At 38.8% G+C, this 243,793-nt stretch overlaps 1 protein-coding gene and 1 long non-coding RNA gene across 2 annotated transcripts; one reads left to right on the top strand and one right to left on the bottom strand.

Moving 5' to 3' along the window:
- Nucleotides 1-1,327: 1,327 nt before the first annotated feature.
- On the bottom strand, nucleotides 1,328-224,162 carry LOC135261286 (uncharacterized). Its single transcript, XR_010331863.1, has 3 exons — nucleotides 223,976-224,162; nucleotides 182,588-182,641; nucleotides 1,328-1,943 (listed from the first exon to the last, which is right to left on the bottom strand). It is a non-coding gene; the product is annotated as an uncharacterized LOC135261286 (long non-coding RNA).
- LOC135261285 (GDNF family receptor alpha-2-like) lies at nucleotides 35,734-108,863 on the top strand. The gene is made up of 9 exons (XM_064347424.1): nucleotides 35,734-37,061; nucleotides 39,664-39,978; nucleotides 58,478-58,561; nucleotides 78,338-78,722; nucleotides 93,812-93,921; nucleotides 94,251-94,391; nucleotides 96,787-96,974; nucleotides 103,085-103,129; nucleotides 103,909-108,863. Exons 1-9 carry the CDS (start codon nucleotides 37,022-37,024, stop codon nucleotides 104,026-104,028), a joined length of 1,428 nt encoding a protein of 475 aa, XP_064203494.1. The 5' UTR covers nucleotides 35,734-37,021; the 3' UTR covers nucleotides 104,029-108,863.
- Nucleotides 224,163-243,793: the final 19,631 nt, after the last annotated feature.

Below are 243,793 nucleotides of genomic sequence, written 5' to 3'. Positions count from 1 at the left end.
TCTGCTTATTGAGTACTTAAACATAACAACGTGTCCACTCCAGTGGAGCGCATTGATTCACTGCTGTGCCGGTGCAAAGCCTTCCACAGCCAGGATGTAACCTGTCTGTATTGACCTGTCTCCACGTGGAAGGGTCTTTTCAGAATACAGAACCAGTAGCAATTGAATCATCAAAGAGTGACTGCCCTCAGAACAATGCAGAGGCTTCAGTACACGCTGCTCTATTCGCAGCCTCTCTGGAACCCATAATGTACCATGTCAACTTTATATACCATGTGAACACAAAGCTAATTTCACTATTCCTCTGTAGCTGAAAATTTAATATTTCCGTCCTGCACTGTAGAGTTCAAAAAATTAAATTCGGGAATGAGGAAAAGCAAGGTCTCACTTTGATAATGCGTGCAATGTTTTATATTGCTGTAAGTTTATGTTAAGTTTGTTTTCCCTCTGCAACAATGGCAATATGTATGGCTCAGCGCTACCTTGAAGTCAATGTGGGAATTACCCTCAAGGTTAGCATGTTTGCATTAATGTGTACATATTCATATTTGGCTTGCTGCTCGTAAAGCCGAAGAGGGCTGCTCACCATGGCTACAGCTTGACTTGCCATTTTTATCATTGCAATATATGCCCAAGAATTCACTTTTTAAAGATAGGAGATTCAATTTTTATTGCCAAAAATGTTGAAATGCCTTGGAGAGACCTGCCTCCCTCTGTAAGTGAAAGCAGTGTGATCACAACAGATAGAAGAAGAGAAATGGCGAAGGGAGAATGAAATGCAGTGGGAAGAAACACTTCCTGCGGTCCTGGGACCCACATCCTGTCAGTGCTGTTGCACATATCCTATTCCACGCTTCACATTTCATTAGGAATTCCTCCTAGAGATCAATGTAAAAGCTTTTTACGGGAAAAAAATAAAATAAAATACTTCATTGAAAGTATGAGAAAAAAGTAAATTCTGGGAATATCACAGTCTGTAAATAACTAATTCCTTTTCATGATGTCTTTTGATGCTGTCAAACTCGTGTTACTGACTGCGTTGTGCTTTGGTAGTGTTTTGGCTCCCTGGTGGTTAAATGAGCTTCCCACTGCAGTCAGAACCGCAGAAACCCTGCCCATATTCTGACACAAACTGAAAACTCACCTCTTTAGATTGCACCATGGCTCCTCTGACAACCTTTAGATAACCTTTCTTTTTCTCTTCCTTTGGATTTCCTTTTGAATAATGTTATAGTTATAGCTGTGTAAATATAGGCTATCGGACGTAACATGAAGCTAACTCAACAATAACCACAAACGAAGACCCAGCTGAGCACAAAGTGATATATAAAAGGCAAGAAGGTGTTTATTATACAGCAAAGCAAATATACAGCAAATTCGATTTATGTGTCCTAAAGGTGTTCTAAGCATGTATACAGGTTCAGCGCAGGTTTTGGGATCTCACCGGCAGGTATATATGACCCACGCCAGAGTTGAAGATCTTCTTTTCTAGAAGTCCGTCCTCCAATTCCTTACAGATTTTTCGAGTTAGAAACTGGGGTAAGCGCTAACTATCCTTACAATCTGCACTCTTATCTAAAATAACTTTCTATAACTAAAAGGTAACACGAAGGCTACTATTAGCGACTTAACACATTGTAGAAAAAGTTTGTAAGCAAAGATGGTATTGTCAAGATGAGCTGAATGCAGACAACAGACAATCTGGACTGTAGGCAGTAGGCAACTCTGAGGTGTAGACCAAGACTAACATAAAAACAATCACATAATCAATATATAGTCAAGCATCTTTCTAATAATGTTGCTCTGCGATGGTCCCGGCATCCTCGCAACAGGCATCCTTTAGTCTGGTTGCCAAGCGATGGCGTGCGTCCTCTCTCAGGCCTTCTCCAGCCTATCTTCAGATCCGTTTCTTCGCTACAGCACCGTGACGTCATTATCTCCGTCTATAGGGGAGACAGAAACAAACACGGCAACAACAAAACACAAAAAACACTGGGATGTAAAAATGATTAATGGGCCTCTGTGCCTTTTTGTATTCCTGAGAGTTACACTGATGTTCTGCACTTTTCTACATTGCTCTGGATAAGAGTGTCTGCTTGGTGATTGTAATGTAATGTAATGCAATAAGTATCTGTTAAACTGATGTCAGGGGTGTGGCAGATGGGCTGGCCAATTATGTAAGGGTAGATTAAAAACTGAAACGTTTGGCAGCTCCACACTACGCAGCCAGGACCAGGCCATGCCCAGAAACTGAGGGAGTAGAGCTGGAAAGTCATTTACCACACAGGACGTTCAGTTAATTGCATAATTGGCTTGCGGTCTGAAGAAAAACAAAAGACCCAACCTTGGAGGGCAGTAACCACTGTACTTAGATTCTATTTAGAATGACTAATGACACACATAAATCACAGGTTAAAGACCCTTCGACTCCTGTGACTAAGAGCAATGAAGACTCACTTCGTATTGAGTCATATTGAGACACTAATGGCAAGTTCATGTGATGACAAAGCCTTTGATGTAAAGACAGCAACTGGCAGCAGGGGGGAGTGAGGGGAGGGGTGGGGGTGGAGGGGAATTATGTGAGGGCATGAGTCATACAGCCGTTCACAGGGAATTGAGACACTGAGGACTGGAACCAAAATTGACAAATTTGACACATTCCAGAACTTTTATCACCTTCTCAAATGACATTGCTTGCTCCCCATCCACCCTCAGCTTTTGGAACATCTCCTAGTCTGGTTAACTAACCATGTGAGAAGTGCTTCACTTACAAAACCATGACATCCTCTGACATCATTGCTGGACCATCCAATAAGCAACTCTAGGTGAAAGCCTAGGCTGGCAAAAGGTGTGGGGCAGTAAATTGGCACTAGCCTACTATGTGTGTGCATCTTATTAAATTTAATTTTTTGGAAATCCCAAAAGTCTTGAATTTTCTTATCCCAATCCACAGTTGCCCCATAGTGGTGGGACATCAACGTTCTATTTTTTAAATGGTATTCATATTTCTTTGAAATGATAAATTAGACCTTTAAGAAAACCCCCAAATTCCAATGCAGAGTTGTTAAAAAGGGTCCGTGCTAGCAAAAACATTTGTTCATATCCTTATCAGCCTCTCAGTTGCACTACAGGGCAATAAAACAGGAGGCTAAAACCCCAAACCAGTGATTACAACCTTCAACTCGCCACAGTTATGGAGTTCTATTATCTAGTATAATATTTTTAGTTTGGAGCAAACACATAGTTTGGAGAAAGAGATTGTATAATTGTTTTCTCATAAAGAGATATGATTTTTTATGGGAAATCCAATTGTTTCAAATTACATCAGTCCAGACCATAGACTGTAGAACAAATCTGGACAAAGTCACTGTGACGTCACCCAATGACTCTCCATTGGTGTGAAAAGCATTTTGAAGTCCAGTCGTCTGCTAAGTGGGTGAGATACAATGACTCCACAAAATATTACAGTCTTGTTCAAATAACACATCAACTTAACCAATCGGCACACAGGGAGATATTAGACAGAGAAAAAACACCTACTACAACTACATTTTCTTGTGGGAGAAAATTATTGACTTCGTATTTTGGCTGTATTGTTACCATTGACTTATATTGAAACAGGGGGGTCAACCACCCATACTGGATCTAACCGCACTGGTGCTAGAGAGCAACGTCTCCCAGGCCTGACAACCAGGCCCTTTTTATTAGGCCCAATAATTAGGTAATGGACTGCAGCTGTAGTGATTACGATGTCTCACAGCTGCGGTCATACCTGAAAGTAGGGTCGGTGCTGCCCTCCAGTGGACAGCACCCCAATTTCCTTCCTGGAGCCACCGATGGTATTTGTAGCTACACAAATGTAGCTGATGATAGCAATGATTATTAGTGTAGATAATTTTTTTGTTTTATCGTAGTTTCGGGGCAGCATTACTTCACCTCGCCTAGGGCGGCAAAATGATTAGATCTGGGCCTGCCTAACATCTGCACTGTGCTTTATTATTGAGCATGATTAAATTCAACAGTTGGGGAACTGCAGGAGATAGAGGTGATCTCCATTATGCATGGACTCCTGCTGCGTCCTGGAAGTAGAGGTATTAATTCGAATAAAAGCTGTAAGCAATTAAAGACAATCCACAGCTCTGCATGCCTCTTTCAACTGCTCAATCAGACTTGAATGACTTCCTTAAGGTACATTAAGGGCTGAAGTCATGAAAGAAAGCTTTTTTCTCTTTCAACTTCACAGTAAATACAGTATATAATAATCACACATAAAGGCTAGCTGTGTGTTTCTCACTGCATAGGTCAATTTAGTTGGTGTATTGTGCATTTGACAGTGGATGTAGCACCATGGCAACAAATGGCTTATCAAAGCTAGCTGACACAAAGATTGATACTGGAGTTTAGTGCTGAACAGCTGGGAGCTAAAAAAGGTTTTTATGACAATGGCAATCAAAAAGTAATGGCAATCTTACCTTATTGATGTCAAAGTTGAGCAATGTGGCTATATGACAGACAAATTGAACCATGCCAAATTTTTTGTGCATGTCAGTATGGCTGTATGGAATACTGAGATCTGTATGGCAGACACTTATTATAAAGTGTAATAACTTATGAGTCAAAGTTTTTCTTTTTTAAAATGTTATTTTTTTAAATCTGGGCACCAGAAAGCCAATTGAAAATGAGTTTCACATGTTTAAAAAAATCAAAAATGTAGTACAAAACTACCATATCAAAATTTTGCAAGATCTTCAGAAAAATAGTATGTTTTAAATTCCTAATTCTAGTAACTGAATTAAAGAGCTCTAGCCCATAATGTAGATAACTATGAGTTCAGGGGGTCAGAGAGGCTAATTTGTTTTAAAATATATATATTTGGTACTTGCAAGAAATATGGCAAAGAAGAAGGAGTTAGGTCACATGTGCAGGGCCAAGTAAACATTGTGGCAAGAAGGTTATTTGCTGTGAGAAATTGGAAAGAAGCTCGAGATTTCCAGGTGCAGTGTTCAGTACACATTCAGAAGGTTCCAACTGATGGACGGTAATGTTAACAGGAGAAGACCAGAAAGATCAAGAGTCATGAGACAAATATCTTGTGTTGTCTAGCAAGAGAAACTATCATAAAACTGCACCACAACTACAGGAAGAACTCAATGCAACCAGAAAGAAACCAGTTCTCCTGGCTACAGTGTAACATCAACTGCAATCAGCTGGTCTAAAAGGATGTGTATCTATATATCTATCTTGCTATGTGCTGTTAACAAGAAGAAAAGATAGCAGTGGGCAAGGCACCATTAACACTGTACCGAAAAGACTGGGAAAAGGCAGATGCATATCCTTTCAGACCATGTATGTATGGGTGCTTTTCACATACATCACACAGTTCATGAAATCACAAGTGAATATCTTAGATCTGTCAATTGAAATACCGTAAGCACCCCTGGAAGCAATTCTCTTTCATTGGTACCACTATTACAAACTACAAAACAATACTGTGTTTGTTTATGCATTTCTACTGCTTAGAACGCTGGTGGATGGTGGACATTGAGGGAAAATATAGCTCCTGTTCCTGAGGAGATTTGTACAAATACAATAGCCAGTGGTAAGAAAGGGTGGAGTTAAAAGGGGCGGGGATCTAGTGCAGGAGCACTGGGTAAAACTGATTTTGTCTCAGTACCAAACCTTTATGTTCCTTCATGAGTGAACCTTACTTTTTTATTACCTGGATGAAGCATGACTTTCAAAAAATAATAAAATTAAAAAAATTCTGCTGTCTTGGATTTACTGAGAGGTTAAAAGACGTCTTACTCTCCAGTTTGGAGCCTGTTGGAAGATAGCGACTGTGTTATTTCGATAGCTGGCGAGCAGCGACATAAATATTTTTGACACGGCAATTATTAAAAATGTTTATTTGCTAAAATGTGCTCAGGCTGTTTTACTGGAAGGTTTTATGATATATTTTTTAAATAACACTGGACTTTACTGGGTGGGTCTGGGATAAATCCTGGCCACCCACTGGCTACGCCCCTGCTCTCCACTTCCTTTAGGTATCATTGCTCATTGCAGAACATGCAACAGCACACGGTTCTGTGCCCTATAAAACAGATGCCAGCTCTCCTTTTTATCTTCTCAGCCATTCTTTGTTCAGCCCTTTCTGTAATTCTGTAGGATGCTGGGTATGTGCAGTTGCAAATGGAAAAAGTTATTTAAAAGAGTCTCCATGTGATGTGCACACACACACACACACACACACACACACATGCAAATGTGTTCATACACACACATGCACACCTGTACATACTTGCACAAATGCACCCATAAACACGCTTGTGCACATACGGTATAGAGGTCCTGGGCTTGTCATTGAAGATCAGACTTTGGAGTGCCTTAAGTAATCTAAATGAAGGAAACCAAACCAAGAGCCACAAGCTGGCATAGAAAAGACTAATGGATGTGAAACGTGAAACACTTGCATGATTTCAGGCACTCACTGCATGGTCCAAAGGTTTTTCAGTGTAAACAAGCTTGATTGAAATGGCTAAGGGTAGACATTTTTAAAATAAGAAGAATGAATTTGTCACATTTAGACAAGAAAATATTCAGTTTAACATTCACCTGGTCATAGTGAATTCTTTAAAAACAGTGCCCTGTTGTTTCTCTACTTAGCACTTCGCATTTTGAAAATGGACTAGGTTAATGGCTCCGTGGCTTTTATGACTTTGTAAATTCTTTATGAGGAAATTGTGAAGTTGTAATATTTCTTACATAAGCATAAGTACTTATGATTTCGTATGTGGCTTACAGTAGAAAAAAAATCTGAATTTGAATGTCATAACTCATTGTGACTTAGTAAATAACGGGCTATGGACAAGAGAGATAATCTTGTCACTGTAACACAACCGGCAGCTACCATTCCTGCTAAATCAATAGCATGCTGACAGTTAAATGGGCTGCTCATGTATGTAACCTCTTCTGAGATTGAATGTTTCAGAGTTAAATGTGATTGAGATAGCCCCAAGTCAGCCTACAGACTTTTGTGAACGATGCTGTCAGGAAGCCTCTCACTGGTTTGAACAACTAAACCGATAACTGACATCAGAGCAACGCTACAATTACCAACCGAGGCTGTTCATGTTATAACACTGTCCCGACGATATGAAAGCTAACAATCAAACACGTAAAATCACAATTGTTTCCAATGAGCTGGATATAAGATCCAGCTTCCAGCTGAATTACTTTGAAGAAATGCTGATCCACTGCTCCATTGATGAGAAGTAAAATGTATGGGCAAAAATAAACAGACAGAAAGGCTCTCACTGAAGAATAACACAAATAGGGGCTCCCAGCATGCTGGACACAACCAGAACACTTTGGCAGCACTGTGACACATTCTGGGCTGTTTCTCAGAACCCACCTTATGAGTGACAGCTGAGAAAGCTATCGTTCACTGTTAAACTTCTCTCGGTGGCTGAGAACACCCCAATGTCTGGTCATGAGGATACCCATATCATGACCCATTCATTCGATGGCACAGTGGCTGGCATGTGTGTAGTCTCTGTCATCCACTCAGCCAGAGCACAATACTGTCATTCGGTAATAATTAATCATTCAGATTATCACTCGCCACAAAAAGCCTATAATGATGTGATGTATGCGTTCAGTTTTGCATAAATGTTGTAAAACTGATTGCATACTGATTGCAATGTTGTATATGAAATAGGTGTAATAAAGTGTGTGCAAAAGAATTCATGAGATTGCACTACACCATATTTTTTCAAAAATAAATGTTTAAAAAAACATTGTCTTTTTCTAATGCTTTGAGAAAATAGTTGGCAAGGACCACCTAGCAGAGGTGGTGCGTGCTGTGTTTCCTTGAATTCTTGGTTTACTTTTAAATAATAGAGAAAAGGCTCAAATTGCATTGTTAATGGGGCAATTATGTTGTCAAGGCAAGAAAACTTTGGGGCTAAAAGGGTTTAAATTTGATTTATCCGTTTGGAAAAACAAAGGCTCTCGGACAACCAAATCCATTATGCAGCAATCAAACAAAACACCAAGGATTACAGTTTCCCATCGTTTTAAAGCAAGCATGAAGTAATGGGGCACTTAGCACACATCTCTCTCAGGCACTGAAGACATCTAATGTTGTATGATGTGTCCTATTACACTCAGGATGACTGGCCATTTTCTCTGGAAAACGAAACGTCCTAACTTTCGGTGACAAACGTTCTCTAACAAACAGATGCTGATGACAAGTCTTTTGCCGTCAGAGGTGTTGGAAACGAACAAGGAGAATTCTGCCTTTCTCTTTTTTCCTGTTTAAACTGAGGGCATCTGGAGAGGGGAAATGAGGATTCACAGGTTACACCATGAGATCATCCTGATAAGGACCTAGAGACACATCATTTATCTTGAGGAGCACTAGGGATTGGATTAAACTATAATGTGTCCGCTGCAGAAATGGATATTTTTTTATCAGGGATTTGAGCAGAAATGGAACGATAAATGAAGGAGCTGAGAGGGAAGTTTCTGACAAAATTAATTTGATGTTCTTCAGTGCGATAAAAGGCGTAAGTCACTTCTGGCACAACTTAAATGGCACTAAATACTACTCTTTTGTCCTACTGTCACCTGTTCCTAAGAGTCGTCATTTGTCCACTATTTTTGTGTATGCCTTGGGCAGGAGGGGGGGTTGGTTGAAAATGTGACCTTGACATCCTGAACTACAAAGCACAATGAATTTTAAAAAAAATCACACACAGGCATCAATCAATCAATCAAATTTTATTTATATAGCATATTTCACAGGAATTGTCACAATATGCTTCACAGACAACCCTGGCCTAGACCCCCACAGGAGCAAGCCTAAAGCAACAGCGGCAAGGAAAAACTCCCTCTGGCAGATGGGAAGAAACCTCGGAAGGACCCAGGCTCAAGGCATATGCAGGAACGCAGACATGCGCGCGCGCACACACACGCACATATGCATACTCACAAAGTGAAACAGTGATCTGGGTGACTTACCCCAAAGAAGAACCCAAGAACATGTGTCACCAATGGAAATATATTCTGCATAAAATGTTCCCAAACATATACTGTGTTACAGCTCCACAATCCAATTGCTCAAAAATAAAAAAACAAGCTAATGGTGACTGAGCAGTTCAATTGCAAGGGCTTTATACACCTGCGCAACAATATTGCCTGTTGAAGACCCAGCAGCTGACAAAGTGCGATAATTGTAGTCCTGATTAAAAGCAATTGCGAAGTACCAACACCAGTGGTGTATCTGAAGGGTCTACAGATGTGATGCAATTAGTTTCTAACTGGACTGAATACTCTCTCTAGTGACTAAATGAGCACATTCAGTCTTACTGTAACTGGGGGGCAGAGAGAACCTGAGTTCACAAACACCCAGAGCCGTAGAGGCTCTCTGGACCATCAAAGGATACACTCAACAACAGCTCATTACCTGCTCATTTTACTGTACAAACTTCTTTACTGCATTTGACAACAATAAAGAAAAATCCAATAGATATAATCTGTGGTTAATTCTGCCTTGGCTACAAGTATCTCCAGAAATGACAACTTAAAGTTTACAAGGTTTAAAGTACATAGTCTTTTCCTGAGATTTAGCACTGCTGCTTTGATTTTCGGCCAAAAAAATTGGACTCCATCTTAAGCTGTATATATCGCATTGGTAAACTGGTAGCATACATGGCCTATATATTTCTCTTTGAAAGTGCATTCCAGCTGAGAGTTTCACACAATTTCTTGGGCCAGAGATAAAGGTCTAAGAGCTTAAACCAACCGTTATCAGTCATGCTTCACTTAGAAAATCAGAAGAGCCTAACAACCCAATGAGACAGCAGTGAACAATCATTCACGGGACATAAATCAAATGAAACAGTATCACAACAACCTTTACCCATAGGATTTGGTAACAGATAAGGACACTTCTGAACCCACTTCCTCACCACATGAGGTATATACTGTATGTAACAAATGAACAGCACCACCTCTTCTTTTATAAAAAGGAAATACAAATATGGCCATTCCAATGGTATTTCTGCGTGATCACAAATAAGTATGCTATTCGATTACTTCAATTGGTAAATATTCACATCTCCAAGGATGGATTTCCTTTCAATAGAATAAAATTCAAAAACATTCATTTAGAACAGATAATTCTAACTATTCATGAAGTGACATGAAGATATTCTGTTCACAGAAATATTCAGCATGATAATATAATCAAATGCTCAACGCTGTGTGAATGTTTAGTGCTCACACTCATTGAAAAATGTTTTAGTGTTCTTCACCACGATGATCTCTTTTTGTAAAACTCAAACGTTCTTTACAAAACATCAAGTAGCCTGGGGGGGTTTGCATTCAGAGAAAGGAAGATTCATAAAATATATTTTATTGGATGCACTTTGCATAAAAAAGGAGTCCATGGACCTTTATTGAAAAGTTACACTGCAGGAACAAGATTTAATAGTTTGAGGGTAATGAAATTGACTTACATCCCACTTAAGATGCTTACACAACCATAGTGTAAGAGCAGCAAAAACATGTATAAAGCATAATATAACATGGTTTAAAGGGTAATAAAACAGAAAAACAAGATTATTCATATGATGAAGCTGTTTGGATTCTAACACAATTAGTGTGATAGAATCCAAACACATGCACACGTGCGCGTGCACACACACGCACATGCAGTCAAATGCAAAAGTACACACGCGCACGCACACACACACACACACGCATGCGCACACACAGTCAAGCAGACTATCAGCTTTAATTTGATGGTATTGTATGAACTCTGTAGGCCTTTTATGCATACTTCCCTATTACTTCCCCATTTCAGGGGACCAAAAGTAATTAGACCAATGAACATAATCCTAAATAAAGTTGTCATATTTCAAATACAATGTGCTGCAGTACATAGCCAAAACAACAAAATATGTGTCACTCTCCAAATACTTCCAGATTGCTCTATATATACTTCAGTAGACTGCAAGTAACTCCAAAGCAGCCTTTACCAAAACGGTATGCCACCAGTTTGTTTGTATATATTACCTGATTCTTCTAAACATATGTATGTTTAATGCTATTTTTGATTTCCATGTTGTGATTTCAGTTGTGCTTGGCGACAAAATAAATGAATTCCCTGCCCAATCTGTGCAGTAAGAAATGTACTGTTTTATAGGAATTATTAGCTCTTGAGAGAGGTTGGGCCTGACTCAGCAGTACAAAATACATCACTCTGACAGAATTCTCGGGGATGGAAGATGGTTATCTTGAAGATTGTGTAGTAAATGTTGAAATTGTTACCATATTATCAGTATTCAGACTAATTTACAATAAAACTTAGGGTTTCGTTCCCCGTTAATCCATTTCTTTCCTGTGGCGAGGAAGGCTTTGAGGGTGACAATGCTCAAATCCACAGTGCATGAAGAGGTGGCCAATGCTTTGAGAAGTGATACTGTTGTCATCAATAGCTCATGGCCTTCCCAGTAAAAGATCAGGCACAACTGAAAATTTGTGGGATATTCTGGAAGGATATCTAAGACAATGTTTTTCACTTTCATCAGCTGAATGCAAACTAGTTAACTTCCTAGTGGAATAGTTCTGTATTCCTCTAGCTGAATTCCAGGTGCTCATAGACTGTGTTTCATGGTGAGCGGAGGCTGTACTGACCATACGTGGTAAACCAACAAACTAAACAAGTGACGTTGCCTGCCGACTGACTCATTTTGCATGTACTACACAGTGCCTTTCACAATTTAAAAGTCCATTACAGTGAAAGTGAAGGGGGATTCTCCATTCCTGTACATTGCTCGGCATAAGAGCATCTGCTAAGTGATTATAATATATGTAATGTAAATGGGAACCTGCCCTCTGTCATCACCAATGCACTGCACCCAGTTGGGAAATGCACAACATACATATCAGAATGCTAACCACATACTGCATGAACTCAATGGTTGCAAATGAGCTGACTGTTATATCTGTTGTCACAATGAAAAACCTCTTATGCAAATTTGCTGAGTGAAGTTGAATAAAATGTTAAGTCTTCAAAGTCAATATGGAGCCAGTTTCAGCAAAGTGACCTGTTTGATCATGGGCAACGTGCTTGGAGGACTGAAGGATTTGAAAGATGTTTTATGGGTCTTGCTCCTGAATGTAATTCATTGGTTGAGCCATATGCACATCACTTGTTAGTGATAGCTTGGTGCATATTTTTGGAACCCACAAGCTGATCACAACATTAAAAAATGTTCAGACACAACCTGAGCAGTCAGCTTAAAGAACACCAGAGGGAGGGATTTATAGGGAACATAAACAGATTTGAGGCACTCTCTTGCTGGATGCTATTTCAGGGACTGAAGTTAAATGTAAGATGGAACAGTAGTTTTTCTTTCATTTCATAAAATATCCTCCCACTTCTTCACAAAAAAATATTTTATGGCAGTTAGCAAATTGGTTTACCAGGCTAATCAAATAGTAATGCTTCAATCTAATAGCTGCCTTTGTCCTAGTGACATGTCATTCACAAATTTGTCACAGATTATGTAAGTTATTATATATCATATCATCATCTGATCATATTTTTATTTATTCTTCTCTGATAACTGTCAGTCTCATATTTTACATTTTTGCAATAGCTGTATTTTTCTTTATTGACAACTAGTTCATAAATCATAATTTCTTTATTTGCATTTATTCAGTCAGTATGTAAAAACATATGGATTCAACAATTTCTTTTGGTTATAAATCATTTATATTTAAGTTGTGCAATATTGTATATAGAAGTAGGCTATTCCATGTTTTCATTGTTGTTCTACCATGGTAGACAGAATTGGTCTATCCAGTGATTTGTCTATACAGTTATGCCTATGCACCTGAAAGATTTTTACAGCTTCTGTTGTTGAGTTCTCATGAACTCAGTTCACCCAGAGATGTTTTTTCTTGTTCTGTTGAGGCAGGAACTTTGTGGGAGAAAGCCTGGCCTCTGTATCTCCCCAATGATCCATGACCTGATCCATGGCCATGCAGGCCATGACAGGACTACCCTGTGATGGAATACAGAGAAAACACCAGCAGTAGTCACATCTGAAATTGTCAGGCTTGCTTCACCCCTCTCCTTCCTCCGCTCTCTCATTTGCCCCTTTCTGTCTGTGTTGCTCTGTTTCATTTTCTTTTTGTCAGTCTCATTTTCTCTTGTACGCTTGTGCTTTTTCTTTCCGTCTCCCCCTCACTCACTGGCTCGCTCTCTTTTTCTCTCTAATTGTCGCTTCAGATGCATATGCATTTCAGTAATTTGTATGATTTACCATTTACCAAAAATATATTAGATATTTTTAGAGTTCACTGCAAACAAAAGCACAATGGTACTTCAGTTACATAACTGACATATTCAGTAGCTGGGCACTGTAAGTATCTCTCTATTTATCAAGCATAATATCTATGCACTCTGTAAGTAGTGTTGTGGGTTGATGAAAAGTCAAAAGAAATGATTTATTCATAGCACTAATTACTAAGTTTCAAATCAGAGAGTCCTCCAGTTGGTGACGGAATGTAATGTCTGCTCTTGGAGCTTATGATGACTTCTGTGTGCTGGTTTTTCATCTACAACAAGGAGACATTGACATGTCCTCCTAACATCTGACAATTCAATTTTGTCTCCTGTAGGGGACATGAGTCTCTGGTTTTAATCTCAAGAACAATAAATAATATTTTTGAGAACATTTTCACATTGACACTTGTATTATGTCAAAAAAATTAAAATACATACATTTTTTTCCTGCCAGGTCTCAGGAAAATATGGTAAATTGTGGAATTATTTTCTTTCTTCAGACATAAGTCCTGGTTGAGGTTTAAATTCTAAACTAGATATGGTTTCCCGTCATCTGCTCTGGCATGCCAAGATAACTGAATGCACGTAATTCCCATTTACTGTAAAAAAAATTGGCTTGCATGTCTCTCTGGGTCTGTGCGTCTGTCAAATACAAAATGGTGTATGTCTTCATAGTCCCGTTGGCTAAAACTGTGCTCAATGTTTACATTTCAGTCCTCCTGGCACACATACTAGCCATACTTATTTCTGCAGTGAAATACTCTGTCAAGGTTAATGGTTCCCCTGACTACACAAGTTTACACAGCATGAAATGCATATTGAATATACATATATATATAGATAGATAGATAGATAGATAGATAGATAGATAGACAAACAGACAGACAGACAGTTAGATATACTTATAGGGTTACCTATGTACCTCCTGTGTGACATTGTTCATTTGCAAGCAATTACAGCATTATCTATGGAAGGCAGTGGAATCAATGTGTCCTTATTGTCAAAATAATAATTATGATAGTTATGGGACTATGTCCTCTTCAAGCCTCTCATTTTGATAAATATTTGAAAGTGTTCGAACAGCCAATTCTCAGGTTAATCTCAAACTAAAATGCCATATTACCTGGTCTTGTCCATCTGTTGCTTGTCTATAGAAACATAAAACGAGTTAAAAGCTCCTTTTTTTACATCACACACAGGAAACCCCTTATCACAGGCTCAAATCCCATCAGGTCAGTGGATCCAGCCCTGAAGTCTTACCTTGCTGTCATAAATCACAGTGAAATTTCACAGGAGCTCATTATTTACACAGCCATCAGAAGCATTGATCTGCCCTTTATCTATGATAAATTAGCAGGAGGTCAATCTGCATCACGTTCGTCTGCATGTGACTTCCAAGACCCATCAATACCATCCCTTAGTGACGCTGTCTCCAAGCTACATTTTTAAAAAGCTATTTGCGAGGGTAGCTTTCAAAGCCAACTCATCTGCAATTAAGAGCGTTGTTAGTATATTAGATAAAGTAAACTTGCTCTGTTAAGCAGCCAGATTGATACTTCAGAATTCAATCAGCATTTGTCCTTTGACATTGTGTTGTATATTCCACTGAGGAATAAATGCAATGCAATTGGTAGTTTTTATCTCCACAAAAACAGGTGATTGGTGATTTCCGAACTTTCAAAACGATGTTTGCAAAGAAATAACAATTGCAATTCATTGTATGCTGACGTTAATGACAGTGCTAGTGCCCTCAGATTTCACAGAACTTGATTCCTTGTAATAATGTGGACCCCAGAATTACTTGGTGGTTAAAGAGACTGATTGCATCTTGTCTTGTTGGTCAAAGACAATTAGTCATTTCCGAATGTTGAAGAAAGCCTATTCACAGTTCATTAACTTTTAAGTTAAATTCTCTTTTTAACAGTGTTATGTAACTGACTCAGTTCCTGAGTCTAACTGAGCTAATGATTTGGTGAGCATCTGAAAAACAGTCGAATGTATCTGAAGAGGTCACATTAGGAAAATAAATTACTTTGGCTGCCTATTACAGAGCCCCATCAATTAATCAATTAGAATTAGCATAGAAATCAAACTGTCAGAGAGAAACACAAAAGATGAGGACCTGTCATAAACAAGTAAATATGCCCCAGTAATAACTTCATTTACATGGGAGTGTATATGGTAGCTATTATGAAAAGAAAATTATACAAATACAAATAAGCTGAACATAAAGGTTGTGTGTTTTATTCTCAGGGAGAACAGCTACCAAATGCTGTAATGTAGACAAAGAATGAAATGAAAACAATAAAAGCTAGCAGTAAGAATTGTTGTGGAAATTTTGCATGAAATCAATGGCTTACACTGGCACATAAAAGACATGTTTTTTTAAAAGCATTAACTCAACACTCCTGAAAGAGACTGCAGAAACTGGTCTGATGACTGAAAATACATGACTGTAATGAAAGTGCAGCAGGTCATCAATCAAAAGCCATTGATTCTCAAAGTGTGTTTTAATGCCTGGTCTATAGCCCTCTGTCCTGATGAAGACATTTCTCCTACAGAGAAACTTTGATATGATGTCATTGAAATATTACTGATGTGATAATCATGAACTTATCATTACCACAAGGTGAAGGCCCTGCATTGCAAGAGGATAGAACTTGGTCGTCTGGTTCTGGATCGATCCCATTGCTGAGAAAGAGACCAGCAGCCTAGCAGTGGGGATCAAGGGAATTAAACGCCAAAGGAACATGCTGGGAAGTGTAATAGGTCTGCGGGTCTTCCTTTATGATGCGTAATGCCAACCATGCAATGCATTAGTCTGACAATTTGAAAGGCTCTGATGGATGGAACGCGATTCTTCATCAAAGTTAAACACATCTGAGTCTTAACATAATCCATTACTGGGATGGATTGTGATTCTATGCCACACTTTAGGTATTTTTCATGCCATTTAATTCTTCTTGACTGGCAGGCCTGAAAACACAGAAAATGGAGAAGATTAACTTTCAATACATTACAGCTTTGTTTATAAATATGCAGTATGTATGTAGCAGTTAAAATGTCATGGGCATATTATTTTGTCATCAGTTAGAACATATCAATAAAACAATGGGACATGTTATTGTGAGGTTATCTCTGACATCATCAGTGGTAGATAACATGTATGAATTATGAATGTCTTGCTGTGGGCCATTTATTCACAAACATGGATATGTATTTTGAAGAATAAATTTTCATGTATTTACAAGTCAGAGGATTGCATTTTTCTTTACCCTTGCAGAGGGAGACATGATTTACATTTATATTATCTATTCATACGACTGGGTAATGAAGCAATTCTAGCTAGCTTCCTTGCTTAAGTGTGCATCAACAGTTACTTTGTCAGGATTTGAACCTGCAAACTTCAGGTCAAAAGCCCAGTTACTGTTCAAGTCTCAGCACTATGCCACTCCGAGATAGTCCGAGATATATAGCTCAAATAGCTCAAAGATAGCCTCAAATAGTTGGGCTAGGAATATGCATGCTAGTTTACAGATACTGAACTCATCACTGTATATAATCAAGTTTGTCAGAGGACATTGTGTAGACCCAGTGTTTTTAGCATTGTCTATTTTCATAAATGTGTGGAATGGAACTACGATCTATTTCATTGGGCACATCTATTTTTTGATGGATAGGTGCTATTCTTTCTCTCCTAAGCTGTGACTTTCTTTTTTTCTCTTCTTTTTTCTGTCATCCTCCAGGACCCGCTGCCACACATTGGGATCTCATTTGCATTTGCCTGAAGACACCCACAAATGCAGCCTGTCATCCTCGATGATGACAGAGGAACGAAGGAGGAAGACGATTTCCTGTCCTCAGTAGCAGGCAAACGGAAAGTGTTTCCGTGTGGGTGGAGGGGGCGGAGCTAGTTGACGGGGAGCGAGATGGTGTTGCGCAGGGTGAAGAGAACCTGCCCACGTGCCAACGTGAGAGTGAAGTGTGGAAGAACAGTTCAGGACCTGCCGTATCTGGGTCAAAACCGAGGAGAAACACAGGGGGCACACAAGCTCTCAGGTGGCACCCACAGATCATTCATCTGGAAGTGTGAGCTTGAGCAGACTTTTTATGAGTGACAGAAAGAGTGGAGTACACATAAAGTACAGCCTGTCAAAAGAACCTGTGTGGATGCCTCTCAAACACACATAAACTATGAATGGCGGAAATGTGTGGTAAAGGCACAGGTTTGAGAGCTGGACTTTCAAATAGAGGACTGCAGTAAAAATCCAGCTTTATAATTTCATCACCTTCATCACTGCTATCATCATCATCATCATCGGGACAATAATCATAATCACAATAAATGACACATCAAAACATTCCTTTCTAAATGGTCCACTACTCAGCCTCAAGCAGTCTGTTCTAGTTTCAAAGCGCAATCAACATCTGAAGTGTGGTGGCAAGATGGCACACCAGTTGTCTGGCTTTGTGCAATTTCACTCCCATATGCTCAGAGTAGCTAAAAAGGAAGATGTGACACTTCTTAAAAAGAAAACAAAATTAGTTTTAATAATAAAAAACCATGACATTTGGCTAACCTGGCCTGTATCAAACAATGTTATCTTAAGGCCAGCTTGAACAAAGTGACATGTTTTAATAGTGACAACTTAGAACATGTCTGTTTACATTGGAGAGGTGCAAACGTATGGCATTTGGTGACTGTTAATTGTTGTGGAGGTGAAACTTCCACTCATTTGAACCAATCAGAAGACTCCCTGTAGCAAAACACTGGCATGCCTAAATCTGTGAATTGCTGATAACACATGGCAGCGTTGCCCATTTTGGGGCTTATAGAACATCCCAACAATATGATTTGTTTTTGCATAAAGAGGAATAATGTCAGCTTTCCCACATCAAGGAAGAACAATAACTACAGCGAAAAACAAGGTAATGTGATCTTCTAATGCTAATAGCATTTCCATAACATTCAATAACTTTCACACAACACGATAAAGCAGGTTCTATAGGCATTGTGTGTAACAGGGTATGGGGGAAGGCCAAGTGCTCCTGCCACAATTCATCTCAGAAATTCCTTGTGGTCTATATTCCTTGTGGTCAGATGTACTCTGCTGTTTTAATTCTTTTCCTTTTTAAATTTGTAAGAGATTGTTTCAAGCAAGGCACTTGATGTGAATACCCCCAGTAAAATAATTAAATACATAATATGAATATATTTAAAAACGTGTAACGTGTAAATTGGACTGGCAGTGCAAGTTATACTACTGTAGGTATTTAGAGTTGAGTTGAGTAAAACTTCAAATATAGAAATAAATAATACTTAAACGGTTTTGTGGATATTTGTCTTTGTAGCATTACAGGAAACATTAAGTGTGTATCATTTCTTTAATATATTTACTTTTTTGTTTTTTTTTTGGACATTTTTTCATAATCAAGAATTGAAAAAAAAAACACTTCCTTCCAATTATAAATAATAAAAAAGAGGCAAATTATTTGTAAATGAAAAAATAAGAAAACAGAAAGAACAACACACAGAACAGTGCTAATTTAACCTTTATGAAACACACCTTAGAATAGACTCTTTCTAATGTGAGAAATCAAATAACGGTACATTAAATATTGTTCTCTAAGCATAGTTTGCAGTGAAAGACAAAATGAAAACTATTAACAGAAAATATGCCTCTTGAGACTGATAATGTACATTCCAGTCATATGGCCAAATAATGGCTTCCCAGCACAAAAAATAAATAAATAAATAAAAACTGAAAATAATTACACCACTTATTAGTTTTCCTTTTTACCTAATAGGAAAATAATTACACATCCTGTCAAGGGAATTTTCCAATAATTGCAGGAAAGTTCTGTCATTGGCTCCATTACCAAGGCATGTTCACTGATTAACGGGTGCCTGAGAAGCAGAGCCCATTCAGCTGAACTGGGTCAGGGTAGTTTCAGCCAAAATATTCTCAAATCAGTGGCATCCAGTCACGACTCTTCTGTACAGAAGACGCACAATTCTGTTCCGCAAAAGGTACAGCCAAACAGCAACGCTCACTAACCAAGAAAAAGCACCACTGTCGTTGCATTATCCTCCTTACGCACAATAAAAATAATGAAACTTTTGGAAAAGGCACGCGCTCAAATAGCCCAGTCTAAACAGGGAAAAGACAGATACCCCACGAGTGCGAACGAACACAGAAAGGCAATATTATGTGGTTGACTCACAGAGACAGATGTCTATAGCTATAAATAACCTGTGCAATGAAGTGTCTCAGAAAGGTGATGCTGCTGCTCTGTGCTGCTCTACGGCACAGTGCCTGGGGGCACACAGGGCCTGACACAGCTGGAGGAATGTTAAGAAGCTGGGAGTGATTAGCAAGACTCTGGAGGGCACAGTAATACTGTTTTATTTTATCAACTACGGAGATGATTCCATTGTGAAAAAGGGAGTTAGCGTGATTTCATAGTAACAGGCTTCATTCAGATGATTGAGACTCAGAAGAACCCATGGCTCCTACGGCCACGTGCTATTAGTTTGACAATAAATACTGCGGTCCTCGAAGCTGATGGAAATGAGAGCTCCTGGAAGCAAACAAGCAGTTCTCCCACACTTGATAATCTGTAATAACAGTACCTGTTATTTCCAGGACAGTCCATTTGAAAATGTCAGAGCATTGAGAGAAATGGGGCTGGCTGTAAGCTCCTGCTTGCACCTGTAATATATGACACTGCACATAGGCCATGCCATCTGTGGAGTTTTCCATTTCCTTCGTATTGCGCTCTGCTGGAAAACATCCCATCATTTCAACCAAACAACCTATTTAAAGTGACAAGTAATTCGGCTATGAGGATGGCTAAGAGAAATGAAATTTTGTTCTCTAGCTCACAGACCTCAAAGCAAGTAAGCCTTTTTCACCTCATTGTGGAAGATGAATGTCTTTTATTTATTTACCTGTCTGGGTTTTGAAGAAACAGCCTTGCTTACAGGAGCGGTTGCCTAGTTAGGTTACACTGTCTATTGTTCCCAGTCCTGTAATAAACTCTAATCATTGATTGTGTCTCTGGAACTTGTATTAAGACTTTGCAGATGCACTGAAGATCCACTGAAAGAGCGCCTTTGTGTTTTCAGTGTGTTTCAGAAATGCACAGAACACAGTTAAGCACTGTGTTTAACCTTCAATATATTTATTCATTAATAAATTCACACTGAAGTCACATTGAACTAATATGACATGTTAATGGAAACTGGGGAAGGATAACAATACACTGATAGGAGGAAGAAGATTCTACTGAAAACACAAAGCCAGTCAGTTTAAAATCAGAGGTTTAAAAATCATGACCATGCCGCTTCTCTGACATACTATTAAGTGTTGTTCTGTATTGAGAGTTTAGAAAGAAATGAGCATTACAAAAGCATTATAGCAATTTGCTTTTTAAGTTGCTCTATTTAAGATAATGATTTTGCAATTTAAGTATACTTGCCATGCAAATAAAGCAAATATGACTTTGAATTTGTGAAAGGGAAAGAGAGAGAGAGACATAGAGAGAGAGAGAGAGAGAGAGAGAGAGAGAGAGAGTGAGAGAGTGAAAGACAGAGAGAAAAAGAGAGAGATTTTGTTATGCACGTGTCCAGCAGATGAACAGGAGGAAAAATAAGCATTAGGCAAATCATTGCTGGGGTGGATACTGCTCTCAACAAATGTGTGGCACTTTGATAAATCTAAGTCTCCTCATCTAACCTAAATAAGAAGGAGGTGAAGAGGAGAACAGGAAACAAAATCCTCTTGATTACAGCAAAAGTGAAAACCATGAGCGCTTCCATACATCTTCTCAGGTTCCATCACAAAATTAATTCGTTTTAATGCTTTACTGCCAACAGCCCGATACATAATAAATATTTTAACACTGAACACATTTCAAAATTAAAGTAAAGCCTGAAATTACTGCCTAGGTTTATGCTTACTCATTTTTTTGCTAAAGACATGACCATTTTTTTACAACTTTTATGGACTGCAGTAATGGCCCAAATGTATCAGGAGTCAACAAATGAACAAAATCACCTCGGGTTCAAAGCATGAACCAATGATGCAGTTCAGACTGTTCGCGGAATACTTACAGGTCTTGTCTGTCAAGTTTGTAGGGCACAACAAATTACCATATATTACCATATAATCTTTTAAACCAAAATTGTTTCTGACATTTCAGTGTGTTGAGACCTTCCCTCCCATCATTCAATGCGACTAAATATAGACTTAAAATCAAACAAAAGACGAGCTGGAATAAATTAAACGCAAACCAATAAACTTTAATTGCTTTCACAGGAGCCTTGTCTGACAAAAAACAATAACAAAAGATCTCTGATTATGTATGTTTGGACTAATCTGTGACAGAATCAAACACAGTCTGATTCACCAGTGGGCTCAGATGAATGTGTGTGGCCCATTGGAATGTTAATCCTAAATTACTGCAGGCTGTAGTATTGGGGAAGGACACGTATCCTATAGGAAGAGGTAAAGGTGCGTGTAAGTGCTGAGAAACATGTGTGCGTTAACTTAAAGAACTTAGAACACAAACTTATTTACACGTACACATATACTTTTCTGCCAAAGAAATGTAATTCCAATGCTGCATTTGGATTATAGGTGTCCAGTAGGAACGGCTTGTCCTGTCACACAGGCAAGAGGTTCAGGAACTGTAAGTGAACAGTTCAATGACCCATCAGTTATAAAATCATGAACAGTTCAATGACTTCTCGGTTATAAAATCCTGGAACACTTTGGAGCAATCTGGTAAACAGAAAACTCCACGTATTTATGCAATGTGATCTTCCATCCCAAACAAATGGTTTCCTGTGAGAATCTGCTACTCTTTATCTAAATGTACTGTGATCTTACTGGTCAATATGGTAGAGGAAATATAGCATATTTTTGTGCAAGCCATCCTGTACAATTTAGAAGGAATAAATGCAAAAAATACATTATGCAGATGGTACTTCACGGACTTATCAATTCAGTCCTCCTCAGAGGCAACTATGTATGCGGTTAAAGTGAAAATGCTTTGAGCAGTTAAAAATAAATGTTTAACCATCACTTACCAGTGAATATAACAAAAGAAGAAAATCATTTAGCATAATAGTAATTTATATTGTGTTCCCTTTTACATGGAACGTCATAAATCTTGAAATGTTATACAAAGTACATTTTTTGTCAGGTTGCTTTTTACAATCGCTTTTTAACATGTTGAAGTTTTTATCCAGCTCTATGTACACAACTGTACAGCTTGGAAGTATAACATTATGTTGGTAAATGGCAAAATAAGCAGTTTCTGTGTTTCCTGAGAATTGTTTAATTTGGTGATAAAACATTGTTGTTTGACACATATGATGCATCCGGTACTATTTTGTTCCAAGTGCATGAACGCTACAGGAGTTCAGTAATATAGCATATTTGTTCCAATTACGACACAATTCTATCTACAGGAAGTGACAGGACAGCAAAAAAGTGTGAGAACAGACACATTGATTCATTACGGCTAAATATCTTTTTAATGGCTGAATAACATTTAAATTCATGGCTTCTGAAGTCCTCGAGGGCCGCCACCCTGAGAGCTCCCCTGCTCTCTTTAAACTACTAACTCTCGGCAGTAGTGAGCTGTGCAGAGTTTGAATAATGGAGAACAATGATTGGTTGAAACCGGTGCTTACCCAGCTGTACTGACATGCTGCATCCCCGCCGACCAAGGCTGAGTAGATGTGTTATAATTGGGTTATATTTAGAGAAAGAGGGAAGGTGTCTAGAGTGTTTTGCAGATTTCTGAATCCCTTTTCAATTAGTAAGTGTTCGACACCTGAAATATCAAGTGATTAGACTTCATAATCATCATAATCACGTCAATTGGATTATTTAGCAGCTGAGCCAGTGTGGTAGTCAGAAGACACTACAGTCTTTGAAGATAGCAAGTGATGTTTGAAGAAAAAAGCTTGTTCAAAAGCATAAAATATACAAATATCATAACATGAATACATTTTGAGTGAAAACTCATTATTCTCAAAACACAACAGGATTATAGTCTATTTTCAATTCAACAGGAGACAATGGGCCTCATTCACAAAACAAGTGCATGATCACATTTGATCGTAAACTGCATGTAAGAACGTTTCCAAGAACATTTTGGCATTCATCATTTTTTTCTTATCTGTATTTGTTTATGGCTGTTTCCTTATGCAAATCACATGAGCAGGATTGTGCATAAAATTTACTAACAGCCAGCATTCATCATCTCATACACCTGGGATACACACAAAAGCAAAGGTCTGACATGTGTCAAGAATCTCATATTGTTTTCTCATAGGAACATTTTACTGAACAAAAGTAAGAATAATTTAAGAAGTTTTGTGAATAGGGCCCAATGTGTCCAAAGAGACGGGGGAATGCTGGAGAAGGGAAGATGAAGTCTTGCTGGCACTCGACATCTAAACTTGAGTTTCTCTATTCTGGGCTGAATTGTCAGTTATACCTGGCAAGGGAACCCTTGGCCCTCATCTGACTGCCTAGGGGGAATAATTATGTGCATGGTGGCTCGCACTGGGGAAGGTGCAGCACAAGGGTCTTGTCAAGAAGGCAGGGGCTCTTTGCAGGCAGTTTGCCTTGGGGCTGGATTTCAGATTCCTACCCAGAGCTTTAGTGTGGCAGTTGTTGCCCTCTGGCAGAGAACAATGCAACACTCAGAAGCTTTTTAAGCCACTCGCTGACAGATGTTGAAGAGAGGGGAGGTAGTGCCGAATCTTTTTGCCCATTGTGCACACAAAGAAGCATAAAACAGTACACACAGCTTTTTTTTTTTTACATCCCAATGTCACATATGATCACTTCATGCATATAAATAGTTTAATTGTGACCAGGGTGAACTGCAGGCAATGATGTGTTCAACAAAATTCAGATTGGTATAAGAGTAAAATGCATTGCGGGGGTGGCTATGGCTGATTTCATCTGCATGAAAAAAGCAAAAACAGCATTTTTTCGGACATCAGAATGGTTTCTCTGTGGTTGTCTTTAGAACAAATGAAGTCATGTCAAGAAAGTATTTGCCAGTCTTTGGCAGAATCAAACTGCTTTTGCTGATTATCTGACAGCCTTATTTCCTCTCAGTAGTTTGTCACCCTTCAGATCTCTTTATTCACTGTCTCTGAACTAGCAGCCCGGGCTTCCATATGAACCCCCTCCATTCATCACGATTAAAGCTCACAGGGGAAACATGCCAGAGGCAGTGTGGGATGCCCTGGTGGCACACACACACACACACACACACACACACATGCGTACTCACAAACTCAGATGGCGAGGTGCATGTGCATGAGAGGAAAATATTGGCAGAAATATCCATCTAGAAGATGTCTGACCGCATTCATGGTGTAGAAAACCGTACTGCATACTCTAGTAGTACTGATTAGAGCAACACTCTGCATGACATGAAAATCATACACCCCACACGCTCATTAAGAATCGTGCGTTGCCTGACCATGACCTCATCAGATATTGCGCGGTTACATGTATAGACCTCCACAATGTACTAATGCACTATCCCCAAACAAGCCTTAACCTTCCCTGACATAATCTCATAACCAGAAGGTCCAATAATTATTCTCTCTCTCACAGTCCCACCCTCGCTCTGTGTGTGTGTGTGTGTGTGTGTGAGTGTGTGTGCATGTGCGTATGTGTGTGGCTGAAGAAGTTGAAGGACTGAACCGTGAAAATAAGTCAATAGGTTGTGAAAGTTGTGCTCTGCTGCCCGGTTCGCCAACATACCACACTGAAATACTCAGGAGATGCAGCCTACTGTTCTATGCTTTGGATCGAAAGAAATGCATTGCCTGCGTAGGTCCAGAATACCAGTGACCTTGATGCTACATATTCCGTTTCATGTCTATCAAATGAAGAACAGCTCCATTACATATTACTTAATTGTTGCATTGAATGTCTAGCCTATACGTAACATTCAATGCGACAGACGAGTAACGGAATTCCGTCTTACAACAGGTTAGCATGCAGACGTCCATTTCCTCTGATAGGGCTAATGAGTATTAACTAAATGTTGAATTCAATTCTAAACTGAATTCACGCACATACACACATGTACACACACACACACACAGCTGCAGAGGGAAAGAAAGAGCTGATCATGGGCCTAACAGACAAGATACACCACATGTTCGGTGCCCTAGTGGCGCACACACACACACACACACACTCACACACACACACACACACACTCACATGCAGCTGCAGGGAGAAAGAGCTGATCACGGGCCTCTCAGACAAAATACACCAGCTGTCAATCTCACCCGCTGGCTGTACTTATCATCCCGCCCACTTCCAAAGCCCCTCCTCTGCCTCTACCCAGCGCATGCCTCCCAGGGGCCCATCCCGAGTAGAGAGCGCCGCTCATCTCAACGAGGCCTGGGAATGCGCGCACTGGCTGGCGGGCGGACACGTCGCTCGAGTGAAGCACTCCAGCAGCATATAATGATTCTGCAGCCTACTGTGTCTGTGAGTTGATTGCACCAAAGTGGCGGTTTCCTCTGCTGGATGGCCACTATTGCAAGAAAAAAAGAAAATGCTATTCAAGGAAACTTCACTGCTGTTCTGCACTCCACAGCTGAACGAGGCAAGGCTTCTGCACCCTCAAATCAAACACTTATCCCATTGGATGCGAACGGAGATGCCAGGAAGGAGCTTAGTGAATAATGAATGTAGGTGGTCATTTTTGAAGGACAGAGACCTCAGAACCACATTGGCTCCTAAGAGGTGCACTAAAGCAACATTAGAACAGCAAACTGGAAAAGAATTGTTCATACTCTACTCAATTGCATCAATTGATCTATGACTATAAGGATATGTGCACTGAATGGTCTATGAATGAAACTTTATTATTGAAGAAAAAAAAAAAAAAAAACACCTCTCTGACACCAACCATTCTTTTTGTCCATTAAGGACATTGTCTGACTGCGAGGATAACATATCAAAATGTTTATATCATTTAATGTTTTTTTATACAAATATTTTTTCATGAGGTCAGAACTCTATATTTAGAATTCATGAGCGTTTCACGGGGTGACAGATGGCAGCCATAGAATCTCGACATGTAGAAATATGCTTTGCAAGCTGCGTTCCCCAAATGACCTTGTCACTCAGGATTTGGGAGGCGTTGTCTTCTTAAATGACGACAAACAGACAGGAGGCGCGTGGCACTGCTCATCTCTGCCTATGTGTGGGGGGGAGGGTTATTTTATTTGAGGAGAAATGCGGCCGCTTAGAGATGAGTCTAAAAGGAGCCTCCGGCATCGAGCAGCAAAGAAGCTTCAGAAAGGCATTATCCCAGATTTGAGGTAAACCGAGGTGATCGGTGCCCAAGCAGTACTCCAATCTCAGCCGGGCCAATTCAACATCTGGCACACAGATCCAGCTCATCTCCGAGCGACGCACCTGCTTTTAAAGCAGGGCGCACAGATAATCTGGGTAACAGAAGGCGTAGACCTGCGCTTATGCCACCGACTCATATCGAAGCATCACTGACTCACTGTTCCTTATGGGGCCATCAAGATTGGACCAAATGGACTTCCAAATGTGTCGAGGAGGCATTCTATATATTATCTCGATAACATATTAACAAAAAGGGCATTGAACGGCTGATTATGAAGGAAGTATGCCTTCCACTGGATGATCAACTTTGTGAAATGTGCAGACATATTGTATTAAAAATGTGGAATGTGTTAAAAAAAAGTCTCTGATATTATGAAAGGAATTACACGAAGCGTCCTGCATTTAATTTAAAGCGCTAGCCATTCATTTCCTTTTTCTTTCCAAGCACAAATGTTACATTTTTTTCACATTTAAGTGTCAAATATATTTTCTCACACATTAAAACATGGTTCTGTGAATGGCTACTCCCCACCATTCCCTTATGTTCTATGCTTTCATGCTTCAGTATCTTTCCAAATGAAAGATATTATTCTCTTTCAGTCATATCTCTTTTTTCCAATCCACCAATTGTCATACATATACAACACACACACACACACACACACACACAATGGACTTCCCAGATGTCCCCTTAAGCTTTTTCCTAATTTCCGAGAAGTCACTTCATTTTCTAGTGTGTGCTTTATTCTCACAAGAGCTGCAATCTGGAATGAAATTTTAATGATATAAAAGGTACTGTTCAAGTCTGTCATGAATTTCAGATAAAAAGAATCCACGGCATAATGTAAAGTACAAATGGGGAGTACTTTCCGAAGTGCATTTCCAATATGAACACCTTGTTTATTCCAAACGTATTTTCCACATGCACTGACAAATGGGAAATCAATCCAAAAAATCATGTTTTCATACAAGAACGTAATGTCTTCTGAATGGAAGCCAGCGTTGCAAATAAAGCTGGGGTAAATGCAGTTGCTTTGCTTTGGTTAAGCATTAATAATAAGGACAGGGAACAGTGCGTTTTGTTTTGTATTGGTGCAGTTGAGTCAAATGGACTTCAAGAGTGACATGTCTTGTCATGACAGTCCTGTCTAAGAAATTATTTATGAAAAAAAAGAAAAACATTAATCCAACAATATAAATAATAATGGACCTACAAAATATTTTCAACTGCATGTTTATCGTTTATAATTTCCCTGTATGAATGTCAACCAACATCACCTTATATACAACAGTTCCTCTCAGCATTTTAAAACCGAAAACCTCAGTCCATGCTAACGGTTTGGTTCCCTTGCAGATGCTTGTTTTGTGATCCTCAATATCTGCAGCAGTCAGTGGATCACCCACATTATTACTAGTCCCAAGATTATTTATGCCATCGATAATAATCACAGGCTCTTCCAGCAAACTTGTGCGGAGTCATCGCTGCATGCAAAAGCAGGATACCTCTTTTTTGTTCCAGCACTGCCTTGGAACATGATAAATGTTAGCAATTTCAGCTGGCCAACATGGTATAATATATGAACTCCTCCACTTGTCATGTGGTTTGCTGGTTTAATTGAATTCCCCCCGTGCGCATGTGATGGTTTCTGGGATTATAAAATTGCGTGATGATTATCATTGGTCTGGGGCCTGGACGGGTACAGATAACCCTCCTCTCTTGCGGACATGCCGCAAATGAATGCTGCCTACGGGACTACTGCTGTTTTCTAAAAAAAAAACTGTGATTGCAAGCGGGTCAGCACATGGTGACAGATAAGAATTTGGAAGAGGAGATAGAAAGAAAATTTTGAAGGACAAGGAGATGTTTTCTGCTGAAATCTTTTCTCATCTCATTTTTGTCTAAATAAAATTTTTTCATAACTGTCCAAATCTTGGGGTTAAAGTCAGCCTTCTCTTCTACTTGATATCCAGTTTTGATGTACTTTTGATTTGACCAATTGAGGCAACCAGATAGAATTATAAATAAACAAAATACAGACATGCACATAACTCAAACCCAAATTATGCAACAATACAGATTTTGCACCTTTCTATAGTCCTATTTGACACAATCAATAAAACAGAGGTTTGAATTCTTGATATACAGAATGCAGTTTTAGTGACTATTGAACTTGAGCTGTGATTGTAGAAAAAAAATAATTCTATTTGTTTTTTCAACCTTAAGGATACATATTGATTGAATCGTAGCCAATGTAATGCTACACTGAAGACATAACGTAAAAACCGTGAGATCTCTAATACAGCATAGTACTTCATTCTACATGCATTTTTATGCCACTATTACTCTCAGCATTACAGCAGGGCCACACCAAATAAACACTGAATGACTCTGTTTGGCAGGGATGCCGAATTCAAGTGACCTGATTAATATTTAGGGTGGCAGCTGGGCATTTAATCTTCTGTGTTAAAATCATCTTGAATATGAGCTGATTACTGTGGTTGGAGCAGCAGAAAGCTTCACTTGGATTGTGTCCAATAACCCATTTTGGATTTTCACACCTCTCTATGCATGCATACCTTTCAGCCAATAAGAATACTCAACATGATATGAAATAAATTCCTACTAGCATGAAATTTTCCCATAGCCAGTCACATTCTGTTTTGAAATGACACTTCTTATGGCATTATATGATGTGGACACAATATATTAAACTATATTTCCATAGCTGTAAATTCTCCTGAATATTTCAGATATACCACTACCCAAGAGCCAACCATTCCAATTTAAACAAAACGGTTTAACACGACAAAAGCAATAAAATGTTGCATTTAAATAAATGTATATTTAATCTGACATAAACAATATTTTGATATAGCTGTAACATTTTTAGCTGTTCGCAGATGGATACATTTTGGAATTTTACTTTTCTGTAAGGTCTGTAAACACAGAGATTCCCAGATTTTAGTGAGTGGATATTTACTACACATGTAGTATGCTTTAAAACAATGGAGGAGAGTGAATTTTTCCCCATGCACCAACATTCCAAACTAGATAGTTATGAGTGTTTTAATTAATTCCTTTTTTTCTTGTTATTTATTTAAAATATGAATTAATTCATGCAAATAATAATAAAAATAATAAATAATTTTTCTTGTGACCTTCCTCTAGTCATTATTTTGGTATTGTTTGCATGCTTCTGGTTTGTGTCAATCATACTCAATATGACTGATCCTGCCCCTTCATCACAAACATATTTTCAGCAAAACAGAGCACCGAGACCATATTTTTTGCAGCTGTTATTTTCCTCTGGGTTCAATAAGTATCACATTTAAAAAAGGAATGTTGAAGTTAAAGTATAAAACCAGAAAAATCACAGAGAAAGTGTGACCTTCCTGGAGCTTACTCTCTGCCAACTCTAAGGGGCCATCAACCAAATGCCAACTGCTCTGGGTTAAACAGCCCTGGCGCTCACATATTATTGGAACCAGATGTGCGTTTCACCTTTCATTATCTGACCACAATCAATAAAGCGTATAAACAAGGATCTAACTAAAAAAAAAAAATAATTCTGCTCAAAGGACTTTGACATTTCCTACCTCAATTTACATATCACAAAAAGTCTAATTAGAGCTCATATCAATGTTCGCCTGATTGTGATTAATCAAAAGTGCATCTGTTGGGCCAGTAATTCACAAAGGTGTCTCTTCTACAATGTCCCTGTGATTACTATGTGTCCACATGTCTCAGGCGAGTCAGAGCCATGCTTTGAAAACCTTCTCGGCATAGTAATCGCATTTCCAAGGCTGTGTTTTTGTGCCTTGAGCAAAAAAGGCTCTTCATGACAGTCTGGCATTTTTGTGTCACGGACTAATTGAGAAGTGGTCAGAAGCCAAGCGCGTCTCATGAATGGATTTCATGTATTGTTGTTAAAAATATGACAATATGACGACAGTTTGTTGAGAATTTTGACCCCAGGTCAATCACTGTTTTTTAGGGTAACAAAGATATAGATTTGATTCATCACCCAGTTCCTGTGTTATGGTTGAAAAACAAAAAAAAAACGCAGTGATAAGGCATGCAGTACAGTTTCTGGCACTCTAGTTAATAAAGAACATATAGTTCTATATATTTATAGAAGGAGTTTAACTTGCATTACCACCTAAATCCCAATGAGGCACTGTAGCCACTGGGTTGTTGTAATTTCCTGACTAATTATACAACGTGTGATAAATTAGGCTTAATTGACCTAATGCACCAGGTGAGAGGAAGGAATGTGACATGGAATATCAAACACATACAACTCTCTGAAGGACCAGGTGCAACAGTATCCTCCTAGTACACTGCACACTGACTTGAATCAATTTATTTTGTACAGTTTGTAACAAATCTACACGGGCACAAACGATAGACAGGCATTTATAGACAAGAAACATCAGTCACAGTATAAAAATATACCTGCAAGCAGCAATACACAGGGTTCAAGCAAAAGGCTATAATTTGGAAAGAATAATCATGTTAAGTAATGTGCTCTTGTGCTCTTGATGGGAATGCCAATATAGCTACCAGGTTTCATCAATTTATGTCAAACTGCTTGGTCTGTCATAAGCCACACCAACATTGGAAAGATTGAAAGATTATCAACTTTCTTAGCATAACTTTTTAGCAGACCAGATATAAACACATTTTCCAGAGTATTCAAAATGATTTTCACTGCATTGTTCAAGCAGAAAGTTGCTCTACAAGGTGATTCTAAGGTGCGCGATAAAGCAAAGTTCAGACTTGACCATAAAACCATGCAAAACAAGACGGGGCAGTTTGTAATATGCTGTACTGTATCATTCTCTGTATTTCACTTTCTACTCCAGATTTTCTGGACCTTGAAATGGACATCACACCAAATACTGCTGTGCTGGCACAGCTGTGGGAGTCGCTGCGTGACTAGAGTCTAGAGGCACCACTCAAGCTGTTCGCAGAACATGGCAAAAGTCTGGTTGCAATGATCTGCTGAATTCAGAGTAAAGAGATCAGAATGCATGAAACATACAATAAGGTCAAGTAACTGAAGAATAAGTATAAAACACGGCACAACAGACAAACATATTAACAGACACCCATTGCATCGAAACATGCACAGACATTGCTGAGACACTGACATGCACTTCAAAAGACCAAAACTAATTGGCAGACGAACAAGGCACTCCACAGATACTCGAGGAGTCCTGAAGCGGAAGTGAAAAACGTTCGACTTGTGCAGAGGGCAAACTGATACTTTTCTGTTTCAACCAACTCCGCTGATCCAGAAAGATTCGCCTCTTCACATAGACAAGTTTTCACAAAGCAAATAATCCATTATTTATTTCATTTCAGTTCAACTGTCATAGCCTTCCATTTTTTATAGCCTATGCCACTGCAAACTATTTTATTGTTAATGATGATTATTCTTATTTAACATTTTCAACTGTTTATATGTAGACCTTCATCCCACTAATAAGGAAGAAAGAAGTTAACACCCAAAATTAAAATAGTCTGCCGTGTGTCTGCGGTTTCCATGTGCTGTAAGCAACACAAGACAGGGCGGAAAAAACGTCTGTCAGTCATCATTTGTGCTTAATTAGGGGCAATGGATGTAGATTGCTGGGGAGGGAAAATGTGATAATTGACTGACAAGAAGGCTCAACCTCTTGCAGATGGATGACTGAATTACATGACAGAAAACCGCCATTGAAAATCTAGTGTCCCTACTGATTGTGCACCAGTAACCCCCTGTGGTCAGTCAGGCACCTACAGTCCACCTGAACAACCTAAAAAGAAAACTGCAGATTGACATGTGTTTCAGAGGAAAGTGTATGCTTATCTGTGTTCTCCATAATTGACGGAGGAGGTTGCAGCAATGAGCGTGACCAGGTTCAGCTTTCACATTGAGAATCAAAAGAAAATAGGAGAAGAAATAAACAGTTAAAATTGTTATCACCGGCTAATGGGCTATTATCCTTCAACACTTGACTTTATATCAAGAACTGATTTCTAGCTACGCCACCAAAGACAAACAAGTTATGCTGAATGTCAGCTTATCAAGCTGCAGACCATTGTCTCTCATTCCATAAACAGCCCTGGGGCTCATTCATAACATGGCAAGAATGATTACAATTTATCTGAGGGAATATCAGACACACCTTTTTACTATATCAGATTAGATGAAGTATCTCAAAATACATAAAACAAAAAACCTTATTAATTTACATTCCAGATCTATTTATGTACAGCTTTCGGCAGTGAGACCTAAGATTTGCAACGGCACCTTGGACTCAAAATTCTTATCATCAGACTCATTTAAGACCAGGGTGTGTTAGACCCTAATTTTGGCATTCGTAGACTAAACACAGATTGTTTATGGTCTTAGAGTAGCTCAACAAGCACAGACAACGATGCAGGCAAGAATAAATTTTGACTAGGGACATTATGCTGGCTTGACAAAAGACGAGATGAATAGAAGTAATGTAATTGACATTAACATTAAAAAATAATCAAATGGAGATTGAAGAATGGTAGCTGACTGGTAATGCAGAGGTTAATGCTTTTACACAGCTTAGCTGTATCCTCTCATAATTCATATCAAATGGAAATGATACTCTGGGGTGACATCAGTCTTGACTACCAGGCAGAAAGAGCCTGCTTCTCTGACCGCACACCCGCGTACGTTTCCTATTGGACAAAAGGCCTGACGTTACATTCCCTCATCACTTCACAATTGGCAAGCAGTTTGTCAGCGTTGCCTGTCACTCAAGAAAGATTCCGTTTCAGAGATTTATATGAGGCCAGCATGCATCAAGGCAATGATGTAAAACCGGGCCATTTCAATAATGTGCAAGCCGTGCATAAATTTGCAAAATAGGATGCATTTGAAAGCCGTTTTTTATTCTTTATGCTCTGAGATCATTGACACCTAATCCTGTGCCCTGTCATTTGTAACTTGAAATGGAAAATGCATACAGATCAATTATGTATACATTCAAGTTATTATCAAGGGCAGATGCTTCTAAGTTCTCCAAATTAGGCATGCATCTTGAAATAAATACAATAAATTAATAAATATTACCATTATTTAAAAGCAAATATATAACGAAAAGCAAAGTGGGAATTAACTGCTAATGCTTATATTGCAATGTAATTAATAGAATTCACAGATTTAGCCTACACCTTACACAAACTATGCAAGACAAATGAAATATGGGGAAATATGTGGGAATATGTGTCTTTACATGTGTATTACAATTCTGACAAATATACAACACATCTAGGTACTGTACCTTCTTCATACATTAGGTTAAAAAGGTAAATTATATTATTTACAAATAATGAAGCATATTGTTGGAAAATTACCTGCAAATTGCACATATGACAAGTTCCACAGCTGGATCAACCTTGAGCAAGACTTAGGTCACATACTTATTTCAACAATCTAAACAATCAGTTGACAATCTTACAGAGCCCAGTGAATTTTCAATATTAATAACCAAAACATGCAAAAAACGAAGGAAACCCCTTGGTCTGAATATTGCTGAAAATATTTTGCTGATTTTACGGATTCAAGTATTTGACCTTGGTCCGCCTTTGAGGCGGTTTTAAACATGTGCAACAATTTCAATATATGCAAAATAGAGTTGATTTTCAACCATGACCTAGGACACATTTGTAAAAGCAGAATTTATCAATGCACTGCAGTGATATCTCACTGTACTCTATTAGAACAGCCCAGATGCTTAGTCCTGGCTCCGTATGCAGTGTCAAATATAATGACCAGGGCGTATTTTTATAAAGGTTATTATTCTGACTTCCCCATTTTTATGAACCAATTCATCTTTCAGCACTGAAACCCTGAAAAACAACATACTAAGGAAATTGCCAAATAAGCCTGTAGAATTGCGCAAGGACATAATAATGGGCATGTTAAAACATTTCACCGGTACTTATTTGATAAATATACAGTGATGAAAATGGGCGACATTTCGAGTTATTATTTCTAATTTAACAAACTAAATGTCAATATGAATTTAATTTGCAGGAGCATGGCAATGAAAAGGGAGGTGGGGGGCTGAGTCTTAGGCACGTGGCCAAGTCCTGCTTTCAGCGTGATACCGCCAGGGCAGCCTGGTCCCAGCTAAATGCGAGCAAGCGTGGCAAGTGCAAGCATGACAGACCTCGTCGTTTATACCAAAAAGTCTAAGCAAGCTCAGTGAGCCCTGTGTACCTCCGGCCATCTTCATCCAATTCCGTTCTGGCGATGACAAATCACAAGAATGTGCGTTGATGTACACGGTGCAGATACTGTAGCTTGTGGCAAGGCATTTTCCACATCAGCGTTGAAAGCCACAATCCACTGTAGCTGACAGTGGTGTGAGAATAGTGCTAGCACAAGTCCGGGAGACACAATCGAACCTAATTTATTAGGATGCCGAATTTTTAATTCTCTTAAAGTCATATCTGATTTCAACATTTTTTGCACTTTAGGGGTTCACCAGTAGTGTTTCTATTGTTGCGGTAGCCTGGTATTGGAAAGCCAGCGTTAATTCGCTGTGTATTCGCTATAATTATAATGTTTAAACAAACGCATTAAAGACAATAGTTATTTATGTATGTATCTGTGCGTTACTTGGAAAACCGTGTCATCGAAGCCAATCATGTGTGTCAAAATGTTCCCAAACTAGTCTGAAATCCAAGGTTGCTCTCGTAGCCTACTACAGGGACACCACACAAAATGGAATAGAACCTGTTTTGTGTCATAATTCATTGTGCTTGAAAAATGAAGCTATTATAAACTATAGTATAGTTGGACTATAGCAAAGCATTGTGTCAAGCATATGATATATTCCATCCCTCTTTATGCACGAATGACTTTAAGTCCGAAAAACAACACGCCATAACTGTCACGATTCTGTGGCTAACGTAAAAATTACCTTGTGTACAGTACGCACCTCCTCTTTTTCAGTGGAGCCCTCGCCTTCGAGAAAGGTTTTGTTTTAGGCATAGCTGAAAGACCGTTTCTGATCTCGCGGGGCATCAGGCGGTTATTACGCACGTTTGCGTTGCAGTTCTGTCGATAATTTGTTTCAGGAGAGGTGTCTGTGCTCTAGCATTCAAGAAAAGAGGTCCGTAAAGTTCATCTCGTTACCGGCTGCTAAAGTAAAGCTCAGCACTTCTGATTGTGCGCGGTCTGACGTGCGGAGCTCATTTGAGGGGGCAGGAGCACAAGGCTCAACCAAAGGAAAAGGCGTACGAATTAATTTGCAAGAGGAATCTGGAAGAGACGCAACATTTGGTGGAAGACGTTTCGAAACGGCTGTTTCCTCCCTCAAGTTCGCACAACTGATTGTTTCCTTGAACCTTTTAAAACAACTCTTCGCACTGGAGACAAACACATGAAAGAATAAGCTTGTTCCTCTCGTTTGTATTGGGTTACCAGTGGGTATGCGAAAAATAATGGCTCTAAGTTCATCTAATTTGTCAGCGTTTGCTATGGAATTATCCTAGTTTTGCTGATGACAAGGACGCGTCCACACTGTCTCGGTTAGGTTGTTAATGATTAAATTCACTAATTTGCTGCCCTGGCATTTAAAATGTGTCTCCAAAACATTGCGAGGGCAGACCAATCATTCTTTTCTGGCTAGATACAGAAGAACGGAAATAACGAAGAAAAATAACTCCTTTTTCGATTTCTGTGTTGTGTGCATCTTGTGCGTTTTTCCCGCCGTGCAAAGTTGGTGACTATCAGGATCTTGGTTGAGGGGATCCTCCTTTTAGAGGAAATCGGTGGATGACAAGCAAGAGAAATCTGGACCTACAGAGCAGAACAGGCTTGACAAGCGTAGTATTTGAACGCAGCGTTTATTTGTCTTTTTGTCGTTTGGAACGCCGCGTTAATACCTGCATTCGAAGGGATATTACTGTTTACATAATAAACCCCGAATAAGAGTTCTGTGGGAATCTCTGGATTGAATTGCTTCATTTGAAGTTTCCCCCCCGAATTGGATTATTTAGAGGTTGTAGTTGTTTGCACAGGGACTGCACAGATATCGAAAAATACTGAAGACATGCTCGGATATTCAGATTTACGCACCGTTGGAACCACACCGGAGTGCTAACGAGCAGTGAAGGAAATTATCATAAATTTATCAGGAGCAAGAAAATTGGATAGGGGCTTCGCTGTTACCAGCTCCCTGAGTCGGAGTTCCCTTTGGATTTATCATGATGTTCATGCATATTTTCAGTGTTCTGTTTTTCTTAGGTGAGTGAAGTTGCATTCGTTGATCAACCCCCCTCATTTACACTCTAAAAGTAATTCTACACGAATTATAAGTAATGAACTTTATTACGAAACATGCATTGATAGGAATTTCCAAGATTGTGCACTCTAGGGACGCCGTAATCAATCGACATCTTTGAAAGTAGCCTAATTTTCGAAACATTACAGGTTCAGTGCCTTGCTATAAATTGAATGTAGATTATCCACCAAATAAATTTTAGTGTGGGCTACGTTGTTACTGAAAAGTGTATCGAGTGTATGGATAATATAATCATGAACTGAATTAACAGAATTTACAAGTCATTCACATCCCGTCAGAAAGTAAGCTGCAGGTTTAGTATGCGTAGGCCTATATTTGTGTGTGTGTGCGTTCGTGTATGCGTACGTGAGTGTGTGAACTCAGTTTTGTAGTTAAAAATAATTAGCCCTATCAGTAGAAATGCACGTTTGTATGCTAACCTGTTGTAAAACGTAATTTCTTAACTCGTCTATCGCATTCAATATTGCGTATAGGCTAGAAGTTCAGTGCAACAATTAAATTATATGTAATGGAGCTGTTATTCATTTGGTGGACGTGAAACGGATTATGTAGCATCAAGGTCACAGAAATTACGGACCAACACAGACAATGTGTTGGTCCGTAATTTCATAGCATAGACTGCATCTCCTGAGTATTTCAATGTGTGGTATGTTGGCGTACCGGGCACCAGAGCATAACTTTCACAACCTATTGACTTATTGTCGCGGTTCAGTTCTTCAACTTTTTCAGCCACACGCACACACACGCACACACACACACACGCGCGCGCACAGAGAGAAAGAGAGAGAGAGAGAGAGAGAGAGAGAGAGAGAGAGAGAGAGAGAGAGATGGGGGGGCACAATTTTTGGACCTTCTAGTTATGGGATTATGTCAGGGAAGGTTAAGGCTTGTTTGGGGATAGTGCATTAGTACATTGTGGAGGTTTATACATGTAATCGCACAATATCCGATGAGGACATAGTCAGTCAACACACGATTCTTGATGAGAGTGTGGAGTGCATGATTTTGATGTCATGTGGAGTGCTGCTCTAATCAGTACTACTACAATACGCAGTGTGGTTTTCTACGCGATGAATGCGGTCAGGCATCTTCTAAATTGATATTTCCGCCAACATTTTCCTCATGTAATTCTGCCCAGTTATGAGTGCGGGACATCGCTATGCTTATTATGTTCGTCAGTTTAGGTTCATCCTGAAGGTGGCGCTCGTGTCCAGCATTTTATCGACGGTACTAAGATGATTTCAGGAAATACGATGCAATTGATGTATTGGCCATACATCGATATATTCTCCATAAGCCAGCACAAGTAAATTATTTTGAGGTGTAACTAACATTCTGATATAGACTAAATGTATGCAGTCAATTCACAACTGCGTGCTCTCTCTCTCTCTCTCTCTCTCTCAAATCTAACCTGTGCGTGTGTTTAAATGAATGAAATGAAACATTTTGCATTGTATTTGCATTGTATTTCACTAACCTGTGTTGGGTTATGAGGCACAGCTATAGGACACCACATATAATTCAAAATGCACTATATTTACGACAATGGTCCTTTCTTTTCAAACTTTATTGGGCTGCAGGGCAAATGTCTATGCTCATCTAACTTCAATTAAACACCCAGGGCTGCCTAGTTCAATAATAAAATCACCGGCAATTGCTGTAGTCTGTGTGCATATTGTTTTGTCATGTTTAACGTCTATCTCTGACCTTGCAGATACAGTGAAATATTTCAACAGTACCCAATAGATGCATTGCCTAAAGAACATTTGTATGCTGTACAGATGTCCAAAGGACATCAAAGATGAACACCGATTGAAAAATTTCCCTTTCCCTTATCTTTCAAATTAACAAATGCACAGCCTTGACTACTGCTGTGAATCTCTCATGGTTCATCATTACATATAGTATAGAGGATGTAGCTCACCAACTGCTTATAATAAAAAAATATCATACTTATTTCCAGTTAGCTTGCATATACAAATTGATGAATGATGTTAAAATGATTATAAATCCTAAAAGTGTAAATGAGGTATATATATATATATATATATATATTATATGTGTGTGTGTGTGTGTGTGCGTGTGTATATATGACCTAGAATGTTGACTGAAGATATGGCTATGGTAAGATATAGGTATGACTTTGTGTATTTATTATTGTAGAAACATATTGCATGGAAACAGGTCTCACCCAGTCCCAAGCATGCCAGCACTGTTTTTGTGCCCTAAACACGTGGACCTTCATTAAAAATGACCCATTATTGACAAATATGTGAAAATTAGACAGCGTTCGCCTTACACGAATAAAACTGTTGTTGCTTGGTCATGAGTAGGGCGAAATATACAAAAAAATATTTTCAAATTTATTACCAATTATGCATTGTGTTATACAGGTTTGGCAGAAGCCATTTCAGTCAGGCCTGAAAAGAGCATTGGCACCTTTGTGGGTTTCTGCTCGCATGCAGCTATGTGAGTGTCATAACTGAAAGGTGATGCGTCCGCGATCTTCCGTAACTAACGGGCCAGGGCCTCCCTCTCCCGTAGATGAAGTGGTTTGCTCCTTGGCCAGCGTCTCCGCGGTGTCCGGGGCGGGGACCCACGGCTGGAGGACCCCGGTGGACTGCGTGAGGGCCAGCGACATGTGCAACCAGAACTCTCAGTGCAGCTCCCGCTACCGCATCATGCGCCAGTGTCTGGCGGGAAAGGACAGCAACACCATGCTGGCCAACAAGGAGTGCCAGGCGGCGCTGGAGGTGCTGCAGGAGAGCCCCCTGTACGACTGCCGCTGCAAGCGGGGCATGAAGAAGGAGCTACAGTGCCTGCAGAACTACTGGAGCATTCACATGGGCCTGACCGAAGGTAGGGGCCGCCGCGGGCTAACGCTTTCCCATGTGACCGGCTGTCTCTTTGGAGCATTTGTGGAGTCAGCAGCCTCAGACTGCAATAGATAGCACATGTATTGCATATAAAGACATACGTATGTGCGTGCATACGTGTGTGCATATACACGTAAGAGTGAAGATGGAGGATTTAACTCACAGACATGCGTGGTTTGAATGGCCTGTCCTCATGATCAGTCATTCTTCTATTTTTATTTAATTACACAGAAAAGTGCTACTGCCCCATTGAAAGTTGCACCGTCATTGGCCCTCTCCACGGTGGCACTGCAGATTCTGATGCGTAAGAATGCTTGGGCTGTCTCGTTCTATCAGGTCTGTCCGTCACCTAGCACTAATGGCTCTGAAAGAGCGGTAATCATTTGCCTTTAGTGGTGTTAGGCATACATTATGAGTTTCAGACGGCATCACAATGCGGGTTGATTTATAAGCGTGGGCCCCGGCAGTTGTTGGGAACCACAACAAAAGGTGCTATTGATACAGCTAATCAGAGAGAGCTTTTAGAGCGAATGCTCCACTTTAACTTGGCATTTCAATGAGGCACAGAGGTGTGTGGTGGCATACTTAAGAGCCCGCCGCAACAGTCAAAATGGAAGAAGGGCCTTTTCATAGCGGGCAGAGCGTGTGCAGATTAATGGCGTTTTCAGCCTCGTCCAGATATTAGTCCCATCGCCCAGCTGCTACGCGTAAGGAAAAAGAAACTACACTGCGTACGTGTGACTCTGATGCTCCCAATTTGGCACCATTTCCTCTGGCCAGAGGACCCAGTTTCCCTGCCCTACTTTGGACGTCAAACAGCAGCAACCTCATTAAAGCGTTTTACTCACAATTCTTTCTTCTTTCTGCTAAGGCTATTTGTTGTGCCAGAAAAACGTGGGCAGGGTTCACTGCAATAATTACGTGAATCAAATGCAGAGAAGTCTGTAAAACTCGTACCTAGGTGACGTTTTTGTTTGAATAATTTCCTGATACCTGATCAGACAAGCAAGAAATTGATTTAATTTGTGTGGACAGCAGCTAAAGTTAAGCAAAATCAGAACATAGTATCACACAGTTGTTTTCCTCCCTTCCTGTTGCAATTGAGTATGAGCTGAAATGGAATAGGCAGTATGGGCAGTTTCACTGAGAGGGAAATAATGACTCAAGGTCGTGTTTTCAAACACCAACACTATACTGATCCTGACACCAGTGCAATGCTGATCCTGGGCTGGGAGCTGTCTGCTTCCTTGTGGTGCTGAAATCTGAAATGGCGCTTCACAATTTGGCGGGGGAGGGGAGGGGGGGAGTGAGAGGGCATTCTTTCCTCCTTAGTGTCAACAGTTCAGAATGTAAAGAAAACAAAGATCTCTGTTCCAGCCACCTGAACTGCTGCAGTCTAAAGAATGAAAAATAAGCCTATTTGCTCTGACGGAGGACCTACTATGTTATTTACAAGACACCAAAGCCTTGTCTGTGCCGGCGTCATTTACGGCAAATCCATTGTGCCCACAACAAGGGTTTGCCGAAAGGGGAACCATTTAAATTAGCAGACCAACTAGCTCTTTCAGTTTCTCATAAGCCACACGCAAGAAAGGTGATCCCTGTGCCTACTCTGATTGTCAGCATCCACTTAAGAAGCCGTTCGGCGCGCGACTGGAAGCTCGGACTGTCTTAGGCACAGCGTCGGCTCTGAAAGGTTTTCCCAGCAGGTAGCGGGGACATTTTAACACGGCGCTCCCCCCGGCTAACTGCCTGCGACGGCGTGTGGACAATGCTAAATAGAGTGTCGCGAGGCCGGGGAAGGAGGCCCCAGATGGAACGCGGCTGTCTTTTGGGATTCTCTGCGAAGCTCCGTGTCATTGGCACTCACGCGCATGACTGATCTGTATGTGTTTGCACGCGGGGCGAAAATAAATCACGGTCCCCGTCCCGACACCGGCGCGGGGAAGCGCTTGACAAATGCCGGCTGGGAGTTGCAAGGGCTAGTGTCTCCATGACCTTGTGCCCCAGGTTGACCTTGGTTCCCCACGAGTGACTGATTAAAGAAGCAGACACACTCTTCAATTAGCTAACAGTAGCGGGGTACAAGAACAGTTGGAATAAAAGGCTCCGGGCTCTATTCATTTGCTTAATATTGTGAAAGGTAAACTGAATAGAATAGAGCATTGGGATTTGAATTCATTTGCATATCCGAGATGTATTCCTTATTTTGTAGATTCCACAGCTAATTAAAGAACTCGCAGAAGAAAATAAAAGGAAGAATGAAAGGCATGACACATGGTGAAAGCTTTTGTTGTTTCTAGGAATTCTTGTCCTCTGAAGGTCACTGGCAGATAGGTGGGGGGAAGGTGGAGGGGAGGGGGAGGGGCTGGGGGGGGGGGAGTGCATCGAGGGAGCCTGAGCCCGCCCAGAAGAGGTGCTAATGCCTTACACAGAGCCTCCCGTGATGCAGCCATTAGCACTGTGAGCAATGGCAGCAGTCAGAGACCATTACCCCAACCATCCACACTCATAAAGAGGGCCCGCAGACCAAAAGGCAATGAGAGCTCACCATTGTGTGCGTAACTCCTCCATGAGACACTCATTCCCGTGCCTGTGTCAAGCTCTAAATCATGCCAGTAAGAACGGGTCACGATTTCCGCATGAGTTCCAGAGTGCCCGCGCCGAAGAGCTCAACAAACTTTGAGACCATTGTGAGGACAGGGTTGGCATTGCGTCTTCAGTTAAATCGCTTAAAAAAGAACATTTGTTGCCTTTAATGCAATTTGAGGCAATGGCAAAGGATGGCTGTTGCAATGTAAATATGGCTGCTGCAAGAATCAGAATCTCTCAACATCCACCACAGTAAGGACTTTCTGAAATGGGCTTCACCATACAGAAACCGCCATGTGTTACCATGCTTACCTGTGTGCTTGAGTAAGTTCTGTGAGTGAGAGAGCTAAGTAGGCCCTAAAAGATGAGTCCACTTGGGCCACTGGGAGTGAGTGACAGGCAAAGTCACCTGTTTAGCATGTGCCGCGATGTTCCCAGTGCATCATTCAGTTCCCCTTTACTTTGCATTCAGAGGTTTGTTCGAATCCACCCTGCATTTCAAACCTCTATGGGCACATTTGACGTGAAAACCTCTTTCGTAATTCTCTGTCGGTATCATTCTTAATACAAGTTGGATTTCAAATAATTTGAAATTCTAAAATAAGGATGACAAAAGGAGTGGAAGATCAATCTGTGTCTTTCCAGGAAACATTTCACGGTGTTGGATTTCCTTTTACAGCACTAAGGAAGGTGCACTTGTAGCATCCTTTTGGCATATTGTGACACTTGACATTACATCCTCTGATGGTCCTATTCTTTTATATTTTGTCATAGAGAGGGGTGCCTTTGACTTTGGCCTGTGATATGGGCTAGCTCTTAGGTAACAATTATAGAAACAAGAACACTGTCAAAAATACATGTTGTTTAATTATTTATTGGCCTTGTGGGGACAGGAAAACAGAGTAGGTAAGCTCTTTATGAGTGTTTTCTCCTTCAGGCCTGTAAAATGTTCAAAGTATTATTTCCCCCTGAAGAGCTAAGTAAATTTTCAGAAGATCCTTCCCGCATATGCTTCCCAGAGAATCTGTCATGGTTTCTCCTCTTGAATTCTCAGGTACAGTGCCAGAAAGTTCTGCCCTACTTTTTCTTGCTCTTTCTCCTTTATTCAGACACACACAGCCACCGTATTACAATGCCACAGTTTATAGATGAGCCGGCTGTAGGCTGTATAAAACAATACAGGTAATTTGTTTTATTGTATCTTCCGAAAACGGGGGAAATTATATTCTTTTATATTAAAATATTTTCTCAGAGTAAGACTTCCAGTTTCACTGGGGTACAAAAAATGAGTGAAGCAGATGCTACTTTTGTTTTGGAACTAAACTTAATTTGAGAAGATTTTTGGTTAAATATAACAAAGTTAAGTATAATATTTATTAAATTTATTTTATTCAGTTGTAACAAGGGAATAATTATGGATGACACTGCATGACTGTAATTTTTTATGTAACACCTTTTACAATAGCAAATATGCATTAATAACTTTTGGCATTTGGCAATAACAGCTTTTGGCATTTGATTCCCTGGAGAGTGTATTATCATTGCCCTCTTGTAATTGTAAAATGTGAATATAAATTAAGCAAATTTCAGCATATTCTCTAGGGCTCAAAATTCTCAAGTCTAATAAACATAATGCTTTTACATTATTGCCAATACTCTTGTGGTAATCTCATAAAAAATGATGCAACGTTAATGGAATCACTTAATTAAATCAAGATATCAGTCCTGGAGAAGCTGGGTTTAGTATGCAGTACACAATACTGTTGAAAAGTTTCCTTAGGTGCATTAAATCAGACCTGATTCTCCTGGAGAATATATTAATACAAAAAGAGGGTTTAATGAGGTCAAGCGATTATTTTGCGATATGCAAGGGACTGCTTTGCATTTCACACATCTTGCTATCTTACTGTAAGGAGAGCCATTCGGAAGTGATTTGACTTGAATTGACCTGATTTGACAGATATGCAAAACAGAGGAGGAAATACAATATCTGTGGGTATTTCTGTCCTCAATATCATAACCTTCTGCTATCTTGCAGCTGCTACTGAATGTGTGAGAAGATTGAAATACTGCTCCTTATTCATTCATGCTTTCATTCTAATCTATCTACTATCAAATTTATTTCCATACCAACAATTACAGTTAAGGGCCAACAGATTTCTTTGCTTGCTGATACTTTCAGTGTGACTAGCATTTCTTTCCCCCCTTCCGACTTCAGTTGTACATGTTTATATAGATTTCAGAAGGAAGCTGGATTATTGTCAGAATGATGACCCAATTGAGCAATGGCATTGAGGTAAACTCTTAACAAAAATGAGAGAATTCCTAAGTGCATGTGCTTTCCTCCGGCGTCTGACCGTACCCGGGAAAGAAATGATTCACTAGCGTGTGCTGGTCCCCAAGGACTAGAACACTCTCTTGCATTTGCTTTCCTATTACAATTGCACTCAGTGGGCCATTCCATTACCAAAGATACTCCTCTGCTCATTTCATCCAGGGGAAATCAATGATCGAGATTCCTGCAATTAGTCTGTTGCGCCTTAAAACAAATCAAATGAGAGACAGCTGTAAAAATTGACTTTGCCTGCAGGCAGGGGCTCTTTTCTTAGGTGGTGGAAATCCATTCAGCGTTTTTTCCTAAAATGAATTGAGCCACCATCGGAGGAACTTGTTCCCATCCACGAACTCAAGAGTGTTCCATGTGCTCGGAGGTGGTCAATAACCATGATGCCAGCTTTGCTCCCACCGCCAAAGGCGTATGGTTTTGAACCTGCAGTTTAAGGATGGAGCGCAGTCATCGCTGCTGAGGACAAGCAGAAGGCAAGTCAGTGGAAATGAAGTCAAATGGCATCTTAATTATGGGGATTAGCTTTTTACCCTCAGGCAAATCATCTTGCACAAAAAACGAACAGGAGGAGATTTATTAAATTAATGTGTAATAGCTGGAGACCTGTCAAATAGCAGGACTGGAATGGGGAAAGTGTAATGATGGTTTGTGGGCAATAGGATTTCTCTCAAGGATACTACCTGAGGGAGAAGATGACTTTTCACTTTTAACAGTCACACAGTTTAGGTTCTATACCATCCTTATCGGTAACACAGAATCTACTTCTTATTGAATTGTCTGTAGGGCTGTGGGATGTGGGATTCATTGCATACTTCTTTACATGTAATTTTTTTATATGTGTATGAGCACGTGGTAATGAAGACATTAGGCTGTGCTGGCTCCTAGATGTAAAAGAAATAACTGTGATTAAAGATACTCCCATGGTCCTTTCCTTGTTAAATATCGTAGTTTGAATTTCATTTTGCCACATATTATCCTTCAGCGGCTTCCCAAATCACTTAATTTCAGTAAGGCAATATAAACTATTACAATGGCTATTGTCAGTTCTGGGTTTACAGTAGATTAGTTTGAACTGTTGATCCAACCAAGGCCAAGACTATATTTCTCTCTTGATACTGAGCATTAGTTTTATTTAGTGTGGCTTTTATCTGGAGCGTTCAAAGGGCAGGTATTGTGCGGGTTCCTAATTGAACCAATACTAATATTTCCTCTTGCTATTATCATTTACAGGGCAATGTGAAATTCATCTGCATGTAAAATGACACGTTCACAGTTTTTATGTTAGCCCTATTTTCTCCTAATGTAGAATGCCTGCTTTGTTTGTGCTTATGATGACTGCAACCTCTTCTACAAATTCGGGAGACTGCCAAAAATAAATGCCAGAGACAAAGAGTTGGAGGAGAACACATTGTGTGTGGCTTGTGCAGGCAGACTGCAGGCACCCAACTGGCCAGAGGGGGCGCCGGTGCTGGTGCCCCCTCATGGGCAGTTGTGTGCTACACTGTGGGGCTGCTGATTGCATCAGCCTCAGGCATGGTCTGGATTCCATAACGCATCAGGGTCAATAAAAAAAAAAACACTACAGCACTCCCATTAGAGTACATTTATTTGTGGTCATTACCAGTTCCTTCTGTAATCCCAAGTAATGTTAATTTAAAAATCCATGAGAAAAACCTTAACTATCTGTACTACGAGAATTATGTTGGTCTGGTTAAATCTCTTAAAGCTAAATGTCTTTACTGGAATTTAGCAGATGGGAATGGGAAGTCAGTTACATAGCCTAAGAGTATTTGTGAAATTATATGTTCAGCTATGTAATTCATCTGATTTATTGTATTATTTCTTACCAGTGTGAATTGTACAACAATCTTATTCCCTGTACATTATGTTTGTTTCTTCTTAAAAATGTATTCTAAATGACATGTATTGCACAGGATTTACTCATTTATTTTTGAAATGGTGATTTCAGAAGCATACATTTTCACCAGCAAGTTAAATTTCTTAAAACTTGCAATGAGAGCTGGTTGTGTACTGCTTATATTTATGAGTGTTTTTGAAGGTGGCATTAAAAAAAATATAGTTATGAAAAAATGTGTGTAGCTGTGATTGTCCGTAGAATGAAAAATGTAATGTGTTTTTGCATGCTGTTATCTGCATGCAAAGGAATGCCTACCCTTACGTGCTAGCGAGAAATTCAATCAGATTACAGGCTGTGCTTACATGTAACCAGTGACTCCCCAGTCTGATTATATTCAGTGCCCTGAAACAGCCTGGGTAACGAATTGGTCTCATTCCTGCAGGAGGGAATTGAGTAGCAGCCCAGTAAAATTAAATTAACTCGAATGCGTTGAGCGTAGAAAGACTGATTAACGATATAGCTCACTCTTCTCACCAATCTTTCCTGCATTCCAATTAGCCCTGAATGGGAAAAAAAGACAAGTAATTGTGATTTTAATTAAATTTATATCTCTTTAAAAACAGGCCAGGGCAAAGAAACGATTGGCAAATCCATATGGCGTAATTACACAATATGTACTCATATCAATACTTATTAATTTTACATTGAAAACGCAGCTGCAGTGCTGGACTCGGTCAGAAATTATTTCACTGTTAGTGGCAGTTAAGGCAGGGATGAGGCAGCGAACTGCTCGTGTTCTGAACAGAAACGCGCAGAAAAATGGCGTTTATATTGTGAAGAGGATATACGAGTGAAATATTACCCTAGATAGCACAAATTAAATCAGGACGGAGAAGACTAAGTACTGACTAAAAATGACTGAAAATAAGAGTCTCCTTTAAATGCTTTTTTATGTAAATGCCTTCTCTGGTTTTTATTTTACTTAACACGTTTTATTAACACAATGTCAGATTGAGAAAATTCCACATGAGGTTCCAATATGCACAGTTGAGAGAGGAATCTGTATGACATACTGCAGCAACAACACTGATTGTAAGCTGGCATGGAATTCTGGAAACCCTTTCGTGTTTACGTTGAATATAAAATCCAATGCATATGTTTTTAAATATAGTGACATTATTAAACTATTATTATTCTGAAGTGTTACTTCACTTGTGTATGTGACTGTGTGGCACCGAGGTATCATAAAGACATTACAGATTCTGAAGTGAGTGACACACATTTGGCAAACAAAACACATCTCAATCTGATTTGAAATATATAAAAAAAGAATTAAAAAAAAAGAAATGTAGCATTGAATTGGTATGCATTAAGCAGGCTGTGTTTAGCTGCTGTGCGTTCTGGTGTTTGTATTAATGAGGCGTTCTGGATTCGTAACGTCTTCCCTCAGATTCTTCTCTAGAAACAGTGGCGTGTGACTTCTCCACCTACAGTCTTTTTGTTTCCCCTTGGAGGGCTCAATCTCTGCTGTTGTTTGTCTCTCCCAGCCCTTAGACTGCACTTTTGTGTGCTGTTTGCCTGAATGTTATTCTACCAGTTTGTGCACTGGGTGTCTCCTTGAAAACAGTGACAAGAATAAGGTGCTGCTTTTTTTCAAAGCTAACACAGAGCGTGTGCTTGTACCAGGATCAAAGTTGACTCCACATCTGGAAGGTGCAGAATGTTCTGTTGAATAACATTTTTGCTGCATTTTTGGCTGACCTGGCATTCAAATATAGACCACACAACTCAACTGACGGTTGTTCTTACAGATTGCTTGCAAGTGTTTTTTTTTCTTTTTCTTGGCAAACAGTGCATGGTGATCACTGATCTTGCAAAATGGTGGTGGTAATGAAAAGAACTTCACTTGCATTTAATTGTCATTCACATTTAGGAACATGCGTTGACTGAATTGTGCCCATCCCCAAATCATCAGCACCACCCCCACCCTTCTCCATTTGTGACAGAGCACACCTTAAAGCTGGAGTCAGTATTAGCCAGCTCTTTATAAGCCAGGGGTGATTGCACACAGGGGCAGTTTAGAGGATGCGTTATATAACATTTTAAAAGTCATTCCCAAAAGTTGCTCTGTTGGGGGGCAGGGGGACACTGGGTTGGGTTGTTGCCATGACAATGCAGGGTGCTTAAAATGTTCACTTCACTTGGGAGAGTTTGCAATTTACCAAATATTTTGCCCAGCACTTGGTGCGGCTGCCTACAGAGGGATACTCATTGAACCATTCATAAGTATATTCATAAAATGAAGTGTTTTCTTTTTGATTTCATTCTTTTTCACTGGCTGATGGCATGCTGTGCTGTTATGTATTTCGTCTGTAAAATAATGCAAGGAGAAGAGAGGGACAAAGAACAGTACGAATATGAGTATAACACCACAGTCTGTAGACCCCACAGACTCCCAGATAAAAAAATACATTAAAAATGTTTGCCAGAATGTTTGGGATGATTCCATTTAGATTACTATGCGTTTGCCAGATAACATTATGATGGGAACAAACCACAAACAGTCTTAAAACTGTTCTGAGAAGCAGAAATTGTTATCTGGATTCGTGTTGTGTTCCTAACATGGAAGGTTCTGTCTTTCATTAATGCTCAAACATTCCATTCCAAAGTCTTCTGAAAATTTGGGACCAAGACCAGCACATTTTTTTAGTAGATGCTAAAAATTATTGTAAACTCTGTTTGCTAATGGGAGCCTGCTGTAGTTAAGAAGGGAGGATGGAAGGAATGTACTGTAGGAACTCACCATCTGGTTAGTGTATAGTGATGATAGTGTCTCCCCAATATTGAACCCAGCGCATCCCAAGTTAATACACTTTCTGAAAATTCATTAAAGGGCATGTCCTAGAACAATATTATTGAACTATTTGCACTATAAAATAACGCCAGCAACTCCTGTTACCTGTTCCTGTTTAAGAATCTGGAAGGAACACAGGAATTTTATGATTCTAATCTATGCAAACAGGCAGAAGCTGAAAAGGGCAAGGGAGTCATGTTCTGTTGTTTTTTGGAAACGAAATTCTCTTGATTGGGTTTATTTGTATGAACATTTTTACACGAGTACATCAGTCAGCATTCTATTTTTAAAAAGGCCATTGAAATAGGAACTGATCATCCTACTTAGCCTACATCCTACTTTCATTTTTCAAATGTATAGGCTAAATTTTAGCAAGTGAGGTGCATTAGACTGGTTTTTCATTTGAGACGTTTCATCATGCCCTTTAGTTTGAAAAGGATTCACATGGAGCGCAGCCAAAACTAAAGCTGAAGACAGAGCAGCAGGTACATGTTGAAGAGAAATAAAGGAAAAGGTACAAATAGGTGATGTAGCAGTACTAGTGGGGATGTGGGAGTATAAATGCAAAGAGGCTATTCTTGGGCCTTGTCTTATATTAGTGAATGAGCGTACTGAACGATATAGGATGTATGTATGAATCTTTAGCAAAATGTTTAAAACACAAATGACAAAAAACTATCCGTACTCCTTCCTATAGCTATAAATGTAAAAGGTTTATGCACATGGTTTGTGGATGTTTATTCATAAGAAAACGTTTCTTATTTGTTTTAATGAAAAAGCACTGAGTTTGGTGGAAAGATGCTCATATCCTTTTCCAGTTAGTATGGAAAACAAATCATGCGATCAAATCAGTGTTAAAGTGAGCGGTAATAAAGTGATTAACATGAAGGTTCAACATAAAGCACAGGATCTTCCAGCTCCAGAATTGAACTGATATACTGATTTACAGTAGCATGATGAATTAAACCATGGTTCAGCCGAAGATGCTGGCTACAGAATGACTACATTACACCTGGCAAGAAAAATTATTTCAGAGTGTACTGCGTGCTTTTGTTCATTGTTTCCATTGAAGGTGATAATGTGTATTCATCTGGCTCCAAACCTTTCCTTCTGTATCATCCTTTTCCAAAATATATCCTAATTTTTTCTCCAATAGGTTTCATTGCTCGATCCCACTGATTTTTAATCTAGTCCGCAGAATCTGCCCGCTGCTTCTCGACAATGGTGCGATGCATTATTGATGTGCGCCACAGTGCTCGCGCTTTCATGGAAGTCATACTTTTTTTGTGACTCAAAGTATTGGTTTTAACCCGCTCAATGAACCGGCAAATTGAGCCAACAGACGCAGGCTTCCATGGCGCGCGTCACGGCAAACTTTTGGCAGATTGCGTGCTATTGAACTCTTTGAGTATGTCTGGGGCCGGGACAGGCAGGAACGTGTAGTCTATTGTGCGTCTGTCGTGGGGGTTTTTGACGAATGTGGACAGAAATACTGGCTGCTCTCGAAAAAATCTTGGCACCGGCAAAGTTGATTAGCATTCGCAGATCTAATAAATTACACAGAGGCTCTACGGTGAGGAAAGCTATGATTAACTTTTCCCGCTGAGGCACTGCATCAGGCAGTCGGTCTGTTTCCCGTAATTATATTGTCGCAAACAAAGCAACAAGCAAATTAAACTGATGTCTATCACTGGGGGTGGAGAGAACAGCAGTGCCTTGTGACAAACTTACCTGCGGCAAACACATTAATGGCCTGAGAAGGAATCAGAGTCCATCCGCCATTCCCTAAAGCGGCCCCCACTACAGTATGGGCCCTAATTGAACATTTGCATTCCAGTTATTTGTAATACCTACAGTTATTTCCCCCCTGCATTGAATAATGCCTTTTTCAATAGAAGGAGTAAAAAAAAGAATTGCATTTTTAATGACTGGAAACACACTAAGTATACTATAGCACATTTAGCGGTCATAAAATGTTCGACAAAATAGACGTAACTGCACGGTGTGGGCGATGTTAGTGGTGTCACTGTTCTGTCCCAGGTGGAGCTCCTGTAATGTGCTTAGCTGATTTTGGACCCTAGGGGGCATTGCAGAGATTAGCAAGATGTGTGTGAAGCTTCTTCGGCAGTGTGGAGAATGTGTTTACACCTGGTCTCCAACCCTCCAGTACATTGTCAAGAGGTGCTCAAGATGAGGAGTTGTTTTTGTGAAAGCTGGTCTGATTGTTTTGACAGGCTTCCAAAAATTAATCAAAGAATATTATAAACTCCTCTCCTGAATGTACTTTTTAAAGTCCAGTGAGCAAGCCAACATAGTAATCACACCCACATTGCACGCAGGCCACAACATTAATAATCAGGAATTGAACTTTAAAAGGTTTTGCATTGCATTAACTTAATTGCTGAAGGAAATGCAAAACAGCATAATGCATATTTCCTGAGATGAGTAAGCTGAAAAGCACTGCCAAACTGTCAAAAACGTGATTTAAACTTGATATCCATCAGTAAGAGCCAATATTTGCTGTAAAACTTCATCAGCAAATTTCGATGTAAATTATTTGAAGTACCTTGGGAAAAAAGGGGTATCCGATAGCTGCTTTTAACTCTATTTGATTAAATGATTATATTTGCAATAAATTAATCACCCGGACCTTGCGGTTTCATACTTGCTTTGCATATATATTTCTCCCATTACTTCGGACCTGCTGAATCAAAGAAGTCCGAGAGAATAGCGCTGGAAAGCATCCGTTCCTCTGGATGCCGGCTTCCTCCAGCTCTGTTGGAAGCGGCTTGTCTTGTCTATAAAGTGATTAAATCTTCAGTAACAACACAATTTACATGCCAGAGCAGTAAGTGGATGTGGATGCAGTGGAAACTCAGTGGAGCCTTTGTCTAAACAGCTGTCAACAAAGCCGAAATGAACTGCTAATGACCCACTGCCAGAGCAGATTTCAAATGGGAAGCCCTCGCCCGTGGGTCCCTGACTCCCGTCACGAGATGGCGTCCGCAGGAAACAAAAGGGGGGGGGCCACGGCTATTCGGTTTTAGAGGTAATCAAGGATTAATATCCATCAAAGTGATTCCTGGACACCGGCTTCGCAGCTGTTGCTCGTCCCTGTTTTCGCCAGCGCATCCACGCTGAGTTTCGAGCGCACGTCCACGAGTCTGCGAAGAGGCAGAGCCACAGGCCAGGGCCTGGCTGTTGTTGCCTGGGCTCCCGCAGTGCGCTCACAGAGGGGGGAGAGCGGCCTTCACTGGCTCCCTTCCTCCTGCTGGGGGCTGGGAGGTGGCTCGTACCCGCAACCCCAGCCTGCTGGAGGACAAGATGAGCACCATCTGCATGCTGGGGATAGTCTGGCGATAACAAACACAGCAGGCACACTCAGACCTTGGACACCTTTTCTCAGCAAGTCTACCTATATCGTGTCACTGCTGTTTTCAAAGCAATGTGAGTTGTATGAAGCCATGCTATTGTTATTGTTATTATTATTATTATTATTATTATTATTATTGTGTATTCACCAGAAAGGCTTTTCCAGGGTGACTAAAATAGCAAACAATATTAAATAGTCTGTTATTCAGATGGATATTTTCTTCACGCAATTCAGATTGAATTACCTGCTTCAGGGATACACCAGCAGCACACCATCTGGGTTTTAAGCTTACAAGCACACCTGGGTGTGAGCCAGTTACCCAGGCCATTACTCCACGGCGATACCCGTCGCTGCGCATCTGCGCCTGATGTTCCGTAGTGAAAGGTGATCCAATTCAGGCCTCTGCTGGAATCCCCAGTATGTATTTTTGCATTTGTTTAATTTGACGTACTGTCCGCATATGAAAAACAAAAAAAACAAAGACGTATTAATATCTTTCCGGCTGCAGAGCGAACGCATCTAAAACGTGGTGGGATATGCAATGTGCAGCGTCTGCTATTTTATCAGCAGCAACAGCACCGCATTCAACCATGTAAACAGCTACTGGAAAAAACTACACTATTGTTCCCATCATCAGTCAATGTCAGCAGTTTTCCTCGCGTGTATGTTAGTTATTCTACTTGTGTCATCCTGTACTTTTTTTTCACATTTTTTTAAGTTACTAAAATAAAAGAACAAAGACAGTCAAATGCACATTCTTGTCTAAAGTTTTTTTAGACTTTGCATAAATGGCAGACTTCTCCCCCTCAAAACAAAAACAAACAAATAACAAAAAAAATAAAATTCAGTCTTAGGACAGTCTTCCTTGGTTTGTTTCTACAAATAAATAAATCATGAATAAGAAGTAAGGATTTCTTAAATAACTCCAGCTAGTTTGACAAGGTTTCAGTCTAGTTTCATGCATTCTCTAATTATTTTAGATCTGCTATTTTTGTCAAGCAATGAAATGGCTGTCCATGAACTAAAAAGGTAAAATGGGGCAACAGATAATTCATTCTTTATCTATTCATTGTAGAGAAGTAATTCACACAATTGTCTATGTTGTGCATTGATTTTTCCATCTTTATCATCTTTTTATTGCATCTACAATGCAAGCTATTGGTTTATTTTAAATTAAAGGACATTTTCTCATAAACACCAACAGCCTGACCTGCCAGCGTCAGTAAGATACTTACGGCCAACCGTAAGCCCGTGGCAACACAAAGAAAATAACCTGCACATTTCTTTTTCTTTTTTCTTTTTTGATCTCAAAGCAGAGATAAAATGTCATCCTTCATCATCTTCAAACTACAGTGTCATGAAAAACGATCACTCTTTACTTTTATGGCAAAACGAACAATTCCGAGGGCTCGATATCTGACGGGCAGTTTCCAGATTCATCGCGGATTGTATGCCCTGGCAGAATGTCATATCTGCAGTTTAGATGAGCTTAGCCTTTTGGGTCCCTGAAGCCTTTGAACGGCCCTCGGACTCCGAGTCTGACAGGAAGCTGTAATTGCTGTGTTTCGGCACAGTGGCGGACTGTAGTTTTCTCTCTGAAAGTTTCCATGCCATTGGTATGTGGAGGCGGACATAGGCTGTCGAGAATGTGGAACAAACAGAGGCTTCTATCTCAAAGCCAGACTCCCTGTGGCTCAGGAAAACAGTCCCTTTCAGCACTGGTCCATCACTGCTGCTGCCTGTCATGAAGATTGTTGGTGCCACGATAAAGCCGGGGAGAGACCAGAAAATAAGAATCGTGATTGAATAAGACGTAGTTATTGTCGAGTCAGTGAAAGCAGTAGTACCGTGGCAACAGTCATTAAAAAGTGCTGGAGGTCCCTTGCCAGAAGACCACGTTAGGTGCTGCTATCCTTCGGCAACTGTGTGCTTGTCAATCGCAGTTTTGATTTTACGCAAATTATTAACTGTGTATGATTTCAGCAGCACCAGACCTCAGCCTTGATTATCCACAGTTTGACATGCATTTAATTGGTTCGAAGTCTGCATGCTAATTTTCCAAGCATCTCAAACATCCATTAACCTGGTTTACTCAGATTGCACATGCATTTTGGTGTGTGGAAGTAACTGTAATGTAAATGCTGTGAACAAATTAAAATTTTAAAAGGGCTTATAAGAAATTTATTAAGGACTGAGCCACAGAGCTGCCAGTAGTACAAGAGGAACCCAGAGAAAGAGTGGTTATACAATACCATATTAGCCAACCGTCCATATTTTGTGGATACCACCCGCATGTGTTCCACAAATCTCAACATCTCTATGAAGAATTGGAATACAGGGGCAGGTAGGAATTCAAACCATAAAGTCAAGAAGGTCCACTTGTGAACAGGGTTGTACATATCATAGCTGTTGACCTGGAAATGAACTGACTCAAAGGGATCTACAGTTAATCTCCATTTCATAGCCTAGACAACACTGTAGCTGTTGTAGCCCACCAGGGAATGTAGCTCAGGAAGCAAACTGTGGGATCAAGGGAATTGGACAACAAAAAGCGGAGGCATGTGTCAAAAACATCACGCTTCTGCAAACCTCCCTCTGAGAATCTGACCAATCTGATGTCTACTCCATCCGTTCATGTGGTGATGGCTGGTGCTAAAAGTGCTTTTCCCAGATGGTAGGTCAAGAGTCACTTGAGATCTCCAGAGACCACTGACCTCCAGCTAACCATCTGGGGTCTTATAGCACCAAACGTAGCTTACTAAACTGTTTTAGTGAAAAAAAAACAAGAAAAAAAAACGAATATTTGTGTTGGAAATGTTAAGGAAAACGTTGATTGGATACATGCCTATGTGACAGTGTGTCAAGGGTAGTCACTGACATCAACAGAGTCAGTTCTTCCATGATGAACTTCACCAGATTGCACCCTTCTTGTCAAAGCTGGGTTTTTTTTATTGCTAACTACTGGGTTTGTAGCATTGCTAGCCACTGTACAGTAATTGTTGACAATTTTTGTGTTGCTGTTGCTGTTGCTTTACACAGCACAGTTCTATACAACCTTTTACTATCATTGAATTTTATATATTACTAATACATTTTCTCATTTTTTACATATGTTTTTGGCCATGTTAATAATAGGAATGTAGTTCTGAATGATCCCAGTCCAAAACATTAAGATACAAACCCTGTGCGTATCCCACAGATACAGTACAAACTCTCACTGAGCAGAGGTCTGATAACCATAACCATACAGATATTACCATATACCAGTACTTTTTTATAGCCTGCTGTATGAATTTCTAATTTAGCAAACTTCAACGTCCCTGATGCTTCTCCCAGAGCTGATCCACCACAGACATTAACTACATAAATTATGCCATTTCCCAGTTTCCATTCATGTCCTACCACAGAGAATGCAAAGACATTTTCTTTTAAAAACCACTGTGCTGCACAGCTTATTCGGGAGTGTAGTCGCTGAAGGACGCCCTTTTGGTGAATTGGCTCATCAACATGTGTCTGACCTATCAGAAAATTTTGCTAACACAAGCTGATGAAGGCACGCAGGCAGCGGGCCAAGTCCTCTTTAATGAGGCGAGAGTGGGCGTTGCAGGGAATGAAGCCAGTGAGGAGTGATTAAGTGTACTGCATATGCTGGGTGACTGGCCCACTCAAAATACATCTCCGCCAGAATGTCCTGAGACATAATTCACGGAGAGTCCGTGAGGGTAGCCACACGGATGTCATCCACCATCAGATCTCATGGTCGCCCACATTTCTCTGGAATTAAGTGACAAAGCTTTATGGGTGTTGATTCAACCAGACCGCACAGAACGCCATGCTATTCTTTGTGTTAGGAAGAAACACTGATTGCAGCGCTGACCAATCTGCAAACTAAGACTAGTGGGCTAAGAAGCTGTGAGAAGAAACTACAGGGAACAGTTGCATCTTTGATTTCAAGAACAGAGTACTTTTTATTCTTTTTTTTTTGACCAGATTTAGAAGTAAACAATCTGTAGGATGCAAGAAGCCTTCCTAACTGGATTAAGTCACAGTTTTTTTTAGAAAAACTGATAGTGATGATTCTTCTGCAGCTCAGGCATAGATTGTGATATTGTATTATCATATCTGCATATCTTTGATGCATAATAATACCTAGATATGAGATATAGTATGTAAGGTTCTGGATGTGTTTGACAATGCTAATGAAAAAGACTTTGAAGAAAGATACAGTGTTTACCTTGCTGATCCCTTAACTCTTTACTGATGATAAAATCAAATCTAGCTAAACCTTTTTTCAATTCCTTATGCAGATAAGCATAGATTTTTTTTTTCAAATTACTGAAATCAAGAATGTGAAATGTAGTTAATTTCCATGATTTGGAGATTTCCTTTCATACGTTCTTTGTATAACAATAAAACTATATCCACAATCGGCACATGTACACTGCATGCAATTAACTGATGTTTGAAAGTTTAGTTATTTCAGGTAGACAGATTACAATAATGGCATGGCATGTATGGGATGTTTAGGTGTAATAATGCACTTGAGTTTTAACCAGGACAACAGAAATTTTGATATTAATTTACTTGAACATTTTGCTAAAATTATGTAAATCAGTAACAGTAATCAAGAATTGAAAATTATGATTATGATTATGCATTATGAGTGCCCTCTCTGGTTTAATGCTGAAAATATGAATACAGATAATACCATATACCAGTACTTTTTTATACCATGCTGTGTGAATTTCTAATTTAGCAAACTTCAACATCCCTGATGCTCTGTGTAGCTAATTCTCTCAGAGCTGATCCACCACAGCCATAAGCTACATAAACTATGCCATTTCCCCAGTTCCCATTCATGTCCTACCATAGAGAATGCAAAGACATTTTCTTTTTAAAAACCACTGTGCTGCAAAATTTTGATCTCCGCTGATAAATGGCCATCATGCTACAATTCCCCTAGCTGTGGCTCCCTGGAGTGTTCAGGCCAGCAACAATCTCCAAGTAACAGTGGTGGGACTTGGACTCGCTCCTGAACCGGCTATGTTTTTGTTTTTTAGGCTCAAAATGCAAAGCAATTATGCACCAGAGGGTTTTGTCTGAATCAAACAGAATGGCTGTGAATTTTAAATGCTGGATTAGGAAGCCTGAGAGAGGGAGACACAGGGGTATGATGCAGTCAGTTGAGTTCTAATTTGTGATTTTCCTCAAACACTTCAGATTCAGGGTTTGCTTCTCCCAAATCACAGCGAGAACGAAATGTTCTCTCTGAAGCAAATGATCTGACCGTGGCACTTTTAGACGCTGCGTGGTAAAATACATGCAATTACATGTTTACAAAACCAGCTGTGTATTCATATAATACCAAACACGGCGAGGATAGACAAGGATCAAGGGTGATGCAAAGTGGGTGCGCACACTTGTGCATTTTTAACCCCTGTCTTTTCATTGTTTACAGGTGTGGAATTCTATGAAACATCCCCATACGAGCCTGTGACTGTTCGCCTGTCTGATGTTGTTCGTCTGGCTTCAATTATCTCAGGTAAGAGCTGATAAAAATGTGCTTTCTTTACCGTATGTTATGAAAACCCACTTTAATGATGGGCGCAGACACACACACACACACACACACACACACTCACAAACGCACATATACGAACAATAGAAAGCCAAGCATTATTAAGCTTTAGTTTGTCCACAAAGGTATTCACAGTTTAATTGGATACATAGTTATGTTAATAAAAACAAACCTATAACCTTTAACTTTTTATATCTTAATATAATTATTGTGGATTAGTTTAATTAGTTATTGTGGATTCTCAACAAACAAAATTAGAAAAAGCAACACATTACCAAACATCATTACCAAATTCAGTAGAGCAGAGCCATTGCATTGTATATAAAATTATTCTTTGCCCTTTTCCATAAATAAAGCTAATTCAAGTTATACAAAATATTTATGAGGACACTTCACTCAGTGTTTTCCATTTTACTGCAAGGAAAATATTTTTGCACATATTTTAAATTAACAAAAATGTTTTGCAATATAGTACAGTATTGATGGCCTGATGGTCAAATACAACACTTGGATCACTACAGTATAGAGAAAGTGTCACAGTGAGTTCTTTGTAAAATTACTTTCCTTCCTTAATAATCCTTATTTATTGATTTTTTTTCTCGAGTTATATTTTCTATTTTGGTGGTTAATGAACCTTTTTTCTCAGGGGGGGTCAAACTGTATTATAACTTTTGACATTTAATTTCCTGGTTATTACAGAAAACACATTGCTAATTGATGTGGATCTGTTTAATATACACGGCACTGGGGCATTAATGTCACCAAAGCATCAATTAAGCCCCCCTGTGGTTAATGCAGTGAGAGAGAAGGGATCGTAAAATAGGTGAGCTTCGAAGACTATTGACTGGAGAGCCATTAACAGAGTACAGTCACTTGAAATTTCAATCACTTATACACATTCAGTGCTGACATGATTGCCAGAGGATGATATACTTTGATGTTGCTTTGCCCAGAGCTGTATATAGAAGAGATGCCATCTTTGTTCTCAATTGATGCACGGTGCTTTATTCCATATCTTGGGGACAGAACAGTGACTGGGTGCTTTCATCACAATTTTGCATAATCCGTCCTGCCCCGAGTCAAACAGCCTCGCTAGTCTGTGAGTCTGCTAGGTGAATGCAATCCATGAGAGAAGCAGAAATAGCAGACGATGATCCTTCCTGTTTGTTTTGCTGCATGAGTCTGCAGTGTGTCAGACGAGATTTAAAATTTGCTGCAAAAAAAAAAAAAGGCTAGAATGAATTTAAAAATTCACATTCCCCTATCTGCGAGCGCTCTGCAAGGCCGGCCTGCTGAACAGGACAAATCAATTTGGCCACGGAGAGAGAGGAGACGCTCGATGGCGTGCAGCTGTTGAGGTAGCGGGACGCTAACACTGCAGCAGGCGCGCAGCACCGGGGACTGCTCAGCACCGTCAGCAGATAGGACAGGAGTGAAGTGGGGAAGCTGGAGGTTGGGGTAAAGGTGAAGAACACCGGAGCGCATACTTCTCAGATCAGAGGCTCCAGCTGAAAGGGACAACAGGGCACCGGCAGACATGGCTTGGACCTGGGGGGCGCGAGGGGAGGGCGGGTGGGGGTGGGAACGGGACACTGCAGATGCTGTGTGAAATTATATTGGCAGAACAAATTTTTCTACCCTTGGGGGAAAGCTCTGCCAGAGCCCAGACAGCAGGGAATTGTGGGTGCTGTTATTCAGGGCTGGCGGAGCTGGATGTTGCGCTATTCTTTGCTCTGAGGTTCTGTGCCTTGGCATGGCTAGACGAGCAAAAAACGAAAGTCTGTTTTGCAAGAGGTTTTCTTTCCTGTTCTCACACAAGAGGTTGTACAGTATGTTCGCAGGTTGCGGAATGAAGCATTAAGCTCACAGATGAAAGAAGTCGACTGCTCTGTCTTCCTTTAGCTGCTTTGGTCCTGGAATAGAATGTTTTCTCTGACAGAGAAACGGTATCACAGAGGGGGCACATGATATTTTCTGAGCATGAAATATCAATGGCAATGCAAATAAACACAGCCTTCCAGGTGGAATAAGGGCATATATAATGCATATCTGAAAAAGAAAATGTGGGCACTGCTTCTACAATTTGACTGGAAGCTATCTGGCAACACGGAAAGCTATTTTCTTTCCAATTTTCTTACGCACCGTCTCCCCTTTCTTATTATTTAAGACTCTCAATTGGTAATCTGTAGCCTTATATAAGGAAGACAAGGATGAAGCGGAAGGGAATAATTTCACTTCTGACTTTGTTTGTCGTCAATTGCAAATGATTTGCACTGTCTTTTCCAGTGAGGCGTAAATCCTGACACGCACTCCATGAAACGGAAATAGTTCGGCTGGCCTGTACAATTCCAGACAGTAAAATATGTGTTTGCCTGCAAGCAGATGAGACTTTTATTACACGACACAATATTCATTTCATGGGTCATTTCAATAGGCCAGAAAGTTATGATTTCTATGCAAGATTCCAATATTGGGACAATCCTCTGGATATTTGTTTTTTTTCCTCAATGTAATTTTTCTTTCTTTTTTCATTTCACTGTGCTGAGAGGACAAATAATGGTTCAATGATATCTGAAAAGACAACTCTACAGAAATAGACATGGGTTTCAGAGAAATTGTTAAAGACAGCGAAAATATGCCTGGTTTATTTCCAAACTTAAAACATTACATGCGGGCAAGCTCCCACTAAACAGTACCCTCAGAGGTCACAGGATCAAAGATGGAGCTCTCCATCCAATACCGACAAAATGTAGTGCACGTAACAGGGTAAGTACTGTGAAAAACTACCCAGTTTGAGCCTGAAAGCCTTAAATGCCATCTTTTTCTGAATCACCAATTTAGTTTTCTTCTGTGGATTTAATGGAGGATCACAAATCTAACACTGCTACCTATTGTGAGAAGGGTCCATTACATCCTTCCAAAAGTGTGCTTGCTATAGAATATTTCTTTTTTTTTTTGTAAATACACTTCCTGAAGACAGGGCTTTAAATCGAATGCCCCTGATTCGCTCCCATTTCGGCCTATCTCCCGTATTCATATCTGGAGAAAAAGAAAAAAAACAGGCGCACTTGATTTTGATGTGTAAGAAAGTGCCCACAATGACATCATCAAGAAGAGCTGAGAGCATCATATGCCTTCAGCATCCATGGATCTGAGGATGTAATGTGAGGATGTAAAAACTGCGAAGGAAGCTGGAAATCCCATAGAGAGAGGATCGTGGGAAGGCCTCCAAATTGCCTCCTAATTATAATTTAGTTAGTATGATTCAAAAGGGTATGTTCAGTCCAGTGCATTTTCCCTGGCAGACCCCTGCATTTCAATGGCCCTTTTTCTGGCTGCACCTACAGACTGTAACACTAACGGAAAGGATCTGACACACTCTACAAGCGAGTGAAATCTGATGACTGTAAATGATCTTAGAGGGTAGGATAATGGATCTTATGATAATTTGCTTGGCTTTGCAGAGAGAGTGTTTTGTTTACAACACATTCTGAGATGGATAGTCATTCCAGGAAGCTGACCACTACCATCTTCCTTAACATTCTGTAGACCTTAACCCGAAAGAGAATAACACTTTTGTTCTTATTGCGAGCTCTGCCAGAAAACATGAAAGCCCGCTGCCTTCCTGTAACATAGAATCTCATGCAATATTGATGGGGATGCTTAATCAGATTCCACATGGTGTTCTACGGTTACAGACCTGTCTCCAGGAAATATGTGAAAAATGGCTGAGCAGGTTAGCATGTGACCTAGAACGCATGACCTTTCCATAATTACAAGCCCCATTACTTAAGCATTTCTCCGCTTATTTATTTATCGACGGAGGGTATTTGTGTTGTCTCAGTTAAAGCGGGATTAAGAGGGCTGAGAGCAGGATGGGGCGCGGGGTGCCGAACTGAACCCAGGGAGCCGTCCAGCCTCTCATTATTAGCATGTCTGCTCACAGCTCGGAACGTCAGATGCAATTAGACGCACCTGCTTGACGAGACGAGGAGACGGTGAGCCGCCGGTCTGTGACGCGCGCTCGCCACGCTGAGGGCGCTTCGTCGCCGGTCGCGGGGGGGGGGGGGGAGGGGGGGGGGGGGTGGGCCGCGGCGCAAACGAGGGCAATCGTGCAGCAATTCCCTGGGTTTACTCCTCGGAAAATCTGCCTGACCGCCATGCTGGTCGAAGGGCAGGAACCGCCCCGGCAGCATATTGGGCGCTACAGAGGAGGCACGTCGCCATTTATGCCAATGTCACCCTCGCGTTGAATTTGTGCCAGTTCGTCCGTGACGCCAGTTGCCTTCACCGGAGATTTCACCAGCCTCACACGCCCCTGAATTAACCTAAAAATATGATGACCTTGTTTAACGCGGGACACGATATAAGCAGCATTGCTGGTCAGATTGTGAACTTTGAAAACAGGGCAATTTACAGGGCAGGGCTGTTTGCCCCTGGCCTTCAATGGTATTTAGTATTTAGGCTGAACCACTTTGGTACCCCTCTCCCAGGAAGGTGTTAGTGGCTTTGACAAAGCAGTAAAACCTCTGAGATCAGAACTGAGCAACCCTACTATGACTGCAAATGAACCTTTGTCATTTCTTCCTGCTCTCTTGTCTGCAGCAAGTTCGTGCCCTCAATTACATTGAAAGCAAAGCATACACATTAACAAAACACGGTACATAGCTGTCAAAGATTTGTTATAAGATTTCAAAATTGAATGGCAAATATATGTTTTTCATTATTTTTCATTGCTGCATAATCTGTTATCAAGAAGGTGAAAAACAAGAACAAATGGTTGAATTCAGTCCAATGTCATATAATTGTATTGAGGTTTCCCTGAGGAGTTAAAAAATAAAAGCGATTGGGATAAATGCCCATCTCAACTGATTTTGGTATGAATATCTTTTTAAAACTTATAATTCACTGGCCTGTTTCAGCAGCAAATCACTTTCTATTATACCACAGCGGTGATTCTGTTTTATTAGAAGGTCACACCCAGTCAAACAGTGCACAGCTGAAATAGGCCTGTTGTATTCATAATACTTAAAGTCATGGAAGCCTCGTTTTGGCTTCGTAGAGACTCATTAATGCCATGAAGAAGTAATTAACGAGCTAATTCTTTGGGTGTGACCTCAATTTGTGTTACATAATTGAATGTGAGGTACAAAATGTACTCATTTAAAGTCTTTTCCTCATATTTGAATAAGCATGGCATTTTTAAACCCTGTTTCAGACAATAATTATAGCTTGGGAGAAAATTAAACCTTAATGGCTGTTGTAAATGAGAAATAATGCATTATCAGTTTAAATGTTTCCTCCAAAATGATGTTTGTTACATAAAAGAGTTTGCATTAAGCAAAGTGAAATTATGAACACTATGTTGTAAAAAGAATATTTTTTAGACATTACTTTTCTGCAAAGTTTTAAACTATGCTTTTTTAGGCTGTCTAACTATTTTAACATGGTTAGTGTTTAAATGCATAGGAATAGTCAGTTCTGTTTCAGACATGTTACATCACAGATACCCTGAGCTTGTCATAAACAGCAAAACTACTATTGTAATTTAGACAAATATCACCATGTATCTAGTAGTGAAGCAAATGGCATGCATTTCTTTCTCTGGTGCTACTAGACAGTTCTTGATTTTAGTCCTGATTATTAATGTAGTTACATTCAAACTGCCAATATTTATGTATGTAAGGTTTTACAATGCATACTGTAAGACATTATTAATGATAGCAGCAGGAAAATCTCACCTTATATTCTTATACCATATTTTTGCCTATACCTTATATCCTTTTAACAATAAGTAGTGATGACGAGTACTTGGGAAGCTCCAAACAATATTTTCTTATTTAATGGAATCATTTACACTATCTGCCGTTCTAGTTTGCCAGACACATTAACAGGGTGGCTAGATTAATATCCAGATGGTCCAGCATAAGTAATCAATGGACTTCCTTTTCTCCTCTGTCATTTGTATCTTGCTGGTTATGACATGATCTATGCTCTTTTGATCTTTTCTCACTGCTCGAAATGTATTCTTCCCTGTGAATCCTTCGTACTGTATGAGGGGTGTGTTCAATCGGAACGCCATTGTGCTTTCCTTTAACTGAATAACAGATTTACGTTGTTCCTACATTCCTAATAGTTCGCCATTCATTTTACTCCCTACCAATCGCCAAAGTATGGGTAAGAACAAGAAAAAAAACATGTCCATACATTAGATGACATTAATGGCAGAGCTGCACAGTGTTTAGATTGAATCTGGGCCTCAGTGTACTTGTAGTTTATGTGCAGTCTGCTCAGACTGCTTATTCAGAGAGAAATGAAAAGTAAGTGGATAATACATTGACTGTTAAATGGAAATGGAACATGACAAAGAAATGAAGCTCTGTGGCACGTGGCGGTCCCTGAGAACCTGAGAAATAGTTTATAATCGATTAAAAAGAGACTAAAGACAGAGTGTAAAAAGATCAATGACGTGGCGCAGACTCTGTGAATGCTTTTGCGCCATGTAATTTTACTTTAAACACAGCTGAATTAAAAAAAAATAATAATAATTTTCCTGCTGTGTCCCAGAGCTCGTAGTGTTTCACAGGTTGAATACCTGATTGGAGTGCCAAAGCTTTATTAGCACTCTGTTTCAAGAGTCAGAATAATTGATAGTGTTTGTGAGAAAATGCCTACAGGCAAACAGGTGAAGTAATTCTGCAGCTGCTTTCTAAAATATCCTGGTCCTTCAGTTTCGTGGAGAGCAAAATTTATGAATGTCTGCCCTTTATCCTGATACCATAGCATTTCCAGAATGTTCCATCTCCTGTGTTGGATGACAAGAGTTGAGCACACTTTGTCTGAGGAGAGCAGGGAAATGAAAAGTTGCAGAATCTCTGTAAATTTAACAACTGTATGTTTGCTTGTGGGAGATAAGGATAAAACTGAGGGGGGGCACATAAATCTCTAAAAGCACTGTAGTATGACAAAACAATTGTATTTCTGAAGAGCTTTAGAAATACAAGGATGGCTCCTGAGCGCTAACAAATAAATGAAAAACAATCTCCAAGCCCAGCAGATTAATTCCCTTCCATTTACTTTCTTTCAGTCACATCGCACACACCCCCCCACCCCCCACCCTACTCCCCCACCCCCTTAAAGAAAGCACCTTTTTTTCAAACAATTGATGGGGCAAATCCTGATGTCACAGGTGGAATCCCATTGGGCTCAGGCAGTGTTAATAAGCTTGGGTGAGTCTACTGTAGTTGTGAAAAGGGGTCAATGTAAGTGTCAGAACAGAGGTCTTTGTGTTGCTTTATCAGTTAGAGCTCGAGCCCCTCTCCCCCCTCTCCCCCCCCCCCCTTTCAAATCCCCTACCTATCAGATCTGTTGGCATGTACATTCCAATTAATTTTCCAGAACACTCTCTACCAGGTTGGAAAAAAGGAACTGGCCATGTTCAGTATGGGCCATATGTTTTAATTAATGAACTAACCTCCATAGCCCATAGTATGCAGTATATAAAAGAACATAAAAATAATATGTATAGTGTTTGTGCATGAGTTTATGAGTTCCTTGTTTACTGTGCTTTAGTCAGTGTTACACTTGTGGTTATTTAACCTGGAACTGTATGGCCATTCTGTGTCCTCCTGGGACTCTTAATGAGACTCGGTTCCCTCAAGCAGCTTCTCAAATTGCTGTTTCCTTCTTTTTTAATAACACCCTCCCTTTATGCAGTCAGCAATTTTGGGCGCCGCAATATTCATAAGATATTTTGATGATACGGTCATAATTTATTCATGCATTCAGAATGAAATGAGGTATCTCTGATGTACAGCAAGCTGAATTTATAGGCTTGATCAAAACTATCTGTTGGGAAGACCTGACTTACACTAGTCGGCAGTCTCTCTGTCTCATTACAAGAAAGAAATTGAGTTATGCCGCATAAACATTCAAATTTAGATTTTCGTCATTGTGGAAGTCAGGAATAGTAAAATAAACCAAGCCACTGTGACCAATGTATTCCAAATAGATGAATAAATAAATATGCTGATATTCTGTGCTCGATAAAAATGATATGCAAACACACTGCATACCAATTTAATAAGGACTGTGAGCACAGAGTGTAGCGGAATCCCTGTTGCTGCATCGAGGTCCATCCTGCTCGTGTTAGCTACTGAGCGCACTATTTATTTATTTATTTATTTTATTTTATTCTCCTCTTGTGGGATTTGGTATATCCCAGGTGGCACTCTTAATCTCTGCCTCTGGCTTCATTACTTCTTCTGCTTTCTCTGCCCTCTTCTCATTGGCTCTCTAAAAGTCTGTCCTTCTGTACATACTGTTATGGCAGTGTATCACTGAAAGGGCTTCCTAATGCTATGAAGGCATTTGCCAGTTTTGGGGATTGCAAAATCTTTCTGACAAATGGAAGTAGTTTCCACTGGTCCAGCTCTTGCCATAGCACTGTACTGCCAAGAAAGAGTGAAATTTGCATCAGTTTTCTTCCATCCAAAGATAAAACAAAGCACGCCTGTACAAGTAACACAGCCATTCAGACACAAAAATAAATTCCCATGAGAAACCTTGATCTTTTCCACAAGTGTTTTCTGTTTTGCCTAAGACTGCAAAAGGTAGCATGCACATACACCGATCAGCCACAACATTAAAACCCCCGAGGTCATGCCATAGCTACCTAGCTATATAGTTAGTACAGTTGCGCCGTGGGTCTGGACAGTTTCGTGCTTGTTTTTTGCTTGGTTGCCATAATGATTCCATGAATGAGTGGATTTCTAGCTTTGTTTTACTGTGTGTAAGACAAAGTTCTGAATTAACTGTATACTTTGTTTTTCATTCCTCTGAATACCTTTGTTTATCTGAATGTCCTTTTGAATGAGAATAGAAATTGCATATGAAACTGTGAATCGGATGCCTATACAAGCTGTTTCAAATCCTCAAAGACAAGGTCAAGTATTATTATGTGTGATCAAACACAACACTTATTATAAAAACCTATTTTGCATCACAGATACACAATTTTAAATATAGTATCTATCATAGGTTACAACTTCCATGTGGTGCTGCAAAGTAGCAGTACATGAATGCCTTGTTCACAGTGCAACATTCCACTAAGAAGCTATTCTCGTAGGTATGAAACAAGCCATTTTTGGTTGCATTTCTTTTCTCAGTATGTATTAACTGAAAAGAGTACAGGGGGTTAGATGTAATTAGAACACTGCCGCAGCTGATACATGAGGCCGTGTGACGTGATTGCTGGAAGATGGAGCTATATGCACTCTACCAATCCCTGCAATAATTGCAGTATCTTGCAATTTTATAAAGCCACTATATTTCTGCATATAATGATCAAATCAGAAGAATGTTTTCAAATAAACCTAATCACAATTCTTGCATGAAATGGTCCAATTCATAGTCATTATTGTTGACCGCTGTCCAGTGAAATCGTACATGGACAAACGCACTTCCTTTCAGGAAAAACGTTCACTATCACACTGACCACGCTGGCATGAAGAACGCAAACTGTTCTCACTTGCCAACCAAAATTACATGTAAGGGTCTTGCAAAACAGTGCCCCAATATTTTGCATTATGGTGGGGGTACATTATATTGTACTCTGAGCAGTACTCTATGAATATGAATGCAAGTCTTCACTCAACTACCAATTTGCCACTGCGAAACACAAAGAATGGCTGTGGATTCTCACTCAAACAGCTCAAGAAGACAAAAGGCTGCAGCATAAAAATCAAAGGCAATTGCTAAAAGATTAAGTGCATGCTGAAATAATCAGTCTTTGGGTATTTAAGTGCAGTATAAAAACCCAACATTAAAAGAACAGATGAGAGATATGGAGGTGTGTCAAGGTATCACACATTTTTTTAAATGCCACTGTAAATTCAGTCATTTTGGGCTGCAATAATCACATAAATCCTTGCAAAATCCTGGTGGAAATGCTTTCATGTATACATGCAGACCTGTAATGAAAGTACTCACACAAGATGTAAAAATGATAAAGCAGATACGGTGAATCTCTATCCAGACATAACAATGCACTAATTGGATATTTATTAAATATTGAATATAGGTATTTAACAGGATGTCTTTCTTTGTTTTTCCATAAGAAAGCAGACACTAGGTAATGAAGAAGGAAAATGTCGAGGAAATGCTGGAGATGTGCCTTGAGATACAGTCTGTTTAACAAGCGGTCTCATCACAGGCCAGATTCAATCATAACTTGGCACACTCGCTGATTGCGCATAACACGCTAAGCCAAAGCTGCCTCATGACTTTGGCGTGATACATGAAAGGTAAATGGGTATAAAGTGAAAATGTGGCTACAGAGAGGGTCCTAATCCTGATTCAGCCTTAGCCAGAAGCACCTAAATCCACAATGTGTGTGGATTCTTAGTGCCTGAATCCGTGTCCTTGGGCTATGCAACAAAAGAAGCACATGAAAGTTTTAAGGGGATGTCTTATTACTGTGTAAAATATTTCTGCAATTGTAAAAAATAAAGAATTGCAATAAAAAAATCTTTATATTAACCCAGGAAAGCCACCAATGAGACGCTATGAGATTTCCAAATTAGATTGAATAAGTAACCAGAAAACCATTGTCATCGTAATGAATTTTTGCACATTAGATGCTGCATGTGTTTTCCAGCATGCTGTATGCAGTAGGCTCCCATTATGAATTTGAATTTGGAATCGCTATCACAGCAATATTAATTGAGAACATCAAAAAATAATTGACACATAGCTCTCGGCAGGCAGTCTCCCTTCATTACAAGTCTCATTAGATCTCCCAGTGAAATTTCCAGTTCTGGTTTTAAGCAGTAAAATGTACCTGTAAGTATGTTGTTTATCTTATTTTTAGATAAATATTGTCCACATTTACTTGCAGGAGCGGTTTTGTTCATGATGGAGTGATTTTGGATTGGCTAAGACAACTAATTGTCCATGCATGCACGCTTTAATCATCTATGACCCTGGCGTACAGCCAAAAACATGAACACTGCTTGCTCCCTAATCCTTTCTAAGTGTTCTCCTATATGCCTGTAACTTGCCAATCTGGAAATGTATTTGCGATGCATACTAAATTAGCATCATCGGTCAGCTCGGATGTATAATTTCCTTGGACGTGCTATATAGGGGCAAATTCAAAATGACTGCTTGCTAGAATTTACTCTTCCAAGCATTAGTTAGTCCCCGAAGAACTATTAAGTCAGTGTCCTCCTAAAAGTCCTATTCAAGATTCCTATTTGAATAAGAATGTATAACAATAGCGTGACTTCAAAATTACTTCTACATTGTATTTGATTACAATGCACTGTGGCAGCTCACTGCTTTCAGCTTTATCTCTTGGATATGGAAATTAGATTTTTAAACAGCTGATATGATTTTTTTCCTCCCTATTTTCGTAGGTCATTCCAGACACTTCAAAACATGTAAAACAACTGGCATTTTTCTGCCCTTTCCTTTTACATGTCTATGATAAAGCTGTTTGAGACATTGCTTCCATAAATACAAATAATGTGCTACGTGATTATTATTATTATTATTATTATGGCGCTTCTGATTTTGGAACAAAAACATATTGCAAGTAATTTTTGTTACTGTGCAAATGATTTTTGTTCGAAACTTTTGACACAAATCTGATTCTATAGCAGAGCAGCGGTAAGCAATTTATCCATGACTTCTTCTCAATGGTCAAACTACCTCACTTTGATGTAACGACTATCCCCAACTGACTGAAAGTGACATAGTGCTGACGTCAGCCCTATGTAGCTGTTCTCAGTGTGCTCTCTGGGAAGGCTTACTGTACATGTTTTACAGTAAAGCAATGTGTGGCTTTTGACTATTCCACCATCACTAAAAAGAGAGTGGGTGGCGGATCCTTCTCAATTACAGCCCCCACATGTGGAATAGTCTACCTACTGATGTCTGGGAATCAGAAACAGTCCCAATTTAGTCTGTACTCATAACACAACTATGCAGCCCGCCCTACACTTAAATAACCATGGTGGTCTTAATAAATCTGGGGAATAGAGTGAACTGTTCTCTTTTAAATACTCTCAGTACTTTGTATTTGATTATGATTTTTATTTGCTTGTTTGTTCTACATTATGTTCTTAGTCCTTTTCATAATTGCTTATTCATGTCTGTTTTTACCCGTTACGTTGTAAAGTGTGTTGAAACCTTGTTGTGAAAGGCACTTTTAACTGAAATAAATGTGAACCTTAGAACTTGGCTACCAGTACCTGTGCATGCAGTACTTATGAACAGACAGTGTTTTGGCAGCAGAGGGAAAAAAGTGAGGTACTTCAATTTGAAGCACACGTTTAACTAGGTCACCTGCTGAGTGGATTTACTGTATGTTTAAGGTTGATGGAGGTATGCGCTCCTCTAGTTCATAATGCATTGTGTCACAGGGCGAAAAGGAGAAGAGGTTTTAGAGTAACAGCAACAGACATAACCTACCCCTTTTCATTTCATTCCAAACATCATGAGAATCCGTCTTATGTTTCCTTGCACATAAATTGCCAGCTCATCAGAAGGGCTTAGTGAGTTCCAAGGTATTTTTTTTCTGCTTTGACCAACAATAGCACAGCCCTCAGAGAATAGTTTTTTTTTTACTTGCTTGCTTGCTTGCTTATTTTCTTTTCATTTTGAACCCCTGGTGCCTGTAATTGGCGGCATGAGCCCCCTGGAGTGATTATGGATCTGTTCTTCATCACTTTGAGCTCAGGGGATTCGGGACTACTGCCCATGCTCAGAACTGTCCCTGTTTTTCTTGGGGGGAGGGGGGTGGTGTCAATGCTTACACAAAGCCCCAAAGCTGTCTACATAGTCGTGCCTCCTACCTGTTTGATGTCCTTCATTCTCTGTGTGTGTCTATGTATCTCTGCGGGGTTCAACAGCAGTCTTTAGGAATGCCCCATTCACAAAACGGCCATCTTTTTTCTTTACTTTATTTCTCTGCATAAATAGCCCTCTCACTGGAGTACAGGTGCAAAGGGAATCCTAAACTCAAATCCAAAAACCACTTAGTTCTTCAAGCGCATTTCTCCCTCAGCACAGACCCTCAGTTCTCCAGCAAAAAAAAAAAAAGTCAACAGTAAAGTGTTGGGAGTGTTTACTCTTTAGTTCTCCTGGGCCTACCCTGAGTCTAATTTTGTGGACTGTCCACTGCATTGCATTGTATTTAGACTTAAACAATGGCCACTGTGTGATGATCCTCTACAAACCTTGTGGTTCCACTTCTCTGTGAGTAAAGAGAAATATTCCAGAAGCTTCATACTCATCTATGGGATCAACTGGGATCAGATGTGTTAAAAAGTGATTAAAAGTGGCTTTGCAATATAAAATATTCTACTAAAACTGCGTTCAGCCCCTACCTGTCGAACTTACCAGAATGTGTTTTGCTAAAAATAAACAAAAAAAACAATTGTACCAAAGCTACTACTTCTAATCAGTCATGATTTTGCATATGTGAGGCTCCAATTAGAGATGGCAAATATTAGAGATACTCAACTATTATCGTAGTATAACACAACCAATAACAATCTGCCTCTCCTCTCTTCCTCTTCTGTACATGCACTGGGTTTGCAAAGCGTAATGGCCTAATGGACCGAACACATTTTATTTCCAACCCACACTTAATATTTCACTTCACCCCAATTAACACTGGTTAAAAGTAAGCAGTACTAATAAGAGTGATTGACACTTCTATGCAGGGCAGCATAACATGGCAGTGTTTCCCACAGGTTGAGAATTTATTTGTGGCGGTCGACTTCGTGTACGTGGGGCGTTGTTTGTAGTCTACTGTTTAAATTTGAATTGTACTGTAACTATTAAGAGGTTATTAAATTTTGCTGCGCAGACAGAGTTCACATTTTGTATTTGGGAACTTTATTTATTTATTTATTTATTTATATTTTGCATCAGGGCAATTTTTTTTAATGAATTTATTTTTACTTTGGCCATGTCTCCAGATGGAAATGAAGTCTGTGATAACTTTGCAGTCTTGTTTAGGGATGAGGACATATTCTTTTGAAGAAACAATGCATAACAACGGCTAAATTTTACCGATTTTGTAAAAACGTAAAATATTTTGTTACCTGGCACAAATACGGTCGTACAACTGTCCTTCTAATTATGTTCGCGTTCAAGTACTGTCCTCCCCACTGTCCTTCTCTACATACACTGGCTACGAGAGGGAGGGGGGAGGGCCAGCTCACGTACCGAAATGAGGGTCGGCTGTATGTCAGTTTGACATTTAAAAGAAAAAAGAAACAAGACCAGGTTAAAACCTAGTATATGGCTGGACCAAACAGGCCGACGTCACAGACATGTGCGGTGTAACTTTATCACTCAGTCAGTCAGTCAGTCAGTCAGTCATGGGTCATGGGTCATGGATCAGATGCAATGGTATTTGTGGACAGTGGCATGCTAAGAAGCAGAAAGGCGTTACTTTCAGCACATTTTAAACATTATTGTGTACAAAGCTTCTGAGCAATTAGCAGGCCGTTGAGATTTTGCTGTCGGTATTCGTAGACACTTACACTGCAGCTTCATTTCATTGGAAAAAGATTCATTGCTACAATATGCAGTGATAAGGCACACAAGGGACTAATCCATGTGGGCAGCAGCTTCATCTAATCACACTCCAAGTTTGATTAAAAAAGGAAAAGAACATTAGCCTGTGCACTTATCTAGTGCATCAATATCTAAACACTTTTAATGGTCACAGACTTCAGCGTGTGCATCCATCTTGTAGCTGATATTTGGCACAGAAGATCTGCTTATGCATCATTTTCTATGGTCAGGATAATGTTCTTTCCTGCTAGCGAACACTCTTGACACCTTGTTAGATGGCTAGTAATCTGACAAGCTTATCTTCGGGACAAAGTTGCTAGTGAATTTACTTTGAAATGTTTGTGATTCTTCTGCACACAATGTAAACACCATGTACATTTACTGCACTAAAAAATGAGGATACTGATAGCCTTTTAGAAAATTGAGTTAAATAATTTGGTTCAAGTAAAGACTATTCAAATATTACATTAATGATACCTTCTTCATTGATGGCAAAATTCAAAATAAATGAGTTTAATTTTTGTTCAGCAAATTTAAATTTTACATTGATATTCTACATTCACTGATATTAATGTCTTCCATTTTGTGAATATATAACCAAGTCCTTCCCAGCCAGTAAGTGTTTGACCCAACACAGAATGTTTTCTTGTAAGTTTAAATAAGGTTTTTTTGATTGGCAGCACTAACCCACATCAGGTTGTATAAGTTGAGCACCTCTCCATCACATGAACAAACCTACTCATTAATCCCTTTCATTGAAAACCCATAAATAATACATCTAGCAATACCCAACCAGCATGCCACATGGGTGAATTTAGTATACAGTGCTATCATCATTTTCATATTGAATTAACCTACAGCAAGTTAATTTTGTAAATTGAAGAAAGCAAATTTGGGCAGCTTAAACAGTTCAAGTCAAAGCCACCTAATTAAAAATATAAAAAAAGAAGGCTAACTTACTGTAAGAAATTATGACTTAAATTTGATGAGTATGTTTACTTTTTCACCTTAAACAATACAGAGCACTGAACTAAAATGAGTGAGATGAACAAATTGTTTAAAATTGTTTATTATATGTTATATATATTTTTTTAAGTCAGGTCAGTTTTTTTTTAGATGTACAGTGCTGATGGATGAGACCTGTCACAGAGAGATTAATAAATTCCAATGACAGGGATGAAGTATTCTAAACTGTTATTGCTTTTGGTGTCGCGTTTTTGCATTGCATTTAAAATAAGTATCTGCTAGCGAGAAAGGTTAATACTTTGAATATTCCTAGTTTTTCACAAAAGGCTGGACGACATATGATACTATTATTGTCGCAATCCACTCTCCCTGAAATATAATTATATTCACACAAAGACCCATTCAGTTTCACATAAAATGGTCCAGTTATGCTATTTTTGGACAAATGAAAATATAATTTTCTTCATTCTTGAACTTTATTAATCATCTCCTGGCATACCAGGGCTTACTGGTGTTATTTATACTGTCCCCTTGACATATATTTCCCTTAAGTTGTTGTTTATGTATTCAAATCACACCCACACTATTACAAGTCCCTTTGACCTCCAGACGGCGGGTGGTGTTTTATGTACATACTTAACAACCAATTTCACACCTCATTTACGACCTCTGCTGCTCTCGTGGTGAACACGAGGCTGAGAAGATAGCAGCCCACAAACAGAAACCTGCTTTATTTTGGAATAGTAGGATGTAATTCCTGAACATTATGCAACACTTTACTCGGCGTGGATATTCTCAAAACTATGACTTCGATATGCGTTGATGCCACTGTTTAATATAACTACCGCAGTGGCCAATCATATTTCCAGTGTAAGCATTTTTTTTAACCAGTCGGTGAGTTGGTTATATTCTGCATGAATGATGAAGACCTTGTCATTATTGTAGCATTTAATGCACAGGACAATTCAACAGACATGTCTTAAGTTATGGCCATGCCGCAGATGAGGTATTACCAGGTACTGTACTTCCACTAACCGGGGAGTGTACATTGAAAGGCAATATGCTTCATGCACTAAGGGTAGTAAAATACATTTCTGTGGAAGTAAATCAATAACTCCAGGTAGTTGCTTTTGCTTATGCTGCATTACATAAAGGCAGATCCACTTACTCAATGGCAGAAACATAAGCTGTGAAACGGGCTATAAACCGACATGGCCAAGAAAGCAACTCCAACCCTCCAACCCATTGTGTGGTGTACTACGGTAATTCTTCTCTAAATGTATTGTCCGGTTATCAGCAAAGCTGTTCCTTTGAATTGGATCCAAATCGCATGCCTGCCACATTTACAGTATATGTAGTCTTGGAAGTATGACTTAAGTATTCAGGTTGGATGTTGCATTGCCATAGATACTGCCATGGCACTTTCCCTAATGCATTACCAATTAAGGCAAACGACTGAGTGACTCATTGCAGTGCAGTGCAGATGTATTCACTGGACACAATTTCATTTGAATATTACCACACCAAGTTTCAGAAGCATATTTCATAATTACAGAGTTTGAATGCATGCTGAGCTGACATACTGTGAGACTGCAAGACATTTTCATTGACTAAATTCATTGCATGGTTTTGTCAAAGTCATTACAAACTAGAAGGGTTGATGCAAACTTTGCATCTTCAAGTTAATTATATAAAACTACAACTTATGTCAGAGACTTCTTTTTCATTAATTAACATTTGAGTTTTCTGAAAGAAAGAGAACTTTTTTGCAGAAGACTTAATTATTCAACCTTTCGAGTAATCATGTTGCTAATCATTGTACCTTAAATGTATGTTTTCAGCATTCAGCTCTTTGTCAGATTCCTGATGTACATTAGCTACAAAGGCTTGAAGTTTTAAACAGCGTAGTTGTCGTTAAAATGATATTAGACTTTATTCCATTTTTCCAAGTACAAAGCACCAATTAGTACCCGACAGCTGCTAATGAACATGAAACTCATAAAAAGTACAATTTCCACAAGCTTAATCAACTATATAAACATAGTTTAATTACACTCGTAAAATACGGAATGGAGTTGAATGAGCATAAAATGTCTAAAATCCTCTTATTAGATTATAATACATGTTTACAAGATCATTGATTACATAATTGTCTGCAATGCCAGATGGTTTCTCAGACAGTACAGCAACGCAATGATGACAGAAGAAGTCTTCTGCTGGTTTGTACACCTGTATGGGATTCACTAAGAATGAAACTAAGAATGAGACTGCATATTACCTTAACTGACATTTCTTAACTTCACAAGCAGACAGTTCCATCCAATTCCTTGAATTGTTTTTGGTTCATTTTAATGACACTGTTAACCAAAAACAAAAAAAGTACTGTTTGCAATACGTGGTGAATTTTTTTTTAATTTTACCAAAGAATAAAATATAGAATACTGAAATCCAGAAGGGAAAAAAAAGACAAGTGCAAGACAATGGACATAACACCTCCCCATGGGAAAGGTTTTATGTGTTGAATTAGGTCACACAATATTAACACTTTGGGTATCAGACTATTGATCAATGAGAGCTGTGAAGAAGGTGGGATTGGTGTACTTTTTTAAATATCTTGTCTGGGGATGCATGAAAAAATCTTTCCAATGTCAGTATATACTTTATGATAACATGAAGAATTACAGTTTTAGCTTCATAAAGACAAGCAAACAAATATAAATTGTCAAAAGATTTTTGTGAGCTCATTATGTTAACATAATTGTATTAGTGAACTTAGGAGACGGGGGTCACACTGTGTTTAAAGTGTCCACTTGCATTCTTAAAAAACCTTGTATACAACTTGGTTTCTCTGCATAATTTCTCAAACTTTAAACTCAAACAGGATATTGATCTCTTATTGTGATTGTTACCATAGCAGCAAATCAAATAACTATATTGCTAGCTTAAGGGAACTTTAATGATGTCTCCAGAGGCCTCACAATAACAGCAATGGCGTTTCACTCTCCTAGCATGGAAATAAAATGTGTTTCCAATGTAGAATATAATAGTTGAAGCCCATATATCCCTTTTTGATTGATCAGTAGTGAAATATGGTCTTGGGAACACACAATTTGTGTCACAGAAGTTAACACTTCTGTAACGGTGCACCTCGGCAACCTATGCATCAGTAATTCCATACCTATATGAAACTCTGCAGTGGGGCTTTCTTCTCCACATCCCTGTAAAACCATCTGTCTTCGAAGTTAAATCAATCCTCTCATGGTTTTATTAGTTGCATTCTCTATAGATTTCCTGCACATGAATATAGACTCACCCACCAAGGTCAGAAAAGACACACGGTCTACAGATTGCTCTTAACCTTCGCAAAATTCAAAAAAATAGCTTTTCCTCTGTGGAAATATAATGATGCTTCCTCATTGCAGTCAGCCATCTTAGAGCATGAAAATGCCTATGTAACACGTTTAACTGCACAACATGCCTTACATTTGTCTTTGTATTTACAAACGCAGAGCATTTAAGGAGAGAAGAAAGAGTTCTTAGATTTGTTCTCTAGTTAATCACAGCTCATTTTCTCTACCTTCTGTAATAAGATATTACTTTATTTGGAAGGGGAAAAGAAATTGAAGAAAATTATAGCACTTCAGTAGCTTTTTATGAGCTCTTGATTGCACAGAGGACATCTGTCTACTTCTATTTCATGTTTTCTACTCCGTGCTCTGTTGTATGTATCTACTGTTTTTTGTATGCAGTCTCTTTCAGTTAGTGGGGTGAGAGGCCAGTTGAAGATCACCCACTACTGTTTTGCACTCTCACCTGTCCTCAATACACTCCATTCTTTACCCAAAGCCAGACTGAACTAAAGATTCAATAAGAAGCTTTGATCAGATACATATTTAATTTAGCTACATGACTGTTGGCAACGGATGCAATTCAAGAGCTGGCGGCCAAATATCTGAAATTCACAAATCTATTGCAAACAGATTGCACATGCACAATATTTTTTTCTAAAAAAGCCAAACTCCCGACCCAGAAGGGAGAGCGGTGAAAACAAATGGCAGTGTGCCAAGACTTTTCTGTGTTATAATTTTTAAATCTCATTGTCTCGGTCTGTGTAGGACTTTGATGTGCCTCTAACTGGGGCAGTTATAGACTCTCTCACATCTCGATCTTCCCCTTCGGCAGGAATGGACTCAGCCACCGTGAGGGCGAACCACTGCTCGGACTCGGGGAAGCTCTGCAACCCCTGCCTGGACGCGGCCAAGGCGTGCAACCTGAACGACACCTGCAAGAAGCTGCGCTCCACCTACATCGCCACCTGCAACCGGGGCTCCAACCTGCTGATGCCCACCGAGCCGTGCAACCGCAAGCGCTGCCACAAGGCCCTGCGGCAGTTCTTCGACCGCGTCCAGACCGACTACAGCTACCGGCTGCTCTTCTGCTCCTGCCGGGACAAAGCCTGCGCGGAGCGGAGGCGGCAGACCATCGTCCCCTCGTGCGCCTACGAGGAGAAGGTCAAGCCCAACTGCCTGGAGCTGAGGAACACCTGCCGCTTGGACCCCTTCTGCAGGTAAGCAGATTACGGAGACGGGGGGCGTGCCGGAGATTGTGTTTGTGTGTGTGCGTGCGCCTGCGCGAGAGAGCGTGTGTATACCTGAGCAGGGCAGAGATGACAGATTTTTGTACTCTTATCAGCAGCAGGACCCGGAGCGCATCACCTTGAACACGGAGAACGATTAGAGCCCCCGCTATTGATTGCGATAGAAGAGGTCTTATTCATCACTCCCCGTTTGGGCTTATTTTAATTGGGTGAACTGAGTCAGACAGGAGCGTTGCATTTTTAATGAATGATAAAAAGCCAAGGTCAATAACGTTTCATTAGCGATACATCGGAGGACATGGTGTCAATCTAATTCAGTGAGCGGACATACCATTTAATTCATTACCGTAGCGCACAGTGACAAATAAGAAAGGGGGCATTATTGTTTTAAATGGAGGTGGTCTTTAAAGTGACTTTGAAAGGGGCAACTTTGAAAGAGGGACCTCTCCAAATGCAGTTACTTTGTCCACAAAATTTATTTATTTATTTATTTATTCATTTTTATATATATTTGGCACCCAATGCAAGGCTAGTATACCCAGGTCCCACCCCAATTTGTAATGGCCAAATGTCTGAAACCGCCATTTGCGTGTTGTCCCATGGAGTTACCTGACACAGTTGGCACTGGCACAGTCCAAATTTGATCGGAGGTCATAGTGTGACCAAAAGAGCCATCCAGGAGTCCCCAAATAATAAGACACAGAATCATCTGTATCATGTGAACTGCTTTGAAATACTAGATTAAATGTAAAATGCTTATATTTACATGACTTCATAATGCATCTCAGTTACCGTAGGTACTAGAGATCACACTTAGAATTTTGTTGTTTGTGCTTTACAGCAGGAAAATAAACACTTGAAAGTAGTGTTTATCTGGAAGACTTTACAACAGCATCCATTTACATTTTTCTCTTCAAATGATTAAATATAGTTTAAATTAGCTATAACTATATAAGCTTTGCTATTTTACGTGGAATTACCTGTATTAAAAGTAAGTGTGCATTGGCAGAAAAGGAGGAAGTTTTCAGCAAGCAGCCTGCATTCCTGGCTGAGGTTTATTATGCAGCCTTGTAACTTTGCCAGGAAATTAATTGCAGACGCTCAGAGAAAGCTCGCAATTAGAAAGAAAGAATGAAGACTGGCTGCTTAATTGAGGGGACAGTGCTCAATTAGGCTGAACGGCACATTAGTAGATCACTTTTACTGTGTTTCAATTTAATTTAATGGGGCACCCTTCAATTAACACCTGCTCCGCCATGACTTGCCTTGTGTCGTCCATGGTTTTGGGAGAGACGCAGCGAATACTACATTTATATCTTGTGAACACAGCACCTTCTACCTTGCAGCAGCCCTGCAGAGACCACGAGGAGCATAGATCAAGCTGTGCACCAGACAGAAATGTATGTCATAGTAAATGACCATGAAAGGGGATTCTTTTTTAACCTTTGAGAAAAGCACGATTTCATGGCTCTTTTACAGTTGTGTGCAAATTTGTATTCCGGTTTAACAGTGTGTAAAGTGTCATTTTCACGGATTATCCTTGCAGCTGTCTTACATGCAGCTTTTGTGATATTCTGTAGATACTCATTTAAGGAAGATTTTATTAAAATGGGCCAATATTTTAAGTGTTGCTGTCACTTATCGTACCATTTCACAAGAATGAATTAACATGGAGAACTGAGCTATATTTTTGATAATAAAGTATGTCATATTCATAATGTCATGGTCTCCCACAGTCAAGTATTCTTCTATACTACTTATATCCCCCCCGGCATTTTGCACATATCACCATATTAGTATGAACAAGTGATTCAGCTAATAGAGCGAATCCACAGAATCCATACTGTATAATGAGATAGTCATGCAAACATTTTGAGGAATTAATAAATAATTTGCATCCCTAATCACTGCTGTAATCAAACAAATTAAAATCCAACCAGAGACGCTATGACGCATGAACAAATATTAAAGGGACTTTTATATTATAGAAAGAGCTCTGTGTCCTCATGATAAACATTTGTGTGTATGTACACACACAAACACACACACACACACACATACACACACACACGTATATATATATATATATACACTACATTTTGAATAACATGGGAAAACCTGAACATCTCATTCCAAAATCATGGGCATTAATATGGAGTTAGACCCCCCCCTTGCTGCCATAAAGGCCTCCACTGCTCATTTTTCAGCTCTTGCCAGTCTCGTTCTGTGAGCTTGTGTGGCCTGCTGTTCGCTGTTGTTTCTCCTATACGTTTCTGCTTCACTCAAGCAGCACTTACAGTTCATCATAACAGTTGACTGGGGCAGCTGTAGCAGGACAGAAATTTAACAAATTGACTTGTTGGAGAGGTGGCATCCTATGGCAGTACCACATTGAAGGTTACTGGGCTCTTCTGTATGACCCATTTTACTGTCAGTGTTTGTCAATAGAGATTACATGGCTGTATGTACCTGTTAGCAATGGGTGTGGCTGAAATAGCCAAAACCACTAATTTGAAGGGTGTCCACATACTTTTGGAGATGTACTGTATATGGAGAGAGAAACAGACAGAGGCAACATTAAACCTTTCTGTGCTATGAAAGATGACTGACTGCAGTTATCAGCCTGCAGTCTCTGTTTGGTAATGTAATAAAGGAACTCCAGTTTCTTCCTTGTGTAAGCAGTGACGTGTAGGGTAATAACGAATTGTGACACCTTTTCTGTTACTCATCTCTACATTTTATACAGCACCTGTACGCAACAGCTTACTGAACTCTCCAAATGGTAGCTACCTTGGAAATCACATTTGTTGCTGTCAACCAGTTTTGACTTGCAGGTCAAAACATTGTTTTGGTTTTCATTGAAAAACATATATGGGATGGCATTGCCAGGGGTCAGTGGAAACCTGGCCAATGTAGTTTACGTGGATGCACAGGTGGATATTTATTTTTGAACATCTGCTGGTATAGTTTTGTATCTAGAGTTGGGCAGAGGAATGGGTGAATGCTGTGAATGCACTTCCAAGCAGTCTGTTGAGCGACCTTTGCATGCTTCTGACTGTTACCTCTTTTCTTACTTGAGATTCATGCGACAAGTAATGACATTTAGTTATGACATTTAAAAACATTTTAATCATTAACAAATCCATAGCGAATAGGCCTTTATCTTCATATAACCCTCCCTTTCAAAGTTTTGCAAGCAACAGGGTACCACCAGGTAGGGCTTCTTCATAAGGATCTCGTGTTTAAATCCTTAAATTTAAGTTGCCTGCAGTAAGGGTGATGGGGACTCTTCAAGGTCACATCCCCCTGGACAAACCAATCACTCTTGCCTGGACAACCGTTCTCCCAGTATAGTCAAATCATCTGAGATATGGACTATTACAGAAAGGTGTTCATTTAAAAATAAAAAGGGTACACTGCATGCATTTCACAGAAGATAAATCAAGACTTCTTTCAGAAAGGTCTCGCTTCCACCTGTCACCTATTTGAGCGCATGCAAATTGCAATAACCTGTGGACGTGCAACTGACCTTTATCAGTCACAGATTGACACTATTAGCAGTAGAATAGAATTATGACAGCGTTAAACAGAAGACACATGTTCCCTTATGATATTTAAAAACATTTCAATCATTAAACAAATTCATTTACTTCGTCTTCTAAACGAAGTGCTATCTGAAAAGACTTCCTAAGTACACCTTTTTGAAAGTGGTAGTTCACCAGGGTTACATGAAAGAGATGAAAGAAGCGAATGGTTGTAAAGTGCAGTAAATGTCTGGTTTGAATGAACTGATAGGCCTTGATTATGCTGTCCTTATTTATCATTGGCTGAGTCACTCACATGTATTTGTGTACAATTTCTTCTCAAAAAAAGTGCACCATCTCACAGCACCCACCCCTCAGACTAGGATTTCACAACCACGTCCACATGCACCAGGCACCAGGACCAGCTTCTCTCAGCTAATTTCCTACGGAGCCAGAGAGCTTCTTCCAATGCGCGGCATGATTTATGTCCAGCGGGTGTGTAGTCAGAGTGGTCCCTGCCTTGACTTGTGATGCTCAGGGCCCTGCACTTCAGTTTGGGGGTGGAGGAATCATCTACTCCACTGCCCGGAGGGGAAAATGGAGGACAGCCAAAAGAGTGGGAAAAATCCAAAAACGCCACAAAAGCAGATAAATAGGCGATGTCGGTCCCTACGTCGGCCACTCTGAGGAATCGGGTATTGATCCCTGACACTGCCGGAGTGTGGAGGCGTCAGTGGTTCCGTCGCAGCACTATAGATCGGTAGGCCCAGCTCCAGAGACCTATCTGCATGTGGTCAGGGTGTGATTAGACATCGGTGAGAGATGGGAGAATAAATACCCTCTCCTTGTTGTTTAATTATTTGCAGCAGCCCCGGGGAGTTCATTCGCAAGGTCACTGTGGCAACTATCTTCTCACTCGATTTAATGAGTTCCTTTTTTTTTCCTTAAAGAAGGATTAAGGTGTGCGTGTCCTGCTACGCTCCATTCTGAGGAGTACGCCCATGGCTTGTTCAATGGTGATGGCAGAATGCACTGATAACTAAATAATTATGATTGAATCTATTTAGGAAATAAGGTTTCAGAATTAGGTGAGGTGCAAACACAGAATAACTGATTGCATGTCTTATCGATGCAGCACTTCACCATCCTTGATTTATCTTTTCTGAGAGCTTACAGTATGTTCAGGTGCACTGCCTATCTTGGGAATGAGCTGAGAAAAGATCATCCTTTTCAGAGGTAAACTGACCCAGTTCTGATATTCTGAGAATGTTGCCATGGCTGGAAGGATTGGTCCCAAAGCTCCACATGTCTTGTGTGAAAAGTGCTTTGTGATTTCACTTTTTTGATTGATTAGAAATTAATAGCAATTTTCTTTTTTTTCTAAATTTCTAAGCCTCATCTGGGCTAACACATGCATTGTTTTGTTTTATGAAAGTAAATTAGTCACATGTTTCCCTAGCCCCAGGCATAACTAAAATCCTTGAAGGACACTGGCCCATTGGTTTGTTGGCAAGAAATTCCTAAACTGAATATGAGTGAGTATTTTCATTCCGTATGGTTCAAGCAATAATTCACCATATTCTGATGATCAATTCTGGTCAAAACCACAAGGACATAATTTACCCATCCATATGAGAGTATGGGATTAGTCCTTCATTGTGATAAATAAAGTACGTACCAAGCTTAAAATGTTAGTTTTTCTGGGCCAAATTTAATCCATGTTAGATTGTTGAATTCAGTCATAGACTCATACTGTGTGCTTCGGCTTATGTTTGATCCAAAAGGAGGACAATTTTGGTCACTGCACAAGACAAAACTAATTCAGCTGTGAAGAGAGAGAGAAAAGGAGATTGGCTTGAGGATTGACTTTCAGAATACAAAAAAGAGTAAAAATTTAAATAGATGTTTGCAGAATCATGTCACTCTAAACTTTTGGTCTTCCAAAATGTGTATCAGCTGTTGTCACGTGCGGGCCTCCCTGCTGTGTGGCTATGTTTTTGTGAGAATATGCCATCTGTTGTGATATTCTGGAGTACAGTACATGTCTCCGGGAAGTATTAACGATATAATCCAGCATTTGAAAGTAGACAGGTCTCCTTGATGTTACATGGGATGACAAGTAAGCACTGTCTTTCAGATAGTAGCCATTATAGTGCGTCCTACAGGCTTGTTGTGCAATAGTAGCTGTAAAGATGCATTTTTTAATTTTTGGCATTTAGCAGATGCTGAAATCTTTTTCCCTGGGTGATGACAGAAGCTCTATATACAGCCCATTTACACAGCTGGATACTTGCGGAAACTGCAACCAAAAACGATGCTTTATGACCTGTTTAGCACTGAATAAATATTTTTAATCGAGAATGCTTAGCAGCACATAATATGAAGTATTTCTCATCGCATTTAGCAGCTCAGTCCCAAATGACAGTGTTGACACCTAAACGTTACTCATTGCAGACTGCACACACTTCTAATTAATAGAGGGTGATATGAGATAGTTTGTAGGAGAGAGTCAACATACATGTAATGCTTGATAATTGTAACACTGTCAATGTCTTCATTTAGCATGCAGCTACCATAGTTATTTCAAGTTTGTAAATGTGCAGTTCAGTCCTCTACCAACCACCAAAGGAATCAGGCAAAATCAGGTAAAGTAACCTTTGTGGGGAATATTTCCCAAAAAATGTTTTTGACTGAGCTTAGTAAAATCTGTTCCGGCAGTAGGGCTTTATTTTTATTTACAATAAATCAAATAATACATCGTTTTAAAAAAGCTATCTGTCTTTGAAAAGTTAGTATGGTTTTTAGAGTGTATCCTGGTATGAATTGGATGCTAGGTGACCAAAAAAGGGGGGCACTACATGGTATTGAAAACCATCTACATGTAGTGACCTTTTGGGGAGACCTTTTAAATGGTGGCATTTTAAATGGTGTTTAATATTTATTAAAGAAATTAATTTACCTCATCAACATGTTTGACTTTGAAAGTCAGTGCAGTGTGTAATGATAAAAGTGTTCAGCTAATTTGCTTGCTGTGTTGACAAAGCCTCATCTTCTGGATGCTCCAAGTGTGAAAAAAACATGGCCACCTGGTCACACAGGTATTTATAATAAGTGCACACCAGATTGGTCTGTATAATAGGCTATTTTTTTTTGTAAAAGCGTACAAACAAAAGAAGCTTTCCTCGTTGATTTGGACGTTTCCACGAATCACTTCACAGAAGGTTATGAAGTTGCTTATGTGTCTATGTTTATCCACGGTCTATTTTTAATAAATAAAGCCCATGCTTCATAATATGAGGATCTGGCTGGTACCACTGGTACCAATGTGTTTTGTTGGTGAACATTAGCATGTGCAGAAAAAAACCTGTGCATGCACATTATAGGGTGCTTTCATTTACTGTTGAAGTTATTTCACACCTCTGTTACAATGTAACATCGGACTGCATGTACTTTGGTTTCAATTGTATCCAAATTGATTAAGTTAGGAACATAACTGAAATGGTTACTGATACTGACATGTCAACGCTGTTTGAAGTAAAATTTCATAGTGCTAGGCTGAGAGCACTAAATGAAGTGAGTAAATGAGTGAAATACAAAAACTTACAATGATGGCGACTCTCCCCTACCACTCTTTTGAATAATAACTGAATACTTCCTCGCAGCTTTGTCACCTCTGTTGCTTTTTATCTTTTTTTTTCCTGAACAAGCTGTTGGCACTCAATTTGAGGTTTTTTTCCCCTGAATCAACGCAGGGCAGAAAGAGGACCTTTGACTGCTTTGCTAATATTGCGCATGACCTCTATTCAGGCTGAACGATGGAAAAATATGACAGCTAAGATTGCCAGAACCAGGGGAACACACAGATTCCTTCTTATTTTTGAGTGGTAGTAATAGTTTTCAAGCAGCTTTTCAGCACTTTTCTTTTTAATAAACACCTGCTATGCTATGGTCGGTAAAGCTTAATAATGGAGTAGCAAATAAATAGAAAAATGAGTGCTTCCTTGGTGGGTCACAGTGTGAATGATTTAGGAGTTATAAATCATTTACAGAGTATTTCAGAGGCTTCAGGTCATAGGCTGCAAAAATGTTTTGGAGAAGTTATCCAAATACTTAAACGACTCAAATTAACGCAACAAGCCAACAATGCACAGAACAAAAGTTCGGGGAAGCAACAACAAATGGAGGATTGTTGAGGCGATGCAATTACACTGAGCACGGTAGCCGTTTCAAAGCCAATCTCAATGCCATTTTGCAGGTGGACTACAATTGCAATGGGCTCGCCAAATACGGATTTAGCTATGTTACACCATTACGTTACACTGTGTTGTACGTGTTGTTTTTAGTATAGCAGACATACAGGGCTGTAGCAGTTGTCAAAGATCTGTGCTGATTCACCTTGATGGAGAGCATGCTGATGTTAGCATTAAGGCTGATCAGTTTCACTTCCTGTCTCTGGAGGCTTTTGGCAAATGGTAACATTTCACTTAAAAAATATATGTGATTAATATTTCAACAAACTGCTGCTTCCACCTTAGTGTGATTTCCCTGTATAAATAAAGGTTAACAGATAGAGGTTAGAGCTTGTATAACATGTTGGCATAATTTGTGGTATGATAACGTGTTTTAAAATGGACTCATAGGATATTTTCTTGATCATCCGAGAGTTTCCACCATCTTACATTGCTAGAAGGCAGTGGGTTATAAATTAAGGGGTTCCTTAATTTATTGACCAGTTTGCTGCAATGTTGAAAAGAAGGGAAAATTTAAAAAAAGCTGAAATGTAGCTCACTAAGCAACTAAAATTGAACTGAATGTGTTTAGCGTTAATTTACAGATGGGTGATAAATTAAGGGAAAAACCTGAATAAATGAGTGGAGAAACGTAGTGAATGCAGATGCTCCACACAGGTGTACTGCATGATACAATGAAAGATTTAACATCCTATCTTGGTCTGTGGCATGTATAAAAATGCTGAGCAGGCCCAGCTGACCTCGATTTTGGATCAAGATGGCAAGAGGAAAAGATATGAGTGGCTTTGAAAGAGAGCACATTATTGAGGTGTAGATGGCTGGAGCTTCAGTCACAAAGACTGCTCAACTGGCTAGTGTTTCAATAGGAACAGTGACTAAAGTGTCATCTGCATTTAGATCTATGGGAAGAGACATGAGTGAATGGGGTCAGAAATTGTGGTCGAAAGAGCACATTTGATGACCATGGTGTTTATGCATTAGTGTGATATGTAAGGAAAAAGAGGTGACTGAGAATGTCAATGCAGGACGTGATCAGACTGTGTCAGCAAGAACAGTCTGTCAACAAGTACATAGAGAGGGATATTGTAGTAGGGTTGCAGTACATAAACCCCTTGTTACAAAGCCGAATGCACATTTGAGAGTTTCAGTTTCAATATCTTTTGAAAGAATGGTGTTCAATCCCTCCAGTAGAGTTCTAGAGACTTGTACAATCTATGCCAAGGCGCATTGCAGCTGTTCTGAAGGCCCGTGGTGGCCCGACACCTTACTAAGATGCTTTATTTTGGTTTTTCCTTTAATTTGTCACATGTCTGTATATGCTTATATAAAGGAAAAGCAGCCTGAAGACCTTACTGGTAAACAGGAAAAGAACATGGCCTTTTATGACTGAATGTTGTTTCATATTGGATGCTGTTGAGGAAACTGTATCCTGGCAGTCATTTTGCAGTGTTTCTTCACTTGTTCTGTTCACTGTGGTGGGATAGATTTTCAGAAGATCATCAAACTCAAAACTGCTTGCCATCAATAGTCATAAGGTCCTGGAGATAAAAGCCATCGGTTTCCCATTACAGCTGAAAGAAATGGATAGCCATTCTCCGCTCATGGCCAAATAGCTGTGTTTTAACCATCAGAAATTTTAAATGAATCCACTTTTACAGGGGTTCATTTTGCAGCCCTTCAGAGCAGAGTGGCTGAAATGATCATAACACATTGTGAAGGGAGACAGCCTGTAATTTCAGAACCAAGCGCCCAGCCCAGGTATAATGGAAGAATCAAGGAAGCAGTGCAGTGTCCTTTATCTTGATGTGGGAGGTCTGGAATATTTTTGTAGAAATATTCCAGACAGATCTCAAACCCTGAAATGAGATTTGCTGTTGTTGTCCAGAAAATGAAGTTAATTTATTGAAAGGGCACGCAAACTATTGCATGTTTTGCCCTAAAGCAGATTCTCTGCTGTCCAATCGTATGAAAATAGAGGAAGGGCCTTGAGTCTGCCATTCGCTGTAAATAAAGAAGGTGAAAGAGAAGTTGTTCATCACAGTTTCTGGCCACTTTAAGTTGTACGATTTCGCAATTCATAACTAACATGACACAAATAGGTGGCCCAAAGCACTGCAACAAATTAGTGCGATGTGGTTGTGGATGGCAAGTTATTTTCGGGTGAAATTAGTTTGCTAATGCCGTGAAATACGTTACGCGAGTGATTGACAGCAGCAGAGTGTGGTTGCCCAGTAACAGCAAAAAGACGCTTCTTCTTTTGCAGAGTAGGCTTCATGAAATCAAAACACGTAGTACGTCTTGTGTTTTCAAGCCGATAAAACCCAGTGTGAATGGAGCCTGAGGCTGGTAGTTTTGAAGCTTAAATTCTGTATCAACATCCTCTGCAAATGTGGTGGCTTACCTAGCTGTACTGTTATTTTTAGATTGTAGAACATTCTGCACCTGAGTGTTGCTCACCCAACCCAATTTCAGATGTTCACCTCAAAACAGCATGACCTCAAATAAATGGCTCAATAGTAAATTCACTGACTGAGCAACACTTTTTTCTCTCTTGTATAAGTAGGGATATTCTGGCAGAAAAGCTCTTGGAGAAGATTTGTACTGATTCAAACAAGCTGCTATTACACTACTTTTCCTTTCCACAGACATCCAAGTCGTACTCTCCAAAGCTAAATCTACCCTAACAAGGATCGGCTGACAAGCTTTTTAAACAATGTTCTCAGACCCTTAAGCCTGTCTAAATCATTTCAACCTGCCATGCTGACATTTAACTGACTAAAACTTCTCAGATAGAACTTCTCACATAAGTCAAGACCTTTAAAGGAACCTTTTGGTGCTGAGGTCTGACATGGTGAGAACAGAGGGACCAGTGTGGCCTTGTGGGAAGGGAATTGGACTGCATGATTGAATTAGTAGGACTGAACCAAAGTACTTAGAGTAATAATATTTTCTTCAGGGTATATCAAGATGTATAAATGTACTATAAAATAAATGGAAGATATAAAATTTAAGATCCCCTCTGGGTAATGTTGTGCCCATATCCCGAAAACAAGCTAATATTGTGAAATTGGTACTGGCACAGAGATGGCCAGATAAAAGAGCATTCTCTTCAGCACTGACGAAGATACAGGAAATAAACTCAGAATGCAAGTCTGTCCTTTCAGGGACCGAAGCAAAATTTTACACATTTCACCAGCCTGCCATGGTTTGGTTGTTCCATTCTGCTGCTTTAAAACGAGAGTGAATCAGAGTCACTTGGGGGGAAAAAACAACAGTCTGCATTAGTTAAGAAATGTCTGAAAACAAACAAGAAAACAGAGTGGCTTTGCTTCATTAAACCACCAATGGAGTGGGCACTGATGTAATTATGGAGCCCAATACAAATGGCTGTGCACTTTATATATCGTTTGCGCTTCCGCTCTCTGCCAGTGTGTTCTTTGGAAGTAGTACACTTATCTTCATCACATTAGTCATAGCGTAAGTTTATATATTTAAATATTAATAGACATTTAATTACCTTTTCATTAGCACATCAAGGAACAATAACTCCATTCTTCAAAAACTTTTTTTCTACCCGTACTAATTTTTTAATCAGTTATTGGCATCAGCCACTTATTCAAAAACAAAGCATGCATTATTCTCCTGGTCCACGGAATATTACTGTTTTGGAGTCAAATGATTGCTATTGTAGGAGCAGAGTATTGGTGACATTTGAGAGATCATTTCTATGGGTTTGTTTTCTGTGGTGGAAGAAATGCAGATTAGTGGTCAGATGAATCTGAATATTGAATCCCAGTTAAGATTCCATTCTGTGCAGTTGTGTAAATGTACCATTGACCAGGTTTTAATCTTCCCTGTAATGTCCTGTTGTGTAGATGGGCCACGGACTCCCTCCCATGTAATGCAATTCCAGGTCACAGAGGAGTGCTTGCTTGCCCCGGCTTGTGGGAGGCATTAAAGCAGATTATGAACATTTCACATTCAGCCCGATCCACCCGTGTGCAGGGACCCTGAATTTACATACCACGCACCTCAATTCTGTTTCAAACAGCGAGCAAAAAATGTAATTAACCATGTAAATCATGTACACTCCTACGAGATATGTTAATTAAATGGAGCATTTACATGGCAGCAATATCAAAACAAGCAGACAATGCGACCTAATGAATGTACCCTTGTGCAGATTGCAAGGAATATTAAACAGCCCAAAAGAGCAGGGTCTCCCAGACTGCATCACTGAAACTCGGATCAACCACGGATCTCATAAAAAATCTCTCTTCATTTTTGTTAAATCCTTTAATAATACTGTGGCAATCGACATAGAGTGCATAAACAACAATTTTTTTTCCCTCCTGAGATGAAAAAGGGTCTCATCCTTTTGGTTTCTCTCTCTCACATTTGAGCATTCCTGTGGTCCGTGCATAGCAGCACCAAAGTCCTTAATAAGTCCTTACTTTGAAAACTTGATATTATCTGTAGACGATAAACAATGCGACACTGGCAGGTAATTATCATAGCGTCGTGGACAAGTCGGGGCCAAGGGCGACATCGTTGTGAATTATGTCCCTAAAAAGAGAGTGAGGACTGCTTTGCCAAGTCATGCTGGAACATAGCCAGCCCAGGCTGACAGGGCTTGTTTGGTAAGCCATTGCAGTACCCAAATTGTGATGTATCACACGCAATCATGACAAAATGGGACAATGTACAATAGAGCTGAGCAATATAGGTAATTATAGAATACACAGTCATTGTTAAATGCCTGTATGCCAGGAGAGGACAAGAGGCATATTTTCGGAGGGGTGGGCGGGGGATTGGGCAAAGAGGAATTTCAGGCAACAGAAAGGATTTGCAGGCAAAATTCAGGGATGCCAGGTCAGAGGAACATGCAAGAATATTAAAGAATAGAAAGTATTTTTGTGTTGGTTGACTGTTAACCCCCCTGCCCTATATATAGCCAAATGTTAGGAGGCTGGTTCACTCCTAGCTCATAAAAATGAGCTCAGTTGGTGATGTATACAGCAAAGACAACAGTCCTTTCATGCTGATGTACCCTATGGTCCGGAATCAAATCCAGAGCATACCAATGCCAACTTTAGCTGGCAGTTCCACAAAATGATCCATGATTGGCTATGGCACCATCCTGAATAGGCTGTTGCCCACAAAAGGAACTCCTCAAGTCAGTCTGGTGCGTACGGTCCTCCTGTACTAGCCGCATGCGAACAGTAGTCCTTCAGCGTAATGGCTGTGCAGCTCGGTTGGTACACTGAAGAGCGAGAGAAAGTGGCCGGCAATGAAAAATTAAAGATATAAGAGGATAAAAACTTTTTTCAAATGAATTAAAGGGAAAATCAGGAGAGGCTTTGCTAGGGTCACAGATCCACAGTTATGAAATGGCAGTTGAACAGTCTTAAGTAGGAAGAGGCTGCTGATTGTAAATGTCATTTGAAGTTTTAAAGCGTGAGGGTGGAGAGACTAGATGAATCACCTGAATCTCTTAGCATAAGAAAATAGCATTGCATTAATGCATTTAATGCGCTATATTTGTCATTCAGTGCAGAATTTTTAGTGTATGCATGTATACTCACTCACATAGTAACATGAAAAGCACACACACACACACACACACTCATGCATTCACTCAGTATTTTTCATCACCTCCATTGTGAGTCAAATTGCAGCGTTCAGGCTTATGACACTAAGGCAACAAAGCCATCGACCACTACAAAAGTATCAACTCTTGCGGGTGGCAAGAAGTCTGTAATTGCAGCAAATCTTCTGGTAATTGCTGCCCCAGTAATTCTATGGGAATGGCCATTTTAAGCTACTGAAGAAACCAGAACTGTGAGGTCCAAACAATAGGTGTTCTGGAATGGATTGCCGTTATTTCTCGTTTGATTTTGAAGTTTGCTGGAGCGATTTAAAAGTCTGAATTATGATTTGTTCCGAGAAAAAGCTGTTCAGAGAAATGTATTTCTCATTAATGCACAGAAATGTGAAGTTAGTTTACAAAAAGAGTGACCTGCTTTGGCTTTCATGTGATATGCATTTGTGCATAGTGGGTTTCTTCATGATAAATGGCCCTCTCATCTGTGGTTAGGAACAATGAAAAAATGGGCCATACATTCAGGTTTTTATTTTTTTTTTACTGCAACATGTTGTTAAGTGTAGGAACCATTTTGAGACAGATAGGCAGTGAGGTGTGCCCTGTGGTCAACAGCAGGGGAAAAAAGGTGCATTTCCACTTCAGTGTGCCTGAAAAGGCCGGCCAGCCCTGGCAGCAAAGTGGACAGAAAGGCTGACCTTTAAGAGAGGGAGTTCCCTCTCTGTATGAACTGGGGAGGGAAGGCTTCTTGGAAGCCTGCCGAGGTGTCCTATCGCCAGCTTAAAATGCGACCACAGCCCCTAAGCCAGCCTGAGAGTGCTCGCTTCTAACTAGCTGTTCAAAAACAGGGGCAATCAACACTCAAACACTGGCTGTGCACTAAAGCCATTAATGGGGAAGGAGTATCAAGTTCTGTCAGAGGTCTCAGGTACAGGTGAGAGAAATCGTCACTGGTGTCTAAGAAAACTTGTGACCACAGACAAAGTGTGCCAAGCTTTTCAGACTTAAATGTGCCTTTCACTTTTTTATCAAGATGAACAATGGCAAGTACTGTCCCTTCCTTAGATTAATATGCAAAAAAATTATATTTTTCCTTCGCGTTCTCATCTGTGAAATGAATTGTACACTGTTTAGAAAACACTGAGTGGTTATAAGGCACGTGACTGTAATGGCTGTCTGCCGCCACATCCCTCAAGTCATTTGTGCTCATGCAGTGTAAAGAGAAAAGCAAATGGGGTTCTATGTTTTCTTCATTCAAACTTTACTCAAATGACTGAAGGAATGCACTCCCCACGGCTTTCAGCACACACACACACACACAAAAAGATATCACAAAATGTCTACTGTTGGCCTATTCAGGTGCTTTGTTGTGGAGTACTGTCTGAGTGGTGGGCTCTGGCAACCCTTTTTTAACCCGAGGGGTTGACAAGGAAATTAATACGTAATGCACTGCTGACTCACTGAATCTGAATGGGCAGTGATCTGTGAAGATGAGCCATCACTGCACACGTAAACTCAATGCAGCTCTGACTGGACTCGCTGTGGGACCCTGCTGGCTTAAGCGAGGGCATGCGTCACCCACTCTTTCGCTGCATTTTGTTCAGGCTCTCCATCCTCTTTGTATGGTGTGAAGGCTCAAAAAATATCACTGAAATCCTGTTGTTTCTTGTTTTTGTCAAACAGGTCAAGACTGGCCGATTTCCACATGAATTGCCAGATGACCCCGCACTCGATCACCAGCTGCCCCAATGACAACTACCAAGCGTGCTTGACATCTTATGCCGGGCTCATTGGTGAGTGAGGTTCTTCTTGTGCACTGTTTCATTACCTAATTAACTTCCCCTGCAAAGAAAAATAAACTACATGCAGTATTTTCAAGTATCCATTTATGTATACATAAAAACACCAAATGTGTATTTGCTCATGCTTTATGTTGCAATTACGTGTGCTTTATTGAGCATTTATGGGAGCTGAATAGTGTTATATTTGAATAGTGGTATATTGCAGAGAGCAACTGATCTGTGGACCTTAGCAGCACTTTAGAAATAAATATATATACTTCTGCCTGCCATGTTCTGTGTGATACTGAAATATTAGTTGTGCCTCTCTTTTCACTGCATAGGATCGGACATAACCCCAAACTACGTGGACGCCAGCTACACAAATTTCACCATCTCTCCGTGGTGCTCCTGTCGGGGCAGTGGAAACTTTGAAGAGGAGTGTGAAAAGTTCCTGAGGGACTTCAGAGAAAACACTTGCCTGAGTAAGCCTACTACAGTGCAACACACTGTGTCATCCAAACGAGTGTTCTTCACAGCAGTGTGTCTATCCAGTTTTGTGTAGATGTGACATTTAGCTTCCAAGCAAAACTTTATTTTGTTTATTTTACATTATACATACACGGCTGTTTTAAAACCATGAACCAATGATTGTTAACTGTGGTTTAATTCTTCTGTGGCACATTACAGTCAAACTAGTGGCACCACATGATGTTCAGTTAATGTCTTAATTACAATAATCCCTCCTACAATCATTGTATCACTGTAGAAGGTCTGACAATTGGGTAACATCAAGTAAAACGCTTTGCAATTTTGAAGCGTACTTGTTATGGAGCCATTATTAGCTTGGTATCAGAACCTCTTGGCTCCCTTTCGTAGCTCACTGTACCATGTTGATGATACAAAAATCCATTGGCATGAACATGTTTCAGTGTTCAGGGCAAGCTTCGTGAAAATGACTGTATGTTGTCACCATGCATTTTATCGCTGAGTCTGCACGGGAAGGAGTGTAAACCCAGAGCGGGGAAGATGGATATTACTGGCATGCATAAGCTGCTGTCTAGAGACATTTTTGTGATCTAATGAGAATATGATGAAAGGACAGCAAGTTAAAAATCTACAGGATGTTACATTTTCAGAGTGCCATTAAGATAGAGCTAAACACTAAAGGCACACTAGAGAAAGATAAGAATAATACGTGGAAGCTGAATGCGTGTATTTAATCGTACATGAAAAAATGTGAAAGTAGACCGCGTTCCTTTATCACTGAAGGAGTGTTGATTTTCCTACTATATGCAAATATGGTCAGACTTGATCTTCTGTTACTGCTATAAAGTGACAGCTGTGTAAAGCTGAAGGGGTCGACTGCAGCGTGCCTTCAGTTTTTAGTACAGCTACGTGTTAGCACTGGTTTCCAAAAGGAACGTACTAGCATGTGATTGGCTACATAATATGTATAGTGTTATTTAGTATTAAGGTCTATATTGTGCACAGTTGGAGTTCCATAACAGCTGACCTTCAGAAAGTCTAAATACTGCTTGGGCCCAATGCATGCACTGCAATTGCGATGACGGGGAATGATTTGAAACAGAAACATGTGCAAGTCATTATTCGACCGTGTATTCATTTAAAAGTCTTTATTGTGATTTATAAAGTTTATTTTTTGTTTTCTTTTAATTACTGCAAATGCAGTTGAGACAAAATGGCAGCTCTTCAGATACTTACCTAACTTCCAGGAAAGACTACATTTCATCAATATTTAAATAACTAAGCTGAAAGATTTCTTTCACCATAGAGGCTGATTGCTACCATTTCCTTCTGTTACATTTTAACTGGGTTCTTGTCTAATAGGTAGTGTATTTTGATAATTTACATATCATTTTGAGCTTTGGCATTCTAAAATGAGGAGTAATAATAAGGGCGAGAGGGGGAAGTAAAAAAAGAAAACGTTTTACATTTCCAGAGGAGCCGCAAAGAACGGTCTTGAAATATGCTCCCCTTTCAAGCAATGTTTTGACTTTAGCTAAAAGTAAAGCAGAAGAGTGTAGATGTAATTCACTTGAATCATTTTGAGGCAATAGATTTTTGTGAAGACAGAGCAATGAAGGGGATGCTAGGTGGCTATATATATATATATAATTGTTTACAATGCAACAAAGGCCATTGTTGGAGGTGTATATGGGTAGACTTTATTATAATGGGCCACTGGTATTGAAACAGCCAGTATGTTAAATTGGATGATAAGTATGATAAAATATTGAAAACGTACTTTTGACATACAGTATATTGCAATGGGGAACGTCTCCACGCTATCCAAGAGCATAGTTGTCAATCATCAGGAGTGTTTAATTCAGCTTTCATCTCTGAACATTGACCTTTGGACTTGGAGTAATAAATGAAAGAAAGTAATGCATAGGGTAACACTACTTTCTGTGGTATTCATGCGAACCTTCAAATTGATTGTCCTGATACAGATATGCTTGACTGAACCTATCATTTGTGTTATACATGGCGAGTAAAAAAAGCATGTATCTGAAAGCCTCAATGCAGACTATAACTTTACTGTGTAAATAAAATGAATGTATATAGATAATAAAAAAATGTGTTATGCATTTACAAAAATATATATATATATATATATTTTTGGAATATGTTCCAGAGGTTTGAGAATGAATCACTTCATGCCCCTTGTTGGTTCAACTGCACCTGCCTCCTCAGCCCCCTGCAAGCAAAGGATGAATCTGGGCAGAGAGTCAAAAAAGCATTGGCAAACTGACTAGACAGGACACACAGTACTCTCAGACTCTCCTGAGAGAGCCAGTGGAACCAATACGATGACACGGCTTCCTCTTTCTCCCTTTCTTTCCCATACTCCGACAGGGAATGCCATTCAAGCCTTTGGATATGGAACAGACACCAGCCTGGTTTCCAAACCGGTGACTGTCCCACCCACGCCGTCGGTGAGGCCTGATTTGGAGACGGAGAGCATACCCAAGCCTTCGGTCAACACCAATGACATCAAGCCCGGAGTAGACGCCTGCGTCTTTGCCACCTGTGCCAGCCTGAAGGTAGGGGTTGGTCCTCATGCCTCCTGGTGATTGGGGATCACCAGGGAAACAGCCGTGCTGGCTTGTCCCAGATGTGTTCATGTCACTGGTGGAAATATACACTTAGCGACGGGGGCCTTATGCATTATTTATGTCCACTGAATTAATTCAAGCTTTTGGAATTAAATGTTAAAGAGGATAGCATTTTGAAAAGGTAAGTTAGGACAAGGGGGAGACATCATGCCCACGCCCCCACCCCACCCCCATCATGAGATAATTTTATGTCTTTGTGTTTCTTGTCACATAGTTTCAAGGGTACTTCTTGAGCTTGCCTGTTGAAATATAAATGTGGACATACATTTGCATTGCAAAGATGTCAGCTGTAAATACAGTATAATTCAAAGACATGATAACTAATTTATTGTGCGTTCGCACTCTCTCTCTCACTGTGTATATGCATATGTGTATGACTAGTTTAGCTCCCTTTTGTGTTTGTTAGTGCCAAAGTAATTATTGTTTGACCAGTTTTGCTAACAACTGCCATAAATCTCATAATACTTTCCAAATTTAAGTGAAGCTTGCAAGACCTCACTGGATAAGGCTGCTCTTAGTGATGCTAGGTGAAATTTTGTACTTGATTTACATTGAAGTTGGAACAACTTTGAAATAAATGGTATCAGATATGATAAAGAAACTGTGCTTTCACAGAATGGTTCTTAAAAATGACAATGGTGCCAGTTGATTTAAAATGCCTATGTTGTATGATGATTTCGCCATATATGAATGAAAATTTTTTAAACTTCATCTTTGGACATTTAGATGATGTGTATGATTATTAAATAATTTCTAATTAATCAATATAGTTCTCAATATGATTCCCATGAAGTATGGTACACAGAATCTTCTGTGAACACCACAATAAAAACATGGTTGACACTGGATAATAAATACCAAGCTTTGTCTAGTAGAATTTCTGGTTTCCATGAAAGCGGTAATACACATGAGAGTGTCGCTCATTTTAGTAAAACTGAGGCCTATTATTGCATTTCATCTCCTTTGAATCACCGCTTACATATGTGTATGCTATTGGGCCCAAGTCATCCCATTACTTCCAAATTACACTGACGGTTGTTTCAAGTCATTTCGGTGTTGATAAGTTATGTATTTTCGACAGTTTCATTACCTTGGCTTTCCGGATGGTTCAAATGACCTTTACATACACCCAGCATGTTTGACTATAAAAGCTATTTGAGAGAAATTAGAGAAGGATCAGATCACAAGGCAAATTCACCACTAGATGTACAGCATCACCATGGCTTCTTCAGCCCTGACATGGCCGTGCTGGGTGTCCTGTCTCATTTAGTCACACATGAGTTGCCTAGCCAGTGAACGTATTTTAACATAGGAATGCACAAACTGAAAGACAGTAATAAGACAGTACATCTTATTATGAAGCATGTACTACATATGGAAAACAGGCCTGAGCTCTAATTTCAGCCAGTTTTCAGCTCTAATTTTTCATTACCATACTGTTACATGTCATACTCCAAGGTTCAGCAAGGAGGACTGTATTTGTTTCTGGATTTCATACCAGATTAATGATTTAATTAGTCCGGTCATTTAGCGACTGGTATTTTAGCTACTTTTCTTGATAAGTTCATAAATGACAGCTGAAGATTGTTCCTGTGCCCCAACATGAAACATTATGTGGTACAGCTAAACCAAATTAAGTGTATTCAGCTAATTAGTTAATTTGGCCAGTGTAATTGGTGACCATGAAAACCTGCATACATACCAGCCCTGCAAGAATGGAATTGGCCATACTCAGTCAAAAAAATAACAAAAAATAATTTTAAAAAAAGCAAGGAAAAACTGTGTGTGGTCTTTTATGCTCAATCCCAGTCTGAATTGGGAAGAGGTGATTTTATTTTTCAGTTTCTCTCATGCTGTTCGTGTGAGTGGTGTTCAGAAAGGTCAAGTTTTACTTCACAATCACACAAAGGCTTCTCGTTCATATATGCCCAACAAGAAACTGTTACTGATTCTAAAAGCAAACAAGCAATTGAATGTGTAAGTTCAGTGATATCCAACAGCCACATGCCATAACGGTCATTTAATAGCTTTGAATAAAACAACTCAAAGCTTTCAAGATTAATGATTGAAGCCTTTATCTGCCATGGATGCCTGAATATAGCACATTTCAGATATGATTTGGAGGTGGGCGGAATTGCAGTAGCGAGGCTTTTCTGTATGTCAATATTGATTCAGCATTCTGTGCCTCTGACGTTGAATTGAAATGCTTAATTTATTGTAAAAATGGTAATTAGGAAACACAGGACATGTGATTACTCAGGCTTGCTGTTTATAATTAGTGTGTGCCCAGGGGGAACGTTGTGGGGGGATTCATCGTCTTCCAACAACATCGACTGGCAATTAAAACTTGTCAAAGCGGTGTTACCGCGGTTTCTGGAAGAGGCAGTGTTGTGCCCCCCCTCCCACCCACTCGTGCCAAAAGATCAGTTATCCTGGTGTCAAGCCAGAGTGCGTCACCTCCACATTCCCTGAAGCACAGCCTCACCGTCAGATCAGAAGACCCATTCCTAAGTCACCATCATGTCCCATTATAATGTAATATACTATCATTTAATATAGCCTATTTACTTATAATTAACACCTTTTTATTTCTCATTATTAATGATCTTTTTTAAAATTATACATTCAGTTAATGTCTATTTTTTAAAAACTATTGATTTGGAAGTAACATATTTAGCTACATATTTGAAAGCTACTTATTAAGTAGATTACTATGAAGGAAGCACTAGCTTCCATCCATCCATTCTTACCTGCTTGATCCAGGTAGAATTTGCGGGCAGACTGGGGCCTGTCCCAGCATGCATTTGGGAAGAGGCAGGAATACACCTTTCACTCAAACAGTTGTATCTACAGGCAATTTATACTCTCAAATTAGACTCACTTGCAAGTCTTTGGACTGTGGGAGGAAACCGGAGTACCCAGAGGAAACCCACGTGGACACAGACAACATTGCTATCCACTGCATCACTGTACTGCCTCAAGCACTAGTTTCATCACCTGAAAGCTGTCTGAAAGCTTAGAAAATTTTACAAGCTTATAAACATTTTTTTTCTAATCATGAGAAGTAGATCAGGTAAAACTCTGCAGTGTCACAGCAGAGTGTTGATATTGAATTGAACTATAATTAACTGAATTTTATGCAAATAACCCCCTTTCATCAATTTCAAGTGCAGCTTCCACAATGTGTAGCACCCATCTGCTATCGCTGTGGTCATTCCAATCATCCATTTGCATTGGTATTACTCCGAGTTTTCTGAGAGTCTGTGATCTGTGTTCAATCATCATTTTTACCCCTAGCTTTGAGGGGAAATTATACGCTAATGTTTCGTTCACAAACAACCTCCGTGAGCGCCGCCATCACCGAAACGAATCTGCCAAACTGTGTTCGCTTTTGTTTGTAGGTCAAAGTCATGGACAAACGTTGATTGAATTCAGGCCGGGCTGTCCGGACTGTGTCCGTGTTTATGTGAATCCGTGGGGCCTTGTTCGCGCGGGCAGCCTCTCTGCTCGGGCTGGGTGTGGGGGATTGTGGGGGGATTGCGTCGGGAGCAGTGTCAGCAGGCTGCTGTCACACATCGCTGCCTCCGCTAATTAATTGGCTTTTAGCTGCTGTTGTGTTCTCTGCCTTCTCATTTTGTTGGACTTGCTGCCTTTCCAGAACCTGGCATTTTACCAGTGCTGTTCATAATTAAAGATGTTGATATGATGCGCATTCGAAAGTTTGTGAGCAAAATAAGGGGGTGATCAGGAAACTTAACTCTTCAGTGTCAAGCAGAGCACGAAAGGTGGCATGAAATGCTGTATTGTTGCGTAGTGTATTTTAAAATGCATCCAAATAATGCAATGATTTGAAGGGTGAGCTGATCACAAAACCCTCATGGTTATATTAGCTTTACTGAATTTTCCATTTTATATTATACAAAATAACTGTTAGCTATTTCATTATGCATATGGCAAATTCATTTTGAAGGCGATTCAGTAGTATGTAGAAAATAACGGTTTGCTTGGAATTCAAATATCTGTTTTCTCATGACACTCCTGCCTGCAATAGGACTGCTATGTCCATCCAAACAACACACTCTGTCACACTTTACAGTAAGTGCAATTTAAACAGTTTTATTGCACAATCGTTTATCTTTTAACCAGAAACAAGCGGTTTGTGCGGGAGCGTTATGATGGATAACTGCCTTCGGAGAAACACTTGTGCTTCTAAGCACATTACAAGAGACACAAATTAAACACGCTATTTCCCGAGCGACTGTATAATATTCCTGTCTGCGGGGCTTTGATAATGTGCTTCAGAGTGGAGGGGGAGGTCAGCCATTTACCAGCTCATCTGGAGACTAATAATCAGGCTTTAAAGAAGAAGAAGAACACGGGAGCACAGAGCAGCCGCGACTGCCGCGCGGCGCAATATTTCCACGTAACGGCCGCCGAGCAAATATTCAGAAATAATGCGTCGGTGTTTGTGGCGAAATCATTCATGCTGAAGAAAGCCGGGCTGTAAATGTAATAAAGTGTATTAGCGTCCTGTAAATTGTTGGCTTAACGTCGCACATTTGTCCCTCCGGAGGGACTCCGGAAGGTTCTGCAGTGCGGTTTTTTTTTTTTCCACCTTACTGTGAATGTGCTTACTGAAAATCTGATGAGGTATTCATGAGGTGGTTTATCAAAGCTAACTCTCCTTATGCAACGTATTTAAAACCAATGGTATTTGGTAGTAACCGTAATGAAAAGCAATAGAAATACAGTAGTTAGTCACTGCCTTTCAACATTGTTGGATTGTTAAATATCTGCACATATATTATGTTGTTATGCACTGTGTGATTATAGTATTATCAAATCATTTGCTTTGTCAGAGCAGATGTTTGTTTATCATAAAATTAAATTTTAAAATACTTAGGCCTATCTGCTGAGTGAGACTCCTTGTCATCCGTAGTTTGGTTTTAAGTTACGATGTTCAGACATGACTGTATGGTTATAATGGAGACATTGCTGTCTGTTATCAGTGATATCCTGGATAGTCAGCCATAACCTGTTTTGATACGCTGCGAAATACAGCTATGCTGTGGATTTCTCTGCAATTCAGCTAGAGACTGTAGAATAAATGATGGTCCTGTTATGGAGAATTGAGGATTTGATATGCAAACACGGATACATAAATACAGATGGCCTAGTTTCCCTATAAAAGGGTGGTCTAGGTTTCTTCCTTATCCGCTTATCTTGCTGGTGGTCTACTGGGCACAGGACTCCCGTCAGGTGTGATTATCTCCACATAAGTAGACATTTTAGCCGAGCTTAATTCGTTTTTACATCAAGGCAAAATACGATAGAAATATTTTACCCTCACTGTCTGGTGGAGTGTATTTACTAGGTAAGACTAAGGGAGAGGTATTTAGGGTCATGGTGATTGCCTCAGGACCGGGGTTGTTGATATTTCAAGGCCAGTTTCCTGCGGGGGGTTATTTTAATGGGAAGCACCATGCTGTCTGGTGTTTACCAGTGCAATTTGTCTGCCGTCTCCCATTTAAATTTAGATCAAAATAACCAACATAGCACATCTCCACATGATCTCCTGTGCGGAGGCACGCTGAATATAAACACAAATGTGTACAGAGTGAATTCTGTTATTTTATGAATACGCTTAAATAAAATGTAAAATAACCTAATTAAATAAAGGAAACCTTCTTTGCTGTGAATTTGTGTGATATATTGATGTAGTGGTTGATACTGGAAATAAACCATGGCATAGGCTCGACAGTGTTTAGCTACCCATTGAGCGTGATAAACTTGAAGGATTGCCTGCAGTTCTCTGCAGGCAGCCCTCTGTAACTGTTTTGAATAAGACCTTCAGTTAAATCCGAGGAATACATGTACCGTGTGACCCTCCCAATAGCTTAGAAAGCAGTAAGAGAAGCACCTCTATACCTTTTCAGAATAAGCATTTAAAGCATCTTAAACTGCTGTTCCTGTGAAAAAATATAAATAAAATAAGAAACACGTGTTGATTGTATGTTTTCTTCTTGCCTTCCATTTAGGAAAATGGACCAAAGTGTAATCTCTCCAAAAACTACATCTGTGAGGTAAGTAGTTTATTAATGTGGTAAGATTTGAAATATATGTGTTCTCATTGCTATTTGAAATCAATCAAGCGTAATGATGACACAAGGAAAAATCATCAGCCAAGGTGCATGATATAATCTTGTGCCTGGAACTAAACACATTCTGTTAATGTATTGACATTTGTTCTCAGATAAAAGTGTCTGCTGTCATAACTATTTGTAAAATTGTATACTTTGTATACATTTACCTGATTACCCACATGAAACAAGAATGCAAATTGCACAAGGCTGCAAATGCTTACTGTAACTATTCCAGCAAAGAGGGAAATAACCTCGGCTCAGCAAAACCCAAGCTCATTGTGGTTTCATTAAAACTTTGTTTTTATCAAATATATATCCTCACAGGCAACAGCATTCCAGTGAGTCCTACTGTGAGGCACAAGACCTAGTGGAAAAGGATGTTTTACTAAATGTAATATGTTCCAAGAAAACAAACCAGTGCTACTGAATATTCTCTTGTGACTATTACGCAACCGTAGCAACCGGATAGTATTAACAGATATACATGCCACATTACATTATACAACCAAAACCAATTTTGTTTTCTTCTTTGCTGAGTTCTTCGCAGTAATCACTGAACTTGCCAAACTATTTGTGAAGACAAAAACTTATGTTCACATTTAGTTTGCCAATCATAGTTAAAGACAAATTTAGATTGAAGCAGCCTATAGAAGCTCCCTGACAGGGAAAACAGTGTATGGCAGATTATGGCTGTAATCGTTTGCGTTATCCCTCCTCAGATGGATCCCAACGCAGAGACCTCCATCGTCCCATGGGAGGGGAGATCGTCCAGTTCCTGTGCCAGTGGAAGGGCAGTGATCGTCTGTCTGTCCTACGTGCTCTTCAAGCTGGCTCTATAAAAAAAAACCTTCCGCAGTTCACTCATTAACCAACAACCGGAGGAAATCAAGCATAAACAAGCCCCACAACAAGGACCTTGAGAAACCACACGCCCTCTCTCTCTCTGCAGCTCTCTCCTCTCTGGCGACAAGGATGGCGAAAGGGATTCCCGAGGAACATATCAAGGGCTGCCGTACTGCAAGATTTCACGTGGCACAGAGAGAGAAAGACGGTTGTAGATCGCGCCAACTCTAGATTCCAAAGTCGAGACCTATGGAATAACTCTGAAACTGCTCCACTAGGCCTCCTTCCCAGCTGCTTGGTAGACCAGTTAATAATCAAGACAGAGGAGCGGAAGCCATGTCTCATCATGTGCAAGTGCTTCTGACCCACAGGTCAGAGGCATCTCTGGTGATGGTGGTTCCATCATTGTCGTTTTCTTCTTTTGCCCAGACCCACAGCGGCAGAAGCTCATCTGCGTGTAATCGCTCTCTCTCTCGCCACCCCTTCTTTCTCTCACATCCTGATTTGGTCTGCTGTCCTTCAGCAAATGCACCCGCTTTTCTGTCTGGTGTCTGCATTTTTTTTTTCAATCCATAACAGAAAACGGCGTTCATCGCTTATCACTAAAAAAATGATTTTAGGTATAAACCTTATTCAGTTGACAATGTATAAATTTGTGTAGGTACTGTAAATGTCCTACAGCTCTTTTATTCCGGTACTTTTTTGTTGACAAATTCTAAAAAAAAATAAAATAAAAAATGTAAAAAAATAAAAAATTTAAATTAATTTAAAAAAAACTGTCTTGAAGTGTGAACCGACAAAGTTCTCACTGGAAATATGTTCTTGTTGGAAGTTGGCAGGAGTTGGCCATTGTGTATAATTTTGTCTGTGAGTATAGATACAAATTGTTTCCCTTGAAATGTACAGATGTAATTTCTTATGTACTAAAAATGTTTGAGAGGTAGGGCAGTGATGTGCAAGCTCATAGCGAGCTCAGAGAGAACAAAGGAAAAGATCAGCCGTGGTGATTGCACTGGGCTGAGGAACCTGACAGTGCCAATAATGCTAGATGTAGGCTGTCATTATGTGTAATAGTTTTTTCTTTTCTTTTTTTCTTTTGCCTATACAGACTGAACATATTCAAAGAAACAAAGCTCCAGGGACAATGAAACAAAGCATCATTTGCTTCAAAAGTAAATTGTTGTTGTATAATATAGTGTGCAATCTATCGCGTGGCCTTACTCTCTTTTTTATTTTTTTCTTCCTCCAATTCAGTGCTGCCACACAATACTGTTTCAGAAAAGCCAGCCACTGGCAAGGTTGGTAAATAGAAATTCTTAAATAGAAATTCCAGTGCAGAGAAAAGGAAAAAAACACAACTGCTTTGAAAAGTGAGTATTTTTAGATTGCATATGATGGACTAGCTTGTCTGCATTGTTATCCTTTTAAGCCATTATATAAAGCCAAATGTAATGTCAAGTCTAAAAGATTACTTAACTTTCTCATATTCTACTGGACATAAAGACATTGTGTACTCTTGTGTTATGCCAGCCAGAAGAGAAATGGGTCATTGTAACGTAGGTTCTAAGTGAGGCATCTGTGCATTAAATGTGCATGATTTTGGTTTCCATCACATACATTTGTGTAAGCATTTCAATACTGAAACTAATCGACTAAAAATGGCATCATAAATTCAATAATGACTACATATACTAATTGAATGAACTGCACTTTTCTTACTAATGGCTAGCTATTTAGCAAGGGACTAGATCTTAAAGAACCTTTGACCATTGAAGATAAATTCAAAGTGTCTGTTAGATAACCACTTACATACTGTATGTTACTCATAAGATATGGGAATCGTATTTTAAAAAATTCAGACTCACAGCTGCAGTAAATTTGCCATGAGGTCGGACTTGGAGGGGAAACACTGCACAATATGTATCGACAGTAAGAAAAAAAAGTAAGTCTCACCACATTTTCAATTATATAACTATTGTTTTGCTCATGGTATGTTTTGGTATTAATTAATACACTTAGCTAATGCAGGCTATGCTGTATTTTGATTTTATGGAATGTTATTCAGAAATCAAACTGAGAAAAGTATAATTAAATATGGATTTAATGTGCAATTACAACAACAAATGCAGTCTAAAACAATGACCATAAGTCTTGTGCACTGTTTGTCTGTTCCAGAACATGATTTCGGTATGTTCAGAATTTGATATCTAACATGACAAAAACACCATACTGGCAAAATGGCCAAAAATAAAAATGGTTAGCTACTGTAGCAATTAATCATGTCGTAGTTAACGTTTACCAACACGCTCAAAAATATGCTATGCCAGCACTCTTATGAAAATATAACAATGTAGCCAGCTATCTAACAAAGGCCCATCATGGCACAGAAATTGCATTATAATTACCTAGCTATTATAATTACCTAGCTAATGGTGACAGTATTATGTACTAAGACCTTTGTTTTTGTTTTTTGTTTTTTTGTTTTTTGGACATAAGGAGAATATTGATTGCTTGCTAATGATGAAGAAATTAGTTTGATATTGGCAACATGCCTTTACTGTCAAGAACTGTGGCTTGCAGTTCAAAGATAAAAGACGCGTACTCTCCAGAATATCCCTAAAGAACTTAGAACTAAACTGTCTTTGCTGGCAATTTGCTTTGCCGTTTGTCAGAAGGCTCTTGTGAAGTGCTGGAAGAACGCATCATTTTATCATACCGTATTCCCTTAATTTGCTGTACATTTTTAGAATGTAACAGATGTCCCATAATGCCTGTTTGCATAGGGAATGTACAAGGATCAGCTGTGACCCTGGCACAGTGAGTTGATTTTGTTCATTGTTAGATTTGTTGTGAAAAATGTTGTGCTGTGCATTTAAAACCACAAAAATGTTGATTAGGTAGAATTAAAACAGGGCATTGTCTTATGTTCGGTGAAGGCCAAATATAAATGACCTGGAGGAAATATAAACAAATGTTGAAATAATAAATACAATTTAAATGCAAATTTGATATATTTTTATAGGTACATAAGATTGTAGCAGAATTATACTGATGGAACTAGGAGTCTGATTTTATCAACAAAAAAAGGTGCCTGAAATGTATCTGCCCAACACTTATTTAACTAAACCCCAAACTAGATTTCATTAAAATAACTGAACTACTGTCATTAGGGTAAAAGCAGCTGCTTGTGGAAAGAGGTTCTTTTCAATATTGGTTTGTCTGTGTTGTCATGGTTGCAGTCTTTTCTGCTCCCTATGCATCAGAGATGGTAATAAATAAATTAAGCCATTGGTCTCCAACCCTGAAACATTGTAGTTTCAATTCCCATTGTAGTTTCAGTTACCTGTGTCAGTCATTCATTTTTGACGTTTTTTCCTGTAATGTTTGTATTTTACCAAATGGTGTACATTAATAATCATATTACTAGTACAGTAAGAAATACAATACATCAGCCTTTTAACAGCCTAGGACATACAGATGAAGCCCCACATAGGTTAAAATCAGTTTACTTGCATTAAAAGTTCCTCTACAGTACCCTAGGTCCTCTTGAATAATCAATGGCCATCAGTTGATAGAGTTACATTAAACTGCTGGATATTTGCCTGAGTGAAGATGCTTCTAGAACACTGTAGTGTCTTTATGAACAATTCCCAACTGTCTCTAATTACATTGCCCAGCTCCTGCTGTGCAATCTACACTGCCCAAAAAATGTGTGCTACAATCGTAACCGCACACAGTGTAAACGCCACACATGTGGGAGAGAGGATCAGACCAAGCTGCCAAGATTAGTTCCCAAAACTCTTACTCCATACAATATACACCTTCAAAACTCCCCGACAAGTTACTGGGAGTGATGACAGCTGCCTTATCTGACTACACAACAGAAAGTGAAGTTGGATGTCAAGGGTTCTTACTGTAAAATGCAAAATGTGCCTACTTCTACCTTTTCATTTCAAATTCAGACCTTTCACGCAAAAAAAAAAACGTTCACGGTTTTTTTTTTTTTTCGTCATGCATTAGCGTGAAGCCGAAGACACATACAAGGCAAGAGTGCTGGAGTTGACAACTGTCTTCTTTAGCATGGCTGCGAGGGCAGTCAGGCATAAACTTAATTCCCACTGATATGGGGGAGGGGGAATTCTTGCATGAGACTGAGAGAAGTATGTATTAAAAGACTGAAGCTGTGCTTTGAAAATTCAGAGCTGTCATATTTTATTTGGTATTATGGCCTCACATCAAAAAGACAATTAAGTCTTTATCTTAGAAAAAAAATAAATAAAGTGTAACATGAAAGTCTTTGCTGTTCTGCTGAAATATTATCTGTGTGTTGCCTCCACTGGATATATTGGCCACAGTCTTATTTTCATGGAATTGTGCGTGTGCGTTGATTGTCTTTAACCAAACTGAGTGTGCGTAAACAGTGTGGTTCCTCTCTGTGATAAATGGAGGCTTCTGACATACACAAAGACAATCATGCACAAACTGTGCTGCTGAGGAGAGAGAGAGAAAAAAACAGACAAAGGCTTTTGACACCGAGTGGCATTGTGATTGTGGCAGGACACCGCAGAAGGACATACCGAAGTTATATATTATAGATAAACCTTACAGTTTGTGTTGTGGCATAAGTATTGGCTCTGACTCTACCCCTTTGGGACATTGGGTCATACATCGATTTAACATGCGTTCAAATTATGCTATGTGGACAAAAAAAAAAAAAAAAATCCCAGCACTGTAACAATGTTAACGTCACCTACCTTTGTAGATTGCAGTAAGATCAAGATATGCTAATGTTGTGCTTGTTTCTTTATCAATAAAAATGCTTTTATTTGTACAGCTGCCTTCTCCTTGATTTTAGTGACGTGTTCGCATTTTATTCACACTACACCACTCCTTCCAAGTAGTTCAACTTGTTAGGAAAGCATTGTATGACTCCATTCACACTCTCAGGAATACAGACTAGCCCAGGTATCCTATAATTTCATATGCAGCAGGTGAACACAACATACACACCACTGTTCCTGGATCTCTTGTGTGGGCAGAACAGCTCCTGCATAATTCTGTACATGTGAAGCACAGCCAGGGCAAGCATAAAGACGTCAGTGCAATGTCAGCAGAGACACCATGCCAAACACATCAAGGAACAAGAGAGTTCCTCCTCTCTGCGGTCACAGAGGGGATCTGCAAATATCATGGATAATCCGTCTGAAAGCCAGGGTGGCCCTGCAGGAGCGGAGGTTGAGCCTTTCCGGAAACCCTGGGTCGGAACACCACAAACGAAGAGGGAAACCGCTTTAAGGGAGGAGAGACGGTGAGCGGTGGGGTGGTGCTCAGCTCAGACTGATGAAGCCCTAGTTTGTCTTTCAGGGGAAGCACGGAAACCCAAAATACAGTAGACGGCAGACTGGCCTGCTCACTGCCACAACGGGCCTTCCGCATGGGGATGTGACCCCGAAAAAGATGATGAATTCGACTTCAACAATGTTCCCGAAACTAGAGCACAAGAACCACGGAAGTGTCATACAGTGTCTTGCTAAAAACAGGAAAGAAATCTCCAGGGCAAAAAACTATGGAACAGTGTAAATTCCGCAATATTTCTTTGCAAGTCAAGTCACTTTTATTTGTATAGCACATTTAAAAACAACAGGAGTTGCGCCAAAGTGCTTTCCAGTAACTACAATACAACACAACAAACCTACATCACAATACAATACATGCATTAACAATACAACATAATAAAATAAAAGGCTACAAATTTAGGCTTCGACTTAAAACACACCAATATATCAAATCAGCAGTCCCACTCATACTTAAGCAGTGTCTTTCCAGGATGAGGCACTTGAAGGCTGTCCGTTTTCTTTTTTAGCATGATATAATTTTTGTGCAAAACATTCAGTGTATTGTGAATCTAATGCACGGGGTTAGAATGACCTAATGTCCAGACTGGGATGGCAAATTTGGGAGTTGTAACCAAGCACCAGGATTAACACCCCTATCTTTAAATAATTGAAATGGGATCCTTCATGACTACAGTTAGTAAGGACCTCAATTTAACATCTCACTTAGTAGAGGCCCCACACCGACTCAACACAACATGCAGTTGTAACCTGTGTTTATTCCCTGAAGGTCTCCAATCCAAGCACTAATCAAGCCCAACCACCCCCCAATTACTTAATCTGATTACCCTGAAAGGGTGATGATGTGCATTAGTTTTAAATTTCATTCTTTTTTGTGTGCTATATTTACAGTATTGTAAATCCCTGCTGCACAAAAGCGTAGAAGTGAAATCACTCACAAGAGAAAGGAGAGTGTGCTAACACAAATCGTTCAGCTGAATAGGTACTGTCATTTTTTAAATCAATTGAAATTCATATAAAAGTTATTGAAATGAATTTAAGTTCATACCAACTAGCTGTACAACACAGAAATACAACCACACACTTAAAACATGACTGAAAGAGCCAACTCAAAATGTTATCCAAAGGTGATAACAATCTATTCTGAAAATAAATAAATAAAAGAAGTGTCCAAGGCCAGGTTTCTCAGATTAAGGAGAGCAGCAGGGCCATACAGAGACCTTTTGTGGATCAGGTACTCAAAGCGATAGAAGAGCACACCAACTGTTTTAGAGGAACACCCAGTTAACGTAGAGAATATATTTTACAAAAAACTAAAATTTTACAAAAAATTAATGACAGGGACAATAATCATACATATATATTTTTTTTAAATCAAATTAAAGGGGCACATCGGGCACTTGGGGCAACAGCATGATCACATTTGGCCTGCATTACTCCATCCTGACAGATATATCCATCTGAATGCTGCACTGTCCACTGCATGTCATGCCTAGAATTATTATTACATTACATTTGTCCACTACAGTATATGCAATATCGCATTTTCTATTAAGCAGATTTAATTAATTTTGCATTGTAGAAATGGCAGCTTAAAATTCAGAAAATATATAAAAGGCTGCAGTATGGTTAGATTTATGAGAAGTCTCACACTGGGTTCAAGTTAGAAAGTTACCTTTCTTGCTTTGAAATAGCTCCATTGATAAAGGCACTCAGCGTGACTGTAGTGCAGATATGGGTCCCCATCTACAGTCACAGGTAGTTAAAATCAGGGCTGCTATGTGTTGAGTCCACAGCAGCGGGATATAATTGCTTTGTCTCAACAGGGGTAGGATGGACTTAAGCCAGTCACGGTTCCTACAGTGAAAATCCCAGTGGGAAGGCTGCTCCCTATGGAGTCATCAAAATTATCTGAACCAAAAAATGCAGTGTGTGAGTGTGTGTCATGTCATTTTTGACTTTCTAGTTTTTGATCAAATATTCAGACAGAACGAATAACTGGCTGCACTGTTAATGACACATTGGTTAGCTGGTGTGTAATAAACAGCATTACATGGCTCATCTCTCTATGCTTCATTGTTGAATCAGATTACTTCATAGTGAGATAAATCATGAATAAAAGGATATACCACTCAACAATCATTATGGTTATTTGATTTAAACTTAAAGGCAAATATCAAAACTTCATTAAAATTTAAATAAACTTATTTTAATAACAGACCAAAATTTGTTTTATTATAATAATTACACAGATGAAGTTTGTGGGAACGATACTTAGCTATATAGCTAACAAGCAAACTAGTATCCACAGCTAAGCTATTTAGACCACCTAGCTTGTTAGTTGCATAACATTTGTTATGCATTTATTGTAAGATTTAAAAAAAACTAGGACACTAATGTGCCACTCCGTTTTTGTCACAGATTATTCAATATACAGTATATCAGGCGAAATTCCCTGCTTCACTGTAAGTCAAGTTGTATATGCATTACTGTATACAAGCTAAATTAATTTTTTAAGACCCATTGGTGGGTCTCCGGGGTCACTGTTCACATATTGGTAAGCTTCTTTATATGCTCATGTCATTGCCTCCCCACGGAAGGCTGCTTTTTCTGAGCACGGTTTGTACTTTAGCAGAAACAAGACTTGGTGGGGTTCCACCATCCCTGCTGAACCCAAGACTTAAGTCATCACAAGGCCAAATGGAGAGCAGACATTTTACAGTGCACATGTACTGTATTTGAAATTTGAAAAAAGGCAATAATGGTAAAAATAATAAGAAAACTTAAAATAAGGTTTGGTGTGTGTGTGTGTATGTGTATCTCCAATTAAAATTATTGATTACTATTAATCACATTTTTTATAACAAATTACACATTTACAGCAGCAACTGGTTGAAACACCAGGCCAGTCTTAAACTTCAGAAATGTCGTGGTGATTGGTCTAATGCCATTACCCTTTGTGGTGAATCTATCTGGCAATGCCTCTCACTGATACAACTGAAAATATACTGCAGTTAAATAGCCCAGATCAATGAGTATCATTGAGTAGTCTCTGAAATGATCACTGGCACACTGTCAAATGCTAGCCTCTGTCTCTAATCAACCTTTGTTCTGACATTTAAAAAACATCCTACTCCTGAAATAATGAGGTATCAAATTTATTCTCAGATAATATTTTCACTTGGACCTCACAGTACTGCATTATCTTCCTAATGATTCTCAAGCTTTTGGGTGGTCGGTGCAATACGCAAGACTGGAACATTTTAAACTCAATGTGTAAAATTTAACATGTAAGGACATTACAGCTATTGAATGGAACCATAGTGCGAGGTAGAGATATGAAAAAGTCAATGGATTCCAGACTATTTTGTTCTGCATCTTATGTGAAAAATATTAATCAAAGGGCAAGAGACAGGGGGGGTTAGTGCGGGGAGGGAGGGGGAAGAAAAAGAATCTAATTACATAGATAAGATTCTTTTTCTAAATCTAATTAAAAGTGTTAGTTCTTTGGACTTATCTGCAATGGAAATGTCCCTCAGTCAGTTTCAGTGGAGATATGAACAGCAGTTCTCTCTCAGCTGAAGGCCATAAAGATTCTGGGGAGAATGATGGGGCCGGGTGTGGGGGGGAGACAAGGGCATGGAAGAGAGATGCTGAACAACATGCTGAACCACAGGTCTAATATTTATTGTTTAAAAAAATGTTCAAAAACCTCATGAAAATAAAAATGTGACTGGGCTGGGAGGGTGGGAGGGGTAGTCTCATTGTAAGTAAAAGTAAAAGGACCAAGTTGCATTGGTCCAGCTGAAACACTAAACAGAAAAACATAGAGACAAACCAGTCAGTCTGACAACCATAGCAAAACCCAGCATCCTAAACAGCACAGACACGACGCTTTGCAGCGAGGCCAGGCACACAGTGTACAGTGTTTCACTTAAAAACAACGTTTCACTTAAACAAAAATATAATTGCCTAGTGTCTCAATGCCACCCCAGGCAAGTGTGTATATATATGCATACATCATGAGAATTACTTTTTTAGTGTAAGATTTGAAATTAGAAGTCAATTCTTACACTCAAAGGCATTACAAATATTTTAAATTGTGAGTATAAAGCATTATAATATTTGCAGTGTTGATCTGTAAATAAAGCCTGCCAGCTGCACCCACCCTGGATCTTTTATATGGTAAATATGAACTCTCAGACATCCCAGCTATCCTAATAGTTCCAGTTTTGCAACTGACTTTAAACAAGTCTGCCATCAGTCTGTTTTCTGAAGGCTGGAAATTTTCAGACCATCAACTGGTGATGCAATAAGACTGACAGAGGGTGAAACAACTGATGGAAGTTGAAACAGCAGTCACCCTAGGTTCTCTCCCAAATGAAGATAAGATGGTAGAATGAGCAGAGGTGGATGTTTAAGGAATTAAAATTGAATTCAGTGGTAGAAAAAAAAGTAACGAAGAAAGTAAATCTGCTCACAATGCATATTTCACTGTGCACAACATATTTCAATGTCAGGGTAGGGGTAATGATGTATGACAACACTACTGCATTTGAGAAAACTTTGGGGTGGGGGGGGTATCAAACACGAATCATGACTGCTCATAACAGTAATCTCACAGAATTGTATGTGTAAAAATTAGAGAATTCAGGAATAACAACTTTGAAACAATTCCTCTCACCTTTTTTACTGAGGATTCATTTTTAGAGAAGAATATAAAGTTGTTCTTAGATAAGTGAGTACTGCAAAGTTCTATTTCTGTCATGCAGCAATTCTTTTTTTAAATGTATTATTTTTAAACAATGCAGTTTCTTTGCAAGTACTTGAGTACATTTTACACTCGCCGTACTCCCTCCATCTTGTAATATTATACATTAAGTGGCAGAGCAAAGAATAGTTCACAATTATTTGACTCAAACTCAAGTTAGACACACAGACTGCAAGAATAAGAAAGTGCAAGTGTACTTTGGCAGTTCATGAGAGTACTTGAAAGGGTGCCAAGATCCAGCTGCAGATAATTTTGATGAAACACACTTTACTTTTTACTTTACTGGCATTTAGCAGATGCTCTTATCCAGAGCAATATACAAGGCAAACACAAGTGCGAAGATTAGGGTAGCAAAATGGGTAAAGGACTGCCCGAAGTACCAAACAGATGGAAAACATGTTTTAACCTTAAAACAGTTTTACCTGAAGATCAATGTGAAATAATTTACTTTGTCTTCTTTGAATTAGACCTGGAAACACTGATTAAAATGGCCCAAAGGTACAAGGTTTCTACACATCAACTGGCTTCCGTAAATTAGGTGTAAACATTGTACCTCATCTAATAGAGAGAGAGAGAAAATGAGGGAAAACTAACTTGAGATATTTGGAAGATATATGCGCACACATATACAGGCTTTGCAACAATGTCTACACTGCCCTAAGAGGACGACTGGTCTTACAATCTCACGCAGGAAGCAATTAATTTATGTTGATTTGTGATCAATATGCTATGGGCTAAATAACACTACCTGCTATTGGAGTTAAATAATGAACTGAGCTGTAAGCATCTGCTAATGAACTGAGCTTGCCATTCTTTTACATGGGGCGTATGGAACACGCTTAGTGATTGCTAGGCAACTAGTGAACTGGGACTAAATTCACTGCCAAACCGTTGCAGCTGCACAATATTGAGCCAGTAACAAAAGCTGCTTGAAATAACGGAAACAAAACACAAACAGCAGCAGAGGGATGTGTCCAGTCCTGTGGTGCATTTTACCTGACATAATTCTGAAATTAGCATCAACGCCAATCATGGTGAACATTTAAAGGGAAGGAGGGATGTATTTGTCTGTCCACACAAACCTGTAAATTATTTGACCATCAAATCAGCCACAACACAGAGGTTGGGATATCATGCTGTTTTTTTTACATAAATAAACTGAATATTAATATGGTACCATAACCTTAGCTTGTGTTTTGTGCTTAGACACAGTTCAGAAGTTTGATGTGCCTTTTGCATAAGAAGCTATGGAAACTAAAGAATACATATTGCTTAGAAAAAATATGTTGTTCTGGACCATCAATAAAAGGCTGTTGCATGATGTTGTTCTATCACATGTGAGGATAACTGATTCTACATTGAACTCTATTAAACAACTTTGTTAAGATGTTGCTATTTTAGATAAACGGTACATTTTGCATGTGAAAATCTATTTACATACATAGAAGTACTCATTTAAACCTGGAAAACACTTTCATCTCAATGGAAGTAATGCATTGCCTTTTTCTAGCTTATATACAAAGAATGTATTGATTGCTAATGGCTCAGAGGTGAATTTTGGTGATGTGAATACCATCACTGTAATATACGTTTTTTGACTTACTACGAACAGTTATTGGATCATAAAATCTTCAACCTGGGGGTGTTCATTTTCACCCACCTTTGGGGGAGGGGACTGCCTTGTTATTTCTTTTTTGTTTTATCGCTAGTGGTTTTACCAACTGAGATGGGTTTTTTTGCATGAAAGTGCAAAGAGTAAAAGTTTTACAATAGTATATGGGTTATAGCGCTTCACCTTGAATCAAAGATAGATAAAAGCAATAATTTAAGACAATGTTACTGTTAGATGCTAATGTCTAATTTCAAGGCCAATGGGCTTTAGGGACTTATGACATATAATATTTTGTTCATGTATTACCACACATACTAGCCAAAATCCATTGTATCTCAGTTTTTAATAAAACTTCTCTTCTTAAGTGCATGTTTCATACTGTGAAAGTTAAAGCTATTAATCATATCCCCACTTTAATCTTCTGTAATATCCCACGTTGTCCAATTGTTTTATGAAAAAAGTGGAAATTGTTCAAGGAAAACTTTCCATTTCTAAATAAAATGGACGATATATTTTTTTCAGACAATGAGCATCTACAACAGCATTTTACCAAACCATTAATGTGCCATACCATGCCAATGCAATAAAATATATAAAAGAAAGACAGGCCAAATTGGTGGGTTTTATAGATCAGTTTTATAGATCAACTGAACAATATAGATTGGGGGTGGCTAGTCATCAAGGTCCAACAGGAAATATACTGAGGTCATGGCCACCACAATTAATTCCGACAAATAAGGACTGTAGTAAATCATATAGATTCTTGATAGAACAAAAATGAGATTTGATAGCACCGTGACTTGAATTGCTTTCCCCTGACTGTGTTTGTGAAATGCTTGTGAATTAAGAAATTATTCCTTAAGATGGCATCACAAATATCACATTGCAATTCCTTAAAAATGATGTTAATTTAATTTCAGCTATTCAGTAACTACTATAATCATGCCTTCTCCATGCACATACTGAGTTGACAACAGTATCAATCTTGCAAAGCGATTTAGTCATTTTTGTTTCTCACCTTTAATCATGGCTATTAGCGTCTATCAATTGAATAAATAAATAAATAAATAAAGCAACTGACAAATTACGACTTTGGTTAAACATTTTAATCATTATTTCAATTTTGATTCGAACTTTTTATAACTTTCTGAATTGTAAAATTTTGGGCACTTACTCTAGTTAAGATGGAAACCCATGCTTCAGATAAAATATCTAGAAATGATGCAAAGATAGTATTAGTGGATATTTAATCCACGCAGACTGACATAAAAATACAAAAACTATTAAGAATAAAACATGAACAAGCAAAATAACTCAACTGCAATGTCGGAAATACAATATTATCCATTTTGCTTCCCTTGTGCTTCAAGATTCAATTTCCTGACAAGCCATTACAAGAAGCAATTTAAACAAATAAGAACATAATAACTTAAGAATACATTATGCTGAGAACATTAAGCCCTTCTAGGCTCATCATATAAAGAGTTTTCCATGATCTCATAAAGTTTCACACCAGCATGGAATGGCAAGAAGGATTTACACCTTTATCTGTAACCATAGAGAATACCAGTCTCTTCAGCTGTCTTGGTACAGCAATTTGACATTTGGCTGCACACAATTAATAAATGTGATTTTTGAATGCATATTTAAAATTTCTGACTTAAATATGTTCAGAAATATACATGTACAGTGAGCTCCATAATGTTTGGGCACAAAAACATTTTCTTCATTTGGCTCAGTACTCCACAATTTCTGATTTGCAATGAAACTATTCAGATGTGGTTAAGTGCACATTCTCAGCTTTCATATGAGGGCATTTTAGACGTCCCCCCATTTCAGGGCCCCATAATGTTTGGAACGTATTAATGTCATGTAAATGGAAGGACTGTTCAAAAGGACACCTTTTGAATGAAATACAGGGCTTAGCCAAAAAGAGAGAACAGGTAAATAAATAAAATGTCTTTGGTTCCCCTGGGTACCACCCTCAACAGAATTAGCTTCTGGGAAGTGAAATATGATTGGGAAAACAGACACGCACACATATTCCAATTTGGAGAGGTTTGCTGCTGTTTGGAGAAGTTTTGGGGACCCTTTGGCCCGCTTTTGGGAAGACATCAAATATTACTGCCCTGTTCAATCCTCTCCAAACTTTTATCCAGGTGTTGTATACACCCTGGGGGATGATTGGAAAAAAATCTGGTTTTGTTCGGTATCAGAAGTAGATAGATTAGATATACTTTATTGAACCCCATGGGGGAATTTGTCATCAGCATTTAATCCATCCTGGTTACTTAGGAGCAGTGGACAGCCACAGTGTAGTGCCCAGCTCCAGTTCTGTGGCCAATGCCCTAGTCCAGGGCAATGACAGCAGACCTTGCGAGGTAACCCCTCACCACCGTGCTGCTCATGCCACTGAGAACATGCAATCCCTACAGAATAAAGAAAATGCAAAATGATGATACTTTTCCTGAATATATATGTCCAGTATGTTTACTAGGTGAGACTCCCATAGGTTCAGGGGATTTGATATACATTAGTACAAATGTGCTTTTTATTTCAAGTTTGTCAATGTCTGTACTCTGGGTTTTAAGTGGGTTTTAATGGGTTAAACTTTGAATGGATCTGACCTCTGGATATTTAACTGTTTTGTATTCCACATCCATCATGCAATCTGAGCCTGGATCTTGCACAAGACCCCATGAACTATTGATTTTGAGAAAGGAACTAGAGAGGAAACAGGGTCTACCGAACTGAAATGAATCCTATACCACGGCAGTGATAAGCAGCTGCGCTTTATAGAAATTGCTTTGACTTACCATCCAGCTATGTGAGGCTTTACTAGTGTGACCTTTGCTCGTACTGAATAAACATGTTTCTTTCAGATATATATGGAACGCACTCATATTGTTGATATAGAGCTTCCATTCCACTACACCAAGCTCAGATCGGAGTGGAGATAAAATTCTGCAGAATGGTGGGAACAAGTCAAAATGCCAAAAACCAATTGTATACCTCATCAAATTAATACCTGTAGCTTCAAGACCACACAGAAAACAAGCTTGCACTGGTAGGATTTCTCACTTATTGACAACTTGCAAATATTATGTAAATACAAATGTAATAAAACATACTGTCACTGCATGAAATGAAGAACTTCCATTTTTGTTTTCACCCAAGTTGTCACACTGCTATTAGAGCAATAATTATAAGTGTATTCTCAGTATATTCCAAGCCTGGGGGCATTTTCCTGGGAGTTTGGGAAACCACAACTATCCCAGTCCCCTTGTCCCCTTAGGGGGAAGGGTCACTGCAAATCATATAAAGTTATTCAATGATCACCTTTAACCTATAATTGAACATTTCTTTCGTGATGGGAGTGGTCTCTTTCAGGATGACAATGCCCCATCCACAGGGCACAAGGGGTCACTGAATGGTTTGATGAGTATGAACATGATGTTCATTTTTTGTGTTCCTGACAAGTAAAAGTTCAGTTAAAGTTCATTATATAGTTCTCTGGTCCATTACCCCCATAGCATGCATAACCTCAAATGGTATCAGGCAAATTAATCAGTACTAATGTATCCAATTCTTATTCAATTGCAAATTTTCAATTGGATTTTATGAAGTACTTTTTGCTTGCCATTGAATTAGTTTATGAAAACAAAAATCAATCAGCCTACTCTCAGTTTCCATGGCTTTGTTTCATTATTTTTTTTTGTTGTCGCTAGATACAAGCATATTCAGAGTATAAAATACTCTGTATAGAATAAAATCTGCTTGTGATAGTTCATCTGAAATAGAAAGACTGATATAAAGGCTGAGTGAACTTCTTGCCAATTACTGTCCAAAGTCAGATACAAAGTAGACAAACTAATAGTTCTGGTAAAATGAACTAAAAAAAAAAAAGAAAACCCCAAAGAAATACCACTAAAACCAATCACTTTTTAAAAAACCATAGAGGCACCAAAGCAACAGCCACAAACAGTTACTCTTCCCACATAGTCTCTGTCAGTTAATTTTATGCAGCTTGCCATGGCCCAAATACCAATTACACACAGGTGCATCCTATTCCAGCATTATCCCAGCTCCACCCAGAATTCCTGCAGTAATTCACTCCCAACAGTTTGTTAACTACATTTTAAACATTTATCTCATGTCAAACAAATAACCAGATGTTATTTTATGTTATTTAATCAAATTCATCTTTGTTTGTTGTTTATTGTTGCAATGACAGTAAATGAGTCATTAGACTACTAATGAGATAGTATTACATAAAAAGTGTTACCCTTGAGTTACTCATGTCATTAAAGGAGCTACTGTGGTTCCCAGAGCCATCCGTGTTATGCCCCAAAACTGGACAATTTTCCAGGAAAACCACAGGGCCAGCCCCAGTGTCCACTGTCAACTCACCTCCCCTGAGAAATAAAAAAAAAAAAACACTGCATTCGATTTGAACTGTTAGACCAACTCCTCCACCAGATTGAACTGGCACACAATTTAGATGCTGTGGTCTTAACACCTCTGAGAATCAATCGTGAACTTTCACTGTAAAGTGTTTGATTAATGGAATTCAATTATCCAGGTGCCATGCGCTTGTTAACTCACAATAGGCTTAAGCAATCTGGTGCTTAGAATCATAAAAATGTTTATATAAAAATCCAAGATATACAATACCGCATATAATTAAAGTAGTGTACACTGTAGGCACGCAATGTAAACAGAAAGCTCACACAGCCATATATCCATAAAATGTGTACTTTAATCCTTGCATTGCTTTTTGCCCTTCTCTTCTAATGAAAGATAATTGCTGCCAGTATATTTTATAGCAAATAAGGTCTCCAAACTTTCTGACTCAATTTTACAACACATCACTAAACACCTGACATGTAACTGTTTCAGCTGTGTAGAGTGCATCACTGTAGCCAATATATGTTTGCTTTTGCACATATACGTGTGTGTGTGCGTGTGAGTGCTTGTGTGTGTGTATGTGTGTGACATATGTAAGAAAATCAAGTAAAACGTTACATTACAATTCTGCTCAGGGCTTCCCTGATTTTAAAATGAACATCACCATCAAACCTGTAATCATGTAAATGTGCCAGCACATTCATGTTCCTGTCATGCAATCATGTACCATATTTCAGTTTTCTCTGAACTCTAATGTCATTTAATGTGATGTTGTTTCCGAATGGGAAATTACAAGTCCCACCAGGGAAAGGAATTAAATGCCCTACCTTGACACTAAATATTTTATACGGCACTTCTTTTTCAGTTACGTGGAACTTTCAATAACATTTGTCGCCATCAAACAAAGGGCCTTAGAATGAATGAAACGTCCATTTGGACATGGAGTCTACATTTAAAGACAAATAGGACTATTTTGGTATGACCTTCCCTATCACGTGTACATCCATTAATTAGTTCCTCTGTAGAATTAGGCTGGGCTCTCCTGGCAGCCACTCACCCACAGGGTGAACCCAGATGGGCTCACAGCGTCCAAAATAAACAAGGGAAAACATTTGTTGAAAGCCATTGCAACCATTTGAAACATCCCCAGGCAGAAACTAGCTGCGCCTTGTTGTGACAACGATTGCATTATGCCACCTCAAGAATAAAGAATAAAACAAAATAATGAAAGAGAAGGACACCAACTGTATCTTATACTGTATTTCAGTGTGGATACCAAATTCCTAAGGATGTCTTCTTCTTTCACATTGCATCATCATATGCTTCAGTTTAAAGCAGTATGCTGAACAGAAAGAATTACAAATTTTAAATATGTGAACAGACCTATAATTCATGGCCATGGAGGAGGGTTGGCCATTTTTCACAGGAATAACATGAAATGTTGATGATTTCACCTTCTTTTAATTACTTACATTCACTTTTCATGGGCTTTTGCCAATATTTTGTGTGGTAGTATACAGACCTCCTAAACCTAAACAATGGTAACTTGGTTCAATGTATTTCACATCCCACTCATTATGGAGGCTACACTCTTTATCCATTTTTTTTCTCATTATTATTAAATGAATGCATTATTTTCTTCTAAATAATGTACTCACAAAGGATACATGTTTCTGATCACCTAAGTGTTATCTGAGAGGTGTATCTTTTAATTCCTGTCAATCATCAATGCTGTGTTCACTCTTGCATCATTACTGCTGAACGGTTTTTGCAGCTTCATATGCTGGTTTACCCTAGTCTCATTTGACTGCAGATTTAGTGAATAATTTTTATGATTTATGCCTGTCTACTACCCTGGATGCAATTGCACCATTCAGAGTCTAAATCTTACTCCAGAAATACCCCCTGGATCGATGATCATATGCTCTCCTTAAAAAGGGATTGTAGAAAGGCTGGGCTTTTAAGTAGTCATGCACTGTCCGGGCTCCAGCTGGTTCAAAATTCAACAGCAAGAGTTACATTTAAGAGCAGTAAGAGAACACATATCGCCCCAATCCTTGCCAAAATCCACTGGTTTCCTGATTTTAGAATTGATATAAAAATTTTATTTATTACTTTAAAGCTTTTAGTCTCTTATAGTTCTGGGAGATTGCTCACAGAAAGATCTCCTTACTGTCTAAACTAAAGATGATAGATCCGTCTCTATGAGTGCTCCCAAGCTCTTGAATTCACTTTGAAAGGCCGAGACAGTTCACAGTTTGAAGCCACTAAAAAGACATTTTTTAGATTGGCCTTTGGATGGCCTTTCTCTTTTTTCATTTCAATGCTGTCTGTTTTATTGGTCTAATTATACCTCCATGTATTACTTTGATTTATTTTATCCTCTTTTTTCTTTTGTTTTGTAAAACACTTCGAGAGACATGCTAAATAAACAAAGTTCTTCTCCTTCTCCTTCTTCTTCTTATTCTTCTTAAAGAGGAATACAATTTTCTCAGAAAGTTGAGTTGAAGCTTTATATTCCAGGGCCTGCATATAATAATAGCTCAGTTGCTAATATGGTGAGAAGTGATATGCATCAAGAGGATTAAAAATAAATCATTACATTGTCAAGAGGGCCAGGGAAACAGCTGGAATTGCCTGGAGAGCTTGTTTGGATCAATGGTGTCAGCAGATCACTTTTCTACCTGTCAGCCCACAGGTTGTGACCAGTTCATTCTGAACCCAAAACTGTCCTGCTATTGATGATGGATAATAATAATAATAATAATAATAATAATAATAATAATAATAATAATAATGGAATACAGAAAACATTTGTACAGTCACTGGATAGCTTGCTACACACTCCAAAAAGTTTTTGTATGATACATTTGTCACACAACAAAGGTTCAGTGCAAGTATTTGCATGGCCTGATGTCAAAATTCTAAAAGCATATTAATTTTTGATATTTAGATATTAATTGTCAAGTTATTAAATTTTATTATTTAAGTTATTAATTTTAACTTATGTTAAGAATTAGGCTACAAACATGCAAGAAACAGTCCTAAATAGTTTTGCCTTTGAAACAATTGCAAATCACTTCTTGCAAAACACAGCCCTTTTTCACAAGTTAAACCATTTTGTCAAAATAGGACTTCTTGTGCTTGTCAATGGCAATGGCAACAGCAGAGATCAAATGGAGACTTGGAAGCAGGTGTGCCTGCTATGATCCCTTTGCCAAACAGGTACTACACTATATAAAGCCTGCCTGTGTCCCTTTATCAGAGCTGTAGGCTGTGTGGAAATGTATTCCTCCACAGGTGATATATTCTTCCAGTCTGTCATTGAACTGTTATGTCTCTTTGCTGGGGCGGGATACTGAGGCACATTTGTAAGCTGAACTGGATACGTGATGCTTCTGAAAATGCAGCTGCCGTCTGAATCAAACGCAGATAATGACAACCGCCTGAACGTTGTGCCAAAAGTGGGTAGGCGCACACTTTGTGCCGTCAGTGACATTATCTGTCTCGAGTTTGCACACAGTGGCTGCCTGCCTAAGCTCGAGTCTCTGGGTTTGAGCGATTAAATACAGTTAGTCTCAATCCGGTTTCATTTAAATCAGATCAGATTACCAACAGCTGTAATGAGATGTTAGCCGAACATGTGAGATGTTGATAATGGAAGGGACACAAACACCCATAGAGCAACAAAGGGGAAGAGCAGAATGAAGAGTAGAAGAAAGGAATAAAATAATTTAAAGTGAATTCACTTCAGGTACCTAGACAGAATAGAGAATACTATCTTGCTCCTAACATGCATCTGTGATCTAGACTCTAGCTACAACCCGTCCTGCAAATATACCTCACTGAGAATAGGGTAATTGACTTCCTGTACACTTTCAGTGACTGCCAGTGATGACTTATTGATTGGCATTAGCCAAAAAGTAGCTTTTACAATATTAGCGACATTTTTACACTTAAGGATCCCTCCTAGAACGCTTCTAAAAATGCTGTATTCATTGAAATACTTGATCATAAAAAAACAAAAAAGCACTTAAATTACAGCACTTACAGCATCATTTCATCGGTATGACTGTTATTAAATTAAAACATCACATATACATGGTGCATCAAACGTTTTTGGCTCACATTATTTGCGTTATTTTTAGAAGAAACACATTACCGTCTCTCTCAAGTGTTCAGTAATGCACTGTATCAATATTTATGAGAATTACATGTAAGGTTTTATCATAAACAAACCATGCACTGTTAGACAATAACTTATCTCTGTGAAAACAGGATGCGGCGGGTTAAGGTTGAAAAAGTGATAATATAGCACGCTCAGATCTCCAGATCGGTATTTTAATACTTTCCAGCAATAAAAGTTAACCCAAGTTGCACTCAGAGAACTTTGTAACTTTTACATATATTATCTTATCTGGAAGTAAGCAGAATAATGTCAATATCACATCATCAAATCAGCAAAATGCATGCAAAATCTTCCAAAATGTCACTGGATCTTGTTGATATTTTTAGAAAATTGCCCAAAATTGTATGAGAGCTGACACTTAAAGCATTTGTGCAGAACTGAAGTTTTTTTTGATGATAAATACAGTGTATATTAAAGCAAAGGTCATGTGACTGGGAAATGGCCAGATTGTTAAATATTCTGGCTGCGTTGCTACAGAGAAAAGATGCCTTATTCGGCATATTACTCAGATGAGCAGCTGATTAGTCAAACACAAGAGGAAGTAAAAAATGTGTGTCCCTGACACATTCTCCCCAATAAAACAACATTAACCAGAGGAATCAGTACATGTTCAGGGAGGCATAGGCCTGAATCAGCAGACTTCACCAGTGACTTCAGTGGCAGCTCTGTATCAAATGTGAGGCTAGCCTTTTAGTATGAGCATCAGTTTTGCCTTTGATTCAGTTATCTCCTCTCTCTGCTGACATTGTTCAAATTGTAGTTAAGCACATAATTTGTACATGCCTTGTTTTATATTTTTAAGGAGAATCCCACATGCAACAAGCTAAAATAACAAAAGAAAGTAAAATGGCACGGCCACTTTCCAGTGCGCCACCTGTAGCTGGCCTGCTTTCCAGCCGGTGCCAGGTCCTCCAACTTTCCAGTGGCAGTTTACATTCTTGGTCTTTCCTGCTCGAACAAAACTAATGAAACAAAATGTAAATCATAAACGCGCTCTTGGTGTGAGCTCCTGGTCTCGGCCCCGAACCGTGGAGAGCAGCACACCTTTAAGCACCTGGGCAGATTAGCTAACGCAACCCAGGTTTGTGCTATCTCCACCAGCCGGCACAGCCGAGACCAATCCGGTTCACCACCGGACCCAATGCAGCAATAACAACACTATCGAAACACATTGTTTAAATGGGAATGTAGCAGTGTTCTAATATAAATTCGGAGTCAGCTGAAAAGCCCTGAGGTTGAAAGTGAAATATCTTCAACCAGTGAACCCACTCACCTGTACTTGGCAGATTAAGGCAGAATCACTATAAAAGTAGCTTCCCAGTGCTGTCTCTGTTTCTTTGTCAGAGGGCACTTTGTACTGGTTGGTCGCCCATTTCTTCCTGTTTCAATTGTAGTGCACATTCTAGCAGTGTGCAATACAACTGACCTTATTGAATACGAAATAATCAAAGGTAGGGTGAGCTATGAGTGGTAGCCGAAAAAGATTTGTGCCTGTTGCATTAATCAAAAATGCATAGCTTCAGTCCATATTGGTATTGGGATCAATTTTGTTTGTCCCTGTGCATCATGGTAGTATAATGGTCCCCTAAGGTTATAATATGCATTTGCTGTGCTCCCAGAAAACTGAGAACTGTTCGGGAAATGTTTAGGCAGAAGTGCTTTGCTAGTGGAACAAATTACTTGCAGATCAATCCAAATTTAACTACAGGCCTTACAGGAGGTATTCATGATGAATAATTTATAGGCAATGTCAGAAACTTCATCCCAACTTCAGAAAGATTTGCTATTTGCAGCAAGATTCAGTGTACCTCTGACTTTTCATTTTAATTAAATGCTTGATTAAGTCCTATTAATTGGAGTTAATCAGAATTAAAATCCTAGGATTGTGCTGTGTTCTTTTAAAAATGAATGCCGGTTTAAAGTCTGACCCTTAGGCATATTTAATTGGACCATGTTTGAATTCTTTGACAGCTGGGCAATTCTTTTTAATAAATTTTTGTCATAGATCTGTTATGAATGCTTCTTATCTTCTTTTTAATGCATTATATATGACAGTTAATTCAAATCCCTTCCATTCATTTTTGTTTCTGCTTGAGACAACAGAAATGATTATATTTGACTTTTTTTTTACAGATAGTCTAAGAAATTCTTTTAGATCTTTCAGTGGCAATCAGGTCTTTCAGATGAAATTCTACTGAATGTTCACTGCTGTAGTACATTTTTTACTGTTACCAACAAAAAAGTATAAGAATAAATGAGAAAAAAGCACTACGTTTTGAATATTCATTTTAAAAAATTATATTTAAAGAGGTGTTTGCTAATTTTTGTGAATGTAGAATGATGAATAAACTAATTAATCACTCAAATTTTTTGGAACACCTCAGCAGCAAGGTCAGTTGTACTGCAGTTCCCAGCTCAGGATAGAGTTGTTGTTTTTTTCATGTGTGGTCTGACATCAGCACCTTAAATTAAATTTCACCCGCAGAATGAACGCATAAAGAACACATGCAAGACAGCCACATCAGTTTCACATGGTGTTAAATATTTATGCAATTCTTGGCAATACAGGGGGATTAGCTGCTCTGGCTTCCCACAATTTTCATTGAGGATTTACTGTTTCATTATTCAAATAAGGTAGGAGAAATCAAAGGCTTTCTTTGCATTAGATATGGTTTCCCGGCTCAGTTCTGCAGGAACATTTTTGATTGAGGTCACAGTCCTTTTTCATATCAGAATCTATAGAATGCATCATAAACAGGCTTCTTCATTCCTAACAGCACAAGGTGTTGGCTTGGTAGGTCGGAGAATAGGTTAGAGCGTGATGCCCAGACAAGAACACAAGACATTGATTTCAAAAGGCTTAGGTTTCTGAAACAACATTCCTGTTTTGTAAAGTTCATACTGACTCCATACACGTCGTGTCACTTCACCTAAACCATAAAGCAAGTGAGTGGCTGCTTAAACAAAGGTTGCCAAATTCCTTTGTTTGCTCATTTTTGTTTTGACCAATTATTTTGCCTTTATTGCTCTAGTGAGTTCATTAGCTGAATGTATTTACTCCAACGCATTTCCCAAGGACACCTTATGAATTGTTTCTTTAGTATTGGACACATAATTAAACATATAGGGGAGAGGTCGGTAGAAGCACTAGCACATACAAGGCCCTCCAGGAATTGGGCTTGACAGCCTTGGCTTAAGCAACACTTCAATTATGTGCCATATAGATTACCGCAACTGTGGAGGATTTCTTTTTATATATATATATACAAATACTCAGCGGTGTCCAAATCATTCAAGCAGCAAAAGCACACAACTACAACAGCAACAGCAACAACAACAACAACAACAACAACACAATAGTCCTGATTCTCTATTTAAGGAAACCAAATTTTTGCGATCAGCTAAATACATAACTAGCCACTTGTCATGTTGAGTATGTTTGCGGGATAGCCAAGTTAACGCTATGTTAGCTTGTACTATTGGAAAGTAACGTGATTACTAACAAGTTGGCTAAGTCACAGAAAGCTCACCGAGGCTTAAAACATAAAATACATTATTTCAATGTATTAAAAAAATCCAAATGTACTTTTAGATATAACTTCAACTACTTATCGAGTACGTTACATATGTTCACATTTCCACCACTTTGCTGGTTTGAGCCATCATTAATTAAATGGAAGTGAGAAGCCTGAAGTGATTGCAAAGACCTATGGTATGTCTTTCCTGGTGAAGGAATGCATAGGATATTTCCTTTATATTTAACCGAAATAAGGCACCTTAGAAGGACGCATTGTTTGATGACTACAGTTCGGGACATGTCTACGAAGGTTGAGTGTGCAGAAGTGTGAAAATAGTGTAAATGGTGCCTTCAAATGTTGCCTCATAAGGCTGCAGACTTCACACTGGGACAGAGCAATTGTGTATTTGGATCACACTTACTTGGAAAATAGTCAGTGCATACCATACCATACACAAATAGACAAATTTACACACAAATGCAAGCAGCCACACATGCACAAATGTGCACGCACACACACACACACACACAGTGCGTGGAATGACATTAGATCCTAATGAAGTCTTTCAGATGTTGTCTGTCTTTGACATGACAGACACTGGGATTCCAGAGGAGACCATGGCGAAGCCAATTAATAACGGGAAATTTGATCCGAGTCTAGACCATCATCCATCACAACCATCTTCCATGATATCTCTTTCATTAATTAGGATATATTAATGTATACAGTTAGGGTTGAGTGCAGCCTTAGAGGCAAAACCATTTGGAGTAATCAGCAACTATAATTTTAAATTTCCTTGAACTCAGCTGAATAATTAAGCAAAGTACATGCAAGATCACCCTGTACTTGAAGCTGTGCAAAATCTTTAAGCAATTATATGAAAAACTCAAAATCTACTTTCCACATGTCAATCTGCTTTTCAATAATACTGGCCTCCTGGTATACTCATGAAGTATGAGCCATGCTTGAAATATTCAGCTGTTTGATATGGCTTCAGAATAAACAAACATATCACATCAATACATAATAATAATAACCATAAAATGATCAAACTCATTAATCTATCCATCTAACCTATCATTAATAAGACTATATTATAAATATATTTTTTCTTCATTTTTCTCCCTGATTGGAATGTCAAATCAAAACCAAAAATCAATTTTAAAAAAATGAGATATCACTGTAATGTCCTCACTCAGTCTGGGAAGGTAAGAATTAAGTGCTGAAGGACTACGCTGCCAGCGCAGGTAGATTGCAGGCACTTAATCAACCGGAGGAGCCACGATGATTGTGCGCGATAATGAGCAGGAGACACTCCCTTCCCGGCGCAAAGCTATGGCTAATGATAGGTTACTCCACTAGCCCCAAGCCACAGTAGCAATTAGACCACTCCTGATTTGATCCAGGCTGTAGTATCTGTAGTACGCTAAGGAGGGCTCCCCAAAATTTTCATCTATGTCGGGGTTTTCCTGGGTTGGAAGCATGAAATTATTCTTAGGAAACATTGGTGTGATGATAATGCTCTTAAAAGGCTCATAAAAATATAAGTATTGATCATGTCAAACATTTTTTTCCCAGTAGAGTTGTGTCTATTGTGATTCATCTTACATTCAGTCATTGCAGTCCAGATCAGTCTGAAACACTGAATACATCATACATACATCATTTTCTCGACTGAAATTAATTGAGAGTAATACCCATAATGCAATGTGACCAGAATACAACTCTGTAGAAGCACTGTTGTGCTACTATATATTATATTTAGTATAATTTGTGGCTATGAAGCAGTTCAAGCAAAAGTGGCCTTGTTTTTGTTACAAATTAATATGCAAACCCATTAAACATTATGTTTAAACTGAACATGAGAAAAGCATTAATACAGTATCCAACATGAGGAAATCAGGGTTAAATAGTTTACAAGAAAGCTGACCATTTCTCAAGAGCACACAGAAACTGACAGTAGGTGCTCCATGTACTGCAGATATTTTCTTTTATTAGGGAAAGCCCAAAGGGTACTCATTAATTGAAGGCCAGATAGGTGTTCTACCCAATGAACTCAGATGCTCTGTAGGTCTCAGAAGGCTTACTGAGCACGCTGTGCATATTGAGCTGAACTGGTAATGAAGACCAGCTAAAGCTGCTCCTATTATGGAAGGTCCCTGATCAAGGATCAGTGCTGTTCCAGAAGCTCAAAGCTTCCTAAAATATGCTGGTGTACTCTAAGATTACACTCTTTCTACCAGCCCAATTTGTCTCATTTCTAGAAGACATTTCCATCCCGCCCCCTCCCCACCCCCCACCCCCCAAGACAAGTAAAAATGTAAAAAGACAAATGAAAACAATTGCCCAGTAGCTATAGATCCTTCACAAATGCCAAACTTATCATATCCTTTTTTCCACTTTAACACACTTTTGCAAAAACAATAACTTTAGTAACTACAATCCAATAATGCAAGTACACTGCAATCTTTGTGTTTTTTTTATTTATTATTTTTTATTTTTTACAGTCTTTGTATCTGAACAGTTAACACAATTCACACTAGGAAGCTGAATGTCTTGGTTTTAGTGAAATTTGTTCTCTCATTAATTATTTGTATATTGACCTTTAATCAATACAACTCATTTTAACATATTGTTTACAGTATGGGGAAGATAATTTGATATATTATGTTACATGTAAAATGGTTCATTCATGTGAATGCTTTTTTTAACGGAAGCAGTGGAATCATCAGCTTTACCTCTTCTCCAGTACATTATAAGCGTTTATCAGACGCTCTTATCCAGCTTTTTACATTGCATCCATTTATACGGCAGGATATATACTGAAGCAATACCTTGCTCAACGGCAGTGTCCTACCAGGGAATCAAACCATTGACCTTCAGGTTACAAGACCAGTTCCTTACCCATTATATTGAACTTTTCCCTTTTAACCCTCTTCCTTCACTCTACCACTCGCCACCATGTTGTGGAGAATGTTGTATAACTGAATTTATCAGCCAATACTTGAGTCTTAGAGCAGTGCTTTGCCCCTTCAATCAATGCAGCAAAAACCACTTTTATCTCCTAACTAACACGTCCCACCACCTCCATTAAGCTGCCAATTAAAAGAATGAGTCCACCTTCCATCCTCCTCTCATGTCTGCCATTATTGGGTCAGGGCTTTTCTGTCTATTAAGTACATCGAAAATAAACCTTGCGATAGAACTTTGGCAAATGTGTGCTTGGCTTCACGTTTCTGTTGAAAGTGAATGTAAGTTGTGCACTGGCTTTAGGGGGCAGCCATGATTCCCTGTATTAAAGAATTTATAATTTAGCAACACAAGAAGTACACTGAACACAATTTTCTGAGAAAGGAGGTGGTGACTTTACAACCAGGATTCTCTGTAGATCGTACTGCTAATATGGAAGCTCTGTTTAACTATAAGGTTGCCAAGTCATGGCTTACTTTCCCACAGTGTCTTTGATTTTCTGTTGCGCAGCAAACACAACCTATATTCGTGGAGTATATGGATTTCCTTTTTCTGGAACCATTTTTGTTTTTCAATTGAGAATTTTAGTGAGCTTCACTAGGAAAAATGTTTCAACAATGTTGAAAACAAAGAAAAAAAACTTGTTTTTAATGTTTAACTATCGTTCAGATTCTCATAGTTCACGAACTGAATATGAATCTGGTCTTAACTGTTGCTGGATGCTGAATATCTCACATTGGAGGGTAATGCGTGGGAAGACTCTTGTTGAAAAGTCATACGCTCCAGCCACTCTTCATTGTACAGAACTGAAATTAACACACAGTAATGGGGACAACAGTTTCATTGCTGTCTGTGAATGAGACCTTTGGGTGCAGGGAATCAAGGTCTTTTTTTATTATCTTGAGAAAGGAGACTATTGCATTGCTTCAGACTACACATTCTTCAGAAAATCCTCTAGCATTAACTCCTGCTCAGCGCATTCGCTTTATGCTTATAGGATAAAATGTTGTTCCAATTTACACTTATTCTTGAAAGGCCACATTCTCTTCAGAAAGTTATTTTAGCAATTTCAGAGTTTAACAAATTCATCAGTATATACAGCTTGTAATTAATGTACTGAAGGTTTTAATGAATGTGGCTATCATTCAAGCAGGACCCCTGGAATAGGGGCTGTAAGATATGAAAGTAATGGACCGATAGGACCCACTATTAGACATCTGAACTCAGAGATGCCTAGTCTGAAGGGATTCACTTGAACCAGGGATAACAGCATTTATTGTCCATATAATTTGAAAATGTTATTTTAAGTGCCAATTTTATTTTATACAGAGTAATACAAAATGTCCACTTTGCAGTAACTGCCCATTCACAAATATAGAACTTTTAGAGCGAGAAAAACAGATGAAAGAAAGCCTTTGTCTACCTGAATGCCCAAGAACCTTCTATGAGTTTCTATGAGAAGAAATGACCTCACTCATGGTGAAACAAGCTTACAGTAACCAAGATGCATGGCCAGAATTGTGAGCAAAACAAACCATGCACCTATTTCAACATCAATGCACAGAGTTGTCAACAAATAAATGTATATACTGCAATTATATTGCTATAATACATTATGCAGTATATGTGTGTGTGAGAACTTGTAATACTATCTTTGTGGGAACCAAATGTCCTCACAAGGATGGAAAGATGAGGAAAATTTATCTTTGTGGGGACCTTTTGCTGGTCCCCACAAGGCCAAGAGGCTGTTTTATGGTTAAGACTTAGGGTTAGGGTTAGGGTTACAATTAGGTTAAGGTTAGGGTTAAGGTTAGGCATGTAGTGGTTGGGGTTAGGGTTAAGGTTAGAGGTTACGGAATGAATGTAGTCAATGGGAAGTCCTCATAAGGATAGCAGTACGGGACTGTGTGTGTGTGTGTGTGTGTGTGTGGGTGGATGTATATATTTATTTTGAACAATAGCAGTTATTTGATGTAAACGATAAAACATACTTCACAACAAAGTTTTTGAGAAACATTGATATGTTCAGAGCCTAAGGTGAAATATCAAGATTAATAGTAATACAATGTAAATGGCGAAATTTCAATGGCATGTGCCATTATTGTTGAAGGAAAATATTGTTCAAGGACATTATTAGAAGAGTTGACTGCCCCTGTGATATCCCTGGAACTTACCTAGCCTTGTAATTCCAGTGAGTCAGCATCAAACCCATAAACCCTAGTTTCAATGTGTCTGCCGCACTTTTAAGATATTAGAAAGTTATATTATGCCCACCTCAATCTGTTGAAGTCAATTACATTTTACTACCTGGACTTGTCCTTCTTGCCCGTAGCAGTGTGCTCTCATCTGGGTCACAATGAACAATTTTACAACCTTATTATAACCTTTCTTGATTTATAATCAGCCTACAGCCTTTTCTCTTTACAGCTTATGTTTAATCAACATTACTGTCCAGAATTGGATTTTACAGCCACAGTATGTGTATTCTGTTTTGTCTCGTCTCGCTTTATGGTACCTGCGAGTCCTCCAACAAACAGAGACATCATGTGCCAACAAAATAAATAAATAAAAAATAACTTTGACGCTACTTTAACTTTGATTATATTTATATCCCAGTTTTATACAACTCCTGTCACCGGAAATACACTTTCGAGTCCTTGAATTGATCCCTGGATGTACCGTCAGGTACTGTTCCAAAAGCTCTACATGCCAATTATGTTCTTGTCACTTATATTTTGTGAGCCAATTCCAGTTGACGCATCATTGTTTGGATTGACCTTCTCCTTACATTATCTTCCTGAGAAAGTAGCTGGGCCTATAGAGATGTTGAAACCTAAATCCTCCTCAGAAAAAAAAAAAAAGTGTAGGCTACAGATTCCAAGGTACATAGTATGTGCTTTGTATAAATATTGTCCTAGTACTTAGTCTTTAAGTCCAATTTCAGTTTAATACAACGTGTTCAGAAATTGTGCTATATTTTATTTCCAAGTTGAAACCTCTCTCAGTAATTGTGCCTCCTCTCTTATTGAAAGGAATCTCAGAACAGGTGTTTCTTGTATTTCTGCATCCTTACTACATATCATTCTCTGCTAATATAGCCAAGTTATCAAAATGGTAATAAAATAATTATAGCTTATTAGTTCATTCTCTAATTCAATATTTCACAGTGAAGACCAACAATGAATTGATGACAGACAATGACTGTTCAAAATCAATATTTCCATGTAACTGTAATAGGTGTTACAGATTACTGTGCATCATATTTCAGTTCATCCAAAGTAAGCACAACGTTTATTAGATCAACCACAGCATGAATAACTATAAGCTTAAATGTACACTTCAGTAGTTTGCTATTTGTGCAGCCATGTTTTTGACTTCCTCCACACACTCTCCTTCAGATGGGCTGGTCTCTCTGCTCCATAACTGACTGCAACCATAAAGCACGTGTTAAAACAGGCACTTTGGTCCTTTTCAATGGGCAATTTTACAGTATGGGTCTGATGTCACTGAGCACAACAGTTAAAGGGCAGAGAAAGCGAGAAATAGTGAGTGGAAAAACACAAAAAGTAAATGTCGCTACTGTCAGTTATCATGGACTCAGTGCATGGAGTTTTTATTATTTCCCCTTGTTTGTAAACCCCCCCCCCCCCCCAACTGATGTAGTCCTACGGTGACCAGCCTTGTCACCTATGACTTGAACTGACCCTGAATATTCTTATCATCCCTGTTCCTCCTACAATACACTGTATTGGATATATAGTATACACAGCTGCATGCAATACTTGCTAGGTGTTTTGCCATTTAAATTTGTGGAAGATTCTAAAATATGCTTTTTCATAGCAATCTTCCAGAAATGATTGCTATGAAGCATTTCAACAGTTCAGAAATGTCTGCCTCTCATGAACCCTGCCCCTTGAGGTGGCCCATCATCCTTCTGAAGTAGCAAACTCTCAGTTATAGTGGAGACCTCAAAAACCTGGGGTGAGTAAGAGACTCTAAGCCAAGACTCATGTGTCATTGTTTTCCTGCAAACATGCAGCTAGATGTGCTGGTGCTTTAACTGAGTACAATCCTTAAACAAATTGTTCACCATTTTGCTCAGATCTTTTAAAGCACAGGGCCACAAGCATCCATTTGTACCACACCAGTCAAAGCATTTCAACAAGGAAAAACACTCACCCACAAAGTGTTCTTGGGTTTTGGTAATGTACTATCTTTTTATTTCTTTAGGGTATCTGACTCTGAAACTTTGCTTCCTTTTCCCCAAATGTAATAAACTTTATCAAAATCTCTCAAACATTTAGCACTTTTCCCTGCATCTTGTCTGTGGATCATTAATCTCCACAAAGCCATTTTCCATCATTCAAAATATATTAGGGAAAAGGAAGACAGCTATATTGGGGGGACAAAAGCATGGAAGATGACAGCTAAGATGTAATCAAGGCAGATGCCTGACAGCTGTTCTGGAAAGAGAAAGACTGCAGTCTGTAATCTCGTACAAGGTAAAACCCCCCCCATTGTTACTGCTGGAAGAACAGTGCCACCACATGTGTTGATGGTAGGTGTAACAGACAGTGGAATCCTGCACATGCTGACTCAGCGTTGATACAAGATTAGCCCTCGGAAGTCCAACCGAGTGGAAGCTGGTGATCAGGTGACCTGTTGGGATTTTCATCTACGCGGAATGGCGGAGAGTCACAAGCCTACCCTCTAAATAAACATTTGATCACAGGGATTTGCAAATCTGAAAGGGGGGATGTTGGAGAGACCTGGGAGACTAAAGCACGTGGTAAAACCTCCATTTATGTTTTGTACACTGCATCCTCAGATCGGGAAAGAATTCATTTCTGAAAATGTACCCTTCCCACATTTAAAGAGAACACACCCACAGAGCCAAGCACATTCTTTATATAGTATTCAAAGGATAACTCACTGCAAGTGTAAACATCATTGCCACAAAGGAGTGATAATACCATCATTATGAATCAGCACTCCACCCTAATAAGTTTATGTTTACAAGAATACGACTGATCCAAGATTTGACTGTCAGAGCCAAGCAGTAAACTCATTTTCAACAGCCAGGTCCAGCTGAAGTTTGGTCCCTTTGGATAGGAAAAGGTTAGCACACTGAAATCGAAAGACTGAAGGATTTTCATTAGAGGATCAGGAAGGTGCACCAAAAAAAGTAAAAGTTTTTTTTTTTTTTTTTTTTTAAATAGATAGCCATTCATAATTTCCAGATGGATTAACCACATGGATGAACATACCAAACATATATAGTCCTCTGATATGAGGGTGAACTAGAAAAAATGGCTTTGTGCAGGGAATTGATCCCTTGATCCAGAGAAAGTTGATATTGGTGCACTGTCTATAAATATTGCAGTGCTGGAGGGGGAGGCAGCCTGAGCCAAAGATTGATTTACCAATGAGCCAAACTATGCAGTTCTTGCGAAGAGTTTTTCCATGAAGTACCTGATACTTTATCCCCTGTCAAGAACATTACTCTATTCTCATGCTACTTACTTCATATGTGGTATACACCATATTGTTTTTTTTAATGCACCAAAAGGACTTAGAAATTGTATTGAACCAGTTTTATCTCCATTTAAACTGAGTCTCATATGAAAGAAATATAAAAACATACAGTGAAAGGACCTTATATTTCACAAAAGGATTATACAGCATGTCCATATGAACATTAATAACCAAGCAGCATGCACCTTCCTATACAATTCAAAATAATGAGTTCAGTTCTTATGTGCTGCTTTTTGAAAAAAAAAACAACAAATAAATAAAATACTTCAGATTAGGTTTTATCAAATTATCTGAACAAAATTAGCATTAAATTGTCACCTTTAAGAACTCTAACACTAACCCTTGATAAAGAATCTCAATATACTGTAACTATTAAATCTAATTGGCCTTTTGAGCTGTAGAGGAACAACCTACTGTGCTTTAATGAGAAATGGAATCCAGGACTGCATGTTTAAATGGCCAATGGTGATGCTCCACATGACACTTTTCAAGTCAAAATCCTATTATGAATTGTAAGGTTCTGGTGGAGTTAACTTGACAAATTCTGAGATACTGAAACCTTAATGTGCCCTGTACGCACACTTTGTGTTGGAATACAAAGACGATTCCCAATGATTTTACCCACAGCAAGGTCAACAGCCAGCCTTCAAAGCATAACCACGTTAGTTTGAACCATTCATCCATGATGGCAATGTGAATTGTTTGTCCAGACAGTATTTCTTTCTATTATATAAGTCCAGATTTCACTGGAACACTGACTCATATTTCAGACATGAAATGAAAAACGTATGAGAGTATGAGAAACCATTAAGGAAAATGGAGAGGTGGTATGTGAAAAAAACTGCGAGGACAACTCTCTGCTCTACCCATAAATGCCATTCCTTTACCGTCCTGTCTCCTAGCTTCCTCTGGAATCGAAACACTTTCAACAGTGCTGTCAAATTCTACATTTGACAGTCCATTATTTTCAGCTTCTCCATTCTGAAATGTATAACTTCCCAAAACATCTAAAATCATATGTACACAAGACCGCATTCGCAGGGTGCATAGTCGCCCTGTCATCATCATTGTATAGATTTTTTTCTTTTATCACTTCGGGCAAAAGGCTATAAAATTCACGAGGGTCATCAATAACTTGGTCAAAAAATTCTGATTCTCTGTCAACCAACATCCAAGGTCCAATCCATGTTCCAATGGCCACTGATTTTAATAAAATAAAATACAGTTTTTAGATAATTCTCATTGCTTGTGCTGTTTATTGTATACAAACGGTTTCTAATCATAATTGTGTATGTGTGTGTGTGTGTGTGTGTGCACATATAAACAAAAACATTATGCTGCCTTTAAAGTTTGTTTCTTTTATTTAGGTAGATTTGAATATGTAAATAATTACCAATTGCCATAAGTCTTGCAAAACTCCTTGCAAAATAAAGTTTTTCTCGCAAAATAGACAGGTGTAATTTAATCAGGGGTAAATCAAACAAGGACCACACTCTGAGTCACAGCGGAACTAGGAAACAAAAGAGAGGAAGACAGCAAGAAAAAAAAGCCCCCGGACTAAATTGCTCATTTAAATGTCTTCAGCATTTTAAAATAACAACATAATATGGAGGTAAAAATACACGTGTGACACAATAGCTATTCACAAATGATAAAAGAACTGTATTTTCCTCTGTACTATAGCAGCAATAGGCAATCAACATCCTGGGAGGCTGCTGGAACAAATTACCTCCACATCAAACCTGCAAAACAGAACTACAACAGAGCCTGGCAAAGCCTTTCCCAGCACCGCCTACATTGACTCTTAGTGGTCTTTGGGATTATGCATGAAAATGTTTTCCATTAGGGCTTCCTCTCAGATGCATATCCATGACCCTATTGCACATTATCCATAGTATAAGATAAACCTCTATGGCATTTTCCATATTTCCTTTATATATTCCTAATATTTGTAATATTGTAATATTTGCATATGTTTGGGATTAATATTAAAATTAGTTGATTCAGCTGGAATCGGGACTAGGCCACACAGTAGGCTTGTTGATTCATTAAACATTTAGGATGGGTTCTCAGCACTTATGCTGTCAATTTGAGAAACATATTCATGTCAAACAGTTACAGCCGCCTGCTAAGAACAGTGCCATTCACTGGTGACAGGTATGAATCTGAATCTTCATTATTGCAGTAATTTATCAAAGGAGGATCGAGGATAAGCACGTGGTGCATGCAATCTATTGTATAAAGTAAACAAGAATGTTAAATGTCAGTTTTAGAACGATCATGTACTTGTATATACACTCTGAGCCACGTGAATCCTTTACTGTTTTTCATTTTGTATGCATGGCTAATGCAAGCCATAGTTTTCTACCCCTTTGTAATTTTGTAACAAATTAAAGCCTTTATTTCATTGGACGCTACCCAAACAAAACTGGTTCCAGACCAAAGCACTGCACTGTCATTATTCTTTGCCCACCCCCAAGGCACAAGACTATAATATGATGTGAATTTTTTTGGCAATGGTTTTCTGTGTTGCTGTCTGTCCTATTGATATACGTGAAATTCGGCAAAATGGGAGCCTGGCGCTGGGAAGAGACGATGCTGAGAACAGTGAACAATGACGGCCATCTTGGAGAAATGACAAATGACAAGGCCCCTTACCTCAGACTGTTGGCACATTGGTGATGGCTCAGCTTATGAAAAAGGATGGAAGCAACGCGAAAGGCCTCCAGCTCCCCTGATGAATATTGATAACTCTTGCGCTGATCTTTTTCTGCTCTAGTCAGGAGAGGCCTTTTCCTCGAGATGCGTTAATTGCTGATAAATTGCACGGGCCTTCTCCCGACGTCCAACGGCATCTGCTCACATGAACTTAAGTGGTGTTCAGCAAATGAAAACCATTGATTGATTTTAAGGCTAAAGCTTTGCAGTTAATAGTTTTCTCGCCAAAGCCACAGGAGATGTTTGACTTGTATGTGTATACAGTATGGATGCCAATGATTGCTTCTCAGTCGAGAAAGAAACGACAGGCGGTAGGACATGAAAGCACAAGACTCACATAGAAGATCAATTGCGTTGTGTTAGCGCGCAGATACAGTAATCGAGGCCCAGAGGAGCCGCTAATGAAGAGCTAATGAAGCTTCTTGTTGGCATCCTGATAACATTATAAGATCTCATGATCTTATAATGTGATGGGCCATGGTTAATGAACATTGCATTAAGACGTCGTTGGCTTTGTTGTTTGCTTTTGATTATTTCTTTCATAGAAAACCATAGGAGCAGAACAAGAAATGCAGTTCATTTATCTATTTATAAAACACAACATACCTATTAGATCTGTATTTTTTGAGTGAAATAATTCCAGCCTCATGAATGACTACAAAATGTTATGAAGATTTTCTTTTAATTTGTTTCTGACATTCAACATTAATTACAACAGTTGCAATAACTAAAAAGTCATTCTAAAATGACACAAATTGTCTTTTTAATAATTAATCAAGAAAAGGTTTTACAATCATGTTAAGGTTTTGCTCTCACCCTGGACAGCACAGTACAACAGTTGAAGCATGGTATGACTCAAGAGATCATTTTGGGGTGAACTAATGATTTGGGGATGGTCTCTGGGATTTACATTACCCCATGAAGCTCACTGATGACACCCGTACTGTGCTCCTAAACATCTGTAACATTAGCAGCAGGCTCCCGTTACACTTTAAACGCAATGGCTTTGAAGCCATTACATTGGAACATTTCAAATGCTTGTAGACATTTGATCCCTGGTCCCCATCTGATTTTATTTCTTTCTAATGTGCAATGGCATTAAAGCCTAATAGCTCTGAACAACAAAACATTTAGAATTGACTGTACATATCGCCCACATAAAATTATATGGCTTCAGATTAGTGACATCCATGGGCTTTGTCTTTCATTTGGTATTATAGAAAAATCTATTTTGGATCTTAAAACCAACTTTTCTTAGCAAGTACTGTTGCTTTTATCATTGTTTTTTTTTTCTTCCCATTATAACATTCAGAGCTTATCTTCATATTTTCAATCTCTTGCTGGAGACAGTGGCGCAGTGGTAAAAAAAAAATTTCAGTAAACCAAGAGGCCAAGAGCAGCACCATGTGCCAAACATATACGCATGTCAACAGGGCTTTCACAATACAATTTTATACATTTTATTAATAATTGTTGCAAATCTTTTCAACTTTAAATCATGGAAAAAATAAATGATTACATCCAATTTGAAACCACTATTTTTATATATTGTATAAGTCATTGTGAGTAATGTGCTTGTGCAATGACACATTATCATACAGTCACATGCTATCGTCTTTCTAGAGGGCTATATACAGAAGTATTCAGAAAAATGTCTTACTTTACTCTGGGACTCTACTTTTGATTGAATTAAAAGAATGCCATTTTACATAAAAGGCCCAAGGCTATTTTGCCAACTTTCTACTTGTATCAGGCCATGCTGAAGTGTATAATCATCTTTTTGTGAACAAATCTCATTCCTCCACATCAAATCTTTGGAGTAAGGTTTTTCTTGGTAGGGGTGTATATATATACAATCCTGAGGTTAATTTGAAATAAATAAAATCTCTCATCATCATAATACCCACGAAAATGCTAACCAACTAGATTGCATAATGATTTGTCCAAAGAAAATCTTAACCAGTCTTTGATTAGAGACACTTTGTTCCTATAACTGGTATCCTCTGGGCAACAGTGAAGTGAAAAATTAGGACTCTGATTAATCAAACACCTGCAGTCCTCCAAACCACAAGTGCAGAAGTGCAGTTCTCCAGAACAACAAACGCACAGCTCAGATGATAGATTCAGGGGTGAAAAAAGCTGTGGATGGCTACTTATGCCAGTTAGTCCTCTCCTGAATATTGAATACAAAAATAGAAACAGAAGAGTGTCAATCAACTCACTCTCACTAGAAGTGGAAAACCGTTTTTTGGCATCATGGTTGCCAATATTAGTAATATCACAGTGATTGTAAGTGGACACTTGGGTGGAACTGGGCCTGTGGTTGGAAAAAATATTGTAATGTAAGTAAATTTAAGCTTCTAACCAGTGTATTGGCTTTTCATAGATCTAAACCAGTAAATGGTAAATGTTTATCTACCTAAATAAAATCTGCTTACATGGCATTTACACCTTGGTGTTGCCCTGTAGCAATATACATTGTCTTAGCTTTAGGACAAAAATGAACATACAGTTTAAATAACATGGACAATCCGTACATAAGAGATTATACAATATACACACATGGAGCTTGTCTACACGCATTATTACACTCCATGCACACATAAATCAAGGCAACTTGATATTATTGATATTATTGATGTCAGTAGATAAATCATTATTACCACTGTACCACCAAGGTCAGGAAATCTTGTAAAAAACAGATCATAACCCCTATAAGCTGTGTTACCTATTCATGCTGAGGTCCATGCTTAGAGTGCAAAAGTTAAGCATAAATGGGGATGACTAGGCTGTAATCGTGGAGCCACGAGGAGAGACTGCAGTCTATTGGTCTTGAGTTAGTGGGAAAGCAGCGGGGTGTTTTGATGGCTGGCCGTGAGTCAGAGGACCCGCCTATGGAGGCCACTGCAGATGCTGTCAAACGTGATGTGAACGCCGCTGTGGTAACCTTGGGCTGATTGTTCAGCAGGCAGTGGGGAAACAGATGCTCTGCGCTGTGTGTGGTCATCTGGTGGGTTCCGGTGACTGTGATAGGACTCAGTGCATTCCTGATCCAGTGGGAATTGCTTGTATGCAAAGAACCATTTCAGTGTATTGCTACACAACAGATGTGACAAATATAGACACCAAGTCTATGATGATGTACAGATGAGTGAGGTGAAGTGTCATAAACTTAGGTTCCTGTATTTTCAAGAAATTTTCTGGAAGGGTTAAATGCCTGTCATTTGGAATCTCTTATTTCACATGTGTAGAACTTATTGGTATCACTCATTGCCTTCATGGATCTGTTAACATTTGCTGCAGTGTGCTGCACACTACTCTCCTCTGCAAAATTTTTAGACACATCTTTGTATGTACTATATCATGTTATTAAAAAAAAAAAATCTGAATAATATTTGAACTTATTTATTATTTTTTTACAATGTCAGTTTCCTTTGCTGGGTTTCTATAACCTGCCTTGAAAAATAACATCTTTTAATCTGCCTTTAAGTGGAAGAAATAGGTTTTTGAATGAAAATAAATCTGACAGAAGGCGTGTGTGACATAATTCACTGTGATTAATGGCATTCTTGGAGTAGGTGTCTCCTGAAACAGAAAGGAACACATAGCACAGCACTAATAATGAGCATTATGACAATTTGTCCATAACGTGAAGTCACAGGAGTTGCTTTTTTTAATTAATTAGCTAGTTGATGTACTTACAAGTCAACTACTTTGCAATAAAGATGGAACAAGACATTTGTCATTCGAACTTCGAAGTGTGGTATGATTACCCTGAATGCTGTTACATTTATCAAATACTACAGCTGTTGCCTCAGTGTCATATTACCCACATATTTTTTGCACATGGGCACATACTGGTTTAAGAATTTTCAAATTAAACTCAGCGCTGCTCTGTTCATCCTGCTTGTGTTTTCAAAGTTCAGAGTTGAAAGAACAGATGAAAGGGAGCAAGGAACATGAAGACAGCCTCTAGTTAAAATCTTATCTAAGTAAACCTACCTCAAAGATCCCCAAATGCCACTGAATTAGAGGCAAGGACCATCACAGAGGAAGAGGGAAAAAGCCAATATGCTTTGAAGAAAATGTTTAAAGACAGCCATTTCAAAGGGGCTAAGTTGTTGTTATTTCTTTTATAAATAATGTGGGGATTGCATGTTTGAGATTAAATTGCCCATCTGAAGCAACACACTTAATTTTTACATTATTAAAATATGTTTCTAGGATCTGACTTAAAGGTCATAATTTAGCAGGCCTGCAAAGGTCAATAAGTGAGATGATTGGCCTCTGATACAATCACTTCAGGTTATGTGAAACACAGGGGTAGATTCAATCAAACGCACTTAGCCAGTTTAAGGGCATAAGCAGTTCAACCAATCCAGACTAATTTTCCCGGGATTAATCCGGCACCGTATCCCCATATAGTCACTGAATGATGCTATGGCACAGGAAGAGGGTCTAGCCAATGAAAATGTTTTTCACCAAGAGGTGAGCCTAGTGTCTGATCATTTGCATCTGCTTATTCTGATCTGGTCATTTTGTTGCCATACCTGCCTTTTCATGCTAACCGTGTTTGTTTGGGTCGCAGATTTCTAGCATAGTAAATTGTTTCATGCTTACATTTTGGTAGAAAAGCATAAGACATAAGGCAGATAGCACACTGTGGGAAAATAAATGACATTCTAGAACCCTAATATAATACAATATAATAAAATATTATGAGTTTGTTGAATGCCCTGAAATAAAATTGATTCCATTCAGCGGAAAACCCAGTGACGGCTATACGGCCGGGTTTGCCGTAAAAAATGTCAGTAAAAAATGGCAAAACATCAAGTTGTTTGTAAAAACTGAGGTGGCTGCTGCATGTGCATCCTTTGTTTTGGACTGGTGAGGGACCAAACTCTGCTTCAGTGGAACAGCAAATAGTTTCCAGGATGGAAGACAGCATCGCTGGGTTGGATGTCCCTAATTCGGATTTCGGTATGTGGAAACTACTGTCCGGCAAATACAGTGGTATCACTATCTTTGAGTTAACATGTGGCCTGCGAAACGTTATGCAAAACGATGTTACCACATTCCTGTGATTTGCCTTAACTTGTGATTAGAAAGTAAAAACGAATATAAAATGCCGTGGGCAGGAGTCACATTGGGAACGTAAATGCTAAGGTTATGTGAAATTTTACTCTGCAGGCAATTTCCTGATATCAAGTGGTAGCATTCTAATGAATTTAACCATGATTAGACCCACATTCGCCTCATAGGCATATCAACACACCAAAATATGCAACATAAGGCTGATATAGTATGTAGATTGGTTTTTGTTGCATAAACCGAGATGACATGACATTTCTTGCTGAACTCAGTGTTTGCTTTCAGGGTCTGGCTCATCTCAGAGATGCTCTTCCACTGTCCCACCAGCCGCCTAAGAGCCTGGCACTGTGGAGGCTCTCGATCCATCACAGGATCATAACTTTGAGGTTTGTTTGACTTTTTATGAGAACATGATTTGGAAATTCATTATATGTGCAGCCTCCATTTAAGAGAGGTCCTGCATCCATGTTGATATTGCCCCTTTCAAGCAACACTTTTTTCTTTTTTCTGGCTCTTCAGCATTTAAAAGAATATGGCAAATACTTAATGGCATAACCTGGTTTTATTGAATTTAACATGCACTTAAACTGGTTAAGTCCATTTGATTAAATCTTTTGGGTCAGTATGTGTAACATTTAGCATTTGCTTTATTTTACTGTCTGACCCAGTCAATGAAAATACAAATTAAAATAATCTTGAAAAATGTTTTTAAATAATTAGAACATATAGCATATACTTTCTAAAAAGAAATGTGTTGACTTATCCATATGTTGTTGGTCTTACAAATCATTAATAATTATATCATATATTTATGTTTCTTTGGCTTGGATTGAATCAATATTTTCCCTGAATTTATATTTGCAACTTTGATCTAAACTCCAGAGGGACTTTAGTCCACAAGTGCCAACTTTAAAAAAGCCAGCTTTGAGCACTCGGAAATTGAATCACTTTTTCCCCCCAGGTGAATCAATGAAAATAATTCTGAATGCCACTATTCGATTTCCACTCATAAAATACATTTGAATGTTTCCCCCTCTCTTTGCCTTTATCTTAATCATGAGTGATTTTATCTTCAAGTCATATTTTCACCTTGACAGCTGTGTTCATTTGGATCAGGGCCCACATTCTATCATTACTTACACGGTACAATGGCATCCCTATTCAATGCGCTTTGCTCATTACTATGCATCAGGCACTGCAAAAAAGAAGCCACTGACAATAAATGTTTGTCATGGGCTTATTAGCTGAAGAAGGAAATGAATTATGACTTCTGTAATAAATTTCTGTTGGATTAATATGGATCTGATAAGCGGCGGTACTGAACAGAATTAATTTAAGATTCATTTCCGGCTAAATATTAACAAATTCAGCCACCCATAGCCATGTACATAAAGAGGCACGAAGCATTAGTCTGACCATTTTCACATCCCTCACTCAGATCACAGACAGTTGATTCATGGTGCCACAAACAGACAAGACAAACATCTCAAATTCCCATAATGTACTGAAATGGAAACCGAATCTCCTCATTGTCAGCGATTCAATTCATTGCAAGTTATTTCCAGATCTCATTCAACCATCATTGAATCATCAGAATGGTCCTCATATTGCCAAACTAGGTGGCCATTGCATTTTTTAAATTTAATTCTATGAATGTTCAATCTCAACAGAAAGTGGCACTGTATTATCTGAAAGTATCCACGTGCCTCTAATGTGCATCAGTCAGCATGTAAACAACCTCTGCCCTCCCAAGACACAATTTTCACACACTCAATTACAGAGGTGTGAAGTGGCAGCGTAGAAGTCTATCGATAACGGCGGCATCTTGTTTCATAACTGATATCCATTTTGACAAATGATATAGAGGGAAAAAATGCAATTTAGCTTGAGAATTTCGATTGGCTGAGTTCATTTTCATTTTTGACAGAGAGAATATGGAGAAGAAATGGTACTTATTAAAAATTGGTTTTATGATTTGCATTGCACCAGAACTTATCTGTGAGCTTTCCTTTTTTCAGAAACTGATAAGTAAAAACAGCTCAGCATAATTTAAAGCATGTACTAGCCCTGTTAATATAAAGTACTCGGGAAATGTTTTATTTCCCGAAACTATACCTCATTTTTTATAAAATGGCAACTGGCAAACTTTGCATTGCAGAAACATTGCAGTGCAAGAAATTTACTTCAGTCATACACACAAGATGCATGAAATTAATTCTGAGATTGTACATGTTGTCTCGTTTCTTGATTTAGTCATTTTTACATTATAAAAATCCACAAAGAATAGGCTATAGCAATGAATTTAGGATTAGAAATCTTATGCCCCAGTATGGTGAATGGAGCACTGTGCTCTAGAAGATGAAACATTAAACCAAGGTCCTGACTCTCTGTGGTCATTAAAATCCCATGATGCTTTTCAAAGGAGTAGGGGTGTTAACCTCAGTGTCCTGGTTGAATTCTCTACAACTGACCATTCCGTTGCTCTTTGCACCTGATTGGCTACACACTCCCTTGAATTTTCTCACCACATTGATTGTCTAAGTCAGCATTACAGAAGAGACTTGAGTTCTCAATTGACCTTTTCTTTTAAGACATTTTTTTGAGTTGATACAGATTGTTAAGGCTGTGCCTGTCCGGGTTAGATATACAATTCAGACACGGCCACAACACTGGACAAATCCTTGTTTAAAAAATTGTCTTAGTAAGGTGTTGGGCCACCACAAGTCGCCCAAACAGCTTCGATGCGCCTTGGCATAGATTTTACAAGTCACTGTTGAGCCTTTATAGTGTTCAGTCTTTATGACTGAAGCTCCTGTCATCCATGCCCCAATATGCAACCCTCATTCAAAGTCACTTAGACCTTTTTTATACATGATGCCACAGAGCATGATAGGTTCGTTATGTTTCTCCGCTCATTTATTTGGGTTTTTCCTTTAGTTAGTCAGCCGTCTAAAAGTTTAAACAAGCTATATTAGCGGCAACCAAGCGTTAGCGTTTACTGACATTAGCGGCGTATATCCGCCACACGGCAACATTTCACATGCTAGTCAAAATGGAAGTAAAAGCTAAAAAGGAAAAAACACAAAAAACAACAACGTTTAATGTAAGTGATGCCCCGCTGTTTCACCAGGCAATCAGTCGCAGACTCTGGCTTCCCGCAGCGGCGGAACAGTCTCGCGCAGCCGTCTGAGACTTTGACACAGTCTGATGGAAAGACAATAAAGACAAAGCGTTAGCGCCGTTGTCTGGTAACCGCGGGTCGCTTTCTGACTGCGGGGCGAGCCGCCTTCTTAAAGACAGCCGGCGTCTCGTGCGGCTCGTTTCGCTCTCGTTGCGGTAGGGGCGTCCGCATGTGCGCGCAGCTGCGCTGTGGGGCGTCCCGGCGATCTCCAGATTGCCGTAGCGCCAGCCGGGGAGGGTGTTTGCTGGGGTGACGAGGGGTAAGTGGGTGGGGTGAAGGAGAGCTGAGCCTCGGCTGGTGCCACAATATATATATATTTATATACACAGGCATTCATTTACATACATCAATATCAAGCGCACCAGCTCATCCTCAGCAGATGAATTAGTGTGTTTGAAAGCAGCTGTTATCAATGGAATGCACATGTGGCGAGGAAGAAACTGCATTTCTCAATTTGGCACGGAAATTGTAAGCGCAAACATTACCTCCACCAGCCCCCTCCCCTTACAAGGGGAAACCGACCGACGTGATTCTGGCACCATGACTCTCCAGATTGCTCCTATTTATAAACAGCACTAATAAAGTGGAGGACCTGACACAAAGTATGGAGGCCATTGTACCAGTTACAATGTCATTCTGTCTGTGTGATAAATTATGTGTTCAGTCTTTCTTTGTTTACATCAGTTGTGAGGGCTGTCTTTGATCCATTTACAGTTAATTTCAAGTTATGGCCACAGGCTTATGTATTCAGTCAATATAAAATATACATGATATTTCCTGAAACCAGTAAATGCCTTGTCAACACAAAATATAATGAAGTGAGTTTACTAATTTGACTGATGCTATTAATTTGACTGACTTATTAATGTATATTCCCCCTTCTCTCCTCTAAGCTTGAAAAAAGTGTATTGCTTACTCCACTTCCAGAGAAAGGGCAATGCTTAAGCATTTTCAACTTAGCTTGCCTTATTCACACCAAAGTGGTAAAAGCATCATTTACACATTACATGTAGAAAAGATTTCACAGGACTTAAGGTTTTTGTTACGTAACTAACACCCAGTTGTCCCCGCCCACTGAAAAACTGGCGTTTGGCCAAGGGGAAAGCAAGCCAATTTTGGCACAATTTTGTTTATATTTTTGGGAATCACACAAATTATTACTATTTAAATTATATCAAATATTTATATAAATGTGTTTGTATTCATAACAGAAAATGCAAAGTACATTTTTCTGTGGCCCAGGTTGCAGGCAGCTGCTGTATCGGTTTTCTTTTTTCAATGGATTAGACTGAACCAAAACTGCTTATCTGAGCCTTCCCATTCTTGTCTCGCTGTGTCCCCTGGCCATGGCCACCCCAGGCATCCCAGATGCTGCAAACATAGTCTGCCTCAGGATAATTATCCTCTTAATTCTTCTCCAAGCTGAGCCCATTGTGGCTCCGTATCCGTGCAATGAAAACAATAAGGTGTGGAAAAATAACAGTGTGCTGTGGGAAATGCATGCTCTTCTCAGGAGGGAAATTTCATATTTGTTCATTCATGTATAATTAAATGCAATCGGATTTTACGACCAGATGTCTAAAAGGAAGCTTCTGTCCAAAATCAATACCTTGAAATGTATGGTTGTTTCTTCATATATAAATATATCAAAGGTCTTTAAGAAAACAAGATTGCTTGACACATCACGTGTAAGCTTAAGGCATTAGAATATATTGATGTGCTGTATAGATACAATTTGGTTCCAAAACGAAGACACTTAATTCGTATTGACAACCAATTTAAACATCCATCCATCCATTATCTATACCCGTTTATCCTGGGCAGGGTTGTGGGGGTGCTGGAGCCTATCCCAGCGTGCATTGGGCAAGAGGCAGGAATACACGGACAGGTCGCCAATCCATTGCAGGGCACACACACCATTCACTCACCATTCACACTCATACCTATGGGCAATTTAGAGTCTCCAATTAGCCTACCTGCATGTCTTTGGACTGTGGGAGGAAGCCGGAGTACCCGGAGGAAACCCACACGGGGTGACAATACAAACTCCACACAGAAAGGACCAGGCCGGATTCAAACCCTTTTCAGGCCAACATAATTTCCTATTTTCTAAATTACCATGCCCTCCGTCATGGTTGCTTCATCACACTTTAATGTATTTATGTATGTATAATAATGTTGTTTTTTTAAATAAAGAGAATAATTTATCATATCTTGATGTCATGTTCTGTTTGGTCACAATTCCTCATTTTGTGTGACATTTTGAAAGCACATTACTGCAGCCTCTCACAAGAGTGCATTATTTACATAATGATGCTCATGCTTGCATGTATTTGATAATTGTTCTTCTAAGCAGTAACTGAGAAAAGATAAAATATCGATATTTTGGTTTTCATCTATATATCAATATTTAATTTTTTCCAGTAGGGACATAGGTCAGTCATTGTTTGAAAAGAAAGGTTAGGATTAATAATTATATAATTCTGAAAGCAAGTTAAACATGTCAAAAATATTAATGATTTTTTTTATCATTATAAATGAAATAATCATAACAATGAAACAATTATAGACTACTAGCCTGAAATGTTATCATTCAAATTTATAGTGGTTGTGTTTTTCTTTTTTCTATTCATCCAAGCATAACTTAAATGCCATTCACCTGAGTTCTCAACTGTTTTAAAGAGTTAAACACCCTAAAGTTTTGATAATCTGCCTGTGTGAACTTGCAGCCCATCACTAGAAGTTGTGCTTGTGCAGAGCCAGAGAAACAAGACCAAAGGAAATGGAAAGGCAGGGGGCCAGCAGGACTCTTGTCTTTTCAGCCTCAGGCTAAGGTAATGTTTCATCTGGAAAAGAGGTTCACAGATTGCCTATGTTAAATACAGCCTTGGTCTGTTCATGTTTGTACACACACGCACACACACAAACATTCACAAGCACACACACACACACACACACGCACGCACACACACATACATATACAACATATACACACACATACTGTACACACACGGACATTCACATTTGCATACATGCACAAACATATGGACACACACACGCACGCGCACACACATACTGTATACACACATGCGCATTCCCATGTGCACACATGCACACACACACACACACACACACACACACAGGCATCCTTGCTCAAACAGCCGCGGGCTAGCTGTGCTTTGCATTCTTAAAGAAGCTCAGGGAGAAAGGGCACAAGTGAGGACATAAATCAACAACCCGAGACAGCACCACTGCTTTAGTGGGACCAATTCAATACTCTCTTTCCCTATTATACAAAAGAATGTGAGCTCGACTCTGCCCAGGTATGCCTTGCCATTAATGATTCAGTTTTTAACACTGCATGCGCAAAATATGCCTCTGGTTTGTTTTTATTTTTTCTCTGTTCTATTGTTACTTTTGCCACTGCAGTGTTCATCTTAAAGACATTCCCCTCAGCATCTAATTAATATTTGAAGCTGTTCTAAAATCTTTACTTAAAAGGTTTGTTTAATACTACTTGATATATGGTTTTCATATCCACTGATTCCAGTGCAAACTCACCAAATGATCCGAACCTCCTGGTCCCATTTACTTATTAAGATATACAAAATTGACCACACACGGAGGAACCCTCCATTAGACAGTTCCATAACTCTGCACTGGGTGAGAGATGTGCACAGTAAAATATTCAGTGCTAAATTAACTCTTTCAGTGTACATATGGTCCCTATTGGACTCATCTAAACTCTGTTACAGATGGATTAACACTAGAAATTTTACTGCAGGGGTTATTGCAGCAAATCAGTCCTCTTTAATGGTGACCTCCATTTGGTCTACCAATTACAATACATAGCACCACAGACGACCAGATACTAGCAATCCCACGACAGGAAACCCAACCCAATAGTGTTATGGGATACTCTGGAAACAAACACGCAGTCCGAAGTTGCTTACATCGTGTAATAAAAGGAGTGTCCGTTAATGTGACGAGTTATTCGTAGGAAGCCATCCAACCAGTGTCACCTGACCCTACCTGTTCTAGGAGAGATTTTGAATATTTTCCAGCAGGTTTTTCAATGTCATTGCTCTCATCATTGAATGTACACACCATTGGCTGTGTGCTTGTGTGAGTGTATTCATGCCAAAAGTGATGCTTCGGTATGTGCAGCCCATACCGAAAACTGAAACTGTATCCATAGAAGTGGGAGCTAAACAATAACAAAATGTCCGAAGAGGAATTCACTTCAGGACACAGATGTAGCATGATGACTCCATCCCACCCTCTTCTTATTATTTTAGTCTGTCAGGAAACATTAAAGTGAACCACTTTTAGTCAGAGGGGTAGAAGTGCAGAGAAACATATTGATTTGTATTTCCACCTTCGAAGTCCACAAGCAAAGCGAACTGTCACCGAACTTTCAATCAGTTTGAAATGTCTTCTCTTTCACGCTGACAGTGAAGTGTTGTGGCTTGGGGGCATTCACTGACTTGTGTTGACATCAAGCTTATGGTTAAATGTCACACGCACCCCGTTTTCTTTTTCACCGTGCAAATACACATATTTAAGCCTTAAACTAAAATATGTATTCAAATTTTCAATATAATAGTTCTGACTGTTGAAGTTGATAAAGAAGAGACAGCTATGAATATACAGGAGTTGCAGATTCTACTAAATGGATTGATTTTCAAGATCAATTCAAGGGTGAAATATGAACCATACAAAATAAAAACTCCTTAAGAAGAAAGTTTCATAAATGCTTTGCTATGTTTAACATGCATGTCATCTAGTTTTGTGTTTAAAATTTCATACTTCATAATTTCTTCCATACTTGATACAATGCTTGTAATTCCACTCATTATTGATAAGAATTATACTATCTGATTCCTGCCCAGAGGGTTTTAATTGACCTGTTCCAATCCACTGATGTTTGCCAATTAAAAATAATGCAGAAATAATATATACTCACAGTCCAATGATTTCAAAATGAAAATATAGCTGGAAAAATGCATGAAAACTAGCAAAAAGAGAAAGAAATATGAGCTACAGAGTCAACAATGTTCAAAAATATATTGAAAAATAACTTTTTCAGAGAGTTAGCCAGCCTCTCAAATACCATTTTGCCTTTCAGGGTATTTGTGCGGTTCTCTCACCCTACTGCAAGATCACTTCTCAAAACTCAGAATATTGAGCAGGAGGCAGTAAGAATGAATTACGTCCTCAGCCAAGATCATAATAATGTATTTTCTTTCGACTTTACCGGTGGTTTCAAACCCCTGCAAAATTACATATATATTTTATCGATGGGGAAAGAGAAGAGCAATAGGCTTTTACAGTCATGCATTTAAACTCGGACCATTAATCAATGTGCGTGAGGTAGGCTGGAACTGAACGGCTTATCAACAGCATGCTCGGGGAATTCTCACAAAAGCCTTCTGCCCAAGCATGTAAATGAATGTTTGTCTCATTAATATGACCATCTGCAGGAGATGGGAAAAACCTTGAGATGTATATCTACAGTAAACATGATTTTTAGCCTGTGAAAAAGCATATTTTGTGAAATGAGAGTATGCATAACAGGGAGAAAGAAAACAGGAAGGTCAATAAACAGGGACTTTCGCGATAAGATGTTAGAACACACCACTCTCTTCAAAAACTAAAAACTGTTATTCATTGGAAACAAACTTGCACGCATGCACACACGCACATAGAAAATATTTTGATTAAAAATTCAGATGATTATTTGGATAAATGCAAGGTTACAAGTGTATAGTGCTGTCTACAAGGCAAACGCTTGCTGATGAAATTCAAATTGTCAGAAAGTCCTTCACTGTGAACAAAAATTTCATCAGTGCTGTTGGGCGACCACTTTTTGGGCAAAGATTGTCAAATTAATTTTCTATGAGCCAAAAAAATATTTAAAAAAATACACGATGAGGATTTATCTTGGTCATGTGCAACTCCTAATGCCTACAGAATTGCAAATTTCTGTATCTAATACGGCGGTTCAAGTACTTCGGTAATGCAATAATAATTTTAAGAGTTCCAAATGTACACCTCAAAAATGAGCAAGGGAATGCAGAATGTAGCAATGTAGAATGTACTGTATACATCATGAGTTGTAATTTATCAAGGCTTATAACAATTAAAGGAGCAACATGGTGGTTGAACATGACACTTCCCAGTTGTCTTTAGGCAACAACAAAACAAATGTGCATAATTTTTTTATTATTCAGTCATTTCAATGTACTTTAAAACGTATTTTTCTAAGCCTAAATTTCCCACTATAAAAATTCACCCGAACCATCTGGGCGTGGTAATGAGAACTGTTACATTGCTATGATTGACAGACCGTGCCCCGTTACCATAGCTACCCCCATGATAAGCGCTCTTTTTGGGAGACTTTTCACAAGCTAGCTAGCTTAGTAGTATATCAAGTATCGATAGATAGCTAAGATAAGGACGTTGACTTATATCCAATTGTAATTTTTGCTATCTAGCTAGCCAAGTTAAGATAAAAGCACAACTATAACGACCCCATAAAAGCAAACTAGCTAGCTAATGTTATCGATAACATTGCCTTATGAAAGCAAACTACCAGAAATAATCTAATAGTCCTTAAAAGGCACTCTAATTTAAGTGAACCTAACGTTAGTCAAATATTTGCATTGTCTTGCCTGTAAGCCAGCGGGGCAAACTATGAGTCTCGAATTATCCATGGGTTTACGGGGCGTGGAAAGGGGAGTGGTTACTGTGTTCGTGACGCACCAAGTTGACAACTTTCTCAACCGGTTGAAAAGAGGACGATACATTTAAAACGCATATTTCTCCAAAAATACAGAACGGACATATTTAATACTTTACTCATTGTGTTTCTTCAATGCCTCTTGTTTAAATAGCACATACAACCGAGAAAGTGTGAAAATCACCATGGTACTCTTTTAAGGTTTTGCATAACACACAAATAAATTGTGTTAACATGCATCGAAAGGTTTGCCCAGGATAACAATGCAGTACCTCTGCAGTACATCTTTTATTGATTGGCATTGTTACATAAATCACTTTTATAATTGGGACTCATTAGATCACACAGTGCACTTGTTACTTAGCGGTACTAACATAAGACTTGGTTTGGTTTCCAGGTTAGGAAGACACGGCAATACCTTGTAAACTGATTTCTCTGTTTTTGGCAATACAGCATCATACAGAATATAAATACCATACCCAGAATGTGTTTACCTGCTTTTCTGTTTTAGTAACTATATATTTAGTATTATATTAACTAATATTATATTTATTAACTATCAGTAGGAAGAAATATGGCTGAAATTAATTGTGGTAAGCTCTATGGCTGTAGATAGGAAGACAGCCAGAAACGCAAAGCTTACTGTTTTCCGGAGGAAGAAGAGGAGGAGGAAGAGGAGGAAGAGGAAGAGGAAGAGGAAGAAGAGGAAGAAGAAGAGGAAGAAGAGGAAGAGGAAGAAGAAGAAGAAGAAGAAGAAGGACTATTTTTTTTAATTAAAGCTTTCTAAAAAATTCAGTTCAGTTATTTGTAAAATGTAAATGTAAGAAAATTTCAGTGTGATTTGTATGAAATGTGTGGTTTGCTTGATACTAGTCTTGCAAGAGAGGGAGAGAAGATACCTGTTATAATAAAGTTTGACAATCAAGGCTGTTTCAGAGGTATTGTTTAATTTTACCTGATGAAGGTACTCTGTGTGCTTATAAATGGTAATATGATAAATCACTGTCATAGGAAAGACAAAGAAGGTTAGGGAAGGTTAATGGCAATCTAGTGCTATGTCTTTGGCTCTAATACCCTCTGCTTAGGTAATCAAAATCTGACCAAGATTAGGGCAGTTCACCTCTCGTTGACTTCTTCTCTGATTGCCCATCAGTACAGCCGAAAAGGTAAGTAAATTAGCAGGAGAAGTCCAATACAATTAGCTAGTCAATCAAATCCATTCCCAGCTATGCTCTTCTGGGGATAGTGTACTCCAGACCAATAAAGGGCATTCAAATCAAGTTCACAATGTTCTAAAGAATATTTCAGTAGTAAAAGCAAAAAGTTTGATGGGGAACTGTACTTTTAAAGTAAAGAAGTTCTAAAGCAAAGACATTATTTTTCATTCCGGGAAAGGCACGTAAAACATGCATGACCACGGCAGACGTCGGCTTAGAAATGCCACAGTGATTACCGGATTTCGCAACAGAAAATGGTGAACATAGGGATGAGCAAAGTACATACTGTATCCCTAATTGGAAACTTGAAATAGCACCATACTATTTCATGGAAAGGAATAGTGAAATTGTCCAGCACTGCAGATGAAGAGCATTGTATAAATGCAGAGGAGAGGATAAATGACTATGAGGAAGGACAGAAAAAAAAAGTAAACTTTAAAGTGCCTTTCCACTGCTCACTTGAAACAGAAGATAAGAGAAATTCATTTTCCGACCGGCAGAACACTTTCCTTTGCATTCAGAAGTAAAGATAGCTTTGTAACAATAATTGGAAATGATTGTTTTAGATTTGCCTTCTGTTTTATATAAAAATGGCAGAGTAATAAAAAATACCTGTTCTGATAAAACAGAATAATTGAATTTACTGTACAATGTGTATGCATAAGATACTAAAAAAAAAAAAAAAAAAAAAAAACTGTAATGTACATATATGCGTGGGTGTATGGATGCTTTTCCTGCCAAAATGAATACATGAATAATATCAAAACATGGAAATGTATCCAGAAATCAGTAAATCAATGTCTAAATACAGAAAAAATATATAAACTGAAAAACAAATATGCAAATAATGACAAAATGGATTAACTCTTTATATACTTATTCACTCTTATCAATGTTTACTTATTCTTATTTTAATTTGGTGTGTATTTCCTTCCGCTAACATGGAAATGAGTGGATGTCAATCAAAGGATTGAGAGGAAATAGTGTTCATTAGATTTGATGTTATTGGTGATACGCAATCTCTTACTTGCAACAGGAACTGGAAAACAAACAAAGGTACAAACTAAGGAGCATGACCGAAGACTGCGATAAGAAGATTGCGATCTACAAACAAAAGCTGGAGCAATGCAAGATGGACAAATACTGACGAGATATCTGTGATTATCATGATAACCATGGATATCTGTGGCTTGCTAAGGGATACACCAGGAAGCCCTGTGGCCCCACAAATGCATCCTCAGAAGGCCAAAGCATAGATACTGAATCTTCCGGCATCTTCCGGCTTCCAGCATGTTTTACGCCCAAGAAAGATCACCCCGCAGCCCGCACCAAGATGTGCAGGAAGACGAAAAGGGGAGGTTAGAAGCCGAGTTCATTTTGTGAATCCAAGTCAGCCCTCACCAGTGGCTAGCAGTAAAAAGTTTTTTGAGTGCAATAACAATCATTGCCACCATGTGGTGTATTGCCTTTCTATGTCTTTTTTATTATACCTGATGTGGTAGTAAACATCCAAACATCAGAGACAATGTGAAATGCTTTTGGGGTAAAAAATAAAAAAATAAAAATCACCACTGCTATCTGTTGGATGCTGGTAAGACAGCCAATCAGCAGTAAGGTTGTATAGCTTCCATGTGATCATGTGATGTGTTTTTGTCAATCAGATGGAAGCTGCAAGGCCTTGCTGCTAATTGGCAGTCTTAATCAGTAGGCAGAGCAAATTATGTAGCTCTGCTGCGATATTAGTGGAGTGATTAACTAATGTAGCACTAAAATTCTTGGCAATATATAAAATAGCAACATCTGCAGACTGACAGTATCAAATGCATGGCTGATGTTACAGTGAAAACACGTAAAGCTTAAACAGGGAGTCTGCTCCTTTACTACTGGATCTTCCATTCCACAGAGTGCACTTGTAAAATACTCACTTTCTGCCATGTTTAATACTTGTGATTTTCCCCTGCAGTTAAATTACCTCAGTGATTTTAAACATCTTCCTAACATATCAATGTGAAGGGGAAAATACAGATTTTTATGATTCTCAAAAAGGAGTCAATTTTAAAGTAAAGCACAGATGACATTTCAAATCTGAAGCTAAGCATGAAAATGAATAAGGCATATAATAAGATTGTAAAGAAGAGGACAGTGATCATAATGTTGTAGGCAGGATTATATTGCAGTAAAAGCTAGCAGCTTAAAGAGACAGAACATGTATATGGACAAAAGAGCAAACATTTCAGAGATAAAAATGAATTTGTGCTGAGATCCGAAAACTGGCAACATGAAAATGAAAATCCTTCGCATGGCAATCAGAGTTTATAATTTACCTTAGTCGAGCCAACAACCTCTCTTCCGAGTCAAAGACAAACCCACATAAACACCCACGTTAGCATTCAAATAATATATTGCTTGCTCAGAGATGCAAAGTGTATCAGTGGAGTAATTATTATTGCGTAACAGAGACTAAACATGGTTTCAAACAGACCACATGTTCTGCAACCCACCCAAGAGCATTCAGGAAATACCACAGACCTCTGATTAAAATAAAATGAACCATGGAAATATGTAGTCTGAGTTTTTTGATTGTGAGTTTTCCACAAAGTGTTGGTGTATTTTGTAATGTACTATTTCATAATTTGCACTGCAATTTAGTTTATGAACCAAAATATTTTTTCTTCCAGTTTTATTCTGATACACTCACATGGGGGTAGATGACTGGCAATTTGTGGAAACCGTGACGTGGTTCTCTCATACTCAAAATGGACAATAATGAGTACATGTACTGCACTATGGTGATTAAATGTTTACACATGTAACACTGTTTCGACAAAACATTCCAAACAAAGCATACCCCAAACCCACTTGCTTATTATCTGTCATCAATTCAAACAATTTGTTGCTTTGTCCCCTGGAAAGTCAATAATTCCCATTTCAAGTTTGATGATTGTTTAGAACTAACACAGTCAATGCAACTCATATGTGCCAGACTTAACTAAATCATCATAACAAAGAGTACTACATTTGCAGACTTAAATTGCCAACTTCTGAGCCTAGTTTTCCGTAATATTGCATTTGGAGTTGAAACTTTGTGATAACATATCTGGTGCTATGTGGGAACTATAATCATTTCATTATATTGAATAAATGCATAAAGGAGCCAAATGTAACGGTTTCGGCACTTCAGTTAAAACAAAAGTGAGACAGGGTCATATCAAATATGGAGCAGCACAAGCTTGAAATTGCATTGTTAATATTTTCTATGAAATTGGGGCCTTTTTTCTGGGGGGGGGGGGGGGGCAACTACAGTTCCATACATATCAATATGCCTGGAGTATGCAGCAGTTTTTCACAAAAGCAGAAATCATGCTGGACCAGTCCTGTCCATGCAACCCTGATTCTTGAGGGTGCTCTCTTCACCATCTCCTTACAGAGAGTGTGGAAACCCAGGAACCACATAAATATGCGAGCAAGAGGCATTTTGTCAGCAAAACTGATAGTTACTATGGTTCACAGACATAAGACCTCAAGGTATACTACTATCAGCAGTCATATAGAAACACTATATTTCTTATTAGATCTACATTTTAAAGTGATGTTTTGCTTTTTTTAATAAGATGCTTAGCATAATGTACAAATGACTATTGAACTGCATAAATCTAAGCCTTCAAATGTTACCTAACTGCTGCATGTCTCATTTAGGCCTTCCTTCCTTTTTTCCCCATTTGACAGAGTAAAGAAACTGTTACTCTACCCGCACAAAAGCTGCTGTGCACCACGGCATGATCCTCCAGCCATACAGAACTCCTCCTCTGAGCCGTCTCTCCCGGAAGCAGACTCCTGGCACGGTGGATAGCACCGGCACCAACCTGTTTTTCCCACGGCGATTGGGCTGAGCAGCCCGTTATCCAAGGTTCAAAGGCCCAGTCCTCCTCCGTTGACTCCCTGCCAACCCAGTGCCCTAAACCTTGACCGCATGCAGCACCTCCTGGGGACTCCTCCGTGCCTGTGGGCGACTGGCCCTCTCTTCTCTCATCAAAATACCACAGCAGACCACCCATGGATGCTCATGAGCGCCTTTTTAACAATGGAGCTTCGAGGAGCGCCTTGCAAGTCATAAATTCAAAAGGAATTGTGTAGCTTCCCATTTCATATCCTCACACGTTCACTCGACCCTCTTCATTTCAGTCAGCAGCCATGTCGTATCCTCCACTCTCCCAGGAAATTTGTGTAATGCCTTTTTTCCTCCCTCTCTACATTGATATGAACATTGAGGAGGAGAATCCTACAAATGAGGCTGTCCATTATTAGAATCCTCAAAAGCCAATATAGCGATTCCCACTTGTCATTGTCATTTAAATTCATGCATGTAGAGTTTTCCCAGCCACACAACAGACCTCACACTGGCATCCATTTAGCCCTGTGACTATTTTCATCCATGTTTGCGTTAATCTCTCATGTTTAGACACACAACAACGATGGCAAAACTTCAGACAACAAATCCCATCTGCGTAAGAGCATTTGGCAGCAGGTGGTCGCTCCTTAATGAGTTTTATTTATTTGCACTGACAGTGTAGATAGTGGAGCTAAATCAGCCAATTAGGGCAGGTGCACAGTGAGTGGGTGAAGGTGTTACAAAATCAGAATGCTTTTCTGTCTGTTTGAATAAGCGTTATGGCAGATTTGAGGAGTAATCAATATGCAGACACTTATGGTTACCATGATTAATACTTCAAAAAAATCAGCTTTCTATAAACCCAATAAGGAGCCATTGCTGGAAAAGGAGTACTTGTGTTTATAACTGATTTCAATGGGAGCAGTTGGGGCTGAAATTAAAGATGTGTTTTAAAATGTTACTAAGAACACTTGTTACAATTTTTTTAATGTTCTTGCCTATTTTAAATTGTATCTATTTATTAATTGTGCATTTCCTGCAGTGCTGTCAATGACACCATATTAATCTAATCTGAAAATTATGGAGTTTAGCACATTTGAGACTCAGAAAATCTAAGTTTTTACTCAATTACAGAGCGTTTAGTCTTACTTGTTATTAGCATTTACTGCCTGTCATCTTCTTTGGGTTGGAAACACCCAAAGGAAACAGTAGCCCAGTAGCACCTGACTGGTACAAAACAGTAGAAAAGAATTGATCTCATCTGAAGGGGACATGCAGCTCCTGGTCTTGTGGTTACTTACTAGACTGAAAAATAATGGGAATTCCATGTTTTATTCAAGGTTTGGCACTTTTGCTGATTGTAAATAGGAATCATATTTTCTGTTTTTCTTAGGCAAGCTCCATGCAGTCTAATGTAATCAGTCCAGGTTAAAAAGTTAAGAAATCCTGTCAACCATTATTTGTGTAATGATTTTATGATGCAATGGAAAGACAGTATGTGTAAGCATGAAAGGTTGCACACCATAGACCTTACATACCCACAAGAAGTCTATTTGCTTCAATAAGATTTTCTGTCAATACCCAAAGAAGTTGGATGCTGCTACTGGCATTCATTGTAGACAAAAAATGCTGCTGCCTCCCCGCTCTGATAAAATTCAGTGTCCATTATCAACTTAAAATTATCATTATCAACATCTGAAGACTACATATGTGAGCTATAAAAAAAATCCAACTTAAAAGCTGAGAGCAGAACACATATGGTATTTCAAGTAATAGGTTTAGTTTTCACATGTTGAAATTGTAGTTCACATCTGAAAACGCCAGTCACATGAAAATGTGGAATTTTATGTCACAAGATTTTATGTCACATTTTGTTTTTGCATGTGAAATAGCCATTCACCCGTGAAAAAGCCAATCACATTCGTAAATGTCCAGTTCACGTGACTTTTTTTTTTAATTCACGTGCGAAAAGCCAAATGTACATGAGATCTTTTCATAAGGGAATACACAAAACTCTGAAGATAACAAAGGTAAATAAAATGATCAAGACCTAGGTGAACATAAAGCAAGATCGCATTCCATGCAGCAGTGTAATCAGTGTCAAAGTAGAGAGAACACAAGCTTTTGCTCAATACGGCCAATTAATTATAAGCATTTGAGTGTCAATATGTTGCCAAATCACAGCAGAGAAAGACCAGTTGGAGTATCTCTGAAGCCCAGAAATGCCCTTTTATAAATCTGCCGCTTGGCACATGCACCATATGCCTTCTTGAAGCCTGACAGCTTCCAGCAAGTGGAGAAACTCATAAAGCCACTTTGATGGATTTATCATCCTTTTATTCAGTGCATCCGACAATCGATCTCCATAGAGCGCTCTCGGATCGGAGATCCCGTTTACAACCTGTTTCTGCGGTTGTCACTGCGGCCTCCCGTTCTCTCTTACTGTTTCTTCTTCTTTCTGATGTGTCACTCCGCCAATCAATCCACAAAAAATACTATCAGTCTGCAAACCCACTGAATTCCTGCAGGCTCGTGGATTAATCATCGCAGACAATGCGAATAAAATAAAAAAATCACACCACCGCACCAATCACGGCGCTAACGTCCAGGAGCAGAATAATACAAAATACAGTCACGCGTCGCACAAATTGCATGGTCTGAAAATCTTAATGAAACATGAGTCACTGGCATGGCGTAGTGTCTTTAAAAATATTACACATGCATTTGAGCTGGAGGTTCGCTCAAAGGGCTGACCTTAAGTCAGGTGAAATCATGTGCTCTGTCACATTTGAAGATTGAAGCACTTTGTTTTACATAATGTGCATTATCTCATCCTCCGCAAAGCATTGCACAGCCTTCATAAAGATTTCTGAAGATGTTATAGCACGTTCATGATGGTATTATACATGCTCTTTAAAGGCTCCAGGGCAATTACACTGTGTAAACAGTGCCCCAAAAATGGTTTGTCTTACCGAGTACAATTGAGTTAATCACCGAGAAAGGAACTCTTGAATTAATGGTGGGGGCAAAGAATCTAGAAGGAAGCTTACTGTCTGACCTCACACTGCAGTTCACACCATTTGTAAATTCAGATCAGATGCAGGCAAGGATTCCTGGTGTAAATTAAACATGCATAGGATTTTATACGATGCGCTTACTCCACTTACTTTTACTGTATCTGTGCTACCTGCAATAGGCTTTCACAAAATGATGGAACTCAGTCCTCAGTTAAACTTTGAGACCCCATTGCGAAGAGTACTCACTTTTACACTGTCTGCAAAATAAATGGGGCACTAATTATTCCCGAGAGTGAACTTAACAGAAAATTAACAGAGAAAGTGACAGTGGGGAGTTCCCATAGACAAAGTCATGAATACTGTAAACTAACTTAAAAAAAAAAAAAAAAAAAAAAATCAGTATGACAAAAAATATGTACTTCCAGACATCCCTGGGTGTAACATTACTGTGCTATTTTCATTTTTCATGTCCTCAGCAAAATGGTTGGGCTGACTGTGTTTAACCAAACTAAAAATAAAAACAGTCATGTTTGATCTACTTAAAAGGTATATATGAAATGTGAGTTGCTTATGAATAATTATAACATGGTAGAAATCACAAAATTTCCACTCATTTCATTAAAAATAAACTGTCATATATTATGAGGACTGGACAAGTAAGTAAGTTTTATTGATATAGGCTGTTTCTTTTTCTGTAACGGCATTAAAATGACAGACATATTGCCATTACAGAAAATCACAGTTAGCTTAATTAAATGACAGCTCTGGCTCAAACATTACGTTACATTACAGTACAGGTATTTAGCAGATCCTCTTATCTAGAGTGACTTAACTTTCTTTACATAGCATTTGGTTAAAAAGGCCTTAAAATCTTATAAAAATGATAATGTTCTCCTATTCTTCGCCTTCTCTCTGTTACAATGGGCACGTGAATGTTACCAAATGCTTTCAACTCACCCCAAACAAAAATTGACATTAACTCAATTAACTTCATCCTCACCACATTACCAGTTAAAGCTACTCAAGGGATATTGCCACCTGCTTTCTTCACATAATGAGATAGGATGCCATTTTAATAACTGGCCCAGGCTCTGGGCAGGTTTCCACTGTGCTGGTGAAAAGCAGATTGAGAGCATTAGCATGCCGTGTCATTCCTCTGTTAGCGGGAAATCCGAAAAAGGAGTCCCCCGTCCCTTTACAGCAGCAGCGAGAGAAAGAGTCGTAAGTAGTCCATAAGAGGATGAGTTTAAGGTAGAACCAGCAGGATAATTAAAATGAATACAATTACAATATTACAGCATTGGCGGTAAAATTGTTTTGTTGCATTACATAATGAATTTGACCATGGCTAGGGAACTTTTACAGAGCTCTGCTTGCCTCATCCATAGTAAAGTAGCATCCCACTGAAAGCTCCTCAACTTTTATTACAAGGTGAAAGAAACCAGATGAACAGCTGATTGTTAAGGAGTCAACCATGGCACCCTGGAACATACACATCCATTTAGCATGAAGTACATTAGCATTGTTATTGGATTCATTGAAAATTCCCTCATGATTTTTTTAAAGCATGGTCATGGTCTGGAAAATCTTTGTTGCATGTATGTATAAACATGCTTATCTTGGAGAACATAAAGTAGCTTTTAATTAATTCATTAATTGTATCAAGCTGTTTTTTAAATATCAGGCAAACTCTGCAAATATGCTTTCCAAACATGACCCAAATATTCCAGGCATCTTCCTGAAATTTAAATTCTCTATTGTTATTGAAATAAACTGTTTGGAAGCAAATCACAGTCATTTTTTGTAAAAATGATAATACCATTTGTAAAAATTTTGATTTTATATTTATTCTTGACTAATGTACCTATACTGACCTATGGTGCATGACCTCAGTACAACATTCACTATGTTCATTACCAGTGAACAGATGAGCTGATTCGTCAAGAGCGATGTGCTCTACTTTAGTGTCCTCAGCAGCAGGAGTTCAAGCATAGATTTAAGCTGAATTTAAAAAAATTAAAATCACTGCCCTCACACGCCATGCCAGCAGAAACAGTGGGCTGTAATTTAATTCTCCCTAGCTTCTCCCCAAGTAAGATGTGGGATAATTGCTAATAAAGCTAATGCCAGGAACTGCTGATGCCACACATCTTGTTACACTGCTGAGTCTCTGATTTGACTATTCACACTTTGTGTTCAGAAGATATAGGTTTATTTTGTTTGGCTGGATAAAATAGGAAGCGAATTGCTTTAATTTATTCCAATATTCAAAATGGCCACATTTATTATATGTATGATTCTATCAAGCCTTTTGTTCCATATCTAGTAACAACATTTTTTTCTAATTTTGCTTTCCCATCCAACACAATTCCCAGTCCACCTCATCACATGTACAGGTGTCTGTTCAGTAAGATTTCACTGTGTTGGCTGCCAACAGCTGTCCAGCACTTAGCTGCAGAGAACTCTCTGCTGAGTCCTAATTGTGAACAGATTTTACCCCTTAAGTGAATACATGCCCTTTGTCTAAAAGCTGTTCAGAATCACAGTGACATATGAGCTATGTTGCACTTAAGTAATTCAAAATTAATAAGTTGGGCTCCAAGGGTTGGACAGGATCAGGAGGAAAACATCTGGAAGGTGGATCCACAAGGCAGCATGAGAAAGAACACAAAGGTTTAGGGACGCTGCACTGGGGAAATAAATATGCAAGGAAACAAGGCAACCTGACCTTGGCAGAAACATCAGATGCACATCTGCTTTTCCGGAAGAGGACAACCCTGCAGGAATACAGTGTGGGCTTGTGAAAACTGCCTGTGGAAGATTGGGAATATTTGAAGTCCAAATTTTTAAATAGCACTATGAATTGGGATCAGCTCTCATCTGTGAATTTCTTTTTTTCTTTTTTTTTCTTTTTGGTCATTCTTTCCCCTCCTGCCAACACATCAAAATTGCCTTGAAACCCTTAAGTTTAAAAAAAAAAACCAAAAGGCCTTTACTGTCCTCTGTGAAAAGGGTCAGACAAGGAGTTTAGTGGCACGCGGCACAAAATACTCATACGTTATTGCTGCGATCACCACTTCCTCTCAATGGGCACCACATTTTCTGGAATGGTGGCAGTTGCACTACTTCACTTCTGGCAGCAACACAACATACCCATTCTCTACAATCTGTTGTGCCTCCAACCACCACCCCCCCCCCCCCCAACCCCCATCCCCCTCAATTCCTCCCCGTCTTCCAACGTGGACTCATCGCTGAACGTTGAATGCGTTTTGTTGCTTCCATCTGTGACAGCCAATAAATGAAGCCAGAGCTCATTTGTAATCAGTGGCACAGGGCCACCAGTAAAAAGGCATTAGAGCAAGGCTCCCCTGTCAAATCACTGAGAGCCAGAGCATCCAAAAATCCACCCAATCCCTGTTTACATCCAGGCTGTGTTCTGCCACTGTGCTTGGGGAGATTACTTTGCAATCAGTCACATGATCAAGTAAAAATTATGCATATGCAGTAGCTTGTTGGCAGGTTTTTGGGAACAAGCTAAAAACAGGTAAGAAAACATTGACCATAGATTATGAAAGAACCATAATGTGTTTTTTGGTAGACAAATAAAAATTAATTACAAAGACAAAAGTAAGTAGTGGAACATTCAAGTTTTGCAGTACTTAAGTAATGACTACATTGCCTAATACTGTAGTTAAACATATACCTATGTGTTACAGTTTCTAGCTTGAAGGATTCAGACGCAATTACAAAGAATGAGGAGGAAAAGCAACCAAATAAACAAAGAAACAGAGATAATTGTTGTTGCCACTGTTGTTTCACAGCAAGACAGCCTTTGACAGAAGCACTGACTGACTTTCCAGACCTGTCATTCCTTAACTAACCCACCACTTGAAGATGCACACAGATGAGCAAGATTTAGGTCATGGTACATGGGCAATTGGGGTCAAGCAAATGACTAGAGGATAAGAGAAAATGTCAGATATGGAAAAGAAGAAATAAGAAAAGGAATGGCAACAAAGAAAAACATGGCAGGCGATCACTGTAGACTTGGGAGATATCACCACCACCACCACCACCACCACCAAACAGAAGTAAGGCTAATTGTTTGTTCCCATTGTAACGTAGACAAGAGATCAAACTCTTAGATCTGCAATGCCAAAAGACATTTCTACTGGAAAAACTACAAATATTTTTTGTGAACCGAAGACTTTGATGCTCTCACACTTCTGCATGTGGCAATCAACAGACAATGCCAGTTCAGGCATGTTGTTGATGATAACATTTGCTTACATCATCAGGCCCCATTTCCTGTTTATGAGAAATACTACCACTGCCTCATGTCAAACAATGTATTTTACGAAACACCATCAAATGAAGTCAATTACGTTTTGTGGGGAATATGTGGCTTATATATAAAATGAATTGTTCGGAGAAACTGAATATAGACAGTGACACATCATGAAAATGAAAATACTAGTAAATGCCAAAAAATATTTTCCTCCATATTTGGTAATGTTCAGGAAAGCTGTTAGAATTTAAAAGCAGTTTCATCAACGCAAATCTGATGACTAGAATTCATTAAAGCAATTTCCCGGATGCATACAAAATTGCAATTGTAACCTGCATATTCCTGTTCTGTTAAACAGTGAATGCTTATAATAGGTTCTTTAATTCCGAGATTGAATCCACAGTAATGTCCGTCCCTCTAAATATCGCTCATTGCAGTATTAATATGCATTTCCATAATGTTGATAAAATATGAAAGACATTTACGTGATAGAGCCGTTATGAACTAAAAATCAGACCCTAGATCAATCAAATCAATTGGCATCTGAATACAGTGTTCAAATTCTTATGCTTAATAAAACACATGAGCCAATACTGGACTAATTAGAGATGCCTTTGCAGGGCATTTTTGTACATTAAGCAAATTAATAATGACCAATACCAAGGTTTCTGCTTAATTCGGATGCCATTTATTCTTTTGAATTTTTCATTTGAAAGCCATATTAATTAAATCTCTCTGTCAGATACACGCTGTTATTGTGTACATTCCATTCGGTTAACTCAAGATTATCACTGCAGGGATTTAAAAAAAAAATAATAAAAGTTTCACATGAACACTATGTAACATAGAGACCCTTTGCTATGTATACAGATCTGTCTTTCTTCCATATACTCCCAATTGTCAGGTGAAGTCAAGGCCTTAGATGTATTTCAACACTTCTTTCTCTCTGTGTTTGCATGGGTCACCATAACCCAACCACTAAATCACCAATGGTTGGTGTCTCCTTCCACCACTGAAAATAAAACTGATTTGTGGGCATCTGATACATTTAAATCTTCATTCCCTAAACTATGAAAAGGCTAAATCCCTGGATTCAGCCTGTATGTTTCTACTTTCTTTTCATAAACTTAGACAGTTTGAAAGTTTTCTTGTGCAGTAGCTTTACTTCCTCTATTAGACATCACACCATCCACAGACCATCACCATTTGAGCACTTTGTGAATGCACATGTCTTAATCCCAGGTATACCTCAAAATCAAAGAAATGGTTAACTGATCTCAAGTTTACTGTTTTGCAATGGTCACCTTAGTCTCCAGACTTAAATCTGATCAAAATGTGTGTGTGTGTGTGTGTCTACATGTGTTTGTGTGTGTGCATGTGTGTATGTATGTGTACGTTTAACCAGGAGGATCACAGTGATAAATATTAAAATGTATTTTTCAAAGGCTTAACCAAGATAGTAGCCATAAAATACAATACAATATTGTTTCATGTCAAAGTCACGCACACAACAGTACCATAACACAGCAAACACTTGTATAGAGTTCATTAATGCAGCCTACAGAACACAGCTTCCTACAATCAAATACAATTACACTCTGCAATCACAGTACTCCGTATTGTAAGTGATTTACAATGGCCCAAGGGTACTAATGCTTTCAGTTGCAACATTTGTTTTGTAAATTATTCCACATCCAGAGTGCATAATAAGAAAATGCAATTCTTTTTCAAAAAATGTGTATATATATAATTATATATATATATATATATATATATACATACACACAAACATATACATATACAGTATATATATATGTACACACATTTTGAAATTGTGAAAGCATTTGAAGCCCCTCAGCAGAATGGCATGGATTCAGCAGTATTAATTCATCAAGGTGCTGGAAACATTCCTTTTATATGTAATAAAATAAATAATGACAATATAAATGTGTGCTTATTCAGTGTGATTCTTTGCATAATTATGCTATTATAGTGGAAGGGCAAAGAGATCATTTCTCATAATTATAATTAAACTATATTTGATTGGCATAGTTTTCATTTTGCATAATCCCACGGCCAAAGAGCAAAACAGCAGGCTCAAGTCAATGTAGCAGAAAAAAAAGTTCAGAGAAAAAATAAATTATAAAAATATTTGCTTCCTCAAAATGTGCAGACTAAAACATTGTTTAATTAAGCTTGGGAATATGTGTCCTCTGAATTGTCGAAGAGTAAAATCTGTTTAGTTGTTGAATATTTGCAGAGGAGCTTTATGGTCAGTTTCCTTAATTAAGTTTAATTTTAAGGAGAATATGTATGAAACTGAATAAAATTATGTTCCATTTTAATCACCAAATATAGCCTCAGGTTAATTTACTCCAGACTGTGTCAAAAGAGTGAACATACACATGCAAAACACATGCATGCACACACAGACACACACACACACACACACACAAAGAGGCTTCCCCTTGCTCACTTCCCATAAAATTTGCAGTGCTTTGATTGCATAAGCATTCAGTGTAGTACTGACATTACACAATACTCATTACGTATATTGAATAAAATCTCTTTCACAGAACGTCTAAAAGAGAACCTTAAAGAAAGGAGATTAAATGAGAACCTTACGATAAATAACAGAATGATGCAATAGGGCACTAGATACAAAGAACCGTGTTGTATATATAGAGCTTAGACTGCCCTTGGATTGAGGGACATAGAGCATTACGTACTCAGAACCGACTCATATTAAGGTGGGTATAGATAATCAGGCTAGATCCAGGGCCTGTCGCTGTGCATCATGGGATACAGAGTCAGTCAAAACTACCGCCATTTTAAGGAAAAATAAAGAGTGAATGCAAAGCTGTACACAAATCTGATAATTATTTATATACTGTATCATTACTATTGGTCGTTTTGATTATTTATACAACTTCCAAACCCATTGACATCGGACCAGACTGGCATTATTTGACTTTAGAGCATGACCTGGAAATACATTTTATCACAATATTAATGATATGCTAAGTAGCTGCAAGACAATTAATGGATAACCCCAATAATAAAAAAACAATGTGATTTTGGAGTGCCCTTGAACACAAGGGCCATCCATTTTCAACGACCCTTTATTTTCTTTAATAACTTCCATTATCTCACTCCTGAGATAATCTTGATAAGAACTCTGTCTTGACAGATATTGCAATCCAAATGTGAAACCAGTTTGCTGTGTAGGGACTCATTGCTTCCTTACAGAAGAGGTATAGTGTCAACTAACCCCTGGGTTCCAAATAATAGGCAATACTGTTGCCTATTATTTGGTGTGTATGCCACACTGAAAGTTACTTGCTGGATGTTACTTGCTGAACTTAATAGATTTTATGGGAATCTAGGGTATGATCTCTTTCTCAAAAAAAATCTAATCTATTTGTATTGGAAAAAGCCGCTAAACCGAAGAAAATGTGTTTATCTAGATAAGTCGCACACACCAACTCAACCTTTCTTGCCAGGCTCATTTAAAAATTGTACATGGTACCCAGGGTTTTCACTGAATTTCTATTAGAACTAGAGCTGTCCTATATGCAGAGAGGGTATAGACGTTCAACAAGGCACTAAAGGTTAATGTTCCATTGGCAGTTCCTTTTTTGCTTCTTATACCACCCTAATGGCAGAGTTCTTTCAACAAGCCTGTCAATCATTTCGTAGGGCATATTGTGAAACTTTCCATAAGGCTGTCAGTCTATGGTTCAAAGGAGAGCACTGTGAAATGGCCGGAGAGCAATCATAGAACCATGGTGTGTGGATTCTATATTTGGGTTTAACCTTCTTTCTGAAGACACTCAGCTCCAGAGCCCTTTTCATCTTAACAATTTTCATCTTGCTGTAGGAGACATCCTGCCGATGATAAAATTGGAGGATGACATACCAGTAGTGAATTAGTAGCAGTGCAGCTGGAAAATAAACTTTGGATGATTTGATTGTGTACATCTGCCAAACCGCAAAACACAGCCGGATTTGTACAGAAAATGCAATTTGGTCACAAAATTAACCATCAAATTCCATTTGAAAGATGACTGGCTTGAAATCAGGGAGGCTGAATCATCATCACAGTCATTTGAAAACTGGCTAATGTGTACACATATATTCACCATTACTGTGTTCCTGATGTAATTCCCATGAGGCTATTTCTAAGAAAATTGTGTGCAATCAGCCAATTTGGTTTATCGGGATATCAATCTCTAGTAATAAGGATGATGATTTTTTAAAATCTTTTCTAATCGCACCGCTTGAGAACCACCATTACTTTCAGTCCTGGACAAGAGCAAAAAAAAAAAAAGAGACAAAACCAAATGCTACAAATCCAGTTCCTACATTTGAAAAAACATGAGTACTATAAAATATGGAGAAGCGTGCATTCTAGAATCAGGGATTAAGTTTCGCAACCCAAAAAAGATGATGGAAAATGTCAAGTAAACCTTTCCAGAAGAACTGTGTTGATTTTGCACAGATAGCATGTGTGTGTGTTCTGAGGGGGGTTGGTTGGGGGTGGGAGTTTTAACTACATTGTGTACAAGTCTGCCTTGAAACTCCACACACAAGTGACACAATGCTGCAATTGTCCGTTTTTCAGTTTGCTTCTGATTTATGGAGTTCTCACTGGGATTAAGCAGGATGTAGAGGTGGGACAGAGATGACTTTGATTCCAACTGCACACAGAACTGGAGAAAGTGAAAAATTTACTACACACACAAGCAGGTATGATATGGACTTAGACTAAGAGACACATTATTATACAAATAACTGGGATGCATCCTCTGATGCCCCCGTGTCACCAAAACAAAGCAAGAACCACCAAAACCCGCTAACAGCCAGGATAAGGAAGCAGTGGCAAAATGCCTGGGGAGACATCACACCTGCCTTCCAGCAGAGACAGGCACTTGGCCAAGCTTGGCAAGCACACAGGCACGCTTCACAGCACAATCACATTAGCCTCTCCTGAAGATTGTCAACCGCCATCACTGCTGATGTTTAAAGATGCAAATTTAATGGGAAATTGAATTATTTTTAAAAAGGCACGATGTTAATATTTGATGCAAGAGGTTTGAGGTTTAGTATAACAACTCACTCTAAGCCCATCACAACCTTGCTTCGCCATCTCTCTCAGCAATGCATAATGAGTAACGGTAATCTACTTAAGCTTCACACACTTCCCTGCCCCAAGAGATTTTCAGAATGTGTCTTGGGGATAAAGCAAAATGAATATGTAGGCTTGGAGAGTGGATACTGGATAAGTGTTTTTTTATGTTTGTTTCTGGCTTTTTAAACTCCGTTTTTCTGCCAGTAGGTATTAGTACAGATTAATATGCTTATTTCATACACGGTCGAACCACCTAATCAAGCACTGCTTGTTAAAATCAAGTGTAGTGCTGCGCAAATAGAAATTGGTCAAAAGGTTAAAATCGCAAATGGCACGCAATACTCCATTATGTCTTATTTACTTATTCAGTGGCTGCCATCAGTGCATATGCATTGGTAATGAAATGGCTGCTCATGAGTGCATTCAAAATATGCACTCATACAGCTACCATCATGCTATGCAATGGAACGTAAACTTCGGCAAATCAACTTTCCAGTTTTATGCCAATTGAGGTCTCATTAATTAATTGCAATAACTCATCGTTCTGGCAGGAACTATATGCTAGCAATTTCTAAAGCCATGTCTTCTGCAGAACAGTCCAGAAGGCCCTGGTATGAGGGTTGTTCATTCTGTTCTGATTATCTTTTCATTACCACCGTGACCTGATAATATATTCGTTTATCTGGCGACTCAGGCGGTCAGTCTCTTTTGCGGTATTTTCTAGTATTAGCTTCTCACTCATTGTGTTTTTTCACGAAATGTGTTCCTTTTCAGTTTGTTAATCTCATTTAAAATGTACATGATTATTATGTCTGCTGATAGAATGTCATATGTGAAAACAGAATGAACAAAACATCACTGCCAAGAATTAACATTAATTAGCCAGTTCCATTGTAGATGACTCCCTACACATTAATGTTTCATTTCATAAAGCTGTTTTAATGTTAAGAATTAAAAATAACATTTTATTTTACCCCTGTATTTTCCTGCGGAAAGCTTGTGTCCAGTGTTGAAATGTGTTGCATGAAGCCAGTGGTGCACTTATTATACTGATATTTGTGTAACCAATAGGGTCCCACAATGAAAGCTTATTCGGGTTATTTGTCCAGTCAGCAATTCCCATGCACAGTTATCTGAATCCTGGAGGGCAGAATAGCTAACTGAATTTATTTGGCTAGTGTTCCCTCATCAGGTGTGTTGGTTTTATGGATGAATGGACAATGGGATGTAACATCGATGAATAAAGGGTCTCTACTAATATAGGAAAAGTGTTCAGACTGATGAATTTTATGTTAAAAAAAAAACTTAACTGTGTGTGCGTGTGTGCGTGCGCGCATGTGTGAGTGTGTGTTTCGTAACTATGATATGCAATCTTCACCTTTTAGAAGAAATATAACCAAAACAGAAATAATATTTAAAGCTTCAGTTTCCACCTTTTGTTTATTCTTTGTATTGGAAAGAAGCTATTGATCTTTGGAAAAAAAAAGATAAATTAATGTGGTTTAGTTTTTTACATTCCAAGAACACAATGATAAAGAGAGGTATTCATTTATATAAAAGCAAATAGCCACTGCTGTGCACCCCATTTCCTCATGCCCTCCCTGCAATTCTTTCCTCTCCAGATAACCTATCAGGTGACCCATGCCTCCAACCATCTCATCTGAGGTTTATCCCACAGTTAACATTACCCATGACACCATCTTGAAGCCAAGAACACCCCATGAGGAAGATCCACACAAGATCCCACAAATGTCCACAAACTAGACCAATGCAACAGGATGGCACTACAGAAGAACCTTTTGATAGAACGTTAGAGGTTCACTGTATCCAACATTTGAATGTCACACGATAAAGACAACCTCACTTAATAGTCACCAAACATTGGCTTAACATGACAGCTCTAACAAATCATCTGTTTCACTCTGAAGTTCTGCAATAAAACATACAAGTATCCATTTGGGCTTTATCTAAAGCCTGTTCACCATCAAAAGAACACTCATTACTGCCACTTTGTTTTGGTCTGAAGAGGTTCATTAAAATAGTTTTAATTAGATGCCTTAATTATTAATGCACAATAAAGATGCATTGTATCTTGGTGGAATTGGTTCCCAGGCGATATAAAGTTGTGGAAGAACACCAGAAAAATAGTGGACACGACAACAAAAACAAACTCTGTAGTTTCGGTCTAAAGTTGTGTATTTATTGATCCAACTGCAATCACCTTCTCCTGGCTGAGGAGCATGATGAAAGAAAAGTTATTCCCTCAACCTGCAAGAATAATGAGTTTGACTTGTGCCCAGCGCTGAAATGCGATATGAATGATGAACAATTATGAGACGCTTAAGTCCCTGACAGTTCATCAATAGAGTCCATTATTACAAGTTAGATTAATCTGAACATTTCAATGCGGGTCTTAGGTTACGTGCAAGAACAATTACATCTGTCCGTACGTGGGTGGATCAAAATATTGCTACAGCAGAAAGGGGCGTAGGAGACCCTTGGAGTAGCAAGTGCTTACATGGATCAATGGAGATCTCGTGAGAGAAATCTCGGCAGAATCCCATTGCATCCCATTTTCTGTCTCTCCCATCCCCACTTTGTGGTAAAAAGATTGATGGCAGCCCGCCGATCTGAGTTCCCCATGATCTGTCGAATCATGGAACCGAATGAGGAAGCCCGGCCTTCAGAGGCAAGCGCAGTGAGAGATAGGACTCGTCAAGGAGGCAGAACAAATTCCTAACACAACTCTGCTTCCACTCAGAAATATTAGATTTGGGAGGATTCAGACCAATAACAATTAAGGTCTGAGTCCCTTTTCTTTCTTCTTCATTGACAATTGCACCTAGTTATGAAAAGGCTAGATTTTATGGTGACGCAACGAGCACAGTGACACAGAGGGCGAAACACTATGAATTAAATATTCCGGGGGCATTGATTGTCAAAGAAAGAATAGGGAGGGGGAGGGGGGTAAAACGCTGTCACAGAAGATTCCCAGGATTATACTTCATTCCAGCAAGTTCTTTTGTTCTTAATGAGCTGATTAAATCCGCCGAGTAAGCGAATAGGATAGGAGTCAGGCATTCTCAAGATTTCAATTATATGCCAACGTATTGTTCAGGGAAACATTTCAGCACCTGAAAAATGTAATGTGGCAAATACTTGCGATATGTTTTGTGTCATTTTCATAAGCAATGATGAGGTAAATAATTGCAAATGCATTTTGGCAAGTTAAAAACATTACACAACTGTACATTAATTGGGCACTTCCGAACAGAAGTTGTATTTCCACTATTCTGGATGAAATGTCGCTATGCGACAAGTGGAAAACAATTAGTCAGAGAATAATGATTAGCTGAAGGTAAAAATCAATGTATATATTTATATAACATGGCCCTGCAATTACTCATGGATTGTCCTTTAACATTTTCCAATATTATTCTCCTTCATAAAGAATAAATTCCCCTGATGATTTCACACTGGTGGGCTGAGAATAATGTTTTTTTTTTTCTTTTTGGTTTTTTTTAACGTTTTGTTAAAAATCTCTTTTTGACCATGCGTCAGTCTGGATATATATAACTGCATTTGATCTCGCCTGTCATAATATCTAGCAATTATAATCATATCTATTTGTTCTCAGTTCCATCTCTTTGTTGTGCTTTGGTTGATTTGGATGAACTTCAATATCAAAGACAGCAGAATTAAATGTATCCACAGTGAAATGCAAAAGCAATTTTGCAGACTTTACATTAAAGAAAATTATACATTTTCAAGATGCTTACATCTTTTTAAAAAAGGTTGACAGACAAAGCGCAAAGCGAAGGACTTGGCATTGATGAAATTCTGTTGTTTGTGTGTTCTCCCACTGTTGCTTCTGAGTGTGTCTTCTCAGGTGATCTATATTGTGGTATTGTGGTCTATACTGTGAGTCTCCAGTAGCCCTACATGGTACCATTTGTAGATAGAAGAGGCCTTATAGATGTTTCGCAGAAGTGTTGTGTGTCTGTAATGCCATGACAATTTAACAATGTCTCTTGCATACTGCATAACTTTCCAATAAGCTTAAGGTCATGAAAGAATATGCATGTTCCATAGGATTAAATTCCAGATACTGTTCATTGTGTAGATATTGCATAACCTTGATACAGCTGTGAAGGAAGAACCACTCACACCACAAGCCTTTGTGCATGGATCTTGTGTTACCAATCCAGGAATCCAAAGGATGGTGTAATTGCTGTCTTACTTCGATCCTCTGAGACTCATTGGCTTGTTAAAGACATCTGCTTCGGATGTCAGCTCTGTTCTAAATCTCGCTTGTAGCTGTCTTAATTGGAGTCGGCTGGAATATAAATTGCCAGATCTGGCAGCGATTGGAAATTGACTGTTGCACTTGTCCTTTCCTTTGTAATAGATGGCAACAATATTCAAAGGGGACAGTACTTCCACAGTACAAGTGAAGAATTCCCAAGCAGGCTTCCTCCGTCCACAGAAGAAAAATAGGAATGGTTTAAAATAAAAAAATGAATAGATAAAAAATGAGATTGTGCTAATTTGATAGCACTTTTTATGCTGTCTGATTTAAATAAGACTGAGCAGGAGACTGGGAATGCTAAACACATCAAAAGGAGAGGGTTCTGTAGGTGAATTTGAAACAGTTTTGATGATTCAAACACTACTAAAAAGGCAACCCCACTTAACATTATCATACAAACAGAGATTAAGGTTCCCTGTATAAATATGAACCCATTACATTAACACATATGTGCAGTTTAATTTATAAGTAAAATCATACAGGGCACCTTAATAACTTCGTGTTTATATTATTTTCTGCTTTAAAAAAAATCTTTGAATACTTACAATAGTACAATAAATGCATCTGATAATCTGATCTCTTCAGGGTTAATTAAGGGTTATTTGATATCCACATGTGAACTTAATGATACAACTAATATGCAAACTTTTTATACAGTACTTATGCATGCCACCTTACTGTAGTTTAAAATTACTACAAGCAAACAATGTTTCAGAGAGTAGATCACTGATGCCCTTGCAACAGGCAGAAATCTTTAAATCTGTACCACTTTTCCCTTAACTTCAAGTAAGTTCAAAGAACTTGAATGGAATTTTCCACCTAAAATGTACTCTGTTGTTCCTTATTGAACTTTTGTAGGTATCAGCACTGGCAGACAGGTTACAAATGGGGGGCAGAGAACTTTCTCTTAAATTTACAATGGTACTGAAACTGTTTTCTTAATAAGCTTTCAGGAAAGACAACCATCAGTATTGGATTCCTTTGTACTCATTATGTCTAACATGGCAGTACTACCTCTGCACATTGCAGTCCGTGTAATGGCTAAGGCCAAGGGGGCAATGCCCCAGTACTTTAAAATCTATACTCCTGGCTTGAGCTCTTTAATCCATCAAGGTGTACATTAAAACCAAAGTGAGATTGTAAAGGAACGTGCTAAATGAAATGGCCCTTCAAAAACACTTTCTCTTCCCTTTTTGCTGGCATAAACATTTCCTCATGTTGAGGGTTAAAATGGTGCTGATCCTAAAAACAACATCATTTTCAGCAAGAGATGGCTTTAGACTTGACCAGGTTAGTGGCCTGTAAATATGAGACGCATTATACCTGCTTACCTAGAAATATTCAGAAATACGGTAGCAAAGAAGATCATTCACATGGTTTCCAGAGTGAATTATGTCATGATCCTGAAAGCTTTTTCTTTGTGTAACAACATAAATGTCAGTCAGATTTCCAGTTTCTCCACAGGGGTATCTAACACTAGGGAGGGCAAAATAGAGCTGTAGAACATAGAACTACTTCCATGTAGTTAAAAAAAAAATGTAGTTTGATGACCATTTTTCACTTCACTGCAGTGGAGATCAAACTAACAAGAACTGAATGCTATAGCTGCTTGTTAGCCTTTATTGATCGCAATTGTATGAGGCTGTGTGATGTAGCTACCAATCGCCTGAACCTATAAAATTGATTTAAAGCCTGCATCTAGTCACTAGAATGCACTTTAAGACAGATTTTGTCCCTTTTGCCTCCCAGCAGAAGGTTAGCATACTACTAAATGCATATAAATTCAAATTCTGTACAGTACGGTACAGAAGTCAATAGATGCCATGCAATATATGTTTTTTGGCCATGTTATCTTGTGTTGACAACTTTATCTTGTGATCTTGACATTACAAAAGTTGTTCTCAGGAACATGACTTATCTTGTGATCTTGACATAACAACAGTTGTTTTCTTATGATCATGAATCCAGATCTGAATGCACAGTGATTATGTGTGACAGACTGGGGATAGCATATGCTATGTTGCCGTATAATGGATGAGGACATTTCATTTTACTTTGACCATGGACTGAAGTTGTATATTACTGATGAACATAATGTGGTTCCTACCGGAGTCAATCCCAGATCAAATTAAACTTTCAATTTGTCTATTATTAATGTGATGCGTTATGCCAATAATGTTGCTCATCTGACACATAAACAGCTAAGCACTGCACTACTCTGTGAATCTATAGATTAATTATTTATTGCACTTACAGCAGACCTTGCTCAGATACTATTATACTCTATTATACTATTATACTATATACTCTTTTCAAATACCTTGAAGCTTGATTAAGCCTGCCTGGACAGCCAGATGGGCAGGGTTTTTACTTTTGCAATCAGATCGATTTCACTGTGCCATGCAAGCTCAGTCAGGTAGAAATCAAGTTATGTTTATCAATAATAGACAGCTTCCTGGTTTCTACCTTAAAGTCAGTCGCAAGTTTCTACCTGAGTCAATCCCCTGGTTAAAGTAAACCTCCAAGTTGTCTATTATTGATAAACATAACATGATTTCTACTTGAGTCAGGCTAGGGCAATGTAGCATATGCTATCCCCAGTCCACCACACACAATCGCTGTTCATTCAGATAGTATAGGTTCTCTCATGATCGTGAGAAAAAAACTAATGTCGAGATCATAAAATAATGAGTTGTGATCAAGAAAATGCATGCCCTCTACAAACTTAGGAAGGCATAGAGTACACCTGTGTATCTGTAGTAGGTTGTGTCACGTTTGCCTCCAAGTTGAAAGCACGATGCATACTGATCAAATGGATATAAAACTGGCCCAGACCATAGGGCAGCCAACTGTTCAAAAACCGCTGCTCAAATCCCCCCATGTGGCCATTGATATACCTGTTTCTTCCATGTATCATTTTACCACTAATTAACTCCCTGAACTCGTTACAAAGTCACTGCACTGTCAGGCTTCCCCGTTATGTGAAAATCAATGACCATATGGCACATTTCAAAAGTGAAGGGCTGTGAAGATCTGTCAGTGTCAAAAAAGAATTAAGGGGAAAGCCTGCTACCCATCAAACGTGCTCTTCAGAATAACTGACTGCGGAAAACCTGTCCAGAGATACTTTTGGCAGGCAACTTTATTCACGGTCTACAGTCTTCTTGTTGTCTAACAAAGGCACATGGATCTATTGTAATCTGTTAATTCATGCAGATGTTACCAGAACTTAATAGCAAGAAAGATTATCTTGCTATTTCAACATTTTCTGCAAAATTTGTTTATTCTCATGGTTTAACACTAACCTTGAGAATACATAATTTATATCTCTAAAGTTCTCAGAAGTTATCTCTACATAAGTTTGTTACATCTTTGAAGCTAACCATTCACATCTGAGGTATCCTGATGAGATTCAGTTTAGGGAACCTGAAATAAATTCAGTTATATTCATTTTTGTTCACAATTTTATTATTGCAAATACATTGGCACATAGACACTTTACAGAAAAACAGGAAGTTGAAGAATTGGGAAACACCAAGTTTGAATCCTTAATAAAACCAGGAAGGTAGTTTAAAAAAACTAGGCTTAATGGTAATAGAGAGGTAATGAGGAATCTACTCTCCTCCTTCAATTTCCTATTATTTTTCCACAAAAGAAATTCAAGAAGTTGTTACAACTGCTTGAGACTAGTACTTCAGAAGAATACAAGTTCTTCCTTAATTTTGGGGTGGAGAGAACAGAGGAATTATGTACAATGGCAAAACCACCTCCACATCTACAAATGAGATGATAAGTCCTTGTATTGCCAAAATTATTTAATGCAAAGTTATCTCCCACTTTTAGCTATGTTACAGTAAAAAATTATTCATCAAGACAGTAACCACTGATTAGTTTGTTCACAAGAGCTACCATAAAGTTTGCGCAGATGCCAAATCTGGCCAACCCTCACCCATTTAGGGTGTGTTCTATTTAAGGCTTTATAAACTCCAGATGTGGGAATCACAGAGGCCTGGCTTGAAGCAAGATACTTGTACCATTTACAATACAAACTTACTAACCAATACTACAGGCAGATGAGACTGCAGGGAGGGGGTACTTGCTAAATGGAAGAACAAAACGACAATGGCGACATTTAGAAACTTTATTTTTTGTAGTCGTTGTGTATTGTCTATTAACAAATGTAAATGTACTGTAATAATGCTAGAACACAGTTTTTTGTATCCACTCATTGTTTGGTTGCAGGAACACTGAGTGACTGAGTTGAGCAATCTCAGGATAGTGGCATCCTGGCCACTAGGGGGGTTGCACGAAGGGGTTAAGGATCTATGTAAATTTCAGAGTTGCATTATTACAGGAAGTGATAGAAATATGCCTCGTTTTGATATTGATCTGATTGTTGTGGCAAACGGCATGATATTTAGGCTTAAAATGATTTCAAAGTCGAGGAACTGACACCATTTCAGTAGTCTACTGCAGTCAAGATAGCAGACATTTGTCTAGGACAAAATATATGCAGTTTGGTATTAGCTCTAAAGAGTCATTTACAAGAATTCAGACTATGATTTATATTGCTATATTAAAGAGCATGGGATGGGTGGACACAATCTATTTTCAGGGAGCGTATCTATGTTCCCAGGGTCCTATGTTCCCCAGTTCAATATTCTGTTAACACACATTAACCCTCCTATTGTGTTCAGGTCACATTTGACGTGTTTCAAGTTAAAATATTTCATAAATATTATCCAGTTTTTTTGTTGATACAAGGCTTCAAAATAGCTATATAAACCCAACAAAACCAATGGCTATCATTTTATTTGATTTTGAAGGTCTCTATAGAGCTGGGGAACATAGGACCGTGGGAACATAGGACCCTGGGAGAGCACATATGTAGACCTGGGGAACATGACCACCTATTTTCAAACAACTAGGCCTTCCCAGGAAGTTTGACAAAGGTCAATAAAGCCCATGTTATTTGATGCACAGCACATAGGCTTCAATAACCAGCAATGTAGTGACTATAATCAGCTATGGATTTTGTCACTTCTCCATAAAGAAGAGAGCCACTGATTGAACAAAGTTTGAACCTATGTGAATAACCGCTCAAGAAAAATTATGTTAAGCTTTAGTTAGGAATTTCAAGGTTGACTCAATGTCGGTAAGTCTAGAACCAGGATGACTAAAGTCCCTGGTTTTAAACTCACATCTCTAACAATAGAATCACTAATTATCAAAGCTGTCTTGTGGTTCTGGGTCCTCGATTAGTGTGTTGTTGAATAGGACAAGCAGGTTTACGACACTGAGGAGGGAGTACAGTGGGCCAGTTTTCTTTCCTCCACGCCTCCCTCATACTGTGAAAAACTTGACTTGCTGCAAGAATGCTACTGGGGCTGTGCTAGGAGACAGAGAGCTAGTACTAGCATCCTGAAGGATTGAAAAGGAACCCTTTTCCATTTCTAATTTGTTGAAGAGTCAGGCTGCAAAAGTCCAATTCACAAATCTCCACAGTCACTGCAAATATGAAAGAGAGATGTGGGAGTAGATGGAGAAAGAAACACTCTTTGGAAACATTTTCAGGATTGGGTAAGCCAAACAATTGTGTGCTAGTTTTTCTGGGTCTTGATGTAATTGTATTTGGCGAAGTATAATGGAGAAGGTGCCTGAGTTTTAGAATGCAGTAGTCAGTGACTGACAATTTGCAAGTTTAAAATAATCTGTTGGAGAGAAGAAAAAATATATATATATATATTTTTTTTATGAAGTAATAATAAGCAGAGCAAAAACTGCCTTAAATTCAAGAAATGTACACGTTTGATTATTTAAATGTTCTACAGATTTGTTTATCTGCACAATTTCCAATTAATAGATATCAGATATCCCGAAAGGACTTGCAAAGTATACCCCAACACAAGCTTCTATTACATATCTTTGAGACTAATCATTTACATCCACTGTATATCAATGCCCCACAAGACAACATTCATTATACATTTAAACACGGGAGGCTTGTGTACTTTCAGAGAATCTATCCTCCCGGTCCTAAAGGACTTTATATTATACTCACACGAGTGCCAGGACATTTGATTTGTATACCACATTACATCTTGTGGATTTATAAAAATCTTTCTTTTTTTTTTTCTTGGGGTCTGTCCTCCAGAAAGTTGAGAGGCAGGTAGTGACAGGGGAATATTCTAGCTGTGATCTAGCCATGGTGGAATTTTCTGATTAATCCCAGACATCACACGACAAGAGACTCGGCTCTCTATAACTCTCTGTCTGCTCAAAAATAACTTAATTACCCTCGCATCTCTTAAATGCAATTAATAATGAATCAATCAGACTGACTGAGAATGAGAACATAGTGTATTAAGTTAACGTAGTCAAAAGCTGAGCCAAAAATCCTCCAAGCTACAGCAAAGCTTTTGGCATGCCTAGTCCTTATTCCAAGAAATCAGTGGTGGTTTGTGCATGTGTGGTTTGTGCATGATTAAAAATGTATGATTTATCTTTTTTTTTTTATAATTACAACATGGCCTGCATTTTGAACATTTCCTATACACATAATGCTGTATCAGCACTAACAGCCCAAAGAGCACAAGTGCAAAATGATTGAACTTACTTCAAAGAACCTGAAAGGGAGCATCTTTTTGCCCCGGGATATTAGATATACCACCTACGATATGCAAAAAAATATATAATTAACTCGGAGAGATCATGGGACAAAAAATACCGAACATGCTTACATACTTCCTCACTTTTGCATTTAGATCTACCCATTTTATACCCGCGCAGTAAAATGTTCTGTGTTAATTCTGTTTTTTTCCCCCTTTTGGACTTCTGATTTATAGTAGTTCAAGTATAATAAAATTGACTCAGAGCAAAATGTATTCTATCAGAGTTCATATTACACTGACCATTTTACTGACCCAGATCTGACATGACACATGATTTTGATGTACCAGTTACTGTAGAAGAGATTGAATGTGGCCACTCCATCTTTTTGCAGTAATGCAAGACAGCTTAATGATTTTGTTTCAGGACTTTTGCAATGCACCGCATGCGACAACACAGTGTCGACGCAACTGAGTCAATGTTGACAGATATGAGCCAGTAAAGTCTCAGTGGTTCCCCCAACTCCTGATCAATACCTCTGCCCAGCCTTCGTCTTGCAATGGCAATACGCCACATATCACTGACCTTGACCCCTTCTCTGTATACTGCACCAGCCAGTGCACTGAACAGATGACCTCTCACCCTCAAATCTAAAAAAAGGGATTTATAACCATAATCCCTTTCAAACATAAAGTAAGGGCAAAGGGCAGATCAAGTGGTCAAGGCCAGTCCTAAGGTTGCTATTAAATTTGACTAAGCCACCAGACTACATGGCCTGCACACTGTTACAGTGCATGTGATTTTGAAGCAGAGCCAGAATCATGGCCCCTCTCTGCTTACATCCATTGTCCAAAGGTGCTTTTAAACAGAATTTAAGCATACGCATATGTGCCTCCGGTAAAACCTGTTATCTGTGGCTTCAAGAAATGAATCCAAATCCCTTTCAGAATGAAGTCTGCGAGCCTTTTCTTTGCGGCACTATTAATTTAATAAGTGACACCTCGGCTTCATTTTCACCACACAATTTACATCTAAATGCACACTGGCTGCCACGCATGCACATTCTATCAACAGATTCCATAAAGAGGCCTAGCTTTTCTCCCATATTATTTTTTTCCTTTGATAAGGACCACATATTGTCACAGACAGGGGAGGGAGGGATTGATCGTCATGCAATTTCAGCTAGATGTATTTTCTTTTGACAAGCGCTGACAGTTTAATGGTCCTTCTTTGATGCCGATCGCTTAGCGTAGATTAGTTTACAAAATACATCAATTACAGCACGTTTATATGCAGAACAAAGGCTAGTCATGGTTTCCAAAAGGATTCCATTTGATTAGGGTCACTTCAGTTCAAGGTATCCATTTTCTGATCTGTTTCCTCCATTGGGCAGATCACCTTTTTATCCCAAATTTAGTACAAAGTGCAAACACAAGAAAAGAATGCAATCTGTCTAGTCAAGCTTAATATTTAATTCAGTGTTTCACTCAGAAATGTAGTGTGGAAGAGGCTGGTCCATGCCCTCTGAAAAAACAGGTCTCACAAAGTTCAGTGACTTTTGTTCAGAGGTCTCAGTTGAATTTATTTATTTATTTACGTACTTTTCCTTAATTGTTACAAAAGAAGCCCAAAAAATAAAATGTTGTTTGGCTGGAGCTACATAGGCTTCTGTCAAAGTTTACCTGGTCCCCACTGCTGATATTGTATCACAAGATGGAGGCGTATTCAATCAAAAGCCAGCACACTGTTCTTTGTGCTGTACTTTGTGCAGCTCTACAGGAGGGCAGTGGCAATAGATGGGCATAGTGCGGGGGAAACGGACACACCAGCCCCAGGCCCAGCACAGTTCTCTGATCTACATCAGCTGTTGGGTTACATTTTAAAAGCAATAGAAAATGCCAGGCGGCTTACATTTAAGTGCAGAATTCTGCAGCAGAATGAACAGAGGTGAAAGAATTAGTCAATAGGAATCACTGCAAACAAACACCAGGGAGTATTTAAGACTTTATTTCTTGGGGTGGGGGGGGGGGGGGGACAAGAAACAGAAAAAAAGAATTTGCTATTTGTTATCTGTAACTACCAGCATTGACACTAAGACCACAGATTTGTACTATGTGAATGTTAAGCTGTATACAGACCATTAGAGCAAGTTGCACAAGGATTCTGACTGAATGATTCAAGAGAGAAATATGGTCCCGTTACAGAATTTTTCTGCTAAATCTTCAGCTTAGAGGTCTGCCTTTATAAAGAGGTATAAAAGGGGTTAGTCTGAATAAGAGAATTAAAAAATTGAGAAACACATCTGAAAATAAACACATTCCAAAGCTTGGCATAATAAGAAAAGGTGTAAATACAAAGTTTAAAAAGCTGAAAGTTAGTCAGTTGTTCCTTCATTCACCCCCTACATCCCACCCCCACCCTGCACTGAGTAATTGGTGACAGAGCTGCTGTTAAGAACACCTCAGACAAAGGAACAACAAGCAATTTGAGGACTTCAACCAGGCTGAAGCTAGCTATTTCACACCTTTCACAGTGAGAGGTTCTGTCTATCTCTCTCTCTTTCTGTCTCTCTCGCTCTCTCAAACCTACACACACAAGCTTGCTTTATTTCTCTCTCGCACTCCCTCACTCCTCAAAACTCCACAGAATGCTGAGCAACAGAGATAACCAAGGAATTCAGCCGAACACACCATCAAAGGATCTTTTAATCTCCTCGCCTTAGATGAGAGCGTGCTTAGTGCAGAAATGCATTGGGAGGGGGAAAATAGTAAAAATGATGATTACACAGAGTTGGATTTGCCCTTTGGGACAGACAGACCGATGGTGAAGACCTCCATCAAGGTGCATGCTACTGCTTGAAGATGCTTTACGAGCTGGCTACATTTTGAGGTTTGCCCGCAAGGCAAAGGTCATTGCTCTTATTCAGTTTCTCTTCTGATACATAACTGCATCCCTGTAGTCCCTTTTTTTTTTGTTACATTCCCAGATTTGAATTGAAGGGGACTATTTGTTTTTTGAATCAATGCCATTCTATCCAGATCCACTCCCAAATTCCAACATCTTTTGGGATTCTAGTAGTATTGTAACAAAATTAACTTCTCTAGTGTCCTGTTAATGAATGTAGTTAAAATATGGCCCTTCTGGAATTACTTGTCACCCACAATCATCATCTGCAAAGATAAACTTGTAAAGAAAATTACAACAAAAAAGTCATTATGCACTTACAATTTCAAGCCATTTATAAGCACATTATTATTCCCCTGTTTTCTATGTCTGTAATGAAGTGATGCTTAACAAGTAAAAACAACAAATAAATCTATACAAAATGAAGACACTTCTTCCTTTTTGTTCTCTACTCACTGACTGCGCAAAATTACATTCCCTCACCACTGTTTGTACTCCCAGTGATGCCCTCTTAACAAATTTGCAAATAAAAACGAATAGCTTTTATCAGGTTTTCCCCAGCCAAATGAACAGCGTTCAAAATTATAAGAAATACATCCTACTCAAACAAAATAACAGAATGCAAGTCATCATCTACTGTACCATTCCCTCTGCACGGTTGTATCAAGTCCTCCACCCTCCAGTTATATCTGTGGCACCGTAATGAATATGGCCATGGGACCTCACTGTGAAAGGAGTCTTTAAATCCCTTCTCTGGTGCTAGCCAAGCTTGGATGCCTGGTAAATCATGGTGAACACTACTGGACGTGTGGATGTGGTGTGGCCCATAAATTCAACAGCTTTAGATGGTGGAACCACAAGGAGGTCAACACGCCTCAAGCCAGGTTCTCCCATGGTCATGGTCTCGGTCTCCTTGCTCTCGAACCGGATTCCACGCTAGACCCTGTTAAGCACTGCGTGGGAACTGGTGCACAACAGCCCTGACATTAATCTGCCCAGATGTACAGCTCAATTATCCAGACCCAACAACTCTTTGGTCTTTGGCAAACAATCAATGAGCAGAATTAGTGGAATCTGCTCAGCCATGAGGCTACCACATAGACAAGAGTCAACCTCAGCAGGAAATATTCTGGGGGTGGGGGGGGGGGGGGGTATTTTAAGGTGAGAAAAAAACACATAGATTATTTTGCTTTTTATGAACAAAACAGTGACTGAACTGTATTTGTGGACTGTCATTGTCAAAAAAGAAAAAACCAGAGGTGAGGATGCAGAGACAGACCTGATGACTGCTGTATTTCAACTTGTGGTTTTGGAAACATGTTTGCCCCAGTTTTTCGGTGGACTTAAATCAGCAGGTGGTATCTGTCAAGCATCTCTTTTGGACAGCTTTACAGCTGAGGCTCTTGGGATGACTGCTGGTAATCCTGGATGTCACTGAGAAATCCTGGAGTTATAGGACATTTTATAGGATTATTAACAGACCCGTCATCCTCACTCCAGCAGTCACACTTGATGTTGGCCCTAGAGACATGGGGGAAGTGTCGCCATTACAGTGTGTGAAGAGCCAGGTTTGCACTGCTGCCCCCTGCCAGGGCATGGAGGAATATGGTAGCAGAGCAGAGGCATAGAATCTACTCCTTTGTATTCTTGCGCTATGTATGAAACAGTCTTCAGCCGCCACACGTGGAAGGTATCATGGAAAGGGACTGGCTGGATCATCCAATAAACAGAGCTGTTACAAAATGTCTCACAACCACAGATAATGTTGGGTTGTATGCAGGTAGGTTCTGTGTGACTTTTTATACAAATGCTCTTTTTTGCGTAGCGAAAAATTATTTAACCACACAGGGCAAAGAAATAGAAAAGGCAAAAAAGCCATCATGGACAGCGCTGAAAAATCATGATGTGTTATTTTACGCAAACATAAATTTTACATGCCCCAAAGCAAATACTAATTTTAGGAAACACCTTTAAAATTTCATGGGAATGTAGCAGACATGGCAACAGGGAAAAAAAGAGCAAAAAATGTATCATTTAAAACTGGCATGTAGAAATCATATCAGCGCTTGGCACACTTTGGAAGCATGTGGAACTCCCAAAGAAAGGTGCAATTCAACAGAAGTGGCGCTCTGCCTGTGTACAAAGCAGCAGCCGTACTAGTCTAAGAAATACGATTCTCTCACTCGTTAGCTGATGCACAACAGCCTTGGCATGACACCTCACTGGCAGCTCCCATTCTGCATGCTTGGTTCCTCCACTCTAAGCTTCATCAATCAATGACCTTTTGTCCCCCTCCATCAATGTGTGCCATGCTCTGAAATAATGGAGCCCCTGGCACTTCCTCTGTGGCAAGGTTGATACGATTCGCACCAGCCCGGTTCCGTATTAGAGTGCCTGTATTAAGCAGCTGTGCGGCAATCTGCTCCGCGGTTGGCGGATGATCCCTGGCGCCGGCCTGGCCTTGACGGCGCGGCGCCATCGGTCAAAGCGGGGACCCCATCTCTCCTCTCATCGCAGTGCACCGCTACAGCTGCCAAACCGCACCATTTCGGTTCAGTCCTTTCTGACCACAGGGCTCTATTGTGCACGGGGGCACATTGCACCCATACTCTGCTTTCCACCAGAGCCAAGATAAAGAAAACAAGGCCTAAAAAAATAACCAGGAGAACATGCAGTTTTCAAAGCTCACCACGTATGCCTCATCTTATCATGCAGCCAGTGTCCTCCTCTTCTAGAATGTTCCTCTCACACCCAATGTGCCATTTCCTCTTAAGCACTTCATCCTTCTTATATATAAAATTATGAAATTATTATTATGAGACTTTTTATATGTACTTTTTTCAATCTTAAGCAACATATATGAATATTTTTTGGCAAAATGTAACAATCTTCCATCCTCACTGTTCTATTTTTATTTATTTATTATGTCAAAGTGCTCGTTACAATAGATAAATACAACATGGTGAAATATAACATCCCTCCTGAAAATTACAGCCTAAAATGGTTGAGCTGATTTAAGCTGAGTTTTCGACACTTAGCTGGTCAACCAGCTACTCACCAGCTGATTTGCCTATATAGGCAGCTAGTACACGAGTTTTACCACCAGCTGACTCTACCAGCTTTGACCAGTTTTTCCACCTTGATACCAGCTTTGACCAGCCACAGACCAGTCTGAATTGTCGAAAACATCTTAAGCCATTTTAGAATCCCAGCTGGTCTTAGCTGGAATTCTCAGCAGGGATTGCTTCCAGGAGTGAATAAAAACTGTGTTGAATATGTAATAAAATCTCTGGATTTTATTCCCTTCTCATTTGGACCCTGCACTCATTTTTTTTCTATTTCAAGAACTGACCATAATGAATTTATGGATAGTTTAATCAAACAGGTTGTCAATCACATATCATTCTGGAATTTATATTTCACAACCTTTAAAATCCAAATTTGAAGAACACTAATTTGAAGAGCACATGGCATGGTTTTCAGTCCATTTTCGTTTTCAGTGAAATTTCAACTATAGTTACGTGTTTTGTACCACATGGTTCAAAAATTCCAGTGCATGACAAACTCGGTGATATTCAGGTAGGACAGAAAGCAATGAAACACTTGCTAAAATGTGTTAGACCCTATTAAGGAAAAAGCAACATACCTCTTTGAATCTGGCATACCAGGTAACAGTTAAATAGATTTTAGACCACTTAATAGTTAAGTGGGTTTGCGGCCAAAAAAAAGAGAGAAGATTATATAAAAATAATATTGGATGTGTGTAATTGATGCTTGTGTGATTGGTACCAGAGGCCGACAAGGTTACAATTTAGCAATTCAGATATTTTTTGCTGGAAATTGGCTCTGTTCCAATGTTAGCTCAGGTCCTCACACCCAGTGCTGAAACCAATCATCAGCCTCGTTCATGCATTGATTTGTGGTGTGAAATCTGCAAAGCCCTGTAGAAGCGTCTGGGGAATGGATAACAAGCTAACTTTACAACTCTATAAACATAAAATTTTGTGGGCGTTTTCCCCCCTCAAGTTTGGGAAGGTTACTTTACATGTGACCCTGTCTAAGTTTAGTATGCGCTGTATCAGGGCGAAAAGACATAGGTGTACTATTAACACAACAGTGGGTGTCATTAACACTAGCAGGTGGCACAATAGATCTGCCACTTCTGAAGCGCAAACATATCATCATCATTAGGCTGCTTAATAACTAGTCTTTCTTCATTGATTCTCTCCTCCAACCTCTCCTGCATGCCAATTTCTCCTGAGACACAGAAATTACCATGCTAAAAAAAATTTCAACAGGATGAAAACGGTCTAGCAAAAGTATCCTCTCCACCACAAGATCAAGGCACTGCTTACACAGCTGCAATTCAACAACTGCAAAATATCTGTGCTCTTTCCAAATCAAATAGAGTAACTCAATAAAGGAGTAGAGTCTGAATCCTGATGTTCAGCTCAAACAGCAAAATGTATTTCCATTTCAAAATCTATTTTACCATTTCAAAACTTATTGTCCATAAAGAATCAAGTCTTTCTCCATCGGAGCAAGGAATTAGACTTCACATATGGCAGAATTCCATTGCGTACCCCAAATGTGGGTCTAGTTGTTGGTTAACAAAACAGAAAAGGACCATAAATTTCCATTACATTCTTTTCAGTTTTCCAGGAGCATTATTTTCAGTCCAACACCTGGAAAAAAATCTAAACTCACATTGTGGCAACTTGTGTGTTATAGATCACATTGTACATTTCAGAGAGCAAAGCAAATGCACAACATGCAAAAAAAACAATTTAGTAAATTTGTAATTTTTATTTTTTTTTAAATTAAAGGCAATGCGATGGTTTAAATATGGAACAAGTATGACATATTAAACATAAAAGAAATAGATGGAATTTGTTTCCAAGAGCAAGGTGAATTTCCCAATAACTGTGCACATTAAGGGAATATATTACTTTAAATGTATGCTGGGGGGGGGGGGGGGGCGGGATTGTTTATTTTAAGAATGGACCATCTTTGTGACAGCACAGTGTAATCTAGCAAACATTATTCAAATGCTGAAAGATATAAAACTAAAAATGTACTGTAAGTATACCATAAAAAAAAAAAAAAAATTTTAATTTTTAAACAAAAGCACACTCTTGCAGAAATGCAGGCAAGCATGCGTGTTTATTATGTGTGTTTTTTTAAACACTAGAATACAGAAGTTTCTTTGGAAAATAGGCATTTGTATTTATCATTTTACTCAGGATTCTTTTCCCTCACAACAAATGAAATTGAATTGTCCCAATATTTACCGTCTTGCCATTATTGTAAGTTATGCAGGCTCCTGCTGCACAATGTATAGTACAAGCTGGGTAAAAGGAAAAGTGCTAAGCAGACAGGTGACAGAGAGTGGGAAATGATGGGGAGGAAGTCGAGGCTGATTCCGTCTGGAAGAATCACAGGACAGAGAGCCTGTTTTTCTTCACGTACAACAACATGTGCAGCCCAGCGATAAGAGACATAGCACCACAGGCTCATTAATCTACTGTGAACGGCAACCTGGCACTTTCTTTCCTCTTTCCACGCCCCCCCCACCCCCCCCCCCCCCCCCCCCCGAACCTCCCCCCTCCTCTCTCCACCCCTCTTCGTCTCCATGGATTTCCTAGCAAGAGGAAGGACACGCTGGACTTCAACTGTCAGAACAAAGTGCTTACAGCACATTGCTGTATAAGAGTGTACATGCACACAAACACATACAAACACACACACACACACATGCATCTACCCTCTTAGGATAGAACACATTCATACCATACTATGCAATGCCTGATTACAGAACAAAGTAAATTAATGTATATAGTGATTCTTATGCATTCTCCGTGTTTACATACACTACAAAAATGTATCATCAACACCTACAAAACACACACTCACAATTCAAACGTAAAGCCTGAGATGCATAACAATAGCACTATGCGTGAGCATCATTGTGCAAATGTTTCAGAAATGAGTTCTGTGGCCACTGAGAAGTTCCAGCAGGCTTGCTGCCCGAGTAATCCTCTGCCTGTAAAACCAATGATAGAAACGGTGGGGTAAAAAGAGCAGAGAGCATTGGCGAAGAGGCCTTTCAATAAAACATGCCCATTCCCAGGGCACTATGGTCATCATAAAATAAACAAAATAAAAAACCACTTCCTGCCCTTAAAATTCTACCAGATGCAAATGAAAACAACTTACTGCTGCTTTCTGATATTGTGATATGCTTTTCTTATGGAAACACTGCCGTGAAATACGGTTGTCAGAGGCAACGTCCTGCTCTGAGACACGGCACAGATAAATGAGATTATGAATTTTCATAGCCATTCCAAATTGGGAGAAAAAGGTAGGAAATGAAAATTTGTTGCAAACTGTCATGCAGTGAAAAAATGTCAATATTTAAATTCAAATTGATAGTTATCACTACTTTTTTTTTTTTCAGGGTACTTTATGGAGACAGCGTGCTGCATGGCTACTTTATTTTTGAGAAGCAATCGTTTTTGATGATTTATTTTCGAGATGTGAAGCCCTCCCATCTATTTTTTTTTTTTTTTTAATATTCAGGAATCTCTATAGAATGTCAGCCAGGGGTGGGCATAGTTTGCCTCAGGTACAGCTATAGTGGCTTGGTCATTAAAAAAAGGAAAACTTTTTTTTTTTAATTTTTTTTTTTTTTAATATCCGTTTTTGTGAGCAGGACCCAGATGAAGGCCGCCTGAGCTACAACACAGAAGCCAAGTGCATTCTTAGGGCTCTATTCTCCAGAATCAGTGTTGCATGGCGCATGAACGCAGTCAGTGGTGCAGCACGAGGGCGCACTGGGTGTGGCTATTGAATTCGGTATTTTTGTGTCAAAAAGCGAGGAGCACACAGCTCAAAATGCAAGGCGCGGGTACAAAAATGGCTGGATTATGCTGAATATATTATCAGTGCATGAGTTGTGCTGGATTCAGTAAAAAAAAAATCTGTTTTTTAAAATCATGTCTTTGAAATATGTAATTGCATGTCTATTTCATATGTAATGAGGGCCACTTGGTTTATACCATCGACACCAACTATGCCTGCACAATATTGATTCAGATTTATATATAAATATATAAATCTATTCGGGAGCCATGTTGTATGGGTCATTAGGACAGCAGAGTCAATGCCCACACCCACCTCTGTTCTATGATGCGGGATGTATATTTACACGTGTTTTTATTATTCCATTATCATTAAAAGTTGGCATAGTTAACTTACATTTATTGTATTACTTTAGTTGCTGGTCTGGGAATACCGTTAGCACTGTTTCACACTGAACTCTGATGGAAGCATGTATGTGCTCTTTCATGGTAAATTGCCTGTACAGATTTTGTGCATGCTGTAACAAAAGGTCAACATGTTTATTTTTTCGAGAGGACATTCCACAACTAAGCAGGCCAGTCTAGAGACTCGCCGTCAGGTGAGTACTGTACATTTCTCACATGTGCTATACAGCACCTGCTGTTTTTGACAGCACCGTCATTCAGTTAAGAAGGGCACAGTTCCCGTAATTGAATTTCCCTACTTTTTCAACTGAAACAGGCACTTGAAATGTCAGCTTTTTTTAAAATAGAGAGACAGGCCAATTCAACACAACATGAATAGGTCAATCTGTACATGACCTATACAACATAACACTACCACACTGGTGTTTTGTAGTTTTGATGTCTTTAGTGGAATTTACACTTGGATAGCTCATAGAATTGGATCTTAACTAGATTGAAAACCACAGTCTGACAACAAATGTGTGCAGATTTGCAAGTGCGTCGTTCCAGTCCATTGCAGTCATTTCCCTTCCATCTCTGTGATGCCAAGTGCAATGTACAGAAAGAGAGACCATTTCTTGCCTGGCATTATCATTTCTAGTCTGCTGCAAAGTAAAATATCATGTCAAGGCACATTTTTTACCTGCCAAGCCAGTACATCACACACCTTAAATAGATGAGTTTGTATTTTTCTCACATTCATCCTCCTAGTGTCAGTTATCCATGCCAGACATTCTATTTTTCAATTTCGGTTATTTTTTTTGTTTTTTTTGTTAAAGGCCAGGTTCTTTCTAATGGAGAATTATGCTGACCAAAGCAACAGTAGGAAGCTTTGTCTTGTTTTAATACTTTTTTGGACAACAATAGAGTTCTACAGTATGACTTCCAGTATATTGGCATGGGGTAGATAATAAAACAATAACTGTTCACAGGATAAATTCACTGAGGCTTGATGAATTATCAGTTTTGGTCTTTTCATAGGATATGTTGACGGTACTGAAAAATGAAAAATCCGGTGTCATCCGTTAAATCCCCAATAGCTAATTCCTGATACTATAAATCTGGCTTACTGTTTAACTGCCATAGCCTGTTTTTTAGAGGAAACATGGTCATTTAATAACATGTTAGCATTAGCATCCTCTTCTTTTTCCCTTTTTAATGAAAGGTTAATTGGTATACTCTGTACTCTGATGCATTCACTGACGATCAATAAACATTTAATTAATCCACAATTAGGCTCCAGTTCAGGGGCTTTTTGACGGGAATGAATCTGCCCAGTGTGTTGACCAGTCCTCGGCTGAATAGTCTCTCTCAAGGACCTCGAAGCCATAGCTCATCAATCTATCTAAAGGAGCAAAAGGCCTTCAAAATAGGTCCAATGGCAAATGTCTCATTGACAGATCCTTTATTGTTTGATTCTTTCTTCTCGACTGTTGTAACATCTAGGGGGATGGGGAGACTGTGGCACAGACAGCCTTCAGTAATGTCCTATATTCAAGCTGGAGCAGAGCTGCTGGTGCATTTATAAATAGGAATTCCAACAGGGAGACAGTCATATGTGAATCACTTCCTGGATGTATTCCTGGTATTCTGTCTCTGTTACAGACAGTACTTCAATGATGCACACATGCAAATCTGGCAGAAGGCAATGCCAATGTGGAAATGAGTGGGCAGAGGGCATGCTCCCTCCTCCCCCCCCCCACCCCCAGAGTGAAAAGAGGAAAAGAGAAGAAATAGCTGTTTAGAGCGAATGAGACAGACAAGGGGGGATGCTTAGAATGGCATTATGTCCTGACGTCTACCCCGTTCCTGTGCAAGGACTTAATATCCCATATCCCACATGCCCCACATCACTCAAGGTGGATGTGCGGACTTCCTGTTGAGTGAGGGAAGCTAAGAGTGAGGCCAGACAGCTCAGGCCAATGCTAGGCCACGGGATGAATTCACTTGTTCCCTCATCCAGCAATCCGTGCCGGGCACAGAATTATGTGGACCTCCTGTCTCCTGGAAGGACACACAAGTCAATATCTTCTTTAGACTGGCCTGACTTGGGTCAGTCTGTCACAGAACACATGTCGGAAAAAAAAAGGTGCCTGACATTTGCGAAAGAGCCAATATTCCAGCTGAGAGGGGATCTGCATCTTAAACATTGAGCGAAGCACCTCTGTCAAAGTCTGGGCAAAGCCACATGGATTTGCATGAACTGTAAAGAGAGTGATGAACTTTTTGAGTGAAAATTAAACTGAGGTACGGCAGCACAGCATGATAAGCAAAGGAAAACTAAGGATCTCGCAGCATTGACACCGCATAGAGTGGGATTTGTGAGATGTACTGTAACTCAGAGTAAGATACAAGTTATTGTCCTCATGCAATTACAGATGAAAACTGACTCCCACGCTCCCTTTGTTTGGTATTTCCACTAATTAATGCTTATGACTGTTGTGCTAAGCTAAATTCAGCCTCTTCTCATTTCAAACCCAGATTCAATTACATTTGATTAACTGTGGAACACTTTGCTTGCTTCTGGTGCTGCGCTCTTAAACAAAAAACCAGCAAGTGTACAGCTGCAGTAAGGGCTCTCAGAGTTCAGAATTGCAATTTGTTTCAATTGCTCCAAAATGGGGGGTGGATTTTAATCACAGAATCCATTACAGGTGATTTTTTTTTTGAGGAGAGAAAACTTGTTCAGATCATTATTTACTCATGAGTTACTTATGAGCTCTGTGTTTTATAAAACTACCTGATGGAGGAGTAGAATACAAAAAGACCATCCATTTGGTACGTACCCCAAGGCATACAGTTTATATAAATCATGTATAAGTGCAAAGAAAGATACTGCACTTATGAGCATACATGCTTTGATGGTTTGTTGAAGAAATGTCCTTACTTCACTGTGGTGGAGAAACATCGTTTCTAATGTTTAGTATGAATACATTTTGTGTATTCAAATAAATTGAATTTTACTTCAAACAAAGGTTATATAAAGACATGGCACAGGTGGCTGACTTTGCTGACACAGAGGCATTTAATTATGAACATGCAGTACTGTATCTTCTACAATATTAATTTACTTTGAGCAGAAGGTAGTACAATATGTGGTAGAGCATGTGATAGAAAAATATTCAGAAAATTTGTACTAAGACTAACAGAACTAGTAATTTTACTGTACCCCATTATTTTATTCTAGGCAGGCATCTTCAGTATTTCACAAACACATACACACTCATTTAAAAGTAGAGGGTATTTGGGAATGATGATGATCACAATGCTGTTGCTAGTGGTTATTATTTCCTTAGTTTTTTTTTTTTTTTTTTTGTGTGCAATTTAACAGGGAGGTGATTATACTTTGAATAATCTACTTTCCATTAATTTAACAAATTTGGATTTAAGTAGCTAAGCTATTAAAGCTTTCAGTTGCACTTTCATGTCCTCCCGCATAAAATATTCGCTATATTTTCTCTCTCGGTTTGCATTTCTTATGTTAGAATCTCTTTTTTTCCAAAAACGATTCTCCTTATTAGTAATCCAGGATAATCTTTAATTAATGATGTATGCCATTGTGGAAGTACATTTTACACACACACTCTCGGTGGCCACTTTATCAGGTACACCTGCTTAATGCAACTTGCTCCCCCAACCAGGGAATCATGTGGTTGAAATTCAACAAAGCAAACTGACATAGTGAAGAGGTTTAGTTATTGTTCAACCAAACATTAAATGGGCAAGACATGTGATCTAAGTGGCTTTACACCACGGTGTAACTGTTGTAGCCGTGCTTGTTCCAGCATCTCAGAAACAAGTGTCTTCCTAAGATTTTCACGCACTACAGCCTCTAAGAGTTAACAGAACGGTGTTGTAACAATGTAACTTGTCACGGTTCCTGGACGCCAAAGACCTGTTGGTTCCCCATCCTTGCCCTGCCCCTCCCCTGCTTAGCTTCCCTTCTTTGTTATGTGGTCCTTATCTGTTTCTCTTGTGTCTGGTTTTCTTGCTTTTTCCTTTGTTAGTTTTTCTACTGTTTTATTGGTTGATTAGGGTTCCTCACTTGTGTCATTAGTCATTAGTCTCACCTGATTGTTCTCTGTATTTAAGTTCGCTTGGATTTCCTTGCCTTCCCATGTATCCTCAGTGTGATTTCTAGCACCTGTATTTTGTGACTTCTGGTTTATTATTGCTTGTGTTTGTTAGCCCTTCTCTTGTGGTTTCCCTGTAGGTTTTGGTTCGGTGTTGGTATTTAGTGTTTGGGCCTTTGTGTTCCCTTCTGTTTGTTATTTTTTGGTTCTCCTGATTAAAAGCATTCTGTACTTGTACTTGGGTCCACCTCGCTCACCAGGCTGACATAACTATACACAGGAACATTTGTGGCCTCTGGCCTTCTGACCACAGGACTGACCCCTTGCTGAGTCACATTCACCTTAAAATTTTTCTGGTCAACTCAAGCATAATTAAGTGTCTGTCCTCTTCCTCTTGTGACCCTGAAATAAACTCACTGCTTGATGACTTAAGGCACCAGCTTGAGGCAGGAGCACCCCTGCAGAATTATTATTTCCTCTAAGAATTGTGTAATATTATTCCTCTTATTATGCAAATTGTTTTCAGTTCGCCTATTCATATATTCAATATCACAGCCAATAAAATGTATATCATTTTAACAAACCGCTGTCGTGTCTACGTTATTTCACTAAGTTGGGCTCTACAGGTGTACAGAACACTGATTGGTTGTTAATTTGTTCGGAAAAAAAACCTGGCCAAACCTCCAGTGAAAACTTCCAGTGAGCGGCAGTTCTGTGGGTGAAAACACCTTGTTTATGAGAGAGGTCAGAGGAGAATGGGCAGCCTTGTTCAAGCTAACAGAAAAGCCACAAAAGCTGAAATAACAGCTGTTTACGACAGTGGTGTGTAGACCTTGAATGCATAACGGGTCAAATCTTGAAGAAGATTGGTACAAGAGCAGCAGGCCACTCCAGGTTCCCCTCCTGTCAGCTAAGAAGAGGACAATAAGGCTACAATGGGCACATGAACACCAAAACTGGGTGACTGGAGATGGGAAAAAACATCACTTAGTTGGAGTAATCTTGATTTCTGCTGCAACATGCAGATGGTAGGGTCAGAACTTTCCGTAAATAGCATGAATCCATGGATCCATCCTGCCTCGCGTAAATAATGTATGCTGCTGGTGGTGGTTTAATGATGTGGAGAATGTTTTCTTGGCACGTGTTAGGCCCCTTAATAGCAAATGAACATCATTTGAAGGCCACAGCATACCTTAGCATTGTTGCATCCCTTCCATCATGGACCAAAATCCCTAAGGAATGTTCTCTTTGTTGAATCCATGCCAGAAAGTGCATGTGTGTGCATATACATAAACATATTAGAGAGAGAGAGGCACCAGTTAGCTGGTTTATGTAAATGTCAGTGTAGAAAACCCTTTAATTCTTTTGCCATTTCTGTAGATGTTTTACCTATAAATAACAACGCATGCACATGCATATCCTTTGTATCTTTGGTGTTGATTTGATTATAATTATATTAGCATGTCCAATGACCTTACATTGCGGTCTCTGCGTTGTACGAGCTGAAAGAGCGGGGTGAAATGAAAATGATTCAATTGGCTCTGGTGACAGTGACCGTCATGGCATCCGAATTAACATCATGGACTTTTATATGAGGCGCTATTATGTAAAATCAGTGGCCGCCATCGTGTCTCCTAATCGCCAAATTTGCCCACAGGAAGAGGCACCTTGTTTGTTCACAAACACGCAAACTTAGCTAATGAAATACAGTACCAAGGTAATAATTTACTTATGTAAATCAGCACATTTGTTTATCTCAAATATGCGCCTTCTAATTGCTCTGCAGCTGTAATTAAATTGGAAGAGGCCCAGTTTACAAGGTGCAGATTAGCCACATTTGTTGTCGGCAGAGGAGGAAGAAATTTGCTGGCAGGCTGAGCCGAGGCAGAAGTCATAAGGGGAAAAGTGCAGACTAATTCACGCAGCCATATGTGTTCTCAAATGCTTGTGTGTTTTCTATGGATGAGTCGCAAGGTTATTAATGGATTTAATTATTATTTTATTACATTCACCCTGTTTTTGAAGAGATGCATCTCTGTACAGCCATATTGTCTCTCAAATTTCTGGATATCTCACGTGACTTTATAATCATTTTACATCAGAAACTGAATTAAAGAATTAATTCCCGTCATTACATTTGAAGGTTTATTTATTACTAAGTACTGTATGGCATCTTATTTTCATTTAAAAAACATGATTTTCAATCACAGAGGGTAGAAATTTAGTCAAGCTTCCAATAAGTTTGTACAAAATAATGTAAAACTAGACGCTATTGTAGTGTTTGTGACATATGGCACATTTTTCTTTTTTTAAAGTACTGTAATCCAATTTTCATAGACAAGGCAAGCACACATACATTCTACCACACATTGCCATCCTCTCATAGAGTTTACACAAAGTGATGCCTCAGTCTAATTCTACTTAAGCCTATTATGTGAGCCAATATACAGCACAATCATACCAACCACAATATGAGAAAATATTCTTTTTGAAAGAAAATAAGCTTCTTGGGAGCTCTGAGCATTTATGTCATTAGTGTTTACCAACCCTGAGCACTGGACCAGAAAATGAACTGCAATCAATGTTCTGTAACAATTTTATGATGTCATGCTCCAATAACTAACGATGAAATGAGGTTCCTTAGTATGGGAGGCGAAGCCCACGTTTTTTTTTTTTTTTTTTTTTTTTTGTGAAAGGATTCGGCCAGAACATTTCGACAAAGAAATATGAGCTCTGGTCCCTCTGGTCGATGAGCAAATTCTAACGTCCAAAAAAGACATTATCAATGCACTGAACCACACAGGGAAAGGTGGCCGTCTGACTCAGACATCGTGAATCAATTTGCATTAATGCCGTTTTTTTCCCCGTCCGTATTCTATCACTGACTCATATTCAATAAGGAGGCCTGCTCCTTCTTCCCAGTACCACGAGATACGAGAAGGCATATTGTGATTTGCCCTTTGCATCGTTCCCAGAAGTGACATTTATTTTTCCAGCTTAACTCACTGGCTGTCTGATGGAGTCAAACTTACTGTTTGCGACCAAGCGCCCGCCGGTGTGTACTTAATGTTCTGTTTTTTTGCATTTTTTAAAATTAATTTACGTGTATCTTTATTCCCCCGGTTCCCTTTCTGCGGTGTTATTCAGGAATCATCCAGGGCCGCTCCCTCTCTGGGATATGAACATGGTGGTGACGAGGCCTTGAGGTGAGAAAATGTTTCTGTTGTTGGGAATAACGCTGGAGGGGCTGTCCTTCTGGCATGCATGCATGTGCATGCATGTACACCTCACGGGCATGACCTCAGCGCTGCTCAGTTACAAAAGGGACAGAGGCAGGATAGCACTGTTTGTCCTACAGCAAACTCTCCTACTTTTAGTTTGGCAAAACATGCCCACAAAATAGCTATTCCGGTCCTGCTTTGCAAAACATGGGAAAACACTATGGTTCCATTGCAATATCAGGTCAGGTCTTACATCCAGTTTAAAAAATGCGTTAAGAGTAGACTTACAGAACACTCCTATGCATACCTAAAACTTTAACTAGACCTCCACAAACAAAACAATATATTTTAGAAGGGATTCAAAAATTCATAGAAAATGACACAGAGTTGTTATTTTTTTAGTTCTCTCCATTTAGAGCTACTGCACCATGTATGAGGCAGTGCACTGTCCACATAATTCTTTCCAAGTACATTTTCTTTGTAATGTTTAACAGCAAACACTCAGGGCACTCTGTCCACAGTTACAAAATCACACACAGACTAAAAATCAGGTTATATATACAACATAAAAGCCAATTATTAGTTGAAAATTTTTTTCCTTTGCTTGTATGTCATGCTTCCAGTGAAGAGAGGCACAAGGTCGATGATTACTAACTTCCAGATTTTTTTGTGTTTGGCAATCTGCTCTTGGCTTATTCTCGGAATCTCTTAAAATAAATAAATAAATTTGGTTTTGATCATACAGGTCAAATGGCATACCTCAGACTGCTAAACTTTCATACTAGATAAAAGTGGGCTTGTTATACAAAGGTGTCTGGAATGCCAGTCAGGATTAAAACCTCACAATATTGGTAGAGTTCTTTGAGACACTTTCAGCATGACCTTTTTCACTTTACATTGTACCAGTCAAACCTGCTATAAGAAGTGACAGATTCATTTTAGTCTATGAAATATAGCATAATTGTGATTTCAACAATATTACAGGCTGTGGAAACACACTGTACAGACTAATGTTTTAGCTTTGAACACAAACTTTATTCTGTCTGATAATATAAAATGTGTTTCCAAGCAACAGCCTCTGGCAAAACTTACTGAATATGTGCACACTGCAGACTTGAATTAAATTAAAATAGCTTCTACAAACAAACAAAAAAAATGTTTGTTTCCACTTGAGCAATCACTAAAGCTGACTCACCAAACTGAGCTTGTGAAGAAACATAACTCTGGTGTTACTTTTAAGTTTAAGTTAAGGACAAATGTTTATCGAATACAGGCCGTAGTATCATAGTTCATAGTCCTATAATAGTTCTCAGTTGGTCAAGGGTGAAATCACATGGCTTTCCACAAAATGTAATTTCCTCATCTTAAATCACGCATTATGGCATTAAAAGCAGTTCATAAAACATTGCAAATGTATCAGATATTTCCCATGTGTGAATACCAGCATAAGGAAGAATGGCTTGCACTACTCTCTCTCACTTTGAAAAGTTGATTGAATCTCGCAATCAACTTTTTCAACTGGATTCAATCAACTTTTTTCCCTTACCTTTGACTTACAAATAAGCTTCCAATCTTGCCAAACTGTGCTAGTTATGAAAAACAGGATCATGCGCATGTTATCATGAATCAGTGTTCAAGAGAAATGTTGACTAACTCCAGGCCTACGTCTGAAGTGAGTGTCTTTCTGCCACATCTTTTTAGGTTCTCTTCTTCAGCATTATTAACTTTGCAGAAAGAATACACCACAAAGCACCAAGAGGGGTCAATTTAGCTAGAATATCACTGCGGCACTCACACACGTTATTCAAACAGGAATGGAAAGGTTGATGACTTTCACAATGTCTCTGGAAAGATGTAAGAAAAAAAAAGCTTTTTGCTCTACAGATTGAAGGTCTGATGTTTTTCCACCTAGAATGACAGGAGAATCAAACATGCAGACGCTGTCACTGGCAGTTTAATAACGATAAATTGCTGCCATAAAGCCATATTTTGACACTTCAATAAATATGGTCAGGCTTTTTAGCAGATGTGAAATCTTAGCCCTGCCGAAAGCTGGCCTAGCCCATGGGCAATTTGCATTGGAGGCTGACAGCTATGTACAGAACAAATCATTATGATTGTTCGTGGTATTTTTTCCTGTTCTTATGTCTTTTTTCTCTCCATTTTGATCCATTACAAAAACATAGAATATATGGCATAAAAAGTTTAAAGGCCCCTGTTTCTTTTTAAGCAAAATTGGTCTTGACGTTGGACGTAACGTCATTGTTTGAAGTGCTAATATGGGTACATGACTCAGTTCACCAAAAAAAAAAAAAAAGTTGACAGTATTTCAATCTGAGAGAAGTCACTCCCTGCTATCATATTGCTCAGGGCAGTGCTCTATCAATTCCTATTTTATATGTTTGCTTTCCAAATCAATTAAATGAACAGCAGTTAACCACGAACAGAAGCATCTCAGCAGCCCCAGTTCCGTTTATGCAGAAACATAGCGCTGATTTACAGCAAATAGCTTATCCACAGGGAATAACCAGCATGAAAACATTCACGGAGAATTGTTTCTAAAAACCTTTCATTTAAAAAAAAAAAAAGAAGAAAAAAAAGAGAAGCCAACAGAAGACCGGGTATAAATGATCCTCTGCTTAAAAGGAGCTTCTTTTTTTATTTATATTTAACAGCAGGAAAGAAAGACAGAATGTTCCTGTTCTGTTTCACACTGTTCTTCTTTGGCACAGGTGAGTTATTGTTGTATCGGCTGTGAGCGATGCAACATTATATGGCAGACAAAGAGTAACTGTGGGGAAAAAAAACTTGGAAAATGAAGCTCTGTAGCCTGCCAGTGGAACCTTGGGGGGTTAAAGGACGATTCAAGCGGATCCCTTCTCTTTTTTATTAGAGGCACTCATGGAAGCGATGGTGGCCTATGAAAGTCAGGATGGGGCACCTACCGCAGGGCCAGCTTTGGTCTGTCAGTAGCCTCGGATTGTTCAGCCCTGCTGAAAAAGCGGAATTGCATTTGGAAAAAGGAAGCACGGTGATGTCAGACATGATGTTCTTCCTTAAACGAGTCATGAATTAAGGTTGCTGATGGGCACAGGAACCACAGGGATTTTTCTACTTGCTTATGAATCCCTCAACAGTGGCTATTCGTGACGTACACACAATAATAACGCTGGGTAAAAGAAAAATGCTACGAGGAATATCTAACATTACGCTTTAAAAAATCTAAATTTGTGTTCACTGTATTACAAGAGATGTTCTTTACACTGCATTTATATAGAGTATGGACATAATGGAGATACAAGCATAAAAATAGTCAAAACGTGTAATTGTTAAAAAAAGTGCCGATATGACACAAATATAAGGCATAATATTGCAGATAACACAGAATACTCTTATTGCACTTACAAGACTGTCCAATGGCAGTAAGGATTTATTAGTTTGCTTTGCATACAATCTTGAGAAGAGGTAAAAGGTCAGAGAAGAAAACCCACGGTCATATGTTCATTCTACAGACATCACTATTGTTTAAAATGAACCTTAAACAGTGGTCAGCAGCCAGGTATAATAAAATGTCACTTTTCAGCATATAATATGCTTTTGAGCAACAAAGCAAGTATTCAAAGCAACACTCCACTTCAGAAAGATGATAAATCATGCAGACCATTCTACATTGACAGTCAGGCATTTAGGATTTACAGTTGCATTTCACAAATGCATTTATTCCATTTTCTTTTTTTATACGTTTAATGCCTGGTGCACATGCTGATTTCAGTGACATTTATTACAGGCAACCCCTGAGCAGCGAGGCAGACAAAAAACACGAGATTTTGGTTACACATTGCTCCGCGTAATGACGACAGCAAATGTGTGATCCTCTCCAACGAAGCATAACATTAATAAAATATAAGAAATAAGGCACGGTGGCCCATCGCCACATGAATAATTCCTCTGTTCGGTTGAGTTTAAGAATATTCACCGGCTTATCTTGACTGAATTTGTAATGTGCCCCGCTCATGCCACCCATTCAGCCAGCAGACACTGCAATCATCAGAAAGGGAAATAAGCTGGCTGTTTAGCTTCATTATGATAACCCAGGGTACGGCAAAAAATAAAAAAAGCCACTGAGACCTCAAGCGCTGTTGTCCTAAAATGGAGGTGTGGGCTCAACGTCAATTAGAAAAAGAAAAAAGAAAAAAAAACATTAAAATTTGTGGGGATTCGCAAAAACAGAACATGCATCAGTGATGTCTGGGAAATAAAGCAGGCAATGTTTTGTTTCACATTAAATTGGTGCAAATGGTGTTGGGTTGTTACTAATAATGTTTCTGAAGGCATTTTCAATAGTGATACAGTTATAGTGATATTCAGTGCTAGTTTGTACTTGGCAGGATTGTTTGTTTGTTTGCTGAACAGGTTACTCTACAGAGTTGGAGTCCTGATCTATGTGGTCACTTCTGGCACTACGATCTTTACTTCACTCTAGTGTGTTTCTTTTGCACCTCTGCACCTTGAACTAATGCACTTGTTGTACGTCGCTCTGGATAAGAGCATCTGCTAAATGCCTGTAATGTAATGTAATGTAATAAAGATCTGGGACTATACACTGTGTACTGGCTTGATGTTTTTAATATTACTCACAGCCTATGCCCTGTGTATATAGCTTGTGTTTGCTTTTTTTACGTTTGCATCAGCATATCTTTTTTCAACGAGTGCCTCAAGAATCAACTGCCCAATGGACTGTGATATACGTCTCATCATTACGCAGACATATTTAAGCATAATAAAAAATACTCTCATCTCTTGTGTCATGCATTAGTCAATATGAAATGGCCATGCACATCAGGGCCATGATGTGTAGTGTTTACTGGAGTGTCACATGCTAATGACTCGTCAAATGTCACGTCAATACAAAATCCAAATTAAAACGTACATATTAACTGCACACAAATACAGTTGCTTTTGAACATTTCTGGAACAGATTTACTGGGAGAATCCTATTTCCATATTTTGTCAAGGTCTTTTTAGTGCTTGAGCTAATCAAACTTTGTGTCTATGGAAAAAAAAGAACACTTGCATTTACTTGTAAGTCAAAGTCAAAGATGAGTGTTGATTGAATCCAGGCCTATGTTTGCTGAATGTCAATTTCCTCTGAAGGTGTGATTTTAAAAGTATATCATTCTGAACAAATTCAGTGTGGATTTTGCTCTGCCAGCACTCTTGCCCTCTGAAGCTGTAAGAGATTGTTTTCAAGATTATATCTACATCTATCTTCCAGCACAAGTCTAGACTTTTCTCTTTGGCATGGGCAGTTGAGCACATCGGACCCACAGCCTAAGATTAATGACCCTCTGTTGTGCTTGGTAGTGCCCCTTGATGGATAGTATCTGGATCTTGACATTTGCGCCTTGAAATACCTGTTATGGTGATGACTTGTGGTGTACAATATGAGTTTCTAATGGGTGCCATTAAACTATTTCCTACAAAAAGGGAGGTAAGGAAAAGGAAATTGAATGATTTCATTTTTCCATCTGCTGTTTGTGTGCTTTGTTGTAGGATGAATCACAATGTCCAATGATGCCAGAGAACTGTGAGCCAGTATACAAAATGGGGTTCCATCAACAGCTGCCCTTAAATTTAACCTAACAATTAAATACAAATCCAGTTGTTTTTCTCTACAGATTAGGATTCTAGTTCTGGAGACTGCTGAACATGCCAAACTATGTTGGTTGAAAACATATTGAGTCAATTGTTACTGATACAGCAATGTGAAAAAAATATGCATTTTCAAAATTATGGATTATTATTGTTTACATGTATTCAAAACTGGTAATAACCAAAATAAAAGGAAATGTTATACTTTATATTCATGAGTAGCACAGCAATTAGTGTTACACTCCGTTTACATATTTCATATCATAATTAAACTCGTGTAATCAAATTGTTATTACTAATAAAAAGTAGTTAATGAATTGTATAATATTTTAGGGCCCAAACAATAATAAACTTGAAAAATAGAAAAACAATCTCCCACAGGATCAATCATAAAACGTGTTAGTCTTCATGAAATTCCCTGTCCTTGTTACTCATATTTATGAATGAATGAACCAGAGTGAACGGATTAATTCTTATCTTTCATTGTTAATCTCCAGCAATAATATAAAGATCAAATGTAGACCAATTACTTGGGTACAGATTAGACTAAGAGGGGGAAAATGGATTGACAAACATAATGTGCATCTACACACACACACTGATTTCTCTTAATACACAATTTTCATTTCCACCAAATACATGTTTTTTCACCCCAATATTTCCATCTTGAAAATTCTGACTCAACAGCAACTGAATTTTCCCTTTCAATTAAGACCAGAGAAATTGGACCCAGATCCGTATTGTAAACAGCTTTCTTTAAAAAAATGTTTGACTTCTCATTTTCTCAGACTTACTGAAAGACATCAAGAAAAATTCACCTTGACCCATGAGGCTTTTTAATGCTTTGTCCTTTTAATTATAGTTGGCAGCCTTACAGAAAGCTCTTAGGAACATTTTATGAAGTCCTCATTGTTTTTGTATCTCGCTAGACCCATTAATTGAATCTCACTTGCCATTTGTCATCAAATGCTGAATTTTAAACAAGATTTCAAACAATACTGTGCCTTCAACATTAATTCAGGACTTGTCCATCAAGATTTTTTAAATGCTTTGTACTATAGAAACTTCTTACTCACACTTTGAATTAATACGCCTATTTGAAACTAGGGGATTTATACGAGAAAATTGTGGGATTTCCATTTAAAATTGTGTTGTTCCATCAACTGTTCTGAACAAAAACATTCTTATTATTAGCAATATTCCCCAGTCAAACTGTTTCCCTAAAGAAATGTCAGTTGGTGGAACTCTTATGGTTAACTCTTAACCCTTTGACACTCACAAAAACTCTGGCCATTGCATAAAATATATACTGCCTGTCTTATGAATAGGTTTCAAATTATCCCATTTTTTTTTTTTTTTGCAGAGTTAAGCTATTTTCAATTGCATATGTTCGAAATTATGAATTAATTTTTATGTATTCGTGTGCTTGGGATAGTATAGAATATTGGCAAGTTAAGCTGCCCAAGATAAAATCTTTGCCTGTCTGAGAATTAATGTATATTTCTCCATTTTCTTCTCTTAAAATGGAAAAGACCATGCATTTTAACAATCACATTTAAATGTTGGGGCAGAAAACGTCAACTCCATGGACAGGGTACAAATTAGTGGATTAACCAAAAACTGCCAATCTCAAATCCTATGGGGAACACTATCAGAAATGCAGAGCCTCAGAATGTATTCAGTCAGGCTTTAGCCAAAAGGTCTATGCCCCTGTTCTCTGGAAATACTGTGCTTTCCTTTGGTGTTTTAGAAATACCCTCAGGGCAAGCTTAATGCGAAAAGTGTACTGTCAGTACCATGGTAACGTTTGAGATACATGCATACATATGATATTAAATAATGATGATTACACGTGTGTTATTCACAGTAACACAAAAATTTCTGTGTATGAAGCATGGCAATTTTGCACTTATTGTACATCGCTTTGGAAAAAAGCATCTGCCAAATAAATGTAATGTAAAGTAATATAATGCAATACTGCTGTGGTCATTTTGAAAAGCTATTTTTCAAACACTGTAAGTTCTGGCCATATTGTGACTCAGCTCAAATTACAAGTTAAAGCCCCCATAGTTCTGCATTGAAATGAACAAGAAAAAGGTATTTAAAAGTAATTTAAAGACTTAATTAAATTTTCACAGATGTTTATTTTAAATGTGCAACAGAGATTAGGGCTCAAATAGAGGCACTTGCAAATTGTTTGCATTACATTTAATATCTAATTATTTGGTATGGAATTATTATGCAAGTTCAGTGATATTATTATTATTATTATTATTATAGTATGGCGATTTGGAGAAGCGCGCAGTAATGGAATTTTACAGCAAGGATGTGTTTGAATGCATGTTGCACACTCGGACCTTACAGCCATTTCCACAGTCCAAGGCTGATCCAGCAGTTGATAAATGTGTATATGAATTTTGGAGGGGTACGGGGGCGCCCAGGGGGAGCGAGATTACTCCCTCGCCTCCATCAGACCCTGCGGCCATGTTTACACTCCCTGTCTGTCTGCCTCGCTTTCACCAAACCCCTCGCTCAATAATTCATGGTGGAGCCTGCAGGTAATGTAGCTCAGTCTATCCCAGGACCTCCCAGGACTTTCCCCTCATGCGGCACAGCCAAGAGCACCACTGCGTCTGCCATCTTGAAACGTAAAAGTCCCACGTGCTCCCATTTAAAACAGGCAGCTTTTAATTTAACATTAAAAGAATTAAAATAATAGTCCGGGTTCAAATCACATCTGTCCATAACTTTGGCTTACAAATAAATAAATAAAAAAAACAAGCGTTGCCTTTTCCAGTGCAACAGGGCTTATTCTTTATTTTATGATGTTTTGGGTGAAGTTGCCTATTATCTAGATTGACAGTATTATGCTTTCATACTTCCCTTGGAAATCAAACACCTCAAACATATACAGCTTTATTTTCTGGCCTGCGCATGACGTGCTGCAGGCCGTTGCACTGACAAAATAATATTTTTGCCATATATTATGACGCGCCTGAGCAGTTCGGTAATTTTGTGATTCGCTGTGTGCCGAAGTGGGAGGGGAGGTCCTGATGGGGGTGTGTCAGCGAATATTGCATGGCACAGTGCAATTTTGGCGGCTCATTGGAATTTTCGGGTCAGCCCAGTCTGTCATTTGTGCTGTTCACCATCCGCCTGCCCAGAACACTACTGTGCATGGTCGCAGGCCATCATCCAGGGGATTGCTAATATTGGGGCTTTCCGCACATGTTTCACAGTCTATCCAAAAGGCAATCAACAGTTTTTGACCGGGAATGAAGTTGGTTAAGAGGTGTAACACTTTGATGATGGCTTTATAAATAATTCAAATGGACTGCCAAATTTGGGAAGGGATTACAAACATGACATGAACACAACCCAAGGGATATGAAGCTACAGTACCTCAGAATCAAAGAGCTCCAGAGCTAAGTTGTGGGAGACATAAAATCTTTAAGCTCTGTTATGTGTGCAAGGCCTATTAAAAACATACGCTGCACACAAATAATAGCACAATTTTATGATGTATACATGCTTAAGAGGAGGAGACTCCATAAACCATGTTGCGCATTGGTGTAATGATTTGTTTAGCATTCCTAATTCTGTTAAACAGAAGACATTGACACTATCCTTAATATTGTCACAGATAAATTTCAGGCTGTTTGGGTGATATTTGGGGTATGAAAGGACAGTAAAATATTTCTAGACCACCTTCAATGGACAGTGTGCCCTTGGAGTAAAATAACTTCACAATGTGTCCAGTGCCTAAATAGGGCCTGAGAAAATACTGGGTATGAGATGGACACAAATAGATAAGAGTGTGTTCTGCTGGGCACTTCCACAAATATTATGGCATGTGCCTTAGACACTCAGGTTAATTACATTCAGCAAATACTTATTCTGTGAAGGTCAAAAGGGATTTGCAACTAAAATATAACCCTGGTTTACACTGGATACATTATTAACAAGCAAACTGACAAACGGCTCTGAGCAATCAACCCAAAATTAAACTTATTACTCACCACTGAATGCAAGGGCTAAATTCACCAAGAACACAAAATGTTATCCAGTCATTGTAGGTCAACAAATTCATTTGTTGTAGAAATTTGGGAAACTAGCAAATGGGAAGTCCCTTTATGGTTGTAACCATAACTTTCACCTTGCGTTTATTCTTGATTGATTGCTTTATTGTTTCATGTTGTTACACTTTTAAAAGAGTATTAATGATTACTCAGCTAGTTAAATGCTACATGCATAAACAGAAAGTCCAAAAATACTTAACTATGCAGGAGCAGAAGTATTATGGACTTTATATAAGAGATAGACGCTATTGGACAGGACTAGATAACAGAAAAATTCATTTTTTTTTTAAATTAATTAAATATTGTTAGTTAGAAATAAAGTACCCACACAAGGTCTGCACAAGAGAGGGAGAACATAAAATTCTTTTCAAGACAGTTAAGTATGCTCACCTTGTCATCATTTCATAAGTGAAGCACAATTATGGTGTCACACTGAAAATCACTCCTCTGTTTCTTGCCATGATAAACAGCGCAGTATAGGCACTGGTACCTTGGACATACCTCTTAATTTATATGGCTTATCAGACCTGTGCCGACTAGAGTCCATCTTACATGTGCAATAATACACACTGTGCTGGTTATGAGGAATGACATGTTCCAATGGGCAACTATTTGTAGCTCTCCCTACAGAGATGTGCGAAATGCCTGGAGGACAGACGAGCAGTCGTCCTTCTTGCTTTGTCACAGGAAGCGTTAAAAAAAAACATCTCAGGATACGAAATGGGGCCGGATCACAATGGACCACAGAGGCAATGCCACACCGCAGGGTGCTGGTGAGAAAAAACACATTACTCATGACCATAAAGCATTTTATAGGATGCCAGGGGACAAAAGGCTGCTCTTTGAGTTCTAGCATTATGACATCTCAATGATTCATATATAGGTTTTTTTATTTATGTATGTTTTTACTTACAAAAATGAAAAAAAAAAATCACAATCAAGCACAAAAAAGGTCAGGGAAATGATCTGTGGGAATGGAGACTCCCAACATCTCAGCTCAATTCTAGGCTGCTCCATTGTCAGCCCGATGTGCAGAAGAAGCAGACTGATTCATTTGCTAACTGCAGCGAGGGGCAGCTTCGCACTGCTTTCCTATTCTTGTCCTCTTGTTGAACCTCATAATAGGCAGATACCTCAAAGGTAACAGTGCTGAAATACGCCCTGTGACTGAAATGGATTGTTTCATCACGTTTCTTTGTGATTTCTGAACTGGGGGAGGAACGGAGTGTTGTTAATGTAGCACACTGCGTCTTGTCAAGATAATTTTATTAAGCAAGCCACTCCTAGCAGAGTATTGAGAGTTCCATAGAGATGTTTCAATGCCAAAGAGAGACTTACACTATATTCGTGGAAAGACATAACACTCTCCACGTGATTAAAACATACTGTACAACATGTGACAGCCAGACAGCGACTGCATTTAATTAATGTTCCGTCTTGAGATCACCACTGGAGCTGTGGCAAAGTGACAAATAGCTTGACTCTGGGAGGAATTTAGACACATGACTTCATTCAACATCAGGGACTCGCATCACTGGAGCAGAGATTCTAGCCAACTGTAAGTATGTGTGTACATGTGACCTGTCTGGTGGATTAGGGTTTCAATCTGTGACCTCTTTGGTCTCTACACTAAATCTCTGAGAAGCACTAGTGCTCATTCTTCTCCCAACACAGGGTTGGCACCTGATAACAAAGGTTAAGCACTCACTCCGAACTTCCAGGCTTTTACATACATTATTTTCCTCATTGTAATGTCATTGAACTACTCCTTTAAGGGTAGTCACTCACTGATGACATGCGATTAAGGCTTAAAATGAGCTAAGCATGCATTGTAAGCCATGTGAATATCATTTGGAGTATTAATCATGTTCTAGGTAAACTAGGTACACGGGCATCAGAATCACATTATTAAACCCATTTCCTAGTGGCTCATTTCGATCACCCCTGCCAATGCAGCACAAATTTGAGAACGCATGTAAATATATTCATCTGGATGGAGATGTTGATGTCAGATGTAGTTTTGAAACCCTGCTACGTTTCTTACCTCTGCCGTCCTCTCTCAACACAAAACATTGAGTTCATGCCCGTGGAATGTTTGAAGTGACGCTGTGTGCCTTGCGGGCTCTATCTGCGTCTCAGTGTTGGATCGTTGCAGGATCCTAGCAAACACCCTGGACAGATGGAATTTGTGCCAGGTTTCCCCTGACAGAAGCCCACAAAGCCCGTCAAAGCCTGCGGAAATTACTAGAAATAAAAATGCCCACAGAACAATGAAACCTCACACTGCCGTGACATACATCAGATATTCATAAAACAACTATGAGACAGCTGAAAACACAACGCAATGTCTCTGGGGCTCTACAAACGTAACACAATAGTGATGAGGTTCCATGAGGTTGGTGACATAATAAAGGGACATCAGATCATAAAATAATCTGTGTGATAGGCAAGTGACAAGTCATTTTCTGAATATTCCGGTAAGGATAGAAGAAGAAACCTGGATCACTGAAGTAAAAAAGCCATTGGTAATTAGCTACCGAACATTGTCTCCAAGAAGGACTTAAAAAGCACAGAAGCAGTGGAAATCAACTTTTTTTAAATAGCCAGACACCTTAAGTTTACTATGTGATTTATATTGACATTTTTGGCTGGACCGCAACAGCGGGGCCTGCCCTACAGACACGAATGTCTGTGACTGATGAAGTTACATCATTGGTCGGCCGGATGAAGTATTAGGTCCAGCTATGTACTAGGTTTTGACCTGGTCTTGTTTTTTTAGTTGTTTGTATTAAGAGGTCTTTAGTATATTAACTAATTTTGCGCATTTTCCAAATTTCTTCTGACTTAGTTAGCATTAACCCTTGAGAAACATATTTGGACAATAAAGGTAAACGTAAGGTGAACAATAATTCATTAGCTCCTTGTGACTTTCCCACAGGACAACTACACCCATTTGTCTCTTTAAAAAATTGTCATTAAGTACTTCTTGCCTGTGATTTAAACATTTACATTCATTCAGTTTTGAATTCACTTAAAACCTCAAATAATGTGCATAACTTACTTTATTCACAGCTAAGCAGCATAAAACAATACTGTCAGTATGCATTGAGTTTTCTTCCTTAGCTCCTTAGCTTATGTGGAATAGCATAGAAATCTCACCAGTGCTTTTTTTAAATGAAAAAAGTCATTATAAAATAGGAATGATCTGGTTACAGATACTGTCGATGCTAAGGTTAAAAGTACAAGGTAGAAAAGAGTATCAAAAGAGGGCCACACTCAGCTTTAAAACCACACTTGCTTTAAAACCACTTCATCATTTACCTCTTGCAAAATTAACATGCACTGCCTAGAGCGCTAACAACTTACGTTGATGCCACCAGCTATCCAGTGTTGCGCAATAAAGTTTCTGTCCTCATTTAAAATAGCAAAGATCAGTTTTTTTTTCTCCATCAAATAAACTAGGGGTTTCAGTCACTTTTATGTGATCTTTTTCCATAAATGCTGATGGCTATGTCAAAATGAAGTCTGAACATAAATCTTTCAATCAGTTTGCACAACAAAGCTTTAAACGGCATCACTGCCATGAAGTTCTCTCCTCCTCTGTAAGCTTAATCAAGTGAATAACAGCTTCAATTTAAAATTCTCCCAGCTGACTTATATCTTATTAAAACATATTACCTTCAGCAATCCCTGATTCCCTGAGCTCATTCTTCAAAGACATGCATTTAAGATGTGTGTTTTACTAACTTCACCTATGATGCACTCTTTTTTCCCCACAGAGAGAAATATAATTGCTGGGAATTAGCTCAGCATCTTTGATGTTACTCATATCCTCTAAAGTAGCTTTCCCTGCACCAGGCACAATGCAAACACATTGGTGGGCGCTACTGTGCAGTTTAAGCAATTCAATTACGGAAACTTGGGTCCTGAGAGCCATGAGAAAGTTGGTGCCAAAGAGCAGATAAATGGATCTTTACAGTGTCCCATGTGGAGAATAAACCACAGATATCCCCCATCTTGGTCTCCTCTCTTTCAAACCAGGGACTGTTGGGATAGTTCACTCAAACTCAAGGGTCTCAACTTCAAACGATTTGTGATAACATAAAAAAAAGAAAATATTATCTTTGTTCCACGAGTTTTCATTGAACACCTACCTCTCTCGCTCTCCATGTTGCCAACCTCCTGTCTCATAATGACTCATAAGTCATAAAATATCATGTCAACTGAAGGATGACCTGCTAGCTTTGCCTGGATTTTTTTCCCATGCAAAGCTCCATCTAGTGTAACAGTGATGACTATGATGGAGCTGATTGTGTTCCGCTAGCTTTTTAAACATTTTATTTACCCATTTAAGCCATGGGGGGGAAGTTCGAAGGCCGTGCCAATGTGGAGGAAGGGGTTAAACTGGACTCATATATAGTGGTGATTACTAACAATATGACGCTACTAACTGCATATGTTTTCAAGAAAATATTGTTCTGTTTTCCCAATATATGTCCATCCAGAGCTGCTGTCAGGGGGGACAACTTGGCACATTGTCCCAGGCCCTGGGTGAAGGGTGGAGGGGGGGGGGGCAGAGGAACTTGTAGTAAATATTATTGCCCCGGCCCGGGAATTTCACCCGACAGCCTTGCATCCATCCCTTTGATGACTACAGGGGACAAAAGCAATGCTGGAATTAAATTAAAACTATTACTGCATATTTGATGCAATCAGGAAAAAATGGGTCTAACATTTAGCCTGATCTTCTTCTACTTCTAATATGTCTGCTGATCAGTCTACTAATTATATCCAGGGGAATTGCAGCTATTTGAGAAGGGATTTTTTTTTTTTTTTGCTTTGAAATCAAATGCTTCATATTGACGATCTATTCATAAACTAGATATTTAATAATGCCACACTTGAACTGATAATAATTAGGACAAAAAAGGCCCACAGCAGTAGACCACAAAAGAAAACTGGTTCAATGGAAAGGACACACTTTTGTACAAAGGATATGTAAATACTTGTCAGCTGCACAGTAAAATGGCCAGTGTTAATTCAACTCTTAACAGACAACTCTGGAATGTGGGACCTAATGTAGTGTTAACAATTGAATTACCACCAAACATATTACTGGGTACAATTTAGTCACAGAAAGGGAAAAATATCATAACATACATATATTCATATGCATATGACACATAAATGTATATCTATATTTACATTTTCAGAAAGTATGTCAATAAAAGTTGTGAAAGTGCCTAAAATATACAAGGCTTGATTTATATGCCTAGACAATGAATAGTAGTATTCAGACTGATATCCCAGCACGGTTTAGTCTTCCAGCTCCCTATCTTTAGTCAAATGTTGAAATGAAGCCAACCATGCCACAGTGCTGGAAACAGTTGAACTGAACTCGAGAACCCAAAAATTCTGATAGAATGTGTCGACTGCTACAGTGCCACAGGCTATCTATCTTTCTGTGAAACAGAAGTGCAAAATGATTGGCCTTTAGTCCAGTGCACAGTAATAGAACGTAGTGGTGTGTGGCTGGTCTTTAAATTTTGATGTTTAATGAAGGGATTTTTTTTGTCCTGTTGTGAGGTTGGAGTGAAAACAACATTTCTTGAGGTTTGCCAATATAAATAAAAATCTGCCGTAGCTAGAAATATTGTAGGTTCATTCCAATAAAATGCATTCCTTAGTGTTTTAAAAGAACATATATGAACTACAGAAATACTACAAAATATTGGCAGTTAAACATTAATAATAATAATAATAATAATAACAATAATAATAATAATAATAATCACAGCTGAGATCAACAAAGCTAGCATGTTGTCAGGATATCTATGATACAGAGGCATGCTGTGAGCTTTAACCAAGTATAGGCTTCAAAATGGCAGCGGAACAAAGGTTTTGCGCAGAGTGGCTGCTGCAGGATTGAATATTGTAGATCTAATTGTAGAGTTGGAGAATGGTGCAGGTACCATCCAGTCACAGACTTGTTGAACACTTCCTGTTCTGTTAAACAGTGAATGCTTATAAAAAGGTCCTTTAATTCAGGTAATGAGATTGGATCCGCAGTAATGTTTCTCCCTCTTAATATCAGTGAGAAAAAAAGCTCAGTGGACTTGGGGGTGAGGGAGGCAGGGGAGTGTTGGTTAATTCAGGTAGCCATAGTGGGAATCGCTGGTGCGGATGCAGTAGTTGATTTCACTTTTCCTACAAAGCCAAAAATTAAAGATTTAAACTGAGGTAATTCCACAAGAGACTGCTGAGCTGCTTTAGCACAGCTGACTAATTATACTAAAACCTCAGGTTTGTGACTGCAGAAGGGCAGTCACTACAAGTGCCTGCATATGATTTTCTCATTCATACGCTCAATCAAACCCAACCACACACAGACACACAAGCATGCAAGGACACACACGTGCACGTACACACACACACACACACACAGACCCACAGGTACATTCAGAAACACACAAACCCACCCACAGACGCACACACACACACACATTACAGCATAATCTGATCTGAAGACATGGTGTACAGAAAATTAAGCACAGATGACAGCTTCACAGGCCCATTCAGTGACAGCTCTGGCCCACCCAGTTCACTGCACGGACTCGTGGATCAGAAAACTGTCCGTTACACTTGACAGCTCAGATTTGTTGAATATATGAATAGCATCATCGCCTCTGTCTGGTTCACACTCATCACTATCTGTCAGCCTGAATACAATTCTACCTGCTTTGAATTCAGAAGCCTAACTTTCATGCCTATATTCACATTGTTGAAAAGTGTCTGCATATCATTTGCATTTCAGATTATAGTTTCTTGTTCTTAAAGTATAGTTGTAATGGTAACATCCCTCCTCAACATCACTCTTCAAATTCCTGTAAACAGAACCTTTATAGCTGATTAAAATACTTAAAATCTTAAGTTAGTATGGCGTCTGCATCATGGTTTTCTCTTGGCAATACCTGACCGTTGACAAGTGAACTAAACTCTTGTCATTTCCTGTTATTTGTGCTCAGGAACAGTATGATTGGAAGCAGGATGTCTAGAAAACATGGGTTCACTCGGTCTAGTCTCACTGAATTTTCTAACTAATCGGCATTTTATGGACACTGTAGGAATGATTGTACAATATAACTTGAAACGTAATTTTCAATTGTTATGATGGATGGCTGTAATATATTCAATATTAATCTTCCAAGCACCTCCATAAGCCATTTTTTAATTATTTGTGATCATAAACAACTCATTAGTGAGTTTGTCTGCAGAGATTTTAGCAGTGTTAATCATCAAGTATTCCTTTCTAGTAATGTAGATAAACAGAAACAAGGTTATAAGGATCATCACAAGAAACATGTTTTTAATTGAAATTATTTTATTTATTTGATAACTAAATAAACCAGCCAATTTCTCTTTGCAACAGCCAGCACTATCAGGGACATCTATTGCTTTTCCATTTACAATTTCACAATTAGGATTTTCAAAATTATTTGATACACTCATTTCAGGAGTGTTCTATTTGATTTTCATTCACCTAATGACACCGTAGACCATATCCATCTTTTTTGAACAAGACAATATTATATGGAATTGATTATGTAATTTCATACAGTAATGGGATCATTTTTCATCAGAAACAATCTACACCACTGCACTGTAAATAATTTTAAATATCACTACGTTGCGTGTGCTTTCAATGAGAACGCAAGTGCCTGTTCAAACTTCGTAAGACCAATATAATTCATTTTACTATCTGCATGTTCACAAAACACTGTACAGTGTGGAAAATGTACTTTCTGCAAATACCATTTCCCCTTATGCAATCAGCAGTTAGACACTGCATTTCCCCTGACACAGTTAATAAAGATCTACAAGGCAATATTTAAAAGGCAGAAATCGATGGCTGATTTAATGCTCACAAACATGTGGATAAAACAGAACAAAATACAAAGGTTATATTGGTCAAAGAGCGATCAATAGTTGAAGTAAATGCCCGAGTGTTCCAGGCATGTTTATCTTATAGATTTTTGTGAATAAAGATTTGTCTTGCCCTCTATAACAAGTCAGAGACGAATGCTTTGGTTACACAGGCAAAGGACATGAGTATGTCCCAGACTATAAACATACTCTTGCCTTATGCTGTAGTTTCAGAAACATTACATATATAACTGTTATATTAGTACTGAGCAGCACATTGACAAAAACTGTTATGACAAAATATTTCATAGATGTGTAATGCTGTACCAACTGTACAGGCATAACTGCCTGCCCTGGATCCTTAGGGGAACAAAGTGATCCAATGATGCTTTAAAATGCATTATGGGAAATATTATTGCAGGGTTTATTTAATTTGCTATCTGAGCAACTCTGCAGTATACAGCAGCTACTGTATCCAGACTAGTAAAATAAATAAAAATCACAGAGGCATGGGCATTTAGACCATGCGTGTTTACAGAAATTATGTTACTGTTATTTATATGCTATGGGTCTGAGACTGTTGAAGAAACAACAGAATGAAGAAAAGGCCAACGACTGCCTTAATATATTACAAGACTCTGACACTTTTTGTGTCTTAATAAAGCAGCCAGGCCTTTTCTGCATTAGAAACGGTTTTGATCCGAAGCAACATTATTGCATTATGGGGATTTTGCCTAAAATCAAAGCGGGACCCCCTGCTGTTCCTTGACTGCTGTGCTAGCAGAGGTAGGCCACAGCATGTTTCTCAGCCCGGGGCCGATACGGAGTCTGAACTGTCACGAGAGCTCTGTATTCATCCGCAGCGCGCGCTGCTCCTGCGGTGTGTCTGCTCTGGTTCAGCAAACATGAACCTTCTTACAATCCTATGATTATAAATGAATATCACATTTCCCCCAGCAAACCTCTTCCCTGTGTGAAGCGTATAGTGTGTCAGTCCAGTCAGGATGTAACAGAGCCCTCAACAGGGCATCCGCACTCAGTAAGTGTGCCCTAATTTTGTGGAGAAACTATGCACAGAAGTCAGACTAATTCACGGTGAATTCTTGTTCCTGCTTATAGACTATTGTGTATTTTTTTTTTTATTTTGAAAGCTTAAAAAGAAGGGCGAAAACAACTCACATAAATGCGCACACACACACACACGCACACACAGGTGATGCATTTCAAATCATCACACAGGTAGTTTAAGAAGTAACTTTACAGGGTGTTGGGCAACCATGTGTCACCTTGTGCCAGCATGGCTTGTATGCGGAATACCATATGGCCTGTATGCATAATAGCATAGAATCAATGCCAGGGGCAGGAATTTTGCAGGAGGAACAGACCACTCTTCCACAAGAAAGCCAATCAACTCACGCCAAGTTAACAGAAGGGGAAATTCTGTCTTGGACATTACAGAATAGAATGTCCCAAAAATATAAACATACATATCCCACACTTTCTTGTGAAACATCACCCATTTTAGCTTTCAGGGCTATTGATTCCCCACAGCAATCACTCCTCTTTCAAGTCTCTGCACTGTCCTCCTGCAGCCATGCAAGGAAGGCAACAAAGCTCGTCTAGCAGTGATATGATCTGCACACGCAGGCATATTACTCATTAATTTCAATGATTAGCCACACCTGTAAACAGCTCTTGGCTTTGAATAATAGTTCTCATTTACCCAAGTTTTTGCAAACCTCCCGTACAGGGACAGAACAAAATAAAGTCTGTACTTGCAAATAAAGATTATGCTGACATCTGTGTTTGTTTATTGGGGTTTGTGTTAAAATTCTTCTCTAAAGACATAGCATAGATCTGCCTGTTGTTTCATCAGCTTTGCACTTAGGTGCCATTCATGCCTAGAACTTCCTTTGCTGTCTGCACTAACAAATTTTCCCAGGAGGAACATGCAACAAAAATAGCTGCTCAAAGTCTAGCACTGCAGACTGAGGAAGGGAAGCAAAATTCTCATGACATAACTAAGCTCAGCGAGCCTCGTCCTGCATAGCACCAATAGGCTTTCTCCATCTCATGCTCTGTCAATCATCACTGTCGAGTCATTTCAGATATAATCTCTCTCAGAAACAGCACATTTTGAGCATAGGAGAGAAAACATTCAGCATTCAAAAATACAAGTGTCACATCACAAGTTCCACAGGTAAGACATTTACAGTATAAAACCACATTTACAGTATAGGCCAAAAATAAAAATAAAAAACACAGGTGACCTATAATTTTTGGCCTGTACTGTATCAGTTCAGACAAAATTCAAATGGGTGATTACTCTGTGTAGTGTCCAAATATATTTTTAAAGGTGTCCTAGATTACATGCATTCCAAGAGTTAATGTGATTATTTTATCCAATTTTAAAAAGATCAATGTTAAAAGATTTTAGCTCAAGATATTTGAGTAGGTCATTCAACACATTTCTACCACTGAGAAACTAATTTGTCATACTGTACTGATGTATGGAAGCTAATTTATATTAAGAGAACATACCATGAGTCGAGACGACCATATTTCAAAAAGCAATATGATACAAAGAGAACATGTTGTTCTCAAAATAAAGCAGCAATGCATAACAGTTTCAGATTTAACAGGCAAGAAAATATAAACTGTTTACCATCCATTTTATTATTTCTAGTGCTTAAGCAAAATTAGTTCCTACATTTGGTCAAAATAGCAAAGCTGTCTTCAGAAACAGTTGTATGCAATCTAACTATTTATGATTCCAGCCATATTCAGAAGTAAAGCCATTTGTAAAGCCTAAAATGAAACAAACAGGAAATGGCGGAGCAATTCTCCTCTAGCTGAAGCTATTTTAAAAGGCAAGAGATTGTTTCCTTTTTTGAACATGTTTGCTGGACTCAACAGAACACCCACTAACCCATTAAGTAAAATATTCAATAAAAGGGTAGCTAATTAAATTAACCTGTAAATACAATTTTTACATGGCTTGCGCAATACATGTGCAAATCAAAATACTGTAATGTTTTGGCATACAATTATATGAAAAAGTACTCATTCTTTCAATTATATAGTTTTACACATTAGGACATAAGTAACCCTCATCTGGACCTCTAGTTTGCGTGTGTCAAGTCCCGAACAGAATACAAATCTAACCTCATATGACAAATAACACATATCAGATTTTACTTTGTCATGATTCATTCAACAAAAAATAAGCCAATCATGATAAACCTTCTGTGAAAAAAAGTGTGTAAACCCCCCCCCCCCCAAATAACCATAAGCAATTGTTTGAGTTTATCAGTCTCTTACCTTGCATCAGAGGCCAACTGTTCTCTCAAGTTCCTGCCCAAACATCTCAAAATGGTTCTTGTCTTCTCCAGCCATTCAGCCATATATTTACTGCTATGCTGAGGATAATTGTCCTTTTGCATGATCCACTTTCAGCCAAGCTTTTGCTGTCAGACAGATGGTCCCACATTTAGCTCCAGAATACGATGGTATAGAGAGGAATTCATTGTGGACCCAATGATTATGAGGCCAGGTCCTGTGGCAGCAAAACTGATCCAAATCATCACCCTTCCACCACATTTGACAGCTGGCTGGCAAACGGTTCTTGTGGTGATATGCAGTTTTGGGTTTTTGCCAAACGTGTCATTGTGCACTACAGCCAAACAATTCCACGTTGGACTTGTTTGTCCAGAGTCATGAACTCTTAACATTTATTATGTTGACTGTTGACAAAGGCCTGTAGATCTTGAATGTTCTCAATTTGTAAATGATCTTTCTCATTGTGAAGTTATGGACTACCTATTGTTTGGCGATGGCTTTATAACCATTCCCAGATTGGTGAGCAGCAGCAATTGCTTGAAATCACTTGTCCTTGGCATACTGTGTTAACACAAACTTGAATGCCCTGCTTTTATACACAGGTGGTAGCACTCCGGATGATCAACTAATCATGTGCACTTGATAAGTTGCACCTGGTTCTGACCTTCCTAATTGATATGGAAGCAGTAAGGGTGCATTTACTCTTTCACCCATAGCTTCTACATGTTGGCTTATTTTTGGTTGAATGAATAATGACAGAGTTAAATTTGATTGTGTTATGAGTCACATGAGGCTAGATTTATCTAAGGTTGGGACTAGATGAGGGTTAGTTATGTCAAAATATGCAATTAAAAGAGGGTGTACTTTGTTTTTCAAATCACTGCATATTTACAAAATTAGTTTCTTATTTAAAATGTTATCTGTGAAAGTATGCAATGCAGTATACTGATGTCATTTTTATTACTAACACAAACACATTTTCAGTAAAGACTATACTTTTACTCAATGCCTGAGTAAAATGGTTACCTTGCAAGAAAATCGGACCATAAAACATAAATGATCACCCTGTGCACAGTCACAAAAAATATTATGCTACTTTTTCAATAATCCAGCCTGTAGGATATCAAAGCAGACACTCTCTGCAGTCAATTTTTATAGGTCTACTTAAATCAAAATATGGTGAATTATTACAATACTTAACCAGCTACATTTTAATAGGAAACATATTTCAAGTTTACTGCAAAATTTTAAAAGTCCACACAAGCCTGGTTCTGCTAGAGAAATGTGGTCAGACATTGGCCCTGATGGTAAATATAAAAAATGTAAAGATATTGATTTTCCAAAAAAGCTTCAGATCTCAGGGAAACACATATAATATCAGAACTATGTGGTAGTTAATAATCATGAAGCATCATGTTAAAAACTGCCTAGCCAAACTGTGTGAAATTTCAGCAAAATATAACCTGTGCACTGTTTAATAAAAATCACAAAAATCACTTCTAGCTGCTCATGTTCATGCAGGCTAAAGTTATACACGCATTCAGTTCTCATCATATACAGCTTAGAGCAGGTATACTCAAGTCTGACCCTTGGGTACAACTGACCTTGAGGCCCAGATTTTAGTACCCCTGGCTTAAAGCCTTGTCTATTACAACATGTAAGTTGCAGTAGCATAAACCAATACTTCTCTTTTTCTACCTTTTTTTCAACTGCGCAGCTTAGCTTAGGTGGATTTTGATGATGTGATAATTAGTTTCTCCAGCCTATATTCTGTGTCTATTGTGAAATCTCACAGGGGATGAAAAGGCATCTATTATTCCTGTAAAACCAAGCTAACATATCGCACCCTCATCAAGAGTTCCCTGACCACTGTGCCAAGCATCCAACTTGAAACACCCACATATGATGACAAATACCTTCATGACCACTCTTGGAATATTTATACATTGCATGTATTACTATGGGTTAATGTAAAAAATGACAGGTGTATTGGTCCTGCAAAAGAGATCAGTTAAAATGCATGCTGTGATATTCTCAAAAGCTTTTCATCATAATACAACTCAATAGCCTCTGCCTTGCAGTGAGATGACAAAAAAATTAATTAAAATTAAATAAAAATTAAATAACCTTCTAACCCATTAACTGCCCTTGCCTTTCCCCGTGTCCATCAGCACGGGCACAATTATTCTGCGCTTAACAAATGCAGCTGGCTTAATTACCCTCCTAGTCGCCAAAAGTTTATCAATCAGCACGAGGTCGTTGGCCCAGAAACCGGCTCTGTGCTGAATGAAATGAAATAAGCTTAATTAAAGAGCGCGAATTTGCCATGTTAGCTCACACCCACATCTCCACTGCCTGCTGATGCCCAGCAGGCTGGATGGGGCCCCTTGGCGATACCGCTGTGTTTCAACGGGAAGCCCGAGGGGGGATATGGGGATCCGCAGACCGAAACCGAGATCAATAACGGGCTAACCCAGGGGTGAGTTCATGCTTTCCGTGCACACTGTTCAAGAGGGTACCCTTGCGAAGGCAGCTCAATAGAATATAACCAATGAGAAATAGAAATGTTCGGCTGGTGAGATTTGCGGCTGCGCTGTATGCGATGCTTGTCCGTGAAGACTGTATTGCAATGCTATCACGGTTAACATGAAAAGTCTTCGCTCCTGGAAACAATGGCAAGGGCAGCAGGTACTGTACGTTCTTCTGTATAAAAGTGACAGTTGATCATAGTAAAATTATTGTTCATTGTTCTTGGTTTGCTTGTCTTCTAGTTTAATAGGCATTTAAAATGTACCTTTTCTGCTACTTTCATTCTCCTGTAAAAATAATATGATTTATCTAAATGTTCAGGGGTATGAACATACCCATGCATTTCTTAACTGATCAGCAGATGTACTTACCCAGGTTTACAGTGCATGCAGCAATCCCCATAATCCATTCACAGAGCCGGGTATTTATTAAAGCTATGTCTAAGTGCCTTCCTCAAGGGTACAATAGCAGAGCAATCCTGACTAAGGATATAAACCCATAACCTTCTGATTCCAAACCCCTATGGCACACTGCTGACCGAGCACACAAGCACAAGTGTATTGTGTAAGCAAGGCCAGAGGGGGGATACAGAGCTATTTTAGGAAATAAAAAGGGGAGAGATAAGGATTTGCAATAGTGACAAATTTCTGATGGCAGTAATCTGAAATGGAGCTATTCTGAGCATTGCCCTCCACCCCAGAAAAAAAGAAAATAAAACATTAGGGAGTAAGATTACTTTGTAAGCATTTCACAGCTTTTGGGGGGAGGGGGAGGGGAGCAGCAGTAATTGAAAGGGACTACAGGCAGAGTAAGCCCAGTCAAACACAGTTATCCATTTTTGCTGTGAATAAATTCAGATCCGTGGTTAATGTATTTCTTCAATAAGGCCAAATTGTTTTCACTGAATACAGCACAATACAATATAAGCCTTGTGTACAGCAGTCTTACTATTTACCCAAAGTGAGCCATGTAAACTAATTATTTCAAATGTTACGAACTACACTACAGTATAAGGACACAGTACAGGGTTTTATGAAACATTATGACCTGGTTCTGCTTAACTGATTTCTATTATTATTATTATTAGTAGTAGTAGTAGTAGTGGTAGTAGTAGCAGTAGTAGTAGTTGTAGTAGTGGTAGTATTTTGCTGTTTGTTTCTCACTGAAGTATTGCTTATAATTTTCACACTATAATTCATGGAAAATGTATTTACAACAAAAATAAGTCGGACACTCGGATAATTCAGCTTTCAGATATACAATCTCAGTGAGATAAATCATGAACGGTTGATCACAAATCAATTACCCTGTAAGGCGAACATAGCATGTTTTATTCTTTTTACAAAAAAAGGGGGAAAAATCAATACGCACATTTAAGTGTGAAGAGATTTGCCTCCTTACTGAACTGTGTCTAAATTCTAACAAGTTCTATGTGTCAAAAAAATAAAGCAATATGGCTTTTAAAAAGGAATTGCAAGCATATGTTCTTGTAATTATTCAGTGAAAGTCTTGAAATGAAAGAACATGGCTGGCTGCACCATGGTTGGATAGATTTTTTATTTATTTATTTTTTTTAAGATGCTTGAAGTTCTCTCTGGATTTCTGCCAACTGTACGTGTTAGTTTTTTTACATACTATTTTAAAGGCCAGATTCCAATATGTATTGTTAAATTGGAAGGTAAATACACTGAGCCACACGCAGCAAGACTTGCTTCTAAGTAGTACGCAAATTAATGCAGTCTCAGTTACTCCTGCAAACTTGTCACAGTTAAGTTGCAACCTAAACATATTATGTGACCATGAGTCAAATTTCTGGAAATGTTAAAAACAGAGCTCTAAAATTAGAGTTGTGCATAATATGAGGGACCTTTAATTTGAATGGCTACAAATCCATGTTTTATCCAATTCCTATTAAAAACCACATGGATTATAAATACTGGAAGTTCTTCAAGAAATGTTAAGTTCCTGAAAGATGCAGTGCACGCGTAACAATTGGTAAAGCTGTGGATCGGTGGTGTGGCTGTGTAGCGGAGGGAGAGGAGCATCCACCAATAGCGAGCCGCCGAACCGGCAAAGCCCATAACCGCTAATGTATGTGCCGGGGCAAAATGGCTATCGAGGGGGCCCAGTTGCGGCTGTATCCATTTACAAAGCCGCGCGGCGGGCTGGCAGGGGCGCCGGAGAGCCAAAGACAATGAGTCCGCCGCGGCGCCAGCTGGAGCCGGCCTCCGAGCCCCGTATTAATCCAGCTAGACACGCGGCCCGCCGAGCCAGCCCGTCAACACAGCCGGACTGGGAGCCAGAGATAGAAGGGAGGCCAGGAGCCTGAATGGGCTCGGGGTCCGGCCTGCCTCCGCTTCAGACGCTGCCCAGGCGAAATGCAGCAGCCATGCCTTCACTCACCAGACTGCGAGCCAGCCAGGCTCTTTGAAAACACAAGACTTCTCATTTACAGGACTGAGAGCCATGTCGTGTAAAGACATTCAGTGAAGAGCTTTAATTTGGACTTTTTTTCTTTTTTTTTAGCAAAAGATACAAGGGCTATGGGTTACTGCAGATCACAAAGAAATGCATTTCTTTCTTTTTGAATGTGGGAAAATGGCACTATTTTAAAGCAGAGACTTTATTAAACTAACGTATTTCTAAATACACATTGGACATAAACATAGTTTAAATGGGCAAATGCTGGGTATATACTTTATTTCAGAACATCAAATAAATGAGCACCTTCAGGTTCTTCCTCAGCAGTGGAAAAAAATTTCAATTTCTCACCACTAATAGTACTCTTCCCAGACACTTGAGCTGGCCTGCATGTGTTCTCTGATAAAGTTCCATGAAATAATAATAATAAGAAGAACGTATAAAAATGGAAGCAAATCCTACACAGGTCATTTGATATGGATGTAAATACCCTCAGATTAAGGTTGACAGTCTACGCTTCATACTTTCTCATTTCAAATCTAATGAGCTCGAAAACAGAGCCAAAACAACAAAAAATGTCTCACTGTCCAAATACTTATGCACTACACTTTGTGTATATAACATGTATATATCGTTAACATACAGATAAGAGCATAACAAATAAATAGCTTTGCAAACTGAAATATTTGCAGGAAACTAAAATAAAATAATCAGTGTGCACTGAAAGGAACACAAATTTCCATTCATTTCCCTTACCAAAATTCCTAAAAAGCTGAGCATTTTGTTGTCTCCTGAGGCAGGGAAATTGCTTTCAGTTTCCTCAGTAATCACAAGGGCATAAATTAGAAGGCCCTTTTTTGAAACAGACAGTCTACAAAGAAAGTGAGCAATCTTCTAACTGGGTAAATTGCACTTGGAAATGTTTGAGTCACTCCTCTCTTAACATGACGAAAGAACCGAAAGATAAAGCCAGCATCAGTCATACACCATCTTTCTAACTGAAATGCTGAGTACTTCTCCACCTCACAGACCAGGACATGTGAGGTGTATGTGCGTCAGCCGATGGTCAGAAGCTACATGTTGGCGTGCGTAATGAAAGATACAGCTAAAATGGTTGACGAGCACACTTTTGAGCAAGAGAACATGGCAGTGCATTGATTGTGGCGATAGCAGCTGCAGGACCACTTATTTATCCAGTCTGCTGGGTACACATTTAATTTGATCTAATGGAATGTGAATGGCTCATGTAAAGCACAGCTAATTCACCCAATCCTTTATGAAGTCGGAGAAAACTTGCTCGAACAAATAATAAGTGAACAACAGTGAGCTTAGTGGGGATGGTGGGAGCAAATAGGCGGAGACAACAACAGACATCCCAGCTGTTCAAAATATATAACATTTGGTGAATGACTTTATGTTGCACAGGCATTCGATACCAAATTCTGTCAATAGTGGTGTTAAAAATCTTGGCTTTGTTCGCCTTTCTCATTTTAAACTTTTATTTAATCTCTCTGAAGAGCAAACAAATACAGTTCACAAAAGGGACTATTAGGTCCATCCGAAATAAATGAGGACTTATTTTTGCTTCAACAGATTTTCTAATTAACAAGCAAGGGAAGGAGTCAGAGATGCAACTCACAGCGATTAGTTGAGGCCAGTTTTTTTGTTCTATTGCTGAGCTTCTGTTCTTCAGAAGAACCAAAATCAGCTAAAGGATAACAGATATTTGTAATCGTTTCCTAAAATGAGATAAACTTTTAATTGTTTTCAATGGAATCGGGCACATTGTTAATGGACTTTCTTGGCATGCAAAGCTAGTGATTAGATGGCTGAGGGTCAGTTGAATGTGGGGCATGGCTTGGAAACTGCTGTGATTTACAAGCTGGTCAAAACAATACATTCACTTTCTTCCCAGAGTTTGTCCTTTTGGAACCACAGGAAACTGGATATCATGGAAATGTTGTGTCATCTCAGTTCTCAGGCCCTACACATAAAACCAAAGCTTCCATGATTTGAATAAGCACAATTATGTTTAGTATGCATATCTACTGAGGTCACACAGGAGTTGCATTACTGGAGGTAAACAGTGGCTAGAGTTGGAGAGTTACAATGGGAATGGTTCAGAATGGTGTGTTATACACTAACTTTTACTACTCAGTCTATACATTATATTTGGAAGGACATTAACAGGTACAAAAATGAGAGCAGGGTATTTCCTTTGAATCAGGATCACAAAACAAAGAGATTAGATAAACTTCCTTGCCACACTTTTTTGTATTGCACCAGGCTATGAACAACAATAAAGTTAATCTTTCATTTTGCAACGTGAATTTATGCAGATTGCACCCAATGGCAAAAGTACATGAGAATCTGGAATACACTTTCTCCACCGACAGCATCTACAGTACAGCCATGGCTGTGTAGCCAGTGAAGGCTTTCGTACAGGATTTTGTTTTTGTTACCCCTCTTTAATTCTGAAAACAGCCATGAAAAATAACAAATCATCCATGGCATACTAAAGACACCATTTCTGCTTTTAACGCACATTTGATGGGCTACTAGTTCAACTAGTGTGAAATAAGTACCAGCACTATAACAGTAATAAAAGACTACATAGTGCAGGATCTTAGAAGTGCTTTATTATGAAGGGAGTAAGGGAACTTCACTCACCACACATCAGCTAAAGTGGACGCAAGGATGATGAAATTAATTAATGATAGACAGTCAGATTTATGGGGCTTTTCACTGGGAAAGCACAAATGAACAGTTGCAAACAGTGCAGAAGCACAGGAGCTGTATGCACAGCATAATGAAGTCTTAAAGGGCAAATTATTTAAACTTTCATTTTTGAGATTGATTACATGGAAGAGACTGATCAGAAAACTTAACAAGGGGGGAATCATCTACAGGTAGAGAATTCAGAAAATTAATGTAGATTCTTCTGATATGATTTAAGGCTCAATTATACAGTATGTACAGTAAAGTATTGATCTTTGGTGAACTTATTCTGAACTTAGCAAGTTCAGCCATGTGTTGTAGCTGTTCATTAAAAAGTTATGTTATTCATTGTGACAGTGCAGCCCGTTTTCTCATAAGACAATATTCTTTGAGCTTGTGCGTGCGGAAAGCCGGGCGCTTTACTTTACTCCATCAAGTAACTTCCACAGGATTTTTCATATCCGTGGTGACTCAGGGCTTCTGTTCAACATCTCAAGACAGTAGGAAGTGTGCAGTATAAATGGTCAGCTGCCACAGTGGAATCAATTTTTAATTCTACTTGGAAATTCAGCGATTGCAATCTGTGTAAAAAAGAAGCGTGATCAAATGCTGCACACAGTTTTTCAATACCTGTCATTTTCACTTCACCCACCCATTTCTCAAAAATCTAACAATCTAATCCATCAATTTAGACATTAATTAAAACAACTGGAACCTGTTTCTAAAACATATACATTCAAATATTGAAATTTGACTAATTTATAATTTCTTAGACTCACTTATGATTGTAAGGACAATCAAGTAGTCATCCTGTTATACTGAAATTCCACAGAGTGTAGACAAGGAATTGGATCGTATATTGCACATTTTATATCTGACAAGATCAATATGTCTATCAGACTTTGATAGGGTACAAAGCAATACATTAATTCTGAAGACAACGTAACCAGGATGCATATGTGCTGGATACATTTCAAAATAAAAAAGCCAACTCTATATTTGTAATGGCTTACAAATGTAACCTTCAGCCAACCTTCTAAAGACCTGTTGATTCATGGTGACAACTGTCTGGAAACTTTAATCAATTTGAAGCACAATAAAGGCTTGGAATATATTCCCCCCACATATGGTCTTTCCGTGTGGACTCTGAAATTCACCCACTCATATTTTCTTGACAATTAACAAATGGGGAGGGGGGACCAAGTATCTTAAATCACTCTAAAAATATATGATATGAATATAAGCGTGATCATACACAGTCTTAATGATAGAGTTTTATATAAAAATTAATTCCCAGTGAAACAGAGGGAAAAAAGTTGCCAGATATCCAGACACATTTATTGGTGTTGGGATGTGTAAACTTTAATGCATTATGAACAGGGTTAAGAAATAGGAAAAAGCGCATTTCTTCCAATAAACACAGTATAAAAATAGAACAAGCAGAGATGCATTAGAGAATGTGTTGTTGAAAGCGAAACACAATGCTTAATGTCCTGTGGAATATACTTTCCAAGAACAAAGCTGAAATCTTTAAAAGGATGGATCCTTCTAAAAATGAATGTCATTCAGTTATTTTATTATCTTGAGATATGTTTATTAACTTCAGGTTTTGATAATGACAGCTCTCTGCATCTTATTGCAGATTTGATTAGTACATCAAAAAGGCTTTACAAAGCCTTGTTTGAAATGAAAGCTACAATGGAAAAGAAAGATCCAGCAAAGGTTCTCCTTTAAAATCTCTTTTAAATTCCAAAAAATAATAAAAATGGAGGTCAGTGTTCATGAAAAGTAGCCATTTGGAGGGCGTATGTGTGGTTAAGGCCATATCTGTGACAATGTAGCTTTTGAAGTTATCTTGTTGTCGTTTAGAATTTAGCTAACAAGCTAAAGGGTTTATTCTTCAAGCATAATCAGAAAAAACTGAGGGAAAGAGACTTTAAAAAAACCATAGTACAATGGCTTGTGTACTTCTGCATTAATTAGATGTTACACAGAGCCAGAAGTGAAGGGCAAATTATCACAAAATGGTCTACAATACATACAGTATACTGATTTATTATCTAACAAGCTGTGGAAATGTGAAGCATAGTTGAAGTTCGCAACAACAAATGTGGAATGGAAAGAAAAAGAAAAATTGAGGGATGCCACATTGTTGCCCCTGACCAGCTGATCATGTAGTAGCACATGCACCTCCTTAGCTATTTTAGCTTGTTAGCAGGTTTATAATTAAAATATTAATCATTTTTACAAATGATTATTATTTTTGCAGACAATGGCATTCATGTGTATTTATAGTTCTGAACTATTCATTTAATCAGGAACACAGTAAAGTTGGCAGGTTGTGCATATTACTAGTATTGTTTTCTCCTTGATCGTCTGATGGCACCACAGGGATATCAGCATGATTGGCAAATAGCTGATGTACAGTAAATGTACACCAGGACAGCATTATTGGACATTTTTAAGTGGAACATACTGAATCTGTGCTTTATTTTTTGTTTTTTTATTTTAGCCTGCTGAAGTGTTGAGTAGAGCAGTGAAGATCTCCAGAGCTGTAAAACTGTCTGAAGTGCTAAAGAAAATAGGCGAAATAGGTTCTGATTACTTTTACTAATACCATAAGCTGACATTGCCTGTACGGATCATTCTGCTGATAAAAATTGTGAGCTTTCAAAGAGGTCACAGACAATCCAAGTTAACACATCCCAAAGTGCTGCCTCCCATTATCAGGAGCATTATGTAAAACGTTGTTCAACAGACAATGACACAAATTGCACCAAACTGTTATAATGACAGTCAAAAGAGGTGCGATTTTTCAACCGGCGACGCATTTACTCGACTAAGAAGGTCTCAAGAAAGAACCATTTAAGTGGTCAAGAGGAAGAAATTGCATGTTTGTCTCATTTCAGCTTGTAACTGTAAGCGGCGAGACCAAGACTTTCATTTGAACACTACAGGGGGCGCTGTTGTTACACTCCATTAAATTCACTCTTACATCATAGCGCAGCATCAGTACTCTCAAATCACCCAGACATACTCAAAATGAACTAATGTAAAAATTAAAATATACTTTTGTAGGGTCTGTGCGTCCATCTCAGACCAACTTTACCGGTGTTTGTGTCTAAGCTTTCTTTTGCCATTAATAAATGAGCACAATGGCTCAAAAGTGTGATCCGCCTGGTTTGTCTCTCGCTGAAATTGCTACATTTGTTTCAGAAAGGGGCCTTCACATCAAAGAGGAGTTTTCACACCTTCGCAAGAGACAGCTGGAGGGGATGACTGAAGAAGAAGGCAGCACTGCAGATAGCCACCCCATGGCATGAAAGGGTGAGTAGCGGGATTGGGTTAGAGGGGTTTGCAGCCAGGTGAGTGCAAGCGAAAAACTAGCTATATATTCTGGACTAGCTAGCTGCATGTAAGTTGTTAGAAAAGAGCTACAATGACTGTCAGCTGAAAATAATCAGCATGCTGCTGATATTTATATAACTTTTGTGCTCTTTCTCCAAGCAAATCAGAGTATTAGCAGAGTAGCAGAAGAGGACATAGAAACAAAATATGTTATTGATGAGCCCTGCATAGTATGGATAAAAACAGCTACATTTTAGGAACACAAAAATTATTGAAGGAGGTAATATAATGATCTCTAAGCGTTTGGCGAGGGGTGAGGATCAGGGGCACTGCACCCCCAATCTATGCCTACACGTAAGCTCATTGGATCTCACCAACCCACACAACGTGCAGGTCATTGGTCAACAAGAAAGTATTGAAATCCAGCCCAACACAGCCTCAGCCCAGCACTATTGCAGTCTTACACGAAATTGCTTTTAAATATGGTCCACTGACATGGCTCAGATATTATGAGCTAACCTTCAGTAGAGATACTTGCTCCCATAGGGTGTCATTTGGAGTTATTCACAGAAATCAATAGTTTTTTTCTCAGAAAAGAGCACTCACAGGCCCTTGACAACATTATTCCCCAGCCCAGTGAATGTGGTTCTCCATGTTTGCAACAGAGGCAATGCTTCATGAAGAAATAAAAGGAAAATCACAACTGTCATGAAATATTTACCTAGCCAAAACAAGCAGCAATAAAAGGCAGAAATAAAAAGGAGGACTGGTATTTATTTGGGGTTTGAATGCTTAGAATGGTTTTATTTGGTTTTCTGTTCAAAGCAAACACAATGGCACTGCTGAAAACACAGTGTGGTAAAGCTGTACTGTAAATAGCCAATGAGATGACAGAGACATGTGACATCACATGCCACTAAGATATATCATGCATTCAACAGTGAAATTCTGCCCAATATGTTGGAGATATACATTACAACATCCACAATCATCACAAAAGGTTTGATGATAAAAAAAATCTTCTTGTGCAACCTTCATATTATCAAAAAGCACCATGCATTGTACAGTAAAGGACAATGTTGAAACATTGTATTAAGATATTTATTTATTTCGACAAACACTTTACACCAGTGCATTTATGTAACCTCTACTATAGCGCCCCCTTTTTTAACAAGCCTGAAAATGGTACGCCTAAAATAAAAGGCTACTATTCTTGTACTGTTTGGACTACAGGCATAATACTGGTCTCTTCTGAAAGGTAATCCTTGGTTAGAACGCCTTCCCAAGAATCAGAATTACTCTAAATATTACTGAAGGAAAGTTACAGAAGCGCAACCACAATGGAAGTGGAAGTTTTTTTTCTCACCCAAAAGATTTATATTTTTTGAGTGGATACAGATGCTTGTGGGTGTGCCTGGTGGGCTTAGAAATGCAATGGAGCAATAACTGCAATTCTGGCGAGTACTCATCATAAAAGCTTGTTGGTGGGCTCATCTTGTTCAGAGTCTATACAAACTAGAGATAATAACATTCTTATGTACACAATACTTGTGTAGCGTGTATGCAATGGCGAAACGGACAATAATCTTAATTCCTCCAGAGAATCGCTATACTATAGACATTCAATCGACGTAGCACATTTTTGGGACTAAAAATTACTATGGATTTTGTTAGCTGGATTCTTGCAGTGATAAGGATATTGGCTTTACCATACAGTAATTCCTGTCATCTGTGGATTTCCAAAATGCAAGTGAGCAAAGTGAGGACCCCAAACATATTTTACCTTCTCACCTGTGCTAAAACATTGGCATTTTAAAATAGTTTATAGAGATAGAACCATTTCTCTCTAGTTTTAACACTTTCAAATGCATTTATGTGATGGGTCTTTGCTTTGAACATTTTTTTTTATCACAGCTACAGTTGAAGCTATGGTCTGGTGAAATTATGTAAGGTCCATGTCACACAGTGCTTCTAATGTTTTTTTTATTATGGAAAAATGTATAAAGCATGCTATCTTATATACTGCGAGATATGTTATGTTGAACGCTACCATGGGGTCTGACGTTTTCCATCACTGAGTATTGCAGCTGATTATTGAAAACAGAGCATCCACACCAGTTTGATACTGACTATTAACTGCAGGGAAATTATATTGTTTATTTTGCAGCAATTAAATTACCATAAAACCCTAATAAAATTATCATTTATAAATTATAATTTATACCGAACACACAAAGCTCATTAACAACAAGATTCCTCCACCAGAAACCAATGTGTGCACTGAAATGCTCCTTTTTTATTGAAATAATTTGTTTTGAACATAGACTATCCATACATTCACCCAGTCTACAAAAAGCTAATTTATATATCTGTAAAGTTGATCAACATATGGAAATGTTTCCATCTGAAGTTTTATTTTGAATTATTGAGAAAAAAAATAAATCTTTGATCCCACAGAATGAAACATCAATATTGTTGAATTGACAGCCCTGCTCCTGATATTGTATTGATTTTTTTTTTTTCAGTGCAAATATGGTATCCCTTAGATCAGTGGTAACAAACCCTGGTACTGGAGATCTACTCTCCTGTACATTCACTCTAACCCCAACAAAGCACAGGTCATTCAACAGCTAGATATAATGTTCAGCTGCTAATTAGTAGAATCAGGTGTGCCAAATTAGTGTGTTGGTTGCCACTGTCTTAGGTGCTTTTCAACCATGTCTCTTAAGCTTGCTTTTATCATGTTCTGAATCTCTCTTACAAAGAACACACAAAGATGAACTTATTAATATTACTTCCACAGAAACAGAGTAAATAGCTTCAATGTAATTGCATCATTCCCATCTCCAAATACCTGGCTAAAATCCAGGGGAAAAAAATAATACAATTTTTGATAAATGTGTAACTTTTCTGAATTCTCATTACAAAGATTGTTCCATGAAACGCCAAATAATGGCCTAACATTTCCAATAAGAAGATCAGTTTTTCTTGAAATTATCCCATCCATTTATTGCACTGATACTGCATTGCTTAGCTATGGTAACTTGGCAAGACCTTTACTTGATGACAGCCAAATGCTGACAGTATGCAACTTGAGAAATAGCTAAAATTCCTTTCCTCAGAATCAAAATGACTGTACTGTACCATATTTAAACTCAAAAAGTATTTAAATGCTATTTAATATTTAATACTCAACAGGCTGCAGTTGGCCTGCTCCCCATATTAGAGTCTAGGTATAAATATATCTTTAAAAATGTATTTTCTTACAGGTTTCATTCAGAGAAATAATTACTTTGCCGTCATCTGTCAGCTGATACTGTTCCCAGAACATAAAATAATTTTTAAACATTTACAATGTAGAATAATGTATGCATTTATACCGTTATACAAATGTTTTTGCATGTTATGAGGACACTTTTTCCACAGTGCTTTCAAGGGAAGGAATTGATCGACATTCTATTGTAACATTCAAATTATTGCATTGTGTCATTTCATAGTTTTTTCTGAATCAAAATGCAGGTAAGAGCAATGGAAAATTTGTTGATGTTAGATCTAGAGAGAACAATATTTAAACTTGCCATAACTGTCCAGCTGATCTAGCTAGTATCATTAGATGCAGCTAATATGTTTCATTAGATTTTACCAAACAAAAGGGTAAGCTCTGTAAGCTCTGTTCAAAGAGTTACTCTGCTAACTACAAAATACAAACCAATGATCAGAAAATGTTTGTCTTTCCATTACATGTGCTAATATGTGATTCACAAAGCATGTGAATACAATGTAGAATTTGTAGATGGTGTGGAAATGTTGTTACATAATTAGTTCTCTTTTTAAAAATTTTTAACAGTACAAAGATGTGACCATGTACCTTTCTAGAGTGTCAGTTTTCATTGCCTGAATTTGAATCTTTTCTATACTGAAAACATATTCTATAAAAAAAACGACAATGGCATTGTTTTTTCATTAATTCAGAACATACTTGAGGAAATGAGTTTGGGAAAAGCCCCAGAGAGGCAGTCTAAGTCCTCTGTGGTTCACTGTTGTTATCTATATGTGTTTTTGAATGCAGAATGATTACAAAATGTAATGGAACTGGCACATGAAGCATTTTCAAGATAATTGGTTTCTGTTGCGCACCATTCAATTATGTACATCCATTTCTGAAGCAAAAGGAACTGCCAGGAGTGTAGGGAAATAATCAATTAAAATATTCACTTAACAGAGTCACTTCAGCCCATGGCAATATTTGCTTGCATGAAGCAATGCCTTTTTCAAACATGAGATTTTTTTCAATTCCTTATTGGTGGAATCACATTTTCTTAGCTTGTTTTTTTTTTTTTTTTCAAAGAATGTCAACAGTATATATGGGACTCTTTGAAGAGACACTCTCATGCCACAGTGCGTGTGGGTTTATCTCATTTCAATGTGACAGAACAGAAGCCAGGCTGACTCCTGGTTGGGACATTGTATAGGCCCTGTAATATCAAAAAGGATCCAAAGCCTTTGAAAGATTCTGCAGCCCAACACATAGTACATTGGTCATGGATCCAGAGGTGTCTTCGTTGCTTTTTTGCTTTCACGCCAATCAGGGCAATGACTCCATGCGTGCCAGTACAGAGCAACAGCTCAAAGTCACTTCCAGATTTCATTTACAATTAACTTCAAACAGGAGGCAAAAAGCCACACATCTTGTCTTCAGAGCCCCCAGAAGAACAAAGAGACAGGCATTGCCTTTCAAGTACAAAGTAACAAATTTCCTTCAATTTATGCACATATTCTTTCACTTCACCCAATCTGAGAACTAAATTATAACCGTAGACTCAAAAATAAGTTGCCATCTTTTTTATTGTCTCGTGCCATTTGATATGCAAGTACCAAGGCACCTCGAATTACACAGTTAACACCGCTGACCAAGCACAAACTTCATAAACCTCTCACTTTTAACAGGGTGTCAAACGTCCCATGTTGAAAGGCGTCGGTCACTCTCTTGATATATTCACATTACCCGCAAAAAAATATAACTCCAGATCTGCAATTGTTCAAAAAGGTTTTCAGATTTTGGTCTTCTGCAGGAATGAATCAAACTTTGGCAGAAAGCTACCACTTGTGCAGAGGAATGTTGTAATTACAGAATGCTTGGCTGACTCTGGTTATGTGCTGATATAAATGTGAAATTACTTCACAAAGGTGCTTTACTTTTAAATAACTTTTCGTCACAGTAAAACAAATGTCTAATGCGTGGTTATTATGAATTCAGATGCTATCAAGCCATTTTGAGTGGGAAGAAACTCCAATAAAGGAAATAATGATGTTTCTGTAATTGCTGCATCTAGGCCCTTTTTGTCTAATAATTGACTAAATTGCAAGAAAATAACTTCTCCAAAAACTTTTATGATAAAGAGGATGAAAAACATTCCATTTCAAATATATTGTACTAACACAATGTCTTCTTTTTAAAGGTTCATCTGTTATTGGCAGTATTTTTTTTGCCGAATAGAGTGCTGTTTGTGTTTTTGCTGCTCAGAACAAACAAGAGGAGCCAGTGATTGCATTATAAGCCCGCAGACTGACATTTTAATAAATACAACCTACCTACCACATGTGCTTAAAAACACACTTCTGGGACATGCATGACCAATGTTTTTTTTAGCATTGAATGGTTCCAATGTCCATTTTTTGGCTTGGGTGGTATCAGGGAGCCAAGGAAGTTCCTGGTTTTCAATGGGATGATCCAAAATTACATTGGCTACACAACAGTCTCTGATATAACCACCTCAAGCCTTAGCATCATAACAGATGTCCTGATGCCCTCGTTTAAATGTTAATGACAATTTCGAATAGTGAGTGTCAGCCTGGTGAACCACCCACATCGGTGGACTACTTAACAGTATATACCGCTGGACCTCCCCCATCATTGATGATTGATTCTCTACTTTCATCATGTTGTGAATGCAAGAAAAAATTGGGGAGGGGGGAGTGGTTAGATGAATTAATTCATTTTTGCATATTTTGAAATTGTGCCTGCTGCCATGGTAATACATCTGCCTACTCTGGTCCCACTGAGGATGGCAATGCCAGAGTTTACTGTATATGAAGTTCAGTATAACACAGTTCCATAGCGCTGGCCTGTAAAATGGCTACCCCCTGAAAGGCCACACACAACATGTTGATTAGCCATTGTTTTGTCCAGTCTGCACTGTGTGGAGCTGGGTGCCTTTTTTTGCTCTGTTTTTCAGTCACATCTCAGCGCACTGTTGTGGAATGAGTGGAGGGGTGTATGAGCATTGATTCGAAATTGTAAAAATTACAGCACCTACACTCGCCTCCTCTCCAATCAATAGCTCACAGAGGAGGAGGCGAGGCCTCGTCTCAGAGGACCTCCTTCTGATAACAGATCTTCAGGGAGGTGACAGCCCCCCAGAAACACTCACTAAATTAAAGAGTTGTGCAATTAAACTCCCATCAGTTTGCTATCGCCACCCCGAAACGATGTTCTACACGATTCTAGGGGACCATAAGTCAATGTTGACGGGGGCTGTGGATTCGCACAGCATTAATGTGTACATTCACCGGCCCACAGGGAGCAGGCCACAGACCTACGCTGTTCTCCCAGGGCATAATTGATGAGCTTCCGTTCACAAAGCCACTTCTGAAAGGGAATATCGGCACCGAAGATGAATATGGAACGCATGCGGGGGCGGTGAGTACGCGCATATAGCTCCGAAAACGAGAGGTTGCGCCACCCCGAGTGCGAAAGCAGCCCTCCGTGCGACCGCGCGCGTCTTGGCGATTAGCGGTCAGCATGCAGAGTCAGTTTTCTAGCTTTGCAGCCGGTGTGTAATTAAGATGGGCGGGCATGGTGAAGAGGAAGGCCAGGTCGTCCGCTGACACCAGACATGAAGTGAAAGCTCATTAGCGGATGCAACTGGAGCCTCTCAATCATCCTATTCTTCCTCATCAGTGCTCCCTGTTTCCACAGCAGTTCTGTCTTCTCCAAGGAGGCCATATTCACTGATATCCCAGTTATTTGCCTTCATTATGAAGCCCTCCATGATGAAATTCAATAGAGGACGAGTTTACAAAGGAAGGACTTTCAATCAAAGTTTGTGAAATGGTGTATTGCTTTGCAAACACATTGGCCGCCTAAGCACTAAATTGCCATGTTTTTCTCTCTGCAAAAGCAGTGGAATAGTGCTAATTTCTCTCTGTGTCAGCATTCCTCCTCCTCTTCCTCCTCCTTTCCAGGCTCATACTGGCTTGCCAGCAGGTCCACTGGTTTGTTCCACCAGATGTCGGCCCATGGGGGAATCACACACTATGGCTGTGGGGAAATAAATAGAAGTGTTGCATTTTTTAATTCACATACATTTTTAGTTACATTTATTAATTTAGGCTGAACTCAGCAAACTGTGAAGGAAAAAATTGCTTGTACTTGTAATGTAAGTTGACTAAATCCAGACATATTTCCTTCGGGACCATGTCGATATGCACAAGCCCATACTTGGAGTTACATGTAAAGATGACTTTGACATATACTCTAATCTCACAACTCACAGTCAATAAACAGTGAATTGCACTTGGCCCCCCAGTATTTATACAGTTGTTCCTATTTTTTCTCCTATTAGATTCACCAATAGTGCCTCTGGAGTCATGGCTGTGACACAAAACTCCCAGCAAGGAAAACTGGTTTGTTGTGCAGGAAGTAGCTGGCTACACACTTCTAGTACATTTGTCCACAATACTGTGACAAAAAACCCACTCTACCCCTGCAATGATGACATCACAGATGTGTTCTGCTGCAGATCCCAAGTCCGAGTCACATAATAGCCTAGCCAAGGTTATATGTTTCAACATGCACTTGTAGAGAGCACCTGTTCCCATACATTCCCTTCCTTTGTCAACTACATCTGTGCCAATAAAGTACAACAGCAAGAACTAATATATGAAACATTTTGTCGATGTACTTTTCAAGGTACGTGTACATTACATATACTGTAGCATGTCCATCCTTCCCTATTATACAGTACCCTGTGCTCTATCCTCCACCAAAGTATTCTGGCATTGTACCCCCGATGAATGGACAAGTAATTGTAGCTAAACACTGAATGCAACACAAACCAGCAGCACAAATGAATGTTGAATGATGGAATATGACCCGCATTAATGATTTGGGGGTGATCTAATCGTGGCCCATTCGGACAGGAGACAACAACAGACTCCAAATGCCCTCGGCCAGTGTGTCAGACTTTCTTTGAAATAAGAAACGAGCCAGACTATTGTCTGAAGAAACAAAATATAGAAGGGAGAACAGCACGGACCGCATCTGGCAGACCGGCCAAAAAAAATCTATTGCAGTGGCCGGCGTGAGACGTTTCCGGCCTGTGGGAGTGATTTAGTGCATCGGGCAGCCAGAGGGGCTGACTCAGGTTCATCATCATCCACGGGCCTCAGTCAACAGCCGTGATTGATGGTTTCATCTCTGCAATACCAGAAGACAGATCCCTCCTGGTTTGTTTGGCCGAGCCGAGGCAGGGTGCGTGTTTACCCATGTAAGCCCTACGTCTCTCCGTGCTTGTGCACACACGTGAGTGCGTGCACGCGTGTCCGCATGCCAGCAATCGAGCTTGCATCGCTGGCTTTCATGGGAAGATGATGGTCTTTTCTCTCTCATGCATGTTTCCGTGGCTTCTTCTTTCCCTTGACAGTGGGTGTCTCTTCCGTGTAAATTAGATGATTCATTTTGTAAGTAGCATCACACATGCCATGGACACATTTGCCTAAAAAGCAGCTTGTCATATCAGCTACAAAGCATACACCCGAATCTTTGCTGGTCCCTGGTATTACAGTGGGGACCATCCTGCCATGCTATTTGAGTTTAAAGAAGCCAATGGTTCCTGGAACTCACAGCAGCAAAAGTCAAATAGCATCATATCGCAATATCCTCAATGACATTCAATCACATTGACATACAGCATGTTTTTTAGGCTAACCCTTGGCAGAATATTACCTTAATGTATGTTGCCATGTTTGACATGTTTAGGTGTACAGTATCACTGACAGGAACTTCTATCATTCCAACAGTAACTACTACCTGACATCAGACTGGCTCCAGGTCACATCAAGCCAGTCACCTAGAAGGGGCCCTCTCCAGTCTCCTCCTTTGTATACTATATTTCACTTTATTTTATTTTTTTTCTATGCATGTAGTGTCTATATTGATTTATGGTCAGAAGGAAGCTGATGCTATGTGCGCCCAACATGAATTCCCCATTCAAACAACCAGCATTGTGTCCCTTTGTAGTAAATATTATAGCTGCCTCCTGAACAGTTTCACCATGATGCTAAATGATTTCCCCGGAGACACCACCTACCTAAATCACAGAGAGGCTGAGCTGCAGTTTTTATACACCCCAATTTCAGATAAGTTATCCGTGTTCCACCGCGATAATTCTCTAACATCCCAAATGTGGTAACACCAGTCAAAAAAGTAAAATGTCAAAGTAAAGCTATTTTCAGGAGCTGAAAGAGTACGAAAAAAAGAATGCCACATTCGACATACATCCCACTAGTTCGGAAATTTTTGGAGAAGCATCCGCTGCTTTTTTCCATCATTTGGAATGAGATTTATTGTGCTTAACTATCACAGCATTGCTATACCTCTGCACTTTTCCAACAGATGAATCTTCAAGCCAGAGGCCATTTTGCACATTGTGCACCACTTGATATAACACAGGACAACATCTGGATTTCCAGTCATAGTTCGCCACTTTAGTCTAGACTCGGGCCAGTTATATCTAAACTATAAAGTCCAATCTGTGTTTTTACTGACTTCGCTATACAGCGTCCCTTCGTTTGCCGTGTATGTTTTGATTTATTGTATCTACAGCATATTGCTATTTCAAATTATTAACAGCTACCCATTTGGCTTCTTAGCTGTAGACAATTAGAAGAATTGAATATATTTAGCAGACAAAATGTGGTTTCAGAGTTTGACTGTAAAACAGCTTTGTATCATAGTATAGCATATAAAAAAGCAAGTTCAAAAGAATAAGTGTTGCATGCTCCTATATTCTGAAATGAAAACAGATTATAAAAAACATGTAAAACATAGGATGAAATGACTGACCACAAGATGCAGCAAAACTGGATCATCCTCACATTGTATTATGTCTACCGTGTGAAGAACTCTACAGATAATGTTTGTTCAACAGGGAATGAAAATCATAAGAAGAACATGTTCAAACTACGAATAAAATGGTGTCCCCTCCACTCACACATACAAAGAGAGTTTACCCTCTGTAATGTCTAAACTAAGAGCAAAAATGGCAAAACATTAAGAGTAGCAAGGTAAGAAATATATGTCACTGTTTCAACAGAACCATATCTACTGAATGAGATTTGTTTTCGTAAGAAAAGAGGAATGGGAAAGGAAGAACCGAGGTCTACTTGAATCAGCAGGTCTTGAGTTTAAGTTAATTATGCTCAAGTTAATAGATCATTAAAAATAAATACATTTTTCACATGAGGCAGGCTCACTGAAAATTGGCAGTCGAGGGGGCCACAAGCCAACTTCCCTCACTCAAACTGGCCTCTGCAGAGAGGGAGACTGAACATGGCAGGCAGCATGCTCACTAACAAGAGGAATTGGCATAAGAGGGTGTAAGAGGAGGATGGGGATGTATCCATAATGCTATTTGAATTTCAGTGCCAGAAATGCGAAGGATTTTTAATCCAAGGTATTTTTAAAAGTGTCCAAGAATATATAAGGCAGTCTCTAATGTGTGATAACATGTAACTTCTAATCCACAATAAGAAATCTATTGCCACATTTGAAAAGTTAATTTACATATTTAAGGTCTGTTATAGGTTTCAAACATTGGTGCCAGTCAGTGACTGCACATAAGCGATGCAATTAGCTTTCTGAGCTAAAGACCAGGGTCCACCCAGGAGACAACTCTGTTAATGCATCATACTGTTGTTGCTTCTCAAGGGGGTGATGTCACAGACTGTCGTGGGTATGCACGTGACAATGTACACCTTCAAACTCCATGAGACATGTCATTTGATTAATGTTTAGTGTTTTTACATTCATTTATTTATATAACATTTAATTATTCTAGGATTTTGCCATGTTTATTTCATAACTTAGTGAAATTACCCACAATCTCGTACATATATCATTGCACAGTAGTTTTGATAGATGATCTTTTGGAGTTACGACTTGTAATATATGTTAAACAACTTTGTTATCAATGAAAGATTTCAATAAACCAACCATAAATTTATAGTGTTTGCATCATCACAATATACAGTCGTTTTGTGGATAATTTTGGCAGTCAGTAAAAATAGATTAAATAAAACAGTAGAATTTTTAGAATTTTCATTGTTTTCTTCAGTGTTCGTTGATATTTTCCAAGTCTCTTTCCAATTTGTATCCATCCACAGAAAAAATGGCATTCAAAGCCAGCTTTACGAAAGGCCTTTATGATGTAAGGTTAGAGGAAAAGGGTAATTGTCTCGTGTCTACCCATGCATGAGATGTTCTTTTACTTGGAATGGATAAATGAACTTTGAGGAATATAAAAACTGTTACCTTTCAGAAAACTGCAATGTAAAAATATTTACCTCTGTGTGTGTTGTGTCTGAGAGAGAGACAAATAAAGAGATGTGCTGTATATGCATGGAAGATTTTGAAAACCATC

This window comes from Anguilla rostrata, chromosome 8, assembly GCF_018555375.3.
Source record: "Anguilla rostrata isolate EN2019 chromosome 8, ASM1855537v3, whole genome shotgun sequence".
In the NCBI taxonomy this organism is placed as follows: domain Eukaryota; kingdom Metazoa; phylum Chordata; class Actinopteri; order Anguilliformes; family Anguillidae; genus Anguilla; species Anguilla rostrata.
The sequence above is the reverse complement of the archived record's forward strand: the minus strand, read 5'-3'. Positions and strand labels throughout refer to the sequence as shown.

Excerpts from the sequence above, each read along its gene's own strand:
- LOC135261285 (XM_064347424.1), top strand. The coding sequence starts at position 37,022 with ATGATGTTCATGCATATTTTCAGTGTTCTGTTTTTCTTAG. Across the intron at positions 96,975-103,084 it reads CCACCTGTGCCAGCCTGAAG|GAAAATGGACCAAAGTGTAA; the intron begins GTAGGGGTTGGT and ends CCTTCCATTTAG. Across the intron at positions 103,130-103,908 it reads CCAAAAACTACATCTGTGAG|ATGGATCCCAACGCAGAGAC; the intron begins GTAAGTAGTTTA and ends ATCCCTCCTCAG.